This window comes from Drosophila virilis, unplaced genomic scaffold, assembly GCF_030788295.1.
Source record: "Drosophila virilis strain 15010-1051.87 unplaced genomic scaffold, Dvir_AGI_RSII-ME tig00001822, whole genome shotgun sequence".
Lineage (NCBI taxonomy): Eukaryota > Metazoa > Arthropoda > Insecta > Diptera > Drosophilidae > Drosophila > Drosophila virilis.
Window position 1 is genome coordinate 3,276 of NW_027212860.1, and position 288,358 is coordinate 291,633.

At 40.9% G+C, this 288,358-nt stretch overlaps 5 protein-coding genes, 3 long non-coding RNA genes and 1 pseudogene across 13 annotated transcripts; 4 read left to right on the forward strand and 5 right to left on the reverse strand.

Annotated features, from left to right (window-relative positions):
• The first annotated feature begins 3,789 nt into the window (after positions 1-3,789).
• LOC6636775 (uncharacterized) lies at positions 3,790-136,224 on the forward strand. The gene is made up of 7 exons (XM_002060196.4): positions 3,790-4,539; positions 67,701-67,797; positions 67,865-68,780; positions 68,840-69,349; positions 72,000-72,215; positions 134,784-135,839; positions 135,905-136,224. The coding sequence occupies exons 1-7, from the start codon at positions 4,006-4,008 to the stop codon at positions 135,963-135,965; spliced, it is 3,390 nt and encodes a 1,129-aa protein (XP_002060232.2). The 5' UTR covers positions 3,790-4,005; the 3' UTR covers positions 135,966-136,224.
• LOC26531091 (large ribosomal subunit protein eL36-like) lies at positions 10,751-26,158 on the reverse strand (annotated as a pseudogene).
• Positions 136,225-156,594: 20,370 nt separating the features above from the next.
• On the reverse strand, positions 156,595-160,933 carry LOC116650073 (uncharacterized). Its single transcript, XM_032433424.2, has 2 exons — positions 160,686-160,933; positions 156,595-160,625 (listed from the first exon to the last, which is right to left on the reverse strand). Exons 1-2 carry the CDS (start codon positions 160,928-160,930, stop codon positions 159,380-159,382), a joined length of 1,491 nt encoding a protein of 496 aa, XP_032289315.1. The 5' UTR covers positions 160,931-160,933; the 3' UTR covers positions 156,595-159,379.
• A 15,691-nt stretch (positions 160,934-176,624) lies between these two features.
• LOC116650075 (uncharacterized) lies at positions 176,625-178,029 on the forward strand. Of its 2 annotated transcripts, none has more exons than XR_004303065.2 (5): positions 176,625-176,721; positions 176,784-176,944; positions 177,014-177,074; positions 177,151-177,249; positions 177,618-178,029. It is a non-coding gene; the product is annotated as an uncharacterized lncRNA (long non-coding RNA). The 2 variants fall into 2 exon arrangements; XR_004303064.2 differs by having other exon boundaries at positions 176,626-176,721; positions 177,552-178,029.
• A 19,369-nt stretch (positions 178,030-197,398) lies between these two features.
• Positions 197,399-198,258, reverse strand: LOC116650076 (uncharacterized). Of its 2 annotated transcripts, none has more exons than XR_004303068.2 (3): positions 198,075-198,258; positions 197,819-198,016; positions 197,399-197,742 (listed from the first exon to the last, which is right to left on the reverse strand). It is a non-coding gene; the product is annotated as an uncharacterized lncRNA (long non-coding RNA). The 2 variants fall into 2 exon arrangements; XR_004303067.2 differs by having other exon boundaries at positions 198,087-198,234.
• Positions 198,259-203,847: 5,589 nt separating this feature from the next.
• LOC138911647 (uncharacterized) lies at positions 203,848-204,441 on the forward strand. The gene has a single exon (XM_070211029.1). It carries the CDS (start codon positions 203,848-203,850, stop codon positions 204,439-204,441), a length of 594 nt encoding a protein of 197 aa, XP_070067130.1.
• A 30,163-nt stretch (positions 204,442-234,604) lies between these two features.
• On the reverse strand, positions 234,605-235,621 carry LOC138911648 (uncharacterized). The gene has a single exon (XM_070211030.1). The coding sequence runs from the start codon at positions 235,619-235,621 to the stop codon at positions 234,605-234,607; it is 1,017 nt and encodes a 338-aa protein (XP_070067131.1).
• A 5,702-nt stretch (positions 235,622-241,323) lies between these two features.
• On the forward strand, positions 241,324-243,033 carry LOC116650072 (uncharacterized). The gene is made up of 3 exons (XR_011417327.1): positions 241,324-241,831; positions 241,890-242,400; positions 242,459-243,033. It is a non-coding gene; the product is annotated as an uncharacterized lncRNA (long non-coding RNA).
• Positions 242,562-244,815, reverse strand: LOC6636776 (N-acetylglucosamine-6-sulfatase). Of its 4 annotated transcripts, none has more exons than XM_015168260.3 (5): positions 244,645-244,815; positions 244,283-244,363; positions 243,516-244,221; positions 242,818-243,467; positions 242,562-242,757 (listed from the first exon to the last, which is right to left on the reverse strand). In XM_015168260.3, the coding sequence occupies exons 2-5, from the start codon at positions 244,283-244,285 to the stop codon at positions 242,614-242,616; spliced, it is 1,503 nt and encodes a 500-aa protein (XP_015023746.1). In that variant the 5' UTR covers positions 244,286-244,363; positions 244,645-244,815; the 3' UTR covers positions 242,562-242,613. The 4 variants fall into 4 exon arrangements, with proteins under 4 accessions (XP_015023746.1, XP_015023743.1, XP_015023745.1 ...); XM_015168257.3 differs by having other exon boundaries at positions 244,283-244,380; XM_015168259.3 differs by having other exon boundaries at positions 244,098-244,221; positions 244,283-244,380; positions 244,645-244,809.
• Between the last annotated feature and the right edge of the window lie 43,543 nt (positions 244,816-288,358).

A 288,358-nucleotide genomic window follows, 5' to 3' on the forward strand; every position in this document is an offset into this window, starting at 1 on the left:
TTGGGCTTGACGGTATCTATCATGTGCACGAGGGCGTCAACGGGGTCTCTATTCACACTAGCATCAGAATGTGAGGAAAGTGAAACTAAAGAACTTCTTGCCGACATCAGAGCGGTGACTTTATTAGCAGCTGTTACTAAGCGGCGTAGCGGCGTCAGCAAGTAGTTGGCCAACTACTCGCTAGTTCATTACAACCCTTTGTTACTCATTGCGGGTGCGTTGCTGATCTCAGCAGTCTCTGGTATGGTGGCTCTATTGGCATTACCACTGGATGGGTGCATGTACGCAAGACAGCGCATGCAACTTGCTCACTTAAAAGAAATTGCTTTGTCCGCAAGTAGTTTTCTTTTAACTTTTGACGTTATCGATTTTTTTTCTGTTTAGTATTGGGCCCGAATACTTGATACGTTGCAATCCTTGCGCGCGATTGCAAAAGCCGCGTTTGGCCTTGCACTGCCGCGCCTTTTTTGAGCTTGTGGTATTTCTATTTCTCTATTATATATTCCGTCGCTTGTTGGTGTTCTGTACGCCTTTTATACTTTTTAACTTTAGTCACTTCCTACATTTTGCTGCGCTGTTACAGTAGAAACCCATAAAAATGGATCTGCTTAAGGCCCACAGCTGATTGTGTTCCCACTGTCCCACCTGAAAGCTACAAGCTACGAGCTACAAGCTACAAGCTACAAGCTACGAGCTACAAGCTACAAGCTACAAGCTACAAGCTACAAGCTACAAGCTACAAGCTACAAGCTACAAGCTACAAGCTGCAAGCTACAAGCTACAAGCTACAAGCTACAAGCTACAAGCTACAGCTTAAAGCTACAAGCTACAGGCTACAAGCTATAAGCTACAAGCTATAAACTACAAACTACAAACTACAAACTACAAACCACAAACTTCAAACGACAAACTACAAACTAAAATCTACAAGCTACAAACTACAAAATACAACCTATAATCTACAAACTACAAACTACTGTTGTAAAGCGCGCCTCAACTTCACTCTCTGCATCGCCAAACCAAAGTCTTCTCGTGGGCTCGTGGGCATATCAGAACGTTAGAGGTCTTAAAACTAAACTTGTTAGCCTCTTGCATTTAGTTTTCATATATCACTTTAACTTTGGATTAAGCCGGACATCTCAGATTCCTCAGCTTTTACCTCCAACTACACCACTTATAGAGGTGTATAGAAGGAGAAATACTTATGGCTGTGGAGTCTGCTCTTTCGTCGGAACACGTTAAACATCTAATCTTTGCTGTAAGAGTTGTATTTGCAAGATTCTGTATCTTCTTTTGATGCTCCTATATTACCCACAATCTAACATGACTATTTACCAAAGACACCCTAACGCTTTCAAATTTATCTCCTTTCTCCATGTTGTTTTTTGGGACTTTAATCTTCCAGATGTCGTTCGGTCATCGCCATTAGATTCAAACTCTCAATTGCCCTCTTTGGCAAATAAATTCATTGATGGTCTTCATGTCCTTACGGTAGGCAATCCAAAAAATATATCTCTTGATCTGATGTTCGCATTGGATTTGTTCGACCCAACTCTGTACAGGATTTTTATCCAATTCTGGATATGGTCATTAATGTACCTGCCCGAGTGCCTACCAAGAAATCGGAATTAACGGATGGTGTCCGATGTTTTCGTAAGGATGATTTTCGTAAGCTAATGTTCTCTTATGACTTATGTTTCCATTAAAATATTTTATGCTAGCTTGTACTCGCTCGGTTAAGTTTGCAAATGAGAGCGCGAATACTGACTTATGTTGCCATTAAAATATTTTATGCTAGCTTGTACTCGTTCGGTTAAGTTTGCAAATGAGAGCGCGAATACTGATCCAGGCATTGTCCATCTGTCCACAAACTTTAAAACCACCTTCTACTCTTCTAGGTTTATTGCAAATAAGCCCTATTCTTATGAGTTACAGAGGTCAAACTGCATCTTAAATCCTATTAAAACTGAAAGTTCTCTTCTCATTGATCTTACCACAATCAACCAAGATACTTGCCGGGCCTTGACGCTGTGCTGCAGCACTATGTAAACATATCTTAAAACTTTTTAAATTGTCTGTGAGCCCTTTATCTTTTCCAACCATTTGGAAAGAATCATACATTATCCCTCTCCATTTAAAAGGGAGTAATTCCGATGTCGAAAACTACAGAGGTATTTTCAAATTATATGCGGTACCCAAAGCTTTTGAGAGAATCATAACAACTCAACTACGACATTTATATAGTTCAATTATTTCAGCATCCCGAATGAGTCCTTCAAGCACAGATCTACAACCACTAACCTTCTTCAAATTACTTCGTAAGTAATTGATGGAAAAGAATGCAGGCTGACGTCATCTATACTAAGGATTTTGACTCTGTTAACCACTCCTTACTACTTAATAAATCTAATGAATCTTTTAAGCTGAATCTCAAACTATTTGAATTTTAGAACCCAAAAAGCTTTTCAGAAATTCGTTTCCTTAATGTATTTTGGTGTCTTTTTCAATCCGACTTTGATGCGTTTCAGTTTTGGAATCTAACCAAAACTAAATTTGACCTGTTTTCGATGTAAGGTAATAACATTCAAAAGAACAATACTTGTATTGAAGGTCATTCTTGATCATACATTTTAATTCGACATTCCGACATAAAACCGTGGTCAATAAGGCCAGAATTGTTTTGAGTTTTATCAAGTGATGGTCCAAGGAGATGGACGATTTGTATTTTTGCCTCATGTGTCTGAATTGAATCTGTACAGAAATAATTCCTGTTGTTTGCCTTTCGTGCTTAAATTGTGATCCTTGTGTGCAGTGACTGTCATACTCCAGTAGACTTCAATAGATAAATCTTCCTCGTAAAAAGTCTTCTTTTTTAAACTATTTAGCAAGTAAATAGTCTTACCATTAAGACATAGCTTGTATTAGTTTTGTACTTCGCGACTCGTGTCAGACGTTACCCGACTGCGCTTCTCGGTCGGTTAGGCGGGAGATGGGATGCAGTACATTGCATCGGGATTCGCGCGAACAAAAAAAAATAACATCGGACTACACTCTTGTTTAAACAATATTTTTGTTTTTTAAGATGCATTGACTAAACTTGGCACTTATAACTATGGGTAGGGACCATAAATAAAAAACTTATTAACATCGGACCACTACAATAGGAACACCAAACCTATTATTCTCCCCTATATGTGGAAATTCCTATCAATTCGGACCACTTTATCATAGCCTTACAAAAGATAATTCAAAAAATAGATTTTTTCGTTGCAAATAAATCTGTTTTGGAAGATATTTATATCAAACTCGGCACTTACGAGATTCACTATTCACACATATCTGCAAAAGGGAAAAGTCTAAAAGTGTATTAATCTTAGGCATGCCGAAGATATCTTAACTTTCTAATTCTTTTATTAATTTTTTTTTTTTTTAATTTCGTTTAATTTGTCTACAAACTTTGTATCATCAGTACCTTAAGAACTTTAAAAAACATTGTGTCCTAGTGTGATTTTAATATTCTCTTTGGTAAAATTAGTGTTGGTTTGTTAGAAAGTGATAGTTTCCTTCACTCCGCTAACATTGATTGGTAAATGATTAAATGCCAAATTAAAGGGTTTTTAAACAACGGGGCTGTTCATATAGAACTTACTTAGGGATTCAATTTAAATACTAATAGTCAAGCACAGTAGCTTTCGGGACATGTGTTTTTGTGGCTAGGCATGTATAATCTTACCATGAAAGCACTCTTTCTTCTTAATTCTTTTAGTAATTGTAAACTCTGTTCTTAATTTTGTAGCAAGCATACACATATAAAATGGAATTCGGATAAAACAATCCAACTCTTTAAACATTTTTGAAAAAATAAAATTTAAATAAAAAAAACGTTGAAATAAATCGGAAGCAATGCACAGATGTTTACGAGAAGGCTTCAAATTAAGAGCATTACCCATAGCCCGTCTAAAAGCAGTCAAGTAATCAAGCGCATTTTTTAACGGCAGCGCAGCTATGGAGCCGACTGGCAATCTCTCAACAGATAGAGAGCCGCAGATGGTTCATTGCAATCAAGTTATTGCAGTTGAAACACCACCAATGTCGATAACTGAGCATCAAACACAGCCACAACAGCAAACGCATGCGCAGTTTGTGCGAATACCACAATGTGGAAACGCGACAATTTCACAGCAAACTTCAGGGAAATTTCTGCCCCCGACACAGTTAAAAAATAAAGTAGCGACATTAGCAATATTAACTCACAGCGCCAACAATTCAAATGGAGAAAGAAACTCTGCTTTGGTCTCTACTGCAACTGTTATTAATGCTACAACTCGGGCTGTAGCAGCTTTGAGTGGCAGCTCCTTGGGACATCACCATTCGCAGCAACATTTCCATGAGGAGCAGCCAACGGGTGCAGCAACAACTGCTTTGCATAAGCATCAGCACCATGGGGGTGATAGTATGCTTCTTTGTGTAAGTGGCATTACTCAACAGCCTCAGCAGCAAACCATTGATAAGCTCTCCCGTCCAATGGCCTTTGATAAGGTGAGTACGGCCTCATTTCCACTTTACTTTCATTCGTGAGAAAAGATAAAGTTCAAAGCTATACAGCAAAACCAAAAGAAGAAAATATATTATGCATGATGTGTTAACATATACTTTTATTTATTAGGTTCAAACTTATAAGGTAACAAAGGTTACAGCAAATGCTATATATTTAACTCTGGCTGCAACACCTATGTGCACATTTTTAATAGTGTCCGAAATCGACAAACTAACACATACTGATATAAGGGATGATGGATTCTGCTGTTTATGCTTCTGGGTTTGGACTTGTACAGCCTATTCTTACCATTATTAAAACAATTTTTCCAATGAGTACGGTGTATATCAATTATTATGGGCAAAAAAAAAATCAAAGTAATTAGGTGGTTTAAACTTCGACCTTATATCGACTTGACTCAAAGTTACTGCTTAAAGTAATTGTTTTCTGTATACAGATGTGTATTCCCTTTATACCCATGTTGAGTGTATTGTAAGGTTGTCAACAAAGTTTGGAAAATATTGAAAGAGACTACAGACAATGTAATCAAGTATTGGCAAAGTCATAATAAGCGCTAAGCGCCGGCATTTTCTATATGCATGTACACACATACATTTATATGCGTGTTTTCTTTCTTGAATTTTATTTCAAATCAGTTTTATTCGCTCAAAATCCAAATACCATTATAGCAATAAGGTCTGAGGAGATGTCAATAGTTCAAGCCCATAAAACTGTGTGAAAACGGAGTATTGGTTTTCTGCAAATGTATCTAACATGCAGCAGTAAGCCTCTCCCAACCCAAGCATGGCTGTATGCAAACCAATCTCTAAATTTTAAAGCTTAAAGCTAAGCGCATATCGCGAAACCAGTCGGATCCGACCATATTTTAATACCCAAGCAATCGATAAAAATCGAGATGGACATCCTATTTTTTGAGCAAACTGGGTAAATAATAAGAGCTATAGATTTCAGAATTTCTGTATACATGTACACACACACATTCATGCGCGTCGCTTCACATTCTATGGTATTCTAACAGCATAGTAATTGATTTTTTCTGTAATGCTATTTTAGTTCGTTTTTTTCATCAGTACTTAATTATTGGTGTGGCTGCTGAGTAGAGGCATAGCAAGTGCTGCGGTCTGTCGCGAGTTCGAGCACTACCGGGGAAAACATTTTTTTTTTGCTGACTGTTGAGTAAAGTCGACAGCAAGTAATGGGGTTAGTTGCGAGTTCGGACCCTGCCAAGGGAACTTTTTATACCCTTGCAGAGGGTATTAAAATTTTGTCGTGAAATGTGTAACGCATAGAAGGAGACATCTCCGACCCCATAAAGTATAAATATTCTTAATCAGCATCAACAGCCGAGTCAAAATAGCCATGTCCGTCTGTCTGTTTCTATGCGAACTTGTCCCTCAGTTTTAAAGCTATCTTAATGAAACTTTGCAGAACTCCCTCTTTCTGTTGCACGCAGCACATATGTGAAAACCAGCTGGATCGGAACACTATATCATATAGCTGCCATAGGAACGATCGGTCGAAAATTAAGTTTTTGTAAGAAAAAACATTTTGTTTTTCAAGATATCTTGACCAAACTCGGCACTTATTAGTTTTATTTTACTCCTCATATATATACAAAATCCTATTAAGATCGGACCACTATATCATATAGCTGCCATAGGAATGATCGGTCGAAAATTAAATTTTAGTATGAAAAAACATTTTGTTTTTCAAGATATCTTAACCGGCATTTATTAGTTTTACTATGCTCATTATTATGAAAAGGTTGGGTCTGCAAAGGTATTAGACCTTTGGCGTGCCAAAGATAGCCCTTATTTCTTGTTTTAATTTATTTGGTTTTGGAGTAAGAAGGCTCAGGGTATTCCCTAGTCGGGAACTCCCGACTACAACCTCTTACTTGTTTGTACCTTGTGTTAGTGCCATGAAGACGGCTTGCCGATGTGCAACTGAAATGTATTGGAAGCAAAATACAAAAAAATTGTTATCATTGTTTTATATAAACAACCGCTGACCTCAAGCCAGCCAACTATATCTCTATATTATTAAACTGTTTGTCCTGATGGACTGACTGATTGGTGATCAACGCACAGCCCAAGCCGTAAGAGCTAGGAAGCTGAAATTTTCATTGTAGTTATTTTATGTGATGAAAGTGCACGTTTTTTCCGAAAGCGCTGTCAGCTTAATTCGTATGCGTGTCCCAGAGGGCGCAGCAGCTGGGTCGCCCGGAGCAGCGGGTGCAAGTGTGGAGGAGCGGGTTTTTACCGTGCCTCATGCCACGAACGCTGTGAATGTGCCTGTACCTGCCGTGAAGGAGTCGTCGAAAAGTGCGGCTCTGAAGGGGCGGAAAGGGACAGCCGTCGAGCAGATGAAGGAGATAACGGAGGATTTATTGAAGTTTGCAATCAAGGAGAGAGCCACGGGGTCGCTCATTTGCAAGTAATTTGACTACACAGGGCAGTATGAGCAGCTCTTGTTCGCGCTCGGAGCAGAATGAACGGCTGCAGGGGCGCTTAGAGACCGTTTGCGATGGTGCAGGCGTTCCGCATGCTTCGCATGTTTCAGTCGGCCCAGCGTGGGCATCGTCGGTGAGCGCCGCCAGAGGGGGTACCATGTCGGCAGTTCCGTCTACCCCGGAGATGCCTCGGCCTGTCGAGACCTGGTCCTTGGTTGTGCGCAGCAAGGCTACTGGCAAAACCGCAAAAGACGTGGATGAGCAGGTGTTGAAGAAGGTAGGTCCCTCTCTTGGCGTGCGGATACTTGAAGTGAAACCTCTAAGGGACGGATGTGCGTTAATTCGGACTTAATCGGTTGGCGAGAGTAAGAAGATCGTGGAGAACAAAAAATTCAACGAGGTAAGACTGAAAGTGAATGTGAATGATAAATTTAGGCCGAAAGTTGTGGTTCAGGGCGTTCACTCGCAGATCATGGTGAGAGATGAACTTAAAGGACAAAATGTCACTTGAAGCCTACAAGAAATGTGTCCGGATGACAGGTAAGCCATGGGCGGTGGAAGGTGATGTGGCAACTTATATCGTCCTCAAGGGTGCTATCATGGCCATGCAGACCCTTTTAAAAATCGGACGCTGCTATATAAAATTATTTTTATTTAGAGTGGGGAGTTTTGATCTGGACCCAGTAGCTACCGCTGCTTCGCTTCGACTATATGGTGGCGGAGTGCAGAGCCAAAGAAGACGTTTGTCGTCGCTGCACTGAATTTCCGTAATTGTTCGCTTAAGGGGAAGCCGTCGGGATGATGTCTCCAGCCTGTCCCGGTAGGGGGCGATTGTTCTGCGCGCGGATTTCTTCAGCTGAATTGTCAAAGGTCTTATGCTGCTATGTGTGATGTGGGGCTATGATGTATGAAAGGGGCAGCGTCGTTGCCCTGATGCAGGAACCCCACACCACCGGAGGTTTCGTAAGGGGATTGCCCTGCATGCGGATATGTCCTGACAGCAGGGCCAACTCCGCTGTTATTGTGAATGATTGTGAGTATTGAATGTTCGGGGAGCCCCTTGAACCATTTGGATGAAGTGCTACTACTTGTTAGTAACGTACCAGTGATCTTTGGTCTTGATGCGAATGCATCGTCCCCCATGTGGTAAGGCGTCCAGACATTCGTCTGGATATTCGAACACACAGACGGGGTGAGATGCTAGCTGACTGGGCCGTGTCCACGTCTGCGGGTCCGGTGGGTCGGAGTGACACTGATATTGCTCTAGTGAATGCGGTAGCAATGAGTATATATGTTTCTCATTGGTGTGTACTAGATAGATCCGGTGTGAGTGACCACAATCCGATTGAGATTGTTGTCACACACACTATTACGAGGAATGAAAATGGTGGGGGCAATCGTTGGCGCAGTTGTAGTCTGAATCGGTTCCTTCATGGGCTCATTGAGCAGGAGGCGGCAACGCAAGTTCCGCTAAGTGCATCTATTGGTTTTAATGTGAGGCAGGTCGTTTGTGTGAATAGGATAGCTGCTGCAAATTATCGCATGTTTGGGATGAACCGTAAGGTCAACTTCAAGCACGAAGTGGTGGACGCAATAATTGATGGTCCAGTCTCTGCGGAAGCGATTCCAGTGGGCCAGAGCTACCAATGCAGATAGTGCAGCCCGACTCAGGATTAAATATAGTCTGTGTATAAATGATTACAAGCAAATGCTTGAAAGGTGAAAAGGTGAAAGAAGATGAGTGACGCTTTTTCCTGTGCTTATAAAATAGTTCGAGGTAGAGGCAGGGAAACGGATGTAAGTAGCCGCCGCGTCGGTAACGTCCAGTTAACGGCATGGAGGGATTTTATGAATGTCTTTTTGAATGAATTTTTCCCCAGAGACGATTATCAGGACTCACTGCCTAGTGTGGTTAGTCCTGTTCACCAACTACTAAGGTTAGACCTGTTAATCCGCTTCTGGATAGTGAGATGGAGGTGGCTTTTTCGAGGTTAAAGTCGAGGAAGTCCCCTGGTATGGATGGATTCACTGGAAAAATGGGTAAAAGTGTCTGGATATATATATGAAAGCGATGTAAGCGTAGTGTCTAATTGAGGGTTATTTCCCCGGTGAATGCAAGTGTGCGAGAGTGTTAGTTCTCCTGAAGTCGCCTGACAGGATCAGGAGCAATCCTAGATCTTTTCGGGGCATCAGTCTTCTTCCGGTTCTAAGAAAAGTTCTGGAAAGGAATATGGTATAAAGGCTGCAGGAGAGAATGAGTTGCCAAATTTCTAACAGGCAATTTGGGTTTAGGCAAGGCAGATGTGTTGAGGATGCGTGGAGGTATGTTAGTGACTTTGTTGAGGAAAGCGTCTCCACATATGTCTTGGGCATCTTTGTTGATTTGATAGGTGCATTCGAGTACTTGAGTGAATGTTTTGAGAAGGTTGATAAATGTGCCGAGAATAAGCTCTCTGAAAGAGCTATTTCTCTGGCAGACATGCGTGTGCTGTAGGGCGGTGTGAATGTGTGAGCGTAGATGTGGGTCCTGGCTGTCCGCAGGGATCTGTGGCCCATCTACTTGGAACCTCATGATGGATCCCTTGCTGGAACAGCTCGAGAAGATGTGTAAGAGCTGTGCGTATGCGGACGATCTGCCCCGTCTTGATTGAGGGTCGGTCGCGTCTTGAGATCGAGACGAATTCGAGTATGTGCTTGCGCATGGTGTATGAGTGGGGTGAAATTCTTGGGGTCAGTCTTGCAATGGCCAAGACAGTGTCAATGCTGCTCAAGGGCAAATTGGCAACTAGTCGACCACCCATTGTCAGACTGAATGGAGTGAATGTGAGGTATGCTGTAATAGATTCAAATAGTTCAATACACGGGCACGTCTGTGCCGTTTGACTTTAGTTTTCAGAATGTTTTATTCAATATATTCTTATGCCTAAGACCGCATAGCTGCGCTGCCGGTTACACCAGCAGCGGAGCGGCTTCATACATATTTTGTCTTATCAGCATAATCGGGAGAGAGAGAGCGTCTTATGTACACATATGTATATATATATATATGCTACAAGTGGTCAGCGTGGGACTGCTGACTTAGCTTAGCTCATAAGCGGGTGATAATATTACATGCTCCCTTGAAATGGTTTTGTTTGTGTACTGCAACAATGTGTTGCTGATATATTTATGCTTAACCAATGTTATTTTATTCGTACAGTGTACCCTCAATATATGTGCATACTACAATGCGTCTGAGGTGAAATACCTCGGCATAACCTTCGGCGAGAGGATCATATCGCTGGTCTCAAGGAGCGGCTACTTGGTTTGGAGGGGCAAGTGCGTCGTATTTGAAGGACTGACTGGGGCCTAAGCAGACGTGCTGTTCGCACCATTTACGAGGGTCTGTTTGCTGCATGTGCAGCATATGGATCGGTTAGGTTGTTTGCCTGTGTGCCTAACTGTCTCTACGGAGGCAATGCAGTTAATGTTAGGAGTAACCCCTCTTGACTTGAAGATCAGGCATCGCGCCTTGATGAGTACGAGTGATCAAGAATGCAGAATGATTGGCTAGCGGATAGGGATGTGGATCGTTTAGGGCTTAGAGAGTTCTAGAGCTTGGTGAATGAGTGTGTTCTGTCTGGCTGGCAAGTCAGATGGGACACAAGTGAGAATGGGCGTGGCACTTATCGGTTTAGAAGGGAGGTCACATGTGACACAGACTTTGGGTTCGGCCTAAGTCTTGGGTTTCTGTTGACTGGTCATGGTTCCCTCAATGCATTTTTGCACTCGACAGTCCAGCCCGACAGTGCATTATGACAGTCCAGAATGCCGTCGTGGCTCGGCTGCTGAGAGTGCACTAGGTATGCAGATCTTCGAGATATGAGGGGAATGGGCATATGTGAGGTACATGGCGGGTTTTACTAAGTCAATCACCCTCCACAAGTTATAGGATTATAAAAATTAGTGAGTTTGCTAGAGCTGCATTTACAAGGTGACGCTTACAGTTACAGGGAGGAATTGTATGAATGATGATGGATGGTAGATGTAGAAATGTGGGGGTACAAACGTGGAGGTTATTTTTAAATGAGCATTTTGGTAAACATTGTTTTTGTCCGGGGCTACCAGTCCTCATCATCATGGAACTGGAAGTATCCTTATAAGGTACGAGTTCGGACCAGAGGATTGATCTGGTTAGAGGTTAGGAGTAAGGGAACACACAGGCGGTCTTCGGCTCTCTGCTCTCTTCGCCATCATCTTTTGGGACTTGTTGGGGACACTAGCTGGCCGGCTAGCGGTTTGATCTATGATGAACTTGTAAATGCTGTCATTTGCGGTCATGAACATGGTGTATTCTGTTTTACCTCTTAGTTGATGGCTTACATCTATTGCGCTCTATTCCTTGCAGCAGTGTTTTAATTCGTTTTGGGGTCCAAGGTAGGGGACATAACCAAACAGCCGTGTCATTAATTGGTACATGCGGAATTGTTGTTCTAAGGGGGCGGAAATTAATGCTTAAATAAATCCAATACTAGGAACCGTGAGATTAAGCCATCTTGGCAAGTGCTTACGTTAAGCCTTTTGACTTTCATGACCTTTTCTATGCATACTTATCTCTCAGTTTCAAAGCTATCGTTTTAAAACCATATATAGGGTCGACTTTTGGTTGCACGCAGTACATATGGCAGAAACCGCCGAATCGGAGCACTTTATCCTACAGCTGCCATTAGAACGACAACACATTCATTAGTTTTTCTGTACTCCTCGTATATATGTATAATATATTCAACATCGGACCACTTTATTACATAGCTAATATCAGAACAAACGGTCATAAATTAAGTACTTATATGAACAACTTTTTGTTTCTCTTTATGCCTTATAAAGAAAGAAAGAGACGAGATAGAAAGATAGACAAAGAGACGTATTTGGTTATTCGACTCGGATGCAGATATTGAATTAAAATATATATACATAAAACAAGTCAGAAGTTCTACCTCTACCTCTACCCTCTTATTCCAACATCAAATAAATTAAAAAAATTCCCTTGGCAGAGTTCGAAATCAACAACCACACCAGCAAAAAAAAAATATTTTCCCCGGTAAACTCGCGACAGATCGCCCCACTTGCTATGCCTCTACTCAGCATCCACATCAATAATTAATTACTTATAAAGAAAAATGAACTAAAATAGCATTATAGAAAAAAGTCCCAAATACCATGCTGTTAGAATGCGAAGCAGACGCGCATGAATGTGTGTGTGTACATGTATACAGAAATCTTAAAGCTGCTGCCCCAACCAATTGCGCAGTTGCATATTGCTTTGGTTTTTTCTTGACCCATCCTTATGAAATTTTCTACAGAATACCTTATTGTACTATAGAATATCTGTGTATCGAAAACAAATTCGATCTGCGCAGGCACTATGAGGACCTACAACTGGCTTATTCCATTGGTATTCTAGAAAACACTGACACTACATCAAAAGATACCTAATGTGGAAATTGTTAACTTAACGGACAGACGATGGCAAACTGAGGCCACACACTTAATTTTCCCTCCCTACAAATGCTCTACTCAAAGCAACGCCATGACAATCCTCGTGTTCCACATCTGCATGCCTCAAATAAGATTTAATTCAAAGAAAATTTCATTATATTACTTATACATTTAATACACAATTATTGATCTTGTTGAATGTCATTATATCAACGATTATGCAGAATATTATTTATTTATTTATTTTATTTATTTATTAATGGTCGACAAAACGAGTGTCTTACTCATTATTCAAAAGATTGTACATTATAATTATATGCTAAAAGCCTAGTTAAAGGATACAATTTTCTACATAGCATCACCGACCGATGGAGGTGTTTTATTTGCCAGTCCGGCCAGCTGTGCCCCTTTTCACAGCTAATTTTGTCAGTGACGCTATTAGAGCCTACATCTAAGCAGAAGGTTGTAAGTAGGAAAAAAGTGATCTCAAGTGAAATTAAAAATAATCTTAATTTGCTATATTAATAAAGAAAATACAATAAATAGGAAAAAAGAAAGTAAGAAAATTGTTAATAAAGTAAAGCAATGTAAGTTAGATAAAGAGTGTTAAGTGGATAGGACAAAGAGAAAAGTAATGGGAAATCACCGACACGGTGGGGGAAAATTTTTCAGCCTGTCCGGCTAGCTATGCCCCTGCTCATAGCTGGGAATGGTCAGCGACTTCCCGAAGGTATCCTGAAAGCAACGATTTTATTAGGGGTAGAGACAGTTCGGTAGAGAAAACGTGATGCAAACTATTATAATTTTTACATAGCACGCGAAAAGAATTGTGCATAGCGTAATCAGTTGTACACGTAGAAAGTAATAAGGGGCGATAATTTCTGGTTGGTCTAGCCGGAACAGAGAATTGAAGACGCCCTAGCAGAAAAGGAGAATCTATGTCGCCAATAATCAACTTATGTAGAAGGACAACACCGAGAATTGTCCTACGGTTGATTAACGACGGAAGGTTGAGAAGAAGCAGTCTGCTGGAGTAGGACGGCAACCGAAGATTAGGGTCCCAATTTAAACCTCGTAAGGCAAAAAGCAGAAATTGCTTCTGAACAGATTCAATACGATCCTGGCTGTTGATATACTGTGGAGACCAGATGCAAGAGCAGTATTCAAGGATAGGGCGAACAAGAGAGATGTACAGAAGTTTTGTTATAAAAGGATCGTTAAACTCTTTAGACCATCGTTTAATGAATCCAAGTACACCTTTTGCCTCATTAACAATGGTATCTATATGAAGATTGAAACAGAGTTTAGAATCAAAAATAACGCCTAGATCCTTAACTGTTAGTATACGTTGCAAAGGGATATTGTCGATTGTATAACTGACAAGATAAGGTGTAGTACGATTAAAAGTCATAAACATACACTTTGAACAATTTAGATGCAATTGATTGGCCGAACACCAAAGTTGCATAGGGGGTTAGTGTATGATAGAAAAAGTTTGACATCGTCCGCATACATGAGTACACGGGCATGTGATATAACAGAGGGAAGATCATTTATAAAAAGTGTAAAGAGTAAAGGTCCAAGATGACTACCTTGAGGAACACCAGAAGTAACGTGAACCCTTTTAGAGGTAGTCAACCTCAGTATTACTCTTTGGGTCCTACCTTTTAAATAAGAATTAATCCAAAGTAAAAGGGACAGAGGGAAACCTATTCGGTCAAGTTTAAAAAGTAAAATGTCATGGTGCACAGAGTCAAACGCCTTACTGAAGTCAGTGTAAATGACATCAGTTTGCATTTTCGAAAGGAAAGCATCATTTACCAAGGAAGTAAACTCAAGCAGATTGGACGTAGTTGACCGATTCTTTACGAATCCATGTTGAACAGGGGAAACAACTGATTTGCAGAAATGCTGCAAATTCGAAGTGATTATTTTTTCAAATAATTTAGGAATAACAGACAGTTTTGCAATGCCCCTGTAATTTTGTATATCAGACTTCCCACCTTTCTTGTGAAGAGGAATGATATAAGATTCTCTCCAAAGAGATGGAAAGACAGAAGTTTCAAGGGATAGATTAAAAAGCTTTAGCAATGGATAGAAAAGGGAAGAACTACACTCCTTGAGTAGACAACTAGGAATATTGTCCGGCCCAGGAGAGTAAGAAGATTTTAGAGAGTTTATAGCTAATAGGAGAGAGGAGTGTGAAATAATGGGGGGAGGTATAGAACTAGAGGAGGAAACAGTATAAGGGTAAGAATTAGTATTAGGACAGACTGAAGAGTAAGTTGATTGGAAAAAATTAGCAAAGAGGTTAGCAGAATCAGTGTCATTGCTAGCTTTATCCATCCCAAGAAAAAAAGAAGATGGCAAACTTGAAGATTTACGCTTCAAGTTTACAAAATTATAAAACTGTCTCGGATTTCGGGCGAATTGCCTTTTACAACGAATTAGATAATTCTCATAGCATTGAGAATTAAGAAGAAAGAAGTTCGACTTGGCTATGGAATATTTAGCCAAGTCTGTACACGAACCAGACTTTTTAAACTTTTTAAAATATTTGGATTTTACATTTTTAAGATGTGATAATCTGGGAATAAACCAGGGTGGTTTTGAAAAATTAGTCGAAGGAATTGACTTAGGAATACACACATCTAAGAGGGAGTTTAGGGTGATATAAAAAGAAGTAATGGCTGTATTCATATCAACTGAGTCATATAAGAAAGACCAATCGGTTGAATAAATAAGCTGATTCAGCAAAGAATAATTTCCTTTGCGAAAGCAATAGCGGGGCTTATTGGCTGATGAGCACGAAATGAAAGGATTACAATTTAGCATTGCAATCTCTAAAGTTGGATGATAGACATCCTCAGGAAGAGATAAAGGAGGTGACCTAGACACATTAGAAATAAGGTAGTCGTTAACAAATACAAGGTCAAGTGTTCTATTCATATGATTTAAAATTGAATTGATTTGAAACAACAAAAGATCAAGCATGCAGTCTATAAAATCGTGCTGTGCTGAGGGCACTAGATAATTTTTAGCAGTCACCCAACACCATAAATAGGTTATTATCCCGGACGTGTGAAGAAACTTCTTTAATACAAGTAATATGATTCATATAAACTTGAATATCAGAAGAAGGTGGGACATAAGAGCATGTTACATAGATATTCCGTGTAGGAAAAGACACCTTAACTGAGACAATCTCAGCGTCAGTAGGCGTACTAATACAGAATAGTTCAGACTGGACAGTGGCTTTAACGGCAATTAACACCCCACCACCTCGAGTCGGCCGATCATTTCTAAACAAAATAAAGTTATTCGGTAATATCTCAAAATCAGATATGGTTTAGTTTAACCATGTTTCTGAAAATGCTATTATGTCCGAATCGAAGGAAGTGCTGGCAATAAAAAGATTTTTTAGCTTTGAAGTGAGACCTCTGACATTCTGATAATGAATAAAGATTTGGTCAGAAGATGAAGCTAGTTTTTTGGGGCAGAAATGGTACCCTGTATTGAAGGGACTGGAAGGGTGACAGGCTGGTTACGCTTTTTAGGCTTGAACTCATGAACAATCATGTGTGGTGGCCAAAATTTGGGATCACAAATGATTGGGAACATATCATGTGAAACATTTATTTTGAATGATGATATTTCACGAGGGGTGGAGAAATTAAATTTAGTTATTGACTTGCTAGCAGAAGATTTGCTAACAATATAGGCCGCCAATGACGGGGCTGAGGCAGTTTGATTAATTGGGACGGAATCAGGTACTGGGTCTAGTACAGGGCTTGAAGCCGGGGTAATTGGACAGTCGCTTGGAGAAGGCGATAAAGACAACATTGGAGATACCTCCAAGTTGCTAGGAAGAGACAAGAAAGTCGTAGGTGTCTGAACGTAGAGGGCAATTGCAAAAGTTGAGGCTCCAACCGGCGATTGGTTGGGGACTCAAATTTATATTTGCCTAGCAACTCGAAACTCGAGTCAAGATTACTCGAGAGCTGCTTAGCCACATTATTTAATTTTAAGAATTGACTTCTCACAGAATTATACATTCTGGAGAAATCAATTTGCTTGTCGATGCATTCTGGGCACGACCAACGCAAGCCACCGCAGCCCTTCTTGGCAATAGCAGCGATCTTGTCGCAATCACGCCCAGTGAGACCTGCACACTTAGCATGCATCATATTCTCACACAGCCAGTATTTAACAGTGCAGAATCGTCAGCCTGCTTGAACGTGCACGGTTTCTTACAGCACGACATAATTATTAAATGCACAAGCAACTTGCGAGAGCGCAGAGCAAAACGAAACGAAAACGGTGCACAAGTAAACACTCAAAAAACAATTATTCGTACACAAACAAATTGTTTGGTGCGAAAAGCAATAGAAAGAAATTTGTGAGAGCGCGATGCACAAGCAGAAAGTATGCAGCGAACACACGCACAAACAAGTGTATGCACAGAGGAGCACAAAGGCAAAAGACTTAAAACAGCCAATAACAACAAACACGGAACTGACGCTGCGTTTTATAAAATGTAATAATTAACAGACACGCTGCACAACAGATAACACTTTGCACAGTTTATAAAAGCTTTTTAAATAAAGCACCGAAAAATGCAAAATTTTGAAATAAAAAGCAGGATAAAAACGCAAAAATATATAAAAATCTTGGAGCACAAGTAAAACACGTCAATCACTCTCAACTGAGAACTCTCTCTATTTTACAATATATGTTTTCTTTTCCAAACGAACTGATTTTTAACGCTTGGAAACCTTATAAGCTAGAAGAGCATGCTAACTTGATCATGTCTTTAATTAATTTGCTTCTGCTCATTGAGGATACGATACCACTTACGTGCGGATAAAGCGTTTTACACATGATGATATATGAAAGTTAAGTGATGTCATTGAACGATGAGTTATGAAAGTGATGTTTGAGCTCAAATTCGCAGCACCTGTAAATGAATAAGACTTTAGTTCTCGTATATATCAATTAGTTTACATTACTACAAGCAAGTATACCGTTCCTTGCAAAAATCATTGAATAAAAAAACATGATCAGTTAATATTTAGCCCACCCAAGTTAACCTTATGTGGTTTAACTTGGCAATTAGAACCTATATACACTAAGGATAATTTAAAGTGGGCGCTCCCTTTAAAATTTTATCTTGTCACTCCATCCCTTTGGATCTATCGTCTTGCCGGTATACACTGCACCATTAATAAGTTGGATTTGCGAATATCTTGATTTAAGTTCGCATTAGTTTTTTTTAGCAGCCTTAATAACGAAGTCAGTACTGCTGTCGATATACATGGTTGACATGGCAGAGTCACTTTTCACATTGGCCTTCCGAAGCTGCAGGTTACGTCGAAGCTCACGTGTTCACCAAAATGCTTAACGTCGAAGTTGCTTATGACAACGGCACACCGCCGAAATTTTGCCTTTCCGTGGATAGAGAAAGTTCTTCTAGAATTCAACACTCGTGGTGGCAGACTTCACACCCGTGGCTATAGCAACATGGCCTTAACTTCGCAGGCTGTTATATTGGCCAGTAGATTAGTATTCGGTTGATGATAAACTTCTTGCACGTGTCTTTATACGATTGGACTTTTAAGCTTTGAAAATATAACTTGATGAGCTCTTAAGTACACGTCTGCTTCTTAGTGCCGCCGAAATTAAAAAGAAATCACGCCATGCATTTTGGCTTGACCTCAGCATCGGTATTAACGAAAAGTTCTCCAGTCAACGGGATCCTTCCAATGCTTTTGATATCTAGCGTTGCCACAACAATTCACTTACAATATTTTCTTACAAGTTACGGATGCCACTTACATGTAAAATATTAAGAATCAGCTGATCTTTCCGACTGCGTAAAAATAAACAACATTTTATGATTTTACAAGGTAGGCGTAACACCACCTTTTTCGCAGGCTTCTTAGCCGAAGAAAGGAAAAAACGGTTGACTGATCTTCCCTCACAATGTTTCTCTCTTGGGGCTCGACCACAACCTGACATAAAGCCGGGCATATTACATAGCTTTTAGATCTTTAGCATGGAATTTTCCTTCAAATTTTCCTTACATATTTTCTATTTCATAAAGTGCTGTTCCTATTTTTTTTTTTTTTTTATTCGACATTTTATATATGCAGGTAAGAGTTTGACATTAATGCCTTTACCAGCATTGCTTTGAGTAAAATTCTTTCTAAATATTTCCTGTCCTTCTTTATAATTCACCCATCTCGATCTACGATTATAACATTTTTCTGCTTTTAAATTTGCTTCTAATAAATTGTCTTTTATTTTGTCATGTAGCAGTTGCATTTAATTACTATGTGGCATCACATTCACCTGATTATCTCGCAACCCTTCTAATTCTTGTAACAATTTATGGCTTTTTCCATGCCTTAACATAGGCTGACCAAACAGGCTAAAATATGGACTACATTTTAGTGAGGTGTGATAATCACTACGCAAGACACTACAAATTTCTGACATATGCTTTTCCCACTGATCGTTTTTTTCCTTGAGCAATATTCCTCGATTAACTACAATTTCTCTATTTACTCTCTGACTGACATTTGCTTGGGGAGAATATAAACCTGTACGTATTTGTATAATCCCATATTTATGTAAAAACTCTACCATTTGAGAATATACAAATTGTTTACCATTATCACTATGGATATATTGTGGTACACCAAAAGTATGAAATATTTGTTCTTCTAAATAGTGAATTATATTTATGCTATTGGCTTTCTTCAATGCTTTTAAGAATATATATTTGGTAAAATGATCAATAGCAATAAATAGCATGGAATTACCTAGTTTAGTTCTCGAATACGGTCCCAACAAATCCATATAAATTCATTGAAACAGTAATTATCTGTTTTTCCATGGGTAGTCTTTGAATAATGTTACTTGGCTTTGCCATCTTACAATTTTCACATTGATCTACAAATACCCTTACTTCTTTACACATATTGGGCAAATAATATTTTTCTCTAATTTGAGCAATGAGTCCTTATGATTACTGGCAATAACTTGAGATCGTAACTCGCTCGGTAGCCACAATCGGCATAAGCTGACTTCATCTTCAAATTCGCCTTTTCGAAATTGAACCCTTTGGTATACGAACTTGCCCGAAACACAAGTATCTGGCAACGAATTGGCATTTTTACTAACTAGCGTTCCCAATTCGTCATACACTGATGATTGAAAACTGGGATGTTCCAAATCAATTTCTGACATCAACTGTGGTGCATCTAAACAATCTAAATATCCCCTAGACAGAGTATCGGGTACAACATTAAGCGCGCCTTCACGGTACTCAATTTTGAAATCATACTATTGCAATTTTAAGCTCCATCTGCCTAGTCTTCCCATTACATATTTTTGAGTCATAAGCCATTTAAGAGTGGCATGATCAGTTATCACTTTGAATGGTAAGCCTTCCACATAGGGTCTAAATCTTTTCAAACATACTATAGCTGCTAAGCATTCTAACTCTGTGACTGTGTAATTTTTTTCTCGTTTCTTAAATTTCTGAGAAGCGTAAGTTATAGGATGTTCTTGGCCGTTTGAATCGCATTCCGTTAAAATGCCCCCTACTCCTGATCGCAAAGCGTCACACTGAATGTTAAACTCTTTACTAAAATCTGGTTGTACCAACACTGGGGCTGTTATGAATGCTTGTTTAAGATTTTCAACTGCCTGTCTTGCCACCGGCAAGATAGCAAATTTTGATGATTTCTGCAACGAATCCGTTAACGGGGACCTGCCGTTGTGTTGTCGGTACTGGAAAACGAACGATATCTTCTACTTTCCCAGGGTCAGTTTTCAATGTTCCTTGACCCACAATTTAGCCTAGGTATTTATTTTTTTCTTGACAAAATTTACTATTCTCCACATTTATAGTTAATTGTGCCTTTTTCAAACAATCAGCTACTAAGACAAGTAGTTTAAGGTGACTACAAAATCAGAATTGCATACCAGCAAATCATCAGGATAAAAAAAAAACATTTTCTCTCAACGTTCCTGGTATTACCTTATCCAATTTTCTACTCATTTATTGTGCCGAATTACACAAGCCGAATGGCATAGCAGTGAATTGATACAAAAGTCTTCCTGGAATAGCGTAAGCCGTTTTTTCTCTCGATCCCTCATCCAGCGGTATCTGCCAATATGTATCTTTCAAATCTATACCCGAAATGAAGTACGTATCTTGCAATCGACTGAGTAATCCGTTGATGTGCGGCAGTGGATATGCATCTTTCTTTGTAATAGACTTTAAGCGCCGAGAATCCATACACAATCTGACCTTTCCTAGATTTCTAACTAATACCATGGGACTAACTAATACCAAGGAGAGTTGCTTTCTTCAATTACTCCCAAAGCTAACCTACGATCTAATTCTGAATAAACTTTTTTTGTCTGGGTGGTGACAACGGATAGTGCTTGAGCTTAAATGGCTCTGATGTCCCTGTATCAATGTCATGGATATCCAAATTGGTACGACCTAATCATAATTTAGTAAATGATGCAAATTCTTCAATGACTTCCTTAAGTTGTCTAGTTTGAGGATTCATCAAAAATTTGCCTACAATCATTGGAACTTTTGCAGGTTGCAATTCTAATGCCGAAATCAATTTTGAAGCTATATCCAACTCATTCCAAAAATGAACTCCTAAATAAACTTCTTGTTGTAGACTGGGTACTAAATAAAATAAAATTATTTTTTCTAATCCATTAAAAGAAATCACTATTTCTACCGTTCCCGATATGTCTTGTGATTTACCGTCAGCAGTTTTAACTGAACCGTTTAATTCTTTAGTTGATAAACGCATTTTGTTAATCCTTCCAAACAATTTTTTCCTAACACACTAACTAATGCACCTGAGTCTAATAAACCATATAGTTCTTCATCTCCTAACTGAATTTTGACATAGGGTCTATTGTCTTGTTAATTGTTAATCTTGCTGCAAATAATACTTTCTAATTCTTTTCGTAAGTGCTTTTTATATCTTCCTCTAAATTTCAATATTTTAGATGATATCTTTCTTAGACTTATCTTACCCTTAAGCTGTTCTAAACGTAATGTATGTAATTCATTTACATTAACTTCACTCATTTTCTCTGTTTTAGGCTCCTTTAATTGTTTGATAGGGGTTTCTTTCTCGAACGAGTTAACCCCTTTAAACACTCGTTCGGCTAGTTGTTTCCCTTACGCTTAGAACAAGTAATCGAGGTTACATTTTTCTCTCCACAACGGTAACAGAAAAGAATCCTTGTTTCAGACGGACAGTCATAAAACGAGTGACCTATTTGATCACAGTTCCAACACTTATACTTGGATTTATCTGCTGCTTTGTCCGAATTTTTCTCGAATTTCTTAAAAGCAGCTAATTCATGTTCCTCCTCAATGTCCGATTCTTCTGCCTTTACCTTAGATACTTCTATTTCATTCGCGAATTTACCAGTTGTCTGTTGTCCTTACGAGCTTCTGACAAAAGGTGATCTAAACTGAAAATGCTTTGGGCGAACAATAGATTGCCTAAAGATTCTCTAACATTTCCTTTTATAATATCCGCTAGTTTTGCATCACTTAACGGCTGTTTCAGAAGTGAATTCTTTGTGACTACATCCATATAAAATTCATCAAACGTTTCCTTAAATTGCTGTTGTCTCGCAATAACATGCATCAATATTTCAGATTCGTTGTCTGTCTCTCCGAATAATAATAATTGCCAAATTTAAATCTTTGAAATTAGCTTCTGGTTCGTGCTTCAGATAGAACCAATACCATTTTTCGGCTTTTCCTCGTAAGAGTACATGAAATTCCGCTTACAATCGAGATTCCGAGCAATTGTGTCTTTTTACTAAAGTAGCTACTTTGAATAAAAATTCTTCTACATCATCGCTTCCATCATAAGAAATATTCCACTTATCCATTTGCACCTTTTCATTGCCTACTATGGGAAAATTATTAGAATTATTCAAATTACGTGACTGGTTACGACTGGAAGTGCCATTTTCATTAGGCAATTCAAGAGGATTGTTGGAATTTTTTAACGAAGGTCTCGCTCTTCCTTCGCGTACGGCTTCTACTAAGTTACGTTGCATATTAGCAATCTCTCTCATCATTGTATTGTGGTTAATTGTAAGAACTCTTTCTAACACCTTAGACTTTCACCTAAGCCACTAGCTTCTGTACCCTCCGCAATATTAAGGTTTGGAAAACTTTCTACTTCGACTGCCGGCAATTCTTCTGACCTCGGACTATGTATACGCCGTCTACTTGTTCCTTGCGCGTTTCCTTCCTCGACAAACGTGTATTCTACCTGTGATTGATTTGTTTTGCGCCTTCTTGTTCTCATACTCTAATTTCTTAACCTTGAATTTTTAGTACTAATTTTTTTAATATACTTATATTATTTAATACTGATATTAATCTTACTATCAATTTTCTTCCAATTCATAATATTAGAGGCATACAGATACTTCCGTACATACTGGCTCCGCAGTTTACAAACAAATTTTATTCTATCGTGTCAATAATTATTTCTGTGAATTCCCATACCTGACGATTACAAATTGGTTGAGCTGTCGTTACGGCAACCTTGTTTTTTATTCCTTTAAATGACAAGGGACTCATATGACAACACCAGGGAAATTAGATTGAATCGCTTCTAGGCTAACTAAATATTCAGCTATTCTTGGACATTTTCAATTAAAAAAACATACGGCCTTTCCACAACTTTATTTGATGCAATAGAGTAATAGAGCTTAACACTATCGGCTCTAGACTTACAAAAGTTGCTGTGAACGGATGGTTTGGGTTATCTCTAACACTTACTGCTGCAACAAACGAACTCATTTACTGAGTTATCAACCTGGACGAACTTTTTGAGTCAGAACTATTGACAATTACCTAAACAAAAACTTAAATTTGGCTTTATAAGAAATCTAATTTATGACATTGCCTAAAACTGACTCTCATTTGGCCATTCCGTTGGGCGCCATATTTATTGTACGTAGGTGACTGTAGGCGGCTAGAATAGGGCACTGATTTATACTTGAAACTTATGGCTCTTTCACTTATTCATGATCTATTCTTATGAGGGTTCGTTTCATGCTTGATACGCCTGGTTGCGTTGCTTAGCTTGCCGGAAAGTAACAAAACTCATAGCCAAAGAATGCTACTGCTACCGAAACAATAATAATAAACGTATCAAGACTGTTGCTTATAAAGCAGTATTACCAGAAGAACGGACAGACGTTATCATACACGATAATTTTCAGCTTAGTTGGATGGCAAACTGAGGCCACACACTTAATTTTCCCTCCCTATAAATTGCTCTACTTAAAGCAACGCCATGACAATCCTCGTGTGTAAATTATATGAGATTGTCCCTTTTAGTACTAAGTACTTTTTGAACTCCTACCACGCCTTTATACTTCCACATCTGCATGCCTCAAATAAGATTTAATTCAAAGAGACTTTCATTATATTACTTATACATTTAATACACAATTATTGATCTTGTTGATTGTCATTATATCAACGTTTATGCAGAATATTATATTTTACATATGTTTTCTTTTCCAAACGAACTGATTTTTAACGTTTGGAAACTTTATAAGCTAGAAGAGCATGCTAACTTGATCATGTCTTTAATTAATTTGCTTCTGCTCATTGAGGATACGATACCACTTACGTGCGGATAAAGCGTTTTACACATGATGATATATGAAAGTTAAGTGATGTCATTGAACGATGAGTTATGAAAGTGATGTTTGAGCTCAAATTCGCAGCACCTGTAAATGAATAAGACTTTAGTTCTCGTATATATCAATTAGTTTACATTACTACAAGCAAGTATACCGTTCCTTGCAAAAATCATTGAATAAAAAAAACATGATCAGTTAATATTTAGCCCACCCAAGTTAACCTTATGTGGTTTAACTTGGCAATTAGAACCTATATACACTAAGGATAATTTAAAGTGGGCGCTCCCTTTAAAATTTTATCTTGCCACTCCATCCCTTTGGATCTATCGTCTTGCCGGTATACACTGCACCATTAATAAGTTGGATTTGCGAATATCTTGATTTAAGTTCGCATTAGTTTTTTTAGCAGCCTTAATAACGAAGTCAGTACTGCTGTCGATATACATGGTTGACATGGCAGAGTCACTTTTCACATTGGCCTTCCGAAGCTGCAGGTTACGTCGAAGCTCACGTGTTCACCAAAATGCTTAACGTCGAAGTTGCTTATGACAACGGCACACCGCCGAAATTTTGCCTTTCCGTGGATAGAGAAAGTTCTTCTAGAATTCAACACTCGTGGTGGCAGACTTCACACCCGTGGCTATAGCAACATGGCCTTAACTTCGCAGGCTGTTATATTGGCCAGTAGATCAGTATTCGGTTGATGATAAACTTCTTGCACGTGCCTTTATACGATTGGACTTTTAAGCTTTGAAAATATATTTTGATGAGCTCTTAAGTACACGTCTGCTTCGTAGTGCCGCCAAAATTGAAAAGATATCACGCCACGCATTTAGGCTTGGCCTCAGCATCGGTATCAAAGAAAAGCTTTCCAATCAACGGGATCCTTCCAATGCTTTTGATATCTAGCGTTGCCACATCAATTCACTTACAATATTCTCTTACAGGTTAAGGCTGCCACTTAAATGTAAAATATTAAGAGTCAGCTGATCTTTCCGACTGCGTTAAAATAAACAACATTTTATGATTGTACAAGGCAGCCGAACACCATTTATGTCAATTTATTGTTTAATTAAAAATATATTTGTGTTAATTGTTTTTGTACCTTGTGTTAGTGCCCTGAAATGCCAACATTGTAACATTGTGACACAAATAATTAATTTCAAAAGAATCCTAAAACAACAAATTCACTAAGCATCCGTCGAATTGAAATATTGCCGACAAAGCGAATCGACCAGTGCGACATCGATTGTTGTTTTGTCGGCATAAAGCTAACAATGCAAATCCAATACCAACGCATTGAATAGCTACGCCGACGCCGCTGACTCTGCCAACAAACTATCGCTACAGATTTGTCGACGCTGCCTCTGCCAACGAACCCAAGCTAGCTAGGGTCACTTTAAGTTTTTAATTGTGGCTTCATCGACTATTCAAGTTTTTGTTTCTTTTTATTTACACTTGTTTGCGAATGTAGTTCTAAATTGAAAAAAAAAACGCGCAAAAGAAAAAAACACACACACATTAGTTTCTGTTGTTGTTGCATCTACTGCTGCTGCTGCTTTCTGTTGTTGCCTTCTCAGCTGCTTCCTCTTGGCACGGATGTATGTGTCCAAGCGACGCTTCAGGAATCCTTGGACACCTTCAGCAATTCCATGGTGCGCTTCTCGTATGGCGCGTGTCCAACCACCTCACTGACGGGTTTGCATTTTCTTCAAACGGGAGCCACGTAGACCCTTGACCTTCTAGTCGCCAGAATACTTAACATTCTTGACTTTGGTGGTCTTGTGGCCTCTGTTAAGACCAATACAGAGCTCGTATCGGACTGCCATTGTCACTCAGCTGCTGTCAAATGGTAGAAAAAAAGTTCTTACAGGCACCTCTCTTTGATATTGAACAAGATTAGGGAATCAGAACAACTTATGACCAAAATATTGAAGAAGACAAATGTCGTTGGTAAAATAAAACACGATTTCTCTCGACACGTCTTCTTTAAGGAATGTAAGAGTGGAGCGAGACTAAGATCAACGCAAGATTGTTGGTTAAATGGCATTGACCATGTGTCTGTCTGTATGTACATATGTCTGTACTTATATGTATTTATCCTACTACAACTCGGCCAACCTGCGATCAATATCCCCTGACCTCGTTTGCTTTGCTTTTCTTTTTTTATATGATAAATTAAACAATTTATGATTCTTAAAAGTAAAATAATATTACAATGTTTCTTAGTTTATTTCTTATTTCCTACCCATGGTCTTATGTTCTGAGCACTCGATACATCCTTTTTAGGATTACAAGAGACTTGAAAGCCCTCGATGTCCTTCAACAGCAATTTGTCATTTCGCAATACCTTTTCTTATACATATGGTTCTTTATTTTTATGAATAAGTTTTCTGGCCACTTCTAAAGTACTATCAAAGTTTTTTCCCATGACGTAGTGTCTTTACTTACTTAATATGATTCATTGTAAGATTATGCTTGTAATTGGTTTTCCTTGACTAATAATTGATAGTTTATTGTTATGATTGAAGTATATTTTTAAGCACCTTACGTAGTTGTTGTCCCTTTCGCTTGTGCTCTTCTTATTAGCACATTGAGCAACAAACTGGCCCATTTCGCAGCATGCGTACCAAGATCCAGGGGCTCTCTATGGTTTGCGACAATCCTTCATGAAATGACGTCGGCAGTTGCAGTTTCTGCAACGTAGGTCATTGTTGACCAACGCCGTTATTGATGTCTTCCTGGGTTTGCTTACCCGTTCTTGCCTTACAAAAACCATTTTGGTAATCGCCTAACGCATCTGCTCAGGATTAGCGAAACACTGTATCCGGTCTTGGTCGCGCAACGTCTAGGATGGAACACCCGTGATGATTTGTTCTAGGAGTTTGTCTTCGCTAACATCATTTTGACTTCCAAATTAACCGCAAATCTTTCTTATGGTTGCTACTTGCGCTGTTTAAGTCCGCGTCGCACATCTGATATTGAAATATTTTCTTCGAAAGCCACGATCAGCTGATGGCACAATATTCCTATTGGATCCTATATGCGCGTTGATTTGCCATGTAACCAGTGTTGTGCTTCTCCCTTTAGCTTTGTTGTGAACAGCATGCGCAAGTAATTGTCATCCAAATTGTAAATTCGTCCAATATTTTTCATTTGAGTAACCCACATCAGTTATTCGTTGTAGTTTTCTCTATTTCACGTGTTTGCTAAGTTTCTGTGGCTGCTTCAATTCCAACGCCTCCGCCTCCGTCTCGACATTCGTTGTTGGCAACGCCGTTATCGCTGTTTCTGCTTCGACTTTCCTTGCTGGCGCCGCCGTTGTCGCAGATGCTGCCGTTTGCCGTTAAGATTTATTGCTGAATTTGATGCAGCGCACTTTTGCTGGCATTTATTTCGCCTTGTAGTTGCCTAATTATAGGTGCTGTTTTCCGTATTCTGTTGATGCTCACTGTTTGTGCCTGTCTGTTCCCAACATAGCTGATTCCAGCATAACCCACTTGGTCGCCATTTAAACCTAAGGCACTGCCGCGTACACTCAGTGGAAACGTGTTTAGACGAGCAATTAGTTCCGCCTTGCTTCCCTTTGTCGGTGCTCCTAAGACAGATAGCCAACTTTTCAATTACATGACCGTGAAAATTTTCAAATCAATTTTTTTTTTATGCTTAGTTGAACCACTTCTGAATTTGTAAAAGACAAATGTCATTTGCAAAGTAAAACACACGATTTCTCTTGAAACGTCTTGTTTATTCGACTGTTCGATCGCGAATCCCTCAGAGTTCGTTGTATGCTTACCGACTAAAGGAGAATCGACAATAATCTTATGTAAGCGAGACAAGAAGTGATTAGACTTGTCCAGCTCTTCATGCATGAATTAGAGTACAAGAGGAAAGTTAGAGTTGTGCGGGACTGAGATCAACGAAAGATTGTTGGTGAAATTGGCTTGACAATGTGTCTGCCTGTATGTATGTCTGTATTTATATGTATTTATCCTACTACAATATACAGAGATATGGCATAAGATACATTTATTAGAGGTCTCCGTGGAGATTAATCACGCTTACTAGCTATAAAAGAACCAACCGATTTGACCCTTGTATTATACTGGTGCTTAAAGTTAGAGAATCAAGCACACCGATTAAGCCACGCATCGATTAAAACGCAGCTGCCCGTCTTTAGAAATCGCCAAATTTAGAAACGTTAAAAGGTACCACGTCAGATACACAACAATGTGAATTTTAAACAAAGACCATTACTCCCACCCAGACCAACTTTCCAAGAAGTCCCTTACTTTGCTCCCAGACCAACCAGTTACATATTCGGACAAACACAGCAAATGCAACATATGCAACAAAAGCAACAAGGACCATATTTCCCAACTCAATTTGCTTAAGTCCCCATTAAGAAACCACTACGACCAATATTTGCAAAACCACAGACACGTCCGCAACCTATAAACATCGATAAAAGTATTCAGACAAAACAAATTAATTATATGAACAGACGCCAATTTGACGTAGGCACGTCATTTGCCCCCCAATAATTTGGCAAAAAGACAAAGAAATTTGTATATACAGACAAATACGGAAGAACACACAGAGACACAAGAAGAGGAATCACCAATGGTTAGCTACGAACAGACAATTGCTAATAGAATACACGGAACTCATTGACAAAAAGGACAATCAATACGACTACACTTACTTAAATATTTTAGAATAACAGACTCAACATTGCCATATTTCGAGTGCAAGTTGAGGAGCGAACAGATAATAAAAATATTAATAGATATAGAAAATACATTCAATCAGAACTAGTGCCGAACCCTTTGTTAAATCAAAATCCATTCGTAAGAGGCAACATACATATTACCCATCACTAAATGACCAACTTGTTTAATGATCCAAATTCAGTTGTAAAATTTGTGTTGCTAAGAACATTAAAAATTGTTCACGCAATATTAGGAAACGACAGTGTCAAAGAATTAGGTGCAGTAATTGACACAAAAAATAAGAAATTGTTTATTAAAAACGGAATGAGCATTCCCATTAAAGAAAAGAGATTCGAGTCCGTGAACGTAATAATACCCAGAACTGACCACCTAAATGATTAACAAAAAAAAAGGTGAATCGACTTCTCAAAAAATACCCTAACCTCTTTGCAAAACCAAACGAAAAACTTACCTACACCACCAAAGCATAAATTCGAACCAACACAGATACGCCAGCTTACTCAAAGTTATACCAATATCCTATGGCTTTTAAAGACAAGGTTAACGAGCAGGTTAAAGGACTTTTAGATAACAACATAATACGACCTTCCAGATCTCCATACAATTCCCCTGTTTGGATAGTATCTAAAAGTACTCGCTCAATTAGCAAACAACAAACTATTTTAAGTGCTGGACCTGAAGAGTGGATTCCATCAGATTTTGTAAAAAACTGATATAGAGAAAACGACTACGAAAACGCCCCACCCATATTCCAGCGCGCACTTGATGACATACTCAGGGAACAGAAAGGCTAAATTTGTCGAATTTATATTATAATAGTCTTTAGCGAAGATAAAAAATCTCATTGTAGAAACCTTGAAATAATATTTAAAACATTAAATGCAGCTAATTTCAAATGTCAATTAGAAGGGTGTACATTTAAAAAAAACAAGTGAGAGGTTCTAGTCGGAGCTTCCGACTAGGGGATACCCTTAATCCTCTTCTTCCAACATCAAATGCATATATATATTCTATTTTAGAATCTATATGTCAAGTTTGGTGACTCTAGTTCTTATTATTTACCAAAATTGCCCAAAAGACAGGATATCGATATCGATTTTTATCGATTGATTGGAAACGGAGTAAGTTATCGATCATCGGAAATAAAATCGAACTGCGCAGGCACTAGCTCTTATTGGTTCTGAGATACTTGCGTTCATACATACGGACAGAAGAACGGACGGACAGACGGACAAACAGACAGACAGATCAAATCGGCTATTGATGCTGATCAAGAATATATATACTTTATGGGGTCGGAGATACTTCCTTCTGCCTGTTACATACATTTGCATTTTGCACAAATACAATATACCCTCATACCCATTTTTAATGGGTTCAGGGTATAAAAATACGACAGGCATCCTCCGAACCCAGAGATCAGGAAAACTCCAATTCCTTAGTTTCCAGGGTATACAATTCATATCGTCATATTTTCCACAGAAAATAAATAGTATTAACAGCGATAGATACATTTTAGAGCTTGCTTAAGCAAAAATCATCAATTCAAAGTCTATAGAAGATGTAAGAAAACCTCTGCACGACATTTTATTTCAATTTGGAGTACCACCGTATGTTGTAATCAATTTCGAATTACCTTCATGATGAAAGACCAGTAAGGCTTAATTAGCCCCCTTACAAAAGCTCTGTAAACTTACAAGTTGAACGATTTCACTCTACCCTCGCCAAAAAAAAAAATGGCAGATCTTGAAACAACTAACAAAACACGTAACGAAATAAAAAATTACGTACTAGGACGAAAAATATTTGTTACGCTGAAACTAGATTGGGCTCGGAGCTATCCCCACGATTTAAACAAGAAGTTATGAAAGAAAATAGGAATACATCCATAGTTACTGAAGAGAGAAGAGTTGTTCATAAGAGTAATATAAAAACGATTAACTAACAAAATTAATGTAGAATGCCCGAGACTACCTAAGAACATAATCAGAATGTCCCATTGACTCAAACCAGATGTCGTCCTAATGCAGGTTGCATCCGATTATGAATGAATCGGCCCATACCTGTCTAATCACTTAGTTTGATTCCATTGCAGGATTTTTCTTCTCCTGCCACTGGCATTGGCAACCACTGATATTACAAACTTCACCGGCGCACACACCATAACTATTTACAAATGCACTGGAAAGTTAAGAACCTCATCCACCAATAATATTCGTGAAGACTTAAAGAAGATAGAAACGGAATTTTTATTGATGACTTAAGAAATACCTATGTGTATCACACCCTAACTCACGAAACATGCCATCAAGCCAAAACTTAAAAGGCGCCAAACAAGATCTCCTTACAGGATTTGATCAGCTTGGAAGTATGTAGCTGGAAACCCCTACCATGCAGACTTAGAAATGATAGAACCAAATTTTAACAACCTCATTAAAAACAATAATGACCAATATATTATAAATAATCATTGCAAAATTTAATACATGTTAGCCAACACAATTAGTCATGAAAATCCTTTAAACATAGAGGTAAAATTTTCAATTTTGTAACTATTTGCGATTAAGCAAAAACTATTTATCTTAAAGTATCATAATGTATTGCTTGGTTAGTACAGGGCACAAAACCGCTGTGCGAGTTCAGCAACGCTGACCACATATTAAAGGCAGAAGAAATAGACGACAGCATCGTACTATTAGGCGTTTCAACGGGACAATTCAACAAGAAGATACCATCACATGAGGGGCACCTACTTGGTGCACTTTTGGAACGACACAGTCCACATAAACAACAAAGAGTTCAACAATAAAGAGGCCACTGTCATGAAACTTAGATTCCACACGTTGTACATCAATAACATGAAATGGAAAAAATATAGACCCATTTTCCTGCAAATCGCGTTGCTATCATCCGCCTAATTGGGTCTTTACTGGCCACCGCTTCAATATTTAATATTCTGCCCGAAAAAGCACATAACTTTTCAGGTACAGGAACAGATTCCCCAACCTCCAAAGTTCCGAAAAATCCGACACCAATGCATTGAATAGCTTTGCCAACGCCGCTGACTCTGCCAACAAACTGTCGCTACAGATTTGTTGCCGCTGCCTCTGCTAACGTACACACAGCTAGCTAGGGTCACTTTATGTTTTCAAATGTTTATACCCTGAACCCATTAAAAATGGGTATTTAATGAAAAATATATATAAATATAAATACATAATATATATAAGTATAATAATATAATTATATAATAAAAAAAATATATATATCTATATATATATATACATATACGTGATCTTTTTATATATACATATATATATTTATATACTAGCGGGTATAGCCCGGCCGTGCCCGTGGAATTTCGCGAATCGCTGAAACACGTATTCATTATATTCTCGTATAGAGCTTTGCAAATAAGTTTGATGCAAATCGGACACAGCTTTAAATTCTCAAAAAATTACTTTAAAATGCACTTTTTACCGAAGGAGCTTAGATTTTACAAAAAATGTGAAACACTTCTGAAATGATTTTTTATTTAGATCCATGCAAATGAATTTGAAGGCAAAAGGCCACTCACCAAATCTTTGACTCCTATTTCCACCAAGGAGGAATGGATTTTTCTAAAAGTGTGAAACACCCCTCTAATTTATTTTAGCAATGATCTTTGAAAATACGTTTGAGGCCGATCCGATGGTTAGCAAAAAAGTTTCATACCAACGTTTTTCGCTAATTAGCCACTGTTGTGGGTGGAATTTTCCAAATTGCTGAAACACGCATTCATTAAGTTATTATGTAAAGCTTTTAAAATAAGTTTGAAGCAAATCGGACACCACTCAAAACTTCGCCCAGAAAATCTTTGAATCGCATTTCTACCGAAGGAGTTGTGAAACGCGTCTCAAATGATTTTTCATATAGAGCTTTTAAAATGAATTTGAGCGCGAAACATCACCCACCAAATCTTTGATCCCCATTTCCACCAAGGAGGAATACATTTTTGGAAAAGTGTGAAACACCCCTTAAAGAAATTTGAACAAAGAACTTTCATACAAACATTTTTCGCGATTTTTCCATACTTACGGGTGGAATTTCCCGAAACCCCGTCTTAATGTGCACCTTCATCACATAAGCTAACTACAGTGAAAATTTCAGCTTCCTAGCTCTTACGGTTTGTGCTGTGCGTTGATCACCAATCAGTCAGTCAGTCTGGACAAAAAGTTTTATATATATAGATATATATATAAATATATACTCGGAGTGCGAGTATTATTTTTCATGGTATCAAGTAACAGTGCGCAGCGAGCTCAGGAAGAAACAGAACTGAACGTTCTTCCCTTTTCCTTTCCTTTTCCTTTTCCCACGCAACCACACTCGGCGAAATTGACACCTCGCCCTCTAAGCAAGGCAAAAAGACAATAATGCTTCTGGAACAGTCGCAACATACAACTTCATTGCCATTCCCAATCATTGTGTATGCATTGGTGTCGGATTCGTATGTTATCTTTATGCAACAATAATGCTAAAACATACAACCTCATTTGCCATTCCCAATCACTAGGAACTACCACATATTTGGATTTCCCAATCATTATTGTGACATTCCACGTGCAACCACATAGACATTCCCTATATATATATACTTAAAAGGGTCCGAGACTGTGCGTTCTGTGCGTTACAGATTTTATGCCAATAAAAAACAAGAAAGAGGTTCTAGTCGGGAGCTCCCGACTAGGAAATACCCTGAACCCTCTTATTCCAACACCAAATAAATTAAAACCTCTAAGAGGTTCTAGTCGGGAGCTCCCGACTAGGGAATACCCTGAAACCTCTTATTTCAACATCAAATAAATTAAAAAACAAGTAAGAGGTTCTAGTCGGGAACTCCCGACTAGGGAATACACTGAACCCTCTTACTCCAAAACCAAATACATTTTAAGTTAAAAAAAAAGTTTATAAGTTCCCTTGGCAGGGTTCGAACTCGCAACTGACCGCATTACTTGCTGTCGACTCTACTTAACAGCCACACCAGCAAAAAAAAAAAAAATTCCGCGGTAGGGCTCGAATTCGCGACAGACCGCACCACTTGCTATGCCTCCACTCAGCAGCCACACCAATAATTAACTACTTATTATAAAAAAGGAACTTAAATAGCATTACAGAAAAAAGTCGCAATTACCATGCTGCGCAGTTACATATAACCTTGGTTTTTTCCTAAATAATCTTGATGAAATTTTCTATAGTATATTTTATTGTACCATACAATATTAGTGTATTCTCAAAGAGTCAATTGCAATTAAAATGTAGCTCAAATTGGTTGGCAATGCAAGTTAGCTTATTAAGTTAATTTATAGCTCGACGGTGGTAGCGGGGATGTGGAGATAGGTATAAAATGAAAGAACTTGACATATATAATATTCTAGAAGCAACATATCATGTTTGGTGCTAGAGTCAACACAATTTGCTCAATAAACAGGATGTCGATATCGATTCTTATGCATTGCTTCGAAACGGAGTAAGCTTTTGATTATCAAACTCGATCTACGGCGGCACTAGGAGGACCTACATCTAAAATTTTAAGTCTCTAGCCTTTATAGGTTCTGAGATCCTTGCATTCATACATACGGACGGGCGGACAAGCAGACGGACATGGCTAGATCGACTCGGTTATTGATGCTGATCAAGAATATATATATTTTCTAGGTCGTAGATGCTTCCTTCTGCCTGTTACATATTTTTGCATTTTGCACAAATTGAATATACCCTTTTCACCCAATTTCAATGGGTTCAGGGTATTAAAACCATCTACAAGAGCTTTAAACGAAAGTTTGTTCCTCTTGTCAGTGACGAACTCATCTAGTTTTAACCGACATAACTTCCTATCATCACCCGATTCCTTACAGTCATACTGAGAATTAAGTTTCAATGGAAAAATGTGATTTATTTGATGGGTTGATGTTACCCAAATAATGAGACATACCGCATATGCGTATACCATACTAGAAGCTGTATGTGAAATTTGACATGACTTCCGTTATAACCTAATAAATTTGCTCAAAAAACAGATTTTTGATATCGATTTTTTTGAAACGGCACAAGTGATCGATGATTGGATTCAAACCCGAGCGCGGTCACTATGGGGACGTATGTTGAAAATATGAAATCTCAAGCTCGTATGAGTTCGAAAATCAACGCGATCATACATACGAATAGATGGACGGACAGACGGACATGGTAAGATCGACGATACTACTAATGAATATAAATACTTTATGGGATCAGCGATGCTCTCTTGTGCCTGTTACATACATTTGCACAAAACCATTACACTCTTTTTACCATTTTTTAAGGGCTCAATAATCGATAACTTGTCCCATTTCCAAGCAATTGATAAAAAATTCTGTTTTTAGCCAATCTCATATGTTATAAGAGCTAAAGTCACCAAATTTGATATGCGGCTTCATGAATAGTATATAAATTAAGTATTTGTATAGCTCATAGGTATCGACTGATTATAATCCAAAATTCAAATAACTGTAGAAATCTTAATTTCTTAAAATGTAACCCAGCCAAGCTTTCTTAAATCGCTGACATTGTGCCTCGTGCATTGCGTCGTATATCGACTGACAACGTATGCAACTTCTATTGTTGTTCTTGGTGTGCTTGGTTAGAGACGCGGTCTCTCAGCTTCGGCTATATGAGGGCCGTGCAAGCAATTATGCTTGTATGCGTGTGAATATACATGCATAACAGCTTATTTGAATATGTTGTTATCCACTGCTCTGGCAAAGTATCTGGCTGGCAAAGAAATTACTTTCCTCAGTTTTTAAGCGCTGATAATGACCTTTCCCAAATTTGATGGCATATGTGTGTATGTTTTGTACTGAGGTTGGCTTTGAAACAAATATATATTTTTAAGTCGATGCCAATATTTATATAATGTCTTTAAATTAAATGAATATTGTTTTCATTGTCCCAGTAAGAAATAAAAGAGTGCTAAACAAAAAAATTCATAAATAAATATGAATTTCGACCCAACATTTTAAACATTTTAAAATAAATAAATTATAAAATACAATTTATAAAATGTATCTTTAAGACAAAAAGTTAGTTCTTTTATTTCTGAATTTAATTTTTATTACTTAAAAAATATTAATTTAAATAATAATATAATTTAAAGAAGCTCTATAAATATTTGCATCGACTTAAAAATACATATTTTTACGAAGCCAACCTCAGTATAAAACATGCATTAATATGCCAAAACAAAATTGGGGAAGGTCATGATCAGCGCTAGAAAACTAACAAAATTAATTTCTTGGCAGCTAAAGATGGAGCAGTGAAAAACGACACAAATATATATGTTTAAAAATTCTTTTTTCTATTTTGCACAAATGAAGTTGACTATTTTCGCTGCTCGTGCCAGAATCAGCAAGCCGCGACTTCGGCACTCGTTCGTCTAAATGAACAGCATTTGGCGCCATGTCGTGATAAATCGAAACAGCCACTTCAGGAAGCCAGGCTAGATATTTTGCATGGCATGCAAATGTATCGGCGTTACGCATCTTAGTGTTTAAATTGTCTTTGGCATAATCAACTGTTTGTTTACAAATTGAATAATTATTGCAATAGCTTGCCTTGTGCAGCCGAATTCAAATATTACTAACGGCAGCAATAATCATTAGAGCAGAATGTAGCTTAGCTCAAATAATGTCAACAATAATTTCTTAAACAAAAACTGACCATCACAAAGCCGCTAGCATAAACAAGCTGCAGCTGCTATCCCTTTGCAAAACGTCAAGTACCCCAATTATTATTTAGCTTTAAAATAAGCGTAGGCCAATTTTCGTTCTTCAGTCTTAATCCAGATATTCAAAATTCACTGTGAAATAGTCTTTTTATTTTTCAAAAACTTAAAACTACGTTAGTAGCGAGGCTAGCAGGATAGCGTAACATTTTGTGAAACAAAATAAATTAAAGTTCTTAAGTGATACGATCAATTAAAGAGAGGCGTATCCATACAACTTGTGTCTTCTCCGATCAACAAGTGTAATTGTGCACGATATTACAACTAAATCAAACAAATTTCAATTCCGAAAATTCGCTATCCGCAAAAGAACTTAACGTGTCTGAACAATTCAAGCCTCATATATTTTCGATTCGGTCGTTGTCGTCGTCAGTGAATTTCTTGGCACATAACCTTAATAAGTACCTAAGATTATTAAAAAATGGAGCAACCAGAATGTTCTCATGATGCTGCTCTTCCAGCAATGAATAAATTGAACGACGAAAAATTTAAACCGATTGCCTTAACAAAAATCGGAACGTGCCAGCCTTTGAGGGAGATCCTATAACCTTGGGTCCATTCATTAGAAGGATGGATTACCTGCTTCAACTCTACTCTACTCACAAAGAACGACAACAATGCATCATATTCGGGGCGATTGAGCTCCAGATATCCGGAGACGCCCAGAAGGGCATATCAACAACTTATAACAACTCAGGGAAGCTTTAATCTCCGAATACTAGACGATAACACCCGTGGATGAACTACTGCCAAGGTTATATAATGCCAATTATCAAGGTAATTTACGCTAGTTTTGTAGTGAGGTAGAGGCTAAGATAATAATTGTAACGGACAAATTAGAATTAAAAAGCAATTTATATAATTCCACATTGTACACCAACCCTATGAATAATACTGATAGAAACTTAATAAATGTGGGTGTGTACTACTCGAGGCAGGCCATTGCCCACTTTTGACGTACCCATAACAACAACGAGATCCCTAGACAACAACCATTCAACACACAACGAAGGCGAATTCGCCAGTCGGCGAATCCGCTAAAACAGAAGAAGAAAGCGTGCACGATGCAAAGAAGAGCAGCGTGCCAAAAACGACAAAGACGGGAGTTGGAGTTCGGCCTTAGACGAGAAAGGTTGTGAGAGTTGTCTCAAACGAGGAATACGACGATTCGCTGATCGTATAACTTAATCCAACTATTTGTAACTTTTATCATTACAATAATAATTGTATAACCTTATCCACATATTTGGGAGCTCATCGCATCGGAGCAAATCGTGAGAAAAATTAAAGATAGTACTGTTTTTTTTTTCTCCAAATCTCATTTGTAAAATGGCAAATTTAAACGAGTTAATTCCACGAAGTCTGAAAGCAGTGACAAAGACAAATATTTGTGCATTGCACAAATTTGTTTTTAAAGCCGAAGGTGGCATGAATAACAGACGCCGTCTGCGTGAATGAAGTGGTTTTAAATATAATGAAAACGACGCAGCATATTTGGCGAAAAACGTATACATACAAGAAAAGTTGTCTAAGCGTGACCTAGTATCGATTTGCACAATGTTGGGAATAAACCACAGCGTTGAAAACATTCCGTTACATACGAGGGAAGCAGCGATGAAGAAAATGAAGACCTTGAGAGCGGCGCGCACGGATTTGACGATTTCGCACACGACGAAGAAGAAGTAGCAAAAGAAGCAACGGCTGAAAACGTACGAGCAGGCGCAGCACGAAACACAGAGCGAAACGACGATTGCCGACAACGCGTCAACGAATTGCAAACACAGCGCATTGCTATAAGTTTCCGCGGCGTGGAAGAGTCCGTTCGAGTACTTGATGGTAGTGAAGAAATTTCTATTGAAGTATGGGTGGCAGAATTCGAAGAACAAGCTTTGCTTATGTGTTGGAGGGATTTGTAGACGCTCATTTTCGCAAAGAAATCATTACGAGGCATTGCGAAGTTTATGTTTTGAGCGAAAAGCATCTCAATTCATGTGTTGCTCTGAAAAGTGCATTGTTGAGCGAATTCAAATCTGGAGTGAACAGCAAGCAAATATACTCACAGTTGACTGTGAGCAAGCGTCGATATGGTGAGAGCGCCTACGAATATTTCTATCGTATGAAAGACATTGCATTTCGTGGAAATGTGGAGGACGAAGCACTAATGCAATACGTGATCGATGGTATAGATGATTTTTCCAATAACAAATCGATTTTATATGGTGCAATAAACATGAACGAGCTTAAAACAAATTAAAAGACTATGAAAAATTGAGGGGAAAAAATAAGAAAAGTGATAAAATTGACAAAGAGAAAAAGGTGCAAATGATGCACAGTGGTACGCGCAGGGAAAAAAAATTATCAAGTATTTTAGTTGTAGAGAAAAGGGCATTTAGCCAACAATTGCATGAATAAACAAAAAGGAAGAAAATGTTTTAATTGTAACCAATTCGGACACATATCGAAATATTGTAAAGAAAAATGTGAAAATCAAAATGAAGTCAAATCAAATGTTCGTGTTGTAAAAAACAAAACTCCGCTAACGTCAAAAGAAGTTTTTTTCAAAAACAAGAAGTACTTAACATTGTTTGATACCGGTAGCAAGTTTAATGTCTAACGTGAAGATCTTTATAAGGAACTTTCCCTTCCAAAATTCAAACATTGTAACGTGTATTTGATTGGTTTTGGTCGTAACGCGAATAAAATAAAGCCGATTGGGCAGTTTAATTATACGGTTCACATTGATAAAAATGAGTATGTTTTGAATTTTTACGTGGTAACGCAAAGTTGTAGGGACGTTAAACTAATAATTGGAGAAGAACTTTCTTTGTATGCGGAAATATCATTAAGCGCAACCGTGTAAGCGTACGAAAAACATATGAAGAAAACGATAGTGACGAAAGTAATATAATGAAAATTGATGCGGTAATTGATAATGATCAAGTCGATATAAACACTCAGATTAGTGATGTTACAAAAAACAAAGTACTTGAGATCGTCCAAAACTATAAGCCGGAAAATTTTAGAAGAACAAATGTCGAGATGAAAATAATTTTAAAAGATGAAACTCAAATTTTTTCGTGGCAAAGAAGATTTGCATTTACAGAGGCACGCATCATTGAAACGCAGGTTGATGAATGGCTAAAAAATGGTATTATCGAAGAGTCAGATTCGGAGTTTACGAGTCGAGTGGTTCTCGTAAAAAAGACTGATGGTACATCACGACTCTGTATCGATTACAGAAGAATAAATAAGGTAATCATAAAAGATCATTTCCCATTGCCACTAATAGATGATCAGATCGATCGCCTGCAAGAGGCTTCGATATTTAGCACAATCGACTTGAAGAATGGCTTCTTCCATGTGCCAGTAGCCGAGGACAGTAAGAAGTACACTTCATTTGTTACGCACAGCGGACAATATCAGTTCCTCAATGTGCCTTTTGGTTTATCAAATTCACCTGGAATATTCCAACGGCACATAAATGCAATTTTAGACCGCTACCTCGTAGAAATATTGCACTACCCTACGTAGACGACGTAATCATACCGACTAAAGACGAAAAGGAGGCATTGGAAAATCTGATGGAAGTTATGAATACCTGTAAAGAGTACGGGCTTGAGCTGAATTTAAAAAGTGCCATTTTTTACAAACCAGAATCCAGCTGTTTCAAAATTTAAGACGCCACAGACATTAAAGCAGTTTGAAAGTTTTAAAGGCCTTACTGGTTATTTCCGAAAATTTATCCAGAATTATGCCATTACTTCAAAGCCCTTATCAGATTTGACAAAAAGGATCACAAAATTTATGATTGGTCCTAAAGAAGAAAGCGCCATCGAAACCCTGAAATGTTTGACCTCTAACCCGGTATTAGCTATATACAATCAGAAATACGAGAACGAAGTACATACTGATGCATCAATAGACGGTTTTGGAGCTGTGGTCATGCAAAAGTCACCAGACGATCGACAGTGGCATCCAGTATACTTCATGAGTAAGAAAACGACGGACGCACAGCGAAAATATTCAAGTTATGAGCTTGAGATATTAGCTGTCTTCGAAGCGTTAAGCAAGTTTCGAGTTTACCTTTAAGGCATCCCATATAAGTTGATCACAGACTGCAATGCATTTACAAAGACGTTAGAAAAACAGAATTTGTGCACAAGGGTGGCCCGGTGGGTGTTGTTTTTACAAGAGTTTAACTATGAAGTCGAGCACCGATCCGGTTCACGCATGAAACATGTAGATGCGCTCTCGAGATAGAGCCAGAGCGTAGTATTTGGAAATCCAGCCTGTATAATTTCAGACCGAAAAAAATATCAAACTTATCAAGTCGACTACTGGACTACCCCGAGTGAATGGACAAGTGGAACGACTTAATGCGGTTATTATATCTGTTCTGTCAAAACTAAGCATCGAAAACCCAACGAAATGGTATAAACATGTAGAAAGAGTGCAAAGGGCTATAAACTCGACGTATACCAGGAGCATTGACACCACTCCTTTTAATCTTTTGATGGCAGTCAAGATCCGAAATAAAGATGATGACCAACTGCATGAAATGTTAAAAAAAAAATCCGCAGTTGCATTCAACGAAGTCCGCAACGAACTAAGAGCCAAAGCGAAAAATAAAATTTTAAATCTACAAGCCGAAAATAAAAAGACATATAACCTACGACCCAAGCAGCAAGAAAATACAACGTTGGCGACTAAGTTGCCATTAAGCGAATACAATTTGGAAGTGGCCTCAAATTAAAACCAAAGTTTTTGGGACCGTGCCAAATTGTTAAGATAAAGCACTGCCTATGATGTAAAAAAAGTTGGTAACTCCGATGGCCCAAATAACTCTTCGACTTGTGCAGAGTATCTAAAGCGATGGTCGATTCCCGAAAACTACGATGACAATGTATTCGAGGTGAATACATAAGTAGGATGGCCGAATGTGGGTGTGTATTACTCGAGGCAGGCCATTGCCCACTTTCGACGTACTCATAACTACAACGAGATCCCTAGACAACAAACATTCAACACACAACGAAGGCGAATTCGCCAGTCGGCGAGCCCGCTAAAACAGAAGACGTAAACGTACACGATGCAAAGAAGAGCAGTGTGCCGAAAACGACGAAGACGGGAGTTGGAGTTCGGCCTTAGACGAGAAAGGTTGTGAGAGTTGCTTCCCAAACGAGGAAAGACGACGATTCGCTGATGCGATAACTTAATCCAACTCATTGTAAGTTTAAACATTACAATGATATTTGTATAACCTTATCCAAAATAGAACCACTCTTAAATAAAATATTACCAGACAAACTCTTTATATCACTCGCAAGACACGACATATCCACTATTTCGAAAATAATACAAGTAGCACAAGGGAGGGTTACTATGAAGAAAATTATTATAATAACAATAATCAAAATCAAAATACTAACAATGCTATTAATACTACACGAAATATTAAGCCTCAATTTATCCCAAATTACATAACTAATAAGTAAGAGGTTCTAGTCTGGAGCTCCTGACAAAGGAATACCCTGAACCCTCTTATTCCAACACCAAATAAATTTAAAAAAAGTTCCCTTGGCAGGGTTTGAACTCGCAATTGACCGAATTACTTGCTGTTGACTTTACTCAACAGCCACACCAGCAAAAAAAAAACAAGTAAGAGGTTCTAGTCGGGAGCTCCCCACTAGGGGATACCCTGAACCCTCTTCTTCCAACATCAAATGCATATACATATTCTATTTTAGAAGCTATATGTCAAGTTTGGTGACTCTAGCTCTTATTATTTACCAAAATTGCCCAAAAAGCAGGATATCGATATCGATTTTTATCGATTGATTGGAAACGGAGTAAGTTATCGATTATCGGAAACAAAATCGATCTACGCAGGCACAAGGAGCACCTACATCTAAAATTTCAAGCTCTAGCTCTTATAGGTTCTGAGATCCTTGTGTTCATACATACGGACTGACCCCTGTCCCCGTTGGTAACTCATCGGTAATGTCCCCCGTGTATGTCTTGATATTTTCCAAAAGGAGGTTATGGAAATCCGATTATGTCGGTAATCAAATGGGGGATGTACTGAATATAAATTAGTCTTGTTTGTTTCACGCTCGTGATAATTATTTTGACGAAAATAGTCGAGTGGAACTAGCCATGTCCGTTTGTGTGTCTGTCCGCCCGGCAACGATGGCAACGATCTCAGAGCCTATATGAGTTAGAGAAATTTTGGATGTAGGTCCTCCTAGTGGCGGCGCAGATCAAGTTTGTTTCCGATAATCGATGTCTTACTCTGTTTTCAAGCAATCGATAAAAATCGATATCGACACCCTGTTTTTTGAGCAAATTGGGTAAATATTAAGAGCTAATTTCACCAAACATGATATGTTGCTTCCACTATATTATATATATGTTAAGTATCTTTCATGTTATGCCTATAAATCAAGTAAACAACCCATCGTTAAAATGCAGTTGAATTTTAGAGTATTCACAAATATTCTAATGTACAATGGTAAAGAAAAAACTGCGCAATTAGATGGGGCAGCGGCGAATACTTCAAGAATTTCTGCATACAAGTACAAGTTAGCAGAGACCAACCACACCACACTCTAGATGCTGATATAACACTGGGCCGGATGTTTTTCTGAGTTAACAGCGGCCAGCAAAATACAATGTAACACCAGCCACAGATGCTGACATAGTTCTGGGCCGGATGTTCTTGCACGACGGCAGCGCACGAGGTGCAAGATAAGCATTCTAACGGCCGATGTGAAAAGCACACAATAGCGCAGGTAATTTTAATCAATCTTTTATGAATTAAGTTCTTAATCCGGCTTTCACTGAGGCACATCGGCCCAGCGACTTCGCGCTTAAATTAACTCACTCGCTACGGCGTATCGGCCTAGTGTTTTATAAATAAATAAAAAATAATAAAAAATTCAAAATAAAGTCTCAAAACGAAAATCAGCGAGGACGTCTTATTTAAATCTTAATTGGCGCCCAACGATTTTCGGACCATTTTCTGCTATAATTGTTTAGTGAGCTGTGCAGTGTAAAGAACTAATCTACCAGTACAGGACACTTCGCGCTGTGTAATAGCAATGCCCAACCTACCAGTGCAAACAATAAAAGTTGTGCCTGACCTAAATCACTTTACGTCAGCGAAACAAGCCCAATAAAAAGCCATTTGATACACCGAAGCCGCTGGAGCTCTTCGGGCAGCAACTTGTCACCAAACCAGCGCGCAAGCGGGTTTGGGCAGCGAAGTAAACCAACACCCATAGTCTTAAGCGAGAGATCATAAAAAAACATTCGCGACTGCAGCGTGGGAAGCAGTAGTTTTAGACGTAGAGCATACAACCTTCTAGGATCAAATAAAATGTAAGTGGGCTATTATTTGGCACAAACTTTTTTCAATTTGTGTAATTTACTTAAAATAAAATCCAAAAATACATAAGTATGAAATATTAAAATTGCAGTAATTGTGTTCCCAACTTACTTTGACTAACACAATTTTGCATCCATCAGCAATTTTCCGTAAACTCTTCTCTGTCAGCATTCATTTAATTTAGTGATGTTGATTTGCCTTTGAAATTGTGTTGTTATTGTTGTTGACAGTATAGTCCAGCTCGTTTCTCAGGTACAAAGACCGCTCTGAGAGGGGATCTGAGTCAGACGACTCCACCACCTTAGATAGGGAAGCCGTCCCGTGAATAATCGCTGACAACAGGTGTAAAATAGGAATGGAGCAGCTTAGGGCTTTTGTGCAGGTCGCCTTAGAAGCACAGAGTGCAGTATTAAAGCAAAGAGATGCAGAACTGAAGGCTTCCTTAAACGCTCGGATACAATAATTGGCAGGCAGAATATCTGTCAATAGTATAGAAACACCGCCGGCCCAGGCATTTGAGTCGGTGGAAATCAGAAACGAAGTCCAATGTAATGAACCATTGGACACCGTTAAATGCTTACCAGACGGGGTAAGAGACAAACGCCTCTTGGAGACAAGCTGCGATAGTGGCATACCAGGCGGTCATTATTGATGAGAGCAAAATTGGAGGGGCAGCTGACGGCGTTTTGGGTCAGTTTGGCACAGTAATGAATTTTGATGCCATAAGCCGTCTCGACTTCACATACAGGGATAAGAGAGGCATTCACGTCATAGAGCAAGCGGTGAGCAACCTAAGACAGAGCTCATTAACAATTTTACAATACTATGACGAGGTTAAGAAAAAGCTTACTCTTCTCACCAATAAGGTCAACATATCCTATGAACGAAACATGGCACAAGGGCTCTGTTCGAAGTTTAGAGATGATGCGTTGCGTGTTTTTGTCTCAGACCTAAAGGGTAGCCTGAAGGGTGTCCTGTACGCGGGAAAGCCATAGGACTTACCGTTGGCCCTAGCTTTAGCGCAAGAGTTATAGGCAAACCATGAGAGGTCGCAGGCCCGTCAGCAAGATAGGGGTCGACAGCAGGGGGATCCATAACCGAGTGGTTCCAAAAACGCTCACTTCACTAAAGAACAGAAACAGCAACAAAGTAAATCACACATAAAAATCCAAGAGGTGTGTGCCCAGTAAATCCTTCCTTCTCTACCCATTCTATAAACGGCACCACGAAGATTACTCATAAGTGCAAAACTGTCACATTTTTCTTACTCCCAGATCTGTCCATATTTGATGGAATTGTGGGGCTGGATTTGCTCACACAAGCAGGAGTGTCGCTTTGTCTTTCTCCTAGCCAACTCAAATGTGGCGCAGAAACTGAACAAATCCCATTCCACAGGTGCGCGGATGTTAACTTTACCAACGTTGACTGCGCCGACGCGCCCGATGCTGCAAAAGATGCATTCCTAAAGATGCTAAAAAGCAAACATGAGGCCCTCGCGAATCCGGATGAAGCACTTCCCTATAAGACATCAGTGGGGGCCACTATCAGGACCACTGATGAACAACCAGTTTATGTCCAACTGTACCCCTATCCCATGGGAGCAGTGGAATTCGTTAATAAAGGGATTCAAAGTCTTCTGAAGAACGGTATCATCAAAAAATCTGTTTCCTACTACAACAACCCCATTTGGGTTGCAAGAAAGGGACGGACGCGTTTGGTAACAAGAATATGCGCCTCGAAATGGATTTTCGCAAACTTAACGAGAAAACCATCGCAGACAGATACCCTATGCCTAATATTCCAATGATTTTGGAGAATCTTGGCAAAGCTAAATACTTTTCGACATTGGCCCTAAAATCCGGCTATCACCAGATCACGCAAGCAGAGCGTGACCGTGAAAAAACAGCATTTGCAGTTAACGAGAGGAAGTTCGATGTTCTGCGTGAGCAAATCGGTTAATCTTGCTATGTCTATGTTGACGATGTCATCGTCTTCTCATAAGACGAAAATTCTCATGTCCAACTTGTAGAGTGGGTCCTACAGAGCCTGTACGAGGTAAATATGAGAATCTCCAAGGAAAAATCGCATTTCTTAAGAAAAGTGTAAGTGTGTTTTCTTGATTTCGTGGTAACCAGTAATGGAGCAGCGGGTTAAAAACTAAATTTACAAAAGATTGATCAAAACTATTTAAGGTATTGTGTGCTTTTTACAACGGCCGCTTAGCTTGCTCCTCGTGCGCTGCCGTCGTGCAAGAACATCCGTCCCAGAGCTATGACAGCATCTGTGGCTGCTGTTATATTTCATTTTGGTGACCCCTGTTAACTCGTAAGAACATCCGGCCCAGTGCTATATCAGCATATGGAGCTGGTGTCGTTGGTCTCTGTTAACTGCTCCCCTTTTAAGTTAAGGCCGCCCTCGTCGGTTTTTTGGCCGATGCCATGTTTTTAGTGAACCGGCGGTAGGTGACTCCGATGTAAATTATGGTGCAACACACAGCGCCCAAAAAGAAGGCTATTACCACCCTGTCGACGCTTCCAAATTCGTCCTTGACTTTCTTGATGATCTCCAGGTTACGTTCATTCAAGCAATGAAGGTAAGGGAGACTCAGCACGTCTTGGTGGCCGCTGATGTTCAGAAGGGGCTATGCCGCGATGCCGTGGAACTTACTCTGGACGTTGTTGCGATGCAAGTACTTAGTTTCATTGATCAGAGCCCAATTATTAAACGTGACTAGATTCGTTCCATGAACCCAAGTCTCAGTACCGTTGTCAGTGCAAACTTTAGCAGGCCGGTTACTGATGATCAAAATTCTGAATTCCGTCATCGACCCATTTGATCGGGTCTAAGTGACTCGACTGTATTTGGCAGTTGCCAAGCCAGATTGTTAAACAGATTGTTAAACAGATTGTTAAACTTTCACGGCCGCAGCGGACATAACGTAAGCTATTAAAGAACCTGTGGGCTCATCGATCCAAACAAATTTTAAATCTGGGTGATCTAATATATTTGGGCTTCTATTATTAATTTTTGCAAGGGTAACAGCGAGCATCAAATTCTTTATTTCCATCAGCAACATTCTTTTCCGAGCTAAAAGAGTTTCTTATAAATTCCCGGAATCTATCTTATTCTTGTTTGCTGCTTTAAGTGATTTGATTGATTTGTTCCTGAACTTTTGTGTTGATAGTTACCTGTCTGTTGTTAGAGTTCACCAACTGTAGGTTAGTGAATTTGATCTTCTCGAAGTCACCGGACTCAGATGTTCCCGCAACTACTTTGAGGGCTGTGCCCAAGAAATCTTAATTTCTTGCCACCCTGTGGTGCACGCCAAGAGCTTCTAACAGATCTCTAAGGTGGGACGCATCTACAAACATTTTACATAGCTCAATTGTTTCGTTTACCATTTTTTCGTACTCAGAAATATTTGCTGTGTGCCTGACGAAATTGAATTCCTCCCAGACCAGAACTTGGCCCTCAGCAATGGGAATATACATGGCATGTGAGTAATTAGTCACACGCGCTGCCGCACTTGCAAAAAAAAGAAATAGCAGAAACCCGAACGTGCGGAAGACAGACAAAACGGACCGAACTGTTACACCGTGTCTTTCTACAGGTAATGCCAAGTGGCGTACATATTAAAACTTAAAGGTGAAGCCTAGTGGCTCAAATGTTGAAACTTATAGTTAAATTCAAGATGCATAGAATTGATGTTTTCTTTTAGCTCTCCTCCTACTTAAGGTTTTCCTTGTGAACCACCCTGCCTCAAATGAGAAGGTCGTGCCAAGGTCTGCCTCTACGATCCGTTTTTCACAAAGGGCCGTGAGTTTATTGCCAAGCTTGCGATTTCTTTTTACGCCTACTTCAAAGACTCTATTCTGTCACTGGTCGTTCAGACTAGTCGGAGCGCAGGTCCAAAACTCCAAAACTTTGCTGATATTTCCCCTTCAGGTTCGCCTGAGGGCACATGGAGGGCATCAACAGGTCTCTTGTTGATGACCGAATGTATTGTCTTGTTATACTTAATTGTGGCTAGAATTATAACTTCGACTGAGTCACTGATGTTTCCCTTCAGCTTGAGGCAACGTGCAAGATCGGCTAGAGTGCTCTGGAAGCGCTCGACTTGGCCATTGGAGGTGCTATACAGCGACGGCCCATTAACAATATGGACTCCGTAATTGTTTAACAACGGGGTCTTTATCATTTTAGAATTCATCGAAGGCTCGTTGTCGCAATAAATTTTTCTGTCTCGTGGAAAGAAATTCATGATATGCAGTAGTGAAGCTTTTAAGTCCCCGATAGTGCGCGACTGAATTGGTTGTACGACTGCAAATTTAGAGAACTTATCAACACAGGTCAAAAAAAAATTTGTTGTCCGTGGAAAAAATATCCATGTGAAGAAAATCCCCAGGAGTCTCAGGGATCGAAGTTTCTCCCAGCTCCTGTCTTTTTGGGTGCCTATCGTATTTGGCTACTGAGCAGATTCTACAACTTTCCGCAATTTCCTTAACCAAGTTCGCCATTTTAGGGAAAAAGTATTGTAATAACACTTGCTTAACATTTTCTTGAGCTGCTCTGTGCGCTCTTTTATGTTCGGCAACCAGAATTTCTCTCCTCTCGTCAACGTTGAAGGCATCTGCAATTCGGCCTTTTCAGTGCCAGAACTTTGTGCCTGTAAACATGCGATATAAGCCATCCTGCACCTGTGCTAGTGTGTGTAGGTTGCAATATAGGGCATTAACTGCATTTCGATTAATTAAGTCAAGGAGTTGATCTAGAAGGGCTGTGCGATCAGTGAAGCTCACTTCATGACGCATCTTGCCCCGAAAAGAATGAAGTTGCGTTTGGTGGGGACGCGTGCCTCTGCAATGATAATTTGATTTTGGAAACAATTAAATGGCTTTTCGGTTGACTTAATTGAATATGTCAAGGGCAGCTCGCTGTGGACTGTGGCTGTCACGATTAGTGGTCTGTGAAAATGTTAATGTCTTTCATCCCATATAGATAGTGACGTAGCTTGCTAAGGGCCCAAACTATAGCCCAAAGTTCCCGCTCGTTGGTGGCGTATTTCACCTCCGGGGGTTTCAATGTTCTGGAAATCATTTAGATAGGGCGACCCTCTTAAGAAAGCATATGCCGTAAACTGAAGCTTCTGTCGTTAGATCAAACGGCTTCTTAAAGTCAGGGTATCTGAGAATGACGTTTTCTGATGACAAAATGTTGCGAAGCTTTTGGAATGCGTGACGCTGAAGCTCAGAGAATTCTACCGGGATGTTTCGCGATCTATGTTTACTTACTGACCCATTCTCGCCCCTTAGAAGATCAGAAATGGGTTTTGCTATTGAGGCAAAGTCTTTGATGAAACACCTTTAGTCACTGGCCAGTCCTAAAAAATGATCTGATCTCGAATATATTCTTTTATTTTGGGAACTCCTGCATCGCTTTGACTTTTTCAGGGTCCGTTGTAGCTCCATTACAGGTTACCACGAAAGCAAGAAATCCTACGCTTTTCGTAAGAAATGCGATTTTTCCTTGGAGATTCCCATATTTGCCTCGTACAGGCTCTTTGGTACCCACTCTACCAGTTGGACATGAGAATTTTAGTCTTATGAGAAGACGATGACATCGTCAACATAGACATAACAAGATTTACCAATTTGCTCACGCAGAACGTCGTCAACAGCTCCTTGGAAGATGCTGGCCGCATTCTTCTACCCAAAGGGAAGTCGACAAAATTCGAACTTCCTCTCGTTAACTGCGAAGGCTGTTTTTTCACGGTCACGCTCTGCTAGCGTGATCTGGTGATAGCCGGATTTTAGGGCCAATGTCGAAAAGTATTTAGCAAGATTCCTCAAAATCTTTGGATTGTTAGCCATAGGGTATCTGTCTGCGATGGTTTTCTCGTTAAGTTTGCGAAAATCCATTACGAGGTGCATATTCTTGTTACCAAACGCGTCCGTCCGATTTTTTGATGATACCGTTCTTCAGAAGAATCCCTTTATTAACGAATTCCGCTGCTCCCATGGGATAGGGGTACAGTCGAACATACACTGGTTGTTCATCAGTGGTCCTGATGGTGGCCACCACTGATGTCTTATAGGGAAGTGCTTCTTCCGGACTCGCGAGGACCTTATGTTTGCTTTTTAGCATCTTTAGGAATGCATCTTTTGCAGCATCGGGCGCAGGTAACATTGGTAAAGTTAACATCCGCGCACCTGTGGAATGGGATTTGTTCAGTTTCTGCGCCACATTTGAGTTGGCCAGGAGAAAGACAAAGCGACACTCCTGCTCGTGTGAGCAAATCCAGCCCCACACATCCATCAAATATGGACAGGCCTGGGAGTAAGAAAAATGTGACAGTTTCGCACTTATGAGTGATCTTCGTGGTGCCGTTTATAGAATGGGTAGAGAAGGAAGAATTTACTGGGCACACACCTCTTTTTATGTGGCCTGATATATTTCTTGCCCGTGTCGTTGAGAAATTTCATCTGGATCCCTGCAACTCTCCTACTAATGTAGGGCAGCAGGGAGCTTCCCTTAAAATTATGAGATTGTCTTAGTCATACCCGCTACCATTATCGTGGGCAATTTGCTGTTCTGCCGCTGTTGAAGAGCTAGCATACGAACCTGAATCTTGATCCGGCTTGTGGGCTGTGTGATGGACTCTCTGCCTCATTTACCAGCTTAAACGCGCAGAAGGCCGTTCTTTTGTAGGCTTGAGGAACGCTTGAGTTACCGTACGCTGCTGCTTGCGATGATTGTATTGGTTCCTGTGACCAGCCACCTTTATTCCACATGCCACTCCGTTGCTCAAGTTGACTTTGTTGCTGTTTCTGTTGTTTAGTGAAGTGAAGATTTTTGAACCCACTGGGTTGCGGATCCCCCTGCTGTCGACCCCTATCTTGCTGACGGACCTTCAGCCTCAGCGTCACTTTTCATTCCCTATCTTCTTTACCTTTAGCGAAGCTGGCGGCAAAGGCGTACCTCTCATGGTTTGCCTAAAACTCTTGCGCTAGAGCTAGGGCCGACGGTAAGTCCTTAGGCTTTGCCGCAAACAGGACATCCGTCAGGCTACGCTTTAGGCCCGAGACAAAAACACGCAACGCATCATCTCTGAACTTTAAACAAAGCCCTTGTGCCAGGCTTAGTTCATAGGACATGTTGACCCTATTGGTGAGAAGAGTAAGCTTTTTCTTAACCTCGTCATAGTATTGTAAAATTGTTGATGAGCCCTATCTTAGGTTGCTCATCTCTTGCTCTATGGCGTGAATGCCTCTCTTATCCCTGTATGTGAAGTCGAGACGGCTTATTATGGCATCAAAATTCATTACTGTGCCAAACTGACCCAAAACGCCGTCAGTTGCCCCTCTAATTTTTCTCTTAGCTCATTATTAAATGACCGCCTGGTAGTGACGTGAGCTGCCGTCGTATGGCTTGTACATTTTATATGCCATTGGACGTTGTTTCTGATTTCCACCGGCTCAAATGCCTGGACCGGCGGTGTTTCTATACTACTGGTATTCTGCCTGTCAATTATTGTATCCGAGCGTTTAAGGAAGCCTTCAGTTCTGCATCTCTTTGCTTTAATACTGCACTATGTGCTTCTGCGGCCTGCACCAAATCCCTAAGCTGCCCAGGCTCCATTCCTATTTTACACCTGTTGTCAGCGATTATTCACGGGACGGCTTCCCTATCTAAGGTGGTGGAGTCGTCTGACTCAGATCCCCTCTCAGAGCGTTCTTTGTACCTGAGAAACGAGCTGGACTATACATGGACTATACTCCCAACAATAATAACAACACAATTTCAAAGGCAAATCAACATCACTAAATTAAATGAATGCTGACAGAGAAGAGTTTACGGAAAATTGCTGATGGATGCAAAAGTGTGTTAATCAAAGTAAGTTGGGAACCCAATTACTGCACTTTTAATATTTCTCACTTATGTATTTTTGGATTTTATTTTAAGTAAATCACGCAAATTGAAAAAAGTTTGTGCCAAATAATAGCCCACTTACATTTTATTTGATCCTAGAAGGTTGTATGCTCTACGTCTAAAACTACTGCTTCCCACGCTGCAGTCGCGAATGCTTTTTTATGATCCCTCGCTAAAGTCTATGGGTTGGTTTACTTCGCTGCCCAAACCCGCTTGCGCGCTGGTTTGGTGACAAGTCGCTGCCCGAAGAGCTCCAGCGGCTTCGGAGTATCAAATGGCTTTTTATTGGGCTTGTGCCGCTGACGTAAAGTGATTTAGGTCAGGCACAACTTTTATTGTTTGCACTGGTAGGTTGGGCATTGCTATTACACAGCGCGAAGTGTCCTGTACTGGTAGATTAGTTCTTTACACTGCACAGCTCACAAAACAATTATAGCAGAAAATGGTCCGAAAATCGTTGGGCGCCAATTAAGATTTAAATAAGAAGTCCTCGCTGATTTTCGTTATGAGACTTTATTTTGATTATTTTATTACTTTTTTTTATTTATAAAACACTAGACCGATACCCTGTAGCGAGTGAGTTAATTTAAGCGTGAAGTCGCTGGGCCGATGTGCCACAGTGAAAGCCGGATTAAAACTTAATTCATACAAAATTGATCAAAATTACCCAAGCTTAAGTGTGCTTTTCACACAGTCCAATGCTTGCAACAGGAGTTGTATTATATTCCAAAATTTATAGTGATAGATTTCTGTGTCTCTAGCAAATTACATTACACATTATCCGCACTGAATACAGTTGGATATCCCATTTTTTTGAAATTACCCTTCAACTTGTTAATAATATGACCTTCCGTTTTATTGTTTACATATTCCACAATTAAAAATCCTGAGTATGCATCAATAATTGACAAGAAGTCCTGTCCTGCATATTCTAAGTCAGAAGACACTATCTGAAACGAATATTTCGGTGGCTCTTCTTGACCTAGCTTTTCTTTTTGATTGTTTCGTGTGAATTTTTCACAAATTTCACAAGATTTAACGATCTCCTTTATCTTACCACTTAGGCCAATAATAAAGCACTCTTGCACGTGCAAGAGTTATTTCAATTCTCAAATGTGGTGCATGTAACCACATACATACATTACATTACATACTTTTTTCAGTATTTCTGATGGAATTACGAGTCGATTATCACGAAAATGTTAGGCATTCTCAAAGTGCAGTTCTTTTTTACCCTATGAAAAACTTGGCTCAGATTGTCCAGTTGGTTATAATTTGGGAGCCCACTTTTGTTCATTCTTACTCAATGTTCGAAACGCATATGCTACTGGTCGTATGTTTTGAACAACTACACACCCCAGTCCTTTGATGCATCCGTTTGCACAATGACAGGCAACTTTGGATCACATATAGCCAATACCGGTTCACATGTTGCGATACTAAGCAAGTTTTTTAACTCCAACTCATGAAGTTCCGTTCATTCGAATTCCACATCATTTCGAGTTAAATAACACAATGCTGCCGATTGCTTTGACAAATTTGGAATAAATTTTGCCAAGTATTTTAGAAAACCCAAAAGTCTTAAAACATCTGCTTCAATTTCAGGTATTTTCATTTTTAAAATCGCGTCGCGATATTTTAATTTTTACTTCCGATAAAATATTTCCCATAAATTTAACTTCGCGCTGATGATGTTGAGTTTTATCCGGATTAAATTTAATATTATTTCTTCGCGCTCTTTCAATTACTTCATCCATAATACAATCGTGTTCTTTTTCGTTTTCCATAAACGATGCAAATACCCATCGAAATAAATTATGACCCCATCAATGTCTCCAAACATTCTGATCATTTCACGTTGAAACAAATCAGGTGAAAAATTAAGTCCAAACGGCACGAGATTAAATCTAAGCCTTCCAAAAGGAGTCATAAACGTTGTTAAATCGGAGCTTACTTCGTCCAATTCCATTTGCCAATAGCCGCTTTTTAAATCGAGAACTGAAAATATACGTTTATTTGCTAGACCCGATGTTAAATCATCAATCGTCGGGATCAATGTTCCCGTTTGATACATTTATTGAGTGACTTTGGATCTAAGCAAATTCGAAGTTTATCTAAATTCGGTTTTTCGACTATTTGCAAATTATTGACCCAGTCAGTTGGGTAATCAACAAGTTAAATGATTCTATCCTGTACCATTTTCCCCAATTGAAGCTTCAGTCTCTTCAATAAAGAGTTTGGTATCCGTTTCTTATAGTGAAGGACTGGCTTTGAGTTTTTTTTTTTAAATTAATCGCGAACGTTTCCGGAAATTTCCCCACACCATCAAAAACATCACGATTGCTTTGCAAAAATTCCCCTTTTGTTTGTGACAAACAAGCGACAGACCCTACGTCACAACTCGCTTAACCAATTCAAATCGTTCACATGACTTAAGACCCAGTATTGGTTCACATATGTCATCGACAACAATAAAATGAGAAGACTGTTCCATTTTTGATATTCGATCAACGCAATTTAATTTTACTGTCCCAAACACATTTACTTTATTCCCGTTATAATCATAGACAGAATAATTATTATATTTGTTTTCCAATTTTGTTTTCAAATTTTTCACTACTTTGGCCGGAATGCAGTCCACATCACATCCAGTATTAAGCTTAAGCCTAACCACTTAATTCGCTATCTGATATTCCTTGTACAATCGGTTCATATGATTACCAACGTTGCTTGAATTAATTCTATAAATACGATTTACATTAATAACACTATTCACACTTCCATCAATGCTTTGTACAGAATTACCGGAACCCTCCCAGTTGAGTGAGTGTTGTTGTCTTCTATTGTTGTTATTATCTGGTAATTTACGATATTCCCCGTAGCTTTCCGTTTACGTTTCCTTGCTGGCCGTTTGCTTTTCTTTTGATTTGCAAAACCGCTGGAAATGGCCTTTGCGTCTACATGATCGGCAATTAATATACTTGGCTTTGCATGTTTCTAAATGATTTTCCAAGTAATCATTACGCTCGTTATACGATGCTCCCTTACAGTTGTATTCACAGAATTCAATCTTCTTTCGTAGTTCTGTTTCAACTTCAACAAACGGTTGCATCTCCTTTTGCACAATATTTTTAAATTTAAACGATTCCATCGTTATATTCTTTCGCGGCATGCAATATTCCTTGAATGCTTTCAAAACATCATCCAATGTTCTTCGATTGGCTACTGCGATAGCAGCATTTTCATTTGGTTCAGCATTTTCATTCCCAGCTGGTAACACAACATTTTCCTGTTCAAGAATTCCGTTTACTGTTTCATCATTCGGAAACTATGTGATGTAGATTTCACGAGCCTGTCTGCCAACTAACCACAAAAACTTTTTCGATTCAGTTCCTTCTTCTTTATCTGTTGCTTGCATGTACATCAAAAATTAATTTTTCCACTTCTTTGCCACGTTTGTGCAATCCAATTCTTTTGGTAACCGATCGTTTAACATAATTTTCCTTTAACTGGCTGTTTAAAAAAATCCAAAATTTGACGTTAAATGTTTTTCCGATGATGACCTGATAATCATATAAACTTTTCAGACTATGATGCTCCCAAAGCCCGATGGTTTTCCAATTAATTTATTTCTTTATTTTTTTTTTTTTAGCTTTTGTAGTTACAAGCCTTTTTGCAACTAATTAATTAGCACTCGTTTGTGTGCAACGTAATTTGAAGTTTTATATTTTGTTTCAAATGTATTTATTTACCGCACAGGGCACCTATTATAATTTACGAAATGTTATAATATTGCTCGGCAGTCAACTCGAAATAGTTGTGCCTTGCTTGCGATCAAACGAAAAACTAAACTATATGCAATCGACCGAAATTGAGCTCCGCTCAGAACGATGGGCAGCGGGCGTCAATGCAGGAGGCAAAGGGCCGATAAAGAGTTGGCAGCAACTTACAAAGAGCAAACATCATTTGATCTTAAGCTGTAATTATGTTTATTGTCTTCTGCTGTTACCGCACGCAGCCGTCGCTGTTATCTCTACCGGTCACTTGACCAAACATCCTCCCCCCGTTGAAAGGAAAGGGACTTTCAACATCATCCTGTTTTGGCAGCAAACATAGCCTTCGTACGGCTCTGACTCCAGTCGCAGTCTGAAGCACTGCAACTCTAAATGCCCCATCAGATCCCGAGATCAGCTCTGGAACTCTAGCTAATGGCCACTTCAGCGGCGGTAGGTTCTCACCCTTTACAAGGACGACATCGTTGATGGAGAATCCTGGCTGAAGAGTGCGCCATTTGGAGCGCTGTTGAAGAAGCGTTAAGTACTCTTCGCGCCAACGGGCCCAAAATACTTGTTGGAGGTATGTGACGCCCTGAAAATAGCTATGCCGATTGAAATTAAGCTTCCTTCGATCAGGCTCAATGTATGACGAAGATGGCGCTGTACCCAGGAAGTGTGCGGGTGTCAAGACGTTAAAATCATCGGGATGCTTTGAAAGTGTAAGTGATGGACGAGAATTAATAATTGCCGTGATGTGGCAGACGAGCGTGCGCAGCGAGTCGAAGTCCAAGATGGAAGGGCCAACAGAGCGAAAAAAATGGTGCTTCGCAGTCTTCACAGCGGCTTCGCATAGCCCGCCAAAGTGTGGAGCGAGGAGGGATGAACGACCATTTAATTGAGTCGGATAGGCAAAACTCGTGAACAGCTTTGACATGCTCGTCACTCAGGAACAGGCGGTTCAGATCTGCCAGCTCATTCTTAGCGCCTCCGAAGTTTGTCGCATTGTCAGACCAAATCCTTGAAGGTCGAGTGCAAGTCAGGATGAACCGTTTTAGGGCGTTTAGAAACGATATTGTAGACAAATCCTTTACAAGCTCTAAGTGAACTGCCTTTGTAGCGAAGCATATGAACAGGCTAATGTAGCATTTCACAGGAGGCCTGTTGCGGACTTCCCTCTTGTAGAAGAATGATCCACAGTAATAAACGCCAGTGACCATAAAAGGATACGATGTATCGAGACGATCAGCTGGTAGATCTGCCATTATGTGCTCTGCCAATCGTGACTTGGCGCGAAAACAGACTGTGCATTTGGCAACAATAATAGAGACTGTTTTACGACCACCAATGGGCCAGTATTGGAGCCGAATCGAAGCCAATACGGCGCAAGGTCCAGCATGCAAATTCCGTTTATGAGAGTGGATTTTTATTGCTCGGGTCAGATGCTGGCGAGGCAATATAATCGGATGTCGCGCTGAGAAGTCCAACGACGAATTTTTCAGCCGTCCACCGATGCGGAGTAAGCCGAAGTCATCAAAGAATGGCGCGAGAGAGGCCATTGAGCTAGACCGTTTGACGGGCCTTCCGTTCATCAGTGCCTTGTAGTCATCGCCAAGAGTAGCCATTTGCACTGAGCGCAGCAACAGATGTATGCCATGATGCACGTGGCTTACAGTTACCTCAGATCCTCGGATTCGATTTACAAACTTGTAAATGTGAGCAAAGACGCGTTGCAGCTTGGAGAACGAGTTGATGAACTTGCAGCCAATTGAGAGATCAAGTTGCGCTGCAGTTACGCGTAATACCTTGTGTCGGAGTTCTGGGAAGGACTCGACAAGTACACAGGAGGCAGGCCACTCTTCCTTTTCTTTTCTGAGAAAGCTCGGGCCATGGGCCCATAACGGAGACCTGGAAAGCTCACTGGGCAGCGCTCCTCGTGAAATTATATAGCCAATAATGCAGCTCCGCAGAGTTCCAGCTTTGGTACAGTGATAGTTTTCACAGGCACGACATGCGACTTGGAACACAAGAGACGTACGCTTGTGTTGCCATGACACTTTGAAACTGTAGACGCATGCTCGATAAGCGCTCAGGCTGACATCACAAAATCCGTGAATCTCAACTGTGCTGTCTGATGACGGTAGGTGACGGTGTCTAATATGTAAGTCTGCATCTTCTTATGCTGAGAATAACGCCACAGGATACATTAAAGATAGCCAGAGGTAGTTGCTGCTGATCCATCAAACACGACCCTTAGCTTGGTTGTAGTACTATCCTCCTTCAGCACGCAGTGATGTGGCAGATAGTATTTGCATTGGCCCTGTGCAGCTAAGCTAACAAGTGACATATGATTTAAGTCAAGATTTTCCTTGATAAATGCTGCATACTGGGTTTTCAAAGTTGGATTGCGGTCTAGTTTCCTTTCTAAATTGAGGAATCGGTGAAGCGCCTGTTGATAGGAGTCACCTAGCTGATCCAGGCTTGGTCGAAGCGGTAAGCGAACTGAATACTCGCCAGTCGGCAGACGCTTAACATTGGCCTGAAAGTGTGCCTCGCAGTCACGCTCCTTTCTGTTTGGTGATGACTCAGGCTCGGTACAATATTCCAGCTCCCAAAACCGACGGATTAATTCGTCAATCTGTGCATTCGTCTGCAGATGCGAGTCTACCAGCAGATCTCAGATCAGATTCGTCACTAATCGCCTAGCCACGAGCGATGATTTTCCTGCATGTGGAGCACCTCCAGTCGCGACCCAATCAAAGCGAGTCTTTTGCAGTATCGGCAGTTAAGCAGGTTGATCGGGGCCAGCGCGATTTTGTACATTGATGACGGCAGTGGCAAGTAGGACGACATCGTGCTTAAGATGCTGGTCGATGGAGAGTGTCGACGATGAGGTTGCCGCCAGGATGTTTTGAGATGACGAATAAGTTTCGGCATCTTGAACATTGTGTGAGCTAGAAGCAACGCTGTGACTGCTTGTGTTGCCAATATGCAACAGGCTATGATGTTTTCTTTCACAGACTCTGCAAGTGCTGAAACCACAACTCTCAACTGATGTCCCCTTTGCAGGCAATTAAGGCACAAGGCGCAAGCCGTTTGGCTTCATGAAGGCGCAGCGAGGGCGATAATTTCGCGAATTGCAGACATTTATAATTGGAGTGGTCTGCGGCTTCACAAAATACACACGCATATGTTGTCAATTCTTGGTCACCACAAACGTTCTTCTACTACTGTTGTTCTGGACCACCTGGGAGCCATTGCCGTCGCGTGATTCCATTTTCCAGCCTTTGACAACGCTTCTCAATAAAAGCTGTAAGCCGCTCACATGATGGTATGACGTCCAACGGCGCATCATCCTCCCAGCTAGCTTGCGTTATCTAGTTTTTGCAGCAGTGTGTGTATGATGATGCGCACTTGTGTCGTCGCACCCTTTTCCACCTTTCTTAAACCCAAAATGTAAGCAATATGTGCCTGAAAACAAGACGCTTGTTATTAAAACGCTTATCAAGCAGTTCTAAGGCGGCGTCATAATTAGCGTTTGACATTTCCAACGAGCGAATTGTATCCAGCGCTGTTCCTTTGAGGCATGACCGTAGATGCTGAAGTTTTTCAATGTTGGTCAAATACGGATCCTTATCAATGACCGTGGTGAACATATTCGAGAAGTCAGACCATTCTGTGTAGCCTCCACTAAGCTCCGGCAATTTAAGTTCAGGCAATCGAGAGTGGATTGGAACAACAAAAGTAGAGCGCGGATCATCAGCTGCGGCGGAATTGAAAGTGGAGCAATGTAGAGTCTGCTGAATCTTGCTTCGATTTCCGCACTCGCGTTGAAGGGACACTCGTAGCCGCCTAATGGTTGACTTAAAGCTTGACTGAAGATCCTCTTCAAATTTCGCCTGCAGGTCAGATGCGATGCATATGAGATCTTGCAGCTCGTAGTCATCAACATCGCGAAGTCGCACGGGATCAAGTTCAGAGGACAGTCTATTGACTCGATCACTTAAATTCTTAATCTTTACTTTGAGAACTGCAGCCTGTGTGCCAACCGCCACTTGATTAGCAGATTTCGCCTCATTTTCATTTGCACTTGCACCTTCATCAAACATTGTTAATATAGCGCATAACAAAGTTCACACAGCCGACCTACAATACATAATTTGCGCGCACAAGTATTTGTTCGAGCGAGATAGCGTAAAGCCGGTTAAAGCGCGCAACGATTAACGGCGATTTTGCTACGGCGTCTATGTACAACGACAGACTGTATGCATATGCACAGGCATGCGGTTAAGTACAGGGCACTTATTATAATTTACAAAATGTTATAATAGTGCTCGGCAGTCAACTCGAAATAGTTGTGCCTTGCTTGCGATCAAACGAAAAACTAAACTATATGCAAACGACCGAAATTGAGCTCCGCTCAGGGCCAATGAAGAGAGTAGGCAGCAACTTACAAAGACCAAACATCATTTGCTCTTAAGCTGTTATTATGTTATTTTTCATCTGCTGTTACTGCACGCAGCCGTCGCTGTTATCTCTACCGGTCACTTGACCAAACAAGCTTTTTCACCACAATTTGCAATCTTGCACGCTATTTCACAATGTGACGACACCGTTATTTCCTTTGTTCGGTGAACACAACTCGTTTACCTTATCGTATTTTAAAATTTTACTTCTGACACCATGTAATAATTATTTAATTATTATAATTAAAAGACTATAATTATTTACGTTGAATAATATAGCTTGGTTTATTGTCTGTTTAAATTGTCTTGTCTTGGTGATGGTTGACGCCCAACTGCCTACTCTATATATCTAGGGACTTGCATTGATGGGTGTGTTCCTAATAACTACATGAATAGTTCATCGATTAGCAGCGACACCTAGTGATGAACTATGCTTGTTAAGTATCGAACAAGCAATATTATTACAATCGACATTCTGTTTATTGAGCAAATTGGGTAAAGAATAAGAAATAGAGTCACCAAACATGATATGTTGCTTCTAGAATATTATATATATGTCAAGTATCTTTCATTTAACACCTATCGCCACCTCCCCGCTACCACCACATAGCTATAAATCATGTTAATAGCCCAACTTATATTGTCAGCCAATTTAAGCCACAATTTAAATGCAATTGACTTTTTCAGAATATACAAATATTCTATGGTACAATAAGATATACTGTAGAAAATTTCACAAAGATCGGTAAAGAAAAAACCAAAGTTATATGCGACTGCGCGATTGGATGGCACAGCAGCTTTAATAATTTCTGTATACATGTACACACACATTCATGCGCGTCTGCTTCGCATTCTAACAGCATGATAATTGCGACTTTTTTCTGTTATGCTCCTTTTTATACCCTGAACCCATTAAAAATGGGTATTATTTGTGGAAAATCCATTTGTGGAAAATCCAAATGTATGTAACAGGCAGAAGGAAGTATCTCCAACCCTATAAAGTATATAAATTCTTGATCAGCATCAATAGCCGAGTCGATTTAGCCATGTCCGTCTGTCTGTCCGTCTGTCTGTCCGTATGTATGAACGCAATGATCTCAGAACCTATATGAGATAGAGACTTGAAATTTGAGATGTATGTCCTCCCAGTGCCGGCGCAGATCAAGTTTGTTTTCGATAATTGATAACTTACTCATTTTCCAAACAATCGATAAGAATTGATAACGATATTCTGTTCTTTGGGTAATTTTTGTAAATAATAAAAACTAGAGTCACCAAACTTGACATATAGCTTCTCAAATAGAATATATACATACATATATATATATATATATATATATATATATATATATATATATATATATATATATATGTATATATATATATATATATATTTGATGTTGGAAGAAGAAGGTTCAGGGTATCCCCTAGTCGGGAGCTCCCGACTAGAACCTCTTACATGTTTACTTATAAATCAATTGCATATATGATAAGCAAAGTATGTATCAAAATATCATAAAACAAGTTATATCTAGAACATTGATACTACGAGCTTGGATACTCAATTTACTTTTGAGAAATTACAACAGGGATTGCTCAGACCTTTTGGTTCAGATGTTTCGGGTTTGGCGAGCACAACAGTGAAAGTGTTAATTATACCCTGAACACATTAAATATGGGTAAAAATGTATATTGTGTTTGTGCAATTCGCAAATGTATGTTACAGGTAGAAGGAAGCATCTCCGACCCCATAATCATCATCAATAGCCGAGTCGATCTCACCATCTCCGTCTGTCTGTCTGCCCGTCTGTCAAGGATCTCAGAACCTATAAGAGCTAGAGACTTCAAATTTTAGATGTAAGTGCTCGTAGTGCCTGCGCAGATCGAGTTTGTTTCCGATAATCGATAACTTACTCCGTTTCCAAGCAATCGATAAGAATCGATCTCCTGTTTTTTTGGGCAATTTTGGTAAATAATATGCGCTAGAGTCACCAATCTTAACATATAGCTTCTAAAATAGAATATATATATATGCATTTCATATTGGAAGAGAGTTCAGGGTATCCCCTAGTCGGCAACTGCCGACCAGAACCCCTTACTTGTATTTATTTTGTTTTAGTAGTGTATCGTTTCTACTTTGTTACTATTAGCTTTTATGATTTCCAATTGCCTGTTATAATAATTAAAAGGTCTTTCTGTGATAGAAATATGGTTTTCGTTGTCTTCCTGTGCACTGTGTATTGTTGCGGCTATGCTATCTGGAGTTTCGCATAATAGATTAGTTTTCTTTTCCTATATATAGTTTTCTATATAGTTTTCTTTTCCAGGGACATATTTGATGAGGTAATCAAAATCATTTAGCTTGACTTTCCATCTTTGAAGCTTCATATTATGTTTTTTCATGCTATTAAACCAAGCTTGAGGTTTGTGATCGCTTAAGATCTCGATCTTCTATGGAATAGATAGGACTTGATTATTTGGTGGCCCAGAAAATAGTTAAAAGTTCTTTTCTATTGCCGCTTAGCTCCCCGGTGGCTCCATGAGATGTTTGGCAATTGCCTTATTTGGCCTAGTGCTTGCGAAAGGTGTTGCTCACTTAGTTGCAGTACTGGCTCATTTGGTTTTGCCATGGTATTCACTTTCGCTTTTTTTCGCTGTTTTGTTCGTGCTGTAGTCCATTGGTTTCGGCATGGCGTTATACCAATGGCGCGATACCAATGAGTGGGACTTTCAGGGATTAAAGGGAAAATCTATTTGGCGAAACTTCAGATAGCGTAGCCGCAACAATACACAGTGCACAGGAAGACAATGAACACCATACGCGGTATAGGTGTACTGTGGACAAGTTCCTGTATATACGCACCGACCATAGACCGGTGGTAAAGTTCAAGAAAAATCCACGTAGAAGTTATGGGTCCCCGAAAGTCTGAGGAATGCACCTCCTTACATGCTGGCATGCAAAAATGCATCCGCCCCCATCAGTTCTGGTCAGGCTTGACAAAAGCCGTAAGCGACTGTTTTCGCTCGTGAACACTTATTAGGACCGAGTAATTCGCTCGATGCTATCTGCCATTCGCTCCTATCTTATGAATGACCACACTGAGTGGGATGCACACCTAACGAGCATTTTGGTAAAACGCCTTCAAAATTATAATTATTATATAATCCGATGACCACATCGCTCACAGAAGTTGTTTTCCAAACATTATGAAAATGCTGATGACTACTAAAACTGCCTTGTTCCTGAAGAGTTGCGTAAAGCTGTAATCAACTCTTGCCCCGATCCGCCGTGATGGGCGCACTGCGAGATAGCTAAATACTTAGAGCGTATTCGAAGTAGTTTTTAATGGCCAAAAACGGTCAGAAATGTATAATTAATAATCAGCGACAATGAAACTCAGTTAAAAAGCGACGAATTCCTTGATTTCTAAATATTCCGTAAATTAAATTGTACTAAAAGAAATTCCGTTCACCAATCAATTGGATCCTTATTCTGTAGTCGTTGCTTAACATATGATCACCTATAGTTTGTAAGCAGGTGTCGATTAGAAAGTTTTTACCAACTCCAACGAAGTTTCTGACCAATATCACGCAATGTCAACATCATTGTCCAAATGACCGAATTGAAGTTCAGTGGCCTAGCCCACCCAGCTGGACTGCGGAGTGTTAATTGTTAACTTAGGCAGTTTAGTAGCTTTCATTTTACAATTTACATTTTTATACCCTGAACCCATTAAAAATGGGTGGATAGGGTAGGTCGTGATCTGCGCTAAAAAACTAACAAAATTGTTTCTTTCCCAGCCAAAGACTTTGCCAGAGCAGTGGATAACAACACATTCAAATATGCTGTTATGTATGTACATTCACACGCATACAAACATAAATGCTTGCACGGCCCTCATAGAGCCGAAGTTAAGAGAAAATTCTATTTTTAGCTTTTTCGTTCTCTCGGCTGTAAGAGCGTAATGCTACAGATTTCGTTTTCGTTCTCAATTTTCAAAAAATCAAGCTGCATAGTAGCATTTTGTTGTATGGCGTTACTCATCTTAGTGTTTATATTGTCTTTGGTAGCATTTTGTTGTATAGCGTTATTCATCTTAGTGTTTATATTGCCTTTGCTAGAGCCTCATACTGGTTTTGCACGATAGCTTTTTACACATATATTTTATTTGTTTCGACATGTGAACACATGGAAGTTTTCAATTGTAAATATTATTTGGGTTTGTTTTGCTTCGATCATTTTGTTTGTTATTAATTCCTAAACTTAAGTAAGCCTTGTAACCATATGTATTTTAACTTGTAATAAACTTGTACATTATACTCTGATCGTCATCAAATTAAGCAAAAGATGTATAACCCGAATATCATTTTGAATTTCAATTTAAAGACTGAACGTTAATACTGCTGGAGTAGTTTTTGAGCTCCTTTGAGCGTTCTGGTCCACAAGCACAGTAGCATTCTATATAGCAGGGAAGTACTTTCACATCTCAGCTTAGAGTTCATCAACTTCTGCTTCACTTTTATTTTTATTTTCTAATACTGTGCTACGACTAGTTACGACAAGGTCCGAAAGAGCTTAAAAATCCATCCTACTGCCCTGAGCAAGGCCGAGCCCCTTTTTAGGCAGGGTGAGCTCCGTAAAATGTACTTGTGCACTTTAAATGGGGCTCGAATAGTCATATTTGGCCAGAAGAATCATATTTAGCCCCGATATATATACTGACAGAACTAAGTAAAACAGAAAATTTGTATAAGTATAAGCGCTAACGGTGCTATTCCAGGGAATGACTTTTAAAATTGTACTACATTGGTTCAATAAAACCGAAACTGTGCATGTTGGATTATTTCAAAACGTAATTCTTTTATTAATACCCAATTGATGTACCTATACCTTATTGTAGTTTCAGTTTACTAATATATGATTTTAGTATCTATAAAACATGCTTTGTAGTGTAATCCTAAATTATAATTGCTTTAAATACCGTATTAATTACCGCTTTAATTATTTTTTAAATAACGAAAATGGTGCGTAAAATTTCTATTAAGCGTGGCGTTGAAGACTTACTCTCATAGCAACCAAAGATAGGCTGCATTGATCCTATGCAATGACACGAGTACTGAAACGGAATTGACCAAAATAACATGCAAGCTCAAATTTCATAGGTTGTGTTTTTAAACTTGGGTGGATAATAATGAGGGGTCTCCATTAATACTGTTACTATTCCTAAATCTCGTCCAAATAAAAGACCAAACACTCGAAATACACCTGATGTATCTAATATTTGCTCAAACCAAAATGTTTAATTTACAGGGAGCAACCTCCGACTCTAAGAGAAGAGAACTCAGAAGACTCAGAAGAGAAAATACACCATATTATTCCAAAATCCCTTGAAAGTTATCAGGCTAGTATACATTTAAATCTACCTAGTCGAATAGTCCGGGAAGTTTCTTAACTTGAATGGAACAATGACAAATAGGCATATTGTTGGTCATTACATTGGCTTGTAAGCGATAGAATCTCAAATGTGATTTCGAACAGGCATTTGAAATTTAGTAGCTCGGCAAAGAATATTTATATTGAAAAAATGATTTATAGAGTAATTCGTTTAAGCTCGCAGTATCTTCATAGGAACCTAGAGTTGTAGTATCAATTGCAAATCTTTTGTTTCGGGGTTTTGCTTCAAACTTGTCTTGTCGAGTTCATCGGGCTTCAGAAAATATGGGTGCGTTTAACCTATGTAATTGCTTTATGGAATGATATCAAACCAGCGTTATATCACCAGCGTGATATAGATATGAAGAATGCTATACGACGTCGTAAATTATGAATCTTTTAACGATTTTCTAGTCACAATGCTTGTCATTGCCGATGCTTTAAGAGAATCCATGTGTGAACGCGACACGGAAATAGTATTAGACACAACTTATGGTCTGAATTTCAATATGAAGTTTTACAGGTAGATACTCAAAACCTGGCAATTCCGCTAGAAAAATAAAGCAGGAATGTATTAGAAGTTTCGAATCGTAACAATTTTCTTGTTCTAATACTGTAAAGCTTGCTGTGAATGAAATTTTCATTGATGGTTAAGATGAAGAGTCTTGTGACTTAGGGCCCCAGAATGTCGGGAAGATCTGTACAATACGCTCTACAGATGAACCGAAATGCTGGTGCTCCAAGAACATATAAGCCCGCCGAAACCGAAGACTTTGAAAGCGGATGTCCATCATTAATCTTAACTCTATCTTATCTTAACGCTATGTCTGAAATATCACCGGATTTACCACATGCCACATAATGTACTCCCTTTAGATCCCTGCAAATATGTCTTATTTTTGTCTCTAGTAGTTTAGCGGTAAATTGTAATGTAATATTAGCATTCACTGGATGTGTCGCCTTTGTAAAACAAAAATTGGGTCAGTGTGTATATCTAATGGAATATATGAATGAAAAAGAGTTTAATAATTTCTACGTAAAATACATTTTTCCAGCTTTTATTAAAACTGTGTTTGTCAGAGTGCGCTCTGATTGAACAGTAATTGGAAATTAACGCGCGCTACAAGCACTATTCCCGCCATGACTGCCATTAGTATCCACATAGGTTTTCATTCTGCACGGTTGTGCTTTGGGAAGCTTGCCTATCCTTTCCGATTTTATTATGGTACATTACAGAAGTGTCACGATTACATTTTTATGTCGCGTGGGACATTTAAGTCTACCGAAAACTTAATCCGAGTGTCTTATTGGGAAAAGAAAAGATTTGTCTTCCGGTCAGAAAGGCGCATTCTCTCCCTCACACCATCATACCATCAACATGGAAGATTAGGCCTTGCCAAAAATCTAGAAAAATACGCAAGAAGGCTTTGCGTAAGAAAGCGACGCAGACTTCACAGGTTCCGCCCTATCGATCTCCCAAGCCGGATAGGATAGACAAAAGCTAAATCGAATAATAAAAAGATAAACTTATAAAACTCTATAATTAATGTTAAGTATGTCAATCCCCTTATTGTACAGCTAAATTAAGATGCTTCAGAATAATGGAAATATAATAATGAGCATGACTACGAGGAAACTAGCAAGACCTTCGTTGCATACATTTGCACACAATCATTTTATCTATTTTACGCATTTATAATGGCCTAATGGTATAAAAAATGGAGCATTAAAAATTTTGTTAAGGGTAGCTTAAAAGCTGCGCGAGCTTGGATCATGCTTATAAAAAAAGTCATGCGATAGTTTTTCACTCCCCGGATATTATTTATCAAAGTCCCATCCATTTAAGAAAATACGATGCGTCCTAAAAACTTAATTTAGTAGTATATTGAAAATATATAGAATTTTTTAAGATAGCCTTAATTTCGTGATATTTGATATTTCGTAATCCTGGCTTTTTAGATGGAAATCCTGGTGCGAGAGATGCAAGATCAGGAACATGGCGTGCCAGTGCGTCAACAGAAGATGTTCCTTACATCCATTCCATATGCTTTCATGGGTAAGTAAGATCCATAATTAAGTGTGAAAAACTTGAAAATTTCGAACACACATTCATTACCACACAGGGTACGATCTTATTGAGTGGCTAATGGACCATCTTCAGGTAGAGGAGTCAGAAGCACTGAATATTGCCAATCAACTATGTCTGCATGGCTACTTTTTCCCTGTCAACGACTCCAAGACTCTCACAGTAAAAGACGACTCGTCACTCTATCGCTTCCAAACACCTTACTACTGGCCCTGGCAACACAGGGTACCGGACAATGTCGAGTATGCCATTTATTTAGCAAAGCGGTCACTTCGCAACAAACAGCGCCATGCACTAGAGGACTATGAGGCAGAGGCTTTCGCTTCATTACATAAGAACCTGAAAGGCAAGTGGGACTTTATTTCTATGCAAGCCGAGGAGCAGGTTCGACTTGCGAAGGAGCGTAAAAAAGGTGACAAGATTGTTGGCGACTCTCAGGAGCGCGCTTATTGGCGCGTTCACCGTCCACCACCCGGCTTGTTTACGCCTCTCGAACCTTGTCCGGTGCCGTCACGGGATCGCCAGGGCCAGAAACCTAACAAAAGAAAGACTCCAGATGATATACAACGTGAGGTGGAATTTCTGCTAAAGACTTTAAATCGAACACGCATGAAAATGTCACAAGCCTGTCAATCTCTTGTTTGCTACTCGGAGACGTTTATTGAGTACGATTTCTTTCTACAACCAGCGCTGCCCTCAAACCCTTGGGTTACTGAGGATATTGCCTTCTGGCAGTTAAACAGCACTTATGTAGATATACCCACTGAAAAGCGTGTGAAACGCTGGGCCATTTCCATTGAAGAGCTCATCTCTGATCCCACGGGACTACAAGAGTTTACAACTTTTCTGGAAAGAGAGTATTCCCACGAAAATATACGTTTCTGGATTGCAGTGAATCATCTCCGCCGCTCCGCACACTCGCAAGTGGAGCGCAAGGTTAAAGAGATATTTGAGTAAGTAAATAATTGTAATGATTACTTGTACCGTTCTCGCACTGTATTTTTATTTGCAGAGAGTTTCTTAAGCCAGGAGCGCCGTGCGAAATCAACATCGATGGCAAAACCATGGAAAGTGTTCTCCGTGGTCTTAAAAATCCTTCGCGTTTTACTTTTGACTCGGCATCGGAGCATATATATATGCTGCTGCTGAAAAAGGATTGTTATCCACGCTTTGTCCGTTCCGAGCACTACAAACGTCTTGTTGATAGTGGTATCCAGCCTTCGCATAAAAAACGATTCTTTTATTTTGGCGCTGTAAGTGGAGCCAAGAAAAAGATGACTGCTGCTCTTTCATGCCAACCAAATCAAGGCGAAATGACTAAGGCTACAAATAACACCGTCACAGCTAGCGGTTCCATTACCCATGTACCACCAGAAGGTGGTACTAACCCGTTACGTCGGGGTAGTGATCGTAGCCTTACTAGCTCGGCACTTGAGCTAGGAGCCATTGCCGTTATTACAAATACTGGCTCCCAAGTCCCACATTCTCACTCCCAAAATAACCTATGTGAGATTTCATGCAGGTAAGATGCGACCACTTCTCTTTCTATGAATGTGTTTTATCTTTTTAATTATCAGCTAAAATATCAAACACATTGTGTGCTTCGCGCTTTCCTTAGGTATTAGGTGTGATAGTCACCAAGATAGGTCTTAATCTAGAGGGAAAGGATCTCCTGATTTATGGTCAAATGGGCAAATCACATCGCTGACAGAAGCGACAGTGACAGAAACAGACACACACGATGTGACGCAACGACTAAACAGCCAATCGTATGTACCGTCGCCGGGGACTCATACGCTACAATTATAAAAATCAGTTCATTAGAAACCGATATAAAAATAAATAATTTGACCTTGGCATTGTGGTTAAATGCTTTTAGTTATATAATGTGCCGTAATTTTACACTCTCACGAAATCTTAGAAAAATATGCCCATAACTAAGGATCAAAGAAGAAATCTTTTTGGTAGCCATGCGATTAAGTGAAACTTCATTTTAAAATTCCTCGTATAAATAGATTGTATATGTATAACACACATTTAAGGATCAAACGTTGCATAGTTGAAGCGATTTTTGCAACCACCCACAAGTTTGGATTTACCACTCTCGGCTTCCGGTAACCATTTTCCCAGGACCTTTTATTTGATTTTCGGATATTTATATAAACGTTCTACTTCAGGATGAGTTGTGCATAATCGAGAGCCTTTATTATAGTGCTGGCGATATAAATAAGCCAATAAATTTTCAATACTGTGTATATTGTAATAGTGTAATAGTAATGATTTATTTATTTATTTAAGTTCTTGGTGGTTTTTTTTCTTTTTTCCCACAACGTCTTCTTTATTCTGCGACTGTAAATACACTGCCTCAAATTTCATTTCGTCAGCCTTTCTTCTTATCGATATTACATTTAATTCCTTATCGATATATACTTATGACGGTGTTATACTTATCATCACTAACCAAACAACATATAGACTAGACATGAGTACCAGAAGTAGACACAAAATGTATCGGTGGCATCTGGTCCAAACTCGCGAGTAAGGGAGTAAGATATACATATGATGTATTTTTGAACCGCTTACTCTACAGGAAAGTGCTGGGCGCACTCGCTTCCATATGATTTGTGCGATAGAACGGCAACGCTGTTAACTTTTATCTCGCTCGCACTTACTCTCAGCTCTCAATGCTCTCTCTATGTTTAGGGATCGTTTCAATGTGTGTGTTTGTGTATTTGACCAACCAGCAAAACTGCGCACAAATTCAATTTTTCCCAAATGCTGAGGCATTTCTACCCTTTTGAAGGCACGAGTAATATGAAATAGAGAAAGAGTTTGCCACGTCGATGCGAAATTCTTGCATTTTAGCTCGCTATCGTTGGTAAGGGTACCCAAGCGTTGCCATGTGTGCATTTAGAATATTTTGGACTCGCTATACACGCATACTTGCATATTTTGTGTATGAATAGAAGCATTTATGCGCTTGTGTGCCTGTTGCTTGTCTGCCTGCCTGCCTGTCCCCGATGCAAATTTAACTAAATTTTAGGATTTCTGATTTTGGACATCTACACATAGACACACACATACAAATGTCTGCGAATGGGCTGATCATGGGCGCAAAAGAAAATACATTATTGGCACGCGTCTGACGCGCGCCCTTCTTTTTAATGATTTTGAAGAATGAATGTTGACCCCTTATTACCTGCAGCAGTTCGTAGGGTCGAATGGGTCATCTTTTGGCAAGCACCTGCATATGGAGGTCAAGTGACTGATCACCAAAATTATTAAAACTATAAAAATATAGTCGCTCTTTTTTTTTAATTTGGTATATTTTAATATTTTTAGATTTTACTCAAATTTCATTCAAAAATGATATTTTCTTTTGCGCCCATGATCAGCCCATTCACAGACATTTGTATGTGTGTGTCTGTGTGTAGAGGTCCAAAATCAGAAATCCTAATCTTGTTAAATTTGCATCGGGGACAGGCAGGCAAGCAACAGGCACACAAGCTCATAAATGCTTCTATTCATACACAAAATATGCAAGTATGCGTGTATAGCGAGTCCAAAATATTCTAAATGCACACATGGCAACGCTTGGGTACCCTTACCAACGATAGCGAGCTGAAATGCAAGAGTTTCGCATCGACGTGGCAAACTCTTTCTCTATTTCATATTACTCGTGCCTTCAAAAGGGTAGAAATGCCTCAGCATTTGGGAAAAATTGAATTTGTGCGCAGTTTTGCTGGTCGGACAAATACACACACACACACATTGAAACGATCCCTAAACATAGAGAGAGCATTGAGAGCCGAGAGTAAGTGCGAGCGAGATAAAAGTTAACAGCGTTGCCGTTCTATCGCACAAATCATATGGAAGCGAGTGCGCCCAGCACTTTCCTGTAGAGTAAGCGGTTCAAAAATACATCATATGTATATCTTACTCCCTTACTCACGAGTTTGGACCAGGTGCCTCCGATAGTTTTTGTGACAACGCTGTTTGTATGGGATGTCCAGTCTATATGTTGTTTGGTTAGTGTTATCATAGATAGCGACACTCTAATAACATAGCTAGGGCTACACATGATGATCTTATCCTATAACAATATTCTGAACAATTTTTTTTTTTGTAACTATTGTAATTTTTTAACAATTGTGTTTTTTCTAACAATGCAGGAAATCACCTAACGCAAGGTTTGACCACTTGGAGACTTCCGTAGATATCTTGTTAGCAGAAGCGAACAGTTCCGTATGTCCATGCGATGAATCAACTACAAATGCCCTACAAGATCCTACTGCACTTACGGCCGATAAAGTTGATATAACAGTTTTACCTTTATCTTCATGCTCGAGTGGGGTTAACGCCAAAGAAGTGTCAGTACCCCATACCAGGTAACCATTTTACTTAATAATTAGTACATTTACTTATTGACTCAGCGGTTCAAAAATACATCATATATATATCTTACTCCCTTACTCGCGATTTTGGACAAGATGCCACCGCTACTTTCTGTGCCTACTTTCCTGCACTGATGTCCAGTCTATATGTTGTTTGATTAGTGCTGTGATGTAAGCAAATGCATGCAACGCAACTTGCTCGTTCGGTACCAGAACACTGTAGACAAAAGGGGGGCGGGCATAAGCTGTCAAATGTTTAATTTAGCTGAGAAACGTCGTGCCTCTGTTTCTTTAACGCAAATGTATCCCACCTTAATAATATCCTCCATACTATTTTTAAACCCTTTGACTGAATATCGAAGGCGATTTAAGGAATGAGACATGATTTATTTTTTCTTAAATTAGCTGCTCTTACCGTGCTGGGAGTGTGCGACCAGAAGATTTCACGAAACTTATTGTACAAAACATCAAATGGTTGCGATACGCGCTCATTTCCTTAATTTTACACATTAAAAAATACATTTTTCACAAGTAAGACTACCTGAAAAGGGAGTTACCTGCACCTTCCTTTATAAAATACCAAATTCGGAACGCGCTGCGCGCTTGTTTGCTGTAGTATTAAACATGCCTGTACTGGAGTCGAACTCGTAACTCTCTCACACATCTAATAAAAATTTAGAAAAACGAAGTGAAAGCTCGGCACGAGACAAACGCACTTGTTATTCTATTGAAATGTATACTTGTGTCTGCATAAGTAAAAATGTGCTCGAAAATTCTTGCGCTTGCAGCCACGTGGTCAAACAATAATTCCTTAACTTCTCTTAAGTAACTTACGTGCTTCTGATCTGGATAAAAATTTCAGAGGTGAATTTTATTGACCGATTTAACATACCTATTTTTTTCTTAAAAGGACAACAGCATTAAAATTGTGGTTTAAATTCGTATGTAGTTCCAATTATTTATATATTTATATATATATGTAAATATTATATGTTATATATTTTAGAACTGTCATATTAGTTGACTCTATCTTTTAAATCCTAAGAGGTTTGTCAAAGAGAACTTTATTTCTATGGCGATATATATTGATTGTTTCAATAATAAACTTCTACTACCCGCGCATTAGGCCAATTTTACCGATATACCAATCACTGTTTCGGAACATGGTACCCATAATACAAGAACAGGTCATCCACTTAAGCCGTTTTGCACGGTACCACAATTAAAATTACAATAACAGAACGTGCGCAAAGTAGATGGAAAGTTACAGAAACATAATTGCATATTATAGCCTTTAACTCAACCCACCTTACGGAGCACAAAGTCATGACTTTGAAAAACTCAAAACAAGGCCCTACATTCCAGCTCCCATTCGCTGCAACAAGTGTCATCGCCCTAAACATACTTACCTTTACTGCTTGCAAAAACGACAAGCATTTGCCACATGCAAACATCACATAAATGAAGAAACAAATAAAGAACAACAGCAGCGGCGATAATTATTAAGTAAATTAAGAACCAAATAAACTGATAGGAGCAAAATACATATTTCCAATGAAAAGATGTGCCCAATTTATATAAAACAACAAGAAATAATCGCAAAACGACTGGCAAGCTATTTAATATATACTCATAAGTAAAAGCACTGTGAGGGTGGCCCAAAATACTCTGAAACGACGAAAGCGACCCAACCTGACACATTACCAACTGGAAACAAGTAAGAGGTTCTAGTCGGGAGATCCCGACTAGGGGATACCCTGAACCCTCTTCTTCCAACATCAAATGCATATATATATTCTATTTAAAAGCTATATGTCAGGTTTGGTGACTCTAGCTCTTATTAAGAGTAAGTTATCGATTATCGCAAACAAACTCGATCTGCGCAGGCACTAGGAGCACATACAAATCAATTTCAAGTCTCTAGCTCTTATAGGTTCTGAGATCCTTGCGTTCATACATACGGACGGACGGACAGACAGACAGACGGAAATGGCTAGATCGACTCGGATATTGATGTTGATCAAGAATATATATACTTTATGGGGTCGGAGATGCTTCCTTCTGCCTGTTACATACATTTGGATTTTGCACAAATACAATATACCCTTTTACCCATTTTTAATGGGCTCAGGGTGTAACAATAGGGTCACCAGCTTAAGTAGCGCTACTCTTAGAGATTGTAATATTTTTTTGCCCATTATTATACCCTTGCAGAGGGTATTATAATTTTGTCGTGAAATGTGTAACGCATAGAAGGAGACATCTCCGACCCCACAAGGTATATATATTCTTAATCAGCATCAACAGCCGAGTCGATATAGCCATGTCCGTCTGTCCGTCTGTCTGTTTCTATGCGAACTAGTCCCTCAGGTTTAAAGCTATCTTAATGAAACTTTGCAGAACTCCCTCTTTCTGTTGCACGCAGCACATATGTGAAAACCATCAAACTGAATCGGACCACTATATCATATAGCTGCCATAGGAACGATCGGTCGAAAATTAAGTTTTTGTATGAAAAAACATTTTGTTTATCAAGATATCTTGACCAAACTCGGCATTTATTAGTTTTACTAAGCTTTTCGTATATATGCAAAATCCTATTAAGTTCGGAACACTATATCATATAGCTGCCATAGGAACGATCAGTCGAAAATTAAGTTGTATGAAAAACATTTTGTTTATCAAGATATCTTGACCAACGGCATTTACTATTTTCCCGGTACTTCTTAGATGGGGGCAAAGCACTATGAGCATTATGAAAAGGTTGGGTCTGCAAGGTTATTAGATCTTTGGCGTGCCGAAGATAGCCCTTGTTTCTCGTTTTAAATGATTCTGGACCACTTTGAGTTGGCTGATATTAAGTAAGACGGTTTATTTTTCAAGCCTTTGGAAGAACTGACCTACGTCGAGAATTCCATTGGTGTACATACGGCTAACGTCAATTCTTCCTATACCATTTTTCCATGCTTTAGTAAGCATATCGAATCTGTTATTTGCAAGGTCACTAATTTTACCTCATCGTATACAATGACTTCGTATATGTTGGGCTTAGAAGCTTTATTTAGAGTTTGCCATGGCAAATCTTATTGTTTAAGTTCTTTTCCTGCTCAGGAATTTTTCTGTTTACTTTGGTTGTGACTATCAGTATTTTAATATATCTTTGGATATTTTTTAGGTCCTTGATTGTTATTCTGGACAATGCAAGCGCGGTATGATTGTCTTTTCCCTTAAGATATTCCGCAATTTAATCATACTCTTCTAAATCTAATCTCATACGTATCAATTTTAAGCTTGGGTTATACATAGAAAATAAATAGGTTTGTGGTCTATGGTCGGTTTTAACTGTCAAGTGTTTGTCATAAATATATGGTCGAAAATTCTTAATTGCCCAATGAATAGCTGCTTATTCTTGTTCTGTTGTGTTTTTGTTACTTTTACTTTTGGTAAATGATCTTGATGCATATGTTACGGGTAGTTGAGTTCCATTATAATTTTGAGTTAAAACAGCTCCACATGCTTCTGTGCTTGCGTCTGTTCTGATACAAAATTCTTTATTAAAATCGGGATAATGTAGTAAAGTGGGTTTCATCAATTGAACTTTTAAATATTCAAAGGCTTTTTGACACTGATCTGTCCATTCAAATTTAACATTCTTTTTACATAATCTAGTTATATGACGTGATTAATCGGAAAAGTTGTTTATAAATCGTCTGTAGTATTTTCAAAATGCAACAAATCTTCTGGCACTTCCTGCGACTGTTGGGACTGGGTATTTTTCTAGTTCATCATGCTTCTGCTGTCTGGTGAAATACCTTTATCGGTGCACTTGTGACCTAAGAAGGTTTCTTCGTGTCTAAAGAATGCGCACTTTTCGGGGATCAATTTGAGGTTGTGCTTCCTACATAACTTAAAGAAGTTTGTAAAGTTTTTAATCATTTGCATTTCTGAGCAACCGATGACAATTAGGTCATCCATATATAGGAATGCCTGTGAAGGTTCGATACCTGAAAATGCAATTGTCATCATTCTTTGAGAGGAATTTGGCGCTATTTTAAACCATAAGGTAATTACGTGAAGCGGTAGGAGCCATTGCTTGTGGAAAATGACGTCATATTTCTGGAGTTTCCTTCGAGTTCTATTTGGTGAAATTCTGACAATAAATCTAGACATGAAAAATATTTAGCTCTACCCAATTGATCAAGAATATTATCTATTCTTGGTAGTGGAAATTTATCAGATAAGATTTTTTTATATGGCGATAGTCAATTCCTAAACGCCATCTAATAGTATCGCAATTTGGTACTGATTTATTCGGAACAATTGATAATGGACTGTTGTATTCAGAAACTAAAAGTTCTACTATTTTATCTTCAGTTAATTTTTCAACTTGTTTTTCTACTTCTTTTTAACTGTGAGGAATTTTGTAGCTCTTAATGAATACCGGTTCATCATCTTTCATCCTTATTTTTTGTTTGTAAAAATTATATGTTGATATCGATTCGGTTTCTATTCCGAATATGTCCACGTATTTTGTGCAAGATTCATTAAGTATTGTTTTAAATTGGAAAAGGGAAATTTGTATTCAATTTATTTTAAATGTCTTGTGAGGCGGCCATTAAGGTAGCTACCCCACAGTTCATAATTATAGTTATAGGATATAAGTATAGTATACTACGAAAACATTGTATTAGTAATCTTTTTTTGGGGGAGTGACCAACGCAAATAAAAAAAAAAAAACAAAAAAAAATAAACAACTCAGAGAGAGCGGAAAACCCAAAATGGAATCAGGTAAGTGCCAAAACCCGGGGATAGGTGTGCGTTGGATCACCAGCGGCGCAAGGAGGGGCTGGTGCCCATCGCCCAGGAGTTTGGGCTAGACAAGAAAGGTCGCTTGGAAGAGCTGCGTAGACAGCTATCCACCTACGTGCAGGAGGGTGGCCATTCGCCTGAGATCTGGGCTCGTCTTGCCGCGCTGGAGTCTCAGTTCGCGAAAACGTTGGAACCGCTACCCTGGGGTGTTCCATCCAACGTGGCTGAACGACCGCGCCCAAAGTCAGAACCTGAGCTTAGGAGCTCGCAATTATACGGGCGTCCGCAGCCGGCTATCCCTGGTGTGGCCGTCACGGCGTTGGAAGAGGCTCACGATCCCGGGGAAAACGGGGATCGCTGAGCTACCACGACCAACGTGGGTACGGGGCGGAACCCGATCGAGCCTATTAACGTCCCCGTACGCTTTCGCAAACGTTCCGGAATAAGTTCGGAAGTGGGGATGAGATACGATGGCCGCTCCGACCCCCTCGAGTTCTTGTAGAACCTAGAAGAACAAGCCATTACGTATGGTGTCGCCCTCGATAGATTGTCCCGGGTAATGAACGAGGTGTTCTTCGACAGAACCGCTCGGTGGTTCTTGAGCAGCGGGCTTAGAGATGTGCCATGGTCGGTGTTCAGGAGGGTCTTCTTGGAGTTCTTCCTGCCCCCACGCTACTTCGAAAGGCTTGAGGACGAAATCCGGTCCCGCAGGCAACGCGTGGGGAGTTCAAGGAGTACTTAATACAGCTGAGAGCTCTGATGCATCACGCAAGATACGAACTGGCACCCCGAATACAAACTCTACGTGCATCGGCAAGATTTCTCCACGCTGGCACAGCTGACAGCTGGCAGTGGAGTACAAGAAGGTGATGCGGCAGAGAGTGGAATACCCGGGAAGCAGAGCAGGGGATCAGGTGGTCGCGAGCTCAAGTGGTGTGGAGTGGGAAAGGACTGTACAGCGCCCGGGGGGACACCTTTGCTCGTTCCGGACTACTCCCTTCGGATCCGGAGCGATCGGATCCGGAGCGATCGGTGTGGGTAGACGAGCAACGGCCCCTGCGGAAGTGGCCCACCGAATGATGAACCAAGAGGCCGGAACCGGGTATGATCCGCAACGAACAGGTCGCAGGTGCGCACAGGAGGAAGTGTCACAATGCGCCCGTTTTGTTTTGTTGGGTATGTGGGCACCGGGGCAAAAGTAGCCAGGATTGTTGTCGCCGCACGGAGGCGATGGCAGAAGAAACGAAGAAAGAACCAAAGGAAGGCCTCCCAGGTCATGAAACGGGAGCACCTGCTCGGCAACAGAGGCAGGATACCAAGAAGGAACCAAAGGAAGGCCTCCCAGGTCAGGAAGACGGAGCACCTGCCCGGCAACCGATGGAAAGAGGAACGAGGAAGGGAACGTCGAAGGGGTTTCCCGCAGGATTGGACCAAGCGCTTAGGGAGTCCAAAAGGCGGCGAGTAGACTTTCAACAAGCCAACAAGCCATTAAAACAGCGATATTACCCGAAGAATCCAGTCATGCTGGTTGGGTGATTGACGAACAGGTAGATGAGCTGATGGTGCCATCGAGCCGTTGCGTAGTCCGCAAAGCGCCCCAATCGTCTTTGTCAAGAAGAAGACTGGCGAGTGGCGCATGTGTATTGACTATAGACAACTCTACGCGCATTCCGTCCCAGATACTTATCCTGTTCCCAATATTAATCATATCCTTGGGCGGTTGCGTCACGCCCGGTTCATCTCCACTCTGGATTTGAGCACGGGTACTAGTAGATACCGATGGAAGCCGATAGTCGGGAATGTACGGCCTTCATGGCCCCCGGAAGAATTTTTTTCCAATGGTGGTTGATGCCATTCGATTTACACTCGGCGTGTGCGACCTTCCAGGGAGCCTTAGACACGGTCATAGGGCCGGAAATGGTGCCTTATGCGTTCGCCTACCTAGACGACTTCGTGGTAATAGAAGCAACGAAATAGCAACATGAAGAGAACTTGAGGGAGGTGTTAAAAGCCGGTTAAAGGCGGCTAATATAAGGCTGAATAGGAAGAAGTGCAGTTTCTTCCGGGAGAGGTTGGTCTACCAAGGACATGTCATTTGTGGGGAAGCAATCCGTACCGATCCAGAGAAGGTGAATGCGATACGTAGCCAGATTCGTCCTACAGACTGACGCGAGCGAGTACGGCCTCGGCGCAGTGCTGACGCAGACGATAGAAGGGCAGGAGCGGGTTATAACGTACGTAAGGAGTACGAATTATTCCGCCACCGAGAAAGAGGACCTGGCAATCGTTTGATCGATACGGAAGCTGCGTTGCTACCTAGAAGGGTACCGGTTCGACGTGAAAGCGGGCCATTTGGCACTCAAGTGGCCTAATTCGATCGAAAGTCCGTTAGGAAAGATCGCGCGATCGGCATTGGAACTGCAACAGTTCCAATTTGACGTTCACTACCGACGAGGGAAGTTTAACGTCGTGGCCGACGCACTATCAAGACATCCTCTAGAGACATGTCAACAAGCAGTTGTAGCCGAGTCACCCTGTAAGTGGGTCGCGAGTATGCGTGCTAGAATCGCCGAGGACCCGGCCAAGTTCCCAGGCTACATAGAAGAGAATGGGCAGCTATAAAGGCAATTGGACCACCGGAAGGACGACGAAGACTACATTCCTTGGAAGCTATGTGTGGCCAGTGGTCAACGGCAGAGGGCATTGGCGGTCATCAAGGCGTGAAGAAAACTGTGTCGAGGCTAGCCTAAAATTACTACTGGCCGGGTCTGTTCCGTGACGCCGCCAAGTACGTGAAGTGTTGCAAAACCTGCCAAAAGTTCAAGAGCGAGCAACTCAAACCGGCTGGACGCATGCTGACGAGGCAGGTAGCGGAGCCAATGGCAGTAACTTGCGCCGACTTCGTCGAGCCCCTTCCACACTCGAAACACGGCAACACAATGCTATTAGTGTTTCATGATGCCTTTTCAAAGTGGGTGGAACTGGTTCCTCTTAGAAGAGCCACGGCGGCACATCTACAGACCGCATTCCGAGAGAGGATTCTAAGCAGGTTCGGCGTACCCAGGAGGTTTCGCGTGCGACAACGGAGTACAATTTACAAGCCGTAGTTTCAAGGCTTTTCTGGAGTCTTTGGGCGTAGAGATCCACCGCCCCGTACTGTCCGCGAGAAAATCCTGCCGAGAGGACCAGCAGGACCGTGAAGACCATGAAAGCGCAATTTATCGAGGGCCACCAGACTTCGTGGGACGAGCTTTTGCCGCTGGCGGCCAATACAAGTGTGGCAGATTCGACCGGATTCAGTCCTGCTTTCCTGATGTAGGAAAGGGAGCCGCGGTTGCCCGCCGCTCTGTACGATCAGGTAACTCCGGGGTCCGCAACTGATGTTACTAAGTGGAAATTATGTGGAATGTGATAGTTATTTCAAAGAAGTCCTATTGAATTCAGTCCTTTTGAGTTTATTGTTCCTTCACCAACACCTGATATTTGAGTCATGTTATGATATTCAATATCATAAAATGAATCTGAATTTTCTTTTATTAATGAAATGTCTCCACCAGTATCAACTGATAATGTATATAATTTTTTAGTTTGTTCATTTTTAAGTGAAACAAAGAGATTAAAGTTACGGTTAATAAAGTGAACTGTTTGTTTTACTATTTTTGACTTTATTACTCCAATAGCCAAGCGTTCAAATGGTCCTTTTGTCAAGTCAACCAGTTTGAGTGCTGTGATGAATCTTTGTAGATTCAATTTTTTCCCATTGAATTCGAATATGGTATTTGTTTTCTTTTGTTTCTATTACGCTGGTATCTGTACCAAATTATTCTTTGTCTTGTTTTTCCGGTAGTGTTATTACCGCAGGAATTGTCAGATCGTGTAGATCTTTTTCTTTTATATTAATTTCGCTTGAATCGGAATTGTCCTCTTCCGTTGATCTATTTCTTCCTATTCTGCTGAATTTTGCTCTTCGCTAAAATCTATTGTCAAAAGGGTATTAAAGATAATTGGTATCTCTTTGACAGTTAATAAATTCGAACGTAACTTGATCAAAAATTTTGATATTCAAGACCAGTTCGTTTTATTTTATAGTCTCCTATTTTCATGCACTAATATTCTTGCTTCATTAAAAGAATCGAAAAGAATCTCTGCATATTTATTTACTGTATACTTTTGTATTGCACTATTCTGGCTTACACATTTGTAAGACTTATCAAAAGTTTCTTCTATTTCACGGATATGGAGAGCTAGTTGCTCCTATTCCATATTAAGTTTTTATTGTTTTGTTTTTATTTTATTTGCGCATAATTTTTAGAATACCTTGCAATTTCTCACGGTAGAGAGTACTACGGATAGAGGGAGAAAGGTAAGCTGTACCTATTGATATATAAGTATTCAAAGTCTTAAATTGAAAGGAGCTCTACTAGGTTTCTGATTATCGAAAATACTTTAGATAAATTTGGTTATTTTTCTAGTGTAAATCTTATACACTCGTATGTGTCCATTTGAAAAATTTCTTTTAGACAATCAATTTATTTCTCTTCTATACAGTTCATCAGTATATCATATCATATATTATTTATTTTGAATATATTTTTATAATAACAGTTTGCGTTCTTATCAAATTAGATCTTGTCTAGATCGTTAGCTTGGCTTAAGGCCCTTATTATACGCACATAATAAAAACAATTATTGATAATAAAATATTTGTTAATTTTGAATCAATATTTTTTGATTCGATTTTGTTAATGACATTGGCAGTGAAGTCCACTGTTTTAGTATCTATCAACCCCATTTTGGGTGTATCATCTATATCATTGTCAAATTTACTTATACTATTACTGTTCATTCAAATTTATATATTTTTATACCCTGGACACGTTTAAAATGGGTATAAGGGTATATTGCATTTGTGCAAAATCCAAATGTATGTAACAGGCAGAAGGAAGTATCTTCGATCTCATAAAGTATATATATTCTTGATCAGCATTAATAGCCGAGTCGATTTAGCCATGTCCGTCTGTCTGTTTGTCCGTCCGTCCGTAAGTATGAGCGCAAGGATCTCAGAACCTATAAGAGATAGAGAAAAGTGGCGGTTTGCCTCTCGCGCTTGTTGTTTCTTAGGTGCAGATGTCCTGGGCCTATGGGCTCAGGCCGGGCCGGTGCCGGTCTTTGCACTGGTCGCTGGTTTCATGCACGTTGAGGGGTCCAGGGCAGTCGTTCGGGCAGAGACCGGCTTTCTCGGTAATGGCTTGGGAGATGGAGGTTTGGATATGTTTGCTTCTTTTATTAGTTGTATTTTAACTGAGTGAGCTGCGAGTGTCTGTTTTCGAGACTTGTTTTTAGAAAATCAAGCTCGACCTACAATTTTTGTATAATTGCGGTGTTTTGTATACAATACCCACTTAATGTGTGCTATTCTTTTGTTTTATATGTTTTTTTATGCCTCCGCGTTTACCCATTCTTACGAAGAAGTGGTGTTTGTGTCCGTATGTTTATTTTCGTATGTTTGCCATGTAGTGTTTTCCTCCTTCAATTTATTCGGCATTAGTAGGTCCAAGATGGTTGTTTAGGCTGTCCAGGTTGCCCTTTCTGTGACAGTTGTCACGGTCGCCATGTAGATGTAGAATCCGTTGTTCCCACAATATCATTAAATAGATTACTAGATTTGATTTGTTAATTGCCGTTAAAGCCACTCTCCAGTCTGAACTATTCTATTTTAGTACGCCTACTGACGCTGAGATTGTCTCAGTTAAGGTGTCTTTTCCTACTCCTCACCTTCTTCTGATATTCAAGTTTATATGAATCATATTACTTGTGTTAAAGAAGTTTCTTCACACGTCCGGGATAATAACCTATTTATGGTGTTGGGTGACTGCTGAAAATTATCTAGTGCCCTCAGCACAGCACGATTTTATAGACTGCATGCTTGATCTTTCGTTGTTTCAAACCAATTCAATTTGTAATCATATGAATAGAACACTTGACCTTGTATTTGTTAACGACTACCCTATTTCTAATGTGTCTAGGTCCCCTCCTTTATCTCTTCCTGAGGATGTCTATCATCCAACTTTAGAGATTGCAATGCTAAATTGTAATCCTTTCATTTCGTGCTCATCAGCCAATAAGCCCCGCTATTGCTTTCGCAAAGGAAATTATTCTTTGCTGAATCAGCTTATTTATTCAATCGATTGGTCTTTCTTATATGACTCAGTTGATATGAATACAGCCATTAATTTTTTTTTATATCACCCTAAACTACCTCTTAGATGTGTGTATTCCTAAGTCAATTCCTTCGACTACTTTTTCAAAACCACCCTGGTTTACTCCCAGATTATCACATCTAAAAAATGTAAAATCCGAATATTTTAAAAAGTTTAAAAAGTCTGGTTCGTGTACAGACTTGGCTAAATATTCCATAGCCAAGTCGAACTTCTTTCTTCTTAATTCTCAATGCTATGAGAATTATCTAATTCGTTGTAAAATGCAATTCGCCCGAAATAGTTTTATAATTTTGTAAGCTTGAAGCGTAAATCTTCAAGTTTGCCATCTTCTTTTTCTCTTGGGATGGATAAAGCTAGCAATGACACTGATTCTGCTAACCTCTTTGCTAATTTTTTCCAATCAACTTACTGTTCAGTTTGTCCTAATACTAATTCTTACCCTTTTACTATTTCTTCCGCTAGTTCTATACTTCCCTCTATTATTTCACACTCCTCTCTCCTATTAGCTATAAACTCTTTAAAACCTTCTTACTCTCCTGGGCCGGACAATATTCCTAGTTGTCTACTCAAGGAGTGTAGTTCTTCCCTTTTCTATCCATTGCTAAAGCTTTTTAATCTATCCCTTGAAACTTCTGTCTTTCCATCTCTTTGGAAAGAATCTTATATCATTCCTCTTCACAAGAAAGGCGGGAAGTCTGATATACAAAATTACAGGGGCATTGCAAAACTGTCTGCTATTCCTAAATTATTTGAAAAAATAATCACTTCGAATTTGCAGCATTTCTGAAAATCAGTTGTTTCCCCTGTTCAACATGGATTCATAAAGAATCGACCAATCTGCTTGAGTTTACTTCCTTGGTAAATGATGCTTTCCTTTCGAAAATGCAAACTGATGTCATTTACACTGACTTCAGTAAGGCGTTTGACTCTGTGCACCATGACATTTTACTTTTTAAACTTGACCGAATAGGTTTCCCTCTGTCCCTTTTACTTTGGATTAATTCTTATTTAAAAGGTAGGACCCAAAGAGTAATACTGAGGTTGACTACCTCTAAAAGGGTTCACGTTACTTCTGGTGTTCCTCAAGGTAGTCATCTTGGACCTTTACTCTTTACTCTTTTTATAAATGATCTTCCCTCTGTTATATCATATGCCCGTGTACTCATGTATGCGGTCGATGTCAAACTTTTTCTATCATACACTAACCCCCTACATCATTCTCGTCTACAAGACGATTTGAACGCTATGCAACTTTGGTGTTCGGCCAATCAATTGCATCTCAATTGTTCAAAGTGTATGTATATGACATTTAATCGTACTACACCTTATCTTGTCAGTTATACAATCGACAATATCCCTTTGCAACGTATACTAACAGTTAAGGATCTAGGCGTTATTTTTGATTCTAAACTCTGGACAATTCTCGGTGTTGTCCTTCTACATAAGTTGATTATTGGCGACATAGATTCTCCTTTTCTGCTAGGGCGTCTTCAATTCTCTGTTCCGGCTAGACCAACCAGAAATTATCGCCCCTTATTACTATCTACGTGCACAACAGATTACGCTATGCACAATTCTTTTCGCGTGCTATGTAAAAATTATAATAGTTTGCATCACGTTTTCTCTACAGAACTGTCTCTACCCCTAATAAAATCGTTGCTTTCAGGATACCTTCGGGAAGTCGCTGACCATTCCCAGCTATGAGCAGGGGCATAGCTAGCCGGACAGGCTGAAAAATTTTACCCCACCGGGTCGGTGATTTCCCATTACTTTTCTCTTTGCTCTTTGCTCACTCTTTATCTAACTTTTATTGCTTTACTTTATTAACAATTTTCTTACTTTCTTTTTCCTATTTATTGTATTTTCTTTATTAATATGGAAAATTAAGGTTATTTTTAATTTCACTTGAGATCACTTTTTTCCTACTTACAACCTTCTGCTTAGATGTAGGCTCTAATAGCGTCACTGACAAAATTAGCTGTGAAAAGGGGCACAGCTGGCCGGACTGGCAAATAAAACACCTTCATCGGTCGGTGATGCTATTTAGAAAATTGTATCCTTTAACTAGGCTTTTAGCATATAATTCTATTGTACAATCTTTTGAATAATGAGGAAGACACTCGTTTTGTCGACCATTAATAAATAAATAAATAAATAAATAAAAATTTGAATTTCCTGTATTTAGTTGGCGCAGCGAAAGTGCCGCTTCAACTTCTCATGAGTTTCTCATTTTACAAATATATCTTACGAGCTAAGGAAGGCTAATAGCCTCTGTCTACTGTTTAAGAAATGTCACACTTTCCAATTTCACATATTGGCGTTCCACCGGTTGTCGGTAACATGTGAGTGGCAAAAGAACCGCTTCTTTAAATAAACAGCTGATCGAGTTTCTTTGATTTACATAAGCGCCGTAAAGTTTTTCTTCTAAAACTAAAAAATTGCTTGATTAGGTTTTCGACACTTCGCATTGTTTAAATACTAAAAACTTTGGAATTGTTCTAATTTTGAATTTCTTATTAAAAGCTGCCGCTTGCCCTCGTTGATAAATGCTTTATACTTAATACTTTTTCACAACAAGGATTGAAATCTCAATTAATTATCGCAAACAACACGAAATGTTCAAGGCGAATTTACACATTTTTCAAAAATGTGCCTTTTTTAAAAGATGTGTGAAATGTGTTTTCTTATGGGCAAACGCACAGGGCGCATTTCACACATTTTGCAAAAATGTGACATTTTTAGAAATGTGTTCAGTGGATAAAGGCCATAGGACAAACCGATACAACCCCTTTTCATTGCACTCCAAGGCGATTATCATACTACAAAAAAGGAAAAGTAGCTGAGATTATTGAAGGTTTGTTAAATAAAAAAGTAATCCGTCATAGTAACTCCCCAAATGCATTTCCCATATTACAGGTTAGGAAGAAATTAGGAGACATTCGCTCTTGCTTTGAGTATCGTTGTCTAACTAAATTAACGGTTCGAGACAATTTTCTAGTTACCTTTATCGAAGATTGTTTGATATATTTAGAAATAAGGAATGTATTTCGGTTATTGATCTTAAGCAAGTATATAATTGTCAAAATAGAGGGTATAGGTTATTTGTGATCAAATAGTTTCTTTCTATGGCCCGTTTCATCGAGACCTTTTTTATCTACAACCTATATTGGGTAATTGTAAGGTGACTTCGACGGCCTTATTGTCCTATTAGCGAGAAGATGCTGAACTTCTGCTTTGCCAAAGTCGGCAATGCCCATCGGGTAAGAACAATAGAACAGTAGAACTATTTTCGCATTTAGCCCAAACACTTTTAAACGGTCTTATATAAAAAACTATGTTTTACTAAAAAAGATGAATTAATCATTTTTATTTTATAAGTGTGCTTCCATGTATGGAATCGACACTGAGACACTTGTGAACTGGCCTAAAGTGGGCCAACACAAGCAATGGCTTAAAATAGTGTTTGTCTATAATGAGTTTGATATTTTGCAAGGAACGGTAATAGGTTAATAAGCTTCATTCTGGCATACCCCTGCTTTATTAAAATTGCTTTAAATTGTAGAACCGTGTTAAAAGAGGCTAGCGTAGCGTCTGCAGAGCCCCTCACCTTATTACGAATAATAGTGACTGCTTGATATTGCTAAGAACTACCCTGATAAGGCTAAAGGCTCGTCGCATCTGACAGTTAACGGTAATAGGTTGATAAGCTTCATTCTCAGAGATGGTACTTCACGTATTTTGAACCCATTGTGTTAGCTGTGCCTCAAGTGGTGACCTAACGGCAATTTCTATTTTCAATTTCAATTTTTGTCTCCATTTTTGGGTTTCTTCGGCTAACTTTAACTACCTATAACTGGATAACTGGTCATCGTTATGTTATAAGGCATTAAATAACAAAATTAAAGGGGAGCATACAATTTTTGAGTAATTTTATTTTTTTCCGACAAAACAACTTACAGAAAGATTATTATCATTCAATTATTCTTATTTTTTAAAAAGTCCACTCTTTGGTCGATATAATAGAATATTTATTTTTGGCCAATTTATCGCTTATTTACATGAATATTTTTTACAACTAGATAACACTCTAACTCTTGGTGTGTTGTTTGTCTTGTGGAGCTGTTGCAGACCACCGTTCTATTGCCGATTTTTGATGTTTGTGTTGTGTTTCTTTTTACTAGCTGAGCTTTAATTCAGTTGGGGACAGACAGACGAACATGGCTAGATCGACTCGGCTATAGATGCTGATCAAGAATATGTTTACTTTATGGGGTCGGAGATGCTTCCTTCTGCCTGTTACATACATTTGCATTTTGCACAAATGCAATATACCCTTTTACCCATGTTTAATGGATTCAGGGTATAAAAATTACTGAGTATCCTTCGTCCTTTTTAAATCAAATTGCCTTCTGTTTTCATCTTTCAACTTTTGGATATTTTCACGCGCCTGTTCACGCGTTACCCTTCGTTCGTCTTCCAACTAATCAATCAAACTTTCTTTCACTAGTTTATTTAACTCTAGATCGTCTGGTGTACGCATTTCCAGACTTGTTAGAATATTGAAAGGAGATACCTTTGTGCTCCTTGGAGCAGTCCGGTTGATCACTTGCTGAATTCTTCTCAAATGTTTATACCAACTACCGGGACTCTCATAGCTTAACTTAGACAGCATTGGCACGACCATCTTATGCAAATGCATAAGAGTACACAATGGTCTGTCTCCCGTATCTATCGGGGTCAGAAATCCTTCCCTTTTTCCAGGTTTAGCATCCATAATGATGCATTTTATGCAACTATCAACAGCTCGGGCCACCTTCTCCTTTATTTTTGGTATAAAATAGTTTTTTTCCACAAGATCCTGAGTCTTTTAAGCGGAAAAATTGCCCTGCTTGTGTGCAATACGAATGATTTCCGTTCACATTTGACACGGTACAACAGTCAACTCCCGATTCTCGTCTTTATACAAGATTTTGTTTTTAATGTAGAAATCTTCATACCCCTTTTCGTCAACAATACTGCGAATTATCTTTGTCCATTTATCCCCCAACTGTGCTTCTCTCAAACGAACCAAGCTATCGGTCAACACATAGCATTAAACACGGCTCAAGGCGTCAACATGATGCATTTTGGAACCTGAACGATGCTCAATTTCATAGTCGAGGTCTTGCAAGTACATTACCCATCTGGCTACACGCAAATGCACTTATTGTTTCCTCATCGTCAATGTAAACACATTGCAATCTGTTATGATTTGTATTGTATTGTAATTGTATGCCTAGTACGTACAAACGCTATTTCACTAAAGCATGGCCAGAACTTCGAAGTTTTATGGGTCTTTCTGCAGAAATACTCCACCAAAACCAAAATTGCTAGCATCCGTATGAATTTCCGTTTGTAACAATTTTAATGCAGGTCCACTGGTCAAAGCTGCTTTCAATTGTTCAAATGCGACATGCTGCAATTCTTTAAATTCAAACATTGCATCCTTTCGCAAAATGTCGGACAACGGCTTTGCAATTACTGCGTACCCCTCTACAAACCTACGAAAATAGGATGTCAGCCCCAAAAATCGATGAATATCCTTTTTATCCCGGGGTATCGAAAAATTTGCAACAGCTTGGGGTTTTCCTTGTTCGGGGTTATAGTGCCCTTTTGCACTATATATCCTATGCAGCTAATTTTCTCATGCAACAGTTGACACTTCGATCAATTTATGCGTAGACCATTTTCTCCTTCAACTTGCAGCACTCTTTTGAGCTTCAGCAGGCCCTCTTCAACATTTCTGCTCGGAATTATAAGGTTGTCCATATAAACGACCACTTCAATATTTTGGATTAATTCTCGCCTAACTGCCATTATAAATCTAGTGAACACTGCTGGAGAGTTTGAAATTCCGAGTGCACGTATAAAAATTCATACTGCCCATTTTGTGTCACGATTTAAGTATATTTTTACGAGCCTGTTTCGACTAGTACATTCATTTGTCAAATCTAATGTAGTAAAAATTGACGCACCTTGCTTCTCAATTACCGTATCCTTTTGAGGCATAGGAAAATTATCACAAATCACCCTTTCGTTTAGCTTCCGTTAGTCACACAACAATCGATTTTTGCCATTCTTCTTGGGACCTAAAACAACTTGTGATACGTATTCTGACATAATGGGCTTGACAATTTTTTTCGCTAGCCATTCTTTCACTTGCTCATTAACAATTTTCTAATCACACACGGCTATACGTGTCGGATGCTGCAATACTGACAGCTCGTCTGTTAAAAGAATCTTCATCTCAATAGGAAAGCTTGGATTTCTGATAGGTTTATACGGATGTACTAGGTGATCAACTAGTTAATGTATGTGTGTCTCATTTCCCAGCGGACCAAACTGTCTCAAATGATATCGCAAACTGGCAAAATGCGAGACTTTACCCGACAAAACTCTTGCAAACACATCGGGAAACGATAGCAATATGAATCATAGTCGTCCAGTTTGTGGCTGTCAAAGTTTCATTTACGACTGTCGCAAGAAATACGACTAGCGAGCGCTTTGAGATATTTTTAAAAAGTCTCTGAAAAGATATCGCAAATTTTGCTCCATTTCCCATAAATATGTTTGTTGCAGTTTTTTTAAATATCCATTTTAATTCACATCGTATTTTAAAAAGATATAACATTTAATTTAACTTAAAATTAATAGGCATTTTTAAAGCAATCTTATAATTATAAAAAAGTGAATACATAATATAAAATAATTTTATTAACAACTATTTAAAACAAAACTTAATGTATTTGAATTTTTGTTTTATTAAAATATATTCTGAAAGGGAATAGTTTAGTTATTCATTTGCACTTGTTAATTTTTTACCTCTCTGTAGAAATCTAAATTTTGACAAATCACTTATCATTTTTGACCACGTGTCTGCTCGCTTAAGCGGACAATAGAAAAGAGAACAAAGGAGTTTTTCAACCACCAAAAAACGGTCTGAGCATCCAGCATCCGAATGCCACATCGTTTTTACTCTCTCGCTCTCATGACAATGTTGCACTCTCTGAGCACGATTAACATTTGAAACAAAAACAACACATCATTCTCTCTAATGTGCACACATCTTATCGCAAGGATCTCACTGCAACGTTCGTGTGCGAGTGTTTTGCGATAAAAACATATCCTACTCGTTTTCTGCTCACATGCGAGCTCATTTGTGAGCATTTTGCGAGTATCTCTCAAGGATGGCGTGTTGGTCCGCTGGGTTCAGACATATTGGTGTAAATCTTCATATATGTATTAGTGTGCCAAGCCAAGGGAAGTCTATACACTTAAAAGGATTGCAATATTCTGTTGCGCGTGTGACGTCACAGCCTAAGGCCTTTTCGTTAAGATCATTTAGTACTTAAAATGATTACATATGCCAATCAATTATTTACTATAAAGGATCCTATTCATAAATTGTTTAAGTGTACATAATAAAGGTTGGAATATATAATATAACACTACAAGAAATTAAATTCTATAAATTGTGACGTCATAATTTCTTATGTTAACGCGCCGTGCATGTGACCATTTGATTTGAATGCCAAGGCCCGCTGGCATTCACATTTTCTACCTACTTGCGCCAAGACACGGCTCTGCAACAACAATTTAGTATCCAACTTGTGTGGTTGTTGTCTCTACGCGCTGCCTTGTAGGCACGACAGTTCTCTGCACAGAACCTAGAAAGAACACAGTGACATTATCTGCCCCTTTTCTTTGCACCGAGTTTCCTCTTGCTGATCAAAACGGGAGACGAAGAAAAAATGGGGTTTCGTGCGCACATTTGTTGTTTTGCAAGTGATTGTTGTTGCTTCCTATTGTAAATGAGCTTTTTATACCCTGAACCCTTTAAAAATGGTTAAAAGGGTATATTGTATTTGTGCAAAATGCAAACGTATGTAACAGGCAGAAGAAAGCATCTCCGACCCTATAAAGTATATATATTTTTGATCAGCATCAATAGCCGAGTCGATTTAGCCATGTCCGTCTGTCCTTATGTATGTAGGCAACGATCTCAGAACCTGTAAGAGCTAGAGAAATTTTAGATGTAGGTCCTCCTAGTGTCTGCGCAGATCGAGTTTGTTTCCGATAATCGATAACTTACTCCGTTTTCAAGCAATCGATAAAAATCGATATCGACATCTCGGGTACTTGGGTACATAATAAGAGCCAGAGTCACCTAACATGATATTTCTAGAATGTTATATATATGTGAAGTATCATTCATTTTATACCTACCGCCACCTCCCCGCTACCACCACAGACCTATAAATGAATTTTATTACCCAACTTTAATTACCCAACCAATTTAAGCCACAATTTAAATGCGACTGACTTTTTAAGAATATACAAATATTCTATGATACAATAAGATATACTGTAGAAAATTTCATAACGATCGGTTTAGAAAAACCAAATTTATATGTAACTGCGCAATTGGAAGGGACAGCAAGCAAATGCTTTTATGCGCGTCTGCTTAGAATTCTTTTGCATTCTAACAGCATGGTTTTTGCGACTTTTTTCTGTAATACTATTTTAGTTTGTTTTTTCTCATACGCAGTTAATTATTGGTGTGGCGGCTGAGTAGAGGCATACCAAGTGGTGCGGTCTGCGCGAGTTTGAGCCCTACCGCGGAAGGTATTTTTTTTGTACCCTGATCGCATTAAAAATGGGTGTAAGGGTATATTGTATTTGTGCAAAATCCAAATGTATGTAACAGGTATAAAGGCCTGTCCGGCCGACCGTCCATCTGTCCGTATGTATGAACGCATTATGTCCCTGGGTTAGGGTGAACATCGGTTATTTCCGCACAAATATGACCGACCAAGAATATATAGATTAGCATTTATCTTCATTAAATTGACTACATTCACTTTATTCACGAGTTTTACTAACTTCTACCACTGCCTTGGAGCCCTTGCGGTCCGCTGTACACTTCACCCTGATAGCTCTCCAAAAAGTGTCCCGGCACGCTCGCTAGCGAGCCGTGCGCTTGCCTCGGCCGCTCAACTTCGCCGCGAGCTTTTGCAACTTCGCCTCGGAGCTTTTGCTCTTCGCTGCCGAATTGAAGTTGCGCTCCCACAGGCGGTGTTGAGAAACTGATCAGTAACGCACGGCTGTTGCGGCTTTGCCCTTAACTAGCTTCAAACATCAGCACCTTGCCTTAACTGTTCTTATTATTAATACAATGCCTATTTACTATACAGTGTTTATACTCTATAACTATAATTATGAACTGTGGGGCGGAGTTTAGGGCCGACTTCTGGGTCTTCAACTAACTTATCGCATATCCGTTGCTTATGTTGTTTCCTGCCCTAGCAGTGCAGCTCACAACATATGGAACTTTCTCTATCTAAGATCTGCTGCGCACGCTCTCCTTCCTCATGCATTGGGTCAGGTTCCCCTCCGTCTTTGGTCACCTTTTGGTAAAACGGTTTCAGCTGCGAGATATTGGCCACCCTCTTCATTCGTTCTCCTGGCCTCACTAGGGGATATGAATTTGATGACCGTATAGGGTCCGCTTTGCCCTTTCGGTAGGGTTTTCTTGCGGAAAGTACGGGGCGGTATATTGGACCTCTACACCCAGGTATTCCAGAAAAGCCTTGAAGCTCCGGCTTGTAACACTAACACTAACACTAACTTATTGGCCACCCCGAATCGACTCAAAATCCTCTCTCGAAGAGCGGTTTGCAGGTGTGCCGCCGTGGCTCTCCTGAGCGGGACCAGCTCCACCTATTCTTTGAGCGTGGAAGGGGCCCGACGAAATCAGCGCAAATTACTGCCATCGGCGCTGCTACCTGCCTCGTCAGCATGCGTCCAGCCGGTTTGAGTTGCTCGCTTTTGAACTTTTGGCAGGTTTCGCAACACTTCACGTGCTTAGCGGCGTCACGGAACATACCCGTCCAGAAGTACTTTTGGGCTAGTCTCGCAACTGTTTTCCTCACGCCTTGATGCCCGGCCGTGGGAGCATCATGGCATTCCGCCAATACCCTCTGCCGTTGGCCACTGCCCACTCATAGCTTCCAGGGAATGTAGTCTTCGTCATCCATCCGGTGGCCCAAATGCCTATATAGCTGCAAATTTTCTTTTGTGTAGTCCGGGAACTTTGCTGGCCCGTCGGCGATCCTGGCACGCATACTCGCGACCCATTTGCAGGGTGGCTCGACCACCACTGCTTGCTGACAGGTCACTAGAGAATGTCTTGATAGTGCGTCGGCCACGACGTTGAGTTTCCCTCGTCGGTAGTAAACGTCAAATTGGAACTGTTGCACTTCCAGTGCTCATCGCGCGATCCTTCCTGACGGGCTCTCGATCGAATTAAGCCACTTGAGTGCCAGACGGCCCGCTATCAAGTCGAACCGGTACCCTTCTAGATAGCAACGCAGATTCCGTATCGACCAAACGATTGTCAGGCACTCTTTCTCGGTGGCGGAATAATTCACTTCGGCCTTCTGCAACTTTCTGTTCGCGTATGCTTTAACCCGCTCCTACCCTTCTATTGTCTGCGTCAGCACTGCGCCGAGGCCATACTCGCTCGCGCCAGTTTGTAGAACGAATCTGGCGGAAAAGTCTGGACAAGCCAACACAGGGGTAGTCGTCAAACTTTCCTTCAATTGACGCAATGATCCCTTCTGTTCATGATCCCATGCCCATATCCACCCCTTCGTTAAGAGCGCTGTTAGTGGCTGCACCACCATGCCTGTACCATCCCGAGACACTGCCGCAATTCCTTACAATTTTTTGCGGCTCTCAGGTTACGTATCGCATCCATCTTCTCATGATCAGTACGGATACCTTCCCCTCAAATGGCATGTCCTTGGTAAACCAACCTTTCCCGGAAGAACTTTCGACCTTAACCGGTGAAACACCTCCCTCAAGTTCTCTTCATGTTGCTATTTCGTTGCGCCTATTACTACGCATGAGGCTCCATTTCCGGCCCAATGACCGTGTCTTAGGCTCTCTGGAAGGTCGCACACGCCGAGTGTTAACCGAATGGCATCACCCACCATTGGAAAAGACCTCTTCCGAGGACCGTGAAGGACGTACACTTCTGACTATCGGCGGCCATCGGTATCTGCCAGTACCTGTGCTTAAAATCGAGATTGGAGATGAACCGGGCGTGATGCAACCGCTCAAGGATGTGATAAATATTGTATATATATATACAGGATAAGCATCTGGGACGGAATGCGCGTTGAGTTGTCGATAGTCAATACAAATGCGCCACTCGCCTGTCTTCTTCTTGACAAAGACGATTAGGCGCTGTGTGGACAACGCGACGCCTCGATGGCACCTGCCCGGATCAGCTTGTCCACCTGTTCATACATCACCCCTTGCATGGCTGGATTTATCTGGTAATATCTCTGCTTAAATGGTTTATCATACTTTAGCCGGATCCTGTGCTCCGCAATGTGCGAGACTCCCTGCAGCCCCTCAAAGAGTATCAGTTCCGACTCTAGAAACTCCCTAAGTTCCGGATCGGAATCCGCTGGCCACTCTGCCTCTTCGATGCAGGACTTGCCCTGCAGCTCGCCTCCTCCGGACCACTCTGACTCCAAATATAGCTCTTCGATCTCTCGATTCTGGCAGCCGCTCCTGATTCCCTGTGCCCCTGTGGATTCGAGCCATTGCTTCTAATCCCTCCGTTCCCCGGCACACTTCCGCCGTGTCGCCTGCATGACCAACGTAGATCTGCCTTTGCATGTCTACGCGCCGCCTTTTGGGCTTCTTTGGTTGCCGAGCAAGCACTCTCGTTCCCTGACGCGTGAGTCCTTCTTTCGACTTCTTTCTACTCTGTTGCCGAGCAGGTGCTCCCTTTTCATGACATGGGAGGCCTTCCTTCGGTTCCTTCTTCGTCTCTTCTGCCATCGGTTGCCGAGCAGGCACTCCCCCTCCATGGCGAGTGAGGCCATCTTTCGGCTCTTCCGAGTGGCCCCTGTATCGATAGTGGCAGGCATCGTCCGCCCGCCAATCTCCACCGTGGCGACGATCCGGCCACCCTCCACCTTAAGCGGGCGTACTACTGCCGAGTCCCGTGTGTGTCGGCGTCGACCAGACCGTGACTTGGGCGACGCCGTTGCCCGTTTCCCGCATCCGTGCGGCGACAATAATCCTGACTACTTCTGCCTCGGTGTTCACATACCCAACAAAACAAAACGAGCGCATTGGGACATTCCCTGGCAAAGTGCCCCTACTGTGCGTACCTGCAACATGCTTGTCGCGGATCACACCCGGTTCCGGCCTCTTGGTGCATCATTTGGTGGGCCACCTCCATCGGGACCGTTGCCGGCGGGGCGGAGACTTGTCTATCCACAATGGTTGCTCCGGATCCGATGAGAGTAGACCGGAATGGATAAAGGTGTCCCCCCGCGGCCTGCACCGTCCTTTCCCACTCCGCGCTACTTGAGCTCGTCACCACCTGACTCCCTGCCCTGCTTTCGGAGCATTCCGCTTGCTGTCTCATCACCGATTCGTACTCCACAGCGAGCTGAGTCAGCTGGGACAAGGTGGAAAAATCTTGCCGTCATACGTAAAGCCTGTATTCGGGGGCGGCATTCTCATATATCCGGTGTAACTCATTAAAGCCCTCAACTGTATCAGGTATTCTTTAATCTCTTCCCTCACACGCTGCCGGCTGGATCGATTTTTGTCCTTCAGCCTCTCGAAGTAGCGTGGTGGTAGAAATAAGTCTAAGAAACCCCTCCTAATAGAGCAAATTACAGCCATCGGCTCTGCCACCTGCCTCGTCAGCATGCGTCCAGCCGGTTTGAGTTGCTCGCTTTTGAACTTTTGGCAGGTTTCGCAACACTTCACGTGCTTAGCGGCGTCACGGAACATACCCGTCCAGAAGTACTTTTGGGCTAGTCTCGCAACTGTTTTCCTCACGCCTTGATGCCCGGCCGTGGGAGCATCATGGCATTCCGCCAATACCCTCTGCCGTTGGCCACTGCCCACTCATAGCTTCCAGGGAATGTAGTCTTCGTCGTCCATCCGGTGGCCCAAATGCCTATATAGCTGCAAATTTTCTTCTGTGTAGTCCGGGAACTTTGCTGGCCAGTCGGCGATCCTGGCACGCATACTCGCGACCCATTTGCAGGGTGGCTCGACCACCACCTTCTGCCTTCTGCAACTTTCTGTTCGCGTATGCTTTAACCCGCTCCTACCCTTCTATTGTCTGCGTCAGCACTGCGCCGAGGCCATACTCGCTCGCGCCAGTTTGTAGAACGAATCTGGCGGAAAAGTCTGGACAAGCCAACACAGGGGTAGTCGTCAAACTTTCCTTCAATTGACGCAATGATCCCTTCTGTTCATGATCCCATGCCCATATCCGCCCCTTCTTTAAGAGCGCTGTTAGTGGCTGCACCACCATGCCTGTACCATCCCGAGACACTGCCGCAATTCCTTACAATTTTTTGCGGCTCTCAGGTTACGTATCGCATCCATCTTCTCATGATCGGTACCTATACCTTCCCCTCAAATGACATGTCCTTGGTAGACCAACCTTTCCCGGAAGAACTTTCGACCTTAACCGGTGAAACACCTCCCTCAAGTTCTCTTCATGTTGCTATTTCGTTGCGCCTTTTACTACGCATGAGGCTCCATTTCCGGCCCAATGACCGTGTCTTAGGCTCTCTGGAAGGTCGCACACGCCGAGTGTTAACCGAATGGCATCACCCACCATTGGAAAAGACCTCTTCCGGGGACCGTGAAGGACGTACAGTTCTGACTATCGGCGGCCATCGGTATCTGCCAGTACCTGTGCTTAAAATCCAGATTGGAGATGAACCGGGCGTGATGCAACCGCTCAAGGATGTGATAAATATTGTATATATATATACAGGATAAGCATCTGGGACGGAATGCGCGTTGAGTTGTCGATAGTCAATACAAATGCGCCACTCGCCTGTCTTCTTCTTGACAAAGACGATTGGGCGCTGTGTGGACAACGCGACGACTCGATGGCACCTGCCCGGATCAGCTTGTCCACCTGTTCATACATCACCCCTTGCATGGCCGGATTCATCGGGTAATATCTCTGCTTAAATGGTTTATCATACTTTAGCCGGATCCTGTGCTCCGCAATGTGCGAGACTCCCTGCAGCCCCTCGAAGAGTATCAGTTCCGACTCTAGAAACTCCCTAATCCGCTGGCCACTCTGCCTCTTCGATGCAGGACTTGCCCTGCATCTCGCCTCCTCCAGACCACTCTGACTCCAAATATAGCTCTTCGATCTCTCGATTCTGGCAGCCGCTCCTGATTCCCTGTGCCCGTGTGGATTCGAGCCATTGCTTCTAATCCCTCCGTTCCCCGGCACACTTCCGCCGTGTCGCCTGCATGACCAACGTAGATCTGCCTTTGCATGTCTACGCGCAGCCTTTTGGGCTTCTTTGGTTGCCGAGCAAGCACTCTCGTTCCCTGACGCGTGAGTCCTTCTTTCGACTTCTTTCTACTCTGTTGCCGAGCAGGTGCTCCCTTTTCATGACATGGGAGGCCTTCCTTCGGTTCCTTCTTCGTCTCTTCTGCCATCGGTTGCCGAGCAGGCTCTCCCCCTCCATGGCGAGTGAGGCCATCTTTCGGCTCTTCCGAGTGGCCCCTGTATCGATCGTGGCAGGCATCGTCCACCCGCCAATCTCCACCGTGGCGACGATCCGGCCACCCTCCACCTTAAGCGGGCGTACTACTGCCGAGTCCCGTGTGTGTCGGCGTCGACCCGACCCTGACTTGGGCGACGCCGTTGCCCGTTTCCCGCCTCCGTGCGGCGACCTTAATCCTGACTACTTCTGCCTCGGTGTTCACATACCCAACAAAACAAAACGGGCGCATTGGAACATTCCCTGGCAAAGTGCCCCTACTGTGCGTACCTGCGACATGCTCGTCGCGGATCACACCCGGTTCCGGCCTCTTAGTGCATCATTTGGTGGGCCACCTCCATCGGGACCGTTGCCGGCGGGGCGGAGACTTGTCTATCCACAATGGTTGCTCCGGATCCGATGAGAGTAGACCGGAATGGATAAAGGTGTCCCCCCGCGGCCTGCACCATCCTTTCCCACTCCGCGCTACTTGAGCTCGTCACCACCTGACTTCCTGCCCTGCTTCTTGAGCATTCCGCTTGCTGTCTCATCGCCGATTCGTACTCCACAGCGAGTTGAGTCAGCTGGGACAAGGTGGAAAAATCTTGCCGTCATACGTAAAGCCTGTATTCGGGGGGGGGGGGGGCATTCTCATATATCCGGTGTAACTCATTAAAGCCCTCAACTGTATCAGGTACTCTTTAATCTCTTCCCTCACACGCTGCCAGCTGGATCGATTTTTTTCCTTCAGCCTCTCGAAGTAGCGTGGTGGTAGAAATAAGTCTAAGAAACCCCTCCTAAATACCGGCCCTCAGTCCACTACTCAGGAACCAACGAGCAGTCCGGTCGCAGAATACCTCGCTCATGGCCCGATGCAATCGATCGAGGGCAATACCGTAATACCGTACCGTAATGGCGCGCTCCACTTGGTCGTCCAGAAACCCAAAGGGGTCGAAGCGAAGCCTTGAAGCTCCGGCTTGTAGCACTAACACTAACACTAACTTATTGGCCACCCCGAATCGGCTTTTGACCTCTTTCGAAGAGCGGCTTGCAGCTGTGCCGCCGTGGCTCTCCTGAGCGGGACCAGCTCCACCTATTCTTTGAGCGTGGAAGGGGCCCGACGAAATCAGCGCAAATTACTGCCATCGGCTCTGCCACCTGCCTCGTCAGCATGCGTCCAGCCGGTTTGAGTTGCTCGCTTTTGAACTTTTGGCAGGTTTCGCAACACTTCACGTGCTTAGCGGCGTCACGGAACATACCCGTCCAGAAGTACTTTTGGGCTAGTCTCGCAACTGTTTTCCTCACGCCTTGATGCCCGGCCGTGGGAGCATCATGGCATTCCGCCAATACCCTCTGCCGTTGGCCACTGCCCACTCATAACTTCCAGGGAATGAAGTCTTCGTCGTCCATTCGGTGGCCCAAATGCCTATATAGCTGCAAATTTTCTTTTGTGTAGTCCGGGAACTTTGCTGGCCCGTCGGCGATCCTGGCACGCATACTCGCGACCCATTTGCAGGGTGGCTCGACCACCACTGCTTGCTGACAGGTCACTAGAGAATGTCTTGATAGTGCGTCGGCCACGACGTTGAGTTTCCCTCGTCGGTAGTAAACGTCAAATTGGAACTATTGCAGTTCCAGTGCTCATCGCGCGATCCTTCCTGACGGGCTCTCGATCGAATTAAGCCACTTGAGTGCCAGACGGCCCGCTATCAAGTCGAACCGGTACCCTTCTAGATAGCAACGCAGATTCCGTATCGACGAAACGATTGTCAGGCACTCTTTCTCGGTGGCGGAATAATTCACTTCGGCCTTCTGCAACTTTCTGTTCGCGTATGCTTTAACCCGCTCCTACCCTTCTATTGTCTGCGTCAGCACTGCGCCGAGGCCATACTCGCTCGCGCCAGTTTGTAGAACGAATCTGGCGGAAAAGTCTGGACAAGCCAACACAGGGGTAGTCGTCAAACTTTCCTTCAATTGACGCAATGATCCCTTCTGTTCATGATCCCATGCCCATATCCGCCCCTTCTTTAAGAGCGCTGTTAGTGGCTGCACCACCATGCCTGTACCATCCCGAGACACTGCCGCAATTCCTTACAATTTTTTGCGGCTCTCAGGTTACGTATCGCATCCATCTTCTCATGATCGGTACCTATACCTTCCCCTCAAATGACATGTCCTTGGTAGACCAACCTTTCCCGGAAGAACTTTCGACCTTAACCGGTGAAACACCTCCCTCAAGTTCTCTTCATGTTGCTATTTCGTTGCGCCTTTTACTACGCATGAGGCTCCATTTCCGGCCCAATGACCGTGTCTTAGGCTCTCTGGAAGGTCGCACACGCCGAGTGTTAACCGAATGGCATCACCCACCATTGGAAAAGACCTCTTCCGGGGACCGTGAAGGACGTACAGTTCTGACTATCGGCGGCCATCGGTATCTGCCAGTACCTGTGCTTAAAATCCAGATTGGAGATGAACCGGGCGTGATGCAACCGCTCAAGGATGTGATAAATATTGTATATATATATACAAGATAAGCATCTGGGACGGAATGCGCGTTGAGTTGTCGATAGTCAATACAAATGCGCCACTCGCCTGTCTTCTTCTTGACAAAGACGATTGGGCGCTGTGTGGACAACGCGACGACTCGATGGCACCTGCCCGGATCAGCTTGTCCACCTGTTCATACATCACCCCTTGCATGGCCGGATTCATCGGGTAATATCTCTGCTTAAATGGTTTATCATACTTTAGCCGGATCCTGTGCTCCGCAATGTGCGAGACTCCCTGCAGCCCCTCGAAGAGTATCAGTTCCGACTCTAGAAACTCCCTAATCCGCTGGCCACTCTGCCTCTTCGATGCAGGACTTGCCCTGCATCTCGCCTCCTCCAGACCACTCTGACTCCAAATATAGCTCTTCGATCTCTCGATTCTGGCAGCCGCTCCTGATTCCCTGTGCCCGTGTGGATTCGAGCCATTGCTTCTAATCCCTCCGTTCCCCGGCACACTTCCGCCGTGTCGCCTGCATGACCAACGTAGATCTGCCTTTGCATGTCTACGCGCCGCCTTTTGGGCTTCTTTGGTTGCCGAGCAAGCACTCTCGTTCCCTGACGCGTGAGTCCTTCTTTCGACTTCTTTCTACTCTGTTGCCGAGCAGGTGCTCCCTTTTCATGACATGGGAGGCCTTCCTTCGGTTCCTTCTTCGTCTCTTCTGCCATCGGTTGCCGAGCAGGCTCTCCCCCTCCATGGCGAGTGAGGCCATCTTTCGGCTCTTCCGAGTGGCCCCTGTATCGATCGTGGCAGGCATCGTCCACCCGCCAATCTCCACCGTGGCGACGATCCGGCCACCCTCCACCTTAAGCGGGCGTACTACTGCCGAGTCCCGTGTGTGTCGGCGTCGACCCGACCCTGACTTGGGCGACGCCGTTGCCCGTTTCCCGCCTCCGTGCGGCGACCTTAATCCTGACTACTTCTGCCTCGGTGTTCACATACCCAACAAAACAAAACGGGCGCATTGGAACATTCCCTGGCAAAGTGCCCCTACTGTGCGTACCTGCGACATGCTCGTCGCGGATCACACCCGGTTCCGGCCTCTTGGTGCATCATTTGGTGGGCCACCTCCATCGGGACCGTTGCCGGCGGGGCGGAGACTTGTCTATCCACAATGGTTGCTCCGGATCCGATGAGAGTAGACCGGAATGGATAAAGGTGTCCCCCCGCGGCCTGCACCATCCTTTCCCACTCCGCGCTACTTGAGCTCGTCACCACCTGACTTCCTGCCCTGCTTCTTGAGCATTCCGCTTGCTGTCTAATCGCCGATTCGTACTCCACAGCGAGTTGAGTCAGCTGGGACAAGGTGGAAAAATCTTGCCGTCATACGTAAAGCCTGTATTCGGGGGCGGCATTCTCATATATCCGGTGTAACTCATTAAAGCCCTCAACTGTATCAGGTACTCTTTAATCTCTTCCCTCACACGCTGCCGGCTGGATCGATTTTTGTCCTTCAGCCTCTCGAAGTAGCGTGGTGGTAGAAATAAGTCTAAGAAACCCCTCCTAAATACCGGCCCTCAGTCCACTACTCAGGAACCAACGAGCAGTCCGGTCGCAGAATACCTCGCTCATGGCCCGATGCAATCGATCGAGGGCAATACCGTAATACCGTACCGTAATGGCGCGCTCCACTTGGTCGTCCAGAAACCCAAAGGGGTCGAAGCGAAGCCTTGAAGCTCCGGCTTGTAGCACTAACACTAACACTAACTTATTGGCCACCCCGAATCGGCTTTTGACCTCTTTCGAAGAGCGGCTTGCAGCTGTGCCGCCGTGGCTCTCCTGAGCGGGACCAGCTCCACCTATTCTTTGAGCGTGGAAGGGGCCCGACGAAATCAGCGCAAATTACTGCCATCGGCTCTGCCACCTGCCTCGTCAGCATGCGTCCAGCCGGTTTGAGTTGCTCGCTTTTGAACTTTTGGCAGGTTTCGCAACACTTCACGTGCTTAGCGGCGTCACGGAACATACCCGTCCAGAAGTACTTTTGGGCTAGTCTCGCAACTGTTTTCCTCACGCCTTGATGCCCGGCCGTGGGAGCATCATGGCATTCCGCCAATACCCTCTGCCGTTGGCCACTGCCCACTCATAACTTCCAGGGAATGTAGTCTTCGTCGTCCATCCGGTGGCCCAAATGCCTATATAGCTGCAAATTTTCTTCTGTGTAGTCCGGGAACTTTGCTGGCCAGTCGGCGATCCTGGCACGCATACTCGCGACCCATTTGCAGGGTGGCTCGACCACCACTGCTTGCTGACAGGTCACTAGAGAATGTCTTGATAGTACGTCGGCCACGACGTTGAGTTTCCCTCGTCGGTAGTAAACGTCAAATTGGAACTGTTGCACTTCCAGTGCTCATCGCGCGATCCTTCCTGACGGGCTCTCGATCGAATTAAGCCACTTGAGTGCCAGACGGCCCGCTATCAAGTCGAACCGGTACCCTTCTAGATAGCAACGCAGATTCCGTATCGACCAAACGATTGTCAGGCACTCTTTCTCGGTGGCGGAATAATTCACTTCGGCCTTCTGCAACTTTCTGTTCGCGTATGCTTTAACCCGCTCCTACCCTTCTATTGTCTGCGTCAGCACTGCGCCGAGGCCATACTCGCTCGCGCCAGTTTGTAGGATGAATCTGGCGGAAAAGTCTGGACAAGCCAACACAGGGGTAGTCGTCAAACTTTCCTTCAATTGACGCAATGATCCCTTCTGTTCATGATCCCATGCCCATATCCGCCCCTTCTTTAAGAGCGCTGTTAGTGGCTGCACCACCATGCCTGTACCATCCCGAGACACTGTCGCAATTCCTTACAATTTTTTGCGGCTCTCAGGTTACGTATCGCATCCATCTTCTCATGATCGGTACGTATACCTTCCCCTTGTAGACCAACCTTGTCCTTGGTAGACCAACCTTTCCCGGAAGAACCTTCGACCTTAACCGGCGAAACACCTCCCTCAAGTTCTCTTCATGTTGCTATTTCGTTGCGCCTATTACTACGATGTCGTCTAGGTAGGCGAACGCATGAGGCTCCATTTCCAGCCCAATGACCATGTCTTAGGCTCTCTGGAAGGTCGCACACGCCGAGTGTTAACCGAATGGCATCACCCACCATTGGAAAAGACCTCTTCCGGGGACCGTGAAGGACGTACAGTTCTGACTATCGGCGGCCATCGGTATCTGCCAGTACCTGTGCTTAAAATCCAGATTGGAGATGAACCGGGCGTGATGCAACCGCTCAAGGATGTGATAAATATTGTATATATATATACAGGATAAGCATCTGGGACGGAATGCGCGTTGAGTTGTCGATAGTCAATACAAATGCGCCACTCGCCTGTCTTCTTCTTGACAAAGACGATTGGGCGCTGTGTGGACAACGCGACGACTCGATGGCACCTGCCCGGATCAGCTTGTCCACCTGTTCATACATCACCCCTTGCATGGCCGGATTCATCGGGTAATATCTCTGCTTAAATGGTTTATCATACTTTAGCCGGATCCTGTGCTCCGCAATGTGCGAGACTCCCTGCAGCCCCTCGAAGAGTATCAGCTCCGACTCTAGAAACTCCCTAATCCGCTGGCCACTCTGCCTCTTCGATGCAGGACTTGCCCTGCATCTCGCCTCCTCCAGACCACTCTGACTCCAAATATAGCTCTTCGATCTCTCGATTCTGGCAGCCGCTCCTGATTCCCTGTGCCCGTGTGGATTCGAGCCATTGCTTCTAATCCCTCCGTTCCCCGGCACACTTCCGCCGTGTCGCCTGCATGACCAGCGTATATCTGCCTTTGCATGTCTACGCTCCGCCTTTTGGGCTTCTTTGGTTGCCGAGCAAGCACTCTCGTTCCCTGACGCGTGAGTCCTTCTTTCGACTTCTTTCTACTCTGTTGCCGAGCAGGTGCTCCCTTTTCATGACATGGGAGGCCTTCCTTCGGTTCCTTCTTCGTCTCTTCTGCCATCGGTTGCCGAGCAGGCACTCCCCCTCCATGGCGAGTGAGGCCATCTTTCGGCTCTTCCGAGTGGCCCCTGTATCGATAGTGGCAGGCATCGTCCGCCCGCCAATCTCCACCGTGGCGACGATCCAGCCACCCTCCACCGTAAGCGGGCGTACTACTGCCGAGTCCCGTGTGTGTCGGCGTCAACCCGACCCTGAATTGGGCGACGCCGTTGCCCGTTTCCCGCCTCCGTGCGGCGACAATAATCCTGACTACTTCTGCCTCGGTGTTCACATACCCAACAAAACAAAACTGGCGCATTGGGACATTCCCTGGCAAAGTGCCCCTACTGTGCGTACCTGCGACATGCTCGTCGCGGATCACACCCGGTTCCGGCCTCTTGGTGCATCATTTGGTGGGCCACCTCCATCGGGACCGTTGCCGGCGGGGCGGAGACTTGTCTATCCACAATGGTTGCTCCGGATCCGATGAGAGTAGACCGGAATGGATAAAGGTGTCCCCCCGCGGCCTGCACCGTCCTTTCCCACTCCGCGCTACTTGAGCTCGTCACCACCTGACTCCCTGCCCTGCTTCCGGAGCATTCCGCTTGCTGTCTCATCCCCGATTCGTACTCCACAGCGAGCTGAGTCAGCTGGGACAAGGTGGAAAAATCTTGCCGTCATACGTAAAGCCTGTATTCGGGGGCGGCATTCTCATATATCCGGTGTAACTCATTAAAGCACTCAACTGTATCAGGTATTCTTTAATCTCTTCCCTCACTCGCTGCCGGCTGGATCGATTTTTGTCCTTCAGCCTCTCGAAGTAGCGTGGTGGTAGAAATAAGTCTAAGAAACCCCTCCTAAATACCGGCCCTCAGTCCACTACTCAGGAACCAACGAGCAGTCCGGTCGCAGAATATCTCGCTCATGGCCCGATGCAATCGATCGAGGGCAATACCGTAATACCGTACCGTAATGGCGCGCTCCACTTGGTCGTCCAGAAACCCAAATGGGTCATGCCCCACTTTCGGACTTGTTCCGGAACGTTTGCGAGAGGCGTGGCCTCCAACTGAGAAAATGGCCGTGGAATATAAGGGCCACTATTCGTTTCGTAAGGGGTTCGCCCTAGCTCCACGTCAACCGCTGTTTGGCGAGCTCCGCTGCTTTTAACTTCATAAGCTTCCCCTACACCCGCGACTGCTAAGCTAAAGATCTCCTCTGGTTCCGATTTTTGACGCGGCTGTCCGCCAAAGTCGGAAAGAGTGCCCCAGGGAGACGGCTCCAATGTTTTGGCGGTCAGAGATTTTAGCTCGGCAATCAGATGCCAAATTCAGATGTTCAACCGCCATCCTGTATGAAAGTGGATAGCCGCTTACGTAGCTCCTCCACGCGCCCCTGCTTTTCCAGCCCGAAATCATGCGCGATCGCCACCAGTTCTTCTTTGCGTCGCTGACGGAGCGAGCACACGCCTACACCCGGATTTTGGCACTCACCTGACTTCATTCGGAGTTTTTTTATTACCCGCTCTAGGCTCGACTTTCCCCTCTTGTAAACTCTCGCTCGATTTTCGTGTTTGGTGTCTGGGCAATCCTCGTTACGTTGCTTTATGTAACTCACTTTTGCTCGTGTCTTTTCTGCAGGTTTATTTTCTTTTCATTTATATTTCCTTCCGTTCACTTCACAAAAAAAAATAAAAAAATTAACCCACTTGGTGTTCTTTTTATACCCCGAACATATTAAAATGGGGTATACGGGTATATTGTATTTGTGCAAAATCCAAATGTATGTAACAGGCAGAAGGAAGCATCTCCGACCCCATAAAGTATATATATTCTTGATCAGCACCAATAGCCGATTCGATCTAGCTATGTTCGCCTGTATGTCTGTCCGTCTGTCCGTATGTATGAACGCAAGGATCTCAGAGCCTATAAGAGCTAGATACTTGAAATTTCATATGTAGGTGCTCCTAGTGCCCGCGCAGATCGAGTTTGTAATAATTGATAACTTACTCCGTTTCCAAGCAATCGATCAAAATCAATATCGACATCCTGTTTTTTTTTAGCAAATTGGGTAAATTAGAAAAGCTAGAGCTACCAAACATGATATGTTGCTTCTAGATTATTATATATATGTCAATCATCTTTCATTTTATACGAAACGTTACCTCCCCGCCACCACCCCAGAAATCAAGTTAATAACCCAACTTTTATTGCAAGCCAATTTAAGCCACAATTTAAATGCAATTGACTTTTTTAGAATACACAAATATTCTATGGTATAATAAGATATACTGTATAAAATTTCATAAAAATCGCTTGAGAAAAAACCAAAATTATATGCAACTGCGCGATTGGATGGGACAGCAGCTTTAAGAATTTCTGTATACATGTTCATGCGCGTCTGCTTCGCATTCAGCAGCAGTATTAACACTATTCATAATTATAATATTAAGAATAATGAATAATTAAGAGTAATGACGCAGTTGTACACATGGATGAAGTTATAATTTGAAGTAAGGATATAAATGTGGGGTACTGAAACTAAGTGGAGTTTTGACCGTGGTTGTAAAAAATTAATTGCGCATGAATCGGACCAAGTGCCAGATGTTGCAGACAAAAGTACAGCTTCTCGGATACATAATTAAAGTTAACTCAATTACGCCAAATATAATGAAGACTGAGGCAGGTATGGGAGGCTAATTTTCCCATACTGAGAGATACAAAAGCTCAACCGATTTCTTGCAATTACGTTATATTTTCGAAAATGTTTTGAGGGTTATGATGTTATTGCTAAGCCACTATCCGACTTCTTACGGAGGAACTCCAAGTTTGCATTCAATGATCAACATCAGGTTGCATTTGAGCAGTTAAAGGTTGCTTCGACCAGCTAACCTGTTTTCTATTTATATATTCAGAATTTAGAGTTAGAAATGCAAATAGATGCGTCGAAACAGGGCATTTGGGCAGTTTTGTTATAAAAGATTTTTGAAGGTGGCTTATATCATGAGTCGTAACACTAAACAAGAAGAAAACAACCCAGCTTACGTCTCTTTTTGAAATCATCGTATCCTTTACTAAACAACACGTCGTTTATTTGTTGTGAATAAAATTAAAAATTCAATGAATAAGAAATATAATTGTGTAATAGATGGGGAACTTTGATGCCTTAAGCCGTGCTTATTGTTATATCGCATAGCGGTTAAGAGAACCGCAAATAGCGGACGAATGGAGGAGTATTCAATTATATCTTTTATATCTTTGTGGTGGTTGTTGCATTCTCCAAATTTGTTTGGTTGTACCTTACTCGAAGCCCAGGTACAGATGAAGTCATGAAGTGCCTGAATGTGCAGCCTACTAACCTCGGTAATCTTTTATGAACAGTTTAAGGTAGAGGTGCTCCATTCACATTCCATTTATTTCGTGAATATGGTGAAAAACGAAATATTCAACATTTAATGATTGCAGCTGGAGTTCCGCGTGGAAACTGGCAGCTAGAGCGCATGCACAAAAGTGTAGTACGATGCTGTATTAGGAAAATACAGGAAGAAAGTAAAAAGTCTTTCGAATGTAAGAAAAAACCGGACAGGCAATATCAAATTAATAACTGCTATCAAGCAAAAACAATACAGGCATCGAACCGTATAAACTTGTGAAGGTAAATATTTACGGAAGGTATGAGGTAGGAATCGAAGACCCTTGTAAGACGTTGACAGTAGCAGAGTTCATGAGACCATGGCTTAACAAACTCGAAGCGAATTGTCCGTCAGGACAGCCGAATGAAGGATATGATAAGCAACGTCATACACGAAGTGGCTGTCGGTTCCGATCGTGTCATCTGTATATTAGCAGAGACCGATCGGATGATTACAGAATGTTAACGAATGGGAGTCAGTCGATACCAATAACTTATACACATATCACACCCTTATAATTAATAAACAATTATTTTAAAATAACGTTATCGCTGAACATTTGCGCTACACAGAAACCTGGGATCGTAAATATATATCAGATATTTTTTATTTTATATCTTTCCCCGGTACCAGATCTGGAATAAACACAAATAAAAAAATGTATATATATCTTTCCTCACCTCCGCCGCATAGCTAGATTTCAAGTTAATAAAATATTTGTATTGCCCACCAATTTAATTCAGTTGACCAGTTGAGATTCGGTAAAGAAACATCGAAGTTATTAAAGAAAACCTGGTCTGGTAGCGGGATCCCTGAAGATTAGTCTGCCTAGAAGTGGCAGGATATCTAGAGACCAGGTTCTCCAGAAGTAGTTCAATTGCTGGATCTATGTAGACCGAGTTATTCAGGAGGAGTCCTTTTGGCAGGATCTTTGGAGATTAGGTTGGAATAGTTTAACTACTCCCCTTTTAAAATATGGGTATCCTCGTCCATCTTAAAGCTCTCGGCGACCTGAATCTCTTTCGAAGCACGCTTCCTCCTAAGTCGTTGAACGCAGAAGATGAGGGCACTGAACACAAGGTAGAGTTCAAGTCCCGCAGCGTCCTGTTTTCCAAACTTCGGGTTGTATTAAGATATTCAAAATTCGTTCTGTGCAATAGTGGCAAACTTAGGATTGGCTTCTGGCTTATGATGTTGAGTTAAGGGTAAGTCGCAATATATGACATCTTACTTTCGGCCTCGAGCTGTTTTTTTTTTTTTAATGTTTATTGCATTGAATCAAAAATAGCATACATTTTTATTACAGCACAGTTGACTAAAGTAATATTTTGCCAAACCTAGTTAGTTACTCATTTACCACTATGATACCAAAATCTATAAGTGACTGATTTCCAGTTGCTCGGCTGAGTGCGACAGAATGCCGACCCACCGTAATGTACGCCGTGTGCGCAAGTGTCGAGATGAGACGATTTGCGGATTGATGTTAGTTACTATTGCACTCGGATACGATGACGTCCTGTAAATGAAGTATTTCGTGTCTATGTGACGCAGGCATAATAGTAAATTTTCTACAGACGGACCTAATTTTTGGATAGTTGATTATAATATGAAAAATGCTTACTGATTGGAGGATTTTTATAGACGGTCTAGGATTGTAGGCCTTGTAATGCTGGATTTTGAATAGTAAGCATCAGGTTCTGAATCTTGGTTATCAGTTTTCCGTTTCCTGTTAACAGCGCTTCATAGAGATGTGGAGCGCCAATCAATTCGCTCTGTTTTGCTATATTATTTTGTTTACGGTATCCGTAAGCAGGGCTGTCTGCTTCTGGGTTTCCGCATTTATGACTACCTGCATATTATTTCACTCGATCAGATTTGACTCCGTCATCCTAATCATATCTAAAAACCAAACTCCTTCTGTGATGCACCCTTAAGACGGACAAACGATTCCTAGCATGGTCTAAATCCACGTCTAGTAATTTACGCATGCATAACGTAACCTCTCTGCTCCCATACTAGTACATTACCTTCAACTATTGGTATACACCTGAAGTGACAATAGTCGGTGATCCGAGCAGTTGCTGCTGCTAGAAGGACAAATACCAAGCCGATAACCCTGCAAGGAAGAACTGATTAAAAATTACTTATTTTGTCACCTTAACCTATCGGAAGAGATGAAGACTAACGCTTCCTTAGGTTATTCTTCTGGACCACCCTCCCTTTTATAAGACCAGACGTTCCCAAGTCTGCTTGCACAACTTCTCCTGTACATAAAGGGGTTAGCTTGTTCCCTAGCCTTCTATTTGATTTTGCGAATAATTTTTGTCTTATTTCAAGAGCCCTGTTTTGTTGATTTGGATTGTTTCTCTCTAGTTTGGTTTACTCCGTACTTACTATGTTATTTCTTGTTTTAACTTATGACTCTTCACTCGATGTGTTAATAACCTCTATCGGGTTTTTTCCAGTCAATGAAAGAATCGTCCGTTTATATTCGATAGTCGATTTTTTTGTGCGTTCCACCTGCCTATTTGATGTTTTATGCAGTGGCGGCGCATTGGCGACATGAATTCATAATTGGCTTTTCAATAGAGATTTTAAAGTTTCTGAATTGAATGCGGATTCGTTGTCGTAATAAATTATTCTGCTATTGTTTCCGAGATGATCGGTTGCGTTATACTTAGCAAGCCTGGAAAACTTGTCAATGCATGTCAACAACTGTTTTTTGTCTGTCACAAAACGTCAATATGGAGCATTTTACTGGCGTATGATGGTGTCGGTGTTATATTTAGTTCCTGTTTTTTGGGATGTCTCATATATTTAGCGCCTGTACAGAATTTACAGTTTTATGAAAATAGTAACAGCCAAGAAATTGTTTTATATTCTCCTGGGCCGCTCTATGAGCGTGCTTATGTTCAGTAAAACTATTTCTTTCTGATCGATTCTGTTAGTGAGATCGGCTTGGTTGCACCACCATAGTATTGGGAAAGTGAGGCTTCACCTTACCGGACCATTTATAGCTCCTGCCGCGAAAGCCAAAGTTTTGTCCGCAAAGGTGCAGTCAAACCTGGCTATAGCGTCAAAGCTTAAGCACTGTGCTCTGCGATGTTAACATCGCACAATTTACTTTATTTCTAATTATTGTTAGAGCCTGATAATGCCTGCGTAAGCTTGAACAACTCATAGGCGTCTGTAGCAGATTGCCGCCACGACACGTCGTCGTCTTGGGTTCTACTAAAGAGTTAATGCGCTTAGCTGCGCATTAAATTCTTCTTGTTGTTGGGCTAAGGCCTGGCTAACTGCACTGGCAATAAGCGCTTGAAGCAGGGTGGCATCCATGTCTGGAAAATCTTCTTCATATTGCTGATGACTTTGTACCTGTGTATCCCACTCTACGTCACAATCTGCTAATTTCCCTATAAGGTGAGAAGTTCATCAGCTTGTTGACAAAAAAAAAAAAAAAACTTGTAGACACTTGCCGTACTCGTATATTTGTAATGGCCGACGATAAGCACATAGTCGGCAACAAAAGGAAAAAACTAAAAAAAAGCACAAAACACTTGCTATCACAATGAACAGATAAGTTTTAATTGTAAATAATTTTAAAGACTTATTCACAACATGTCTTAAGGTGTCGGAGATTCCAAAATGGTGGGCGCCAATTACTCAACTTCTTACTCAACTCAAAACTTACGCGCGCCGTCACTATTCCGGGTGTCATCATCCCACATGCGTGTGTGCAGAGATGGTCCGGCTAGGGGGGTATAAGGTTGGGATAGCCTTGTGGCGCAGCAATGAAACAAATGATATAAAATGCGACAAAGTCGAAGAAATGTATTTCGGAAGCTTTGCGCTTGTTGTAACTTATTTACTAACTTACTAACAAAATTAAATCTTATGAACTAGAAGCCACAGCCGCTGGTGCATAAAATAATTATTTTGTAGCTTTTGCAACAGTAATCGTCAACATGCTGGGCGCGAGGACACTCGTTAACTTTTATGTGCTGCTATTTTATATTTGTTTCTTTTTTTCAGTAGCGATTAGTTTTTGGTTTGTCTGTTGAGGGAATCTCTGTAATACCTTCATTTAGGGCTTAACGAGCCTTGCACTATTTATGAGGCTTGATCCCATCAAAGTGACGAGCATTTCTATATTTGTGGCATTATTTCCAGCTGGCATGAAGTATACCAGTCTATTTGAAAATATGCAGATCCACGTGCAAGTCAAGTTTTCCGAATTTAACGAATGCTGGGCTGGTGAATGCAGAAAAAATATAGTTGAGCAAGATACATTGCTTATGAAGTAGAAACATAGTTAATGGCTTGGTTGGATTTTTTTGCACATTCTATAATGTTAACGGCAAAATTTGTCATGAAGATTAAATTGCCTAAATCATAAACTTATCAACGTTCCATTTACTTTGCACAAGAGATTTTAAGATACAATATAATTCAGTCAATTTGATTAATTTGTGTTGTTTACTGTAAAATTTGTCATGAGGATAAATGTACCAAAGGCGCAGGCATATTTGACTGACTAACTGATTGGTGAGCAACGCACAGCCAAAACCGTAAGATCTAGGAAGCTGAAATTTTCACTGTAGCTCTCTTGTGTATGATAAAGGTGCACGTTAAGACGGAGTTTCGGCCCGCAAGTGTAAAAAAATTGCAAAAAACGGTGGTATGCAACTATTTTGTTTCCCATCCAATCGGCCTCAAACTCATTTTCAAAAATCATTGTTCAAATTCATTTGGGGGAAATCCATCCTTACTTGGTGAAAATGGAGGTGGCTGACGTTTCGCGATCAAATTCATAGCCATTTTTGAAATATCATATAAGACATGTTTCACACTTTTCGCAGAATACTACCTTACTCAGTAGAAATGCGATTCAAAGGTTTGTTGAGCGAAGTTTTTAGTTAGGTCAGATTTGCATTATACTTATTTTCAAAGCTCGACATAAGAGTTTAATGACAACGTGTGTCATTGATTTAGAAAATTCCACCCGTAACTCTAAAAACATTTTGAGCTCCTTTGCATTTTGGATGATGCGCGGCTCCCCGCAGTTTGAGCATCACAGGTCTTCCTACCGCACTTGGGCTGCTTGAGACAATACTTTTTTGTGCGGAAGCATTGTCTGATACTGTAAGTTCAGTTCGACTCGTTAACGTCCTTGAAGCGCGTCCATATTGTATACCTACCTGAGATCTACATAGCAGAAGTAGCGACTTGGCTTGTTATTGGTGAAATAAACACTGGCATCACTTGCACGTAGCCTGATCCCCGACTTGTATAAGTTCGCCCCAACGAAGCTGTCTGGAGCAAAGATACCTTCGATTTTATTCCTAGCACTAAAGGCGGTCCACTATGACTTAGAAGTCTTGGAGATGAACCCTGATCTCATTGAGCTTTCCAATAATGAAATTAAGAGTGTCAGAATCTTTGGCGTAGATCGTCAAGGCGCCAGAGAGCGAGAGAAAGGGACCCTGAACTCGTAGGTATCTGGCGGCAGAGGTCCTGCAGCCCTCACTGAAAAACGCAGCTGTTGTGCGCTGCACTATCGATCTCCTTGGCCAATGTCGATGCAGCAGGTTTAATGGGGGTACCGTGCGTGTACAGGTACTACTCGTCCATATCAAAAGCCGGGAAGACACTTCTGTGAGACTGCAGTCTATAGGGAGGAGTGAATTGCATCTAACACTTAACTTGGGCTGCCAGAGCTTACATTCGTAGTAAGACAACTCACTTTGTGGGCGGGAATGATAAGTATCTGTATAACTTTAAATGGTTGAATTTTAATTGACGCTCTAAGACAGGCACGTACAAAAGACCTCTCTCCAACTTGCAATTTGCAGATTGAAAATAGTAGTCCATCATCTTCTAATTGGATAAATAATAATCCATTCCCAGCAGCACCTAGAAGATAAATTAAGCAAAGAGAAAGTTAGAATTTGTAGAGAACGAAGCAGTAAAAGCTTTTATCGTAATCCACGACGCGCACCAATTTGTGTGTGTGTGTGTCTGTGTGTAGAGCTCGAAATTCAGAATAATAGCTTGATATCTTGCTAAATTTGAATGGGACATGCAGGCAGGTAACCAACAGGCACACAAGCGCATAAGTGTTTCTATTCACACACAAAATAAGTACGTGTGCGTGTCCAAAAAATGTTAATACACAAATGCCAACGCTTAGATACCCTTACCAACGAGAACGAGCCTAAATGCACAACATATTGCATCGACGTGGCAAATATATTATTCGTTCCTTCAAAAGAAAAGAAATTAAATGAGATAATATTGAATTTGTGCGAATTCTTGCTAGTGCCAAAGCCAAAGCAGTTTCCTGCAGTGGGAAAGAAATAAAAAACGCGATGCCTTCCCACCACATAAATTATATGGATAAGCGTAAGCCAGAACCGTTCTACCACACAAAATGTATGACATTAACAAGAGTGTATCGTTCATGACCGACTGAACGAGTACGGAATAAATCATTCATAGCCGACTGAATAGCTGAGCGCGTGAACTAAATGATCGATTTAGTTCTCTTATCACTGAATTTTTTCATCATTAAATGACCCGTTCAATCGAACTTGGTCTGCATTAAACGACACTACTTTAACACAAATCATATATATTTCTTACCCTCTCAAAAACGAAGACGACTTTGGACCTGTGTCTCAGAAAATGTGTGGCCCGTTTATTTTACACTGGTTATACAGTCTATACGTTGTATGGTGAGTGGTTTTATCCAATACGGGAAAGTTCTTTACCGCCGCCAACCCTTAATCGTCAACTTTTATACCCTCTTTAACTTTGATTTTTAAAATTCTAAGTATTCAACTTTGTCTTGCAAAAACTCAAATTTACCTTATCTTTACTCTTATTTGTTCTCAACTAACCGCTTAAATACCTATCTTAAGACTTCCCATTGTTCATATATGTTCTTATTTCCTATCATAATGTTGTCCATGTATATAAGTTCTTAAATCATATTTAACGAGATAGAAAGGCTATCTTCGGCACGCCGAAGATCTAATACCCTTGTAGACCCAACCTTTTCATAATGCTTATAGTGCTTTGCCCGTATCTAAGAAGTACAGGGAAAATAGTTAATGTTAAAGTTTTCCATACAACAACTTAATTTTCGGCCGATCGTTCCTATGGCAGCTTTATGATATAGTGGTCCGATCTTAATAGGACTTCGCATATATATGAGGAGTAAAGTAAAACAAATAAATGCCAAATGATAAAGATAAAGAGTTTTTCATACAAAAACTTAATTTTCGACCGATCGTTCCTATGGCAGCTATATGATATAGTGGTCCGATCTTAATAGGATTTCGCATATATATGAGGAGTAAAGTAAATCTAATAAGTGCCGAGTTTGGTCAAGATATCTTGAAAAACAAAATGTTTTTTCATACAAAAACATCATTTTCGACCGATCATTCCTATGGCAGCTATACGATATAGTGGTCTGATCTTAATAGGACTTCGCATATATATGAGGAGTAAAGTAAAACTAATAAATGCCGAGTTTGGTCAAGATATCTTGATAAACAAAATGGTTTTTCATACAAAAACTTAATTTTCGACCGATCGTTCCAATGGCAGCTATATGATATAGTGGTCCGATCCAGCTGGTTTTCACATATGTGCTGCGTGCAACAAAAAGAGGGACTTCTGCAAAATTTCATTAAGATAGCTTTAAAACTGAGAGACTAGTTCGCATAGAAACAGACAGACGGACAGACGGACATGGCTCCATCCACTCGGCTGTTGATGCTGATCAAGAATATATATACTTTATGGGGTCGGAGATGTCTCCTACTATGCGTTACACATTTCACGACAAAATTATAATACCCTCTGCAAGGGTAAAAAAAAGGTTGTAATCAAAAACCTAGTTTTCGACCGATCGTTCCGATGGCAGATGTATTATATAGTAGTCCGATGTAATTAAGATTTTGCGAAAATGAAAGGAGCCTTTAAATGCAGTGTATATTGAATGAGCAAAAAGGTTTTGCACACAACTTCATTTTCGACCGATCGTTCCTATGGCAGCTATATGATATAGTGATCCGATCTAAAATGGATTTTCATATGTATGAGGAGCATTATAAAACTGAGAAATGTCAAATTTGGTCAGGATATCTTGAAAACAGAAATGTTTCGTTATACAACAACTTAATTTTCGACCGATCGTTCCTATGGCAGATATATGATATAGTAGTCCGATCTTAATAGAATATTTCCTATACATAAGGAGTATAGTACAACTAATAAACGCCGAGATTGGTCAAGATATCTTGAAAAACAGAATATTTTTTCATTAAACTTAATTTTCTACCGATCGTTCCTATGGCAGCTTTATGATATAGTGGTCCGATCTTAATATGATTTTGCCTTAATATGAGGAGTATAATAAAACTAGTAAATGCCGAGTTTGGTCAAGATATCTTGGAAAACAAAATGTTTTTCATACAACAACAACCTTCTGCAAGGGTATAACAATATAGGTTTGATAAATATTTGAAATACTTGAGGGTCTGTTTTCGGTCCCATCGGCATCCTCAAAACACAAACAGTGAATGGATTCCTTGTCAATAAAAACATAGTCATGGGTACTGTGTTTTAAATCAAAGTGGTTGTACATACCGTTTTATCCACAATTCTAACCAGCAAATCGTCTATTAAGGGCGATTTAAATTTATCTTTAATCCTAATTTTGTTTAATCTCTTAAAATTTATTGGGAATCTTAAATAACCAGTTTATTTCTATAGCTTTGTTGCAACATGTTAACACAAACGTAGACATTTTGTTCAATTCCGCGAAATACATGAGAACAGCAATGCAGGAGTTACAAACAATGTAAATTCTGTTTTCGTCAAGATGCTATTACGTCAACTACACACTGTTACAAACATTGAAATGTTTTTTACAAAGCTGGAAATTTGATTTCTTTTACAAGACATTGTCTTACGGACGGAGCACGAGAGGTATGCAGCTGTCATCACATATGCGGATCCCAAATACATAGATCAAGCTGACGATCTTTTTCAAAATGAGCTCCAAATAAATCCATACACTACACTCAAGCAGGCCATTCTTGCAAAGTTGTCTGAGTCAGAGATGATACGCCTCGACAAACTTTTCACTGGCAATTAACTCGGTTATGGGCGTCCAAGCCATCTTCTCGGCCAATTACAGCAAACCAATGCTACCAACGACGAACCAGTTCTACGTACTTATTGGGGAGTTCCCGACTAGGGAATACCATGAACCTCTTTATTCCAACACCAAATGCAGTTCGCGCAATGCGCTAGCTTGAAGGAATAAAGATAAATTTAAAAAAAATTCTTTTGGCAGGCTTCGATCTCGCAACTGACCGTATTACTTGCCGACGACTCTACTCTACTACAGACAAACCAGCAACAAAACAAAAAAAATTAGCTTACTAGGTAGGGCTCGAACTTGCGATAGACCGCAACACTTGCTATGCCTCTACCTAACAGCCACACAAATAACTAAGTATTATTAAGAAAAAAAATGAACTAAAATAGCAGCACAAAAAACAGTACTAATTACAATGCTGTTAGAATGCGATAGAATACGTAACAGACGCGCATGAATATGTGTGTGTACATGTATACAGAATTTCTTGAAGTTTTCGCTAGCTGCTCCATCCAATTGCGCAGTTATATGTAACTTAGGTTTTTTCTTAACCGATCGTGGAATAGAATCTTCTTTTTTTATTTTATTTGATGCATGTTTATTGTATTTTTTAAAAAATAGCATTCATTTTAATTACAATAAAGTTAACTTAAGTGGTATTTTGCGAAGCCTGGTTGGGTCCACAGGCTTAATCGTGGGCAAATGTCAAGGGGTCTTCTTTGATTAAGACTGCATCGTCCTAACATCGGGCTATTGGGCTGTTGGGGCTTATAAGGCAGTTGATAGCCACTACTGGAGGAGGCCGTCGATGTGCGCCCGAAAGGTAAGCCTCTCATTCAGTACAATTCCAAGATACTTGGCGCTTATGCCAGGGTGAAGGGGGCTGCCATCTGTCCAGACTGCTGAAGCCAGCTCTCAAGCAAGTGGATGAATGATTGTGAACCTCTTCAACAGCGCCATGCCTATCCCTGAACCTAAATTGGTGATCAGGAAGAATGGCTACTTGATCCATAAGCCTAGCAAGACGTGCGACAATCAGTATTTCTCAAACCTCCGACAAGGAATGCAGGAGACCGATCGCCCGGTATGACTCAGGGTCATATTCCGGGTTGCCCGAATTATGGATCATATGGATCCTCGCTAACTTCCATTGGGCAGGGAAGTGTTGCGTTGCTAATATGGCGTTTAAGTTCAACGTCATAAAAAGGAGCGCACGCATTGGCAGGGCCTTCAGAGTGGTGTGGCATTATCCGTTATAGCCCGGTGCTTTAGCCCTGAAAAGGGCTTTTACGACGTTGATCACCTCCTCCACGCGGATGGGGGATAGCTGCTACTGCGCGAATCTTTGCTTTAAGTAGTTCAATGGCGTCGTCTATATACAGTCCAGTGCCGATATCAGTATTGAGGTGTATGCTATTACTCCTCTGTTACTGGAAGACACCGAGATCAGTGCGTGAGTTGATCAGCCTCGGTATTGCGCTGGCCACTGTGGCCCTGCTCCCCAGGGTAACTATCACTGCTAAGTGGTCGCTCAGTAGGTCCCAATAATCAGCGATTGAAAGGAGCTGGTTAGGGATTTTTCGGTAGATAGCGAAGTCTATGCAGGACGGAGTACCTTTGCTGTCGTACGGGTATTTTGTGGGAGAGCCTGTGGCAAGTACCTTCGCTTGAAAATGCGCTAGGCTTAAAGCTAGTTAAAGGCCGCGTGCATTGGTGCTGTTTGCCAGTGATGTGGATTCCAGACGCCACCCACTAGATATCTGCTTCCAGCCGAGTTCAGTATGACGCTGAAGTCATCCGTCAACGTCTGCTCATTTGGCCTGCAATAGACGGCTCCAAAGTCCACGATACCAGCCAGCATCAGTAGAGACTTTCACATACGAATATTGCAATGCGTATGGAAGGCGTTCGACTTGTTCAGTGGGTGCTGTACGGGGGAAGTTAACATGTGGAGGCCCATGAACTTTATTGCGGCGGCTTCGGTTCGCTTGAGTCGGTGGAAGATTCTTCCTTTTGGCGTGGCTTAGGGCTCCCGCACGCTTTGTATATTCGGTGAACTACTCGCAGTATTGTATTGTTTTCTGCAGTATGACATCTATGATACTGCAGCACGTCCCGGCTTCTTCGTGCAGTATCCACCTTGACCACCTGCTTGCACCGCTTCCTGATGGTAAAAGCCTTCCTATTGTTGGCCGCTTCTACAAGTTATTGAAGTGGATATTCATGGGCTCCTTTGCTGTTCGGATTGTGCACGATGAGTTGAGTATGGAGTATGGAGTGGTGAAGGCTGTTGATGACTTTACGGTACGGCTTCTCCTCCTGTAGCTGGTATGAATAGAATTGGATTTGTTGTTCATCCAGTTTCTTTATGATGACCCTGATGTGGGCACATCATTGGCTAAAAATCTCATAGTCCGACCTAGGTTGGACTTGATGGTCAGATTGTCCAGGTCCACTATTTCAGATAGTATGAGCCACACGTCGTTGATGTCATCAACGTACATTCTTCCCTCCAGTGGGGACATAGTTATTGGCCCTTTCTTTGGGCATGGGTGACGGCGTTGGGCTGGCTGTCGCCCTCAACCTAATGAGTCGTTAAGGCAGGCAAGCAGTCTTCTTGGGCTGAGCTTTTCTGCTCGGCCTCATTCATCAGTTTCCATATCCTCGTCGATTGCGCCAAGAAAGCATATATATTGGCTGTATGTATTTGAACTGGACTGGTGTCAGTCTTGTTCTGTTTTCGCCGCGTGGTGTTTTCTAAGACTTTGCGCTTATCGTTTTTTTTAATCTGTGATTGAATCAGGCGAGGCGCAGCTGCAGCGGGCGAATTGGGTTTGATGATATATTTTATATGCACTAGGGCGTCAACGGGTTCTCTTTTCACACTAGCACCTGCATGTGGACTGCTGCCGGGATCATCGGGGACCATTAAAGGACAGGAAGGTGAAACTGGAGTACTTCTTGCAAATATCAGCGCGGCAGCTGTTGCTTAGCGGCTGTTAAGCATTGAGGTGGTTGGCGGCGTAGCGGCGTCAGCATATAGTTGGCCTACCTCGTTAGCTCGAGACCCCTTGTTGCTTATTGTGAATGCGTTGCTGATCTCAGCACTCTCTGGTGTGGTGGCTCTATTGGCATTGCCGCTGGTAAGAGGTTCCATTCGGGAACTCCCGACTAGGGCATACCCTTAACCCTCTTATTCTAACACCAAATAAATGAATAAGAAAAAGTTCCCTTGGCAGGGCTCGAACTCGAAACTGACCGCATTACTCGCTGTCGACTCTACTTAACAACACCAGCAAAAAAAAAAAAAGAATACTTTCCCCGGTATGGCAACAAACTCGCGACAGACCGCACCACCTGCAATGCCTCTACACAGCAGCCACACCAACACACTTATGATAAAAAAAATAACTTAAATAACATTACAAAAAAAAGATGCAATTACCATGCTGTTAGAATGCGAAGCAGACGCGCATGAATGTGTGTGTGCACATGTATACAGAAATTCTTAAAGCTGCTGCCCCATTGAATTGCCCAGTTGCATATAACTTTGGTTTTTCTTAACCGATCTTTATGAAATTTTCTACAGTATATCTTATTGTACCATAGAATATTTGTGTATTCTGAAAGAGTCAATTTCATTTAAATTGGTTGGCAATAAAATTGGGTTTTTAACTTGATTTATAGCTCTGGGTGGTAGCGGGGAGGTGGCGAAAAAAAAAACAGGATGTCGATATCGATTTTTATTGCTTGGAAACGGAGTAAGTTATCGATTATCGGAAACAGACCCGATCTGCGCGGGAACTAGGAGCACCTACATCTAAAATTTCAAGTCTCTAGCTCTTATAGGTTCTGAGATCCTTGCGTTCATACATACGGACGGACGGACAGACAGACGGACATAGCTAGATCGATGATCGATGTGATGATCAAGAATATATATACTTTATGGGGTCGGAGATGCCTCCTTCTGCCTGTTACATACATTTGGATTTTGCACAAATACAATATACCCATATACCCATTTTTAATGGGTTCAGGGTATAAAAATGGTGGTGCAAATAAGCCGACTTACAGAATCGATCAAAAAGAAATAGTTTTAGCTGAACATAAGCGAGCCCATAGAGCGGCTCAGGAGAATGTACATCAAATCAAATCAAAATCTTGGCTGTTACTATTTCCTAAAAATGTCAACACTAGCTACGAAAATAATTGCAAACTGTAAAGTCTGCACTCGCGCTAAATATTCGAGAAATATTCCCAAAAACTAGGAACTAGATATAACACTGATACCACCATACGCGAATAAAATTCTCCATATTGACGTTTTGTGTTTTTTTTTACGACAACGAATCCGCATTTAATTCAGAAACTTTAAAATCGCTATTGAAAAGCCAATTAGGAGTTCATGTCGTCAATGCGCCGCCACTGCATAAAACATCAAATAGGCAGTTGGACCCCACAAAAAATCGACTATCGAATACAACCGGACGATTTTTTCAGTGATTGGAGTCCTCCAATTCTACGCCTATTTACAAGACGCCTAGCCAGGCGCTATATAATTTGCGGCCTGTATATTTATAACGTCCCTTTGGACGACTTTGGGCACTTCTAGGTCTTTTTCCAAGTCGAAAGTTCTCATATACCTGGGGGCACCAGGCAGATATCGGAGCGTTTTTGTTTGGAACACCCTGGTTTTTGTAAGACAGACCTTACAGCAATGCCATATACCTGAATGCCATAACGCGAAGCGGGAGCTATGCAGGATTTATAATTGGTTACTTTATTTTTCAAAGACAACGCATTTCTAATGCTCAGAAGCCATCTTAGTCGTCCTATTCTGTTCTTCAGGGTTACAGAGACACTTGTGATGTGTTTTTAAAGTTCAAACGCCTGTCTAAGTGCACCCCTAAGTATTTGTGGCTGTTGAAGTGCGTCACCAATTGACCACACAAGAATACTCCCGGACACATTACCCCTTCGAAGCGCATAGGTGACATTGGCGCATTTATTTAATTTAATGCCAATATTCCAACGCTTGGCCCACATTTCAAATTTGTGAAGATATTGCTGCAGGACTTCGGTAGTTTCGTAAACACATTCATTTCTTGATAAGATGGCTGTGTCATCTGCAAGTTACGATGGTAAGGTTGTGTGGATCCGCGACTTCAATTATAGAGCCAGTGGGCATGTCGTAGGTAAAGAGGATGTAGAGCGTGGGCCCTAGCACACTCCCTTGTGGAACGCCAGCCCCGATGGCCATCATGTTGGACTCGACTCCATCGAATATTACCGAAATAACCGGTTTGTCAAATAACCTTGCACAATAAAATATAGTTGAGGTGGCAACAAGGGCTTGATTTTGCAGAGTAGTCCATCATGCCAGACTCTGTCGAAGGCTTGTTTTATATCTAAGTACGCTGCCACTACGTACTGTTTGGCTTCGAAACCCTCGAGGATAAAATTCACCACCCTATTAAGCTGTTCCGGTGTGCCATGAGATTTTCGGAACCTTCGGGGGAATTTTTTCTTTAATTCTAGCCATAGACAGCAGTTTCGTAATCAGACAACGTTCGAAGAGTTTTCCAATCGTGTGCCACAAACTAATAGACCTGTATGAGTCTAGGGACGAAAGGCTCTTTCCAGCCTTATGGATCATGCATATCCTCGCCTTTTTCCATTGGCTCGGAACATGTCCCAGTCTCAATACCGCATTAAGGATTAACACTAAAAATAGGACTGCCCTGACCGGCAATCTCATCTTTGCCAGGAGCTTTTCTTGTCTTAATTGCTGCTATGTGGTCAGATACTTCGTTGGCAGTGATAGGAGCAACTGGGAGGCTTAGCTGGCCTGGGCTCTCCAGTGTGAGTTGAACCCTTCTGTTCATGCTTGCCGAGCTTGTATTAAAAGGCTTGAAGCGATCCTCCAAGTCTTCGGCGATTGCATCAGTCCGTTCCTTTGGGGATCTGGCCCAAGATCCATCAGGCTTTCTGATCGGAAATTTGGGGGTCACTTGCTGTTTGTACCTTCTCGTCAGTCTCTATAGGGAGTGACATGAAGATTCATCTGGAGAAATATCTTCAAAAAAACGGTCGGTTCCTTTGTTTATTCAGCTGCAGCAGCTTTTTGACACGGTTCGACACTCTGCGGTAGATCCTGTCCACAATTGGATATCCGGTTCGACAGTACTGCCTTCTAATCCTTCTCTTAATCACCAGTAGTGTATATATTGCTTGCGGAAATCTCACTTGTGGTCGTGAGCTTTCTGATCGGCTTACTGACGCAGAAATGAGGGCTGCCGAGTGGGCCTTGTTCAGGAATAGCGCATATATATATTTGATGTCTTCTGGTCTAAGTAGTTTCAAGTTTAGGTCTAGAATTTACTCTAGATCTCGTCGAAAAGCAGCAATCTTGGCTCTAGGGGCCAGCAACGACCTTTATTGTTTTGCCCTTTGGATTACAGTCGTAACGAACTACTAGTGGGATATGATCAGAGGATAGCTGAAACTCAGGCCTTATGCTTAAGCCATCTGGGTGAAATCCGTTATAAATAAAGATGTCAATGGCACTTGGCGTGTAACTTTGGGCAAACGGGAAATGAGTGGCTTGTCCAGTCGCTAGTATTTCAGATGATGAGTTTTGCACCACGTTTAGTAAGCAGGTGCCTCTTGCGTTAGCTCTAAAGCATTAAAATCGCCTCCCATAAGGAAAATTCTTCCTCGTCCACTGAAAAGTTGACAGTTGCGGCGGGAGACATGCCGAAGCAACGGTTAATTCACCCATGCTAGTTGCAATCTAGATGCTGGCCATTTGCAATTTCTCCATCCTTATCGGTTAATTTTGGGAATATTCGATCTCTTGCTTAATAAGCACCGCCACTCCTCCTCTTTCTCTATCGCTAGGATGATCCGCTTTGTGAATTTTGTCCTCCACATTCCCAGAGATACCACGGGCATTCCACAATCCGAGGCTTAGTGAACTGTGCATCATTTTATGGCGTTCAATAGACTCAGACACATTTGTTTAAGGCAATGATTCGTCTCCTGAAGTTCCTTAAACATAGCTTGTAGAGTGTCGATTTTCACAGTGAGTGCTTCTATTGCAGCCTCCAGCCTTGAACTTATGTGGGGTCGGGTTTTTTGGTGCTTGGGGGTAGGGTTCCTAATTGACGTCTCTTTATTGAACTTTTCCAGCCCAGTGCGCAGAGTATCGGCGTACGAAAAATTTCCTCGCACTAAGGTTGCTGGAATGTGTTGGTCGCGGTCTTTTTTGCTACTCACATTACATTTCAATCCTAGATTACTTTTGGTCTTCTTTCTTGCGTTCTAGCTTTGAACACATTGCTATATGATATATTACCCTAGATATTAACGAATAATTTCACAGGAAAATTAAAGAACTTATATAATTTTCACACCAGGCGCTTCTTGTGCAATAACTATGTTAAGAAAATAGCACACATAAATTTATTTCACTTTACTTTTTGGACAGTGTATGCTCGAGAAAAATTATGCATGCATAAGTACATCAAAATATGTATATATGTGTTGTTATTCACTGCTCTGGCTTTAGCTGGCAAGAAATTAATTTTGTTAGATTTCTAGCGCAAATCATGACCTATCCCAATTTTGTGTTGATATATGAATGCATTTTGTGTACTCAGGTTGGCTCCGTACAAAATATGTATTTATATGTCGATGCAAATATTTACATAATTTCTTTAAATTAAAGTAATATTATTTTTATTCTCCAATTAAGAAACAAAAGAGTTCTAAAGAATACAACTACAAATTTATTTGTATAAATAAATATGACTTTTGATTCAATATTTAGTTAGATATTTTATTATTTAAATTTAGATATTGCACCTCGCGGTGTTACCTGATTACCGATTTTGCATCGGTAGCTAATTCGAGCGGCGACCTTGTTCTTTATAATAATAAATAATCAAATAAAAAAAAAAAAAAAATAATTAAATGTATCTTTGAAAACAACAAATTTGCACTTTTATTTTCTTAATTTATTTTGTATTACTTAAAAATAATAATAATTTAAGTAATAATTTCAAATATGAAAAATTACATAAATATTTGCATCGACTTAAAAATACATATATTGTACCGAACCAACCTCAGTACACAAAATGCATTCATATATCAACAGAAATTTGGGGTAGGTCGTGATCTGCGCTAAAAAACTAAGAAAATTGTTTCTTTGCCAGCCAGTGACTTTGCCAGAGCAGTGGATAACAACACATTCAAATATTCTGTTATGTATGAATATTCAAATACATATACAAATACAAATTATGTATGTATATTTGCATACAAATATAATTGCTTGCACGGCCCTCATAGAGCCGAAGCTGAGAGCACATTCTACTTTTAGCTTTATCGTTCTCTCGGCTGTGAGAGCGTAATGCTACAGATTTCGTTTTCGTTCTCAATTTTCAAAAAATCAAGCTACATAGTAGCATTTTGCTGTATGGCGTTACTCAACTTAGAGTTTATATTGTCTTTGGTATAACTATCAGACCCAATGACTGCATCAAGCTCAGTCTCCATCTGGGTCACATTGCTTATATTTTCGATGAAGATGGGGGGTGGCTTCCTCGATCTGGGCACTCTGGCTTTTTTTTCCGCATTCAGCTCTTCTGCCAGTGCCTCGGCATGGGATACTTCCTCCTCTGTAGGATCATCGTTCGCTTCATTAGCCAGCAATGCAAATTTGTTTTTAGAGTTTTTCGGGATCTCCTTTAGACTACAGTCCGTCGATATCTGAGATCCAATGAACCTCCCTTTTTTACCGTTGGCTTTTGGCAAGCTTGAAGGCAGCTTACATTTTATTTTGGTGGACATCCAGCTGAGTGATTTCACGGACGACTTTCCTTGTTCATGTATCTTATTTTCCGATTCGCTTGCACTACACTTTTGTAGTTAATATTTGGGGTGGTGCACACTCCTCCACTTGAAATTGTGACAGTGTGGGTAAACGTGAAGCTTGAGTTTAACGACGTCAAAGTACATGTCGTAACAGCAAAATTACTACTACTGCATTTAATTGTAGCGTTTGGAGCTCTCGCAGTATTTATGGAAATCATTGGGCGAATTACGGTAGCACCAGCAATTCTCATAATATCCACGAATTCTGGTCGGAGCACTCTCGGCTGAGAGGGAGCGGGCGTATCATCCATACTAGCAACTACTAAACTTTCCTCCAAAAATACCCAGTAATTTGTGGTGATTAATTCACGAGGTGATCGCTCAGCGCAGTCACTGTTTATGTCAGTTGCACAGCAGTGGCAAGCTTCGTATTGGTCACTAATCTGTTCGTATTAGTGGACGGATTAAAAGCTCGCTCGCGAAAGCTCTAAGCTCTCACGTACTCGGATAATAAAGTTATTACAACAAAGATTTTGCAGTTTGACTCGCGCAAGACCACCGGCACTTATTGACTTGCATTAATTGTTTCTTTAGTAATTAAATTTAGCACTGCACTTTAACTGCCAGCGGCAGCACTCGTAGTTTGAAGAACAACTATGTGAGGGATTTGTTATAGGTGCCCTGGAGCGGGCGAGGTAAGTGTCACTTTTACTTCAATAAAGAAATTTGGTTTAACCAGCGCACTATCACAGGCACCCACGGGAGCAGACATCTGAGCGTCCGATCATCACAATAGCTTGCATTGAACTTTCATTTTTTCGAAGATTCCTGCCAAAAGCAATCTCACATCAAGCGACTGGTACAATAAATAACGGCCAACAAAAACATGCTCAGCACGGACGCAAGCGGTACAGCCGTTAGCTTTGTACTACACCACATCGTCAAGGGATTTTTTAGCGTTAGACTTACTGACGCACAGCGCAAGTACAGTACTTATGATCGAGAGCTTCTTGCGTCTAAATTTTGACTTTTTTGATGAAAAAAATATAAAGCAACTTTTGCTTATTAATTGTGTTGATGAATGTATATATATTTAACCAAACTACCATCCCTCAAGTATTCATCTAGCACTTTTTTCGCTTTTTCAACTAAAATTATCGTTATCAGGCTTTCACGCTTTTACATTTGAACCTTCGAACAACTGTATGAACCTTTTTCTATCATAATGTTTTAAATGTTCTCTAATGTTCTATGCCCTTTTTATTGTTGATAAGCAACATTCTTTTCAAAGAAAAAATTTAAAATTGTATTAACCGTTTCTGTTTTCACTCGTCCTATTTCTAACAATTTGCTGCCAAACAATCTATTTGCTAACAATTTAGTAAGTAGAATTTTCTATCCAACAATTTATTTTCTAACAACTTACTGTTGAATAGTCTATTATCCAACATCTTATTATTTAACATCTTGTCTGCCAACAATTTACTTTCCAATAGCCTGATCCCAGTATACTCAAATTATGCTACACTTACAAGCTTCACATTCTGCGATTCCATTAGCTAGTGTCAGTTATCGGTAACCGCTTCTTTAAATAAACAGCTGATCGGCTTGATTAGATTTACCTAAGTGCCACAAAGTCTTTTAAAGGTCAAATAATACTTTTAGAGGGACTTGGCCATCTTTAATTTTAAAAACTGCATAATAAGTAAAATTAGGGTTCCATATACAACCACTATAATGCATTTCCTTTTAGTTTGGTATCACACAACACTTGGTTCCTCATTGTCGCTATTATAATCCAATATGATTTTCTAATTGGAATGTGCCCGATGTCTACTCCGTTGTGTCGTTGAAATTGGTTGGTTTTGTTGAAGCCGTTGCGGTCAGCATCGCTGCATGCAACACTGTCGTCGTCTCCTAACTTCAATTCCTGATTGGCACTGACGGCGTAGTTGTAAGCGTAGCTGATGGGGAATATTTTCGCTTGGTGACACCACATTTAGGCGCGCCACTAGCTTGGCGTTGGACCCCTAAAACTGCCAGCCATTTTTTTAATGTCGCCACTATCACATATTTAATGTTTATATGCTCAGCTTCTAACCCATTTCTGAGATTGTAATAGTCTTTTAGCTTGGTCTGTATCACCCTTGCTTGTAAAACTTAGTACCAAACCACATTCAACAATTTCATGACAAAGCTAAGCTCATTAGCAGCTGACTAGAGTCTTACCATTGTCAGTAAATATATGAGACACTTCTTAGTGTTTGAAGTGAATGGACGTACTCACGGAATAAAATTGAATTTCGAAATTCGAGTGCACGCCCAAACGGCCAAATGCGCCTTTTGCAATCCTGCACTAAGAGTGCAATCCCGCACAACGCATCAATTATTGTGACCCAATAACAAAAAAAAAAAAAAAAACAATGACAAAAACGAAAATAAAAATAGTTGCTGACAAAGCAAATTTGTATACCCTGAACCCATTAAAAATGGAAGGGGACCTCCCGATTAGAACCTCTTATTTGTTTCTTAGTGAGCAAGTAGTCTTTGCTGTCTTATTGGTATGCAGCCAGCCAGCGGCAGTGCCAATAGAGACACCATGCCAGAGAGTGCTGAGATCAGCAACGTACCCGCAATGCGCAACAAGGGGTCTCGAGCTAACGAAGTAGGCCAACTATATGCTGACGTCGCTACGCCGCCAAGCACCTCAATGCTTAACAGCCGGTAAGCAACAGCTGTCAATAAATTCTCCGCGCTAATATCTGCAAGAAGTACTCAAGTTTCACCTTCCTACCCTATAATGGTCGACGATCCCGGCAGCAGTCCACATGCACCCGCTTCAGCTGCGGCTCGCCTGATTCAATCACAGACAAAAAAACGAAAGATAGCATCCCCATCTGCCGCGTGGCGAACACAGAACAAGACTGACTCCAGTCCAATTCAAATACATACAGCCAATAGATATGCCCTCTTGGCGCAAACGACGATGATATGGAAAGTGATGAATCTGAGGCAGAGTATATAAGCTGATCCCAAGAAGAGAACTTGCCTGCCTTAACGACTCATCAGGTTGAGGGCGACAGCCACCCCAACGCCGTCGCCCATGCCCAAAGAAGGGGCCAACAAACAATACCCCCTCTGAAGGAAAGAAGATAACAATGACGTGTGGTTCATACTACCCGAAGTAGTGGACCTAGATAGCCTGACCATTAAATCCAACCTAGGTCGGACTATGCAATTCCTAGCCAATGATGTGCCATTATACAGGGCCATCACACAGAACTGGAAGAACAAAAATTTCAGTTCTACTCATAGCAGCTGTAGGAGGAGAAGCCCTACCGTATAGTAATAAAAGGCTTCCACCAATTCACATTCAACCAAGAGCTCATCGACGACCTGCGGAGTCAGGGTCATACCGCTCTCTACGTGCACAATCCGAACAGCAAAGTCACCAAGCAGCCCATGAATATCCGCTTCAGTTACTTGTAGCCGGCGGCCAAAAACAAGGAGGCTTTTACCATTAGGAAGCTGTGCACGTAGGTGGTCAAGGTGGAGACTGCATGAAAAAGCCAAGAGTAGAAGCTACATTCAACAAAGGGAACAGCGCACCCAGCAACAGCAACAGCAGACTTTAGGAATTGGGGAAGGACTATGCTCTGTCAGTAAGAACATTAAGGATGGCAGTAATGCAACAGCACTTTTTGGTTATGCAACAGCAAATGCTTAACTTTTTGACCACGTTTGCTATCCAAATGAACATACCACTGAAGGTGTTAATCTGGAATGCCAATGGCATTTCAGGTAAAGTATTAGAGCTGGAGGCTCTAATACAAGAACAAGCTATCGGAACAATTTTGCCATCAGAAACAAGAACCAATGGTTCTAATTTCCCCAGGATCTTTGGCTTCGAAGCGGACACTGTACGCTGGACTCAAATCGCTCAGCTAGTGATAGCTGCGCCGTCCCCGTCCGGAGTAACTTGGTTCATTTCCCGCAATTGAACATTCCAAAATATGTTTGCCAATATTTGACGGTTAAAGTCTCCACTGATGCTGGTAGTTCAAGATACCCGTACGGCAACAGACGTAGTGCCTGACCAGCTCCTTTCAATCGCTGACGACCTCCCGAGCGACCACCTGGCACTGATAGCTACCCTGGAGAGCAGACCCAGAGTGGACAGTGCAATACCGAGGCTGATCAACTCACGCACTGATCTCGGTGTCTTCCAGAGACTGATGAGTGATAATATACACCTCAATACTGAAATCGGCACTGGACTGGAGGTAGTGGATGCCGTTGAGCTGCTTAACGCAAAGATTCGCCCAGCAACAGACGAAGCCACTTCCACCGCCCTACCTCCCAGTTGGTAGTACTAGGCGGGTGATGCTAGCAACGGACAGGCTGCAGATATAGCCAACCTGCGCAGGATCAAGAGGCGATGCAGACGCAGTTTCCGGACGACTCAGTATCCGTGGGACAAGACGGAGTGGCGAAGAGCGAAGCGGCAACTCAAGGAGGCCCCTCGCAGACACAAAGACGCATCGTTTCCAGAAGGTTGGAGAGCATTGACTGTACCTATGACTCAGGATACTTCTTCTGGCGAGCAACTAAAAACCTGAAGCGCCAACCCTGAAGAACCGTTCCCCTTCTTCGCCACAATGGAACATACTGCCCTACAGACGAAGAGCAACAAGCTGATAACTTCCTGGAGGAACGGTTCACACCTTTCGATTTGGTCTCCCCAGAAGAGCTCGATGAGTCTACCCGAGCGTTGGAGACTCCGCTTCAGATGTCACCACCTATCCCCCATCCGCGAGGAGGAGGTGAACAACGTTGTCAAAGCCTTTGACAGGTCTAAAGCAACGATCCATGACGGAATATGCCACATCACTCTGAAGTGCCTGCAAATGCGCGTGATCCTTTTTATAACGTTGATCTTCAACGCCATATTAGGGACGCAAGACTTCCTTGCCCAGTGGATGTAAGCGAGGATCCATATTAACCAAAAGTCGGGCAACACGGAATATGACCCTGAGTCATATCGGCAATATTCTGCCTTCCTTGTCGAAGGTCTAGGAAAGCCTGATTAATGCACGACATACTAGGCTAATATATTTTCTCAAATTTATTTTATTTTTGATATTTTACGCTGTAATCGATCAGTGCCTTCTGGTCTTTACCAAACGAATAGAATAGAATAGAAATTAATATTATAGTGTAGTTATTATGTAACTTATATGATATTTACAAGGATGTTATTAACAATGATGATATGTATAATTAATACGCCTCGTTAGTAGGTCGTCGGGGTGTAGCCTTCGGAGGCGCCTCTGATGGGGTCAGCCAGGATCCTGGCGGCCGCGTTCGGATGCGGCAGCAGCTTGTCGGCGTATTGGCTGCTAAAGAAGTTGAATTGGTCTCCAACCTTTGTCAGGCGGTGATCGCGTTCGATGGCGTTGGTTGTCATGCCATGGTACGGCAGGCCGGCAACCTTGTGGCAGCTTTGGATTGGACCGTGCCCCAAATTTGGATAGCATATGTCCAGATAGGCGTTATCATCGTTTTTATAAGCAGTGCCTTCGTGGTGGCCTTGCCAACGCTCGGTAGTCGTCCAAGTTGCGCCACTAGACTAGACCGCTCTTAGGATGCTGTCTAGTTCCTTGAAGAACGTGGCTAAGCTAACGACGTCTGGCCTCGTAATTCTAGGCACCTTGGAAGACGGGCGCTCATTAAGAGGCGCCGACTGGGTGGGTTGAGGGGCACGCTTACGATTTGCCATTTGCTGCCTGCTGAACCTTGCGCATGCTGCGTGCGAAGTGGATGGTCTATCATTTGGTTCTTCATCATTAGCGACTTTGTTGTTGGCAGTTACCTCTACCTCCATGTTGCTTTTCTCTTCGTCGCAGAGGACCGAGACCCAATTTTGCCTGCTCAAAAACTGCGCTCTCGAAGTAAGGGCCCCATTTTACGTACTCTTTTAAAGATTTCGTCATGTTCAAATTCTAAAAACTGCGGGATTATTTCAATATTAAATTTATTGTTTAAGGTTTCCGCTTGCATTCGTTGGTATATCAGCAACAAAATCGATAGAAATCTCACTTAATCATTGAAAAAAGCACAAAAGGTTCGGGGCGTATTAAGACATTCTTCAAAAATGTGCATTTTTTTAAAGATGTTTGAAATGTGTTTTCTTATGGGGAAACGTACAGGGCGCATTTCACACATTTTGCGAAAATGTGACATTTTCAAAAATGTGTAAGAAATGTGTTCAGAGGACAAGGGCTAAAACAAAAATCTACAGTATTTCTGTAAAAACTGACTTTCGTGAAAAGAGCGCGAAACGGTGTCTGAAAAGTGTCAGCACTGTCACGGGCAGTGGCTGACTATTGCCTATTGCTTTGCTGGTTTTAGAGAGTATTGAAAAAAGCTCTCTCTCAAAAGCTCTGCTCACTCACACACACACACACACTAGGGCTGAGCTTAGGCGATCAGCTAAGCGCTGTTAACGCTAGCTCGCGTTAATACTTTAGTAGAATAAACAGTAACTTTGTAATTTAATTGTTTACACTTGGCAGTTTGACTGCCAGAGGCAGCACCTATTATTTTTTGGCGGGAATTCGGCTTGTTTGAAACAATTACTAAACAATCAGAGATATTCGAATTTCAGGTTTGAGCACCAGCACAACCAAAAACAGAACCTTTTGAATGCTCAGCAAACACTTCGTCGCCTTATATATAAACGTATTCCTGCACATTTGCGTACATAAGTCTTCGTTTACTTAGATGACTTATAGGTGCCCTCTGACGATTTTAATTTTCACCTCTTGCTTCAGGAGATTGCATTATATATAAGTAAAGCAAATTTAATCATAAAAATTAACATATCTGAGTTTTCCATAAAACAGAGAATAAATTTCTCGAGTTTGTCATCGGAAACGGCCAACCCAAAACGGGTCCTGAGAAAATAAAGGCAATCAGTAAGTTTAATATTTCGAAAACGATCAAGCAATTACGTTTCTTCATGTCTATATATATTCTGTCCGTGCGTCCGTCTGTCCGTATGTACAAACGAAAGGACTTCAGGACCTATAAGAGCATGCAATTTTAATTGTAGGTCTTCCTGGTCAATGTGTAATACGATTTTTTTTCCGATAACAATACCAGCAGGTGAAAAAATTGTCCCCTACTAGGAATCGAACATGTAACAACTCGTAAAGCTTTCAAAAGCTACTCACCTACTCGTCAGTATTACTACCAATTTATATCTTATGAAAAAATAAACAATTAATGTAGCAGCGCATACATACAGCCCTAAAAACACTACAATCGCAATTGCAATGCTGTAGATAGCATTAAAAATGGGTATATTGTATTTGTGCGAAATCCAAATGTATGTAACAGGCAGAAGGAAGCATCTCTGACCCCATAAAGTATATATATTCTTGATCAGCATCAATAGCCGAGTCGATCTAGCCATGTCCGTACATCCGTCCGTCCGTCCGTATGTATGAACGCTAGGATCTCAGAACCAATGAGAGCTAGAGACTTGATGTAGGTCCGCCTAGTACCTGCGCAGCTCGAGTTTGTTTTCGATAATCGATAACTTACTCCGTTTCCAAGCAATAAATTAAAATCGATATTGACATCCTGTTTTTTTACCAAATAGGGTAAATAATTAGAGCCTTAGTCACCAAACATGATATGTTACTCCTAGAATATTGTATATATATGTCAAGTATATTTCATTTTATACCTATCGGCACCTCCCCGCTACCACCACAGATAATAAATAAATCAAGTTAATAACCCAACTTTTATTGCCAACCAATTTAAGCCACAATTTAAATGCAATTGACTTTTTCAGAATACACAAATATTATATGGTACAATAAGATATACTGTAGAAATTTGCATATAGATCGGTTAAGATAAGGTAAAAAACCAAAGTTTTATGCATCTGCGCAATTGAATGGCGCAGCAGCTTTCAGAACTAGGAGCATCTACATCTAAAATTGCAAGTCTCTAGCTCTTATAGGTTCTGAGATCCTTGCGTTCATACATACGGACGGACGGACGGACAGACAGACGGACATGCCTAGATCGACTTGGCTATTAATGCTGATCAAGAATATATACTTTATGGGGTCGGAGATGCTTCCTTCTGCCTGCTACATACATTTGGATTTTTCACAAATACAATATACCCTTATATCCATTTTTAATGGGTTCAGGGTATAAATATATATTTATAAATAAATATATATATATATATATATATATATATATATATATATATATATATATATTATATATTAAGTTTATATATATTGGTTTACCTTAAGTTGTACCTAAATTATTTAAATCTGAATTCAATATATATAACCATATGTACATATATATATCAAAATATATGTTTAATATATTTGATCTGGGTTGTTTCTGTATGCATACTTCGTGTCAGTTTTTATATGCAGACTGCGCCAGGAAGAACGCCCTACTATAGCTAGCTAATTTGAGCAAAAGCATAAAGTACTGGCCCCCGAACCTAACGCTCCGAACGTGAGCCACCATGGGTGAAAACGCCATAGATGTTCGCGACTGAACGTGTGCACTCTATATAGAAGGCTTTGTTGTCAGCCACCCAGTAAACATATGAGCACTACAATATAAGGAATAAGGATATCCGGAATTGATATATCCTCCAGTGAACGTCGGCAGAAATATATTGTGTGACGGGTTTATAGACTACTTACAGACTCAGCTAATGAGGTCGAGTCGGCTGTGAATGCTTAGCTGAAAAATACATTTTTTATAAGATTGCTTTCTAACACAATAAAAAACGCACACAAATAAAAAACGAATTATAGAATAAATTTAACAATACGTGTATGTGATTTCGTTACGTACAATACATATATTTTCATTATTTATATTTCTCAAATTTATATAAAACACAGTACATGCATATATATTTTTCCTACTTACATTTATTTTAGCAATGCCTGCGAATATCAATGCGGACGTGCCAGCTGCTCATTGAATACGACGTTGCCCATCGGTAGCTTACCACCATTAAAGTCTCTTGGTTCTAGTTTTGTTAGTGATAGCAGCAGCAAGGTGTTAGTTAAAGATCTGCACAGTATCAAAGACGCGGAAGTGGAGGAGGAGCTCCAGCAATTGCCGCTATCACAACACAATAATGAGTCATCGGCCCTTGAACTACCGGTTTTGGCCTCTCCGGGGTATATTTCAACAGCCCCTCCCACCGTAAAGATCACGACATCAGGTAAGGAGTGTGTACGGATTGTACCAGAAGCATTAGAAAACCAACATCGTTATTCCACGACTATGCCGCTCAATCAATATGACAAAGAGATACATACTCCCAGAATAGTCGATAACGCAAGCACCGTATCAGCTGCAATCGGTCGGCAGCTTCAGCCGGACCTAGATGTAGTCAAAGAAGTTCAAATTCAGTTGATCAAGACTAACACCTATGACAGCAGTAACATACAATTCGTCAATAAGCCTACCAGCAAATTTCAAAAAGCATTTGTCCCCTTAAATAAGCCTTATCTGTGCATAAAAGAGGATTTGCGGAGTGGATTGACGGTCAAAACTATGACCGAGGGGCAAATAATGGTGGATATTGCCGATGCAGAGTTATCACCCACCACTGATGAGTATCAGGAAGGAATGCACTTTGGAGACGCTGGTAAGGACGCCATTTCCGGCATCTATAATGTAGGTACGGAAAGGAATTTTGGCTATATAGCTCCGGCACCAACACCGACGCCATCAATTGCGCCTCTGGCTGTATTGGAAGTCGATATAGTGGATGATGAACCCTTTGATGAGCCGGTAGTTGTGAGAACACTGACGCCTGCATTATGTAACGATGAAGCTCCCAGACGGCGCAAAAAGCGGAACTCTAGGATCAAAAAGTATAGCTCGCTTGATGAGAGGGATAAAGTAAATGAGAAGGCGTCCGGCTCAGCGCGAACAGCAACTGACGAAGCCGATCAGAGTACCGTATGTCCCTGGGAAGATGGGTGAGTCTATTCCTAAGCGCCTGAGTAAAAGTTTTTCATTAACAGCCGAAATCACATTATCTTAGGGACGATAACACCAATGATGGAACATTTGTGAAGACATACGCTACTCTAGGGTACCTATGAATAAAGGCAGAACGAGAATAACGCCGCATTTTACATCATACTACTATTGCAAAAAATACATAATGCATGTATAAAGCTTATATTAATATTTCAATGTATATGTATGGATATGATGAATACATATCTGCTTCTTATGTTAAATAAAAGGCTAAATGACAGCGTTTGGGTAACAACACAAATTATTATTACAAAGAGAAAATAATACAAACACTTCTAAAATTAACTACATTTTTTATTTACATTACAATTTAACAGCAAATAAACAGTTAACAAGTAAGAATGCCCTTTTCTTAAATGTTATTATCTTCCATATTCAACGAAATTTTCGATTTTCAAATCGTAAGGTTATTTTGATAAAAATTTATATCTATTTCTGTTGGATGTTTAGATGTTTAATATATACAGTCCGTGTGTGCGGTATGAGAACATGTATACAACATTTAACGTGTGTACCTTTCAAAGTCTTTAAGTAATCATAGGCAAATCATGTTTCGAAATTGTTGGAAGTGCGACTTGGGAAAGCCAAGAACCTGCTTCTACAGCAATAAGTGTAGCTCTTGTTATGAGCTTGATTGATTAAACCTTAGACTTATTACCTATTAAAATGATAAAGCGATATAGTACATAATTAATTTTTTTTTTTTTTTTAATTAATGTTTTCTGTCAGTGCTATTTGCCATCACCTCATACATATCAGTTATTTAAAAAAAAATATATAATAAAACAAGTAAGAGGTTCTATTCGGGAGTTCCCGACTAGGGCATACCCTGAACCCTCTTATTCCAAGACCAAATAAATGAATAAGAAAAAGTACCCTTGGCAGGGCTCGTACTCGCAACTGACCGCATTACTTGCTGTCGACTCTCCTCAACAGCCACACCAGCAAAAAAAAAAAGTAATACTTTCCCCGGTAGGGCTCGAACTCGCGACAGACCGTACCACCTGCTATGCCTCTACACAGCAGCCACACCAACAATTAAGTACTTATGATAAAAAAAAGTAACTTTAATAACATAACAAAAAAAGATGAAATTACCATGCTGGTAAATTACGAAGCAGACGCGCATGAATGTGTGTGTGTACATGCATACAGAAATTCTTAAAGCTGCTGCCCCATTCAATTGCGCAGTAGCATATAACTTTGGTTTTTCTTAACCGATCTTTATAAAATTTTCTACAGTATATCTTATTGTACCATACAATATTTGTGTATTCTGAAAAAGTCAATTGCATTTAAATTGTGGTTTAAATTGGTTGGCAATAAAAGTTGGGTTATTAACTTGATTTCTAGCTCTGGGTGGTAGCGGGGAGGTGGCGATAGGTATGAAATGAAGGATACTTGAAATATCTATAATATTCTAGAAGCAACATATCATGTTTGGTGGCTCAAGCTCTTATTTTTTATCCAATTTGCTAAAAAAAAACAGAGAGAGAGATCCTTGCGTTCATACATACGGACGGACGGACGGACGGACGGACGGACGGACAGACAGACGGACATGGCTAGATCGACTCGGCTATTGGTGCTGATCAAGAATATATATACTTTATGGGGTCGGAGATGCTTCCTTCTGCCTGTTACATATATTTGGATTGCACAAATACAATATACCCTTATACCCATTTTTAATGGGTTCAGGGTATAACAAGTAAGACGTACTAGTCGGGAGCTCCCGACTTGGGAATACCCTGAGCCCTCTTATTCCAACACCAAGTCCAGGGTCTCTGGCTGGCAAAGAAACAATTTTCTTAGTTTTTTAGCGCAGATCACGATCTACCCAAAATATCTGTTGATATATGAATGCATTTTATGTACTAAGGTTGGCTCCGTACAAAATATGTCTTTTTAAGTCGATGCGATAGGTATAAAATAAATGATAATTAATATACATATAATATCAAGTATAGTCTTACTCTTAATATTTACCCAATGTGCTCAAAAAACGGAATGTCGGAATGTTATCCATTGCTTGGAAACGGAGTAAGTTATCGATAATCAGATATAAGCTCGATCTGCGTAGGCACTAGAAGGACCTACAGATAAAATTTCAGTCTCTCGCTCTTATAGGACGGAAGAACAGACAGACGGAAATATATATATATACTATATGGGGTCGGAGATACTTCCTTCTGCCTGTTACATACATTTATATGTGCACAAAAACATTATACCCTTTTCCCCATTTTCAATGGGTTCAGGGTATAAAAATAGGTCTCACAATAGAACTGAGATCCAACAACAATACTTACAATTCAATCTTACTGAAAAAAAAACAAAAACAAAACAATATCAGCACCTTTTGCAACTGCAAAGCTATTAATAGAATTCAATAAAACGCGTTTGAATGTGTGTGTCTGTGTACATATAAGTTAACAAAAAAGCCTCCCTAGCCAAGTCCCCTATACTTATAGCTACCCACGCATAGGCATTCTTGTGACAAATCAGTGCAATTCCCAGATTCAAAGTGGTCGCTGGAAGCATGAGCCTTGCCAATGCCGCAAGTTGAATTTTTTATTAGTTATGCCGAGTCTTATGCTGAGTCGGCATTGCCGGCTATGACTTCGACAGCTTATACTTCTGATCTTCGCTTCAGATTTGTTTTTCGAAACCAACAGTATTTAGTTTTGTATGAACACTCGATTGTAAAATAATAAAGTAATACTTGCTACGGCAGTTGGCCGTAAGTTATATTGTTATTATTTGACAAATTATTACTGAGCGAAATCAATCTTTCCACCCTAAGCGTTCTAGGAAGACATTTACACCCTGCCCAGAAGACCCAACTCTTCTACTTATTCCCTTAGAGTAATTGTATCTCAGAGCGTGTAAGCTCAAAGTTTAATTTTAGGTTGCCCATTTGTGGCTTTAATTTCGAAAAGTAAAATTTTCTATGTGACTAAAAGTTAAAAATTAATTAGTGATCTTTATGCAAGCTGGTAGCAGAAAAGTGAGTACATTTCTGATAGTTATGCTTGTCAAGTAAATGAAAGGCAAGTGTGGTTGATTTGAGTTTGTGCACATAAGACACTAATGAGCCGATTTCTGTCAAATCAGATATAAATTGAATACGATAGTGAAGTACAAACCATAGGAAATATAGACCCAATTCAAATCCTTAACAGAAAACGCAGTTGTCCATGCCTTGGGCCAACAAGAGTTTAGATTCCAGCAGCAGTAAGAGACCCCCCAAGTTGAAACCTATCAGAAAATAACTATAAGATATAGTAATATCGGTACCCGATTTTAATAGTGCTGCAGACGTAGCATGGAAGCAATCCGCCACAGACGCTTACGAACTTTTCAAGCCATACGATACCAGTAGTGGCCATTAGGAAGCGGCTACAATTATCCGAATCAAAATTCAAAGACCAGCAAGAGAATTGATAGTTTCTCACGATACGGTACTAAGCCTTAGGGCCATCACAAATAGATAGGTTTGACTGCACCTATACCAAAGACAATATAAACACTAAGATGAGTAACGCCCATACATTTAAATGCGACGCAAAACTTCTAGCCTGGCCTTTCATCTGGCCTTTGAGGCTTCGTACGGCATGCCTGCCGACTGGTTGTTCGTTCTCCAAAGACCAGACGAACGAATGCCGAAGTCGCGGCTTGCCGATGCTGACACGAGCTACGAAGTTAGTCGCCAGCCTGCCTTCAGCAAAGCTGGTCGATGCTGCTTTGCGTCGCTTCATTTTCGAAGTACATTGAGCAAAAAAGCTTAGAACTTACGATCGACGCAAAGTGATAGTGCTTTATCCATGAAATGCATGCTTTATTTAAATGATATATTACCCTAGATATTAACAAATAATTTTACAGGAAAATTTAAGAACTTATATAATTTTTACACAAGGCGCTTCTTGCGCAATAACTATGTTAAGAAAATAGCACACATAGATTGATTTTACTTTTCTTTTTGGACAGTGTATGCTCGAAAAAAATTCTTGTCTCAGCCAATAGCGTGCGTGCACCTTTCGTTGTATTCGTGAATTATACATGCATAAGAACTATAAAGTATAAAGCAAATTCTATTTTTAGTTTTTCGTTCTCTCGGCTGTGAGAGCGCAATGCTACAGATTTCGTTTTCGTTCTCAATTTTCAAAAAATCAAGCTGCATAGTAGCATTTTGTTGTATGCCGTTACTCCTCTTAGTGTTTATATTGTCTTTGCCTTTACTGACAAGACATCAGTAAGCCTTCTTCGACAGATGATAGAGATGGCAAGGCGATTAAGGACTAATGAATTACTAAGATGAAGACGAACGAAGGTTGACTGTAGTAATAAACAAAATTATCATGTCCCACGAAACTATACAAAAGTCCTTACTTAACGAAGGAGTTGGAGCAGACGCATTGCATCTGCTCATTTCAGGTTTGGAAAAATCACTTAAAACAATTGTTTTTAAGGCACAGCCGAAAGACTTGCCATCCGCTTTGGCTCTGGCCAGAGAAGGAGCCCAACTTAGAGAGAAGCGCTTTCTCAGCTTCCAATGCCAAGGCTTTGTATATAAAGCTGGGCGAAGGCAACAAGACTGTGAGAGTGTAAACTTTACTAATGTCAATTACATTGTGGTGCCAAGGTAACAAAAACAAATGCCTAGTAATCGACTTTAGGAAACTGAATGAGCGAACTATCGCCGATCGCTATACAATGTCTAGTATTCCTACGATTCTAGCGAACTTAGGAAAAGCAAAATTTTCCAAGCATCATAGCGAAAATATGTTGCGTTTATGATGCAATCATTTTCGCAGAAAATGAAACAAATCTCTACAGCCTTAGATCATTCCTTGCAATAGCTAGCTATTACAGAGGAGTTGTAAAAGACTTCGCGTCAATAGCAGGGCCCTTTACTAAAATACTTAAAAGAGATAATAGCACAGTTATGCTAACTAACTAACACATAAAAGGTTTAGATTGAATTTAACGAAACTCTGTGCACTGCATTTAAACGGCTATAAAACAACTTAGCATCCGAAGATGTTATGCTAATGTATCCGGATCTTAGACAGCCTTTTGACCTGGCCAGTGATGCTTTCATGAGTGTCATCGGGCTGTCCTATCTCAAGGGAGAAGACCGATCACAATGATCTTCGGAAAGCTTAAGGAAAGTGAATCGCATTACCCGACAAACGAGAGGGAATTGTTAGCCATTGGATGGGCCTTGGGGAAGTTACAAAATTACTTATATGGAACTAAATAAATTAATATTTTCACGGCCCATCAAACCCTGACCTTCGCCTTATCTGACAGTAATACGAACGCAACAATCAAAAATTAAAAATGTTCTATAAACCGGGTAAAAAAAACTTTGTTGCTGATGCCCTTTCTAGACAAAACGTTTACGTCTTAGAAAACAACTCACAAAAACTCCCTCATTGAAATATTTAAGCCGGTCATCACTGCGGACGTGGTTAACGCGATCTATGCGACTTGCCAACGCTACCCAGCTTTCAACACGATTTGGTGTACAATTTTCCTGCATTCAAATTTTGGCACAGCAAAAGCTATGTGTGAGATATCGCTGACAAAAATTTTCCTTAAAATAGCACCTTGGCCAGAAAAATCGTCATGAATTGCAAGGTGTGTAGTAGGTCAAGTTGACAGCATAAAAACAGACAATTGGCACTACACCAATCCCTTCTTACCCTGCTAAAATACTTCACATGGATATTTTTTCCAGTGACCAAAAATTTGTCATAACTTGTATAGACAAGCTCTCCAAATTTGCTGTAGTACAACCGCTTCTGTCGCGAACAATAACATCAAAAAATAATAGCGAAATTTTTCCGTCACGAAAAAGCAGTGATTGCGCCTATTCTGGCGAGCAGGAAATGTACAACGGACGTCGCCAGCTGGACCTTTGGAATGCAAGTGGATCTGGGTAAAGTGGGTAGTTACCGATCGGCCTTTCCAAAAACATTAAGTAGATTTTTTTGGGGAAATACCCAAGATCAAAACATGGGCACAATTTGATCTTAATTGTAGTTGATTATGTCACGAAGTTAACTTCTTAAAAGCGAGCCTGAATTTTACGTTATCTAATGAAGTGAATAATTTAGTCAAAGAAGTTTTCTATAAGTTGGGAATACCCACAATCATCCATTTTTTATTTTTTTTGTTTGTTTTATTTATTTATTAATGGTCGACAAAACGAGTGTCTCTCTCATTATTCAATAGATTATATAATAGATAATAGAACTATATGCTAAAAGCCTAGGTAGAGAACACAATTTTCTAAAGAGCATCACCGACCGATGAAGGTGTTTTTTTTGTCAGTCCGGACAGCTGTGCCTCTTTTCACAGCTTATTTTTGTCAGTGCCTCATTAACAATGGTATCTATGTGAAGATTGAAACAGAGTTTAGAATCAAAAAGGACGCCTAGATCCTTAACTGTTCGTATACGTTGCAAAGGGGTATTGTCAATTGTATAACTGACAAGATAAGGTGTTGTACGATTAAATGTCATAAACATACATTTTGAACAATTCAGATGCAATAGATTGGCCGACTACTAAAGTTGCATAGCGTTCAATTCGTATTGTAGACAAGAGTGATGTAGGAGATAAGTGTATAATAGAATAAGTTTCACTTCGTCCGCATACATGAGTACGGGTATGTGATATAACAGAGGGGAAATCATCTAAAACAAGAATAAAGAGAAAAAGTCCAAGATGACTATCTTGAGGGACACCTGAAGTAACGTAAACCTGTTTTGAGGTATTTAACCTCAATTACTCTTTGAGTCCAACCTCTTAATGAAAAGGAAATCCAATGCAAAAGAGACGGGGAAACTTATACGGTCGAGCTTAAGGAGTAATAGATCATGGAGCACAGGGGAGACAACTGATTTTCAGAAATGTTGCAACTTAGAAGTTATTATTTTTTCAAATGACTTGGGACCTACCACCTGTGTTATGAATATGAATGATGTAAGATTCTTTCCGAAGAAATGAAAAGACAGAAGTTTCAAGGGATAGATGGACGAAACAGGGAAGAACTACAGTCCTTAAGTAAAACGCTAGGAATATTGTCAGGCCAAGAAGGGTAAGAATATTTTGAAGAATTTATTGCTGAGAGGAGGGAGGACTGGGAAATATTAGGAGCCGGTATAGAACTAAACGAAGTAATAGTATAAGGGTAAGAACTATGAGAACAGGCTAAAGAATAGGTTGATTGGAACAAATTAGCAATGAAGTTAGCAGAACGAGAGTCATTGCTAGCTATACACACCCAAAAGAAAAAGAAGAAAGTTTACAAAATTGTAAAACTGTCTCCGATTGGGGGCAAATTGCCTCTTGCAACGAGTTAGATAATTCTCATAGCATTGAGAATTCAGTAGGAAGAAGTGCGACTTGGCAATGGAATATTTAGCCAAGTCTGTACACGAACCAGAATTTTAAAACATTTAAAATATTTAGATTTTAAATTTTTAAGATGTGACCATCTGGGCGTGAACCAGGCTGGTTTTGATAAAGTAGTCGAAGGAATTGACTTGTGATACACATATATAAGAGGGAGTTTAGCGAGTTATAAAAAAAATTAATAGCAGTATTTATATTAACCGAGTCATATAAGAAAAACCAATCGGATGCAGAAATAAGTTGATTCAGCAAAGAATAATTTCCTTTGCGAAACCAACGGAAGGGCTTATTGGCTGGCGAGTACGAAATGGGAGGATTACTACTCAACATTGCAACCTCTAAAGTAGGATGATATACACCCTCAGGAAGAGATAAAGGAGGGGACCTAAACACATTAGAAATAAGGTAGTCGTTAACAAATACAAAGTCAAGTGTTATATTCAAATGATAAGAAATTGAATTGATTTGAAACAAAGAAAGATCAACCAAGCAGTCTATAAAATCGTACTGTGCTGAGGGCACTAGACAATTTTCGGCAGTGAATATTGACCAAGATATGTTTAGCAAATCAAAATCACCATAAATAGGTAATGATCAAGCACGTGTGAACAAACTTCTTTAATACCATTAATATGTATATATGAATTTAATCATGTTTCTGAAAATGCTATTATATCCCAGTCGAACGAAGTGCTGGCCATGGAAAGATTTTTAGGCTTTGAAATGAGACATCTAATATTCTGAATAATAATGAATAAAAATTTGGTCAGAAGATGAAGTTAGCTTTTTGGGCTGGTTACGCTTTTATACCCTGAACCCATTAAAAATGGATATAGATGTATATTGTATTTGTACAATATGCAAATGTATGTAACAAGCAGAAGGAATCATTTTCGACCCCATAAAGTATATATATTCTTGATCAGCAACAATAGCCGAGTCGATCTAGCCATGTCCGCCTGTCTGTCCATCGGTCTGTCTGTCCGTATGCAGGAGTTTCAGAAACTATAAGAACTAGAGACCTGAAATTTTAAATGTAGGTCCTTCTAGTGCCTGCGCAGATCGAGTTTGTTTCCGATAATCGATCGTTTCTAATCAATCGATAAAAATAGTTATCGACATCCTGTTTTTTGAGCAAATCGGATAAATAATAAGAGCTTGAGTCATCAAACATGATATGTTGCTACTAGAATATTGTACATATGTCAAGTATCTTTCATTTTATACCTATCGCCACCACAGCTAGTAACCCAACTAATTTTGCCAACCAAAAATTCTTTTTTACAATAAGATATAATGTAGAAAATTTCATAAAGATCGGTTAAGAAAAAACTAAAGTTATATGTAGCTGCGCCATTGGAGAATGGCGAATTTCTGTTTACATGTACACACACACATTCATGCGCGTTTGCTTCGCGTTCTATTGCATTCTAACAGCATGGTAATAAGAACTTTTTTCTGTAATACTATTTTGTTCCTTTTTTTATTATAAGCACTTAATTATTGGTGTGGCTGCTAAGTAGAGGCATAGCAAATGATGCGGAAAGTATTCATTTTTATACCCTGAACCCATTAAAAATGGGTATAAAGGTATATTGTATTTGTGCAAAATGAAAATGTATTTAACAGGCAGAAGGAAGCATCTCCGACCCCATAAAGTATATATATTCTTGATCAGCATCAATAGCCGAGTCGATCTAGCCATGTCCGTCTGTCTGTCCGTCCGGCCGTCCGTATGTATGAACGCAAGGATCTCAGAACATATAAGAGCTAAAGACTTGATCGATATCGATATCCTGGTTTTTGGGCAATGTTGGTAAATAATTAGAGCTAGTGTCACGAAACATAATATTTTACTTTTAAAATATTATATATTCGTCAAGTATCTTTCCTTTATACCTATCGCCACCTCTCCACTACCACCCCAGAGTTATAAATCAAGTTAATAACCAAACTTTTATTGCCAACCAATTTAAGCCAAAAAATAAATGCAATTGACTTTTTCAGTATACACAAATATTCTATGATACAATAAGATATAATGTAGAAAATGTCATAAAGATCGGTTAAAAAAAAAGAAGTTATATATGTTATATATACTGCGCAATTGAATAGAGCAGCATCTTTAAGAATTTATGTATACATGTACAAACACACATTCATGCGCGTCTGCTTTGCATTTGAACAGCATGGTTATTGCGACTTTTTTCTGTAATGCTATTTTAGTTCCTTTTTTATCATAACTGCTTAATTCAAATTTTGACCCAAATCGACAAAATGGCAAAATCGAGGTCGGTGCGAAAATCGAAACTTTTTCGATGATTTTTTTTTAATATCTCGGGTAAAAGCTCCGCGCAGAGATATAATGTTCCAAAACGACAGAACAGATATGACCTTCCAAATCATCACGATTTTTTTCAAAATCGAGGTCGGTACGAAAATCGAAACTTTTTCAATGATTTTTTTTAATATCTCGGTAAATAATGTCTGATTTTAAAATGTTATACCTTTTTGAATGCGTACGGATCCCTACCATCCATTGCCATTCAAACAAATTAATCATCGACGGGTTGAAAAATGTTGACAAAAAACCGATTCGTTCGTAAATTCCATCTTTTTGATGATTTTATGGCATATTTCCGTCAAATAATGGCAGATTTTGGAATTTTATACCATTTTTGACTCGTAAGGATCAGTTCTATCGATTGGCATCAAAAAAGGTAATTTTGACCTAAATCGACAAAATGGCAAGGGGTTACATTACATTACATTACGTTTTTTTTCAAAATCGAGTTCGATGCGAAAATCGAAACTTTTTCGATGATTTTTTTTTTAATATCTCGGGTAATAGCTCCGCGCGGAGATATGATGTTCCAAACGACATAGCTCCGCGCGAAACATATATAGACTTGAAATTTTAGATGTAGGTGCTCCTAGTGCCTGCGCGGATCGAGTTTGTTTCCGATAATCGATAACTTACCCCGTTTCCAAGCAATCGAAAAAAATCGATATCGACATCCTGTTTTTTTTTTAGCAAATTGGGTAAATATTAAGGACTTCAAACTTCATATGTTGCTTCTAGAATATTGTAGATATATTAAGTCTATCATGTTATACCTATCGCCACCTCCCCGCTACTAACTCGTAGCTATAAATCTTGTTAATAAACCAACTTGTATTGCCCACCCTTTTAAGCCACACTTTAAATACTCAATACTCAATTATTGGTGTGGCTGTTGAGAAGAGGCATAGAAAGTGGTGCGGTCTGCCTCGAGCTCGAGCCCTATAGGGAAAAATGTTTTTATTTTTTTTTTTTGGCTGGACTGGCTGTTGAGTAGAGCCGGCAGCAAGTAATGCGGTCAGTTGTGAGCTCGAACCCTATCAAGGGAACTTTTTTTTTAAGCTTATCTTTATTACTTCAGACGAGCGCGTAGCGCGAGCTGCATTTATTGTTGGAATAAGAGGGATTAGGATGTCCCTTTTTCATGTTCTGTCCCTTTTTTCATGTTTTCGGAGAGAACATCGGATGTCGCAGAAAACTTGGGGCCCTCATCGATATCTCATCTTCGCCTATCGAATGACCTTGAGACTCCCAAATGCAACATCACCCAACGATTCCTAAGCCTAATGGGCTCTTCGCTCGAGGTTCTCCCGGCTGCGCTAAATCTGTCCAGCCTCTAACTTCCTTGAACGCGGTATCGCCAAACTGTGCTCTTATATCCGTTTCATAATAAGCTCTTATATGTTCCTCGAGCAAGTCAGAGTTAGTTTTTTTGTAACTTCTTGGTGCGGCTCCGATTGGAATACTTCGGCATTATATTACTTGTGACTGCACTCGTACGTATTATGCAAATGATCTTAGACATGCTGCTACATAATCTCGATCTTTTCTGCTGGGTGCATATGAGAAATTCATGATCATCCAGAGAATCTCATTCGCGAGCCAATGTGTGATTTGCTCCATTTAGGAACATGGGATGTCCAAAATGGGATGCCAACACGTATATTACATGGTGTATGGAGACTTTAATTTCTGAGAGGTAGAGATCCCGCTCGCGGTGATCTTCTTCTTGAGTTCTCAGAATGATTAACGTGTTTTATTTGTGCTCAAAGATTTTTATGTACTATTTCGCTGTATTCCAGCTTTTTATTTCATAATTTGCATTTTGGGTGCTTTATTTAAGAAGCTTTAATAAATAGTGCATATTGTTATCTGTCGTGCAGTGTAAGTCTGTTAATTATTGCATTTATTAAACGTAGCGTAAATTCCGTGTTGTTGTTATTGCCTATTTTGATTATTTTTGGTGCTTTGGTACTCCCCTGTGCATACACTTGTTTGTGTGTGATCGCAAATTTTTGCTAGTGCTCTTCGCTCCAAACAATTTGTTTGTGTACGAATAATTGTTTTTTGACTGTTTACTTGTTCTTTTTCTGTGCACCGTTTTCGTTTTGCTCTGCGCTCTCGCATCTTGTGGGCTGTAGTGGATTGCGTTGGTCGTACCCAGATTGCATCGACAAGCAAATTAATTTCACCAGAATGTATAATTCTGTAAGAAATCAATTCTTAAAATTGAATAATGTGGCTAAGCAGCTCTCGAATAATTTTGACTCGAATTTTGAGCTGCTTGGCAATTACAAATTCGAGTCTCCAACCAATCGCTGGTTGGAGCCTCAATTTTTGCAATTGCCCTCTACGTTTGTTCAGACACCTACGCCTTTCTTGTCCCTACCTAGCAACTTGGATTTATCTCCAATGTTGCCTATATCACCTTCTCCGAGCGACTGCCCAATTACCCCCGTCGGGAGCTCCCGACTAGAACCTCTTACTTGCTTAGGCCTGAACTCGTGAACAATCATGTGTGGATGCCAAAATTTGGGATCGCAAATGATTGGGAACATATCATGTGAAACATTTATTTTGAATGATGACATTTCACGAGGGGTGGCAGAAGATTTGCTGGCAATATAGGACGAGACACAAAAAATTAACAACGATGGTCAACAACCGTTAATGTATGCGCTGGTGGGGCTGGATATAATACAGGAGTTGGAGGAGCTAAGGAGGCATCATGATTGTTTTTAACAATCTGAGGAAGATTGCGCGCAAGTCTACCCTTCCGGCCTGGAGCTGACCGGGCTCAGGCCGTTTGGATAACTGGGACAGGATCAGGTACAGGCTCTACTGGGACTACAGGGGTTGAAACGGTGGTAAATAAAAGATCGAGATTATGCAGCAGCATGTCTAAGATCATTTGCATAATACGTACGAGTGCAGTCACAAGTAATATAATGCCGAAGTATTCCAATCGGAGCCGCACCAAAAAGTTTACAAAAAAACTAACTCTGACTTGCTCGAGGAACATATAAGAGCTTATTATGAAAAGGATATAAGGGCACAGACGAAGGTCGTGGTCGTAGTCACGTTGGGCGATACCGCGTTCAAGGAAGTTAGAGGCTGGACAGATTTAGCGCAGCCGGGAGAAGCTCGAGCGAAGAGCCCATTAGGCTTAGGAATCGTTGGGTGATGTTGCATTTGGGAGTCTCAAGGTCATTCGATAGGCGAAGATGAGATATCGATGAGGGCCTCAAGTTATCTGCGACATCCAATGTTCTCTCCGAAAACATGAAAAAAGGGACAGAACATGAAAAAGGGACATCCCAAACCCTCTTATTCCAACAATAAATGCAGCTTGCGCTAACCGCTCGTCTGAAATAATAAAGATAAGTTAAAACAAGTAAGAGGTTCTAGTCGGGAGCTCCCGACTAGGGCATACCCTGAACCCTCTAATTCCAACACCAAAAAAATTAATAAAAAAAAGTTCCCTTGGCAGGGCTCGAACTCGCAACTGACCGAATTACTTGCTGCCGACTCTACTCAACAGCCACAACAGCAAAAAAAATAAAAATAATACTTTCCCCGATAGGGCTCGAACTCGCGACAGACCGCACCACCTGCTATGCCTCTACTCAGCAGCCACACCAACAATTAAGTACTTATGATAAAAAAAGTAACTTAAATAACATTACAAAAAAAGATGCAATTACCATGCTGTTAGAATGCGAAGCAGACGCCCATGAATGTGTGTGTGTACACGTATACAGAAATTCTTAAAGCTGCTGCCCCATTCAATTGCGCAGTTGCATATAACTTTGGTTTTTCTTAACCGATCTTTATAAAATTTTCTACAGTATATCTTATTGTACCATAGAATATTTGTGTATTCTGAAAAAGTCAATTGCATTTAAATTGTGGTTTAAATTGGTTGGCAATAAAAGTTGGGTTATTAATTTGGTTTATAGCCTTGGGGTGGTAGCGGGGAGGTGGCGATAGGTATGAAATGAAAGATACTTGAAATATCTATAATATTCTAGAAACAACATATCATGTTTGGTGGCTCTAGCTCTTATTATTTACCCAATTTGCTAAAAAAAAAATAAAACAAACGGACGGACGGACGAACGGACAGACAGACGGACATGGCTAGATCGACTCGGCTATTGGTGCTGATCAAGAATATATATACTTTATGGGGTCGGAGATGCTTCCTTCTGCCTGTTACATACATTTGGATTTTGCATAAATACAATATACCCTTATACCCATTTTTAATGGGTTCTGGGTATAAAAAAAAGTTCCCATGATAGGGTTCGAACTCACAACTGACCGCATTATTTGCTGCCGGCTCTACTCAACAGCCAGTCCAGCCAAGAAAAAAAAAATAAATAAAAACATTTTACCCTATAGGGCTCGAGCTCGAGACAGACCGCACCACTTCTTATGCCTCCTCTCAACAGCCACACCAATAATTGAGTATTGAGTATTTAAAGTGTGGCTTAAAAGGGTGGGCAATACAAGTTGGTTTTTTAACAAGATTTATAGCTATGAGGTAGTAGCGGGGAGGTGGCGATAGGTATAACATAAAAGACTTAATATATCTACAATATACTAGAAGCAACATATGAAGTTTGATGCCTCTAGCTCTTAATATTTACCCAATTTGCTAATAAAAAAACAGGATGTAGATATCGATTTTTATCGGTTGCTTGGAAACGGTATAAGTTATCGATTATCGGAAACAAACTCGATCTGCGCATGGACTAGGAGTACCTACATTCGGTCAGACGGACAGAGGCGGACATGGCTAGATCGACTCGGCTGATGATGCTGATCAAGAATATATAGAATTTATGGGTCGGAGATACTACCTTTTGCCTGTACATACATTTGCACAAATACATTATGCCCTTTTTTAGGGCTTAATGGACCGATGCAGAAGGGCATGTTGCGTATTTCGTAAATCATTAGTCAAGTTGACTCGAAGGAACATTGTGCCCCACATATAAATATTAGTGGCCTCCTCGTGGTGACCCTGGGTGATTTTCCGAGGTTGATTCGGAAAACCAGCTAATTTGAGCGGCGAAAACATTAAGACTACCCATTCTTAGGCCGGTGGAGGCCAAGCTGGGTAGTATACATCTACGGCAGTCGACCAAAACTTTAAGTAAATTTGGGACCACGGATAGCATGGAGCCCACGGAACTTGCTCCGTCCTGACTTTTCGGCTACGGCCCTTTGGGGAGTATCGTGGTTGCTGTGGTTTATACCCCGGGTAGAGCTTGCTCGACGTGGAGTTGCGGCCTCACCTCCCACCAATGAGGGAATATATTGCCTCCGCCCGGCATTCATTCAATTGGTACCGAAGGTACACCGTTCGAGCAGGGATAGTGTCCTGGAGAGGCGAAAGTCCGACGCATTGCTTCGGCTCGTTGTATTTTCGAATACCGTGCGATTAAGCCAACATGGCAGGTGCTCACGTAAAGCCAACTGACTTTTCTGCCCTTTTTACCTATTTTCAATAGGTTGAGGGTATAAAATAGGTCTCACAATAAACCACAACACTCCGCACCACTTGCCACTACTGTTTACCGTTGCCTATGCCGCATGCTTAAGTTATTTATCAGTTACGCTGAGTCTTATGCTGAGTCGGCATTGCCGGCTATGCCTTCGGCAGCTTATACTTCTGGTTTTGGCTTCAGCTTTAGTACTCTCACTTGTAACTGCCCAAAAGACTTAATTGGCGCCCAACGCTTTTATTCATACCCTTAGATAAATTCTCAGAACATGTAAGTCTAAAGTTCAATTTTAAGTTGAACATTTGCGAGATAAATTTCGACAAATAAAATTTTCTGTGTGAGTAAAAGGTCAAAATTAATTAGAGATATTTAAGTAAGCTGGTAGCATCAAGGTGAGTACGAATCTGATAGTGATCTCTTAATTTTTGCCAACTAAATTAAATAAATTGTGGTTGATCTGAGTTTGTGCGCATGAAACACTAATAAGTTGATTAGACCTGTCAAGGAAGATATAAGTTGATAGTGAAGACAGCTGAGAAGCTAAGCCCGAGGTAAGTCAAGTACAAACCGAAAAAATTAGAAACGCAGTCACCCATGCCTTGGGGCAACAAGAGCTTAGATTCCAGCAGCAGTTAGATCAAATGAAGGCGCAGGTTAACAGCTCAAGCATAGATATATATAGATAGATATACCGTTAGATATAGTAAAATCGGTAAAATGCTGCAGACGTAGCATGAAAGCAATCCGCCACAGATGCTTTGAAGCCATACGATGGCAGTAGTGGCCATTACCAAGCCGTTACAATTATCCAGAACAAAATTCAAAGACCAGTAAGAGCATTGCTAGATTCTCACAATACCGTACTAAACATTAATGCCATCATAGCTTGGGTAGACTGCACCTTTGCCGAAAAGACATCACTACACCTTCTACGATAGGGGCTAGAGATGGTCAGGCAAGGCGACTTAGGACTCATGAATTACTAAGATAAAGTCGAACGAAGGTTAACTTTAGTAACCAATTAAATTGTCATGTCCCACGAAACCATACAAGCGTCCTTACTTAACGAAGAAGTTAGAGCAGACGCATTGAATGTGCTCATTTCGGGTTTGGAAAAATCACTAAGAAAAATTGTTTTTCCGGCACAGCCGAAAGACTTGCAATCCGCTTTGGCTCTGGTTAGAGAAGCGGGGGCCAGCGTTGAGTGAAACGCTTTCCTAGCTTCCTATGCCAAGGTTATGTAAAAGAGAGCCCAAGTAAATGAAAATATTAAAAATCGCTTGTATACCAAACAGGGCTAAAGTAATAAGAAGGAAAAGAACCCACATTTTTTAAAAGGCAGCAAAACAATAATGCTTATCACGAACATAATGGGAAGGCAGGGTAAGTAGAGCACCCAGAACCGATGGAGATTGAATATTCGTCTAAATATAGACAGTGCACTGATTATGGGAAAACAATCGTCCGAACACAGGTCCGAAAGAGAACCAACATGTCAGACCGTGTAATAGGGCCAATACGCAAGCGTTCTAACTTCATAGCTCAAAGCGCCCCTGTTAGCCATAAACAGACCTATGAAAAGACAGCGTCAAAGGCTGTATAGACGATGATAATGAGTTCATAAGCGACAATGACTCAATGCGTTTTTTAGAGAACACTCCCGGCTACCGTATATCAAACGACAGTTGCCCAGGAGAAATTTAAAAATTTAGATAGACACAGGGGCAGCTAAAAACTAAATTAAGCCCATAAAAGAGCTAACAACAAGCAAGAGCTTCTAGTCGGGAGCTCGCAACAAGGGAATACCCTGAACCCTCTTATTCCAACACCAAATAAATTTAAAAAATAAGTTCGCTTGGCAGGGTTCGAACTCGCAACTGGCCGCATTACTTGCTGTCGACTCTACTCAACAGCCACACCAGCAAAAAAAAAACAAGTAAGAGGTTCTAGTCGGGAGCTCCCGACTAGGGTATACCCTGAACCCTCTTATTCCAACACCAAATAAATTTAAAAATAAGTTCCCTTGGCAGAGTTCTAACTCTCAACTTACTTGCTGTCGAATCTACCCAACAGCCACAGCAGCAAAAAAATAATACTTTCCCCGGTAGGGCTCGAACTTGCGACAAACCGCACCACTTGCTATGCCTCTACTCAGCAGCTACCAACACCTGTGGCTAAGTACTTATGATAAAAAAGGGAACTAAAAAGCATTACAGAATAAAGTCGAAAATACCATGCTATTAGAATGCGAAGCAGAAATGCAGAAATTCTTAAAGCTGCTGCCCCATCCAATTGTGTAGTTGCATATAACTTTAGTTTTTTCTTAACCGGTCTTGAAATGAAATTTTCTACAGAACAGTATATGTGTATTCTCAATTTATTAATGATGATTTATAGCTCTGTTGTGTTAGCGAAGAGGTTGCGATAGGTATAACATGAGAGATACGTGATATATAGATAATATTCTAGAAGCAACATATCATATTTGGTGACTCAAGCTCTTATTGAAAAGCTCTAGCTCCTACTAAAATAAAAGATACTTGACATATATATAATATTCTAGAAGCAACATATTATGTTTGGTGACTCTAGCTCTTATTATTTACCCAATTCGCTCAAAAAACAGGATATCTATATCGATTTTTATCCATTGCTTGCAAACGGAATAAGTTATCGATTATCGGAAACAAACTCGATCTGCGCAGGCACTAGGAGGACCTACATCTAAAATTGCAGGTATCTAGCTCTTATATGGAGGTTCTAAGATCCTTGCGTTTATACATACGGACAGACAGACAGACGGACGGACGGACAGACGGACAAACAGACATAAATCCTTCAGTATTCGCTCAGTTCATGGTTGAAGTAAAATTTTAAACGGAAGTCCTTTTGAAGATATGTGGCCAGGACTCTTCGTTTTTTTTTTGTAGACAAGCTGACCGCATTTGACGCTATAATAGGCTTTATCCTGCTGACGCAGGTTGGCGTTACGTTAAATCTGCAAAACATATCTAGACAGACGAGAAAAGTTGGAGATCTACGTCTGTTACAGTGCAACATTCAATAATGTCAATGACATTGTGGTGCCTTCCTCGGTCAAAAAGGAGTTTTTGGACATGATTCTAAAAATGCAAAAGGTGTTTTTGACATCTAATGATGCATTGCCTTTTAAAAGTTCAGTTATCGCTAAAATTCTAACAAAAAATAAAGAATGAAGTCTACTCGTAATTGTACCCCCACCCCATGGGTATGCCACATTTCGTAAGCAATGAAATTAAACTATCGCTAAACAACGGCATAATCAGGCCATCAAGATCGCCATACAACAGAACAAGTTGAGTCGTTGGTAAAAAAGGGATCGAGTCCAATGGTAACAGGAACAAACTGTGGGGAGGTGGCGATAGGTATAAAATAAAAGATACTTGACATATATATAATATTCTAGAAGCAACATATCATATTTGGTGCCTCTAGCTCTTATTATTTACCCAATTTACTCAAAAAACAATATGTCGATATCGATTTTTGTCGCTTGCTTGGAAACGGAGTAAGTTACCGCTACCACCCCAGAGCTATAAATCAAGTTAATAACCCAACTTTTATTGCCAACCAATTTAAGCCACAATTGTAATATAATTGACTTTTTCAGAATACACAAGTATTCTATGGTACAATAAGATATACTGTAGAGAATTGCAACTGGGCAATTGGATGGGGCAGCAGCTTTAAGAATTTCTCTTAACATGTACACACACACATTCATGCGCGTCTACTTCGCATTCTATCGCATGCTAACAGCATGGTGATTGCAACTTTTTTCTGTAATGCTATTTAATTTCCTTTTTTTATCATAAGTACTTAATTATTGGTGTGGCTGCTGAATAGAGGCATAGCAAATGGTGCGGTCTGTCGCGAGTTCGAGCTCTACCGGGGAAAGTACTTCTTTTTTTTTGTTGCTGTAATGGGGTCAGTTGCCAATTCGAACCCTGCCAAGTGAACTTTTACTTGTTCTTATTCTTTTATTTAAAAAACTTTAATTACTTGTGCAAAAATCTATCAGTTGTGCAGCGTTAGGCAGTTAATTCTGTCGTTTATTAAACGCGGTGTCAGTTCCCTGTTGTTTCTATTGACTGTTTTGATTCTTTTGTTTAGGTGCTCCCCTGTGCATACACTTGTTTGTGCGTGTGATTGCTGATGCATATTTAAACTTTTGCTCTAAATAATGTTTTTAATGTTGTTATTTAATGCTGTTATTGCTATAAAAGGATGCGGCGCCTTGCGGTCGTGCCCAGTATGCATCGACAAGCAAATTAATTTCTCCAGAATGTATAATTCTGTGAGTAACCAATTCTGAAAACTGAACCAGCTCTCTAGTAACTTCTACTCGAGTTTTGAGTTGTTTAGCAAATACAAATAGTCTTCGCCCAAATGGCGGTTAGAACCTCAATTTTCGCCTTTACCCTCTCCGTCTGTCCAAGTACCTACGCCTCTTTTGTCCGTGCCTAGCAGTTTGGATTTATCTCCAATGTTGTCAATATCGTCCTCTCCAAGTGATTGTCCAAATTCCTGTTGTATCCCCTGGAATAGTCCCTGTAGACCCTGTAGTCAACGAAACTGCTTCAGCCCCGTCAGCTTCTGGTCGCTATGGTAGACCTGCGCGCAATCAAGCCCAGATTGTTCAAATCAATATCGGTGGCTCTTTTGACCCATCAACTCAAGTTTTACCTTCAGCCCCATCAGCTCCTGGTTTGACTGTTGATGCCCCTCGGTGGCAAGTTTAAAGTTAAGTTACAACCATTCTCCATTCACAACTTTTCTATTTTAGTTTGCCTACTGACGGTGATATTGTCTCAGTTAAGGTGACTCTTCCATTACGCTTTATTTACACTTATCACTTGCTGATATGTTCCTCCTTCTTCTGATATTCAAGCTTATATGAAACATATTACTTGTATTAATGACGTTTTTTCACACGTGCATGATAATGACCTATTTATAGTGCTGGGTGATTTAAATTTACCGAACATCTCTTGGTCATTATTCACTGCCGAAAATTATCTAGTACGCTCGGCTTAGTATGGCTCTGAAGATTGCATGATAGACCTTTCATTATTTCAAATCAATTCAATTTCTAATCACTTTGATACAACACTTGATTTTGTATTTGCTTAAGATTACCCTCCTTTATTTCTTTCAGAGGATGTATTTCATCCTTCTTTAGAGGTTATAATGTTCAATTGCAATCCTCTTATTCTTCATACACCAGCTACCAGAAGCCCCGCTTAATCAACGTATTCAGGCAGCCGATTTGTATTTTTTTATGGTTCGGATTATATGAATACTGCTATTTATTTTTTTATAATACCCTAAACTTCCTCTTAGATGTGTGTATTCCCCGTCCAATTTCCTCGACTGCTTCTTCAAAGTCACTCTGGCTGACTTCCAGACTATCAAACCTAAAAAATAAAAAATCTACATATTTTAATAAGTTAAATATGTTTGGTTCTAGAACAAACTTAGCTAAATATTCGATAGCCAAGTTGAACTTGAGTCTGTTCTCAAAATAGTTCTGACCCTTATACTATTACTTTCTCTACTTCTATATCTGTCCTAATATTTCCCAGTCCTCTCTCCTCTCAGCAAAATATATTCTTCAAAATATTCCTACCCTTTTGGGCCTGACAATATTCCTAGCGTTTTACTTAAGGATTGTAGTTCTTCCCTTTTTGTCAATCTATTTCTTGAATGTTCTGTCATTCTGTCATTTGAAAAAATAATAGCTTCGAAGTTGCAGCATTTCTGCAAATCAGTTGTCTGCCCTGTTCAACATGGATTGGTAATGCATCGGTTCACTACGATCAATTTGCTAGAATTTACTTCCTTGGTAAATTATGCTTTCCTTTCTTAAATGCAAACTGATGTCATTAACAATGACTTCAGTTAGCCGTTTGACTTAGTGCTCCATGATCTATTACTCCTTAAGCTCGACCGTATAAGTTTCCCCCGTTTCTTTTGCATTGAATTTCTTCTAATTCAAAAGGAAGGACCCAAAGAATAATTTTGAGGCTGACTACCTCAAAAGAGTTTCACGTTACTTTTAGTGTCTTGGATCTTACTCTTTACTCTTTTTATAAATGGTCTCCCCTATCTTGTAATCCTATCCCCTACACTCTGTATCTACCTTAAGTTTCTTTTCTTTATTTAAAACTTCTTCCTTTCTTTTTTCATATTTATTATATTATCTTTTGTAAAAATATAAAATTAAAATTATTTCATATTTTTAATTAGAAACACCTATTTCTTTACTAATACCTTTCTTCTTAGATGTAGGCTCAAATAGCGTCACTGACAAAATTAGCTGAGAAAAGAGGCATAGCTGGCCGGACGGTCAAATGAAACACTTCCATCGGTCGGTGATGCGATTAGAAAATTGTATATTCTAATTAGGCTTTTAGAAAAAAATTGTTAGAATTTGATATATTTAATAATAAGAAGACTCTCGTTTTTGTCGACCATTAAATAAATGAAAAATTCCTGGTAAGTCTAGATGAAACTGAGAATTGAAGACGCCCTAACAGAAAAGAAAAAACTATGTCGCCAACAATCAACTTATGTATGAAGACAACACCAATGATTGTCCTACGGTTGATTAATGACGGAAGATCTAGAAGAATAAGCCTGCTGGATTAGAATGGCACCCGACGATTGTTGTTAGAATGTAAGCCTCGTAAGGAAAAAAGCAGAAATTGCTTCTGAGTTGATGCAATACGATACTGGCTAGGATCAAGGGTAAGTGAACAAGGAGGTTGGTTATGAAATGATCGTTAAACGCTTTAGAGCAACGTTGAATAACTTCAAGTGCACGCCTCATGCCTCAATCCTCATAGTTATTTAAAAACTCAAACTTCAGACTTCAGTATCAAAAGGCACGCATAGGTCCTTATCTGTAACTATACATTGTCGATGGAATTAATGACAAGATAAGGTATAGTACGATTGAAGGACATTAACATACATTTTGAGCAATGTAGATGCAATTGATTGATCGGACACCAAAATTGTAGGCGAGAATGATAAAGGAGATTAGTGTATGAGAGAATAAGCTTCACATCGTCCAAATGCATGTGATATAACCGAGGGGAGACTTATTATAAAAAGAGTAAAGGACCAAGATGGTGCACCTTGAGGAGCACCAGAAGAAACGTGAAGCAGTTTTGAGGTAATCAGCCTCAGCAATACTCTTTAGGTCCTATCTTTTTAATAAAAAGAATTATAATGCAAAACAGAAGTAGGGAAACCAAATCGATCATAGTGATTCTATTGTGTCTAAAAATGTAAGTGTAGGATTGTCATAACGTTCACTTAAACGAGCAAGAGCCTTGGGATAATTTTCCTGAGTCACTTGGAATGCCTTTACTGCCTGTAGGGCATGGCCCTTCATGCAATTCAGCAGATGATTAAACTTTTCAATGTTCGAAAGAGAGTACTCACGACCGATAATTTGATTGAATGAGAATGCAGCAGCAAAGCGAAGGTAGCGAGTTTCCAGCGACGAAGCAACGGCAACGAGAAAGGAGATGTGAGGCAAAGGCAATGAGCAATCAAACTCAGAGCGTTTCCAGCGCGAAGTAACGGGTTCAAGAATGCAGTAGCGAAGCGAAGGTAGCGAGTTTCCAGCGACGAAGCAACGGCAACAGGAAAAAAGAGCTGGCCAAATGTTGCTGTCGATGCTGTATTTTGCGAGGAGTTTGATAAAACCTTTTTCCAACGAAATGTTGTGCAGCAACGATATGCCATCAATTTCCACACACTAGCCCCAATGTTGGGCGCCAAAATGTTGGATCAAAAGCGTTTTTTTGACCTTTTAAGAATCTTATCTCTAGGAGGCGTGTGTGGATGATATGAAGTTTTAATAAAGGCTTTACAAATTGATGAGCAACACGACTGACTTCTATAAAATTGCTTACAGAACTGATTTCTTAACATAAATTAAGATTTAAGGGACCGAGCAATTATAGAGTTCGAAAGAGAGCGAGGCTTCGTACATGTGTATGACTGCTTATGGCATTCAAATAGAAGAGAATTAGCATAATCTTAACATAATCTGCTTTGACATTGCTATTGATACCCTGACTAATGTATATATGAGATATATGACCGAACATCCCGTCCGCCTTGTAAGAATTATCTTTCAAGAGACAGGTAGAACAGCCAGCTTATGTACTGGCCGGCAACAGAGTCCAGAGGCAGTGCGAATATATGCGACACGAACCCGGTCATCTTTGCCACTCACAACAGACTCAACACGCCCTGATTTCCAGTGTAATGGCGGTGTGTTGTCTGCATGTATGATGACTATAGAGTCAACTGTAAGATTTGGGGAAGCGGAAGTCCATTTTGTCCTGGCACGAAGCTCGTTCACACACTCCGCAGACCAACGACGCCAGAATTGCTGTTTAACAGCTGTGATATGCTCGTAACGATCCAAGTTGGAGATGTTGTTGGTGATAATCTCACGCTCGGGCAAAGCGCGCGGTGCCTCTCCATTTAGAAAGTGTCCTGCAGTGAGAGCGCTGAAGTCGTTGGGATCAGATGATAGCGGTGACAGCGGGCGAGAGTTGAGTACTGACTCCATCTTAACGACTGCGGTGTTCAGTTCCTCAAAGGTGAACCGGGTGTTAGCGAGGGTACGCACCAGCAGACTCTTTGCGCTCTTGACAGCGGCCTCCCAAAGACCGCCAAAGTGTGGAGCCCTAGGTGGAATGATATGAAAGGTTATCTCTTCAGAGGAACAATATGATAGGATAGCATCTTGAGTGCTAGTGTTGAACATGAACTTCTTTAACTCGAGTAGCTTGTTGGATGCTCCGACAAAATTTGTGGCGTTGTCACAATAGATGTGCGATACTGGTCCACGACGGGCAACCATTCGTTTTAACGATTCCAAAAATTTATTCGTTGAAAGATCTGACACGATTTCAATGTGAACGGCCTTTACGGACATGCAGACATATTTGGCGATATAGGATTTTGTGGGACCCTTGCCACGTATTCGAAGATAGGTGTTCACTGGACCGCAGGAGTCGACTCCAACGTGGCGAAATGGCTTGTCTGTGGATAAGCGCTCAGGTGGCAGGGAATCCATGACTTGACGAAATAGAACTGGACGATATCTGACACAGTGTACACAAGAACGAACAATGCTGCGTGCTAAAGCTCTTGCGTTTATGACCCAGAATTGAAGCCGCAGCAGTCCAACTAATGCCTTTGGTCCTGCATGGTAATAGCGCAAGTGAAGATGCCGAACATAATTGTGGACAACTTGCGATTCCTTGGGAACAAGTAAAGGATTCCTTTGACGAGAGGGGATATCAGCATGCTCGAGTCTGCCGCCAACCTTAATGAGCTCGTATCCAGAAGAGTCATCTATGAAGGGGCTGAGAAATTTCAGATTGCTTTTCAAATCTCTTTGTTTCCTTAGCAATTGCAAATCTTACTTAAAATAGTGCTGTTGGATGATCCTGATGATGCAGTGCAACGCGTGGCGAAGTTCTTCCGGGCATAGCGGCGAACTTTCGACAGGGTGTTCCTTTTTGGCAATATAGTAAAACCGGAACATATATGCCATAGCTCGAAGCGCTCGAATGTATGAACTAGTTCCGTTCAGCCAGTCCAGAATATAATTACTTTCGATATTTGCAGCAAATGTAGACTTCCGTTTTTCAGCATCGATGATGTCCATGTCCAAATCATTGTCGAACTGTTGGCAGGGCCATTGAGTCTCGGAATCACGCAGAAACGCAGGTCCTGTAAACCAAATTGATTGCTGGGCTCATTAGCTGGGCATCCACGTGACACGATGTCAGCAGAGTTCAATTTTGACGGTACATGTCTCCACTTTCCATCTGCTCTTTGATCTTGTATAATGGATACTCTATTTCCAACAAATGTCGACAAGGTGATAGAGTGTTGTTGCAGCCAGTGCAAGACAATCTGCGAATCAGACCAGAAATGCGCGCTGTGCGGCTTGCCGATGAATATGTTTTTGACAGTTGTATATAACTTACTCAGAAGTTGAGCTCCGCTTAACTCTAATCGAGGAAGCGTCAGCTTCTTGACAGGAGCCACCCGAAATTTAGCAGACAGAAGCTGAATCTGGACATTGCCACACGAGTCCGTGGAACGCACATATTCGCAACAGCCGTAAGCACGTATTGATGCGTCACAGAAAGCGTGCAGTTGTATGTCAGTGAGCTCAGCTTGCAAGCAAAAACGGGGTACTGAAATCGACGACAATTCCTTGAGAGACGTTACGCAGTTTCTCCATGCTTGTAGAAGTGATTGCGGAAAAGATTTATCCCAGGCGAGTTTTAACAGCCATAGCTCCTGTATGATGATTTTCGAGACGATAATGATTGGTGCCAGCAATCCAAATGGATCGAACAGAGAAGACGCAGTCGAGAGAATAGTCCTCTTTGTGACTGTTGAATACAATTTTTTGGGTTTAAATTCAAATAGTAGCACATCACGGCGTTGATCCCAAGCTACGCCAAGTGCGCTAGTGACAGCGTTTTCATCCAAGTTTAAATCCTTTACCGATGGGAAGTGTCCTCGGCGAAGTATCTCGGTGACCTCGTGTTTGATGTTCTGCAACTTGATGAGCTCGTTTGCTCCGCATAGCAGATCATCAACATAAAACGATGATTTAACAATGGATGCGCCAATGGGAAACACGTTAACATGCAGATCTGCCAGATATTGCAAACTGCGAACTACTAAGTATGGGGCCATTCCATACGTCACTGTATTTAGCTCAAAGGTCTGCAAATCAGCATCAGGGGATGCTCTCCAAAATATATATTGAAATTTCCGATCCACTGGGCTGACTAAACCTTGTCTATACATTTTCGTAATGTCCGCTGTGATGGCGTAACGAACCGATCGAAAACGAAGGAGAAGTATATACAGATCTTCTTGGAGTGTTGGGCCAACGAGAAGCAAATCATTCAATGAATACTGGGACGATGAAGTGCACGAGGCGTCAAACACGACTCGTAACTTCGTTGATGCACTGCTGGGTTTGAAAACACAATGGTGAGGTATATAAAAGTGTGGCTCACTTAATCTCGGATTCGTCACTTAAGTTATATGGCCAAGATCCTCATATTCTTTCATGAAGGTTACATATTGCGATTGAACAGTAGTCTGCTGACTGAGGCGACTCTCGAGCGATTAAAAACAACGACATGCAACATCGATGTTCTGGATTGATTCACTTTGGAGAGTTTTCTAGAGCATCAATGCTCCACAGTAATTAAAGATTTTTGTCAATTGACTCCTCCACAGAAAGCAAGCACGTTGATGACTGCTTAGCTGACTGATGACGATACTTGCCAGACACAACCCATCCAAGCAACGTGTTCTGAAGGACTGGCAAATTGTCTCCGAGCTTATTCTGTCCAACAGCCAGGCATTCGAAAAATGCCTCGGTACCGGGAGATCAATCCGACCTGACCTGTGGAAAGTTTCGTGCGCAAGTGGTGTATTCGCGGGCAACCTCTAATCTGGGGTGGCGATTTCCGAATCCGGCTGGTAGGCAGTGTGAGACGTTATGCTGAACTATAGTGTTACTTCAAATGGTGCAAACGAGAGTTAATTCCACTAGTTGTACAGTTGTTAATTTTAGTCGAGGTCTCCCCTATGCTGCGGATTTCGAAATGATGCTTATCACGGCGTAGATGCAGCCGTTGGGCGAATTGATCAGTTATGAAATTGACTTGGGAACATGAGTCAAGCAATGATCTGCCTTGCTTATACGCCCCTGATGAATCTCGCACTAGTACCTTTGCAGTAGCAAGAATTATTTGTCCGCCTGGTGGTTGATTCATATGCGAGTGCGTTGCAGCAGGAGTCGTTGTTGGCGATGTAGACGATGATGATGCAGGCGGTTGGCCAAAATGCAGAAGCGTGTGATGGCGATGCTTGCAGCATTGTTAGACGGACACTGAGCCATCCGATGTCCTAATTGAAGGCAATTAATACAAAGTCCAGCATTTTTTACGACTCCGTACTTGAGCTTAGGACTCATGTCTTGAAACTGAGAACAAACAATGCATGTTGGATTAGTAATAGCAAATGATAATCCCTTGCTAGGCTTGTACACGTGTTTTTGTGTCGAAGAATCAGCCATTCGATACGATGCAATGCCGCTTGATTGCAGAAACTGACATTCCAAAATGGTTGTGCAGTGGGCCCAATTTGGTAATGTACGTAAGTCAAGAGACTCATACCACTTGTTACGAGTTTGCTGGTCACATTTTTCGATGACGATGAATATCAACATGGCTTGGGCAATATCTGATCCGGTACCCAATGACGATAATGATGAATACAGGGCTGACGCATTGTCCAGCAGACTGCGCAGCTGATTTCCGTCCGGTTTGTCGACTGGCTGTAGATTGAATAGTGATTCTATTGTGTCTAAAAATGTAAGTGTGGGATTGTCATAACGTTCACTTAAACGAGCAAGAGCCTTGGGATAATTTTCCTGAGTCACTTGGAATGCCTTTACTGCCTGTAGGGCAGGGCCCTTCATGCAATTCAGCAGATGATTAAACTTTTAAATGTTCGAAAGAGAGTACTCACGACCGATAATTTGATTGAATGAGAATGCAGCAGCAAAGCGAAGGTAGCGAGTTTCCAGCGGCGAAGCAACGGCAACGAGAAAGGAGATGTAAGGCAAAGGCAATGAGCAATCAAACTCAGAGCGTTTCCAGCGCGAAGTAACGGGTTCAAGAATGCAGTAGCGAAGCGAAGGTAGCGAGTTTCCAGCGACGAAGCAACGTCAACAAGAAAGAAGAGCTGGCCAAATGTTGCTGTCGATGCTGTATTTTGCGAGGAGTTTGATAAAACCTTTTTCCAACGAAATGTTGTGCGGCAACGATATGCCATCAATTTCCACACACTAGCCCCAATGTTGGGCGCCAAAATGTTGGATCAAAAGCGTTTTTTTGACCTTTTAAGAATCTTATCTCTAGGAGGCGTGTGTGGATGATATGAAGTTTTAATAAAGGCTTTACAAATTGATGAGCAACACGACTGACTTCTATAATAATGCTTACAGAACTGATTTCTTAACATAAATTAAGATTTAACGGACCGAGCAATTATAGAGTTCGAAAGAGAGCGAGGCTTCGTACATGTGTATGAGTGCTTATGACATTCAAATAGAAGAGAATTAGCATAATCTTAACATTATCTGCTTTGACATTGCTATTGATACCCTGACTAATGTATATATGAGGTATATGTCCGAACAGGTATATTTTATAGATTGTTCATTAACAAAAACTTGAAAATACCAATTATGAAGTTTTAATAAAGGTTTTACAAATTGATGAGCAACACGACTGACTTCTACGATAATGCTTACAGAACTGATTTCTTAACATATATTAAGATTTAAGGGACCGAGCAATTATAGAGTTCGAAAGAGAGCGAGGCTTCGTATATGTGTATGAGTGCTTATGGCATTCAAATAGAAGAGAATTAGCATAATCTTAACATAATCTGCTTTGACATTGCTATTGATACCCTGACTAATGTATATATGAGGTATATGTCCGAACAGGTATATTTTATAGATTGTTCATTAACAAAAACTTGAAAATACCAATTTTTATACCCTGAACCCATTAGAAATGGATAAAAAGGGCAAAATGTAAACGTATTTAACAGGCAGAAGGAAGCATCTCTGGCCCCATAAAGTATATATATTCTTGATTAGCATCAATAGCCGAGTCGATCTAGCCATATGCGTCTGTCTGTCTATAGGTCCGTATGTAGGAATGTAAGGATATTAGAACCTATAGGAACAAGTGACTGAAATTTTAGCTGTAGGTCCTCCTAGTGCCTGCGCAGATCGTTTTGTTACCGATAATCGATAACTTACTCTGTTTACAAGCATCCGATACAAATCGATATCGACATCCTGTTTTATTAGCGAATTGGGTAATTAATAAGAGCTAGAGCCACCAAACATGATAATTTGCTTCTAGAATATTATATATATGTCAGAAATCTTTCATTTTATACCTATCGGCACCTCCCCGCTACCACCACAGATAATAAATAAATCAAGTTAATAACCCAACTTTTATTGCCAACGAATTTAAACCACAATTTAAATGCAATTGACTTTTTCAGAATACACAAATATTCTATGGTACAATAAGATATACTGTAGAAAATTTAATAAAGATCGGTTAAGAAAAAACCAAAGTTATATGCAACTGCGCAATTGGATAGGGTTGCTAGCTACAACATCAAGAATTTGTGTATGCATGTACATAAGCACATTCATGCGCGTCTGCTTCGCATTCGTGATTTTTTCCGTAATGCTATTTAATTTCTTTTTTTATCACGAGTACTTAATTATTGGTGTGGCTGCTGAATAGAGCCATAGCAAGTGGTGCGGTCTGTCGCGAGTTCGAGCCCTACCGGGGAAAATATTTTTTTTTTGCTGGTGTAGAGTCAAGTAATGCGGTCAGCTGCGAGTTCGAACCTTGCCAAGGGAACTACTTTTTTTAATTTATTTGTTGTTGGAATAAGAGGGTTCAGGGTATTCTTTAGTCGTTATCTCCCGACTAGAACCGCTTACATGTTTTTTTGTGGCTGCTGTGGCTGTTGTGGCTGTTGAGTGAAGACGGCGGCAAGTAGTGAGGTTAATTGCGAGTTCGAACCCTGCTAAGGGAACATATATTTTTTTTAAATGTATTATTAGAAACGAGCGAGTTGCGCGATCTGCATTTGTTGTTTGAATAAGAGGCTTCACGGTATCCCCTAGTCTTACTTGTTAAGTCTAATCACTAACTAAACAACATATAGACTAGACATGAGTACCAGAAGTAGACACAAAATGTATCGGTGACATCTGGTCCAAAATTGCGAGTAAGGGAGTGGGATATACATATGATGTATTTTTGAACCGCTTACTCTACAGGAAAGTTCTTGGCGCACTCTCTTCCATATGATTTGTGCAATAGAACGGCAACGCTGTTAACTTTTATCTCGCTCGCACACACTCTCAGCTCTCAATGCTTTCTCTATGTTTAGGGATCGTTTCAATGTGTGTGTGTGTATTTGTCCGACGAGCAAAACTGCGCATAAATTCAATTTTTCTCAAATGCTGAGGCATTTCTACCCTTTTGAAGGCACGGCTAATATGAAATAGAGAAAGGGTTTGCCACGTCGATGCGAAATTCTTGCATTTTAGCTCGCTATCGTTGGTAAGGGTATCCAAGCGTTGCCATGTGTGCATTTAGAATATTTCGGACTCGCTATACACGCATACTTGCATATTTTGTGTATGAATAGAAGCATTTATGCGCTTGTGTGCCTGTTGCTTGCCTGCCTGCCTGTCCCCGATGCAAATTTAACAAGATTAGGATTTCTGATTTTGGACCTCTACACACAGACACACACATACAAATGTCTGTGAATGGGCTGATCATGGGCGCAAAAGAAAATGCATTATTGGCACGCGTCTGATGCGCGCCCTTATTTTTTGAGATTTTGATGAATGAATGTTGACCCCTTATTACCTGATTTTTTATTTTTTATTTTTATTTTTACTCAAATTTCATTCATCAAATTATTAAAAAGAAATTGAAACGATACCTAAACATAGAGAGAGCATTGAAAGTGCGAGCAAGATAAAAGTTAACAGCGTTGCCGTTCTATCGCACAAATCATATGGAAGAGAGTGCGCCAAGCACTTTCCTGTAGAGTAAGCGGTTCAAAAATACATCATATGTATATCTTACTCCCTTACTCGCGATTTTGGACCAGATGCCTCCGATACTTTTTGTGACAACGCTGTTTGTATGTGATGTCCAGTCTATATGTTGTTTGGTTAGTGGTCTAATAGCCTCTGTCCACTGAACAGATTTCTTACACATTTCTGAAAATGTCACATTTTATTAAAATGTTTACAAGGCCTGTACGTTTCCCCATAAGAAAACCTATTTCACATTTGAAATTCAACTCGAACATTTCGTGTTTTTTCCAATGATTAATCGAGATATCTATCGATGTTGTGAAAAATGGTAAGGTATCATAGCCATAAACAGCTGAACGAAGGCGAACAGTAACTTTAACTGGGAAATTTAAAATTAGAATTATCCCACAGTTTTTAAAATTTAAATATGGCGAAATGTCGAAAAGAGTACCTAAAATGGAGCCCTTACTTCGAGAGCGAAATGTTTGAGTTTTGGAAGAAAAACTTTGCGGCGCTTATGTAAATTAAATCAACTAGATAATCTCTTTTTTTAAAGGAGCCGTACTTTTGTTACTCACTTGTTACGACATCCGGTGAGACACCAATATGTGAAAGTTTAAAATGTGACAGTGGGCAGAGGTTGCGACTTTGTAAATACTGTCTTACAAGAGCCTATCTTACAAATCATAATAATTCTTGTATCTTCTCTGATCGCTTTCCGCTTTCCGCTTTCGGTGACCTCGTGTTTGATGTTCTGCAACTTGATGAGCTCGTTTGCTCCGCATAGCAGATCATCAACATAAAACGATGATTTAACAATGGATGCGCCAATGGGAAACACGTTAACATGCAGATCTGCCAGATATTGCAAACTGCGAACTACTAAGTATGGGGCCATTCCATACGTCACTGTATTTAGCTCAAAGGTCTGCAAATCAGCATCAGGGGATGCTCTCCAAAATATATATTGAAATTTCCGATCCACTGGGCTGACTAAACCTTGTCTATACATTTTCGTAATGTCCGCTGTGATGGCGTAACGAACCGATCGAAAACGAAGGAGAAGTATATACAGATCTTCTTGGAGTGTTGGGCCAACGAGAAGCAAATCATTCAATGAATACTGGGACGATGAAGTGCACGAGGCGTCAAACACGACTCGTAACTTCGTTGATGCACTGCTGGGTTTGAAAACACAATGGTGAGGTATATAAAAGTGTGGCTCACTTAATCTCGGATTCGTCACTTAAGTTATATGGCCAAGATCCTCATATTCTTTCATGAAGGTTACATATTGCGATTGAACAGTAGTCTGCTGACTGAGGCGACTCTCGAGCGATTAAAAACAACGACATGCAACATCGATGTTCTGGATTGATTCACTTTGGAGAGTTTTCTAGAGCATCAATGCTCCACAGTAATTAAAGATTTTTGTCAATTGACTCCTCCACAGAAAGCAAGCACGTTGATGACTGCTTAGCTGACTGATGACGATACTTGCCAGACACAACCCATCCAAGCAACGTGTTCTGAAGGACTGGCAAATTGTCTCCGAGCTTATTCTGTCCAACAGCCAGGCATTCGAAAAATGCCTCGGTACCGGGAGATCAATCCGACCTGACCTGTGGAAAGTTTCGTGCGCAAGTGGTGTATTCGCGGGCAACCTCTAATCTGGGGTGGCGATTTCCGAATCCGGCTGGTAGGCAGTGTGAGACGTTATGCTGAACTATAGTGTTACTTCAAATGGTGCAAACGAGAGTTAATTCCACTAGTTGTACAGTTGTTAATTTTAGTCGAGGTCTCCCCTATGCTGCGGATTTCGAAATGATGCTTATCACGGCGTAGATGCAGCCGTTGGGCGAATTGATCAGTTATGAAATTGACTTGGGAACATGAGTCAAGCAATGATCTGCCTTGCTTATACGCCCCTGATGAATCTCGCACTAGTACCTTTGCAGTAGCAAGAATTATTTGTCCGCCTGGTGGTTGATTCATATGCGAGTGCGTTGCAGCAGGAGTCGTTGTTGGCGATGTAGACGATGATGATGCAGGCGGTTGGCCAAAATGCAGAAGCGTGTGATGGCGATGCTTGCAGCATTGTTAGACGGACACTGAGCCATCCGATGTCCTAATTGAAGGCAATTAATACAAAGTCCAGCATTTTTTACGACTCCGTACTTGAGCTTAGGACTCATGTCTTGAAACTGAGAACAAACAATGCATGTTGGATTAGTAATAGCAAATGATAATCCCTTGCTAGGCTTGTACACGTGTTTTTGTGTCGAAGAATCAGCCATTCGATACGATGCAATGCCGCTTGATTGCAGAAACTGACATTCCAAAATGGTTGTGCAGTGGGCCCAATTTGGCAATGTACGTAAGTCAAGAGACTCATACCACTTGTTACGAGTTTGCTGGTCACATTTTTCGATGACGATGAATATCAACATGGCTTGGGCAATATCTGATCCGGTACCCAATGACGATAATGATGAATACAGGGCTGACGCATTGTCCAGCAGACTGCGCAGCTGATTTCCGTCCGGTTTGTCGACTGGCTGTAGATTGAATAGTGATTCTATTGTGTCTAAAAATGTAAGTGTGGGATTGTCATAACGTTCACTTAAACGAGCAAGAGCCTTGGGATAATTTTCCTGAGTCACTTGGAATGCCTTTACTGCCTGTAGGGCAGGGCCCTTCATGCAATTCAGCAGATGATTAAACTTTTAAATGTTCGAAAGAGAGTACTCACGACCGATAATTTGATTGAATGAGAATGCAGCAGCAAAGCGAAGGTAGCGAGTTTCCAGCGGCGAAGCAACGGCAACGAGAAAGGAGATGTAAGGCAAAGGCAATGAGCAATCAAACTCAGAGCGTTTCCAGCGCGAAGTAACGGGTTCAAGAATGCAGTAGCGAAGCGAAGGTAGCGAGTTTCCAGCGACGAAGCAACGTCAACAAGAAAGAAGAGCTGGCCAAATGTTGCTGTCGATGCTGTATTTTGCGAGGAGTTTGATAAAACCTTTTTCCAACGAAATGTTGTGCGGCAACGATATGCCATCAATTTCCACACACTAGCCCCAATGTTGGGCGCCAAAATGTTGGATCAAAAGCGTTTTTTTGACCTTTTAAGAATCTTATCTCTAGGAGGCGTGTGTGGATGATATGAAGTTTTAATAAAGGCTTTACAAATTGATGAGCAACACGACTGACTTCTATAATAATGCTTACAGAACTGATTTCTTAACATAAATTAAGATTTAACGGACCGAGCAATTATAGAGTTCGAAAGAGAGCGAGGCTTCGTACATGTGTATGAGTGCTTATGACATTCAAATAGAAGAGAATTAGCATAATCTTAACATTATCTGCTTTGACATTGCTATTGATACCCTGACTAATGTATATATGAGGTATATGTCCGAACAGGTATATTTTATAGATTGTTCATTAACAAAAACTTGAAAATACCAATTATGAAGTTTTAATAAAGGTTTTACAAATTGATGAGCAACACGACTGACTTCTACGATAATGCTTACAGAACTGATTTCTTAACATATATTAAGATTTAAGGGACCGAGCAATTATAGAGTTCGAAAGAGAGCGAGGCTTCGTATATGTGTATGAGTGCTTATGGCATTCAAATAGAAGAGAATTAGCATAATCTTAACATAATCTGCTTTGACATTGCTATTGATACCCTGACTAATGTATATATGAGGTATATGTCCGAACAGGTATATTTTATAGATTGTTCATTAACAAAAACTTGAAAATACCAATTTTTATACCCTGAACCCATTAGAAATGGATAAAAAGGGCAAAATGTAAACGTATTTAACAGGCAGAAGGAAGCATCTCTGGCCCCATAAAGTATATATATTCTTGATTAGCATCAATAGCCGAGTCGATCTAGCCATATGCGTCTGTCTGTCTATAGGTCCGTATGTAGGAATGTAAGGATATTAGAACCTATAGGAACAAGTGACTGAAATTTTAGCTGTAGGTCCTCCTAGTGCCTGCGCAGATCGTTTTGTTACCGATAATCGATAACTTACTCTGTTTACAAGCATCCGATACAAATCGATATCGACATCCTGTTTTATTAGCGAATTGGGTAATTAATAAGAGCTAGAGCCACCAAACATGATAATTTGCTTCTAGAATATTATATATATGTCAGAAATCTTTCATTTTATACCTATCGGCACCTCCCCGCTACCACCACAGATAATAAATAAATCAAGTTAATAACCCAACTTTTATTGCCAACGAATTTAAACCACAATTTAAATGCAATTGACTTTTTCAGAATACACAAATATTCTATGGTACAATAAGATATACTGTAGAAAATTTAATAAAGATCGGTTAAGAAAAAACCAAAGTTATATGCAACTGCGCAATTGGATAGGGTTGCTAGCTACAACATCAAGAATTTGTGTATGCATGTACATAAGCACATTCATGCGCGTCTGCTTCGCATTCGTGATTTTTTCCGTAATGCTATTTAATTTCTTTTTTTATCACGAGTACTTAATTATTGGTGTGGCTGCTGAATAGAGCCATAGCAAGTGGTGCGGTCTGTCGCGAGTTCGAGCCCTACCGGGGAAAATATTTTTTTTTTGCTGGTGTAGAGTCAAGTAATGCGGTCAGCTGCGAGTTCGAACCTTGCCAAGGGAACTACTTTTTTTAATTTATTTGTTGTTGGAATAAGAGGGTTCAGGGTATTCTTTAGTCGTTATCTCCCGACTAGAACCGCTTACATGTTTTTTTGTGGCTGCTGTGGCTGTTGTGGCTGTTGAGTGAAGACGGCGGCAAGTAGTGAGGTTAATTGCGAGTTCGAACCCTGCTAAGGGAACATATATTTTTTTAAAATGTATTATTAGAAACGAGCGAGTTGCGCGATCTGCATTTGTTGTTTGAATAAGAGGCTTCACGGTATCCCCTAGTCTTACTTGTTAAGTCTAATCACTAACTAAACAACATATAGACTAGACATGAGTACCAGAAGTAGACACAAAATGTATCGGTGACATCTGGTCCAAAATTGCGAGTAAGGGAGTGGGATATACATATGATGTATTTTTGAACCGCTTACTCTACAGGAAAGTTCTTGGCGCACTCTCTTCCATATGATTTGTGCAATAGAACGGCAACGCTGTTAACTTTTATCTCGCTCGCACACACTCTCAGCTCTCAATGCTTTCTCTATGTTTAGGGATCGTTTCAATGTGTGTGTGTGTATTTGTCCGACGAGCAAAACTGCGCATAAATTCAATTTTTCTCAAATGCTGAGGCATTTCTACCCTTTTGAAGGCACGGCTAATATGAAATAGAGAAAGGGTTTGCCACGTCGATGCGAAATTCTTGCATTTTAGCTCGCTATCGTTGGTAAGGGTATCCAAGCGTTGCCATGTGTGCATTTAGAATATTTCGGACTCGCTATACACGCATACTTGCATATTTTGTGTATGAATAGAAGCATTTATGCGCTTGTGTGCCTGTTGCTTGCCTGCCTGCCTGTCCCCGATGCAAATTTAACAAGATTAGGTTTTCTGATTTTGGACCTCTACACACAGACACACACATACAAATGTCTGTGAATGGGCTGATCATGGGCGCAAAAGAAAATGCATTATTGGCACGCGTCTGATGCGCGCCCTTATTTTTTGAGATTTTGATGAATGAATGTTGACCCCTTATTACCTGATTTTTTATTTTTTATTTTTATTTTTACTCAAATTTCATTCATCAAATTATTAAAAAGAAATTGAAACGATACCTAAACATAGAGAGAGCATTGAAAGTGCGAGCAAGATAAAAGTTAACAGCGTTGCCGTTCTATCGCACAAATCATATGGAAGAGAGTGCGCCAAGCACTTTCCTGTAGAGTAAGTACATCATATGTATATCTTACTCCCTTACTCGCGATTTTGGACCAGATGCCTCCGATACTTTTTGTGACAACGCTGTTTGTATGTGATGTCCAGTCTATATGTTGTTTGGTTAGTGGTCTAATAGCCTCTGTCCACTGAACAGATTTCTTACACATTTCTGAAAATGTCACATTTTATTAAAATGTTTACAAGGCCTGTACGTTTCCCCATAAGAAAACCTATTTCACATTTGAAATTCAACTCGAACATTTCGTGTTTTTTCCAATGATTAATCGAGATATCTATCGATGTTGTGAAAAATGGTAAGGTATCATAGCCATAAACAGCTGAACGAAGGCGAACAGTAACTTTAACTGGGAAATTTAAAATTAGAATTATCCCACAGTTTTTAAAATTTAAATATGGCGAAATGTCGAAAAGAGTACCTAAAATGGAGCCCTTACTTCGAGAGCGAAATGTTTGAGTTTTGGAAGAAAAACTTTGCGGCGCTTATGTAAATTAAATCAACTAGATAATCTCTTTTTTTAAAGGAGCCGTACTTTTGTTACTCACTTGTTACGACATCCGGTGAGACACCAATATGTGAAAGTTTAAAATGTGACAGTGGGCAGAGGTTGCGACTTTGTAAATACTGTCTTACAAGAGCCTATCTTACAAATGATAATAATTCTTGTATCTTCTCTGATCGCTTTCCGCTTTAACATAAGCATTTTAAAATATTTATTTTAAATCACATTTTGTACTATATTTACCCAAAATATAAGTACTTTCTGGTTTATTAGGATCTTCACAATTTATTGTTAAAATATCTCTACCTAAATCCTCTTCTAATACTCCAATCTCAGTTGTTTCATTGTTTGCCGAAGCTTCAGTATCGTGTTTATTTATTTATACTGCAGTGCTTACTTTATGTTTTATAATCATGTTTTCGATTAAAATTTTGTCAACTAAAATTTGTTTACATGCAACTACATCACCTAAGGCTAGAATATAATTATTAAAATTACTAGAAACTTTAGCTCTAGCAGTTTCGAACCTAATCACTACATTACTGAGTCAAATTTGCATCGGGCAGCCAGGCAGGCAACCGACATGCACACAAACGCATAAATGCTTTCCATCCATATAGAAAAGTGTGTAAGGGTGCGTGGTTTTCCGGCCCAAAAAGTTATCATGCACACATGCTAACTTTGAGGTACCCTTACCCTTTCAACAAGCATGGGAAATAGCAATTTTGCACATGATCAGGCCAAACGCTTTAATATTATCACACAAGCACAAGCAGCAAGTCGCAAAAATTGAACATTGGAAATTTTAGACCTTTTCTGAAAATACTTACAAGCCGAAGACGATGAATTACCCTTGCAGAAATACGACTTAGATATTTTTGTATTTTAAGCAAAATAGGTCCCTACAGTAAATAGAAAATAAATTTAAATATTTAATTTAGGTCAATTAATTGTGTATTAAATAAAATTATATCAAATTCTTCTCATCATGCCTGACTGGACGAAGAAATACATGATAGAGCATTTAAATGTGAGTACGTATTGCTACCACAGGCACAAAAGGCACACAATTGAAGAAATAACCTCTGGCTCGCGACAAACGCCGCGATCTACTTGTGCGCACATCCACACAAACAGGAATGTTTGTAGATCTCGGGGAGAGAGATGGACGCAAGTGCGCAAAGCAATGAGCGAGGCACATGCATACACACATATGCTTTTGGACTGTAAGGATTTAAAAATGGCATACATACAGTATGTCAATAAAGTGTTTTTACTAACAAAAAAAAACTAATTTTTTGGGTTTAGTTGAAAATAAATGTACCTAAAAGTGAGAATTTTTTTTCAATTATAATTTATTTCGATTCTATATTTCTCCTAGAACTTAATGGCAAAAAGAATTGTTAAATAACATTACCCAAACATTTTATAAAATTAAAAAACTAAAAACATTCACATTTTATGCTGTCAATAAAGTGTTTTTACAGCTACGGTAAATTGTTTTGCCGTTCTCTTTTGGGTGATCCCGTTAGATTTGGGCCCATGCGTTTTGGCTTCTCTTGTGTCTTCGACTTTTCTTGTCATTTTCTATTGCAATTTATAACGTTTTGCTTTAATTTTATGAAAAATAAAATGCCAGGAAAAAGAACAACTTTTGAAGTCGCTCAGCTGGTGTATTATAACCATCAGATGGGACGTCAAGTCTCGGAACTGGCTGATATGTTTAATTTATCAAAAGCAACGATATACAACATATTAAACAGAGCCAATAAGGAAGATAGGCTAGAGGCAAAGCCAGTATGTGGTCGACCCTGCAAAATTTCTGACAGAGATAAGCGAAAAATTCTGAGAAAAATTGAGAAAAATCCACAAATTTCGCTTAGGGATATTGCTCAGGAGTTCAAGGAAGAAAGTGGTGTTGATGTGTCACATGAAACTGTCCGAAAATTACTGAATTCCAATGACTACACATCACGAGTTGCCAGGAAAAAACCTCTACTATCGGCGGCGAATATTTTGAAGCGGCTATCGTTCGCTCAAGTCCATGTAAATAGTTCGAACGATTTTTGGAGTAACGTCATATTCTGTGACGAAAGCAAGATGATGCTATTCTACAACGATGGGCCATCCAGAGTCTGGAGAAAGCCACTAACAGCGTTGGAAAACCGCAATATTATTCCAACCGTTAAATTCGGAAAACTATCAGTGATGGTGTGGGGGTGTATTTCGAGCAAGGGTGTAGGAGATTTGACCTTCATTGAGAATACCATGGATGCTAGACAATATCTGAGCATTTTACAGACACATCTCGTCAGTAGTGCACAGAAATTTGGATTCTATGAGGACAATAAGCCAATTTTTAAATTTTACCAGGACAATGACCCGAAGCATAAAGCTCATATGGTAAGAGTTTGGCTGTTGTACAACTGTGGAAAGGTGTTAGACACTCCACCACAAAGTCCAGATATGAATCCAATAGAAAATGTGTGGTCATATTTGAAAAAAAAAGTCGCAAAGCGGAGTCCAAAATCAAAAACTGATTTAAAAGCTGCTGTACTGGAAGAATGGCAGAAGATTCCAGAAACATACATACAAAACCTTATTGTTTCAATGAAACGGCGATTGCAGGCTGTATGTGACGCTAATGGCAGCCACACAAAGTATTAAAAAAAAATATTCCTGTTTTTTTAACATTGTTATTTAGTAATAAAGTTTCGTGTAAAAACACTTTATTGACAGCATAAAATTTGAATGTTTTTAGTTTTTTAATTTTATAAAATGGGCCATTATCCCTGGGAAAAGATACTAGGGTTCAAGTGCAAAGGTGATTTTTTACGGTCATTTTGTATGGGGCTAGTAACGAGGTTGCTGCACTGTAGTACAAATATCTTAAAAACGTGCTGATCGATTTTTATAATTTTTTCAAGATTGGTTAGGTGAAACTATAAACTTCAATCGTGTATATGCGGTTTTCGGGGCCATTACCCTAAACTAAGATATTTAATGAATGGTGAAAACCTAACTTTTCAACCCCTTTGTTTACCCATATTATAAATAAAAATTTCAAAAATAAATGAATGTAGATAGTAAATAATTAAATTTTATGCAATTCTGCATTTAAATTTATTTGGTTTCGTGCTTAAAAACATAAATAAATGCATTTGAAAGGGACCGATACTTTTCCGATAAAAGTACCAAAATTCGACGCTAAGTCACCACCGCTAACTTGACGCACATCACTACACTATACAAAACGAACCACAAATCGATAACACCAAACAATCGAAACTTCTAACAGATGAACAACATGAACAGCTGTGACGATAAGTAAATATAAACAACAAAGGTGAGATGTTAATAAAAATTAATAAAGTAGGAAAAGACTATTAATCCACTTTACTCTTCCAGATCGGCCCCCGGTTCCGGACCCAGCTTACCCGCCCTACAATGAGACGATCACCTACTCGTCTCCCATATTTCGGCCATTAGATGGCCTGCATCAGCCTGTGCCGGCTGTTACGCCCACTCTCCCCATCATCGAAAATTTAGCCGGACATTTCTCCCTTCAGGTACGGTATAAAATTGGTTGCATTCCTTATCACTATTAACATTAAAGTTTATTTCTTATTCTCTTGCAGAATATCTCCAAGATGCTATTTATAAATTCGTACACGCGAACATTTCGGGAATTTTTAACAGGTGCATACGATAAATTGGTATTTTCTTATATGTAGAACAATTGATATTAATTTTAAATTTCAATTTTTTTCTGCAGAATTAATTAGTTTGCAACGCTGATACGGAACAGATACGAAAAGACGACCAGAAGTTATTGCCAGTCAACAAAAGAAAGGAAAAAAGGGGAGAGACACAGGTAATTATTGCACCAATGGGGAGCGAGTACCCGCTAAAATGAACGCGTGTATACATATGTGTTTCCAACGGAAGGCGTTATGTTTGTCGAAGCGCTTATATTACCCTGCCTGCCTTATGACCTTTCTGGGTGGGGGCGGTAAGGGCTATTATAAGGTGTATTCTGCACCTGAGGTGCGTAATATACTTATATATATATATATATATATATATATATATATATATATATATACGTATAAGGGATATCACTCGTGCATAAGTTGACCAAAATCTAAACTTTTAATTTGTCTCTTTACTTGGCAGACGCAATATCTTTGGGCCTTTTCCTTCCCTGTTCGCACTTTCGGAAATTTACTTAATTTAAAATAGTCGTCAGTTCTTTTTCAAGGAGCCTCAAATATGGGTCTGGCTTCGACCTCTGCCTTTTACTCGGGCGAGGGAAGGACGATGCGGAACGGACTCACTCAGTGATGAAGTGAACGTGGTCTCGCCTATGGCCGCCTCTTCGTCGTTGGAGTCCCGTCCATGATGGCTCGTCTCGCTGTCGTGATGGTTACGCCGATGCTTGGCCGAGTTTAGAAAATCTGGCTCGCGATTCAGGCGTTGTATGCCACCAAAAGGTTGCGGCTCTCTAAAGAAGTACCCCTTTTTTTGTTGTTTTAAACGTCGCACGACGGGGTGTTATTGTTTTGTGTATTTTGTTCTTGTGTACTATTTTTACGTTAGCACTAAAAGAATTTTCTTTGCTATTAAATAATAAAGAAAGCCTCTCGTGAATAAATGTATATCTCTTGATCTTTTCGAGCGCATGCTCTGTGGCCGGCATAGAAAAAAATATCAAACTTCAAATATTTCTTCCAGCTGGCACGCCCATTGTTGACCGCTGACAGAGTCGAACCAAAGACAATATAAACACTAAGATGAGTAACGCCATAAAACAAAATGCTACTATGCAGCTTGATTTTTTGAAAATTGAGAACAAAAACGAAATCTGTAGCATTGCGCTCTCACAGCCGAGAGAACGAAAGAGCTTAAAATAGAATTTGGTCTCAGCTTCGGCTCTATGAGGGCCGTGCAAGCAATTATGTTTGTATGCGTGTGAATATACATACATAGCAGCATATTTGAATGTATTGTTATCCACTGCTCTGGCGAAGTCTCTGGCTGGCAAAGAAACAATTTTCTTAGTTTTTTAGCGCAGATCACGACCTACCCAAAATTTCTGTTGATATATGAATGCATTTTGTGTACTCCGTACAAATAAATTTGTATTTTTAAGTTGATGCAAGTATTTATGTAATTTTTTACATATGAAATTATTAATTAAATTATTATTTTTTCAAAGATACATTTATTTATTTTTTTTTTTATTTTATTATTTTTGTTGTTCAAATTATAAAGAACAAAGTCAGGGAACACCTCGAGGAGACCATTATAATTATAATGGGGTCATAACTAAATATGACCGGGTATTTTCTGCGGAGCCAACCTCAGTACACAAAATGCATTCATATATCAACACAAATTTGGGATAGGTCATGATCTGCGCTAGAAAACTAACAAAATTAATTTCTTGCCAGCTAAAGCCAGAGCAGTGAATAACAACACATACATACATACTTTAAAGATCTTATGCATGTATAATTCACGCATACAACGAAAGGTGCACGCATGCTATTGGCTGAGACAAGAACTTTTCTCGGGCATACACTGTCCAAAAAGAAAAGTGAAATCAATCTATGTGCGCTATTTTCTTAAAATAGTTATTGCGCAAGAAGCGCCTTGTGTAAAAGTTATATAAGTTCTTAAACTTTCCCGTAAAATTAATCGTTAATATCTAGGGTAATAAATCATTTAAATAAAGCATGCATGTCATTAATAAAGCACAATCACTTTGCGTCGATCGTTAGTGCTAAGCTTTTTCGCTCAATGTACTTCGAAAACGAAGCGACGCAAAGCAGCATCGACCAGCTTTGCTGAAGGCAGGCTGGCGACTAACTTCGTAGCTCGTGTCAGCATCAGCAAGCCGCGACTTCGGCATTCGTTCGTCTGGTCTTTGAAGAACGAACAACCAGTCGGCAGGCATGCCGTACGAAGGCTCAGAGGCCAGATGAAAGGCCAGGCCAGAAATTTTGCGTCGCATTCAAATGTATGGACGTTACTCATCTTAGTGTTTATATTGTCTTTGGTCGAACTCTCTCTGTTCTTCTTTGGGTAGCAGCATCAAAGGTACCAAAATTCGGTACACGCACTTATTTAAATATGTTTACCGTTGCTGCCCATCTGCACAGCTGCATTTTTTTAGGTCAACGGCTCGAATCACGGCCAAGGGCATCTTCAAGGGCATGCGATCCACTCACTATTTTATCTCTTTGGGAGCGAATCGGGCAGTCCTTTTAGCGCCTCAGATCGCAAGCCCGGCGTTGCCACTCCTCAATAATTTAAGCGCCGTTGTGTGCCCGGCTTCACCCCGATACTCTGCTCCTTGGACAAAAGATATCGGCGTGGCCGATAATAAAGAACGCAACCAATTTCGGGCAATATCGATGTCGTCAGTATGTCGAATGCAGAAAATCTCTAGTTTTAATAGGTTCTAATATGCTTGCGTTCATACATACGGTGCCATCTGCACCACCGATTACTTCAACATTAGCGTTGCCACCTGCCGAACGTAGGGTTTCCTCAATGTAACTATCTTTTGGCGGTGGCTATTCACTGTATTTAGAATTGTCAAGACCCATCAATTTTAAGACGCATCGATGTATGAAAATTGGTTCCATTTGTTTTGGCAGCGTTAAGATTCAAATTCCTCTGCAGCCAGGCCGCACATATCCACTAGTACTTAATTTAATCTTGCAATCAACTCAGCTTTTGGTAAATTTAATAATGCCAGCCAACTCTGCAATATTACTTTTGACAAGTAAGCTTTATTTGGTCATTTTTTTTAGATTATCAAAATTCTGATATATAAGTAGCGTTCAATATAATAATAAGAGCTAGAGTCACCAAACATGACATGTTGCTTCTAGAATATTATATATGTGTCGAGTATCTTTCATTTTATACCTATCGCCACCTCCCCGCTTCCAACAATGTGCTATAACTCAAGATAATAACCCAACTTTTATTGCCAACCATTTTACGCCACAATTAAAATGCAATTGACTTTTTGAGAATATACAATCATTCTATGGAACAATAAGATATACTGTAGAAAATTTCATTAAATTCGGTTAAGAGAAAACCAAAGTTATATGTAACTACACAAACACATTCATCCGCGTCATTCTATCGCATTCTAACAACATAGTAATTGCGACTTTTTTCTGTAATGCTATTTTAGTTTCCTTTTTTTCTCCTAAGTACTTAAATATTGGTGTGGCTACTGAGTAGGAGCATAGCAAGAGGTGCGGTCTGTCGCGAGTTTGAGCACTACCGGGGAAAGTATTCTTATGTTTTGTTGTTTTGTTGAGTAGAGTAGACAGCAGGTATACGGTCAGTTGCAAAGTCGAGCCCTGCCAAGTGAACTTTTATACCCTTGCAGAGGGTATTATAATTTTGTCGTGAAGTGTGTAACGCATAGAAGGAGACATCCCCATAAAGTATATATATTCTTAATCAGCATCAACAGCCGAGTCGATATAGCCATGTCCGTCTCTCCTATCTTAATGAAACTTTGCAGAACTCCCTCTTTCTGTTGCACGCAGCACATATGTGAAAACCAGCTGGATCGGACCACTATATCATATAGCTGTCATAGGATCGATTGGTTGAAAATTAAGTTTTTGTATGAAAAAACATTTTGTTTTTCAGGATATCTAGACCAAACTTGGCACTTAGTAGTTTTATTTTACTCCTCATATAAATTCAAAATCCTATTAAGATCGGACCACTATATCATATAGCTGCCATAGGATCGATCGGTCGAAAATTAAGTTTTTGTATGAAAAAACATTTTGCTTTTCAGGATATCTTGACCAAACTTGGCACTTATTAGTTTTATTTTACTCCTCATATATATGCAAAATCCTATTAAGATCGGACCACTATATCATATAGCGTGTGAATATACATAACATACATAACAGCATATTTGAATGTGTTGTTCTCCACTGCTCTGGCAAAGTCTCTGGCTTGCAAAGAAACAATTTTCTTAGTTTTTTATCGCAGATCACGACCTACCCAAAATTTCTGTTGATATATGAATGCATTTTGTGTACTCCGTACAAAAAAATTTGTATTTTTAAGTCGATACAAATATTTATGTAATTTTTTATACCCTTGCAGGGGGTATTATAATTTTGTCGTGAAATGTGTAACGCATAGAAGGAGACATCTCCGACCCCATAAAGTATATATATTCTTAATCAGCATCAACAGCCGAGTCGATATAGCCATGTCCGTCTGTCTGTTTCTATGCGAACTAGTCTCTCAGTTCTAAACCTATCTTAATGAAACTTTGTAAAACTCCCTCTTTCTGTTGCACAGAGCACATATGTGAAAACCAGCTGGATCGGACCACTGTATCATTTAGCTGCCATAGGAACGATCGGTCGAAAATTAAGTTTTTGTATGAAAAAACATGTTGTTTATCGAAATATCTTGACCAAACTCGGCATTTATTAGTTTTTTTACTCTTCATATATATGCAAAATCCTATTAAGATCGGACCACTATATCATATAGCTGCCATAGGAACGATCGGTCGAAAATTAAGTTTTTGTATGAAAAAACATTTTATTTTTCAAGATATCTTGACCAAACTCGGCATTTATTAGTTTTACTTTACTCCTCATATATATGCAAAATCCTATTAATATCGGACCACTATATCATATAGCTGCCATAGGAATGATCGGTCGAAAATTAAGTTTTTGTATGAAAAAACATTTTGTTTTTCAAGATATCTTGACCAAACTCGGGATTTATTAGTTTTACTTTACTCCTCATATATGTGCAAATCATATTAATATCGGACCACTATATCATATAGCTGCCATAGGAATGATCGGTCGAAATTAAGTTTTTGTATGAAAAAAACATTTTGTTTTTCAAGATATCTTGACCAAACTCGGCACTTATTAGTTTTACTATGCTCCTCATATATATGCAAAATCCTATTAAGATCGGACTACTATATCATATAGCTGCCATGGGAACGATCGGTCGAAAATTAAGTTGTATGAAAAAACATTTTGTTTATCAAGATATCTTGACCAAACTCGGCATTTACTATTTTCCAGGTACTTCTTAAAAAGGGGCAAAGCACTATGAGCATTATGAAAAGGTTGGGTCTGCAAGGGTATTAGATCTTTGGCGTGCCGAAGATAGTCCTTCTTTCTCGTTTTAGTTGAAATTATTAATAAAATTATTATTTTTTTTAAGTAATACAAAATAAATTAAGAAAATAAAAGTGCAAATTTGTTGTTTTCATAGATACATTTAATTAATTTTTATTTTTTTCTTATTTTATTATTTTTTGTTCGAATTATAAAGAACAAAGTATGCAGGGAACACCGCGAGGAAGCCATTATTATTAATATTGGTCATAACTAAATATGACCTTCGAATCGACTTGAAATGTAATTGTATTTTTTAGCACTCTTTTATTTTTTAATTGGAGCAGAAAAATAATATTAATTAAATTTAAAGAAATTATGTAAATATTTGCATCGACTTAGAAAAACATATTTTCTGCGGAGCCAACCTCAGTACACAAAATGTATTCAGATATCAACACAAATTTGGGATAGGTCATGATCTGCGTAAGAAAACTAACAAAATTAATTTCTTGCCAGCTAAAGCCACAGCAATGAATAACAACACATACATACATACGTTAAAGTTTATTTATTTATTTATTTATTAATGGTCGACAAAACGAGTGTCTTCCTCATTATTCAAAAGATTGTACAATAGAATTATATGCTAAAAGCCTAGTTAAAGGATACAATTTTCTAAATAGCATCACCGACCGATAGAGGTGTTTCATTTGCCAGTCCGGCCAGCTGTGCCCCTTTTCACAGCTAATTTTGTCAGTGACGCTATTAGAGCCTAGATCTAAGCAGAAGGTTGTAAGTAGGAAAAAAGTGATCTCAAGTGAAATTAAAAATAATCTTAAATTGCTATATTAATAAAGAAAATACAATAAATAGGAAAAAAGAAAGTAAGTAAATTGTTAATAAAGTAAAGCAATGTAAGTTAGATAAAGAGTGAGCAAAGAGCAAAGAGAAAAGTAATGGGAAATCACCGACCCGGTGGGGTAAAATTTTTCAGCCTGTCCGGCTAGCTTTGCCCCTGCTCATAGCTGGGAATGGTCAGCGACTTCCCGAAGGTATCCTGAAAGCAACGATTTTATTAGGGGTAGAGAAAGTTCTGTAGAGAAAACGTGATGCAAACTATTATAATTTTAACATAGCACGCGAAAAGAATTGTGCATAGCGTAATCTGCTGTGCACGTAGATAGTAATAAGGGGCGATAATTTCTGGTTGGTCTAGCCGGAACAGAGAATTGAAGACGCCCTAGCAGAAAAGGAGAATCTATGTCGCCAATAATCAACTTATGTAGAAGGACAACACCGAGAATTGTCCTACGGTTGATTAACGACGGAAGGTTGAGAAGAAGCAGTCTGCTGGAGTAGGACGGCAACCGAAGATTAGGGTCCCAATTTAAACCTCGTAAGGCAAAAAGCAGAAATTGCTTCTGAACAGATTCAATACGATCCTGGCTGTTGATATACTGTGGAGACCAGATGCAAGAGCAGTATTCAAGGATAGGGCGAACAAGAGAGATGTACAGAAGTTTTGTTATAAAAGGATCGTTAAACTCTTTAGACCATCGTTTAATGAATCCAAGTACACCTTTTGCCTCATTAACAATGGTATCTATATGAAGATTGAAACAGAGTTTAAAATCAAAAAAACCGCCTAGATCCTTCACTGTTAGTATACGTTGCAAAGGGATATTGTCGATTGTATAACTGACAAGATAAGGTGTAGTACGATTAAATGTCATAAACATACACTTTGAACAATTTAGATGCAATTGATTGGCCGAACAACAAAGTAGCATAGCGTTCAAATCGTCTTGTAGACGAGAATGATGTAGGGGGTTAGTGTATGATAGAAAAAGTTTGACATCGTCCGCATACATGAGTACACGGGCATGTGATATAACAGAGGGAAGATCATTTATAAAAAGAGTAAAGAGTAAAGGTCCAAGATGACTACCTTCAGGAACACCAGAAGTAACGTGAACCCTTTTAGAGGTAGTCAACCTCAGTATTACTCTTTGGGTTCTACCTTTTAAATAAGAATTAATCCAAAGTAAAATGGACAGGGGGAAACCTATTCGGTCAAGTTTAAAAAGTAAAATGTCATGGTGCACAGAGTCAAACGCCTTACTGAAGTCAGTGTAAATGACATCAGTTTGCATTTTCGAAAGGAAAGCATCATTTACCAAGGAAGTAAACTCAAGCAGATTGGTCGTAGTTGACCGATTCTTTACGAATCCATGTTGAACAGGGGAAACAACTGATTTGCAGAAATGCTGCAAATTCGAAGTGATTATTTTTTCAAATAATTTAGGAATAGCAGACAGTTTTGCAATGCCCCTGTAATTTTGTATATCAGACTTCCCATCTTTCTTGTGAAGAGGAATGATATAAGATTCATTCCAAAGAGATGGAAAGACAGATGTTTCAAGGGATAGATTAAAAAGCTTTAGCAATGGATAAAAAAGGGAAGAACTACACTCCTTGAGTAGACAACTAGGAATATTGTCCGGCCCAGGAGAGTAAGAAGATTTTAAAGAGTTTATAGCTAATAGGAGAGAGGAGTGTGAAATAATAGGGGGAGGTATAGAACTAGCGGAAGAAATAGTAAAAGGGTAAGAATTAGTATTAGGACAGACTGAAGAGTAAGTTGATTGGAAAAAATTAGCAAAGAGGTTAGCAGAATCAGTGTCATTGCTAGCTCTATCCATCCCAAGAGAAAAAGAAGATGGCAAACTTGAAGATTTACGCTTCAAGCTTACAAAATTATAAAACTATCTCGGATTTCGGGTGAATTGCCTTTTACAACGAATTAGATAATTCTCATAGCATTGAGAATTAAGAAGAAAGAAGTTCGACTTGGCTATGGAATATTTAGCCAAGTCTGTACACGAACCAGACTTTTTAAACTTTTTAAAAAATTTGGATTTTACATTTTTTAGATGTGATAATCTGGGAGTAAACCAGGGTGGTTTTGAAAAAGTAGTCGAAGGAATCGACTTAGGAATACACACATCTAAGAGGGAGTTTAGGGTGATATAAAAAAAATTAATGGCTGTATTCATATCAACTGAGTCAAATAAGAAAGACCAATCGGTTGAATAAATAAGCTGATTCAACAAAGAATAATTTCCTTTGCGAAAGCAATAGCGGGGCTTATTGGCTGATGAGCACGAAATGAAAGGATTACAATTTAGCATTGCAATCTCTAAAGTTGGATGATAGACATCCTCAGGAAAAGATAAAGGAGGGGACCTAGACACATTAGAAATAAGGTAGTCGTTAACAAATACAAGGTCAAGTGTTCTATTCATATGATTAGAAATTGAATTGATTTGAAACAACGAAAGATCAAGCATGCAGTCTATAAAATCGTGCTGTGCTGAGGACACTAGATAATTTTCAGCAGTGAATAATGACCAAGAGATGTTCGACAAATTAAAATCACCCAACACCATTAATAGGTCATTATCCCGCACGTGTGAAGAAACTTCTTTAATACAAGTAATATGATTCATATAAACTTGAATATCAGAAGAAGGTGGGACATAAGAGCATGTTACATAGATATTCCGTGTAGGAAAAGACACCTTAACTGAGACAATCTCAGCGTCAGTAGGCGTACTAAAACAGAATAGTTCAGACTGGAGAGTGGCTTTAACGGCAATTAACACCCCACCACCTCGAGTCGGCCGATCATTTTTAAACAAAATAAAGTTATTCGGTAATATCTCAAAATCAGATATGGTTTAGTTTAACCATGTTTCTGAAAATGCTATTATGTCCGAATCGAAGGAAGTGCTGGCAATAAAAAGATTTTTTAGCTTTGAAGTGAGACCTCTGACATTCTGATAATGAATAAAGATTTGGTCAGAAGATGAAGCTAGTTTTTTGGGGCAGAAATGGTACCCTGTATTGAAGGGACTGGAAGGGCTGGTTACGCTTTTTAGCCTTGAACTCATGAACAATCATGTGTGGTGGCCAAAATTTGGGATCACAAATGATTGGGAGCATATCATGTGAAACATTTATTTTGAATGATGATATTTCACGAGGGGTGGAGAAATTAAATTTAGTTATTGACACGCTAGCAGAAGATTTGCTAGCAATATAGGCTGCCAATGACTCAGAAGTGGTGTCCGACGAAAGTCGAGACACAAAAACTTGCCTACGAGGGGCAACTACCGTTAAAGTAGGCGCTGATGGGGCTGTAGGTAATACAGGAGTTGGAGGAGCTAACGAGGCACAATGATTGTTTTTAACAATCTGGGCAAGATTGCGCGCAGGTCTATCTTTGCGGCTAGGAGCTGACGGGGCTGAGGCAGTTTGATTAATTGGGACGGAATCAGGTACGGGGTCTACTGGGTCTAGTACAGGGCTTGAAACCGGGATAATTGGACAGTCGCTTGGAGAAGGCGATAAAGACAACATTGGAGATACCTCCAAGTTGCTAGGAAGAGACAAGAAAGTCGTAGGTGTCTGAACAGACGTAGAGGGCAATTGCAAAAGTTGAGGCTCCAACCGGCGATTGGTTGGGGACTCAAATTTATATTTGCCTAGCAACTCGAAACTCGAGTCAAAATTACTCGAGAGCTGCTTAGCCACATTATTTAATTTTAAGAATTGACTTCTCACAGAATTATACATTCTGGAGAAATCAATTTGCTTGTCGATGCATTCTGGGCACGACCAACGCAAGCCACCGCAGCCCTTCTTGGCAATAGCAGCGATCTTGTCGCAATCACGCCCAGTGACACCTGCACATTTAGCATGCATCATATTCTCACACAGCCAGCAATCAACAAATTGCGGCAGTGCAGAATCGTCAGCCTGCTTGAACGTGCATGGTTTCTTACAGCACGACATAATTATTATGCATGTATAATTCACGAATACAACGAAAGGTGCACGCACGCTATTGGCTGAGACAAGATTTTTTTCTCGTTTTTTTAATTTATTTGGTATGGGAATAAGAGGGTTCCCTAGTCAGGAGATAGAACCTCTGACTTGTTTCACTTATTTCCGTTGTGTTTTTTTATAAACGTCCTCTATCTTTTAGCGCTGTTTCCAGCAGATGTTTCAGCTACCATAAAGGGTCCCTTAAACTTGGGATGCAACTTCGATTAGTTTCGTTCCTCGCTGTTGAGTAGGACATGATCACCTAGCCTTATCATATGTAGCGATATTCACACTATTATTTTTGGCTTGTGCTCTTATAAAATATTTATCAATTTGAGCTTCATCTACTATTGCTGCCTTTACCGATTTAAAATTCTATCTGACAATGTTTCGCTACTGGATTTTTATTTTATTTATTCCGTTAACGTTAACTAACCAATTTTCTGTGAATTGACTAAGTTAATGCAGTTTTCTGGTCCAGCGTGTGATGAAAATGAACGAATTTTATAAACGCATCAATTTAAACTATGAAATACACTTTCGAGTCATATTTGCCACTTAATTTTTCGCTTACGTCAACATTTATGATGTGCCAGGGTATGTAAACTTAATGGGATGCATTTCTTTTTGAGACCTGCCTGATCTTAGTTTCGAAACTTCATATATTTATACATTTTCCCAAAGCAGTAGTTTATTCAAAGTTTCCTTGTACCGTAAATGCATTATTGCTTCATGAATGTTATTATTAACAGAACACCTGAAATCTCAAGGTATTAGAGGCAAACATATTGTTCTGTTCAAACATATTGTTTTATTGTGTTGCAATTTCGTTATTATAGAAGTTCTGTCAGAATCTCTTCGATGTTCAGAAGAAGCCAACTTTCGCTTATATCAGCTAAGTTTGTGCGTATTTCAATAGCTAATGGATTACGCGAGTAGAAATCAGCATAGTTCTGTACTCAATTCAAAAATCAAATTATTGGAGAAATGGTTACCATCGATGTACACATCCATGTTAAAGAAGCATACTATTACACAGACTATCAAAATTTAATCCAAAACATAATTGACGAATGTGAAGTTAGTAATCTTGCTAAGATTGATCACAGGAACACATCATATAAATTTAAAATTACACCAGAAGTAGAATACTGTAGATAAGCTTACGAAGTATATGTTAATTCAATAAAAAAAACCACAGCTATTTAACATGTATCGATGTATATTCAACATATGCAAATGCAATCGAACTTAAGGGCAAGGATTAGATGAAAGTTAAAAGAGGAGTCATCCAAAACTTTTCACAATATGGGAAAACCCATAATTCACGGTAAGTTACAGAAACCCTACAAACCCGCTGGAAAAATAGAACAAATTATTTTGAAAAGACTGACAGAGGTCGAAAAATTAAGCATTATAAGACGACTTATCAAAAGAAATTAAAAAAGACCAAATATGTACAGGAGGATGAAATTTCAAAATGGACTTATAAATTTCATTTTTCTGACACTGATATTGGCAACAATATTACCAGGAAGTAGTAACCAATTTATAGATATCAACCCTACTAAATCAAATAATGAACACTTACTTTTTAAAATATGCATGATAGACACCTCTATATAAAAATCTGTTTGTCCTGACTGACTGAGTGATGGGAAATAGGTGGAAATGGGGGTCAAGATTTGATGGAAGACGTTTCGCGCTCAAATTCATTATCAATGATCTATATGAAAAATCGTTTGGACGTGTTTCCCATTTTTCGTAGAAACAATGCATACTCTGTAAAAAAGCGACTCTAAGATTTTCTGGTGCAGTGTGTTAAGTGTTGTCCGATTGACCGAAAACTTATTTTCAAACATAAGAACTTAATCAATGCGTGTATAAGCGATTTGGAAAACTCTACCCGCAAGTATGGAAAAATCGCGAAAAACGTTTGTATGAAACTTTTTTGTTTACTATCCTTTTTTGTTACTATCAGCCTAAAAAAAATATTTCAAAATTCGTTGTTTAAATTCATTGAAAAGTGTTTCACACTTTTCCAAATAGTATTTTTTTGGTGTTTTAATTTTTTCCGATTTGCTACATACAAACTTAATGAATACTCATTTTAACGATTTGGGTAAGCCTACCATTTTCAAAGCTTTTTAAGAACGGGACTCTTAACAAAGGCATAAGACACATATGACGGACTAATGTTACAGAAAGAAATATAAAGATATATAAAACAAAATAATTAAATAAAAATATTCCCAATGGGAATATTAGTATTTATTTTAATCATAATTATGTATCTAGCATTTCAAAATATAACCAAACGAATATTTGTTAAGAAACTAAATGTTATTGATCAGCAACCTATACAGCCCTCAATTGAACTTGAAATTGAACATTAACAAGAAAATTTAAGTATGTTACCAAAATCAAAATGTATCCAAGCATTTCAATATATTTTTTTAATATAGCCTAAAGGCGGGAGGACGCGCTTTATTTTCAGTGGGGAGGAGTGACATATTCACAACAACAGAACTTGAACCACTGTTATTCATAAGCTGCATTGCATGGTATAGCCCATTGTATGTTTACAAATCGAATAATCATAACAATAGCTTGCCTTCTGCAGCCGAATTCAAACAAAAACTGACTGCTGTCCTTTTGCAAGAAGCCACTTCCTCCAATTATTATTTTGCTTTAAATGTAGCGGAAGCGAATTTATGTTCTTCAGTCTAATCCAGATATTCAACATAATAAAATAATAAAATGCTCGTGAAAAAGTCTTTCTATTTACAAACTTTTAGCTACGTTATTATTTATTATAAAACTTAGATTACTTTAATTAAATGTTTAATTTGAATAAATAATTATAATTACTATGCAAATAATTAGTTTTAACAAATTTTATTTTAAATAACTAATTTGTATAAAATACTTTAAATAATTAGCTTAAATTATTTTAGATTACTAATGTAAGTTAATTATATCTTTACTTTTATAAAAAAATTGAAGTTAAGTAAAATGCATAGGACACAATAAACGGCAGTTCTCAATAGGTCTTAGAGGTAACGAACTCCGACAAAAACAATTGGCACAAGTGGTACATAACAGGAACAATTGGCGAATACTTTGCGTCGATCGAGACGTAGACAATCCAGTTTATAGGGTAAACGAACAGAGACAAACTACTGCAAACCACTCCACTCGACGAGTTTATTCTACAAACTGCTAAAACTGTTGAAGACACAGAGCAAAATATAAAATGACGACTTTTACAATTACGTAGATATAGGAATCAATGGTTAGATTTATCAGAGTTAATCAAAGTTAATCAAAATCTAATCAAAGTCAATCAAAGTAAGATTAAAGTCTTATTCGTTAAATAACTGAGCAAGCACGTAGTCAGGTGTAGGGCGAAGTTTGTCTCAGCGACCAGGAACAGGAAATTGCGTGCGGATACTTTTCCAGAGCTACGGTTAATAACCTAGATGTTGTGAGGAAGCTACTGGCCGGGGATCGTCACGGTTTTCCTCACGCCTTGATGTCCGGCCGTGGAAGCATCATAGCATCCCTACAGTACTATCTGTCGCTGATCATAAGGCATACATAGCTTCTAAGAATGTAGTCCTCGCCTTCTATATAGTCCGGGAAATTGGCTTGCTCCTCGGCGATTCTTTGGCTGTATACTCGCGACCCACTTGCAGGGTGACTCGGCTACCACTGCGTGTTAACAGGTCCCTAGAGGATGTCTTGATATTGCGTCGACCACGACGTTGAGATTCCCTCGACGGTAGCGGACGTCGAATTGGAACTGTTGTAGCTCCAGTGCCCATCGCGCGATCCTGCCTGAAGGGCTCTCGATCGAGTTGATCTACTAAGTGCCAGGTGATCCGTTATTACGTCGAAACGGTACCCTTCTATGTAGCAATGCAGCTTCTGTATCGACCAAACAATTGCCAGGCACTCTTTCTCGGTGCTGGAATAGTTCCCTTCAACCTTCAGCAACTTTCTACCCGCTCCTACCCTTCTATCGTCTGCGTCAGCACTGCGCCGAGGCCGTACTCGCTCGCGCCAGTTTGTAGGACGAATTTGGCGGAAAAGTCTGGACAAGCCAACACAAGGGCAGTCGTCAAGCTATCCATCAATTGACGCCAGTGGCCCCTCCTTTTCTCGCTCCCATGTCCATTTCCACCCTTTCATTCAGAGCGCTGTGAGCGGCTGCTGAAGCTTTGTTTGGTATTCCTTAAATTCTTCCCCCAGACGCTACCATCGGGATTGCATTTCGTCCTCCACCCTCTTGAAGTAAAGTGGTGGTAAAAATAACTTTAAGAAACCTCTCCTTTACTGCGACCATGGCACGTCCCGTAGCCCACTGCTTAAGAACCACCTACCCAGAACACCGCACTCATTGGCTGGGGCAACATCGAGGGCAATACCGTACGTGATGGCGCGCTCCCCTAGGTCCTCCACGAACCCGAGGGGGTCGGAACGGCCATCGTATCTCCTCCCCACACCTACGTTGGTCATGGTTGCTCGGTGATCTTAATTTTTCTCGGAACCGTGGGCCACTTCCACCCTGTGACGGCCACGCTGGGGATAGCCCGTATAATTTTGAGCTCCTGAGATCAGGTTCTGAATTTTGAAACGGTCGTCAACCCACGTCAGATGGGACGCCCCAAAATGGCGGTTCTAAAGTTTTCGCGAAATGAGACTTCAGCTCGGTAAGCCGAGCCCAGATCTCAGACGACTCAGACGCCTACGCAGCTCCTCCACGCGCCCATCCTTTTCCAGCCCGAGCTCCTGGGCGATGGCCACCAACGTCTACCCTCGGGTTTTGGCGCTCACCTGATTCCATTTTGAGCTTTTTTTGTACCACTCACTCTGAGTACCTGCTCCGACTTTCCTCTTTTGTGGACCGTAACTTGGGATCGGTGGACACAATTCCGTAGATTTATTTGTCATCATTGTTTCTCGTCTCTTCCACAAAAGTCAACAGCCTAGAAAAGCACTCAATGTTTTTTCAACTTTGACTTTTTGTCCCTTTTAATCGATGTTTTATAGCTCACTTCGTTTTATTTAGTTTTAAACACGCCCATTCTCATTGTTTGCGCTGACTATACTGAAAAATTCACATTTTCACCGCGCGCGAGTTAAATTCGTCCCACTCTACAGCCACGGTCACGACGACGACGTCGGCTGCGGCGCGCATTTATGCAGAAGTGTGCAAGCGTAGTCTCGGCGTCGCCCGTCTGGCGCACGCGCGCTGTACTTTTTCGATCACTGCTATTTTCCCGATATTCACACTGTGTGCACGATTCTGCACACATTTTTGGTCGCCTAGATAGTGCAGGTGCTCATTTCTGCCTAGCACAGGGTATGAAATGAATTCTCTAGGGTATGCTCGACTACCCAATACCCTATTAATGTCAATTGCCCATGTACGAGGTATTATTTTCCCTTACCCTCTGAAAAAGTACCCACCCCTTAGGGTATGCCCAACTAAAACTACCCTTTAAAATTTTTTTTAACCACTTATTTGGGCCCGACTGCGGGATTTTAGGCTGCCAACATACCACGCCCCAAAACGCCTCAAGATACGAGATATTTAGAAGTTCGCTGGGATTGAGTGCTCAAGGGTAGGAGGGGGCAAGTGAATGTTCCGATCAACCTATACCTCTTTGTTCACAACACCTACTCTACAATATAAACACTAAGATGAGTAACGCCCATACATTTGAATGCGACGCAAAATTCCTGGCCTTTCATCTGGCCTTTGAGGCTTCGTATGGCATGCCTGCCGACTGGTTGTTCGTTCTCCAAAGACCAGACGAACGAATGCCGAAGTCGCGGCTTGCTGATGCTGACACGAGCTACGAAGTTAGTCGCCAGCCTGCCATCAGCAAAGCTGGTCGATGCTGCTTTGCGTCGCTTCGTTTTCGAAGTACATTGAGCGAAAAAGTTTAGAACTTACGATCGACGCAAAGTGCTTGTGCCTTATCCATGAAATGCATGCTTTATTTAAGATTTGCATCGACTTAAACACTTTTTTTTGTAGGAAGCCAACCTCAGTACACAAAAAGCATTCATATATCAACAGAAATTTTGGATAGATCGTGATCTGCGCTAAAAAACTAAGAAAATTGTTTCTTTGCCAGCCAAAGACTTTGCCAGAGCAGTAGATAACAACACATTCAAATATGCTGTTATGTATGTATATTCACACGCATACAAGCATAATTGCTTGCACGGCCCTCATAGAGCCGAAGCTGAGAGCAAATTCTATTTTTAGCTTTTTCGTTCTCTCGGCTGTAAGAGCGCAATGCGACAGATTTCGTTTTCGTTCTCGATTTTCAAAAATCAAGCTGCATAGTGGCATTTTGTTGTATAGCGTTACTCATCTTAGTTTTTATATTGTCTTTGCTCGTACCACCTAATCTACCAGGCTGTAGCCTCGCACCAACTGAACTACCGGGCCGTGGCCACGCACCATCTACACTATTGGGCCGTATCCTCGTCCCAATTACACTAACGGGCCATAGCCTCGCACAAACTGCACTACCGGGCCTTGGCCTCGTCCCACATGCTATCGCTAGGTTAGGGTGAACATCGTCTATTCCCGATGTTAGAAATAAGAATCACTACCCTACTAACTACTATGTTTTCTAAACTAAAACTGTGCCGCGCTGTCTTGAAGCTCTAGCGCTCCGCTGCACATTGTGCGTTTCGTGGCTCACACTTCTTGTCACTTCACGTCTACTCACCCTGATAGTCCGTCAAAAAGTGCCGGCACGCTCGCTAGCGAGCCATGCGTTCGCCTCAGCCGCTCAACTTCGTCGCGAGCTTTCCCAACTCGGAGCTTTCGCTCTTCGCCGCCGGATTGAAGTTGCGCTCTTGAAAGCGTTGTTGAGCAACCGATGGCTAATCCTGGTAGCCGCCTCACAATGTTCTTATATCTGTGTTTGCAAGGGTTTTTGGTCTCCACATCAAGTGAACATCATTAAAATCAGATGTGTGTTGAAGGATGCTAAGGGATATTATGTCAAGCCTCCATATTCCTAGCCGTCAATAATCAATATAATGGTTGCATGTAGTAGCTTTAAGTTTTTCAAAAAACATAGGCTTCTATAACAGGTAGCCTAGACTTTCTCGATTCCAGATTGTTTAAAAGACTTGCCGCCTTTAGAGGAATGGCTTATTTCCAAACGCATTCCTTTCATGATTATTAAGTCTTTATGATATGGTCGACTTAATTCAATTGAATGAGTAGTGGTCAAAATATCAATGCCTGTGGCCAACGCTTTTACACCCCTTTCTCCCACCCTTCAAAGGGACTTTAATGAGACCAATGTGGTTCAGATTCATATTTGTATTTAATTATTTATTTATTGACCAATGCTGGCAGCTTTGGAGTTATCTTATATAAATAATATTATCTTAAATAACAAAATAACTAATCGAAAAGTATGAAACCTAAAGAAAATGTAAAATAAATTTGTTTTAAAGAAAGTCTTCTTTATGCTTATTTACTACTACTTACTTGCTGATACTCCAGTAGCTATGAGCAGTTGCCCCTTACCTTGTTTCTCGCAATAATGCTTGAAAAGATGTGATGTAAGTGCAGTACCTCTATCAGAAACGATTCGCGCTGGATTTCCAAACAGAACATATTGCCTTTCTAAGCAATTTAATACTTTGTCAACACAAGTGCTGCGGGTTGGGTACAACCACACAAATTTGGAAAACCCTTCTACCATCACTTAAATTCGGTTTTAACGTTTGCTGGTTAGCTCCATTGGCCCTACGCAATCGATATGATAAGTACACAATGGTCGGCCCCCCTTTCTAAGTATCATGGTCGGAAATCCCTTCCTTTTCCCAATTTTAGCATTCAAAGTAATGCATTCTAAAAATCTATCATGACTCTTTTTAGCGAAGAAATTAACTTGCTTGTGTGCAATATGCATGATATCCACTTCCATTGGACACGGCAGCACGATTATCTACCGATTCGGATCTTTGTGCAAGATTTTGTTTTTTATGTAGAAATTTTCATACCCCTTTTCCTCAACAATTTTGCAAACTATCCTTGTCCATTCATCCCCCAACTGTGCTTCTCGCAAGCCATGTACCAATTATCGGTTAACACATAGTATGAAACACGGCTCAAAGCATTAACATGACGCATTTTGGAACCCGAACGATGCTCGATTTAAGTCTTGTAAGTACATTGACAATCTAGATACACACAAAAGCACTTCTTTGATCTTCATTGTCATTGTAAGCGCATTACCTGAGTATTAATTTGGACCTTATGCCAAATGCGTACATTTAAGAACATTTTAATTAGTACAAACATTTTTATAATATAATTATTATTATTTTTTTTTTTTAAATCTGCCCGCTTTTTTGGGCAATAATCAAATTTGTTCTGAAAACGTTGGCAGTTAAGTTTTGCGTGTAACTTTGTGTCTATTTAGTGTAGGGGGAGCAGTGGAGCAGATATGTGACCAAGAACTTCTAAGTGGTATGAGTCGTACTTTTCTTCAGATGCACTTGCCTTACGGCTGGCTCATTTACTGAAAATGACGAAACAAAAAGCCTTCTAGGTCTTTCTGCAACAATACCCAACCAAAACCAGCTTGCTACCATCCATGTCCTTTTCTAACTTAGGGTTATACAATTTTAATACTGGTCCATTCGTCAACACTTTTCTCAATTTTTCAAATACGAAATGCTGCAAGTCTACAAATACAAAAATTACATTCTTTCGCAAAATGTCAGCCAATGGTTTTGCAATAACTGCACACCCCTCTACAAACCTTCGAAAATAGGATATCCTTTTTTTAACAACCTGGGTATTTTCCTTACTCGGAGTTATAGTTCGCTTTTGCACTATATACCCTAGTAAGCTAATTCTACCTTGGAATAGTTGACACTCTGAACAATTAATGCGTAGACTACTCGTCCCTGCAACTTGCAGCACTCTTTTGAGCTTCACCAGGCCCTCATCAATATTACTGCTCGAAATGATGGTGAAGGGCAAATATCGAAATTCATACTGCCCCTTTTGTGTCATGAATGAAGTATATTTCTGTGAGCCTGATTCAACGGGTACGTAGAAAAATCAATTTGTCAAATTTAATGTAGTAAAAGCTAAAGAGCCTTTCAGCTTTTTTAATTACGGTATCCATTTGAGGCATAGGAAAATGATCACGAATCACCTTTTCATTTTAATTGCGGTACTCGCAGCACAAACACTTTTTATAATTCTCCTTGGCCACTAAAACAACTGGTGGCGCATATTCCGGGTTTGGGCTTGATAACTTTCTCCGCTAGCCATTCTTTCACTTGGTCATCAACCATATTCTGATCTCGGATGCTGAAATACTGCTAGCTCGTCTGTTAAAATTATCTACACCTCAATTGGAGAGCTAAAATTTCTAAATGGCTTATAGAAATGTACTAGTCGCCCAACCGACCTGTGTTGCAGCATGCATATACTTTGAAACTCATTGAACAGTTCAAAACAAAAACTACTTATTGTCAGCGCTATTCAACTTTGAATTTAAATACCGTCTCCCTTTTGGTCACTTGTAAGTCAATATACTTCAATATGGTTCTGCCAAAAATTTCCTCAAAACTTCATATTCATCTTATCCCACATGAAACTCAATTTACATTTGAATATTGTCAATCTTAACGGGTATTATGAAACTTTCAAAAGTCCGAATTTGGCTGTCAGCTTTACCCGCTAGAGTCTTAGAACACCCGGTTAACTGATTTCTAACTTCCGATAGACACATCTACGCACGAGACGTAGGACCACTCGGGTATACACTAAGCCTTTGAAAATCAGTGAAATACAAGCAATTTCTTTCAATTCTAAGCCAGAAGAAGTGAATGTGCCTAATAACTTTAACATCAACTTTTCATTTCGGACAACATTCGTCGATTTTTCCTGATTCTTACCACATTTACAACAAGAAAATTTATTTTTAGAATAGCCCTTTATTTATTACAACAGTTACGGATTTTATTTTTTTAAATCTTGACCAACGGTTGTCTCTCTTTTTGCAAGTTGCAAGACCCAGGAACTTTTTGATAGGTTATTATTTGAACAATCAACTGTTCAAGCTTAATACATAAGCGACTTGTTTGTTTGAGAACCCGGTATGCCTCCTATAAATTAGTCAATCAAGCTCTCACTCCCGAGATCGATTAATTTTTCTATTTCCATCAACGCATATAGATTTCTAGAAGTGTCTCACCCTTTTTCTGCTGTCGCTTTCTAGCACCTTTTTAGAACCTCTCGAGAATAGTTGTGAGAGCTGTTTCCAAACGAAGAAAGAGGACAATGTGCTGATCGTAAAGCTTAACCCAATAACTTGTAACTTTAAACATTACAATTAATGAAAATATTCCACATATTTGACGGCTAGTCCAGGATTGACGAAGTAAAGTGATTTGGAGGCCCATCCGGGATTAACGAAGTTATGTGATTATAAGGCTCATCCCGAGTAAAGAAGTAAAGTGATTTGGAGGCTCATCCGGACATAAAGAAGTAAAGTGATGTGGGGGTTCATCCGGAGTTGAAGAAGTAAACTGAAACGATAGTGAACATATTTTATAGACAACGTAAATGTAGAATGTGCAGAATTACTTAAATTTACACCTTTAAAGAAGAAAAACTAAAAAAAAATTTAACGTATTAGTTCGAGGAAGTCTGAAAGCAGCAGCAAAGACAAATATTTGTGCATCGCACAAATTTATTTTTCAGGCCGAGGGTGACAGAAATATCGACGCCGTCTGCGTGAATTCAGCGGCTTTAAATATAATGAAAACGACGCAACATATTTGACGAAAAACGTATACATACAAGAAAAGTTGTCTAAGCGTGACCTTGTATCGACTTTCACAGTTTTAGGAATAAATCTAGAAAACATTGCGTTACATTTTTTTTCAGAATTAGCTCACCAGCCAACCGCTTCGGCATAGTAACAATGCAGACGAAGACGAGGAAAGAAGGGAAGTAGAAAACGAAAACCTGAAGAGCGACGCGCACGAATTTGACGATCCAAGAAAGAAACGATGACGAATTAGCAGAGGTAGCAGCGATTGAAAACATACGAGCTCGCGCAGCTCGAAACTCTAAGCAAAACGACGATTGCCAACAACTTTGCTATAAGTTTTCGCGACATGGAAGAGTCCATCCGAGTTTTTAATGGCAGTGAGGAAATTTCGGTTAAAGTATGGGTGGCAGAATTCGAAGATTAAACTTTGCCCATGTGTTGCAGTGATTTATAAACACTCATTTTTGCAAATACATCATAACTAGGTATTGCGAAAGAATTTGTTTTGAGCGGATAGCATCTCAATTCATGGGCTGCTCTGAAGTGTATCGATGGTGCGAATTAAAATCTAGAGTAACAGTAAGCACATACATTCACAGTTGACTGAGAGGAAGCATCGGATGGTGAGAGCGCCTACGAATATTTTTATCGCATGAGAGACATTGCATCTCGTGGAAATGTGAAAGACGACGCACTCATGCACTACGTGATCGACTCATGCATTACGCCCTGACAAAATAACCTGTGATTAAATGTGATATTAGGTATTGCTAGAATTTGATTATTGCTTACTATTTGTTTTGTCTTACCCATTAAAAATGGGTAAATGGGTATAAGGGTATATTGTATTTGCGCAAAATAGAAATGTATGTAACAAGCAGAAGGAAGCATCTCCGACCCCATAAAGTATATATATTCTTGATCCGCTCCAATAGCCTAGTCGATCTAGCCATGTCCGTCTGTCTGTCTGCCTGTCTGTCCGTCTGTCCGTCCCCCCGTCTGTCCGTATGTATGAACGCAAGGATCTCAGAACCAATAAGAACTAGAGACCTGAAAGATGTAGGTGCTCCTAGTGACTGCGCAGATCTAGTTTGTTTCCGATAATCGATAACTTACTCCGTTTCCAAGCAATCGATAAAAATCGATATCGATATCTTGTTTTTAAGCAATTTAGTAAATATTATGGCAAATGGCAAATGGCAATATTAATACCCGTGGAAGGAGGTCCTGCGCGGCTTTCACCTTTTCCTGACCAACCGTGCCCGCGAGTGGTATTGGATGCACGTGCGGCATTCTAGGGTCGACAGCTGGATGCAAATGCGGCACGCTCTCTTAGACAGGTTCCGGGGCTATCAGACGAAGCACGATGTGATTCAAGAGCTACAACAGAGAGAGCAACCGACCAGCGAAGGGGTGGATGATTACATCAGCTGGTGAAGATTATAAAGCGTGGTTTGAAGGAGAGTCTGGCAAAATAAATCTGTGGTATGAACCGTAGAAGAGCTGTGCCAAGAGTGCATAGAAGTGGAGATAGGCCGCAGGAGCCGGATTGGATACGTGCAGCCGTCGTGTTACTCGCAAGGAGCAAAACCTATAGTTCACAAGGTTGAGGTGACACCATATCGTGCGGAAACCCCGTCTTGGCATCTGGATGAGGCTTTCGTGCGAGACAGGACATCTTCCCGGCTAGTATGCTGGAACTGAGCAGAATCAGAGTGCGAAAATTGTCCAGGAGCCCCAGAGGTAGCGCGATGATGGTGGGACAGACGTTTTCGGGGACGGCGACTGAGGAAAACAGGAGGAGAACACATACGAAAACCAATAGTCTTTGATGATGGATATGGACCATAAGAATCAGAATAAGGCTATGTTTAAAGGGATGGACTAAGAAAGAGCATAAAGAGGCTTACCGTATGAAGAACCTGTTCGATCATACATGTCGGCGTGCAACAGAATTTTTGGTGAGAAACAGTTGGATTGGATGACGCTGGCAACCCGAAGAATGGTGAAGGTTCGCGCGCGCTTCCGACACATGATTACGAGGCGCCAGGTCATTTAAACGGTATGGCGAGACGATGGCATAGACCCACGCCAATGTGGAGGTCGCTGGGATAAGAATAAGAGGGTGGTTAGACACGGGAGGCTCAGTCAGTCTGCTGGGTCGAAGATGCCGGGAGTTAGTGGAGGAATTGCGTTGCGAAACGCAGCCATACGGATCAATGGCAAGGATAGTGACGGGCGTTGTGCTGCTACAGGAGTAAGAATGAACTGATCGTATTTTACATGTGCCTAGACTTGCGACAGGAACTATACCTGCACATCAACTTCTGGCGAGCCTTCGAGATCGGCCCAGAGATGCTCGACCCGGCCATAAAGTCCGAAGCATCTCAAAAGGCATCTAAGGTTACGGTAATGAACCCAGAGGTCGCTTATTACCGAGACGAGGACGATCGCGTGACGGTTTCGGAAATGTGAGATCCGAACAACGACCAAAATAGTCAATTGGAAGGCGTGAAACGCAGATTACTCCAATTTGAAAAGAATGGCATAGGAAACACTCACCTGTTGCAGCATCGAATATAGCTGATCGTGGGAGCCAAACGCGTGAAGGATAGGCATTATCTGTTGTCACCGGCCAAACAGGAGAGCGTGTGAGCCTAGGTGGATAAATTGCTAAAATCACGGATCATCGAGGAGACTGACAGCCTATGGAGCAACCGAACGGCGGTGGTGATGAGGCCGGAGAAGAATCGGTTTGTTGTTTAGATGCCAGGAAAAAAAATAGAGTGACGGTAAAGGACGCCTGGCCGCCATGAATCGAGGGCATCTTGTCGCGCATCGACGAAACGCATTTTATATCAAGCATCGATCTTGAGTTATCGTTTTGGCAGCTCAAGATGGAGGGGAGAAGAAGGGCGTACATGGCGTTTACTCCAGCGGTGCTACCGCTGTAACAGTTCCGCCACATGCCATTCGGGCTCTGCAACGGCGCTTAACAACTATGCAGGCTAATGGATAAGGTGTTCGTTTACTTGGGCGGCTTACTTATTATATTATGTTAAAAGTGCCCGAGTTCGCAGGGATCTCGCTTAAATAAGCTGTTTAATCTGAAATTTGTTAAGTATGTAGACTCGGAGGCTCTGAGAGTAGTTATAGACAGTGTGAATTCGCAGTTGGCGGCCCTTAAATCTCTCGGCAGTGAGCAAAACATTTTCGACGTGCTAGTTTTTCATTTGAGTTGCAGCAAGCTAGATGATAAGACACTCGATTAGCGGGATAAAAAAAATTACCTTCGTGGCCATTGTTATCGCAATTTCTAATAAATAGAGATATGAACTTGACTAATCTAAAAGTTCGGCGGAGCAATGGTTATCTGCCCAACGGCCAAAACATATTAAACAAAGCTAGCTTAGCTGGTAGCAACATTGGCAAGTCGTGTTCAGTAAAGAAATACAGCGGTTTCAGGAAATTAAAAGACGTACGCTATGCCTAGTATGTTTCATAAAGCGGCATGTAACGAGGAATTGAGATAGCTAACGCTGTACCATATGCAACAAACCTCACCACGAATTGCTTCACCTTAATGTCTCGGATAGCGTAGGTGACGGGGTGCATAATGGCCAATAACAACAAGGGGACAGTTCTTTACATAGCGCACTATTAACGAAGCCATCTGTAAGTCTCCTAGCGACCGCCGCGTTTCTGATAAAATGTAACGATGGAATTTGTCATAATTGCAGATATGTTTTAGACTCTTGCAGTCAAATTAACATGCATAGTTCTAGATTAGTTTCGACAGTGAATCTAAAAATGCGTGAATCAAGTATGCGACTCAGTGGGATCTCAGATTATTGGTGAGGTACTTTCAAATCTATAGTGACAAGGTTCGCAGCCGCCGAGCGGATCTGTCCAGGGTTAAAGGTGACTTCCTTAGAGCCCTATAGCGTGACCTCTAATGTTGAAGAGGTTCCTCCAGCTTAAGTTTATTATCAAGTTAAGAATTCAATAATGCGAAATAAAATATTACAACCGCCTTGTGTTGAAGTTTAAACTAAACTAAATTATTCTTTATCAACAGAAGTATGTAAATATCTTAAATGTCTACAAGCTGCCAAGCTGGTCGTCGCTGATGTCCCATTTCTATATGTGTCGCAACATCAACATCCTGTCTATTGCTGATGTTGCGTTTTTGGGTTGATGTAGCAACATAGTGCTACAATGTTGTGTAGGCACTTCTGGTCGAATACAGGGTGTCTGATTAAGTACCGCCCACACATTGAAGATTGTTTATGTTGGCTTGCTTCGTGGAGCCTTGGGCGTCCCATCTCGATGGGGGCTGATGGTAACTCCTTCCCCTCTAGTGTGGAGTGAGGGCCATAGGGATGGTATTGTCGAGAAGTCGATTGAGGGTGTGTCCATTGGCACGAATGAAATTTTCCTTGGCTTACATGCCCATATTACGCCTATTATTGTGGCAGTTAACGCAAACAGGGTGTAAATTTAAAAGGTGTGGTTTGTTGCGGTGCTTTTCATCTGAATAAAGGCGTTTCGGCTAATTAAAGCTTACAGGTGGAGTTTGTGTAGGCTAAGGTCTTCGATGGTGTTGTTAATTTTCAAATCTTTATTTCTTCATTTAGCCATTCTGAATCGTTATATAATAATTGATGTTCAGCGTACAGCTCTTATACGAAACAATCGCTGAACCTTTGATCGTGCGATGTCTGCGGCAAGATTAATATATTGTGGTGTATAAAAATGTGCCTTTTCTCCACTTCTCTGATGGTTTCTTCGTCACCGATATCTCTAAGATCACATGTTGTAGTTCGGTATAAGAGTATGCCTTATAGGCATTGGTAATTGTTCTCGTAACTTGTCAATTCGGAGTCTTCGCAGATGTATGTTTGGTAGACTTTGGGGCTTTTCTTATTGAAGTATCTATTGTGGCCAGCTTGGTAATGTTACATAATTGGGTAAACTTAACTTTTTCGATTCGCTTATAGGTAATGGTATAATGTGTACGAGTTAAGATTAATTTTTATCAAATCGGTATCTTAATATTAAAAATACCAATCGTTTCCTGTATATAAGCTCCCAAAGTTAGTAATCTATATAAATGTTATTCTTATTTTATCACAAGGGTTTGTTCGGTAATAAGCTTGTTAGTTATTTCGAATTCTTATGTTGTTGAAATAAATGTTGGAATAACTTTTAACTTTGCTAGCAAGATGCTTTATGCAATATTTATTTGCTGGTATACAATTTCAATATTAACGTTAATTCTTGATATATACTGTAACAAGTGTATTTCATTGTGTTGCTCGTTTAAGGTCCTAAATATATTATTATATTAGACAAGTCAGGAAAATTGCGTGATCATACCAAATATATTCACACCTTGTAATCAATAAATAAAATATGAGAGCAAAGTCGCACATTGGTGACCCCGACGTTTGAATAAACGCAAAAGTACCAAAATTACGCAATTCCCCAAATTGGTGGACGCAATCGTGCACGCTTACACACGCACTTACAAGTTGCCAAGAATTTTTACATTGAATTTATTACTGTAAACTCACATAAGAAATGGGGAGAGACGAAGCAGCAATGGAGCAGCAAGCCAGCCAAAGTAGCACAATCGCCGGCATCAACGCCGACACTCACGGGCAGAACACGCCAGGCACATCCCTGACTCAGGCTAATCAGGAAATTTTTCGGGTAGGCGTCAAACCGCCGCCATTTTGCAAGGAACAGCCAGACTTATACTTCATACAGATGGAGTCACAGTTCGCTGTATCAGGTGTATCTACTGACAGCAGAAAGTATCACCAAGTGATCGCATCGCTGGAACCACAGCACTTGGTGCACATGGCCCACATCATCCGAAATCCACCACAGCTCAATAAGTATGACACAATCAAAGCAGTTCTCATCAAAGAATATACTGATTCCGATCAACGAAAATTAAACATGCTTATATGGGAAGTGCAATTGGGCGTTCTCAAACCGTCACAGTTGTTGAAGCGCATGAAAGTCTTAGAAGGCACCCAAATTTCCGACAAGGCCATAAAAGCACTTTGGTTGGAACGTCTTCCAGGTAATGTTCGCGCCATCGTATATATCGTTGATGGCGACTCGGCTAGAGTCTCCCTGCAGGCAGACAAAATATTGGAAGCCTAGCGCCACTCAGCAGTATGTGCACTGCAGAAAGGCACCAACGTTGCGCAAGGAGATGCGAAAACTGAAATCAAGGTCCGGGAATCGCGCACGCAGTCGCCGGATCACTACTCGTTCTACCACTATCACAGCAGATTTGTTGCCAAAGCTAGACGGTGCACAGAGCCATGCGACTTCAAAAAGGTCAATCCGGAAAACTAAAAGCTACTCTGTCAGGGACGACGGGCAAAGTGGGAGCTACCAGTCGTCGATTATTCGTAGCGGACCAAACTTAAAAAATTAGATACTTGATCGATACAGGCGCTGATTTCTCTATCTTACCTCCCACAGATCGCAGGGCTCAGCCCACAAGCTATCTTTAGGTAGCAAACGGTACTCCAATAATGTCAGCTTAGTCCTACGCTGAAAAATGGACTGGCAATTTGTCATCGTGGATGTCACCAAACCAATTATTGAAGCGGCCATGCGGCGAATAGCGGCCATGCGGCGACTACAGACGGCTAAACCATATCACAAAGCCAGACAGATATCCATTGCCCCATATTCATGATATCACATACAAACTGAGTGGCAAGCCAATCTTCACGACAATTGATCTGGAACGAGCATATCATCAGATACCAATAGCCTCAGAACACCGCAACAAAACCGCAATCATCACTATATCTGGACTCTACGAATTTAAAATAATGACATTTGGGCTATGTAACGCTTGCCAAATATTTCAACGATTCATGGACCAAATATTTCGTGATATGCACAATGTCATAATCTACATAGATGACATCTACATCGCAAAATGAAGAGGAACATTATCAGCACGTCAAGCATGTATTTGGCAGACTACGGCAGCACAGACTACGCATTAACGCCTCAAAATGCATCTTTGGGCAACCACAAATGGATTTCCTGGGTTATCATGTCACAAAGACCGGCATAACTCCGACCAAGGATCGGTTACAGGCAATCATAGATTTCAGAAGACCCACACTGGCGCACGGGCTCAAAAGTTTTCAAGCGTTGCTTAATGTGTACAGAAGGACAAGACGTCAATAGTGTGAAACGCCGAAGCAGACCAGATGTTCGAGCAGTGCAAGACAGATTTGGCACGCGTGACAACATTAGCGCATCTGTCAGCAAATGCTAAACTGGTACTTCACGTTGACGCGAGTAACTTCTGCGTGGGCGCAGCCTTGAGTGAGTTGCGAAACGGATCCCTGAAGCCGCTCGGTTTCTTCTCTAAACGGATATCGGAATCGCAGAAAAAGCAAAGCACTACTGACCGTGAGTTGCTGGCAATTTTTCTGTCCGTCAAATACTTTTCACATTTGATCGAAGGACGCAGCTGCACAGTACGGACCGACCATAAGCCGCTTACCTTTGCATTTCGGCAGAATCCCGACAAAACGACAGCGAATATACAACGGATATCCAGCACATCGCGGGCAAACCGAACGTCGTCGCAGATACGCTGTCCAGAGTTGAAGCGATCTTTAACGACGATCAAATACATTTTTGAGAGCTAGCCTTAAGTCAACAAGCAGCCGCGGAATTGCAACAACTTATTGACATTCTTCCCTACAGCTAAAACAAATCCAACTTTACGACTCAGCGACATTGTTGTACTGCGACATTTCGTCAAAAAGAATCCGTCCGTATATCACACACAGCTGCCGTAAGCAAGTCTTCAATTCCATTCATAACTTATCGCACCCAGGTAAGCGCGCTACGGTGAAACTCATAACCGAACGTTTCGTCTGGAGAGACATGAAAAGAAACATAGCTCAAATGGTCAACAACTGCATCAGCCGCCAGCAGTTAAAAGTCAACAGACACAACAAAGCAGCGCTTCAAGAATTCAACCTGCCTGAAAAGCGATTTGAACATATCCACATTGATTTAATTGGCCCGTTGCCACTGTCCAACAATTACAGGTACTGTCTGACGTGCATTGACCGGCTGTCACGCTGGCCGGCGGCAATGCAAATACGGCAGAGACGGTAGCTAAAGCTTTATTGCATGGTTGTATTGCAAACTATGGCATGCCACACGTCATAACTACCGATCAAGGCAGACAGTTTGAGTCTAAATTGTTTAAGGAACTTACACAGTTGAAGCGATCCAAGCATCTGCGAACAACAGCATACCCACAAGCCAATGGAATAGTGGAAAGAATGCACAGGACGCTGAAGACTGCCAATAAATGTCACACTGATTTCAGCTGGACCGACAGCCTTCCCATCGTACTACTTGGCTAACGAGCAACATTTAAAGAAGATCTCAACGGCTCTTCAGCGGAAATGGTTTACGGGACAACTTTAAAGCTGCCGGGTGAATTTTTCCAAAAGCCTGCCGAAGCGTATATCGAAAGTGAATTCATCAAGCGCCTACGTTCCCAACTGAAACCTGTAAATACATCACACCACACTACTACCAAAGTATTCGTTCAAAAAGATCTCAAAACATGCACACACATTTTCCTACGGGATGACACAGTCAAAAACGCCGCTCAGAGCACCTTATGAGGGGCCATTTCTAGTTATCAGCCGGAACGATAAGCAATTTGTAATTTGCACAAATACAATATACCCTTATACCCATTTTTAATGGGTTCAGGGTATAATAAATTATGCGAGTAAAGTCCCACAATTTTTAATAAAATTGTTTATAATCTGCTGCTCTTGGTTAATGTGCTCTGTTATATTTTTGAATCTTAATGCTTTCTCTTCCCCAAATACAGTTTGCTGCTTAATACTTTTTATAATTTGTTCTTCATTTTCTTTTATTGCCTTACATTTTTCGTCGATAGTCTTTGAATCTTTACCAGTTACAACCTTTATCATGCTACCAAGACTGTCTACTAGACCTCTTCTTGATCTATTTTTTGACAGTAAGGCATTTATTCGTATTTAAACTCAACTGGTCAATTTAGTTTTTACTATACTTGAACTTGAACTCGTTTGTCTATAAAATCGTTAAGGTCCATTTTATTGATACGATGTTTCTATGATATAATAACTTTGGTTTTGCCTAAATTAATTTAGGCTAGCTTATCTTTTTACGTTATTTGTTACAGTTATTTTTTAATTTTTTTTTCCAATTTTTTATTTGTGTATCTTTTGGTTTTTATACCTTGAACCATTGAATATGGGTTAAAAGGGTATATTGTATTAGTGTTAAATGTAAATGTATGTAACAGGCAGAAGGAAGCATCTCCGACCCCATAAAGTATATATATTCTTGATCACCACCAATAGCCGAGTCGATCTAGCCTGTTCGTTTGTCTGTCTGTCTGTCTGTCAATCCGTCTGTCCGTGCATCCGTCTGTCCGTATGTTTGAACGCAAGGATCTCAGAACCTATAAGAGCTAGAGACTGGAAATTTTAGATGTAGGTGATCCTAGTGCTCGCACAGATCGAATTTGTTTCCGATAATCGATAACTCACTCAGTTTCCAAGCAATCGATAAACATTGATATCGATATTCTGTTTTTTGGGCAATTTTGGTAAATAATAAGAGCTAGAGTCGCCAAACATGATATGTTGTTTCTAGAATATTATATATATGTCAAGTATCTTTCAATTTTTTCCTACCGCCACCTCACCGCTACCACCACACAGCTATAAATCAAGTTAATAACCCAATTTTTATTGCCAACCAATTTAGGCCACAATTTAAATGCAATTGACTTTTGGTTCTGTGGTACAATAAGATATACGGTAGAAAATTTCATTAAGATCGGTTAGGAAAAAACCGAAGTTATATGCAAGTGCGCAATTGAATGGGGCAGCAGCTATAAGAATTTCTGTATACACGTACACACACTTTTTTATGCGCGTCTGCTTCACATTCTAACAGCATGGTAATTGCGATTTTTTTCTGTAATGCTATTTAATTTCTTTTTTATCATAAGTACTTAATTATTGGTGTGGCTGCTGAGTAGAGGCATAGCAAGTGGTGTGGAATTTTTTTTTCCTGGTGTGGCTGTTGAGTAGAGTCGACAGCAATTACTGCGGTCAGTTGCGAGTTCGAACCCTGTCAAGGGAACTTTTTTTTTTAATTTATTTGATGTTGGAATAAGAGGGTTCAGGGTATTCCCTAGTCGGGAGCTCCCGACTAGAACCTCTTACTTGTCTGGATTTGTCTGGGCGGTGTTCGTAGCTGGTGGGAGTAGCTGTCACTTCTATAACAGTGGTTTGTCTGCACCGCTTGAGTTTTAGTGCATAAACAAGGAAGGCCAATAGTATCCTGAAAGTTAATACGAAATTAGTGATGGTGTTTGTTTTAAAGTTGTCTCGTAGCATGCCCATCTTCTCAGTGTTCTTAGTATGGAGATCTCTCATTAGCTGCAATGAAAACACCTCTCCTATCGCCGTTATTGGCCTTTCCTGTTGGATCATGGCTGGTAGTGGTTTAAAGATGAAGGTTTCATATGAAGAAAAAAATTCGCTTCCTATGCCTAATGTACAGTTATTAAATTTAATTACAAATGACCCTTTAATGGGTTTAAGCAAAAACAATTTAAACACTAAGATGAGTAACGCCATACAACAAAATGCTATTATGAAGCTTGATTTTTTGAAAATTGAGAACGAAATCTGTAGCATTGCGCTCTCACAGCCGAGAGATGGAGAAAGCTAAAAATAGAATTTGCTCTCAGCTTCGGCTCTATGAGGGCCGTGCAAGCAATTATATTTGTATGCGTGTGAATGTACATACATAACAGCATATTTAAATGTGTTGTTATCCTCTGCTCTGGTAAGGTCTCTGGCTGGCAAAGAAACAATTTTCTTAGTTTTTTAGCGCAGATCACGACCTACCCCCTATCCCAAGCGCAATAATCTAAATTGAATTAATAAAATATCTAACTAAATATTGAATCAAAAGTCATATTTATTTATACAAATAAATATGTAATTGTATTTTATAGCACTCCTTTATTTCTTAATTGGAGAATAAAAATAATATTAATTTAATTTAAAGAAATTATGTAAATATTTGCATCGACTTAGAAATACATATTTTCTACGGAGCCAACCTCAGTCCACAAAATGCATTCATCTATTAACACAAATTTGGGATAGGTCATGATCTGCGCTAGACAATCGATCTTGTCCAGGATTAATGAGACAGTCTCATTAATTTTCTGATAGTAGGAGTTTATGTTATCCCTGCCTTGAACTAGCGTGTTTAATTGGTATTCTAAGGTACCAATGTCTCGTTTGTCCGCGTAATTTTGCATAAGGCAACGTCTAATTTTTGTCCAATTGAGAGGAGTACGATACGACTCTAGAGCAGCATCGGCTTCTCCTGAAATTTCACTGAGACATTTTGCTATGTCTGATACTTTCTCTGCAGGTTTTTACTGAAATCTTTTTGTGGCACGTCATCTTCCGCTAAAACCGGATTAACAGCATTCCTAACTACTTGTTCGATTAAGTTGGTTAGTTCTATTTTTTTGGGATGCTGATAACAAGGTTAATTGAGAAGGACCACATTGTTAATAGTATTGGGCAAATTATTAAGTGACATTGTTGAAATATTCTTTTATAAGCTCTTCTGCGTTCATATAAATTGAGCTGTTTTTTCCCCTATTTTTATAAATTTTTTTTTCCTTTTCTTAAAACTTTCAATGTTTTAAATTACATATGATGACAATGACTTACATTAAAGTTACAACTATCCTGGAATCCGTGTTGGAGTCGTCGGATGTCTTCTTATAGATGGAGTGGATCTACTGATTTTTCTTTGTAATTTGTTTGCCTGTCTTATTCTAGGCTTTCTACCAGTAGATTTTGTTGTTAATTTTGTTTGTTGCTTCTCTCGGATGGTAAAAACCTTTTTAAAAATTTTTAGTTTCGTTTTTTTTTTTTTATTTGTTAGTGCCTTGAGTTTCTCCAATATTATATATATGTCGGTTCGATGTGTTTTCTTGTTTTTTCTTAAACCCTGAACCCATTAAAAATGGGTTTATTGGTATATTGTATTTGGGCCAAATCCAAATGTATGTAACAGGCAGAAGGAAGCATCTCCGACCCTATAAAGTATATATATTCTTTAACAGCAACAATAGCCGAGTCGATCTAGCCATGTCCGTATATCTGTCTGTCCGTATGTTTGAACGTAAGGATCTCAGAACCTATAAGAGCTAGAGACTTGAAATTTTAGATGTAGGTGCTCCTAGTGCCTGCGCAGATCGAGTTTGTTCCCGATAACCGATAACTTACTCCGTTTCCAAGCAATCTATAAAAATCGATATCGATATCCTGGTTTTTGGGCAATTTTTGGTAAATAATAAGAGCTAGAGTCACCAAACTTGACATATAGATTCCAAAATAGAATATATATATGAATTTGATGTTGGAAGAAGAGGGTTCAGGGTATCCCCTAGTCGGGAGCTCCCGACTAGAGCCTCTTACTTGTTTTATTATGTGAACCTGGGATCACTTTTTTATTCACTATGTGAATTTTTTAATATATATAAACTGAACATTGTTTCTTAATTAATCCTTAGTCCAACGATGAAGCGTCGCTGTCCATTGTGCATTTCGCAGCGATACACATTTCTTGGGAATCAACGAACCTTATTGGTTTCGCTGATTCCACAATTATTGGCATGTGCGAATGATATGCCAACTAAGCGATCCCACGGTTGGTTGTGCCATGAGCGCATTAACCTCCTATGCACCTTAAGTTGCTTACGCGACACCTTGCTTCAGCTTTTCCCAGCACCAAATGTTAGTAAGCTGGTTATCCAAGTGTTGTTGTTTTGAATGTCTAAAGTATTAACTTATATATTCTTGATCAGCAGCAATAGCTGAGTCGATCTAGCCATGCCCGTCTGTCTGTCCGTATGTATGAACGGAAGGATATCAGAACCTATAAAAGATAGACACTTAAAATTTTAGATGTAGGTGCCTGCTCTGGACGAGTTTGTTTCCGATAATCTAAAACTTACTCCGTTTCCTCCCCGCAACCATCGCAGAGCCATAAATCAAGTTAATAACCCAACTTATATTGCCCAACAATTTAAGCCACAAGTTGAATGCAATTGACACATATACACATACGTATATACGGAAATATTTGGTTTGCCAAATTATTGCCAGCATCTCCTTTTCTACTACTGAGTAGTTTAATTCGGTATCCGTTAGCGTTCGGGTAGCGAAAGGTATCGGTTTTACGGTACTGCCCCTAAAGCGACGTTACTAGCGTCAGTAGTAAAAGTGAATGTTTTAGTAAAGTTATGGTATTTTATTAGTGGATCGTTACAAAGAAGGTTTTTACACGTTTCAAATGCAAAAACGAATTCTTCGCTAATAATAATTTTAACTGTTGTGTCAGAGGTTTTGTTATTTTAGCGAAGTCCCTAATGAATTTTTGGTAATACCCCAATAATCCCAGAAAAGACGTGATTTGTTTTTTGATCTTTGGGGTTGCGAAAAGCTTGATAGCGTTAATCTCCTTTGGATTAGGTTTAATTCCCTTGTCAGTGATGACGTGCCCTAAATATTCTATCTCTTTCGTAGGAGATTTAAAATTTTAAATTTGCGTTATTAAGTTTATCGAATACTGCTTTTAATACATTGTCCATTTCTCTTTGAAAAGTGGCTGGGGAGTCGGTAAGCCCGAATGGCATTCGAACAAATTGAAAGTGACCACCTTCCGCAGAAAAGGTCGGTTTATCAATATCTTTTGGATGCATCTCAATTTGATGGTATCCGCTAGCTAAGTCTAGGACAGTGAAATACTTTGCCCTGCATATTTTGTCTAAGATGTGGTTAATGTTTGGCATAGGGTAATTGTCTTTAACTGTTTTCTAGTTTAATTTGCTATAGTCTATTGCTAGACTCCATTTATTTTCATTAGAGCATCCATATTTCTTGAAACCAAAAAGGTTGAAGCGCTCCATGTAGAGTAGCTGTGTCCAATGATATTCTGATCTAACAGTTTTGTATTTGTTCTTGAATTTGCTGTTGTTCTTTTATAGTAAGTATATCGAAATTTTTTGCTATATATTGGTATTTCGTCCGTTGTCTGGACTCTTTGTTTCACTAAGTAAGTGAAAGTAAGTGGGTCTCCTTCTTGGTAACACTATTGGCAGTATTTTGAAAGTTATAGTTTCTCTTCACTGTTTAAGTGGTCAGTACGTATACTAGAATTCAAATCTTGTCCCTTGAAGGTAGTTTCATTATTTGATTTTGATATGAAGTTAACTTGCAAACAGTCTTGTTTTCTATATTTTTCGACTTCTAGTCGTGTATCTAGGCAAAAGTTCTGAGTCTCACTCGAAAGGTTATTAACTTCCATGTAGCTCAAGTTATTTTACAGTGCCAAGTTACATTACAGTACCGGAGTGTTATCATGTTTGCTCTGCTTAGAATTGTCTCTTTCATAACTTTCGTTGTGGGTGCGTTTGTCGTAGCGTCTCTCGTTAGTGTTTTACTTTTTGTTGTTACTATTGTTGCGTCCAGGCCTGTTGTCCCGTGGCCTATATTTTTTTGTGGGAAATATATTTCTCTTACTATTAGTGTCTGCAAACAAGTTTTTCTTGGTTTTTATCAAGAAGTGTTCAGATTTCTTTGTTTCAGTTTTTCTGAACAATGCAAGTTTGATTTCTCATACTTTGTCGCATAAAACGCATAGGTACGACCCCCCTTAAACTAAATTATGTAATTCATACATAAGAGTGGGTTCGTCTCTTTTATCTGCGCAATATGCAATAAGTGCCTCATTAATCTCATCCCAGTTGGGGCTAGCTTCGTCTTCTATGATAGCCTCGTTGGCTTTGCCCTCATGTTTGTTTCTAATTGCTCTTAAGAGCATCTGCCCGTAAGGGGTATGATCGGTTCCTCTAATAAGTAGAAGAATTTGTTCCACATTATTAAGGAACTCGGTTACCATCATATGATAGTAGGAATCAGAGGAGGCGAAGGAAGGCTAGAACTTTTACTTTGTTTACGTCTGGTGTTTGGGATGAGTCCTTTTACTCTCCTAATATTCAAATTTACCAGCTTCTGTCTGTACCTTGGTTATCTGCTATTGTTATCCTGATTTTTTTTAAATGCTTACTTGATTTGGTAATGATTTAATCTAATTTTATGTGTTTGTGTTTTAGACTTATGTATCTAGGATGTACAATGTGTTATTGTTTGTAGGTTACTTATTACTAGTTTTCCATTAGATTGTGTTTGATGCGTATATATACGAAGGTCGCCGTGGTGGAACGTGTGTTTTATCTGTAGATTAGATCTTGTTAGTAATGTATTTATAATTAATTTTTTTTTGAATAATTTTATTATAAAAATGTGTAGTGTGCCATGTTCGTAAAACAAATACTTACATATTTTCGTTTATGTAAAAAAAAATTATAATCATAAGTGGTGATGGTTATGTTCTTCTAGTCAATAGGTCGCACTGAAATAGCGATTCAAACATATAAGTTGCAACTCATTTGTTGCGTACGGGGGGGTAAATAAATTGTGAATTTCTGCATTAGGTGTACAAGTCGCCTGATCCCGGGCCATTAGTTTGGCTTTAGGAAATCTCATGGATCCGCTGAGCAGGTCCACTGAGCAGTCAACCATATACTGGAGGCGTTCCAAAAGAAGGACTACTGCGTTAGAGTCTTCCTTGACGTAAAACAGGCATTTGATAAGGTCTGGCACGACGGACTTCATTATAAAATCAAAACCCAGCTGCCTGCGCCATATTTCAGCAATTTGGGCTCATTCCTGGCAGGACGCACCTTCTACGTGGCCGTCAAAGACCAAAGCTCGCGTGTCAAAGCCATCAATGCAGGTGTCCCACAAGGCAGCGTCCTCAGCACGGTGCTGTACACGCTGTATACGGCCGACCTCTCCATACGAGGACAACGCAGTTCAACCTTCAGCCCCGCGAGACTGCTGGTGGCAACATACACGGATGATATCGCCTTCCTAGCATCGCACGACCACCTGCAAGCTGCAACAAATGCCGTGTAAGACTGGCTGCTGCAGGTCGAAACTTGGACAGCTAATTGGAACATCGCTATAAACTGTGCCAAGTCCGTTTGCGTCACATTCACGCTGCGCTAAGACAGCTGCCAGGGGCTTCAGTTCGATGGAGGAACCATTGAGCACACCAGCTCATTTTGCTACTTGGGCGTCCACTTGGACCGAAGGCTCATATGGGGATCTCACATAACAGCGACGAGAACAAAGGTAGCTGCATGTTTCCACGAAGGCACTGCTCGCGAAAACGATGATTACGCCTATCTGGACATATGCCATCCAAGTTTGGGGAACGGCGTCAGCACACCAGCTGCACCGCATAAGAGTGGTCCAAGCCAAGGCTGCACGAAAGGTTGCCGGCCTGCCATGGTACGTGACAACCGACGCCATCGAACGCGATCTCCGCCTAACAAAGATCGGAGACCAATTAAACTTTTTCAGCAGCCGATACGCTGAGAAGCTGCTACAGCACCCTAACGCAGCCGCCAGGGACCTGGCTGACCCCACCACAATGAGGCGCCTCCGAAGGTTACACCCCGACGACCTACCTATAACATGTATTCCTTAAACATCATGATTGTAAATAACATCCATGTAAATATCATACAAGTTACCACATAGTAACTATACTATATTAATAACTTTTCGCTTGGTAGAGATCAGAGGGAACTGATCGATTCCAGCGCACAAATAAAAAAATAAATAAAACAAAAAAAGGTGTACAAGTCGCTTTGAAATGTGGCACCACTTGCCGTATAATCGAACTTGGGTTTGATAATGTGTTGCTGCCATTGGTTTATAAGTCACCCTGAAATATAGCCACGGCTGCAACTTCTTCAAACTTGTTAGGTGTAAGCGATTTGTTCGATGGATTTAATCATGAGTTGCTGCCTTTGGTCTAAAAGTCGCCCTGAAATAAAGCCACGGCTGCAACTCCTTTAAGATTGTAACGTGTTGTTTGCTGGTTCGCTTTGCACTGCCGCCTTTGGCTATGAAAGCCGAAATAAATATCCAATCGCAGCTGATTTCATGCCGATTGTACGAGGGAAGTTTTTTTTGTTTTAAAAAATATTTTTGCTTTGAAAATTGTAAATCGTCCCGAAATACAAGTTCAATTGCAACGGTTTTGACTTCATAATTCGTACCACATTTTATATTACACTTTACATTTGTTTGCAGCTGTTCTTGCACTTATTGTAATTATTATGAAGACTACTTCAACTGCAACAGTTTCAACATCACTGTTTGTAGTGTGTGTATATTTTTCTTTATTTATTCATTTTTGTTATATTTAATTTTGCTGCGACTTTGATTTCTTTGTTTTTTTTTGTTTTTTGTTTTCCTTTGTTTCCCTTTTTCTTATATATATATGTATATTTTTATTCTTGAGCGAAAATATTTCTTTTAACCACATTCGTTCCACCAAAGCATCTTTTTATACCCTGAACCCATTAAAAATGGTATAAGGGTATATTGTATTTGTGAAAAATCCAAATGTATGTAACAGGCAGAAGGAAGCATCTCCCACCCCATAAAGTATATATATTCTTGATCAGCATCAATAGCCAAGTCGATCTAGCCATGTCTGTCTGTTTGTATGTCCGTCTGTCCGTATGTATGAACGCAAGGATCTCAGAACATATAAGAGCTAGAGACTTGAAATTTAGAAATTTAGATGTAGGTGCTCCTAGTGCCGGCGCAGATCGAGTTTGTTTCCGATAATCGATAACTTACACCGTTTCCAAGCCATCGATAAAAATCGATATCGATATCCTGTTTTTTGGGCAATTTTGGTAAATAATAAGAGCTAGAGTCGCCAAACTTGACATATGGCTTCCAAAATAGAATATATATATGCATTTATTGTTGGAAGAAGAGGGTTCAGGGTATCCCCTAGTCGGGAGCTACCGACTAGAACCTCGAGAGAGGGGCTGAGATGGTAACTCACGCGAAAATAATTGTGCATAGCGTAGTCTGTTGTGCACGTAGATAGGAAAAAGGGGCGATAATTTCTGGTTGATCTAGCCGGAACAGAGAATTGAAGATGCCCTAGCGGAAAATGAGAATCTATATCAACAACAATCAACTTATGTAGAAAGACAACACCGAGAATTGTTCAACGGTTGGTTAACGACGGAAAATTAAGAAGAAAGCAGCCTGCTGGATTAGGATGGCAAACGAAGATTAGGGTCCCAATTAAAGCCTCGTAAGGCAAAAAGCAGAAATTTCTTTTGAACAGATTCAAAACGATAGTGAGAAGATGCTTGAGCGGTATTCAGGGATAGGGCTAACAAGAGAGATGTACAGAAGTTTCGTTATAACGGGATTGTTAAACTCCTTAGACCATCGATTAATGAATCCAAGTACACCATTTGTGTCATTAACGGTAGATACCACCGTGAAGATTAAACAGAGATTAGAATCAAAAAGAACTCCTAGATCACTAACTGTTAGTATACGTTGCAATGGAGTATTGTCGATTGTATTTATAAAAACAGTACAGAGTAAATGCAAGATAATGTTTTTGAAGGACACTAGAAGTAACATGAACTTGTTTCAGGGTAGTCAGTCTCAGCACTACTCTTTGGGTCGTACCTTTTGAATAAGAACAAAATTAAAACCAAAAATGACGGAATGAAACCTATTCGGTCAGGTCTAAATGTAAAATGTCATGGTGTATTAAGTCAATTGCTTTCCTGAAGTCAGAATTTGTGTATCAGTGACATCAGCTTCCATTTTCCAAAGGAAAGCTTCATTTACCAAGGGAGTAAACTTAAGCAGATTGGTCGTACAAATACATGTTGAACAGGGAAAACAACTGATTTGCAGAAATGCTGCAAATTCGAAGTGATTATTTTTTCAAATAATTTAGGAATAGCGGACAGTTTTGCAATGTCCTGTAATTTTGTATATCAGACTTTCCAAAGAGATGAAAAGACAGAAGATTCAAGGGATATTTTAAAAACCATTAGCAATGGACGTAAAAGGGAAGAACCACACTCCTTAAGCAAACAACTAGGAGTATTGTCAGTTCCAGGATGGTAAGAATATTTTAAAGAATTTATTGCTGTGAGGAATGGGCAATAATAGGAGCTGGTAAGAATTATTATGAGAACAGACTATAGAGTAGGTTGATTGGAAAAAATTAGCAAAGAGATTAGCAGAACCAGAGTCATTGCTAGTTTTATCCATCCCAAAAGAAAAAGAAGATGGTCTTTTTTTCTTTTCTGGCTTCTTTTCAGCTGTCGAATACATTTTTCGTCCTTTAGTAAAAAAGATAGTGAACTTAAAGATTTACGCTTCAAGTTTACAAAATAGTAAAACTACCTCTGATTTTGGGCAAATTGCCTTTCGAAAATTAGATAATTTTCTTAGCATTCAGAATTAAGAAGAATGACGTTCGACTTGGCTATGGAATATTTAGCCAAGTCTGTATACGAACCAGGCTTAGTAAACTTATTAAAATTTGTATACCCTTAACCCATTAAAAATGGGTATAAGGGTATATTGTATTTGCACAAAATCCAAATGTATGTAACAGGCAGAAGGAAGCATCTCCGACCCCATAAAGTATATATATTCTTGATCAGCACCAATAGCCGAGTCGATCTAGCCATGTCCGTCTGTCTGTCTGTCCGACTGTCCGTCCGTCCGTATGTATGAACGCAAGGATCTCAGAACCTATAAGAGCTAGAGACTTGAAATTTTAGGAGTAGATGCTCCTAGTTCCCGCGCAAATCGATAATCGATAACTTACTCCGTTTCCAAGCAATCGATATCGGATTCCTCTTTTTTGGGCAATTTTGGTAAATTATAACAGCTAGATGCACCAAACTTGACATATAGCTTCTAAAATAAGATATATATATGCATTTGATGTTAACAGAAGAGGGTTCAGGGTATCCCCTAGTCGGGAGCTCCCGACTAAAACCTCTTACTGGTTGGCATTAAGTTTATGAGTAACGAGCTGCTCCACACGAATGTCTGCGGGCTGCTGTTATGCGCTCTCCAGAAAACTTACAGGAATTTATTCTGTGCCATAACTACATGCACACACACAAACACAAACACACGCACACACACATATAGATATTTGAGCGCGCGGCTACCATCGTGTTTTGCCGCTGCCTGCCGATCAAAAATGTGTTAAGTTCTGTTGTTTAAGTTAAGCGCCTGAAAAACAAAAAGACATGCACAGCAAGCAAGAGCACGTTGACAGCAGTGGAGCTTTACTCCAGTGGCAGGACGAACGGACTGCCTGCCGCTTTATCTAGGTGCCATACGTTTGGAGGGGCCAAATATTTGCCGCCTTAATAGTACCTGATGTTGCCATTCTGTGTGTATATTCAGGACAAAGTTCAAAGACTGTTGAAAGACATGAGATTCCTTAGGTTCCATTTGTCAAGCTTGTTAAATTTTAAATCTTTTAAATTTGATAATCTGGGAGTTGAAGAAGTAATCGAAGTAATTGACTTGAGTTACTCATATATAAGAGTAAGTTTAGTGTGTTATAAAAATAAAATGAATAGCAGTACTCATATCAACCGAGTCATATAAGAAATAATAATCAATTGCATAAATAAGTTGATTCTGTAATGAATAATTTCCCTTGCGTAAGCAACGGCGGGGCTTATTAGCTCATGAGCACGAAATGAGAGGATTACAATTGAGCATTGCAATCTCTAAAGTAGGATGATAGACATCCTCAAAAAGAGATAAAGGAGGGGACCTAGCAGCATGCAGTCTATAAAATCGTGCTGTGCTCAGGTAACTAGATAATTTTCAGCAGTGAATAATGGCCAAGAGATGAGAAGAGGCAAATTAAAATCACCCAAATTATCACGCACGTGTGAAGAAGCTTACAAAAAATATATATAACTTAAATATAAGAAGAAGGATGAACATAAGAGCATGTTGAATTGAGCCATGTTTCTGAAAATGCTATTATATCCGAATCGAAAGAAGTGCTGGCCATGAAAAGATTTTTAAGCTTTGAAATGAGATGTCTAACATTCTGATAATGAATAGTCAGGTCAGAAGACGAAGGTTTTTTTTTGGGCAGAAATGGTACCCTGAATTGAAGGGACTGAACGGGTGACGGCTTTTTATTCCCTGAACCCATTAATAACGGGTATAGGCAAAGACAACATAAGCACTGAGATAAGTAACGCCATACAACAAAATGCTACTATGCAGCTTGATGTTTTTAAAAATTGAGAACGAAAACAAAATCTGTAGCATTCCGCTCTCACAGCCGAGAGATGGAGAAAGCTAAAAATAGAATTGGCTCTCAGCTTTGGCTCTATGAGGGCCGTGCAAGCAATGATGTTTGTATGCGTGTGAATATACATACATAACAGCATATTTAAATGTGTTGTTATCCACTGCTCTGGCAAAGTTTCTGGCTGGCAAGGAAACAAATTTCTTAGTTTTTAGCGCAGATCACGACCCACCCAAAATTTCTGTTGATATATGAATGCATTTTGTATACGTACAAAATATGTATTTTTAAGTTGATGCAAATGATGGAAATCTGCGCTAGAAAACCAACAAAATTAATTTCTTGTCAGCTAAAGTAAATAACAACACATGCATACATTCTTTAAAGTTCTTATGCATGTATAATTCACGTATACAACCAAAGGTGCACGCCCGCTATTGGCTGAGACAAGAACTTTTTTCGAGCATACACTGTCCAAAAAGAAAAGTGAAATCAATCTATGTGTGCTATTTTCTTAACATAGTTATTGCGCAAGAAGCGCCTTGTGTAAAAATTATAAAAGTTCTTAAATTTTCCTGTAAAATTTTTTGTTAATATCCAGGGTAATATATCATTGAAATAAAGCATGCATTTCATGGATAAAGCACAAGCACTTTGCGTCGATCGTAAGTTCTAAACTTTTTCTCTCAATGTACTTCGAAAACGAAGCGACGCAAAGCAGCATCGACCAGCTTTACTGAAGGCAGGCTGGCGACTAACTTCGTAGCTCGTGTCAGCATTAGCAAGCCGCGACTTCGGCATTCGTTCGTCTGGTCTATGGAGAACGAACTACCAGTCGGCAGGCATGCCGTACGAAGCCTCAAAGGCCAGATAGGCCAGGCTAGAAATTTTGCGTCGCATTCAAATGTATGGGCGTTACTCATCATAGTATTTAGATTGTCTTTGGCTAGACCGACTTGGCTTTTGATGCTGATTTAGAATATGTATTATGGGGTCGAAGATGACGCCTTTTGCCTGCGGACAGGCGGTATCACAGGCAGACGGAGATGGTTAGATCGACTGGTCTAGAATATGTTATTATATATTTATATATGGGGTTTGAGATGCTTCCTATTACATAAGTTTTCACAAAAACACAATACCATTTACCGATTTCAATGGCTTCCGGGATCAACAATGCGGTTCAAAAATTCGTTAATAATTATACCCTGAACCCATTAAAAATGGGTATAAGGGTATATTGTATTTGTGCAAAATCCAAATGTATGAAACAGGCAGAAGGAAGCATCTCCGACCCCATAAAGTATATATATTCTTGATCACCACCAATAGCCGAGTCGATCTAGCCATGTCCGTCTGTCTGTCTGTCCGCTTGTCCGTCCGTCCGTCCGTCCGTCTGTCCGTATGTATGAGCGCAAGGATTTCAGAACCTATAAGAGCTAGAGACTTGAAATTTTAGATGTAGGTGCTACTAGTGCCTGCGCAGATCGAGTAAATCGATAAAATCGAGATCGATATCCTGTTTTTTTTTGGCAATTTTAGTAAATAATAAGAGCAAGAGTCACCAAAACTGACATATAACTTCTAAAATTGAATATATATATACATGTTAGGTTTGAACTTGTGAACAATCATGTGTGGAGGCCAAAATTTGGGATCACAATTGATTGGGAACATACCATGTAAACCATTTATATTGAATAATGATATTTCACAAGGACTGGCGAAATTAAACTTGGTAATTGACACACTAGCAGAAAATTTGCTAGCAAGATAGGTTGCCACTGATTTCGAAGTCGTGTCAGACACACAAAATCTTGCCTACGAGGGGCAAAAACAGTTAGAGTAGGAGCTTATGTGGCTGAAGGTAAAACACGATTTTGTGGGGCGAAAGAGGCACCATGATTGTTTTAAACAATCTGATCAAGATTGCGCGGCCAGAAGCTGGTGGGGCTATTACTGGAAAAAAACGGGAGTAATATTTGGGCAGTCGCTCGAAGAAGGCGATAATGACAACATAGAAGATAAATCTGTTGGACACTTGAACTTGTATTTGCTAAGCAACCCAAACCTCGAGTCGAAATTACTCGAGAGCTGCTTACCCACGTTATTCAATTTTAAGAATGGATTTCTCACAGAATTATACATTCTGGAGAAATCAACTTGTTTGTTGATGCATTCTGGGCACGACCAACGCAAGCCACCGCAGCCCTTCTTGGCAATTGCAGCGATCTTGTCGCAATCACGCCCAGTGAGACCTGCACATTTAGCATGCATCATATTGCAGTGCAGAATCATCAGCCTTCTTGAACGTGCGAGGTTTCTTACAGCATGAAATAAATTTTACCAGCGTTAAAAGATATGTAGAAGTAGCGATGGCGCAAAACAAAACGAAACACGGTGCACAAAAATTGACGAAGTAATAATAACAAGTTGCACAAGTTATAATAGCTTTTCAAATGCACCAAAAAAGCAAAATTTATAAATAAAAAACAGAATTACAGCGCCAAAATATAAAATAATCTTGGAGCTCAGTCAGAGAGAGTTCTCAGTTGAGAGTGATTGACGTGTTTTACTTGTGCTCCAAGATTTTTATATATTTTTGCGCTTTAATCCTTCTTTTTATTTCAAAATATTGTATTTTTCGGTGCTTTATTTAAAAAGCTTTCATAAACTGTGCAAAGTGTTATCTGTTGTGCAGCGTAAGTCTGTTAATTAGTGCATTTATAAAACGCGGCGTCAGTTCCGTGTTGTTGTTATTGCTTGTTTTGATTCTTTTGCTTTGGTGCTTCCCTGTGCATACACTTGTTTGTGCGTGTGTTCGCTTTCTGCTTGTGCATCGCGCTCTCGCAAATTTTTTCTATTGTTTTCGCTCCAAACAATTTGTATGTGTACGAATAATTGTTTTTTGAGTGCTTACTTGCTCTATCTTGTGCACCGTTTTCGTTTTGCTCTGCGCTCTCGCAACTTGCATACGCATTTAATAATTATGTCGTGCTGTAAGAAACCGTGCACGTTCAAGCAGGCTGATGATTCTGCACTGCCGCAATTTGTTAATTGCTGGCTGTGTGAGAATATGATGCATGCTGATTCTGCTTACCTCTTTGCTAATTTTTTCCAATCAACTTACTCTTCAGTCTGTCCTAATACTAATTCTTACCCATATACTATTTCTCTGCTAGTTCTATACCTCCCCCCATTATTTCACACTCCTCTCTCCTATTAGCTATAAGCTCTTTAAAATCTTCTTACTCTCCTGGGCCGGACAATATTCCTAGTTGTCTACTCAAGAAGTGTAGTTTTTCCCTGCTTTATCCATTGCTAAAGCTTTTTAATCTATCCCTTGAAACTTCTGTCTTTCCATCTCTTTGGAAAGAATCTTATATCATTCCTCTTCACAAGAAAGGTGGGAAGTCTGATATACAAAATTACAGGGGCATTGCAAAACTGTCCGCTATTCCTAAATTATTTGATAAAATAATCACTTCGATTTGGCAGCATTTCTGCAAATCAGTTGTTTCCCCTGTTCAACATGGATTCGTAAAGAATCGGTCAACTACGACCAATCTGCTTGAGTATACTTCCTTGGTAAATTATGCTTTCCTTTCGAAAATGCAAACTGATGTCATTTACACTGACTTCAGTAAGGCGTTTGACTCTGTGCACCATGACATTTTACTTTTTAAACTTGACCGAATAGGTTTCCCCCTGTCCCTTTTACTTTGGATTAATTCTTATTTAAAAGGTAGGACCCAAAGAGTAATACTGAGGTTGACTACCTCTAAAAGGGTTCACGTTACTTCTGGTGTTCCTGAAGGTAGTCATCTTGGACCTTTACTCTTTACTCTTTTTATAAATGATCTTCCCTCTGTTATATCACATGCCCGTGTACTCATGTATGCGGACGATGCCAAACTTTTTCTATCATACACTAACCCCCTACATCATTCTCGTCTACAAGACGATTTGAACGCTATGCAACTTTCGTGTTCGGCCAATCAATTGCATCTAAATTGTTCAAAGTGTATGCTTATGACATTTAATCGTACTACACCTTATCTTGTCAGTTATACAATCGACAATATCCCTTTGCAACGTATACAACAGTTATGGATCTATGCGTTATTTTTGATTCTAAACTCTGTTTCAATCTTCACATAGATACCATTGTTAATGAAGCAAAAGGTGTACTTGGATTCATTAAACGATGGTCTAAACAGTTTAACGATCCTTTTATAACAAAACTTCTGTACATCTCTCTCTAACAATAGCCAGGATCGTATTGAATCTGTTCAGAAGCAATTTCTGCTTTTTGCCTTACGAGGTTTAAATTGGGACCCTAATCTTCGGTTGCCATCCTACTCCAGCAAACTGCTTCTTCTCAACCTTCCGTCGTAAACCAACCGTAGGACCTTCTACATAAGTTAATTATTGGCATCATAGATTCTCCTTTTCTGCTAGGGCGTCTTCAATTCTCTATTCCGGCTAGACCAACCAGAAATTATCGCCCCTTATTCCTATCTACGTGCACAACAGACTACGCTATGCACAATTCTTTTTGCGGGCTATGTAAAAATTATAATAGTTTGCATCACGTTTTCTCTACCGAACTGTCTCTACCCCTAAAAATCGTTGCTTTCAGGATACCTTCGGGAAGTCGCTGACCATTCCCAGCTATGAGCAGGGGCATAGCTTGCCGGACAGGCTGAAAAATGTTCCCCCACCGACACTCGTTTTGTCGACCATTAATAAATAAAAAAATAAATAAAATAAATAAAAAAAACACGTCAATCTCTCTCTAAAGAAATAGTATTCCGAACTTATTGAAGAATACAAAAATTTTGTCCATTTGCAAATAGTTGAGGCCGCTAGAATAAAGAATATGTTGTACTTTATGCCACATCATCCTGTGCTCAGGCCAGAAAGTCTGACCAGCAAATTGCGCGTCATATTTGACGCTTCGTGCAAGTCCAGTAACGGCGTCTCACTAAACAATACTATGCTTGTTGAGCAGACCTTGCAGTCCGATCTTTTTGAAACGATGACTGAATTTCGATTTTATTGGTTCGCAGTAACAGCAGATATAGCCAAGATGTATAGGTAAGTTTTACTCACAAATTCTCATCGCAAATTCCAGTGTATATTGTGGCGGTTTGACAATAACACACCTATTATAGTGCTGCGTCTAAAAACTGTCACTCTTGGAACAAATTCTGCTCCATTTCTAGCAGTTCACCGCTTGTTCTGTCTAACAGACAAATATGGGAAAGAGTATCCACTGCCAACTAAACCGATTAGATGTAGTTTCTACATGTATGCAGGTTCTCTGACGCAACCAATCGAGCTTATGATGGAGCGATTTCTGCTCGCGTGCGTAATAAAGACGGAGCGGTTATAGTTCGCCTATTGACTGCCAAGTACAAGGTCGCTTCAGTCAGAGTGGCTTCCTTGCCCCGCTTAGAGCTGCAAGGAGCACTTTTAATAGCGAGACTTATGGCAAAAGTTATAACTTGTGTTCATCTAATGGTTACGCAGGCACGATATTTTACAGACTCCCCAACTTTGCTCAACTGGTAATCTTCACATGCAAGCCGATGGAAACCAGGTGGCTGATATACAAAACTTAAACTGGTATAAAGTAGAGTCAAAATTAAACATAGCAGATATTGTATCCTGGCGGTTGTATCTAACGGACTTGAACAATGCGAACTTATGGTGGGAGGGTCCTGATTTTTTGAGGCACCCAGTAACCTAGTGCTACAGCGAAGAATCAATATCTGAACAGAAGAAGGGTACTTTATTACTTGCAGTATGTTGCCTTGAGACGAGGAAGACTTACGATGTTTTTGGAGAATTTAAATTTACAAACGAATTTTTGAAAGCGGCAAACTACAGGGCATAATCAGTCGGATCTAACTGCAGACGAGATGGCTGGAGGCCTTCTCTATATAATTTTTAATTTGCAAAATTTAAAGCTGCGTGAGAAATTCATTATCTTTAAAAATAAAAGACCCATTTAGTCCACAAAAATGCAATGCATAAATCCCTTCATTCAAGAAAAAGAAGGAATTTAGATTATACACGTAGGTGGGCGATTGCTCAACTTTTGACCAGTCGAGCCAATGTGTTATAAGCGCCACGTGCTGTTAACGAGAAGTTAAATATTTTTTATTTTATCCCGCCATTCTCACATCATTTTGTAGGGTTATGAGAGAGCGAAGCAGCTGCTAGTCAAGTGCGCAAGCAGCACGACACCCAACTACGAGGATCTCTCAACAGCAGTTACGCAGATGAAAGCCGTGATGAATTCGAGGCCACTTTATCCTTTATCATCAGACCCAAAAAAACACTAACTCCAGGCCACTTTTTGGCTAGCCGTCCACTCAAAGTGCTAGTGGAACCATCTGACCAACCATTGGAAGAGGATTTTCGTGGTACACTTCATGCTTTGGCGCCGCTGAAAAACTAAGTTCCTGACCTTGATGCAGAAACGTTCAAAATGGAGGACAATTGCGAGCAACGTTCAGATCGGAAGTCTTCTCTTCATCGCCGACTGTCGGTTCCGAGTTGAATAAGCGGGGCTTGCATATGCCAGTGGGAGCACGACTTAAGTGGATGGTGGGACAACGATGACCAGATCAACATTGCTGGTTCTTCATGTTGCTTGTTGTCTGGATGGTTGGCGGTGCGGAGAGTCTAGCCCGACACTCTTAGGGTGATACGTAAGCAGAAATGAGTCTCTGTGAGCAGAAACACATCGTTCTGTCGTTCCTATAAAGCAGTTGTTGCAGACCCGAGTCCCGGCTCAAATAGGTAGAAAATTCAAATGCCATTAAGCCATGACATTCAAATTAAAGGGTTCCGCAAACGGCGCACCAGCATCAGATATTATGACGTCACATTTAAAACAAATTTTATTTATTATATTGACTAGTGTATATTCCTACTTTTATTATGTATTTATTGCCATATGTAATAATTTTAAATTCGAAATTATCTCACACAAAAAGCCTTATACAGTGACGTCGAATGCGCAACAGAATGTTGCAATCTTCCTTAATTCATATAGTTCCTTTGGCTTGGCAGACAAATATATGCAGATTTTTTACCAATATTTATGAGATGACAGACACATACCAACACATATCATATATTTATCACCTTCGAAGCATTGATACCCTTATTTATAAAAATATTGTATTATGGTTAAAGAAAACAATTATTATTGATTGTTCTAATAGCTGCTACTAAATGCAAAGTATTATTTTTCTCTGACATTGAATACAAATTTTTAGATAAGAAGGTTAGTGGTATTTGGCCACAGCACCTGTGAATATTTAAAATACCCTACTTTGTGATAGGGTGCCTTACTGGTCGAAAAGTAAAGAATTATAAAAATCTGCCGACCTGCTTGCAAGTGAAAGCGAGTGGAGAGGAAGAAGACATGACTTTGTGACTTTGCGAATTAAAGGCATATCAGTGCTTAGAAACCACAACAATGAGTTAGAAGAGTGCAAAAGCTAAGATTATAGGCTGTAGCCTCAAACCATAAAGGGATAGTAAGGACAGATTTTGTGTTGTGCTTTTTTTCATTCTCGAGTCGTTTGTTTTGATAATTTTGTTGTTGATTCTTATTAATAATATTCTGAAGTTGTCATCAAATAGTGGACATCGGCAGAAAAAGCTGCAAACAGCCGGGTGCTGTAATTGCAACCTCGGTATCTTGCCCCAGATTTTTTGAACAAAATCGTTTATTCCTCTGTATATTTATTACTCAATGAATTGAAGTCAAGATGCGAACTAAAGATGATCATGAAATGTTATGAAAAGGGTCAGCAGTTGCATTTAACGACGTTCGCAACGAGCTAAAAGCTTAACCGAAAACTCAAAATGAAAACACCTTCAACATACTATGCAAAGTAGCAAGGAAATAACACGTTGACGACTTAGTTGTCATTGAACACAATTTGGAAGTGGCCTCAAATTGAAACCAAAGTTTTTAGGAACGTGCCAAATTGTTAAAGCACAATAATGCCTATTATGTAATAAATAGTTGGTGTTCGAAGTAAACGGACGTGTTTGCGGAATAAAATAAAAAATTGAAATTCGTGTGCAGGCCCAAACGGCCAAACCCGGCTTCTGCAATCCCGCGCAAAGATTGCAACGCATCAATAACAAACAGAAAAAAAAAAAAACAAAACAAAAAACGTCAAAACAATAACAAAACTCCTTGCTGATAAAACATTTTTTTTTTAGTGAGCACGTCGCTGCATTGCTGACATGCACCCAGCTAGCGATAATGCCAATAGAGCCACCATAACAGAGAGTGCTGAGATCAGCAACGCACTCAAAAATCTCGAACTAACGAGGTAGGCCAACTATACGTTGACGCCGCCAAGCACCTCAATGCTTAATAGCCGCTTAGCAACAGTTACAAAACAAAAAAAAAACGCCAGCATGTCCCCACCTGCCGCAAGAAATAAACAAGAATGACACCAGTCCAGTTTAAATACATACATCCAATAGATATGCACTCTTGGCGCCACCCGAAAACGCCAAACACATGGAGACTGATGAATCTGTGGCGATGATAGCAGCCAGCCTAACGCCGTCGCCCATGCCAGCACCAGCTCCTCCGTGCCGAAAAAAGGGCCAACAACAATGCCCCACTGGAAGAAAGAAGCCACCCCCATCGTACCAAATGACATTGATTACATCAACGACGTGTGGCTCATGCTATCTGAAGTGACCTGCGGAGCCAGGGACAAACCGCCCTTAAATATCCTCTTCATTAACTTGAAGCTGGCGGCGAACAACAAGGAGGCTCTTACCACCTGGAAGCTTTGAAAGCAGGTGGTCAAGGTAGAGACTGCATGAAGAAACCAGGACGTGGTGAAATGCTATAGATGCCAGGGCACACAGCCACATACTGCTGAAAACAATACAAATGCGTAAAATGCGGGCTCAATCATCGCACTGACCATTGCACACGGCCCGACACAGTTCCGGCAACATGCGCCCACTTCACTGAATATACAAAGCTTGCAGAAACCCCTATAACCCGCCAAAATGAAAAATCTCCCACCGACTCAAGCGAACCAAAGCCGCAGCGAGAGGATGGCAGTAATGCAACAGCAGGCTTGGATATGCAACAGTAAATTCTTAACCTTTTGACCACGTTGCTATCCAAATGAACCCACCACTGAAGGTGTTGATCTGGAATGCCGATGGTATTTCAGGCAGTACAAAAACACGCTTTCGGAATAATTCTGCTGTCAGACACTAGAACCAACAGAGTCCCCAGAATCTTTGGCTTCGAGGCGTACGCTTTCCACTGGACTCAAAATCGTTCAACCAGTGGCGGCTGCGCTGTCCTCGTCCGGAGTAACTTGGATCACTTCCCGCAATTGAGTATTACGAATCGTGTTTACTAATATTCGACTGTGAAAGACTCCACTGATGCTGGTAACGTGGACTTTGGAGCAGTTTATTGCAGGCGCGCGGCTTTCAACTAGCTAAAAGCCTAGCGCATCGGCAAGCGAAGGTACTTGCCACAGGTTCTCCCATAAGATACCCGTACGACAGCAGAGGTACTCCGTCTTTCATAGACTTTGGTATCTATCGAAAAATCTCTGACCAGCTCCTTTCAGTCGCTGACGATTGGGACCTCCTTAGCGACCACCTGCCACTAATAGTTACCATGGAGAGCAGGACCATTGCAGTGAGCGCAATACCGAGGCTGATCAACTCCTGGACTTATCTTATTGTCTTCCAGAGATAGATGAGTGACCTTCGACTGAGTCTGGATAGATAGATTGCTTCAGAAAATCAAGATAAGTCTTTCCGCCCCTTCTTTCTACTTTTGAGCTCTTCTCTAATGGAGCATAAGCTTGAAGTCAAAGTCAGGTCAGCAATCCCTCCAGTTCGTTATATGATGGTGGGTGTCCCTCAAGGCAGCGTACAATATTTACACGGCAGCCATCCCCACTCCGGATCACCTACATGAGTTCGTTACCCCAGGCAAACACTTGATAGCCACATTTGCTGTTGACATGGCAATATTATAACCCGCCTACTGTGAGTACGAATCCACTGATGGGGCCCAGGAATTGAGAGCACGCTTAGTGCCAGGCGGTCAACTACATACTAAGGCGTGGCAATTCTCCAGCAGTCTGAATAGATGGCAGCCACTTCGCTGCAGTTTACAATGTCGTGGTGGCGCCAACTTGGGTATACGGTATCCAGGTTTGAGGAATTGCATCTCGTTACATTGCCTTGCGCCGAATGACCGGTGCTGACCTGTGCGTCAGAAATTCTACCTTGCACAGAGACTATAGACAGCCAAGTCGAAGCATTCGCCAACCGATACAACGAACGCATGCAGCGTGAGAGTAACCGAGTAGCAAGAGACCTAGTCAGGAGGCTCAAGAGAAGATCCATTAAGGACCTCCTCCAAGGAGACGCCCCAGAGCCCCCGACTATCTACGTGACGCTGCAGCCTTACTCAGAGAAGACACTTTTGACGTTTGTCCACGATAAAGCCTGCGGACCCAACCAGGCTTGGCGAAATTCCACCTAAGTTTACTGTGTTGAAATTTAAATGAATTATATATTTGATTCAATACATAAACATATATATAAAAAAAATAAATAAAATAGAAAATAGTTGGTAACTCAGATGGCCCGAATAACTCTTCGACTTGTGTAGAGTATTCGTGGTCGATCCCCGAAGGCGACGATGAAAACGACAATATATTCAAGGTGAATATATAAGCAGGATGGCTGAATGGCTTTCGACGTTATTATAACAACAACGAGATGCTTAGACAGCATTCCTGTTTCCAAATGAGTAAAGACGACGATTTGCTAATTGTATAATTTAAAAACAATGTTTTGTTAATTTAAGAATTACAATTACTTTTTGTATAACTTTCTCCTTAATATATCCCCAGATACATAGAAGCGTCCGATTGGTCATTAGACAAAAATTTATACATTATCTTACAAATCCCACTTGAAGCCATTAGCACTCCATTGTATACTTTGATACCCTACCCTGACCGTGTAGTTACAAGCCTTTTTGCAACTAATTAATTAGCACTGCTTTGTGTGCAACGAAATTCGAAGTTTTATATTTTGTTTCGAATGTGTTTATTTACCGCACAGGGCACTTATTATAATTTACGAAATGTTATAATTTTGCTCGGCAGTCAACTCGAAATAGTTGTGCGTTGCTTGGGATCAAATGAAAAACTAAACTATATGCAAAACGAACGAAATTGAGCTCCGCTCAGAACGATGAGCTACGGGCGTCAATGAAGGAGGCAAAGGGCCGATGAAGAGAGTAGACAGCAACCTACAAAGAGCAAACATCATTTGCTCTTAAGCTGTAATTATGTTGATTGTCTTCTGCTGTTACTGCACGCAGCACTCGCTGTTATCTCTACCGGTCACTTGACCAAACATCCTCCCCCCGTTGGAAGGCAAGGGGCTTTCAACATCATCCTGTTTTGGCAGCAAACACAGCTTTCGTACGGCTCTGCGTATGACTCCAGTCGCAGTCTGAAGCACTGCAACTCTAGATACCCCATCAGATCCCGAGATCAGCTCTTGAACTCTAGCTTATGGCCACTTCATCGGCGGTAGGTTCTCATCCTTTACAAGGACGAAATCGTTGATGGAGAATCCTGGGTGAGGAGTGCGCCATTTGGAGCGCTGTTGAAGAAGCGTTAAATACTCTTCGCGCCAACGGGCCCAAAATACTTGTTGGCAGTATGTGACGCGCTGAAAATGGCTAAGCCAATTGAAATTAAGCTTCCTTAGATCAGGCTTACTGTAGGGCCTTTAGGGCGTTTAGATATTGTAGACAAATCCTTTACAAGCTCTAAGTGTACTACCTTTGTAGCGAAGCATATGAACAGGCTAATGTAGCATTTCACGGGAGGCCCTTTGCGGACTTCGCTCTTGTAGAAGAATGGTCCACAGTAATAAACGCCAGTGACCATAAAAGGATACGATGTTTCGAGACGATCAGCTGGTAAACCTGCCATTGTGTGCTCTGCCAATCGTGGCTTGGCACGAAAATAGATTGTGCATTTGGCAACAATACTAGAGACTGTTTTACGACCGCCAATGGGCCAGTATTGGAGCCGAATCGAAGCCAATACGGCGCGAGGTCCAGCATGCAAATTCCGTTTATGAAAGTGGATTATTATTGCTCGGGTCACAGGATGCTGGCGAGGCAATATAATCGGATGTCGCGCTGAGAAGTCCAACGACGAATTTTTCAGCCATCAACCGATGCGGAGTAAGCCGAAGTCGTCAAAGAATGGCGCGAGAGAAGCCATTGAGCTAGACCGTTTGACGGGCCTTCCTTCCATCAGTGCCTTGTAGTCATCGCCAAGAGTAGCCATTTGCACTGACCGCAGCAACAGATGTGTGCCATGATGCACGTGGCTTACAGTTAGCTCAGATCCTCGGATTCGATTTACAAACTTGTAAATGTAAGTAAAGACGCGTTGCAGCTTGGAGAACGAGTTGATGAACTTGCAGCCAATTGAGAGATCAAGTTGCACTGTAGTTCCGAGTAATACCTTGTGTCGGAGCTCTAGCAAGGATTCGAAAGGTACACAGGAGGCAGACCACTCTACATTTTCTTTTCTAAGAAAGCTCGGGCTATGGGCCCATAACGGAGACCTGGACCTCACTGGGCAGCGATCCTCGTGAAATTATGTCCGCCGGGTTTAATTCAGTGGCAATATGATGCCATTCCATGCAGGTGGTGAGCTCTTGGATGGCTGCGACCCGATTGGCAACGAAAATATTGAGTTTGGAAGAATCATTGCGAATCCAAGCCAAAACTACAGCAGAGTTTGACCAACAGTTATAACAACAGTTAAGCACTTTCAGTTGTTAGATTTCGCTGAGAAGTTCAGCCAATAATGCAGCTCCGCAGAGTTCCAGCTTTGATACAGTGATGGTTTTCACAGGCGCGACACGCGACTTGGAACACAAGAGACGTACGCTTGTGTTGCCATGGCACTTTGAAACTGTATAGGCGCATGCTCCAGGCTGGCATCACAAAATCCGTGAATCTCAACTGTGCTGTCTGATGAGAGTGCACGACGGGGATACTGGAATTGGTGAGTCTGCTCAAAATCAGCGCAGAAGTTGACCCAGGCTGTGCTTAAGTGTACAGGCAGGCTATCATCCCAGTCCTCCAGAGATCCTGCATTAAAATTTTAGATTTTGTTATTACAGGACCAACAAGACCAAGGGGGTCGTAAAACCGAGCAATTGAGGAGAGGATTGATCATTTTGTCAGTCTCGAGGGTAGCCTCAGTGGAGAAAAATAAAAAAGAAAACAGTCCGAGGCGGGATCCCAAACGAGGCCTTACGTTTTCGTGATATCGCTGCCATCATTATACTTATGCAGCGATTTTCTATCCTCTTCCGGTATGCTTTGGAATACAGTAGCGTCGCTAGAACACCATTTTCGCAGCCTTAAGTTGTCCTTGGCGAGTAGTCTAGACGTTTGCTTCAATACCTGAACACAGCTACCGCCAGAGATAAGATCATCCACGTAGAAATGCCTTTTAATAATGTCAGCGCGAATAGGAAATGCCTTCTGCTCCTCCATGGCCACTTGGTGCATAGCCCGCACTGAGAGAAACGATGCTGGGTTTGTGCCGTAGGTGTAGGTGTCTAATTTATAAGTCTGTATCTTCTGACGCTGAAAATCGTTCGACACGTACGCATCGATACATTTTGCATATGTCGCCTGTGAGGGCGACTGCGAATATACGAAAACGCATTAGTATCGAAAACAGTTTCGGTAGGATAGTAGGACCTGCCATCAGTGCATCAATCAGCAAGTGTCCAGAGGTAGTTGCTGCTGATCCATCAAACACGACCCTTAGCTTGGTTGTAGTACTATCCTCCTTCAGCACTCAGTGATGTGGCAGATAGTATTTGCATTGGCCCAGTGCAGCTAAGCTTACAAGTGACATATGTTTTAAGTCAAGATATTCCTTGATAAATGCTGCATACTGGGTTTTCAAAGTTGGATTGCGGTCTAGTTTCCTTTCTAAATTAAGGAATCGGCGAAGCGCCTGTTGATAGGAGTCACCCAGCTGATCCAGGCTTAGTCGAAGCGGTAAGCGAACTGAATACTCGCCACTTGGCAGACGCTTAAAATAGGCCTGAAAGTGTGCCTCGCAGTCACACTCCCCCCTGTTTGGTGATGACTCAGGCTCGGTACAATATTCCAGCTCCCAAAACCGACGGATTAATTCGTCAATCTGTGCATTCGTCTGCAGATGCGAGTCTACCAGCAGATCTCAGATCAGATTCGTCACTAATCGCCTAGCCACGAGCGATGATTTTCCTGCATGTGGAGCACCTCCAGTTGCGACCCAACCAAAGCGAGTCCTTTGTAGTATCGGCAGTCCAGCAGCTAGTTTTATCTGGCCAACGCAGAGCAGATCGAAAAACAGACTAGCTCCGATCAACATGTTGATTTGCTGAGATTTGAAGAGTTCAGGATCAGCTAGTTGTATGTTTGACGGAATGTTCCATGATGCAGGGTCAAGAGTGAAGAGTGAAGAGTCGAGCAACGCACGGCAGGGCACCAAGGAGCCAGCGTGATTTTTTACATTGATGACGGCAGTGGCAAGTAGGACCGCATTGTGCTTAAGATGCTGGTCGATGGAGAGTGTCGACGATGAAATTGCCGCCAGGATGTTTTGAGATGACGTATAAGTTTCAGCTTCTTGAACATTGTGTGAGCTAGAAGCAACGCTGTGACTGCTTGTGTTGCCAAGATGCAACAGGCTATGATGTTTGCTTTCACAGACTCTCAGCTGATGTCCCCTTTGCAGGCAATTAAGGCACAGCGCAAGCCGTTTGCATATATGCATATGTTCCATTCTTGGTCACCACAAACGCTCTTCTACTACTGTTGTTCTGGCCCACCTGGGAGCCAGGCGTGTACATTGCCGTCGCGTGATCCGTATTTTCCAGCATTTGACAACGCTTCCAATGAAAGCTGTAAGCCTTCACATGATGGTATGACGTCCAACGGCGCATCATCCTCCCAGCTAGCTTGCGTAGCGCTATCTAGTTTTTGCAGCAGTGTGTGTACTATGATGCAGCCGGCGATCTGCTCCACACTGCCCATCGATTTTAAAGCACGTAAATGAGAGTTGACCTTATCTGAGAATTCGAGCAGTTGTGTCATCGCACCCTTATCCACCTTTCTTAAACCCAAAATTTCAACAATATGTGCCTGAAAATCAAGACGCTCGTTATTAAAACGCTTATCAAGCAGTTCTGAAGCGGCAGCATAATCAGCGTTTGACATTTCCAACGAACGAATTGTATCCAGCGCTATTCCTTTGAGGCATGACCGTAGATGCTGAAGTTTTTCAATATTGTTCAAATACGAATCCTTATCAATGATCGTGATGAACATATTCGAGAAGTCCGACCATTCTGTGTAGCCTCCACTAAACTCCGGCAATTTAAGCTGAGGCAATCGAGAGTGGTTTGGAACAACAAAAGTAGAGCGCGGCTCATCGGCTGCGGCTAAATTGAAAGTGGCGCAATGTGGAGTCTGCTGAATCTTGCTTCGATTTCCCCGCTCGCGTTGAAGGGACACTCGTAGCCGCCTAATAATTAACTCAAAACTTGACTGAAGATCCTCTTCAACGCTAGCCTGACTCACATCCAACAAACTGTCATAGACTGTGTCAAATTTCGCCTGCAAGTCAGATGCCATGCATATGTAATCTTGCAGGTCGTAGTCATCAACATCGCGAAGTCGCACGGGATCAAGTTCAGAGGACAATCTATTGACAAGATCACAAAAATTCTTAGTCTTTACTTTAAGAACTGCAGCCTGTGTTCCAACCACCACTTGATTAGCAGATGTCGTCTCATTTTCATTTGCACTTGCACCTTCATCAAACATTGTTAATGTAGCGCACAACAAAGTTCACACAGCCGAACTACAATACAAAATTTACGCGCACAAGTGTTCGTTCGAGCGAGATAGCATATAGCTGGTTAAAGCGCGATTTTGCTACGGCGTCTATGTACAACGACAAACGACAATGAAATTATATAACAAAATGCGAACGAAAAGGAAACGAAAGAGTAATTAAGAGAAATCACGTCGGGGTCACGTGTAGTTACAAGCCTTTTTGCAACTAATAAATTAGCACTGCCTTGTGCGCAACGAAATTCGAAGAATTATATTTTATTTTAAATGTATTTGTTTACTACACAGGCTACTTATAATTTATGAAATGTTATAATATTGCTCGGCAGTCAACTTGAAATAGTTGTGCCTCGCTTGCGATCAAACGAAAAACTAAAAATCTATATGCAAAACGAATGACTTTGAGCTCCGCTCAGAACGATTGGCAGCGGGCGTCAATGCAGGGGGCAAAAGGCCGATGAAGAGAGTAGACAGCAACCTACAAAGAGCAAACATCATTTGCCTGATTATTGCCTTCTGCTGTTACTGCACGCAGCCGTCGCTGTTATCTCTACCGGTCACTTGACCAATTAAATATGATTTAAAGAAATTAAAACATTTTCTCAAAATTAGTAATGGGAATCACACAAATTACACAAAATACTTGTGCAGAAAGGCAAAAGGGTTTTGATGAGTTTCATGGGAACAACTTTCATGTGACACTTTTTTAATGAACAATTTAACATATTAATTGACCAAATTAACGTAGCGCTCAAAACAATTCATAAAACCAGCGGCCCGCCAACTAATTGAAAGACTAACCGAGTATATTGATGATATGCAATTGTGCAATTACTAGCGAAGCCCGCGTTGATTCCGGGCGGATTATATAGAGTATCACCACTAAGATGAGTAACGCCCATATAGTGGAATTGCATCGCATTTCTAGCTTGGCATCTTAGAGAAATTATATCAATATTTGCATCGTCTTAAAAATACAGCTTTTCTACCGAGCCAACCTCAACACACAACATGCATTTATATAAAAATTTGGGATAGATCATGGTCAGCGTTAAAAAACTAACAAAATTTACTTCTTTGCCAGCAAAAGCCAGAGCAGCTAATAACATCACATTTAAATATGATATTAACACACATACAAACATAATTGCTTGCACGGCCCTCATACTAAGGCTCATAGAGTCGAAGCTAAGAGTAAATTCTGTGAGTTTGTTTTTGGTATCACTCTGCTACTTATTCGCAGGTATGCAATTGAACAAATTGGTAGCGACAAATTGGAAAAAAAGGTATTGTGGCTAGGAGCTCCTATTAATTTAAATCCAAAATAAGAACTGAGGTACAATTATAAACTTATACGGCAAGTCAGCTGTTATTATAAAGCTGTGATCTTATGCTGCGAGTCAGTTGCGTTTATGCTAAAGCTTTTTTTCTTAATGTCCAAAACTCGCGAGGGCAGCTTTCGTATTCAAAAGATAAATGCTTAGAGTTATGTTAACGTTAAGAATTGCGCACGAGAATTTTGGTCCATAGCTTACGTTAAGAATCTGAATATTTTACGTTTAGTGGTTGTGCTTTAATGTTTATGTTACAGCCGGGAGTCTGGATCTTTATGTTAGAAAAGCCACAGGTGCGCGTAATTGCGAAGTAATTAGAATAGAAACTTATTCCGAAATATTGTTTACAAATTCAATAATTGTCGCGATCGATCACTCGTTGAGGTAAGACGTGCCTAATTTTGCCCGGAAGCTACGCTTTATTTATCAATTCTGCTTATCTGTGTTTTATTTATACAAGCAACCGCTCTCTCGCTGAGGCGGGATAATTGACTGCTAATAAGCATCAATAAACTGTTGACGCTCTGTTATTGTCAACATGAGCGACAACAACGACGACCTAACGGTTGGACTTGGCAGACAAAAAAACCAAATCCAAACAAGCGACCAAACCAAATCTTACATCCAGTGGCAAAAAAAAACTAACTGCTCTGGAAACTACACATATCAGCTTTAGTAAGACAGAGCATTGTTAATATATAGCCACCTCGCAAAACTAACGATATAGTGCAATGCTATCGTTGTCAAGAATTTGAACACACAATATCTTATTGCGCCAAACTCTTCAGGCGCGTAGAATGCTCTCTTAGACATCCAAGCAATACTTGCCCCAAAGACAAAGGATTTCCATTTACAAAATGTGCCAACTGCCTTGAAGATCATGCCGCTAGCTATAAAGGGTGTAGAATTTATGAGGAACTTCTGTCTAGAAAGTCGGTAACTGATCGGAAAAGCCTTAGGAACAGTACCGGCGAGAATAAAAACGCGTACAGAATATCACAAAGCTTTGCTCCGCCCAATTAATCAACCTTAACCCAACAAGCCAACGATAATCAAACCTATGCTCAAGTTGCTTCCGGAAACAATACAAACAATTAACTTGAGAGAATAGAACACCTACTATAAAAATAATTTAAGCCCAATAACAATTTAGATAATATGATCATGTTACTAGTTAACAAGCTATGCAAGTAACTCTAAATATAGGAATATGGAATGCCAATGGGCTTTCCAACCATGTAAATGAAATATCTTTATTTTTAAAAACTAATGAGATCCACATCATGTTAATATCTGAAACTCATTTTACCACCAGATCATTCTATAGAATAATAGGATATGAAATAGTCAGAGCTGACTATTATGGACAGCACCAGAGAAAACGCTGCCACAATTGAAATCAAATGTATATATGCAAACGTAACAGTCACAGCGATATACCTCCCCCAAGATTGGCACTCAAAGATACTGACTTGCAACTTTTTCCAAAATTCTGAACGAAGTTTATTGGTGATGGTGACTTTAACGCCAAACACCCATGGCTGGGCTCTAGCATGACGAATCCACAGAAGAACGAGCTATTCAAATGTATAAGCAATAATAACTATACAGCCCTTTCAACTGGCAAGCCCACATATTGGCCTACTGACAACCGGAGAATACCTGAACTTATTGACTTCTTATTATACTCTGGAATCCCACAATTACATATGCATATTGCGGAAAGCTTTGATCAAAGCTTAGACCGTTCTTCGATACTAGTGACGTACAGTACTATAGCTGAATTCCTAACGAAACCATACAAAATAATCTCTGCAACAACGAACATAACGCCTTGAACAACTTTAAAAACGGACATAGCGCCTTTAGAAACAACTATTAACTTGGATATTTCGTTAAAAACAGATGAGGTAGGCTCTGCTGTAGAGCTCCTTACAAGTGTCATTCAAAAAGCGAGCTATCTGCGCACGTCGCCTGCAGTTAGGAATGAACAATCTAGCCCGCCGTATCTTTCAGTTGAAATCCGGTTGAAATTTGCGCAAAACGATACCCTGGTGACAAAAGATTGTTTAATAAAGCCGCATCTGACCTCAAGAAATTGTTGGCTGATTTTAAAAATGAATCTCATGCTGCATACCTCAATCTAGACCCCCACTCTTGCAACTATGACTTCAATCTATGGTGAGCTACTAAATATCTCAAACGCCCTGCTTAGAGAAAGGGTTTGTAGTTCGTAAGAGTATTGGTATGAGACTGATGACGAGCAAGCCGAAGCATTTGGACAGCATTTGATGACACTAATAGAAAGGGAAGTAGAGAGTTTTCTTGACTTATTATGTCAAATGAGCTTACCAATTCGCTGCATTAGCTCCGAGAAAGTTGTACCAGAGATTAAACAAATAAACACTAAACAAGTAGGGGATACCCTGAACCCTCTTCTTCCAACATCAAATGCATATATATATATTTTATTTTAGAAGCTATATATTAAGTTTGGTGACTCTAGCTCTTATTATTTACCAAAATTGCCCAAAAAACAGGATATCGATATCGATTTTTATCGCTTGGAAACGGAGTAAGTTATCGATTAACGGAAACAAACTCTATCTGTGCGGGCACTGGGAGCATCTACATCTAATATATCTAATTTCAAGTCTCTAGCTTTTACAGGTTCTGAGATCCTTTCGTTCATACATACGGACGGACGGGCAGACGGACATGGCTAGATCGACTCGGCTATTGGTGCTGATCAAGAATATATATACTTTATGGGGTCGGAGATGCTTCTTTCTACCTGTTTCATACATTTGGATTTTGCAGAAATACAATATACCCTTAAACCCATTTTTAATGGGTTCAGGGTATAATTATTAACGAACTTTTGAACCGCATTGTTGATCCCGGAAGCCATTGAAATCGGTAAATGTTGTGTTTTTTTGAAAACTTATGTAAGAGGAGGCATCTCAAACCCCATATATATATATATATATATAATAATATATTCTAGACCAGTCGATCTAGCCATCTCCGTCCGCCTGTTAGACCGCCTGTCCGCAGGCAAAAGGCGTCATCTTCGACCCCATTATACATATTCTAAATCGGCATCAAAAGCCAAGTCGGTCTAGCCAAAGACAATATAAACACTAATATGAGTAACGCCCATACATTTGAATGCGACGCAAATTTTCTAGCCTGGCCTTTCATCTGGCCTTTGAGGCTTCGTACGGCATGTCTGCCGACTGGTTGTTCGTTCTCCAGAGACCAGACGAACGAATGCCGAAGTCGCGTTTTACAGGAAAATTTAAGAACTTATATAATTTTTACACAAGGCGCTTATTGCGCAATAACTATGTTATTTCACTAATTTCACTTTTCTTTTTGGACAGTGTATACTCGAGTAAAGTTCTTGTCTCAGCCAAGGGCGTGCGTGCACCTTTGGTTGTATGCGTGAATTATACATGCATAAGAACTATAAAGTATGTATGTTTGTGTTGTTATTTACTGCTCTTGCTTTAGCTGGCAAGAAATTAATTTTATTAGTTTTCTAGCGCAGATCATGACCTATCCCAAATTTGTGTTAATATATGTATGCATTTTGTGTACTGAGGTTGGCTTCGCAGAAAATATGTATTTCTAAGTCGATGCAAATATGAACATAATTTCTTTAAATTTAATTAATTTTATTTTTACTCTCCAATTAGGAAATAAAAAAGTGCTAAAAATACAATTACATTTCAAGTCGACTCGAAAAAAACGAAAAAACGAAAAAACTAAGAAAATGGTTTCTTTGCCAGCCAGAGACTTTGCCAGAGGAGTGGATAACAACACATTCAAATATGCTGTTATGTATATATATTCACACGCATACAAACATAATTGCTTGCACGGCCCGCGCGTTACGAATTTGCTTGCGATAATTGAAAACTTTCCCCATATTCAATCAATCGATACTGAAAATTTTAGAAAATCTGTTTGGTTTTAAGAGCTAAAATCACCAAATTAGGCTTATAGCTCTTTGAATTCAAGTATTTTTCATTTTTTACCACACACAGTCAGGTTTAAGCTGATTGGAACTACCCACCACTTTAAGCCAAAATTTTAATATTGTTGTCTTTATAGACTTTTTTAATACTTTAAAACACAATAAGATTTTTTGCCGAAATTTCATCAAGAACTTCATTAAAATCGGCGAAGAAGCGAAGAAGTTATTAAAGAACGTGTGAACTTATTAATAAAAATAAAGATACTTTACTTTTTTCGTGATTCTAGCGTGATTCTATTTTGAGATTCTTTGCTCAAAAATCCGGAATTCGATATCGATTCTTACGATTACTTGGAAAAGGGCAGATCATCTATTATCAGAAAATAAATTGGCAATGCTCGGGCACAAGTCTCCACCTCTTATAAGCTTTGAGATCATTGTGTTCATACATATGGACAGACGGACGGAGATGTCAAAATAACTCTCACAAATATATTATACCCCTTTATACACATTTTCAATGGCTTCAGGGCATAAAAAATGTAATGAAAAATAAATAACTACAATAATTAGTAGATTTAGTAGATCTAACAGCTTTGGCACGTAGCAGCTTTGGCAATTCCATCAAACACAACAGCTCATTTTCTGATTTAAAATATACGAGTGCTCTAGTCGTATTTGCCCGCTAGGGGATACCCTGAACCTTCTTACACTTTTTACTGGTTTAATAAAAAAAATATAACATAACAAAAACATAGAAACAAAGATTACATTAACCTTTAGCCGACCAATACCAATCACAATGGATTTTTGTGAAATAGCACCATTGCTTAGAATGTAATAAAAAAGATTATGGAAAAATTAGTGAGTAGTGTTATGAAACCTTAGTCCTATATAACATCTCATGGCTGTGACTATTTAGGTATATATACATACCCATCAAGCACAATTTCAGCCGAACAATCTGTTTAAATTTTTAAATGCAGCTGCAACGTGCGAGAACTATTGTGTTCATACATATGGACAGACGGACGGAGATGTCAAAATAACTCTCACAAATATATTATACCCCTTTATACACATTTTCAATGGCTTCAGGGCATAAAAAATGTAATGAAAAATAAATAACTACAATAATTAGTAGATTTAGTAGATCTAACAGCTTTGGCACGTAGCAGCTTTGGCAATTCCATCAAACACAACAGCTCATTTTCTGATTTAAAATATACGAGTGCTCTAGTCGTATTTGCCCGCTAGGGGATACCCTGAACCTTCTTACACTTTTTACTGGTTTAATAAAAAAAAATATAACATAACAAAAACATAGAAACAAAGATTACATTAACCTTTAGCCGACCAATACCAATCACAATGGATTTTTGTGAAATAGCACCATTGCTTAGAATGTAATAAAAAAGATTATGGAAAAATTAGTGAGTAGTGTTATGAAACCTTAGTCATATATAACATCTCATGGCTGTGACTATTTAGGTATATATACATACCCATCAAGCACAATTTCAGCCGAACAATCTGTTTAAATTTTTAAATGCAGCTGCAACGTGCGAGAACTATTAGGGCAACTTAATTGTAATCAGTTGATATTGACTTTTATTTAGAAAAATATGCGCTGTTCTTTGAACAAATCAAATATTGCACGTTCTGCCAGTACATTTCGTAAGGTTTTGAAGTAACAGTCCATATAGAGCTCGTTCCATAGGAAGAAGTTCGTAAACGATATTTTGTAACTGATAGGGGTCTTGGTGCAAATCGTATGCCTCAAGAAAATTCTATAAGTAATTAAAACGTAAAAGTTTCGTATTGGACATTTTATAATTTCACTTAGTTACCTCAGTATCCCGGAACTCACAATAGATGCGATCGAGGTTGTACCGAAAATCACGAATACACGTGTATGTATTGTTCCATGAATCTTGGCAATGACAATCTGCATCCAAAGTACATTGCGCTAAATGGTCAGTACGATGTCCTGGGCAAGCCGGATTATATGTATCGTCGTTTCCTTCACCCCAATACTCAATGAGCAATACACGTTGTTTGGAAAATTGCAGCTTTTTATTTTTCTGTTGCTCCTTTAGCAACTCACTTTTAAAAGAGCGACCATCTATATAATTTGGGACCGACAAACCAACCCATTCCAGTATGGTAGGCGTTAGGTCTACCAAACTGACGGGCATGTCCATCAAGCGGCCGGCTGGTACGCCTGGTCCACGGATAAGTAATGGAACTTTGATGTCAGTATCATAAGGTTGTCGTTTATCAAAAGGCTGCGCAAATTGTCCTAAGTGGTAACCATTATCAGAAGTGAAGATGATGTAAGTATTGTCAAGGCATTGGGTTTCATTAAGCACTGTTACCAAAGTCACCATCATTTCATCAACCGCTAGCAGCGTTTCCCACCGCCTCTGAAAATACTTATCTATTGTGAAGACCGAGTCATTTGACAAATGCTGAGCTGATCTGACCAACCAATGTTTATCTGCGGAAAGAATATTAGCATGAATATAGATTAATGCTACATACGTACTCTTATCGGGAGCGTTAAAGCTAGGAGTGCGTAACGCTCGCACTTGAGAAAATACCCCTTCATGACGCGGGGCTGGTGTGAACGGTTCGTGAGCGGCTGGGGGAGATACCATTGCAAAAAATGGTTTCGAATGACGATTCCTTGTTGAATTACGAATAAATTCCGCCGCTTTGTCCCTCAACAGGTCTGTCAAATATATATCCGTAAAGCTCACATTTTTTGTGTTTTCACGCAGTGTATAGTTATAATAACGCGAATTCCCGTGGAGGCCATAAAACTCATCCCAGCCATGTGGAACTTCAGCGCCTTTAAATTGGTTTAAATATTTGCCAGCAAAGAATGTTTGATAGCCATGCTTCTGTAATAGCATAGGCAACGAGCGTGGCTCGAACATTGTACGCCAGTAAAGGCCATTGCAGCCACCACTTAATGAATTATTGATTGTCCTATGGTTGTGTGCATACTGTCCAGTTAATAGGCTTGCTCGCGCGGGACAACAAATCGGCGTACTAGTAAAGGCATTGGTAAATTTTGTGCCATACTTGCTATAATGTTTCAAAGTTTGCTGTAGTGGATACAGACCGTGTAGTTCTACATCCTGATCATCACTTAATACTAAAAGCACATTTGGTGCGGACAATTTTCGCATAAATCCAAAGGTATGGTAAAAGTACAACACAAAACTAATTCTCACGAGAACCTTAATCTATTTAGGGAATTAAAAAGGCAATATAACTAAGCAAATTAGAAATTTCAATTATACTCACCATTCTATTTTTTGGCTGTTCTTTGTGCGTCAAATTAGCGTAGGTCACTTAGCGTTGATTTTCGGAACTTGATTCCGAAGCCTACACATTTATAAATTCTTTGTAAAATAATAAATTATTTACTGCCTATATACATTTGTTTTAAATTTTAGCTTTACATATATAGGAACTAAGAGGTTAATAAATTACATGTTACCATTCATTTATTATCTTAATATTAATGGCCCAAATAATTGATGAGAACGTTTTTGAGACTTTTGTATATCAGTACAGCCAATCTCTTAGGTAACCCCAAAATCACCGTACAAAATTAACCTTAATATTGAAACCAAAAATCTATTCACGAGGATAATGACGCTTACATGTTTTAGGGAGCTTTAAGCATTTATTTAAAATAAATTGAACAGCAAGTTCTTTAGATAAATAATTGATTTTAAATACATCTCATGTTAGTTAACAAAGATGTGCGTTGCACAACTAGTTCCCACAGGAACTCAGCCACTGCTAAGAATCAGTGTTGAATAATTGTATATAGCATTGAACGCGAACGAATGAATTGTTATGATCCTACTTGTCGTTCACATTCCTTTTATCGATTTGCCGGCTAGACAGAAATCAACCAGGGATGAGTAAGTCCTCAATATATGAAAGAGTCGGTTAACAAAATAATTTATATATAAAATTGGACTTAAAATTTCGGTTTCTTTTCGAACACTCTAATCGGACAACCGAAAACATGCATACATGCGGAGCCCTCCCCACCATGAGTTGGCCTTATATGCACCTGCCTTACACCCTTATCTTATCTACCATAACTTCTTACTCGAACATTTCATCGAAATTCTAAAAAAGAAGGGCGCGCGTCAGACGCGTGCCAATAATGATATTTTCTTTGCGCCCATGATCTGCCCATTCACAGACATGTGTATGTGTGTGTCTGTGTGTAGAGGTCCAAAATCAGAAATCCTAAAATCTTGTTAAATTTGCATCGGGGACAGGCAGGCAGGCAAGCAACAGGCACACAAGCGCATAAATGCTTATATTCATATACACAGTATGCAAGTTTGCGTGAATAGCGAGTCCAAAATATTTTAAATACACACATGGCAACGCTTGGGTACCCTTACCAACGATAGCGAGCTAAAATTCAAGAATTTCGCATCGACGTGGCAAACCCTTTCTCTATTTCATATTAGCCATGCCTTCAAAAGGGTAGAAATGCCTCAGCATTTGAGAAAAATTGAATTTGTGCGCAGTTTTGCTCGTCGGACAAATACACACACACACACACACACATTGAAACGGTCCCTAAACATAGAGAGAGCATTGAAAGTGCGAGCAAGATTAAAGTTAACAGCGTTGAAGTTCTATCGCACAAATCATATGGAAGAGAGTGCGCCAAGCACTTTCCTGTAGAGTAAGCGGTTCAAAAATACATTATATGTATATCTTACTCCCTTACTCGCGATTTTGGACCAGATGCCTCCGATACTTTTTGTGACAACGCTGTTTGTATGTGATGTCCAGTCTATATGTTGTTTGGTTAGTAATTATATGTAGGATCCATATTATCTATGTTATTAAAATATTTTTATCAATCGATATATAAGAACGTATGTATTCGTTACAAGTTCTATGACTTCTTTCTACTGTTCCAAGTGTCGGATGGTGCTGTTCTGTAGACGTTAAGTTGTCTTATCTTTAGGTATTTACACAGGTCATTTACAATACAATTTTTATATTCAGTTCCCATGTCCGAAATGAACGTCTTTATGGGACCCAACTTCAGTATAAAAGATTCGAATATTGCTTTTGCAACTGTCTTAGCGGATTTGTTTGGTACTGGAATAACTACAAGATATTTTGTCAAATCGCATATCATTGTAATTGGATATTCCTTTCCATTTTCGGATTTTGGTAGTGCACCTATAGTGCCCACTATCACTCTGACGAACGCATTTATCGTCGCTTCTGTAATGGTCAGAGGTGTTTCGACTTTTGGCATTTAGGACATCAACGTATGTATTTGGTTATATGACGTGTCATATTTTTTCAGTAGTAGTATCTTTTTATTTAGCTATCGTTCTTGAAATGCCAGTATGACCTCCTTGCATAGGATCGTCATGATATGTAAAAAGTCACCGGCTCGAATTGCGCTACTCGTACTGATTTTAATGTTTTGTTGCCCATATTTTTAAAAGATTCAATTGAAATTATTTCAAATATCTTTTTGCTTGAGTTGGCTGATCTCATGTATACCGGCTATTTTTAAGCATTTGGAAAAACTGACCTACGTCAAATGTTCCATTGGTGTACAGATCGCTAACATCAATTCTTGCTAAATATTTTCTTTCATGTTTGAAGAAACATATATTATTTAATATAAGCAAGGCCACTACTTTTCGTACTTCGTCATTACAAATGACTTCATATACGTTGGGCTTAGAAGCGTTCTCAAGAGATTGCATAATCAAATATACTTGATCTTTTCCTGCGCAGGAGTTTTTATATATGGTCATATGAACCATGACCATGGGTTTCTGGTTGGTCTAGCCGGAACAGAGAATTGAAGACGCCTTAGCGGAAAAGGAGAATCTATATCACCAACAATCAACTTATGTAGAAAGATAACACCGAGAATTGCCCTACGGTTGGTTAACGACGGAAGGTTAAGAAGAAGCACTACTTCTGCTGGAGTAGGATGTTAACCGAAGATTAGGGTCCCAATTCAAACCTCGTAAGGCAAAAAGCACAAATTGCTTCTGAACAGATTCAATCCTGACAATCCTGGCTATTGTTATACAGCGAAGACCATTTGCAAAAGCAGTATTCAAGGATAGGGCGAACAAGAGAGATGTACAGAAGTTTTGTTATAAAAGGATCGTTAAAATCTTTAGACCATCGCTTAATGAATCCAAGTACACCTTTTGCCTTATTAACAATGGTATCTATATGAAGATTGAAACAGAGTTTAGAATCAAAAATAACGCCTAGATTCTTAACTGTTAATATACGTTGCAAAGGTATATTGTCGATTGTATAACTGACAAGATGAGGTGTAATACGATTAAATGTCATAAACATACACTTCGAACAATTTTGATGCAATTTATTGGTCGAACACCAAGGTTACTTAGCGTTCAAATCGTCTTGTAGATGAGAATGATTAAGGGGACTTGTGTATGATTGAAAAAGTTTCACATCGACCGCATACATGAGTACACGAGCATGTGATATAACAGAGGGGAGATCATTTATAAAAAGAGTAAAGGTCCAAGATGACTATCTTGAGAAACACCAGAAGTAACGTGAACCCGTTTAGAGGTAGTCAGCCTCAGCATTACTCTTTGGGTCCTACCTTTTAAATAAGAATTAATCCAAAGTAAAAGAGACAGAGGGAAACCTATTCGGTCAAGTTTAAAAAGTAAAATGTCATGGAGCACTAAGTCAAACGCCTAACTGAAGTCAGTGTAAATGACATCAGTTTGCATTTTTGAAAGGAATGTATCATTTAACAAGGAAGTACGCTCAAGCAGATTGGTCGTAGTTGACTGATTCTTTACAAATCCATGTTGAGCAGGGGAAACAACTAATTTGCAGAAATGCTGCAAATTCAAAGTGATTAGTTTTTCAAATAATTTAGGAATAGCGGACAGTTTTGCAATGCCCCTGTAATTTTGTATATCAGCCTTCCCACCTTTCTTGTGAAGAGAAATGTCATAAGATTTTCTCCAAAGAGATGGGATAGATTAAAAGCTTTAGCAATGATAAAGAAGGGAAGAACTACACTCCTTGAGTAGACAGCTAGGAATAAGTTGATTGAAAAGTAAGTTGATCGGAAAAAATAAGTAAAGAGGTTATCAGAATCGGAGTCATTGCTAGCATTATCCATCCCAAGAGAAAAAGAAGATGGCAAATTTGAAGATTTACGCTTCAAGATTACAAAGTTATAAAACTGTCTCGGATTTTGGGCAAATTGCTTTTTACAACGAGTTAGATAATTCTCATAGCAATGAGAATTAATAAGAAAGAAGTTCGATTTGGCTATGGAATATTTAGCCAAGTCTGCACACGAACCAGACTTTTTAAACTCTTTAATAATATTTAATAATTTCCTTTGCGTAAGCAACGGCGGAGCTTATTGGCTGATGAGCATGAAATGAAAGGATTACAATTCAACATTGCAACCTCTAAAGTAGGATGACATACATCCTCAGGAAGAGATAAAGTATGGGACCTAGAAACATTAGAAATTAGGTAGTCGTTAACGAACACAAGGTCAAGTGTTCTATTCAAATGATTTGAAATTGAATTGCCTTGAAACAACGAAAGATCACGCATGCAGTTTATAAAATCGTGCTGTGCTGAGGGCACTAGATAATTTTCAGCAGTCACCCAACACCATAAATAGGTTATTATCACGCACGTGTGAAGAAACTTCTTTAATACAAGTTATATGTTTCATATAAACTTGAATATGGCCGTGCCAGTCTGGTGAATGCTTATCAGCTTTGAGTCTACCTACACACTGCTCAAATACTAGCTGAGACATAGGCAATAATTTTAAATATGAATATTTGTATTCACCAATCAGCTGTTTCGCTGCACTCAGATTTGCTCATACCGGCTATACAATTAAAAATCATCTAAAACAATGTTGACTCTATCAAAATAAAATTGTTGCTTTTGCCGATTACACATTCATTGAAATTACTAATGTAATTTTTTGTGAGCATTGCATAGCCTTATACTATAATTATTAAATGCATTTTGATATAATGTCGTAGAAGAATGTTTTTTTTTTTTGGGGCCTTTAATAATTTAAACGCTAAATATCATGGTATCGAACGCGAGAGTCAGCTTACATCCAAGACCTCGCCTCTACGGAACACATATGCCCGAATGAAAGCTGTTGGCACTTTTAGTGCTCGTTTAGTTGCGCCTATTTGAGATTTTGTTTCTTCGAAGTATAGCTCCTAAATTTAGTTTCTGTAGGGATCTTAATATAAAATTGTGTGTGCAGGTCAAGACATAGCTAAATGAACCCCCCACCAAAAAAAGCTAGGGAAAAAGAGGATCCCGCCTTGCCCTGCTAACTTAATCACGAGGAGGCTCGGTGAATACTTCCCAAATCATTTTGTGAAGATTGGCTACCAGCCGTCGTCACCGTTGCTACCAGATTTGTATTGCTTGACAGCTTTACCACAGTACATACTACCACTAACCAAACAACATATAGACTGGACATCACATAGAAGAAATGTTGGCACAAAAAGTATCGGAGGCATCTGGTCCAAAATCGCGAGTAGGGGAGTGAGATATACATATTATGTATTTTTGAACCGCTTACTCTACAGGAAACTGCTTGGCGCACTCTCTTCCGTATGATTTGTGCGATAGAACGGCAACGCTGTTTGGCTGATCACCAAAATTATTAAAACTTTAAATATATAATCGCTCCTTTATTTTAACTTGGTATATTTTATTATTTAAAAGATTTTTTTTTACACAAATTTTATTGCATGTGTGTGTCTGTGTGTAGAGCTCGAAAATCAGAAATTCCAAAATCTTGTTAAATTTGCATCAGGGACAGACAGGCAGGCAAGCAGCTGGCTTACGAGCGCATTAATGCTTCAATTCATATACAAAATATGCAAGTATGCATGAATAGCGAGTCCAAAATATTTTAAATGTACACATGGCAACGCTTAGGTACCCTTATCAACAACAACATATTTCCATGCCGATCCTTAACAATTTAAAGATCTAAGCTTTCTTGATAGATGATGCCTTGAAATGTGGTGAATGTTTGGCTGATTTTATTGGGTAATAAAGGGAAAGTACAGGCATTTAGATCAAAAACTCTTTTTTGAAATACTTGGTGCAAGATACCGAGGTTGCGAATACGAATTGCAATCACAACAACCGGCTGACTGTAGCTACTTCTGCCGATAGCCAACATTTAATAACAACTTCAAAACACGAATTGCAATCACAACAACCGGCTGACAGCAGCTACTTTTGCCGATGGCCAACATTTAATAACAACTTCAAAACATTATCCATAAGAACCAGCAACAACCATAATAAAAAAAAAAACTCGACAATGAAAAAAACACACAACGAATTCTGTTTTTGCCATCCCTTTTTGTCCACAGCCTATGATCTTAGCTTCTGCACCATTCTAACTCATTGTTGTGGCTTCTAAGCACTGTTATGCCTATGATTCGCGAAGACATGTTTTCTTCTTCTTCACTCGATGTCAGTTTTAATGCCTGAGAAAAATATAAAAAAAAATTATTGGAACAATCAATAATAACTGTTGTCTTTTAAAATTGTATATCAGTCTTATAAATAAGGGTATCAATGCCTTGACGCGACAAATAGTTGTTGCATGTGTGTCTTATCTCACACATCTTGGTGGAAATCTCCATATATATGTATCTGCCTGCCAATCCAAGGGAAGCATATGAATTAAAGAAGATTGCAATATTCTGTAGCGCCTGTGAAGTCACAGCCCAAGGTCTTTGTGTGCGATCATTTCGTATTTCAAATTATTATATATGTCAACAAATGATTTACTATAAAAGACTCTATTCATAAATTATTTAAGTTTGGAATATATACTATTCAGGACAAAAAATAAAATTCTATAAAATGTGACGTCATAGTTTTGGATGCGCCGTGTGCGAAATCCTTTGATTTGAATGCCATGGCCTGCTGGGAACAACAATCGAATACCAATATTGTGCTGTTGTTTTTTTTACGCTCAGCCTTGTAGGAACGACAGAGAAACAAGCAAAGAACACAGTGGCATTATTTGTCTCTTTTCTTTGCACTGAGTTTCCTATGTCCTCATCATCGCTCACATCCTCTTGTCGCATATAACGGGCGACGAAGTAAAAATGGGGTTTCGTATGTACTGTTGTTGTTTTGCAAGTAATTTGTTGTTGCTTCCTATGGTAAATGTTCTTTATTTTTTGGGTTTGATTTTGTCTTTGCGGACCAACCCGACTTTGTGTGCTTGCATTCAAGAGTTAAGTTCGCATGTGGAGACTTAAGGATCAGTACTCTTTTCTTCAATTCAATGGTTGGAGTTTCAGGCAGACAGGACGCCGGCCAATTTAGGCGACCATCAAATAGATACGGTGGGCCATGAAACCAGAGTTTCGATTGGGCTAGGACGTCGGGAACTATGCCCCTAGAAAGAATGTCAGCTGGATTTCTGTCTGTCAGAACATATCGCCAACCCATACTGGCAGTCAATTCTTGGCAGCCACACGATTTGCCACGAAAACTTGAAATTTGTGCTGGAAAGGACTACAATGGAATCGCGCCAGCAATAAAACCGACTGACAAAGATGCCTGTGCGCTCGACTTCATTAATCAGATTAGCCTACAGCTTCGCTCCACATAATTCTAGTTTTGCGACAGTCAATGTCTTGAACGGCGCAACTCGAAACTTGAAGTAAACTTGTGGCTAGAGAACTTCTGGTCACCACGAATATGCAGGCTCCATAGGCCTCCACACTGGCATCGCGAAATTCATTTATTGCAATATCAGTTCCTTCGTATGTCGCAAAAGCTGCTGCATAGCTCTCTCCAGGTCGTATCACGTGCAATCGTCAAGCTTTTATCCCAAGTTAATTTGTCTTTACAAAGCTGTTAGCTCCAGATATGAATTCGTTAACATAGAAATCCTGTTTGATGGCATCCGATCCAATTGGAAATGCATCACGCTCATTAAAGGACAACTGCTGCATTGCACGCACGGAATGAAATGATGCTGATTTAGTCCCGTATGTATCTGTACCCAATATAAAAATTTCGATGTCCCTCTGAGGAGGGCCCCTTCACTGGATGCACTGAAATTAATTATCAGGTGAAGTCACTCGGACACAGCGATCTATTTTGGAAATTTTAGCTGTCAGAAGAATAGGATAAGTGCGGAGAAAAATCAGAATGTGAAATATCTTAGGTTGAATGATGGGTCTCGCCATAAGTACATCGTTAAAAGAATGTCCAGAATCAGTCGTCGCTGAGCCATCAAACACAACACGCAATATCCTTCCTTCAACACACAAAGATGTGGGAGGAAGTATTTACAACAGCCACTTAACTCTAGGCCAACTCGTGACATGAGATTCAGATCCAGAAACTCTTTGATGAATGCCGAGCACTGCACGATCCAAATTTCGCTCAACTCTTCTTTTGTGGCTTTTCTCATAGTCTCTTCCAGCTTTCAACTTCCTTAAAACGCCGAACTAACTCATCCAAACGAACGTCCAACTGACCAGCATCGCTATCAGGAATGAGGCTAGCAGCCAACAACGAAATACTGCACAGTCTCTCAAACCTACCGGCCACGACCCAGTCAAGACGAGTCTTTTGCAGAAAGGTTAGTCGTGACAAAAGCACAATTTGCTCAACAGACAAAAGCTCAGAGAAAGGGATCCAACTAAGGGATCGACCCGTTGTGGTTTTCTAATAGCAGGATCAGCCAACAGCTGACAGACGCTTGTGTCTCCGAGACCCGTGACAATTGCCGATAATCTGGTTATCTTTGACTGAAGTCTCCGTGCAAAACGGTATGTGACCATGTGTAGTTGAGAGCCTGCACCTTGGCCATAGCAGTGGCCAAGAGCACAACACCAGATTGAAGACCTTGGACAACAAGAAAGGAAGTGGAGTGAGGGTGAGTCGAGGTGGATGCCCTCGAGGCGAAGCATCGGAAGCACGCCCATCTTTTTTATGATATTTATTTATTTATTTATTAATGGTCGAAAAAACAAGTGTCTTCCTCATTATTCAATAGATTATACAATAGAATTATATGCTAAAAGCCTACCTAGTTAAAGAATACAATTTTCTAAATAGCATCACCGACCGAAAGAGGTGTTTCATTTGCCAGTCCGGCCAGCTGTGCCCCTTTTCACAGCTAATTTTGTCAGTGACGCTATTAGAGCCTACATCTAAGCAGAAGGTTGTAAGTTGGAAAAAAGTGTTCTGAAGTAAAATTATAAATAACCTTAATTTGCTATATTAACAAAGAAAATACAATAAATCGGAAAAAAGAAAGTAAGAAGATTGTTAATAAAGTAAAGCAATGTAAGTTAGATAAAGAGTGTTAAGTAGTTAGGACATAGAGAAAAGTAATGGGAAATCACCGACCCGGTGGGGGAACATTTTTCAGCCTGTCCGGCAAGCTATGCCCCTGCTCATAGCTGGGAATGGTCAGCGACTTGCCGAAGGCATCCTGAAAGCAACGATTTTTAGGGGTAGAGACAGTTCGGTAGAGAAAACGTGATGCAAACTATTATAATTTTTACATAGCCCGCAAAAAGAATTGTGCATAGCGTAGTCTGTTGTGAACGTAGATAGTAATAAGGGGCGATAATTTCTGGTTGGTCTAGCCGGAACAGAGAATTGAAGACGCCCTAGCAGAAAAGGAGAATCTATGTCGCCAATAATCAACTTATGTAGAAGGACAACACCGAGAATTATCCTACGGTTGATTAACGACTGAAGGTTGAGAAGAAGCAGTCTGCTGGAGTAGGACGGCAACCGAAGATTAGGGTCCCAATTTAAACCTCGTAAGGCAAAAAGCAGAAATTGCTTCTGAACAGATTCAATACGATCCTGGCTGTTGATATACTGTGGAGACCAGATGCAAGAGCAGTATTCAAGGATAGGGCGAACAAGAGAGATGGAAACAGAGTTTAGAATCAAAAATAACGCCTAGATCCTTAACTGTTAGTATACGTTGCAAAGGGATATTGTCGATTGTATAACTGACAAGATAAGGTGTAGTACGATTAAATGTCATAAACATACACTTCGAACAATTTTGATGCAATTTATTGGCCGAACACCAAAGTAGCATAGCGTTCAAATCGTCTTGTAGACGAGAATGATGTAGGGGGTTAGTGTATGATAGAAAAAGTTTGGCATCGTTCGCATACATGAGCACACGGGCATGTGATATAACAGAGGGAAGATCATTTATAAAAAGAGTAAAGAGTAAAGGTCCAAGATGACTACCTTGACCACACCAGAAGTAACGTGAACCCGTTTTAAGGTAGTCAGCCCCAGTATTACTCTTTGGGTCTAACCTTTTAAATAAGAATTAATCCAAAGTAAAAGAGACAGAGGGAAACCTATTCGGTCAAGTTTAAAAAGTAAAATGTCATGGTGCACAGAGTCAAACGCCTTACTGAAGTCAGTGTAAATGACATCAGTTTGCATTTTCGAAAGGAAAGCATCATTTACCAAGGAAGTAAACTCAAGCAGATTGGTCGTAGTTGACCGATTCTTTACGAATCCATGTTGAACAGGGGAAACAACTGATTTGCAGAAATGCTGCAAATTCGAAGTGATTATTTTTTCAAATAATTTGGGAATAGCAGACAGTTTTGCAATGCCCCTGTAATTTTGTATATCAGACTTCCCACCTTTCTTGTGAAGAGGAATGATATAAGATTCTTTCCAAAGAGATGGAAAGACAGAAGTTTCATGGGATAGATTAAAAAGCTTTAGGAATTGATAAAAAAGGGAAGAGCTACACTCCTTGAGTGGACAACTAGGAATATTGTCCGGCTCAGGAGAGTAAAAAGATTTTAAAGAGTTTATAGCTAATAGGAGAGAGGAGTTTGAAATAAGGGGGTAGAGAACTAGCGGAAGAAATAGTAAAAGGGTAAGAATTAGTATTAGGACAGGCTGAAGAGTAAGTTGATTGGAAAAAATTAGCAAAGAGGTTAGCAGAATCAGTGTCATTGCAAGCTTTATCCATCCCAAGAGAAAAAGAAGATGGCAAACTTAAAGATTTACGCTTCAAGCTTACAAAATTATAAAACTGTCTCGGATTTTGGGCAAATTGCCTTTTTCAACGAGTTAGATAATTCTCATAGCTTTGAGAATTAAGAAGAAAGAAGTTCGACTTGGCTATGGAATATTTAGCCAAGTCTGTACACGAACCAAACTTTTTAAACTTTTTAAAATATTTGGATTTTATATATTTAGATGTGATAATCTGGAAGTAAGCCAGGGTGGTTTGGAAAAAGTAGTCGAAGGAATTGACTTAGGAATACACACATCTAACAGGGAGTTTAGGGTGATATAAAAAAAAAAATTAATGGCTGTATTCATATCAACTTAGTCATATAAGAAAGAACAATCGGTTGCATAAATAAGCTGATTATTGGGCTTATTGGCTGATGAGCACGGAATGAAAGGATTACAATTTAGCATTGCAATCTGTAAAGTAGGATGATAGACAACCTCAGGAAGAGATAATGGAGGGGACCCTGACACATTAGAAATAAGGTAGTCGTTAACAAATACAAGGTCAAGTGTTCTATTCAAATGATTAGAAATTGAATTGATTTGAAACAACGAAAGATCAAGCATGTAGTCTTTAAAATCGTGCTGTGAATTTTCTTTCGCGCCCATGATCTGATCATTCATACATACGACTTTTGAGAAAAATTAAATTTGTGGGCATTATTGCTCGTGCGGACAAATACACACACAGACAGTACAACGGTAAATACACAAATTGAAAGAGCACTAAGAGGAAGTCAAAGCACTTTTCTGCAGTACGAGGGAATAAAAAAAGCAGCGATGCCGTTATATGAACCCGAACAAAAACGACGGCAACTTTTGACCAGCGGGCACAGAAAAGGAGAGGCCCCATCGCCGTACTCTGATTGTCCAGTCTATATGTTGTTTGGTAAGTGGCTTAACGAATCCTTAGGACGAACGAAGGTTGAGTAGGACGGAGCGTTAGATTGACATCGGTGAATATTTATGCGAACGGGAGCTTCAACCATGACTATCACCTCATCGAAATCATCGCGTAATTTGCGGTCAATTTCACCGAAATTCAACTTCTTTAGCAAGTTATGCGCGGGATTGGAGGCAGACTTAGTTCGCTCAATTAGCAATAGGCGCACTTCTAAGTCGACGGCACAAGAGGTATTAATTTTCTCCTCAGATAACTCCATTTTAATACATTTGGCTCTCTCAAGCAATGCAGTCGCCATGCGCTTATGAAAGAGTACCCTGCTTGCCGGCATATTACCGGTGTTCTCGCCTTCCATCATTTATATTTAATGAGCGCTATATCATAACACTATAACTGATTAGCTGAATAGTGGCAAGCACACAAAATGTGACGAATTGTGCAGCTGCTTATGGTCAAGCGTATATATGTAATAGAAAGCTGCGTGGTTTCACTCACAACATACGTTGAATTGAATGGACTCTTATTGAATTAAGTGAGCGCGAGGCCCACAACGTTACGAATGAGTACCAATGTGAGTGCGTATTGTCACTTATACCAGACGGCATTCAGCTAGATGAGTGAGAATAAATAAAGCGTAAAACGGAATGAAAAATTCATCACAGCCGAAGAAACTCAAATAACACGAGTGCCTGCCTACATTTCGTTCGGTAAAACAGAGGCAAGCAGGCAAAAGGAATGGATGAAGCGGTAACGAGACTACATGTTTTTTGCTTGCGTATTTAGGATATTTTGTTGTTTTTGTCCTTTCCTCTTTGGCGGAGCTGGTCGGGTTCTGCGTCGGCTGCTGGGGTATCGCATGCCAACTTCGACGGTGATGACGCAACTTACGGGGCTGACGGTGGAATTCCCGCTATCGCTGACTCTACCGAACTAGCTTCTTGCGTTGATGGCTAATGCGCGTCCGACTAGGAAGGTAGGAGTTTCTCCTCGTCCATCTCGTCAGTTGTTGCCGGGACTGTCCTCTCAGGCGACATTGTCAAGGGGGGTGCCAACGAGGGAGACGCGGGCTCCTCCGCGTATGGTGGTGAATTTCGGGGGAACGGAGCTTATACGAACATGGTCATCAGTTCGTCGGCGATTAACATTTCATTGCGTCCAAACGTTTCACAATATTGGTCCGTCGGGGGGATATTGTGTGGCGGAAGTGGCGAGGCGGTTCCTCCTGTTAGCGGCCTCCGGCGCTGGGCCCGGGGAATGTTTCGGTATCCCCGCTGCTGACATCCTCATCCGATGATATCGAAATAATCTCTGGGTCCATCTGTAAATTTAGCTGTTAGCTTATCCATTACTTAGTCGTTAATGGCCTAGTCCTACAGTGCGGCCCTCATTCTACAAAGCCCCCTCTAGCTATGCTACTTGTGTTAGTCTAATCTAAATTTATTAATTGCTTACGTTGGGCGACGGCTGCCATTCTCACTCCTTGCTTACTCGTGGGCGTCCATAGCTCCTGGTTTCTCCTCTTCTTCACCAGTGGTCTTATGGTGGAATGGTTTCAGCTGTGATATATTGGCTCTCTTCTTTCGTCCTCCCGGGCTAGCAAGGTGCACGATGTAACTCAAATAACACGAGTGCCTGCCTACATTTCGTTCGGTACAACAGAGGCAAGCAGGCAAAAGAAATGGACGAAGCGGTAACGAGACTACAAAGCCCCCTCTAGCTATGCTACTTGTGTTAGTCTAATCTAAATTTATTAAGTGCTTACGTTGGGCGACGGCTGCCATTCTCACTCCTTGCTTACTCGTGGGCGTCCATAGCTCCTGGTTTCTCCTCTTCTTCACCAGTGGTCTTATGGTGGAATGGTTTCAGCTGTGATATATTGGCTCTCTTCTTTCGTCCTCCCGGGCTAGCAAGGCGCACGATGTAACTCAAATAACACGAGTGCCTGCCTATATTTCGTTCGGTACAACAGAGGCAAGCAGACAAAAGAAATGGACGAAGCGGTAACGAGACTACATGTTTTTTGCATGAGTATTTAGGTTATTTTGTTTTGTTTTTGTCCTTTCCTCTTTTATTTTCGTATTTTTTATGCGCGACAAGACAACAATTAATAAAGCGGGTTTTCGAATGGATTCGAAACGGAACCTCTTTTCCAACACATTTCCACTCACACAATTCGTTCTCTTTCGTTTCAGTGTTGTGAGTCCGAGTTCTACGTGACCGCACTCACTCACTCTAACGCAATCGGCCTTGCGTTCAATTTCACTTAACTTATTTTTGGCATTGCTTATTTGAACGTGTTTATTTTGCCATTCATGCAGCCCTTAAGTATGTAAGCGAATAACCGCTTAAAAGGGAGAGCGCGAAAGTCAGCAAGCGGCGTCTATGTATATGTGAATTTTGGGAGCTGAGTTGTCAGCTCACACAGGCGTTTTACAATTGACTTATAATAACAAGTTACGAAGTTTTTATTGCACTGCAATAATGGTAGTTTTCATTTGGATTTCCACTGCAATGTTAAATCTCGCCGCTGTTTTTGAAACTATTTCCAAGAACTAAAGTTAATTTAATATAATTTTAATTTAATTAGGTTTATTTATCGAATTTAAACTATTTGGCTGTGGTTCCAAAGCAATTTCTTCGCGAAGAAACAACAACAGCACAATTTGGGCTATAAATGGTTGTTGCGAAACCGCAACTAGATGGAAAATTTGAATGCCAGCAGGCCATAATATTCATAATATAGTTTCTGGGATGAAGGGTTTAGGGGTAAAGGAATCCTCCCAGCATAAAAGCCTGCGCATATCCGTAACGACCGAGCTTAACTTTGGCGTTCGATGAATAGCCCAGCGTTCTCTGCCGGAGTACGTCTCAGTCCACACACACGCTATTGCTAGGATAGTAACCATAGACAACATAACGAAGCCTCGTCTCTCACGATACCCTACAGTTTACGTTAGGAAATGTGTTGTTATTATGAGCGACGTAATGAATCTTCGTCTGTCGATATACTACGATTGGGTTAGGAAAAGGTTATGTCGAGCGATGTAATGCTGCCTCGCCTCTCGATCTACACTTAAGATTAGGAAATAGGTTATGTAGAGTACCGGCTAGCTACGGTTCCCAAAGTGAGTGTTAATAAAAGATGACAAGGGTTATAGGTTTCACTTTACATAACGTAACCTACTTCACTAACCTACTTTATGATTGCTAAGCACTACTCTAGTTTCCCACTAGAAAACCTTATCGCACTGGCTGGTGCCCTAGCGCTCCGCTGTCCACTTATGGTTATGTTCACTTTTCTCTCCGTCGCACATCTACTTACTGTGATAGTTTTCGCAAAAGTGCCGGTACGCTCGCTAGCAAGCGATGTGCTTGCCTTGGCCGCTCAACTTCGCCGCGAGTTTTCACGACTTCGCCTCGGAGCTTTCGCTCTTCGCCGCTGAATTGAAGTCGCCCTCTCGAAGAGGGTGTTGATCAAACGATCAGCAACTCACAGTTGCTGTGGCGACCGGCGGTTAAATTCAAATTCAATGGCTCCTTGCCCTTCGTACCTACTCTTTTATTCCAATAAATGTTTAATAATTCTTTACTATTAATACTTCTTAACTATTAATACTTCTGTAACTTAAAGCTAACAAAACAATAAAATAATGGATATAGTGGCTCCTTGCCTTTCTTAATAATAATACTTGTGCTACGTTTAACCTAACAAAACAATGAAATTATAGATCTAGCGCCTTCTTGCCGCATAACAGGATTGTAGAGTGGCTACTCTGGTTAGCCGTTTCACACCTCCCCTTACTTCGATGAGGTGACGGTTACGTCGCCTGTTGCGTTCACCGCGACGTTCTTGTCCTTACTGCCCCCTGTTGCCCGGTAACGGGCTCGCCGATATCGGCCCAGGCGGATTGAAATCGGAGACGGGGCTTTCGACGGTCCCTGTTGGTGTGGGACTTCTTGGCGCGTACTTGTGACTGGGAGTCAGCGGGACTGCCTTCAAGTTTAGGCCCGCTTCCTCGAGTAGCACCGACTCCAAGCTAGTGTGCCATCCGACAATTTCGTCGATCAAATCCACCATGTCCCCACAGAGCTCACAATCGGAGTGGGTCTTGGAGGCATCAGCGGATGAAACGGGTACCGCTTCCGCCTCCTGGGCCCACGTATCTGTCCGGTGGGTAGCAACAGTCGTCGCCACGCGGGTGACGGGCACCAACGGCGGCAGTACGTCTTCCAGGCCGAACCATGCCTCCTTCATATCTCCCGAGAAGAGGGCCGGGTGCCGGTGCGGGGATCAAAAGCGCTAGAGGGGGTATCGCGTCGTCCGCTCGTGGCTGCTGCTCCTCTGCATCCATTTGACAGCCGGTTATTGGCTCCATCCAAGGATCGGATCATCCACCCTGGAGAGTGCGGCTCCGCAACTACGGTTATCCTTCTGTGGTCGGGAAGGACCCTCTTGGCAGCTCGCGGGGCGAACGCGACACGCGTAGTTGCGGATCGTCAGGCCCCTCGGGCTCCGGGCGAGACTTTTTGGGTGCCGATACCACTGTTTTTTCGACACTGGGCTGGCGTTGGCTGCCACGACGGTGGCGGTTTCGTCGTCGCTTTCCGCCAGGATCTTCTCCTGTGTTAATTTTCCCACATTTTGAGAGGCCAGAACGGAATGCACTACTCACCTCAGGGATCTATGGCAGCTAGCGCAAAGTGATCCAAGGAATCGGCTGTTCGGGCTTACCCCCAAACGGTGGATGGCGAGTCGGCGGCGGGATAACGGTTCCTCCCCTTCGTCCTTCGTTACAGTTTCGGGAGTTGTCGTGGACTCCTGTACCAGTTGGTCCAGTTTCTAGACGGGGTCCGATGGTGGCGGAGCTAGTCAGGTTCTGCGTCGGCTGCTAGGGTATCGCATGCCAACTTCGACGGTGATGACGTAACTTACGGGGCTGACGGTGGAATTGGAGATGAAAAGTGCTTGACGCAACAGCTCAAGGGTGGTCTTAATCCTGCGAGCAGGATAAGCGTCTAAACTGGAATGCGCGTTGAGTTGCCGGTAGTCGATGCACTCGCCAGTCTTCTTCTTGACTAAAACCTGCTGCCTACACGACGGATCGATGGCACTTGCCTGAATCAGCTCATCCTGTTCGTCAATTACCCTCTACATGGCCGGATTCTCCGGATAATATATCTGTTTCAATTTGAATGATTCAGCAGGATTCTGAGCTCCGCGACCCCTCGAAAATTGCCAGTTCCGGTTCTAGGAAATCCCTATGTCCCAGATCCAATTCCGCTGGCCATTCTGCCTCTTTGGAACCGGGCTCGCCTTGCGTCTCGCCTACTCGGGGCACCATTCTGATTTCAGACACAGCTCCCTGATCTTTCCGCTCTGGCAATCGCTTCTGATCACTTGCGTCCGTGTGAATCCTAGCCATTGCTCTAAATCAGTCCGTTCTCTGGCACATTTTTTCCGTATCGCCTCCACCGCCTCTTGGTCTCTTCAAGCTCGTACCCAAGATATCCACACCCAGGGTTATGTGATCTAGCATCGAGGGCAACGTCTAACCTCAATGCCTTCCCTACTTCTAGGGTGGACCCATCTGCCACCCGAATACGCGTCTGTACGTCTTTCGCTCTTCCCCGAATCACTGCGTACGCAATTTTTGCTGCCAGTGGCCCCGGTACCGATGGTGGCAGGCATCGTTCGCCCGCCAATCACCACCTCATCCACGATTCGGCCACCGTCCACCTTCAGTGGGGGTTCTATTTCCTGGGCGACCGTGCGCCATGCTCGTCACGGATCGTAACCGGTTCTGGCCTCTTGGCTCATCATTTGGTGGGCGATTTTCGCAGGGGCCATTGCCGGCGGGAAGGAGACTTGTCTGTCCATAACGGTCGCTCAAGTTCCGATTGGAGTAGACCGGAATGGGTTGAGGTGTCCCGCCGGGGGCTGTACCGTCCTCGCCCAGTCTGCGCCACTGTAACTCGTGTCCTCCCTGATCTGCCTCCCAAGTATTCCGTTCTTTGTATCATCAGTGAACCGTACTACACAGCCAGCTGGGTCAGCTCTGACAAAATGGAAAAATCCTGCCGTCGTACGTAGAGCCTGTATTCGGAGGCGGCATTTTCATATATTTTCGGTGTTGCGTCAAGGTCCTCAGCCCTATTAACTATTCTTTAAACTACTCTCCCACGCACAGTCGGCGGGACCGGATTTCGTCCTCTAGCGTCTCAAAGTAGCGCGGTAGCAGAAGGAATCCTCAGAAGCCCCTCCTTAACTCTGACCATGTCACATCCCTGGGTTCGCTACTCAAGAACCAACGAGCGGCCCGTTCGCAAAATACCTGGCTCATGGCCCAAAGCAATCGATCGAGGGCTATACCGTACGTAATGGCGCGCTCCTCTAAGTCCTCTAGGAACCCAAGGGGATCAGAACGGCTATCGTACCTCATGCCCCACTTTCGGACTTGTTCCGGAACGTTCGCGAGAGGCTTGGTCCCGACTGAGAATATGACCGGGGAATAAGGGCCACTATGTGCTTCGTAAGGCGTTCGTCCTAGCTCTGTGCCAATCGCTGTCGTTTATGAGCCTCCCCTACAACCGTAACGGCCATGCTAGTGGTCGGAATCTGCAGACACTCGTATAGTTGCGAGCTCCTCAAGTCTGGTTCCGATTTCTGACGCGATCGTCCACCAACGTCGAGTGAACGGCCCCAGGATGGTGGCTCTAACGTTTTGGCAAACTGAGTTTCGAACTCGGCAGCCGAGCCCAAATTTGGGTTGTATGGTCACCATCCTGTATGAAAGTGGATAGCCGTTTGCGCAACTCCTCCAAGCGCTCTTCCTTGCATAGTCTGAACTCATAGGCGATTGCCACCAATTCTTCATTGCGCCGCTGGTGGATCCAGCGCACGCCTGCACTCACCTGGCACCATTCTGAGTTTTATTACTCACTCTAGGCTCGATTTTCGTGTTTTGCGTCTGGGCAGTCGATTTAATACTGTTCACTTTTGTTCGTGTTAATTTTTTCTTTGGGTTTATATTTACTTTTATTTGCTTTCCTTTTTATACCCTGAACCTATTAAAAATGGGTATAAGGGTATATTGTATTTGTGCAAAATCCAAATGTATGTAACAGGCAGATGGAAGCATCTCCGACCCCATAAAGTATATATATTCTTGATCAGCATCTATAACCGAGTCGATCTAGCCATGTCCGTCTGTCTGTTTGCCCGTCTGTCCGTATGTATGAATGCAGGGATCTCAGAACCTATAAGAGGTAGAGAGAGAAATTTTAGATGTAGGTCAACCTTGTGCTTGCGCAGATTGAGTTTGTTTTCGATAATCGATAACTTACTACGTTTCCAAGCAATCGATAAACATCGATATCGATATCCTGTTTTTTGGGCAATTTTGGTAAATAATAAGAGCTTATGTCCCCAAACTTCACATATAACTTCTAAAATAGAATATATATATACATTTGATGTTGGAAGAAGAGGGTTCAGGGTATCCGCTAGTCGGGAGCCCCCGAATACAACCTCTTACTTGTTTTTCTTGTTTTTGTATTCCTCCGTTCATTGCACAATTTTGAACTAAAACAAAAAAAAAAAAACAAATAAGAAAATGTAAAAGAAAACTGAACTTCTTTTTCGTTTAATTCTCGATCAACCCTCACTTTGGTCCTTGTTTGTTTTTGGCTTTGTCACTTATTGTTTTACTTTTCTCGGATATCGATTTTGTTTCGTATAGATTCTCATTGCTTTCACTTCACAAAAAAAAATTAACAAAAATTAATTCACTTTAATACTCGTTTATTAATTTTTTTTGTTTTATTTTGCACCCAAAAATTAATTTTTATTGTTCACTTTTTTTTATAAGCACACCCGTTTGCATAATTCTTCCCAACTATACTGACGAATTCAGTCTTCACCGCGAGTGAGCTGAATCACAGTATAACCGCTGTCGCGAAGCATTAACGGCCCTTCGACGCCGACGTCGACTGCGGCGCGCGTTGGTGAATGCGTGCTGTACGTTTTAAGCCGACTGTTATCTTTTTACTTTCCGTTTTGTGTGCTCGTCTCTAAGAAAATTTTTGCTGCCTAAATCTTGCAGGTGTTCATTCTCGGCGCCTAACATAGGGTATAAAATGAAGTTTTCAGGGTATGCTCGACTATCTAATTCCGTAGATGTCCATTTTACCCATATATATGAGGCCCTTTTTCTTCTTCTCTGTTAAGTTACATACATTCTAGGGTATGGCAAACTCAAAAATACTCTATATGTCAGAAAACGTGTTTTTTTTTTTTTGTTTAGCGCTTATTTGGATATATTTGCGGTTCTTATGTTTATATAATAATAAGTTTGAAGCAATTCAGACAAAATTTAAAACATCACCAAAAAATCTAAGAATCGCACCGAGGGTGCTTTGATTCTGCGAAAAATGTAAAACACGTCTCAAATGATTTTTCATACCGATCCTTAAAAATGAATTCGAGTGCGAAATGTCATCCACCCAATGTTTGACCTGCATTTCCACCAAGGAGGAATATATTTTTGGAAAAGTGTGAAACACCCCCCCAAATGACGTTGAGCAAAGAAGTTTTAAATTGATTTTGAGGCCGATCATATGGAGAACAAAAAAGTTTCATCCAAATGTTTTTCGCACTTGTTCATCATTACATTAGGTAACTGTAGTGAATTTCAACTACCTTGGCCTAACGGTTTGGGCTGTATGTTGACCACCAATATATAGAGATATATAAATAATTTATAAATAGGGTCAATTATAGTAAATAATTTATTGACACGTAATAATTTAATGTACGAAATGATCGCATACAAGAAACCTTAGGCTGTGACATGCGCGGCAGAATGTTGCAATTTTCTCTAATGGCTGTTCAAATACGAAGTTAGTCGCCAGCCTGCCTTTAGCAAAGCTGGTCGATGGTGCTTTGCGTCGTTCCTTTTCGATGTACTTTGAGTGAAAAAGTTTTGAACTGAGATCGATGCAAAGCACTTTTGCTTTAGGCATGAATGCATGATGTATTACCGTAGATACTAACGATACATTTTATAGGAAAATTCATAATTAAATAATTTTTACACAAGGCGCATCTTGTGCAATAATTTCGTTAAGAAAATAGCACTCATATATTGATTTACTTTTGTTTTTGGACAGTTTATGAAGAGAAAGAAAAGTTCTTGTCTCAGCCAATGGCGTGTAAGCACATTTGTTTGTAAGCGTAAATTGTAATAGATTCGGCACGTCTGTGCCGTTTGACTTTAGTTTTCAGAATGTTTTATTCAATATATTCTTATGGCTAAGACCGCATAGCTGCGCTGCCGATTACGCCAGCAGCGGAGCGACTTTATACATATTTTGTCTTATCAGCATAATCGGGAGATAGAGTCCTTTCAAAGACAATATAAACACTAAGATGAGTAACGTCCATACATTTGAATGCGACGCAAAATTTCTGGCCTGGCCTTTCATCTGGCCTTTGAGGCTTCGTACGGCATGCCTGCTGGTAGTTCGTTCTCCAAAGACTAGACGAACGAATGCCGAAGTCGCGGCTTGCTGATGCTGACACGAGCTTCGAAGTTAGTCTGCCTTCAGCAATGCTGGTCGATGCTGCTTTGCGTCGCTTCGTTTTCGAAGTACATTGAGCAAAAAAGCTTAGAACTAACGATCGACGCAAAGTGATTGTGCCTTATTAATGAAATGCATGCTTTATTTAAATGATTTATTACCCTAGATATTAACGATTAATTTTACAGGAAAGTTTAAGAACTTATATAATTTTTACACAAGGCGCTTCTTGCGCAATAACTATGTTAAGAAAATAGCACACATAGATTGATTTCACTTTTCTTTTTGGACAGTGTATGCTCGAGAAAAGTACTTGTCTCAGCCAATAGCATGCGTGCACCTTTCGTTGTATGCGTGAATTATACATGCATAAGATCTTTAAAGTATGTATGTATGTGTTGTTATTCACTGCTCTGGCTTTAGCTGGCAAGAAATTAATTTTGTTAGTTTTCTAGCGCAGATCATGACCTATCCCAAATTTGTGTTGATATATGAATGCATTTTGTGTACTGAGGTTGGCTCCGCAGAAAATACCCGAAGGTTATATTTAGTTATGACCCCATTATAATTATAATGGTCTCCTCGCGGTGTTCCCTGCGTACCTTGTTCTTTATAATTCGAACAACAAAAATAATAATATAAAAAAAAACTAATTAAATATATCTTTGAAAAAATAATAATTTAATTAATAATTTCAAATATAAAAAATTACATTAATATTTGCATCGACTTAAAAATTCAAATTTTTTTGTACAAGGTACACAAAATGCATTCATATATCAACAGAAATTTTGGGTAGGTCGTGATCTGCGCTAAAAAACTAAGAAAATTGTTTCTTTGCCAGCCAGAGACTTTGCCGGAGCAGTGGATAACAACACATTCAAATATGCTGTTATGTATGTATATTCACACGCATACAAACATAATTACTTGCACGGCCGTCACAGAGCCGAAGCTGAGAGCAAATTCTATTTTTAGCTTTTTCGTTCTTATATATATATATATATATGTATATATATATATATATATATATATATATATATGCTACAAGTGGTCAGCGTGACCTGCTGACTTAGCTTAGCTCATAGGCGGGTGATCATATTACACGCTCACTTGAAATGGTTTTGTTTGTGGACTGCAACAATGTGTTGCTGATATATTTATGCTTAACCGATGTTACTTAATTGGTACAGTGTACCCTCAATATATGCACATACCACAGAATTAATTGGAATAGTAGTAGAATTAGTTAGAAATTAAGTGAAAAACAAATAAACAAACAAATAACTTAAAAGTGGAATAGAATTATAAGAATAAGAAATACAAAATATTGTAGAGCAATAAGCAAGATAAAGAAGTGTAAAACGATAAACAAACATAAACACTACAAAGTAGTATAACTAAATTACAACTTTGCGATTCCCAAGGGACCCTCTTAATTAGAAGGAATAAACTCGCCACTGGTTTTAAGAAAGAAAACAAAAACGATTTCTGACTGTTTTAGTCAATCAAAATATAGAAAATGAAAACGAATACAAGATTTAAAAATACTTCGAAAATATCCTTAAATATACAATATTAGTAATATCTCTCGTTTATGGCTAATGAAAGCAATTTAGTTACGCCCCCAATAGTATGAGATCAACCACAGGTAGGCAACAACGACATCTCAACAGACAAGCGAACATAAAAAAAAAGGGGTAAGGCAAATAACGCAGAGCAAAAGATAGTCGCCACGGTTAGCCAGATTTTGGCACAACAATTGCCGACATTAGTAAAGCAGATAGTTGGGTTATTAACTTGATTCATAGCTCTGTGATGGAAGCGGGGAGGTGGCGGTAGGTGTAAAATGAAAGATACTTGACATACATAAAATATTCAAGATGCAACATATCACATTTTGTGACTCTAGCTCTTATTATTTGCTCAAAAAACATGATATCGATATCGATTTTTATCGATTGCTTGTAAATTGAGTAAGTTATCGATTATCGAAAACAAACTCTATCTGCGCAGACACTATATACCCATTTTTAATGAGTTTAGGGTATAAAAACACCCTAGCTTCGAATGAGGTAATACTCCATTACCCGGACTTCAGCAAAGAATTTCACCTGACAACAGATGCATCCAACTTTGCTATTGGGGCTGTCCTATCCCATATCCCTATATCTCTAGAACTCTCTCTAAAACAGAGGAGAACTACGCCACCAATAAAAGGGAAATGTTGGCAATATTTTGGGCGCTAAAATCCCTCAAGAATTACCTCTTCGTAATTAACGGAATAATAACCTCAGAAGAAATAATGAACCAAATTCAGCAGATATATCCCCAACATTTTAACAACTTCAAGATTAGATTCACACAGTCTCAAGTAAAAGATTTAACAAATGAAACAGAACAAGATGAGAAGATATTGGTTACACACAACAGAGCCCACCGCAACGCACTAGAACACAAAATGCAATTGTCCGAAAGATTCTATTTCCCAAAAATGAAGCAACGAATAACAGAATTAGTCAAACAGTGTCGGCAGTAGACTAGTTTTCGAAATTAGCTCAGGGACGAATAATCAAATCTAGGACAATAGAAGAGATTAAAAAATCACTTTATGGAATCCTTTTATATTTTGGCGTACCCAAAACCGTTGTAAAAGATATCGAAAAATTCCTTAATTCAGCCTCACTTTTATGATGCAGGACCAATAAGGTATAGAAGCTTATAAAACAGCAGCCTACAAAAGCGCAGCGAATGGTCAGGTAGAAAGATTTCATTCAACACTATCAGATATTATAAGATGCAATAAAAGAAAACAGGAACACAGAACATTCGAAAAACTTCTTAATATTCAAAACATATACTTCGGCAGAAACGTCACTACAGACCTAGATCAATACGAAAAAGCTAAGAATGAGAGCATTGACACCTATACACCAGGTCAAGAAATATATAAAATATAAAAAGGAAATAGTTAAAGAAAATAGAAATACAACCATACTAACAACAACTGACAAGATAATACATAAAAGCAGTATAGAAAATACATAAAAATTACAAATTACCATTATTGATGCCAGCAAAAGCAACTGAAGGACACTTGGAAATCTATTGTCACTTTCGACACAATATCACTTTTCCATAAACGAAAGACTAGAGCAATCAACATTATACGCACATCTTGGAAGCATGTAGCCGGCAGCCCGGACAATGATGACTCAATAATGCTTACTGACATCATAAACATACTTATAGAAAACGACAATAAACAGCTTATCATAAACACGCAATTAGAAGATCGAATTAATAAACTTACGAAAATCTCAAATGGTTTCACCAATAGCATAAGCTATTAGCACCAACCACACAACATGTAGACTAGACAATCGAAGCACGGCGATGGGGCCGCTCGTTTTCTGTGCGGCTGGTCCAAAGTCGCCTTCGTTTTTGTTCGGGTTCATTAAACGGTATCGCTGTTTTTTTTTTATTCCCTCACACTGCAGAAAACTGCTTTGGTATACTCTCATTGAATTTGTGTACTTACCGTTGTACTGTCTGTGTGTGTATTTGTACGCACAAGTTGGTGGCTTTCTTCCCTTTTGAAGGGACTAGTAATAATGAAGGGGTTTGCCACGTCGTTGCGAAATTCTTGCATTTTAGCTCGCTATCGTTGGTAAGGGCACCTAAGCGTTGCCATGTATGCATTTAAAATATTGTGGACTCGCTATTCACGCATACTTGCATATTTTGTATTTGAATAGAACAATTTTTGCGCTTGTGTGCCTGTTGCTTGCTTGCCTGTCCACAATGCAAATTTTACAAGATTTGAAGTTTTTGTGATTGCTGTATTTCGGGCGCTTAAGACACACACACTTACAAATATGTGAGAAAGGGCAGAACACGGGCGCAAAAAAATTCATAATTGGTTCGCGTCTGACGCCTTTTTTCGGGTTTCATGAATGAATGTTGACCCCTTATTACCTGCAGCAGCCCGATGGGCCGAAAGGGTCAAGATTGGCAAGCACCTGCATATGTAAATAGGTTTTATGACCAGCGAAAATTAGTGTAAAAATTAAAATCTTTAAAATAGTTAAATATACCAAATACAAAACATATAAGAGGTTCTAGTTGGGTAACAAGGGAATACCCTGAACCCTCTTATTGCAACATCAAATATATTAAAAGAAAAAGTTCCCTTGGCAGGGTTCGATATCGAAACTGACCGCTTAATTTGCTGCCGACTTTACTCAACAGCCACACCAGCAAAAAAAAATGTTTAACGGTAGGGTTCGAACAGACCGTACCACTTGATATGCCACTACTCAGCAGCCACACCAATTATTAAGTACTTATGATAAAAAAGGAACTAAAATAGTATTACAGAAAATAGTCGCAATTACCATGCTATTAGAATGTCTTGTATTTGACGTTATCGGCAGCACCGAGGGTTTACTTAGTTGGTTGCGTGCGATATTATCGGCCACGCCGATATCTTTTTGTCATATGGTCAGAGTATGCGGGTGAGGCTGGGCCCACGGCGGAGCCCAAATTTTTGAAGGGTGGCAACGCCAGACTTGTGATCCACGGCGCCAAAAGCGACGATTGGTATTGGTCGCCCGGTTCGCTCTTCAAGAGAATATGAGGAGAGTGGATCGCATGCCTTTGGATATGCCCTTGGCCGTCATTTGGGCCATTGACCCAAAAAGAAAAAATCATTTGTATACATTTGTTCATGACGGGCTTTCTTTATTATTTAATTGCCAAGATAATTCCTTATGTGCTAACGTATTGCAAAAGAAAAAGTGCACAAGAGCGATAACACACGATATAATAATACAGCAGAAACACACTGTCGTCATTTAAAACAACTATAAAAATTTAAAACCGCTATAAAAGCGATACTCTATTAGAGTAGCTGCAGCTATTCGGTGACACACCACGCTTGAATCCCGCGCCGGAGGATGCTGGCCAGATCAACCCCGGCCCGGATTTGCAAAGCGTGGCCAAGTGTCGGCGTAAACCACACGACAGAGAGATGAGCCATCACGGACGGGACTCATATGACGAAGAGGCGGCCACGGGCGAGACCACGCCCATATCATCTGAGTGAGTCTGTTCCATTTCGTGCCTCCTCGCCTGAGTAAACAACAGAGTCAGACGCAGACTTCCCATTGTGCTCCCTGAAAGAGAACCGATTTTTTTTGTTATTAAATACATAAAAATACTCACGAATATTTTAAATTAAGTAACTTTCCGAAAGTGCGAACCGGGAAGGAAAGGGCGCAAAGATTATTGCATCTGCCAAGTAAAAAATGTAGTTAAAAAGTTTAGATTTTGGTCAACTTATGCACGAGTGATACCCACTTATACGTATATATATATATGTTACGCATCTCAGGTGCAGTTGCCCCCCACCCAGGGAGCTCTTTAGGCAGGCAAGGTAATATAAGCGCTTTGGCAAACAACGCCTTTCGTTGGAAACACATATGTATACACGCATTTTTTTAACGGGTACTTGCTTCCCATTGGTGCAATAATTACCTGTGTTTATATTTCTCCCCTTGTTTTCCTTTCCTTTGCTGACTGGCGATACCTTCTGGCAGTTTTTTTTTGGTCTCCGGTATTTTATGAAGGTCGCCAACAAAAAAAATATATTCTTTACAAAAAAAAAATAAATTGAATATATTTAAGATTAATAGAAATTGTTATAAATATGAAATGATATGCAACGCGTTATAGATAACTGTTGAAGCGATGTTGAAAGGTGGAAAAAAACTGAAATTTAAAACTTATATCCATTATTCTAAATATAAGAATATACCAACATATCGTATGCACCTGGTTAAAAATGGCGGAAATGTTCGCGAGTACGAAATTATAAATAACAGCTTGAAGATAACCTGCAGGGGAATAAGAAATAAGATTAAATGTTAATAACGATAAGAAATGCAACCAATTATATGCCGTATCTGAAGAGAGAAATGTCCGGCTAAATTTTCTTTGATGGGGAGAGTTGGCATAACAGCCGGCACAGGCTGATGGCCATCTAATGGCGAAATGAGGGAGACGACTGTAGGTGATCGTCTCATGGTAGGGCAGGTACGCTGGGTCCGGAACCGGGGACCGATCTGGAAGAGTAAGGTGGATAAATAGTGTTTTTTGTTAATTTATATTGAGTGTCTCACCTCTGTTGTTTACATGTTCATAGTTGTTACAGCTGTATATTTTGTTCATGAGTTAAAAGTTCCGATTGTTTGACGTAATCGATTTGTGGTTCGCTTTGCATAGTGTTGTGTAAGTTTGTTTTGCTACAGACGTGTAGCTTCGTTGTTATCAATTGTGCGGACTGCGGGCCAGGGATTGGACTACACCCAGAGAAACCGATGAGTCAGCCGGCGCGGCTCACCGAGAAACAAGCAGCACTCGGCTTCTTTGAAGTCGGTGCGAAATCAAAGAAATATAAATAGGATGTAAATGGAGGTACAGAGAAAGGGATTCCTTTGGCTTCAGGACCCACACCGCTGAAGTCTTATGTGGCACGAGTAGGTAGCTCATAATAGCGCAGCGTGTAGTGGAATCCGAGAAGCACGACGGAAGTAGAGAATATCCATAAACATGAGAGGTTTTCTTGTAGTGGTTGATGACGGTAAGTCACGTTCGCATGTTGGCGAAACATTCGCGACCGTTTATCGTAGCCTGGTGGTAGCCGCCACGACAAAATAACTTGTGATAGAATGTGATATTAGGGTAGGTGTTACTAGAGTTTGTTTAATGTTTTCTATTTGTTTTGTCCCACTCTGTGCTAACGTTTGGGGTGTGCTGGCCGTAGTTAAATGAGCTTCGGAGACAGGTGACCCAGTACGATATAAAGCCGATCCTGCGCCGCACCTGTCACACAGCATACCCTAAGGGTGCCCAGAAGTGCGACAGAAACCAAATAGCCTTCAAGGTAGCGTTCCTTAAATGCCGTTCGTCAGTCAAACTGACGAACTGAGCATTTGACGAATGCTTAAGTGTTGTCCACTATCTAGATTATGCGTAGATTAGTTAGCCTGTGTTAGGATTTGTCTTCTCTCCCCAAGTATTTTAAACTAATTAGAAAGAAAATTAGTAAGATTTGTTAGTGGGTGTTTATTTATTTATTAATTTATTAGGAATATTGGTAAAGTTTTTTTTTATATAAGGGTAGTAAGCCTTGTAGAAGAGAGGGGTACAGTTCTCAGAAAGGATAAGTATGGCTGAGGAACAGGCGTCTGATTGGGCTGCTGACGCTGATGGGGCGTCGGTTCTGCTACCGCCGCGCCCGGCTGGTGCGAACGCCAATGAAATTCCGGGGACTACCAGAGAAAAAGATCCCGGAAGAGGGTCACCTGGTAGACTTAGAGAAAGAATTGGCGTAACAAGATAAACCTCCACGGAACCTGGAGTTCCCAAAAGCCTTGAAAGACTCAGTGCTCAAATCGGCGGCAAACGCGGCGATCGCTCAGGCCCAGCAAACGTAGGGAGGAGGGAGCCAAGCCGCCGAGACTAACACTGCGCCGAAGCCGCCGAGACATGCCGAGCAGGGACCACGAACAGGCGCCATCCCGAAAGAACGGGAAGTGTTCCAGCGCGAGGCATATCCACCACCGGTGCCACCGAAGCCACATAGACAAGGCGCACGAGGGGCGGAGTATTCGTCCAGCAGCCCAGTTTACGTTGCAGATGCTCAGTCGAGAAACTGGCGTAACCCGAATAACCGCCATTTCCGAGTAGAGGACCGGAGAGCGGATGATTTTCAACCGGAGGAGGCGTACACCAACGTACGAGAAATGGCGTACATGAAGCTCGAGCGGTGGAACGTCAAGTTCGGCGAGGATGCGATGAATTCGGTCGAGGACTTCGTGTTCCGCCTGGAGTTCCTGCAGAGGCAGTATCAATGCCCGTGGAAGGAGGCCCTGCGCGGTTTGCATCTGCTCCTGACCGGCCGCGCCCGTGAGTGGTATTGGATGCACGTGCGGCATTTCTAGGGTCGACAGCTGGATGCAACTGTGGCATGCCCTCTTGGACAGGTTCCGGGGCTACCATAGGAACACGATGTGATGCAGGAGCTATTACAACGAGAGCAACAGGTCAGCGAAGGTGTGGATGATTATATCCACCACATGCGTCAACTCGCCGCGCGATTCCAGAAGCCGCTGAGAGACCGCGAGCTGGTGAAGATTATAAAGCGCGGTTTGAAAGAAAGTCTGGCGTAATATATCTATGCCATGGGGGTACTCACCGTGGAAGAGCTGCGCCAAGAGTGCCTAGAAGTGGAGAGGCACGTGGGTCGCAGATGCCGGACGGGGTACCTGCCGCCGTCGCGTTGTCCACAAGGAACGAGGCCAGTAGTCCACGAGGTTGAAGTACCACCACATCGTACAGAAACGCCGCCGGGAGAACTGTAGGAAGCATTCGTGCGAGGCAGGAACTCATCCCGACTTGTATGCTGGAACTGCAGACAGTTCGATCACGTCTTTAGAGACTGCTTGTCCAAGGAGCGGGAAACCCCAGAGGGAGCGCGGTGATGGCGGGACAGATGCGTTCCGGGACGGTGACCGCGGGGAAGCAGGAGAGGGGTACCTACCAAAGCCAATAATCATTGGAAAGGAGACGGAGATTTGGGATACGGATCAGGATAAGGCTAATAAAAATAATAATATAAGCAAAGGAGGAGCACTTAGGCGCTTACCATATGAAGAACGTGTTCGGGCATACATGTCGGCCCGAAATAGAATTTTTGGTGAGCGACAGCTGGAAAGGATGACACTAGCCACCCGGAGAGTGGCATTCCGAGAAGGAATGCCTAGCCGCCAAACTGGCCATACGTCGATTCTGACCGTATGCGGAGATGATGCCGTTCACGGTAATCACCGATCATGCCAGCCTGCAGTGGCTTATGAATCTCAAAGACTTGAGCGGGAGATTAGCCAGTTGGTCCCTAGAACCGCAAGTGTTCCCTTTCTCAATGCAGTACCGCAAGGAAGCCGACAACGTCGTCGCAGACACGTTATCCCGAAGCGTGGAAGAGGTACTGACCCCGGAGGATCTGTTGGGATTTCAGACCCCGGAGGATCTGTTGGGATTTCAGACCCCGGAGTTCGAGAGCACCGAATATCGAGAGCTGATAAAAGAGGTGATGAGCCAACAAGGGAAGTTGCCGGATCTTAGAGTGCAGGACGGACTTCTGTTCAAGAGGACCGTGAACGAGAGCTTGAAGGATGAGGTCGAAGGCACAAGTTGGAAGCTCTGGATGCCGGAGTCGCTGACTGCAGGACTCATCCAACAAGCACACGCGGACGAGACGTCAGCTCATGCCTGCATGTGCTGCGCAGGCGATATTATTGCCCCAACATGGCCATACAAGTCAGGGACTATGTACGGAAATGCGATACATGCAAGGAGACCAAGGCACAAAACTACCGGATGCAGGTCGGAATTGGGGAAGAAGTGCGCACTGACCGCCCCTTCCAGAAGCTATATATCGACTTCTTGAAGGGTATCCACGGTCGAAACGAGGGCTTGCGTGGATATTCGTCGTCGTAGACCACTTCTCGAAATTTACCTTCCTGAAGACCATGAGGGCAGCCACCGCGGCAGATGTCGTGAACTTCCTAGTGCATGAGGTGCTCTTCAATTTTGGCGTGCCGGAAGTTATCCATTCGGATAATGGACAACAATTCGTGTCAAAGTCGTTCGATGCAATGGTCCAGGCGTTTGGCATTACTCACCTGCGCACACCAGTGTATTCGCCTCAGAGCAACGACGCCGAACGCGTGAGCCGCACAGTGCTGTCTGCAATCAGAACCTACCTCGGTCGGGATCATCGGGATTGGGACGCGTACCTACCAGAGGTGGAAGTGGCGATCCGGAATGCGGTCCACAGCGCTACGGAAGTGACTCCGTTCTTCGCGGTCTTTGGACAGCAGATGTACTTGAATGGTTCCAGTTACAAACTGGCCAGGAAGCTGAGATCATTGGCCGATCACAGTATTTCTGACCTTGACGCGAAAGACAGACTGGCTGTAATCCGAAGCCAAGTCAAGGACAATCTGCACACCGCATACGAGCGACGTCGCCAACGATACGACCACCGGGCGCGTCAGCTCCATCTGGAACCGGGACATGAAGTGTGGAGGCGCAACTTCGCACTAAGAGCTTCGGGAAAGCCTTCAATGCCCAGTTCCCCCGGAAATTCTTGAAGAGCCGAGTCGTCCGAGCCGTGGGCACCAGCGCCTTCGAGTTAGAGGATCTCCAGGGACGCGTGCTAGGCATCTTCCACGAAAAAGATATACGAACATAATCGTAATTTGCTCACCTCCTTACCAGGCAATGGCGGCGGCAACGCCCGTTCTCCCTTTTTACTTTTGGGTGAGTGCGAACATATAGATCACTTGTCGTGGGTGTGGCCTACGTTGGGCATCGTTATTAGCCGGCTGGGTCAATCCATGAAATGCGCACGCAGATTCCTTGTAACGGTCATTCATGTCGTTACAATAATCTGCGTGCTGATGTTGCATTTGACGTTATCGGCAGCACCGAGGGTTTACTTAGTTGGTTGCGTGCGATATTATCGGCCACGCCGATATCTTTTTGTCATATGGTCAGAGTATGCGGGGTGAAGCTGGGCCCACGGCGGAGCCCAAATTTTTCAAGGGTGGCAGCGCCAAACTTGCGATCCACGGCGCCAAAAGCGACGATTGCTATTGGCCGCCCGGATATGCCCTTGGCCGTCATTTGGGCCATTGACCCAAAAAAATGCAGCTGTGCAGATGGGCAGCAACGGTGCCCGCCTCGGCAATGTATGCGTGTGCCGAAATTCGGCACCGATGATGTTGCTGCCCAAGTGTACGGGGAGTTCGATTTTGTCAGCGGTCCACAGCGGACGTACCAGCTCGCAGTTAAAAATTGTTGAAGTTGGATATTTTTTTTGCCGGCCACGGAGCATGTGCTTAACCAAAAAAATAAAATCAAAGGGCATACATTTGTTCATGACGGGGTTTCTTTATTATTTAATAGCCAAGATAATTCCTTAACGTATGGCAAAAGAAATAGTGCACAAGAGCGATAATACACGAAACAATAATACGCCAGAAACACACTGTCGTCATTAAAAACCACTATAGAAGCGAAACTCTTTTAGAGTAGCCGCAGACATTCGGTGGCACACCACGCTTGAATCCCGCGCCGGAGGACGCTGGCCAGATAAACCCAGGTATTCACGGGCCGGATTTTCAAATCGCGGCCAAGTGTCGGCGTAAACCACACAACGGAGAGATGAGCCATCACAGACGGGACTCATATGACGAAGAGGCGGCCACGGGCGAGACCACGCCCATATCATCTGAGTGAGTCTGTTCCATTTCGTGCCTCCTCGCCTGAGTAAACGGCAGAGTCAGACGCAGACTTTCCATTGTGCTCCCTGAAAGAGAACCGATTTTTTTTTGGTTTTAAATACATAAAAATAATCACGAATACATTAAATATGGTACATTTCCGAAAGTGCGAGCCGGGAAGGAAAGGGCCCAAAGATTATTGCATCTTCCAAGTAAAGAAGGAAGTTAAAAAGTTTAGATTTTGGTCAACTTATGCACGAGTGATACCCACTTATACGTATATATATATGTGTTACGCACCTCAGGTGCAGGTGCCCCCCACCCAGGGAGCTCTTTAGGCAGGCAAGGTAATATAAGCGCTTTGGCAAATAAGGTCTCTCGTTGGAAACACATATGTATACACGCATTTTTTTAGCGGGTACTTGCTCCGCATTAGTGCAATAATTAACTGTGTTTATATTTCTCCCTTTGTTTTCCTTTCCTTTGTTGACTGGCAATTACTTCTGGCAGTTTTTTTTTTGGTCTCCGGTATTGTATGAAGGTCGGCAATAAAAAAAAGATATTCTGTACACAAAAAAAAATAAAAAATAAATTTAATATATTTAAGATTAATAGAAATTGTTATAAATATGAAATGATGCAACGCGTTATAGATAACTGTTGAAGCGAAGTTGAAAGGTGGAAAAAAAATTGAAATTTAAAACTTATATCCATTATTCTAAATATAAGACTATACCAACTTATCGTATGCACCTGGTTTAAAATGCCAGAACTGTTCGCGAGTACGAAATTATAAATAACAGCTTGAAGATAACCTGCAGTGGAATTAGAAATACGATTTAATGTTAATAATGATAAGAAATGCAACCAATTATATGCCGTATCTGAAGAGAGATATGTCCGGCTAAATTTTCTTTGATGGGGAGAGTTGGCATAACAGCCGGCACAGGCTGATGGCCATCTAATGGCGAAATGAGGGAGACGAGTGTAGGTGATCGTCTCATGGTAGGGCGGGTACGCTGGGTCCGGAACCGGGGACCGATCTGGAAGAGTAAGGTGGATAAATAGTGTTTTTTGTTAATTTATATTGAGTGTCTCACCTCTGTTGTTTACATGTTCATAGTTGTTACAGCTGTATATTTTGTTCATGAGTTAAAAGTTCCGATTGTTTGACGTAATCGATTTGTGGTTCGCTTTGCATAGTGTTGTGTAAGTTTGTTTTGCTACAGACGTGTAGCTTCGTTGTTATCGATTGTGCGGACTGCGGGCCAGGGATTGGACTACACCCAGAGAAACCGATGAGTCAGCCGGCGCGGCCCACCGAGAAACAAGCAGCACTCGGCTTCTTTGAAGTCGGTGCGTAATCAAAGAAATATAAATACGATATAAATGGAGGTACAGAGAAAGGGATTCCTTTGGCTTCAGGACCCATACCGCTGAAGTCTTATGTGGCACGAGTAGGTAGCTCATAATAGCGCAGCGTGTAGTGGAATCCGAGAAGCACGACGGAAGTAGAGACCATCCATAAACATGAGAGGTTTTCTTGTAGTGGTTGATGACGGTAAGTCAAGTTCGCATGTTGGCGAAACATTCGCGACCGTTTATCGTAGCCTGGTGGTAGCCGCCAAGACAAAATAACTTGTGATAGAATGTGATATTAGGGTAGGTGTTACTAGAGTTTGTTTAATGTTTTCTATTTGTCTTGTCCCACTCTGTGCTAACGTTTGGGGTGTGCTGGCAGTAGTTAAATGAGCTTCGGAGACAGGTGACCCAGTACGATATAAAGCCGATCCTGCGCCGCACCTGTCACACAGCATACCCTAAGGGTTCCCAGAAGTGCGACAGAAACCAAATAGCCTTCAAGGTAGCGTTCCTTGAATGCCGTTCGTCAGTCAAACTGACGAACTGAGCATTTGACGAATGCTTAAGTGTTGTCCACTGTCCAGATTATGCGTAGATTAGTTAGCCTGTGTTAGGATTTGTCTTCTCTCCCCCAAGTATTTGAAATTAATTAGAAAGAAAATTAGTATGATTTGTTAGTGGGTGTATATTTATTTATTAATTTATTAGGAATATTGGTAATTTTTTTTTTTATATAAGGGTAGTAAGCCTTGTAGAAGAGAGGGGTACAGTTCTCAGAAGGGATAAGTATGGCTGAGGAATAGGCGTCTGATTGGGCTGCTGACGCTGATGGGGCGTCGGTTCTGCTACCGCCGGGCCCGGCTGGGGCGCTGGTGCGAACGCCAATAAAATTCCGGGGACTACCAGAGAGACAGATCCCGGAAGAGGGTCACCTGGTAGACTTGGAGAAAGAATTGGCGCAACAAGATAAACCTCCACGGAACCTGGAGTTCCCAAAAGCCTTGAAAGACTCAGTGCTCAAATCGGCGGCAAACGCGGCGATCGCTCAGGCCCAGCAAACGTAGGGAGGAGGGAGCCAAGCCGCCGAGACTAACACTGCGCCGAAGCCGCCGAGATTTGCCGAGCAGGGACCACGAACAGGCGCCATCTCGAAAGAACGGGAAGTGTTCCAGCGCGAGGCATATCCACCACCGGTGCCACCGAAGCCACATAGACAAGGCGCACGAGGGGCGGAGTATTCGTCCAGCAGCCCAGTTTACGTTGCAGATGCTCAGTCGAGAAACTGGCGTAACCCGAATAACCGCCATTTCCGAGTAGAGGACCGGAGAGCGGATGATTTTCAACCGGAGGAGGCGTACACCAACGTACGAGAAATGGCGTACATGAAGCTCGAGCGGTGGAACGTCAAGTTCGGCGAGGATGCGATGAATTCGGTCGAGGACTTCGTGTTCCGCCTGGAGTTTCTGCAGAGGCAGTATCAATGCCCGTGGAAGGAGGCCCTGCGCGGTTTCCATCTGCTCCTGACCGGCCGCGCCCGTGTGTGGTATTGGATGCACTTGTGGCAACACGAGAGCAACAGGTCAGCGAAGGTGTGGATGATTATATCCACCACATGCGTCAACTCGCCGCGCGGTTCCAGAAGCCGCTGAGAGACCGCGAGCTGGTGAAGATTATAAAGCGCGGTTTGAAAGAAAGTCTGGCGTAATATATCTATGCCATGGACGTACTCACCGTGGGTGAGCTGCGCCAAGAGTGCCTAGAAGTGGAAAGGCACATGGGTCGCAGAAGCCGGACGGGCTACCTGCCGCCGTCGCGCTGTCCACAAGGAACGAGGCCCGTTGTCCACGAGGTTGAAGTACCACCACATCGTGCAGAAACGCCGCCGGGAGAACTGGAGGAAGCATTCGTGCGAGGCAGGAACTCATCCCGACCTGTATGCTGGAACTGCAGACAGTTCGATCACTTATAGGTGTGGAAAGCCGGACACTTTCTGCTCCCAGTGTGAACACTGTCCGGGAAGCGCGGTGATGGCGGGACAGACGCGTTCCGGGACGGCGACCGCGGGGAAGCAGGAGAGGGGTACCTACCAAAGCCAATAATCATTGGAAAGGAGGCGGAGATTTGGGATACGGATCAGAATAAGGCTAATTATAATAATACGTTGTTGGGATTTCAGACCCCGGAGTTCGAGAGTACCGAATATCGAGAGCTGATAAAAGAGGTGATGAGCCAACAAGGGAAGTTGCCATATCTTTTAGTGCAGGACGGACTTCTGTTCAAGAGGACCGTGAACGAGAGCTTGGACGATGAGGTCGAAGGCACAAGTTGGAAGCTCTGGATGCCGGAGTCACTGACTGCAGGACTCATCCAACAAGCACACGCGGACGAGACGTTAGTTCATGCCTGCATGCGCTGCGCAGGCGATATTATTGGCCCAACATGGCCATACAAGTCAGGGACTATGTACGGAAATGCGATACATGCAAGGAGACCAAGCCACAAAACTACCGGATGCAGGTCGGAATTGGGGAAGAAGTGCGCACTGACCGCCCCTTCCAGAAGCTATATATCGACTTCTTGAAGGGTATCCACGGTCGAAACGAGGGCTTGCGTGGATATTCGTCGTCGTAGACCACTTCTCGAAATTTACCTTCCTGAAGACCATGAGGGCAGCCACCGCGGCAGATGTCGTGAACTTCCTAATGCATGAGGTGTTCTTCAATTTTGGCGTGCCGGAAGTGATCCATTCGGATAATGGACAACAATTCGTGTCAAAGTCGTTCGATGCAATGGTCCAGGCGTTTGGCATTACTCACCTGCGCACACCAGTGTATTCGCCTCAGAGCAACGACGCCGAACGCGTGAGCCGCACAGTGCTGTCTGCAATCAGAACCTACCTCGGTCGGGATCATCGGGATTGGGACGCGTACCTACCAGAGGTGGAAGTGGCGATCCGGAATGCGGTCCACAGCGCTACGGAAGTGACTCCGTTCTTCGCGGTCTTTGGACAGCAGATGTACTTGAATGGTTCCAGTTACAAACTGGCCAGGAAGCTGAGATCATTGGCCGATCACGGTATTTCTGACCTTGACGCGAAGGACAGACTGGCTGTAATTCGAAGCCAAGTCAAGGACCATCTGCCCACCGCATACGAGCGAAGTCGCTAACGATACGATCACCGCGCGCGTCAGCTCCATCTGGAACCGGGACATGAAGTGTGGAGGCGCAAATTCGCACTAAGAGCTTCGGCAAAGCCTTCAATGCTAAGTTCGCCCGGAAATTCTTACTTACATCCCTACATAGCAATGGCGAAGGCAACGCCCGTTCTCCATTTTTTCTTTTGGGTCAGTGCGAAAATATAGATTACTTGTCGTGGGTGTGGCCTACGTTGGGCATCGTTATTAGCCGGCTGGGTCAATCCATGAAATGCGCACGCAGATTCCTTGTAACGGTCATTCATGTCGTTACAATAATCACCACCGAGGGTTTACTTAGTTGGTTGCGTGCGATATTATCGGCCACGCCGATATCTTTTTGTCATATGGTCAGAGTATGCGGTGTGAAGCTGGGCCCACGGCGGAGCCCAAATTTTTCAAGGGTGGCAACGCCAAACTTGCGATCCACGGCGCCAAAAGCGACGATTGCTATTAGCCGCCCGGATATGGCCTTGGCCGTCATTTGGGCCATTGACCAAAAAAATGCAGCTGTGCAGATGGGCAGCAACGGTGACCGCCTCGGCAATGTATGCGTGTGCCGAAATTCGGCACCGATGATGTTGCTGCCCAAATGTACGGGGAGTTCGATTTTGTCAGCGCTCCACAGCGGACGTACCAGCCCGCAGTTAAAAATAGTTGAAGTTGGATATTTTTTTTTGCCGGCCACGGAGCATGTGCTTAACCAAAATAAATAAAATCAAAGGGCATACATTTGTTCATGACGGGGTTTCTTTATTATTTAATAGCCAAGATAATTCCTTAACGTATGGCAAAAGAAATAGTGCACAACACACTGTCGTCATTAAAAACCACTATAGAAGCGAAACTCTATTAGAGTAGCCGCAAAAACTCGGTGCCACACCACGCTTGAATCCCGCGCCGGAGGACGCTGGCCAGATCAACCCAAGTATTCACGGGCCGGATTTTCAAAGCGCGGCCAAGTGTCGGCGTAAACCACACAACGGAAAGATGAGCCATCACGGACGGGACTCATACAACGAAGAGGCGGCCACGGGCGAGACCACGCCCATATCATCTGAGTGAGTCTGTTCCATTTCGTGCCTCCTCGCCTGTGTAAACGGCAGAGGCAGACGCAGACTTTCCATTGTGCTCCCTGAAAGAGAACCGATTTTTTTGTTATGAAATATATAAAAATACTCACGACTATTTTAAATTAAGTAACTTTCCGAAAGTGCGAACCGGGAAGGAAAGGGTCCAAAGATTATTGCATCTGCCAAGTAAAGAATGAAGTTAAAAAGTTTAGATTTTGGTCAACTTATGCACAAGTGATACCCACTTATACGTATATATATATATGTTACGCACCTCAGGTGCAGGTGCCCCCCACCCAGGGAGCTCTTTAGGCAGGCAAGGTAATATAAGCGCTTTGGCAAACAACGCCTTTCGTTGGAAACACATATGTATACACGCATTTATTTTAGCGGGTACTTGCTTCCCATTGGTGAAATAATTACCTGTGTTTATATTTCTTCCCTTGTTTTCCTTTCCTTTGTTGACTGGCAATAACTTCTGGCAGTTTTTTTTTTTTGGTCTCCGGTATTGTATGAAGGTCGCCAACAAAAAAAAGATATTCTTTACAAAAAAAAAATAAATTTAATATATTTAGGATTAATAGAAATTGTTATAAATATGAAATGATGCAACGCGCTATAGATAACTGTTGAAGTGAAGTTGAAAGGTGGAAAAAAATTGAAATTTAAAACTTATATCCATTATTCTAAAAATAAGAATATACCAACTTATCGTATGCACCTGGTTTAAAATGCCAGAAATGTTCGCGAGTACGAAATTATAAATAACAGCTTGAAGATAACCTGCAGTGGAATAAGAAATAAGATTAAATGTTAATAACGATAAGAAATGCAACCAATTATATGCCGTATCTGAAGAGAGAAATGTCCGGCTAAATTTTCTTTGATGGGGAGAGTTGGCATAACAGCCGGCACAGGCTGATGGCCATCTAATGGCGAAATGAGGGAGACAACTGTAGGTGATCGTCTCATGGTAGGGCGGGTACGCTGGGTCCGGAACCGGGGACCGATCTGGAAGAGTAAGGTGGATAAATAGTGTTTTTTGTTAATTTATATTGAGTGTCTCACCTCTGTTGTTTACATGTTCATAGTTGTTACAGCTGTATATTTTGTTCATGAGTTAAAAGTTCCGATTGTTTGACGTTATCGATTTGTGGTTCGCTTTGCATAGTGTTGTGTAAGTTTGTTTTGCTACAGACGTGTAGCTTCGTTGTTATCAATTGTGCGGCCTGCGGGCCAGGGATTGGACTACACCCAGAGAAACCGATGAGTCAGCCGGCGCGGCCCACCGAGAAACAAGCAGCAATCGGCTTGTTTGAAGTCGGTGCGTAATCAAAGAAATATAAATACGATATAAATGGAGGTACAGAGAAAGGGATTCCTTTGGCTTCAGGACCCACACCGCTGAAGTCTTATGTGGCACGAGTAGGTAGCTCATAATAGCGCAGCGTGTAGTGGAATCCGAGAAGCACGACGGAAGTAGAGAATATCCATAAACATGAGAGGTTTTCTTGTAGTGGTTGATGACGGTAAGTCACGTTCGCATGTTGGCGAAACATTCGCGACCGTTTATCGTAGCCTGGTGGTAGCCGCCACGACAAAATAACTTGTGATAGAATGTGATATTAGGGTAGGTGTTACTAGAGTTTGTTTAATGTTTTCTATTTGTTTTGTCCCACTCTGTGCTAACGTTTGGGGTGTGCTGGCCGTAGTTAAATGAGCTTCGGAGACAGGTGACCCAGTACGATATAAAGCCGATCCTGCGCCGCACCTGTCACACAGCATACCCTAAGGGTGCCCAGAAGTGCGACAGAAACCAAATAGCCTTCAAGGTAGCGTTCCTTAAATGCCGTTCGTCAGTCAAACTGACGAACTGAGCATTTGACGAATGCTTAAGTGTTGTCCACTGTCCAGATTATGCGTAGATTAATTAGCCTGTGTTAGGATTTGTCTTCTCTCCCCCAAGTATTTGAAATTAATTAGAAAGAAAATTAGTAAGATTTGTTAGTGGGTGTTTATTTATTTATTAATTTATTAGGAATATTGGTAAAGTTTTTTATATATGGGTAGTAAGCCTTGTAGAAGAGAGGGGTACAGCTCTCAGAAGGGATAAGTATGGCTGAGGAACAGGTGCCTGATTGGGCTTCTGACGCTGACGGGGCGTCGGCTTTGCTACCGCCGCGCCCGGCTGGGGCGCTGGTGCGAACGCCAATGAATTTCCGGGGATTTCCAGAGAGACAGATCCCGGAAGTAGGTCACCTGGTAGACTTGGAGAAAGAATTGGCGTAACAAGATAAACCTCCACGGAACCTGGAGTTCCCAAAAGCCCCGAAAGACTCAGTGCTCAAATCGGCCGCAAACGCGGCGATCGCTCAAGCCCACCAAACGTATCGGCATGCTCTGCCATCTGGCATCAGCGAGTCCATCCGCGAGGAGATGCGAGCTGGCTTCATGGAAATGATGAAGGGCATCATTGATATGATCAGGCCGCCAGGGAGCCAAGCCGCCGAGACTAACACTGCGCCGAAGCCGCCGAGACATGCCGAGCCGGGACCACGAACAGGCGCCATCCCGAATGAACGCGAAGTGTTCCAGCGCGAGGCATTTGAAGGTTGAAGTACCACCACACAGAAACGCCGCCGGGAGATCTGGAGGAAGCATTCGTGCGAGGCAGGAAGTCATCCCGACTTGTATGCTGGAACTGCAGACAGTTCGATCACGTCTTTAGAGACTGCCTGTCCAAGGAGCGGAAAATTTTCTGCCATAGGAGCCGGACACTTTCTGCTCCCAGTGTGAACACTGTCCGGGAAACCCCAGAGAAAGCGCGGTGACGGCGGGACAGACGCGTTCCGGGACGGCGACCGCGGGGAAGCAGGAGAGGGGTACCTACCAAAGCCAATAATCATTGGAAAGGAGACGGAGATTTGGTATACGGATCAGGATAAGGCTAATAATAATAATAATAATAATATAAGCAAAGGAGGAACACTTAGGCGCTTACCATATGAAGAACGTGTTCGGGCAAACATGTCGGCCCGAAATAGAATTTTTGGTGAGCGAAAGCTGGAAGGGATGACACTAGCCACCCGGAGAGTGGCATTCCGAGAAGGAATGCCTAGCCGCCAAACTGGCCATACATCGATTCCGACCGTACGTGGAGATGATGCCGTTCACGGTAATCACCAATCATGCGAGCCTGCAGTGGCTTATGAATCTCAAAGACTTGAGCGGGAGATTATCCAGTTGGTCCCTAGAACTGCAAGCGTTCCCTTTCTCCATGCAGTACCGCAAAGGAGCCGACAACGTCGTCGCAGACACGTTGTCCCGAAGCGTGGAAGAGGTACTGACCCCGGAGGATCTGTTGGGATTTCAGACCCCGGAGTTCGAGAGCACCGAATATCGAGAGCTGATAAAAGAGGTGATGAGCCAACAAGGGAAGTTGCCGGATCTTAGAGTGCAGGACGGACTTCTGTTCAAGAGGACCATAAACGAGAGCTTGAAGGATGAGGTCGAAGGCACAAGTTGGAAGCTCTGGATGCCGGAGTCGCTGACTGCAGGACTCATCCAACAAGCACACGCGGACGAGACGTTAGTTCATGCCTGCATGCGCTGCGCAGGCGATATTATTGGCCCAACATGGCCATACAAGTCAGGGACTATGTACGGAAATGCGATACATGTAAGGAGACCAAGGCACAAAACTACCGGATGCAGGTCGGAATTGGGGAAGAAGTGCGCACTGACCGCCCCTTCCAGAAGCTATATATCGACTTCTTGAAGGGTATCCACGGTCGAAACGAGGGCTTGCGTGGATATTCGTCGTCGTAGACCACTTCTCGAAATGTACCTTCCTGAAGACCATGAGGGCAGCCACCGCGGCAGATGTCGTGAACTTCCTAGTGCATGAGGTGTTCTTCAATTTTGGCGTGCCGGAAGTGATCCATTCGGATAATGCACAACAATTCGTGTCGAAGTCGTTCGATGCAATGGTCCAGGCGTTTGGCATTACTCAACTGCGCACACCAGTGTATTCGCCTCAGAGCAACGCCGCCGAACGCGTGAGCCGCACAGTGCTGTCTGCAATCAGAACCTACCTCGGTCGGGATCATCGGGATTGGGACGCGTACCTACCAGAGGTGGAAGTGGCGATCCGGAATGCGGTCCACAGCGCTACGGAAGTGACTCCGTTCTTCGCGGTCTTTGGACAGCAGATGTACTTGAATGGTTCCAGTTACAAACTGGCCAGGAAGCTGAGATCATTGGCCGATCACGGTATTTCTGACCTTGACGCGAAGGACAGACTGGCTGTAATTCGAAGCCAAGTCAAGGACCATCTGCACACCGCATACGAGCGAAGTCGTCAACGATACGACCACCGCGCGCGTCAGCTCCATCTGGAACCGGGACAGGAAGTGTGGAGGCGCAACTTCGCACTAAGAGCTTCGGCAAAGCCTTCAATGCCAAGTTCGCCCGGAAATTCGTGAAGAGCCGAGTCGTCCGAGTCGTGGGCACCAGCGCCTTCGAGTTAGAGGATCTCCAGGGACGCGTGCTAGGCATCTTCCACGCAAAAGATAAACGAACATAATCGTAATTTACTCACCTCCCTACCAGGCAATGGCGAAGGCAACGCCCGTCCTCCATTTTTTCTTTTGGGTCAGTGCGAAAATATAGATTACTTGTCGTGGGTGTGGCCTACGTTGGGCATCGTTATTAGCCGGCTGGGTCAATCCATGAAATGCGCACGCAGATTCCTTGTAACGGTCATTCATGTCGTTACAATAATCTGCGTGATGATGTTGCATTTGACGTTATTGGCAGCACCGAGGGTTTACTTAGTTGGTTGCGTGCGATATTATCGGCCACGCCGATATCTTTTTGTCATATGGTCAGAGTATGCGGGGTGAGGCTGGGCCTACGGCGGAGCCCATATGCCGGAGTCGCTGACTGCAGGACTCATCCAACAAGCACACGCGGACGAGACGTTAGTTCATGCCTGCATGCGCTGCGCAGGCGATATTATTGGCCCAACATGGCCATACAAGTCAGGGACTTTGTACGGAAATGCGATACATGCAAGGAGACCAAGCCACAAAACTACCGGATGCAGGTCGGAATTGGGGAAGAAGTACGCACTGACCGCCCCTTCCAGAAGCTATATATCGACTTCTTGAAGGGTATCCACGGTCGAAACGAGGGCTTGCGTGGATATTCGTCGTCGTAGACCACTTCTCGAAATTTACCTTCCTGAAGACCATGAGGGCAGCCACCGCGGCAGATGTCGTGAACTTCCTAATGAATGAGGTGTTCTTCAATTTGGGCGTGCCGGAAGTGATCCATTCGGATAATGGACAACAATTCGTGTCAAAGTCGTTCGATGCAATGGTCCAGGTGTTTGGCATTACTCACCTGCGCACACCAGTGTATTCGCCTCAGAGCAACGACGCCGAACGCGTGAGCCGCACAGTGCTGTCTGCAATCAGAACCTACCTCGGTCGGGATCATCGGGATTGGGACGCGTACCTACCAGAGGTGGAAGTGGCGATCCGGAATGCGGTCCACAGCGCTACGGAAGTGATTCCGTTCTTCGCGGTCTTTGGACAGCAGATGCACTTGAATGGTTCCAGTTACAAACTGGCCAGGAAGCTGAGATCATTGGCCGATCACGGTATTTCTGCTTCGGAGAGCTTCGGCAAAACCTTCAATGCCAAGTTCGCCCGGAAATTCGTGAAGAGCCGAGTCGTCCGAGCCGTGGGCACCAGCGCCTTCGAGTT

Bases quoted from the DNA above. Each gene is read 5' to 3' on its own strand.
- LOC6636775 (XM_002060196.4), top strand. From the start codon at position 4,006: ATGGAGCCGACTGGCAATCTCTCAACAGATAGAGAGCCGCAGATGGTT. The intron at 67,798-67,864 runs GTAAGTAAGATC...ATTACCACACAG, and splicing joins CATTCCATATGCTTTCATGG to GGTACGATCTTATTGAGTGG. The intron at 68,781-68,839 runs GTAAGTAAATAA...TTTTATTTGCAG, and splicing joins AAGGTTAAAGAGATATTTGA to AGAGTTTCTTAAGCCAGGAG.
- LOC116650073 (XM_032433424.2), bottom strand. From the start codon at position 160,930: ATGGACATCATCGATGCTGAAAAACGGAAGTCTACATTTGCTGCAAAT. The intron at 160,626-160,685 runs GTAAGATTTGCA...GAAATTTCTCAG, and splicing joins ATCCAACAGCACTATTTTAA to CCCCTTCATAGATGACTCTT.
- LOC138911647 (XM_070211029.1), top strand. From the start codon at position 203,848: ATGGGGAGAGACGAAGCAGCAATGGAGCAGCAAGCCAGCCAAAGTAGC.
- LOC138911648 (XM_070211030.1), bottom strand. From the start codon at position 235,621: ATGTTTGATGAAGGTGCAAGTGCAAATGAAAATGAGACGACATCTGCT.
- LOC6636776 (XM_015168260.3), bottom strand. The intron at 243,468-243,515 runs GTACGTATGTAG...TTCTTTCCGCAG, and splicing joins CTTTAACGCTCCCGATAAGA to ATAAACATTGGTTGGTCAGA. The intron at 242,758-242,817 runs GTAACTAAGTGA...AATTACTTATAG, and splicing joins GTGAGTTCCGGGATACTGAG to AATTTTCTTGAGGCATACGA.